The sequence below is a fragment of the Stenella coeruleoalba genome, assembly GCF_951394435.1.
Source record: "Stenella coeruleoalba genome assembly, chromosome: X".
Taxonomy (NCBI): Eukaryota; Metazoa; Chordata; class Mammalia; order Artiodactyla; family Delphinidae; genus Stenella; species Stenella coeruleoalba.
This window is the reverse complement of record NC_137152.1, coordinates 28,463,653-28,752,010: the sequence shown is the minus strand read 5'-3', so window position 1 is coordinate 28,752,010 and position 288,358 is coordinate 28,463,653. Positions and strand designations below refer to the sequence as shown.

Here is a 288,358-nt window from a genome sequence, read left to right as displayed (position 1 = left end):
AAAAAATTCACACAGAGACAAGGACAAGAAAAAGAGATCGACATCTCATATGGACTTTATGAGTCTGGAGGAGAGGATCAACCTGTATGGAAAAGTCCTTCTTTTTCTTCCCTGGTGCCTGCTTACTCGCCCCGCCCGGCTCGCGCCACTCCTCACAGCCAATGCGCTCAGAACACCCCATATATACAAAGTTTCTGTACTCTAGGAATCCCCCTGTCCCCTGGCTTCGCTGCCCACAGTGGGCTATAAAGGAGGCACCAAGTAAGAGAGGCTCCTCCTTGCTCTTTAGATCTTGGCCTCAAAAGGTTTTATTTTCAATCATCTGAATTTCTGACCCTTACTCTCTTTCTTCCCATCTCACTTCTTCTAGAACCCTCACCACAGTAATTCTCTGACCCCATTTGGACCTTGAAAGCAAAGACCCTATCACTTTTCCTCTGTCCATCATTACTTACCCAGCCTAGAATCCATGAGCTATCTGCACAGTCTCTTCATTGAAAATGGCTTCGGATCCCATGTGCCACTCCTTCTCAATTAGAATGACCTAGAAAAATCCACCCCCTCCTTAACGCTACTCTTCTGCACCTGCTTCCAAGAGCTGACCGTGGCTAGAGCCCCGTAACTTCAATAATTGTTTTCACTTGGAAATAACGACCACAAAGCCCAATGGAGCGGCCTTAAGTCTTATCATATTTTCCTAATTAATTATTTCTCACTCTCTGAGAAAACACTAACTTCCAGTTTCTAATCTAATTTCGAGCCTAATTCCCAAGTTCTCATCTAACTTCTTGACATGCAAATGATTGCTTAAACATCATTTTCTCAGAGGAGCCTTCCCTCATCACCTCATGTAAAAGAGACTCTCTCCAATCACATTTTATTCCCTTACTTTGCTTAAATCATTTTTGTAACAGTTATAACAAACTACGTGACGTCATACACAGACACACACATATATGCACAAAATATATAGTATTTGCATATTGGCCTGCTACTTCCACTAGATCATAAACTCCAGAGAGACAGGGACTTTCTCCCATTCACCCACATCTAACATAGGATTTCTCAACTTGAGCACTATTGATATTTTGTGCAAAATAATTTTTGTCGTGGGCGTGGGTTGTCCTGTGCATCGTAGAACGTTGAGCAGCAACCCTGACCTCTACTCATTATATGCAGTACCATCCACCCTAGTTATAACAATCAAAACTGTCTCCAGGGCTTCCCTGGTGGCGCAGTGGTTGAGAGTCCGCCTGCCAATGCAGGGCACACGGGTTCGTGCCCTGGTCCGGGAAGATCCCACATGCCGCGGAGCGGCTGCGCCCAGGAGCCATGGCCGCTGAGCCTGCGCGTCCGGAGCCTGTGCTCCGCAAGGGGAGAGGCCACAACAGTGAGAGGCCTGCGTACCGCAAAAAAAACAAAACAAAAAAAAAAACAAAACTGTCTCCAGATGCTTCCAAATATCCCTGGGGTCCAAGAGGGGGCAAAAATCACCCCTGATTGAGAACCGCTGCTCTAACACAATGCCTAGCACACAGTGGGTGCTAAGCAAACGTTTGATGAATGAAGGAATCACCAAACCATAGGTCACCAAAAAATCCCAAGAATTAATGTTATTGTCCGAACTTCCAGCAAAACTGTATTTAAGCCTTATCGGCAAAAGTGAACTTACCTTGTTTTAATGACATGGCGGTGGGGTTAAAATTGATTTTGTACCAAGGGTTCTCAGCCGTGACTGCATGTTATAATCATCTGGATGAAGGTTTTGAAAAACTACTGATGCCAGGCCTTTCTTCAGAACAATTAAATGAGAATCTCGGGGGGTGGTGTCCAGCATAGAGACTTTTAAAAACCTCGTCCTGTGATCCTGATTTGCAGCCTGGATTCAAATCCTGTTCTTTTCAATCCTCCGAAGACCAATTTCATAGCATAGCAATCCTCATAGATAGGGCATTTCTCCTCATACATCTGCATTATTGATCAGCGTTTTTGGAATGGAAGAAAGCGTATGTCAGCATAGTAACTTCCTGGGCCATTTGTATCTTCTATTCCCTGCCCCATTGTTGATCCATGTTCATCCTAAGTAAGCCAATTTAAAAATTAATGTTCTCCAAGGCTTCCCTGGTGGCGCAGTGGTTGGGAGTCCGCCTGCCGATACAGGGGACACGGGTTTGTGCCCCGGTCCGGGAAGATCCCACATGCCGCAGAGCGGCTGGGCCCATGAGCCATGGCCGCTGAGCCTGTGCGTCCGGAACCTGTGCTCCGCAACGGGAGAGGCCACAACAGTGAAAGGCCCACGTACCGCAAAATAATAATAATAATAATGTTCTCCAGATGTAGAAAACAAACTTATGGTTACCAGGGGGTAAGGGGGGGAGGGATAAATTGGAAGATCGGGACTGACATATACACACTACTATATATAAAATAGATACCTAATAAGGACCTACCGTATAGCACAGGGAACTCTACTCAGTACTCCGTAATGACCTATATGGGAAAAGAATCTAAAAAAGAGTAGATATATGTATATGTATAGCTGATTCACTTTGCTGTTCACCTGAAACTAACACAGCGTTGTAAATCAACTATACTCCAATAAAAATTTTAAAAAATTAGTGTTCTACTCTTGATAATTAGTTCTGGTAATGAGAAAAATTGTATTACCTTGCAATTTTCTTTTATGATAATGGCTTATGCTATGGAAGAAAACTTATTCTGTCATATTGGGACCAGATATCACAAAGGCTTTAAAATACTATGATGTGAAAGTGTTCACTTATAGTGGCTTACATACTGGAAACAAAAGGATTATAGAAGCAGATATCCAAAACAGAACCTATAGGGAAGCAGGGTTAGTATTGCAAATTGGAGAGTTCCATCTATTTACATAACATATGATGCTCTACTAGTGAGAACATTAATAACTATGATTTTAAGTGTCTTATCCAGTATACAGAGTTTTTCATTCCCAAAGTGGTAACTAGTGGCTTGAAAAATGAACTCTGGTTCTCAAAGATGAATAGCTCTGAAGTAAAATTAATATTTTCTAATCCTAGAAAAGGTTTCTTATGGGAGTATGTGTTTCTCCGATTTGAAATCGAAGGACCAAAAGCTACAAAACGGCATAATATCTATCACCATATTGCAATCATTGTTCATAAAAATTATGTTGATTAAATTCCCCAGGCAAGATAATCTAGTTCTTATAAAGTTCTGTTTGTGTTTCAAAAGAATAAATATTCTGTGGTTGTTGCATTGCGTTCTACATGTCAATTAGATAAAATGTATTCATCATGTTGTTTAAATCTCCTATATTCTTTCTGATGTATATTTTTGGCAACTTGTTGTGTCACCTATTGAGGGAGCGGTATTAAAATCTCCCATACGATTATGAATTTATGTATTTCATCTTTTAATTCTATTAATTTTTACTCGTGTTTTAAGGCAATTTGTTAAGTGCATACAAATGTAGGACGGTTATGTCTACCTAGTGAATTGACTCTTTTATCATTGTGAAATGTGTCTTTTCCTCAAGAAATGCTTTTTGCCTTAGAGCCTCCTTTATCGGATATTAATTTATATGTGCCGCAAATATATTATTAATATATAGTATACGTGTATATATATATTAATATATATATGATAATGTTTCATGGTATATCTTTTCCATCATTTTACTTTCAACTTTTATGCATCCCTGATATTTTTTTATGTGTCACTTTTAAACAGCATATAGATGGGTTATATTTTGTTTTGCCTCTGGTCTTTTAGATGAAACATATGATCTAGTTATATTTATCATAATTATGATATATTGAGGTTAAAATATATTATCTTATTATTTTTTTATTTTTTATTTTTTGCAGTACGCGGGCCTCTCACTGTTGTGGCCTCTCCCGTTGCGTAGCAACAGGCTCCGGACGCGCAGGTTCAGCGGCCATGGCTCATGGGCCCAGCCGCTCCGCGGCATGTGGGATCTTCCCGGACCGGGGCACGAACCCGTGTCCCCTGCATCGGCAGGCAGACTCTCAACCACTGCGCCACCAGGGAAGCCCTCTTGCCTGTTTTGAGGTGAGTATTTTTATTATTCCATTTCCCCACTCTATTAGCTTAGTAGCTATACGTCTCTTTTTAACTTTTCCTTTATTGCTTATCATATACAAAATGCATCCTTGACTTGTCAAAATACAACTTGATACTTTTACCCACTTCCCTGACAATGAAGGGGTCTTTGAACACTTTAACTCAATTTTGTTTTTCCTCTCAACTGATATTGTTATCCTGTATTTTAATTTGACCTATCTGCTAAACTTTATAAGACATTATCATTATTGTTTTATAGAGTTGATAATCATTAAATTATCCCCAAATTTACTCCTTTGCTCTTCATTTCTTTCTATTTTGCCCAGATTTATATCCAGGATTATTTGTCTTTTGCCAAAATAATAGATTTTTTTTTAAGAAGCATCACGTTTTATTTATTATTTTAAAATTTTTTTAAAGGGAACTTTATTTAGTTATTTATTTTTGGCTGCATTGCATCTTTGTTGCTGCGCACGGGCTTTTTCTAGTTGCAGCGAGCAGGGGCTACTCTTTGTTGTGGTGCGTGGGCTTCTCATTGCAGTGGCTTCTCTTGTTGTGGAGCACGGGCTCTAGGCACGCGGGCTTCAGTAGTTGTGGCCATGGGCTCAGTAGTTGTGGCTCGTAGGCTCTAGAGTGCAGGCTCAGTAGTTGTGGTGCACGGGCTTAGTTGCTCCACGGCATGTGGGATCTTCCCGGACCAGGGCTCGAACCCATGTCCCCTGCATTGGCAGGCGGATTCTTAACCACTGTGCCACCAGGGAAGCCCCCAAATAATAGATTTTTGTATTTTTGGAAGTGTACTTCTGCTGGTGACTAATTTTCTCAGTTATTTGCCTAATTTTTTATTACTTCATCTTCATTTTTGAAGGTTATTTGTGCTGGGTACACATTCTAAGTTCACGGAATTTTCTTCAGTATTTTGAAGGTGTCAAAATGCATTATCATTGAAGGCAAATGCATTGCCTTTGGTTTTCTATTGTTTCTGTGAGCAGTTAGATGTCAGTCTTCTTGTTTGACTTTTGTAGGTAATTTGTCTTCTTTGTTGGGAGGGGATGCTACTTCATAATTTTTCAGCTTCCTTTGGTTTTCAGTCATTATACCGTGATGTGCCAAGATACAGGTTTTATTTTATTCATTCTGCTTGGGGAATCTTAGGGATTCTTAGACCTGTGGCTTGAGGTCTGTGCTAGATATTCTCTGCGTCTCTACGTCCGTGCTTTGACCCCTCTGCCTTGAGAACCTGACCTATATGGATTACAATAGCTCCCATGCCCTTTGGTTTCAAGTTGAGTGCAGCCAATGAGGAGCATTAGTAGGAGATCAGCGGGAGGGTGAAGGGATCAGGGTAATTATTCCTCTGGCTCCCTTTTCGGGAGGCACCCTGGGTTTGCTGTATCCCTTGCAAAAGATTACTGCTCCTCTCAAAGTGGCCTTCTCTACATGATTGTTTAAGCCTCTCTTTCCCCTTAAACTTTTGGGCCTGGAAGTGGTGACAGCTCCAGCATTGCTAGCCCCAGGTTCTTGTAATATCAATAGTCATTCACCTGCCCACACCTTTGTAATTTGTCCCTTTGTAAATGAGCCCACCTCAGTTTATGCCATTTGGAGTGTGCCATCTTCTTCATCTTGGCAACCTGACTGATACAGTAACTAGTACCAAAAGTAGCCTATGATGGTTAATCTTAGGTGTCAAGTTTTCTGAGCCATGGTGCCCAGATATTTAGTCAAACATTATTTTGAATGTTTCTGTGAGGGTATTTTTGAATGAGATGTACATTTAACTCAGTGGACTTTGAGTAAAGCAGATTGCCCTCCATAATGTGGGTGGGCCTCATATAATCAGTTGAAGGACTGACTAAAACAAAAGGCTGACCTCCCCCAAGTAAAAGAGAATTCTCTAGCAGACTGCATTCTGATTTCATCTGCAACATAGGCTCTCCTGGTTCTACAGAAGGCTGCCTTTGGACTTGAAATGCATCTCTTTCCTGAATGTTCAGGTTGCTGGCATTCCCCACCAGATTCTGGGCTTACCAAGCCTCCACAATCGTGTAAGCCAATTTCTTAAGATAAATTCCTTTCTCTATATACACACATCCTATTGGTTCTGTTTCTCTGGGGAACCCTGACTAATACAGGGTATCAGGAATTAGATCCTCATGAAATAAATCCTTCAATGTTCATATTCTGAGGAAGTTCATGGATCATCTTCCTGCTGAGAATCATGAGGCATGAGTAGTTCATGGCATGAGGTGACATCATGATTACTCACATTATCACCAGAGGGTGAAATGCATGTGGAGGGCAAGGCATTGGGGGTCAAGTTGTTGTAGCATAGTACAAAAGTACTAATAAAGATTGGAGAGTCACCTGGAATCTTACTGTAACTTTGGAAAGCACATATAGGGAAAACAGAAATTAAGAGTTATGAATATAAAATTTAAAACATGCACTAAAAAATTAGAAGGCCTCCAGGGCAGGTTTGCCGGAGTCCCTCATTTTCCATAATTGTACAACATCACATTGATCCATGACATTGGTGACATTACAGTGGTAATCACTAGGTCTATATAAATGCAATAGATGTGCAGTTTAAAATGTGCTGCTTGGGCTTCCCTGGTGGCACAGTGGTTAAGAATCAGCCTGCTAATGCAGGAGACACGGGTTCGAGCCCTGGTCTGGGAAGATCCCACATGCCACGGAGGAACTAAGCCCGTGCACCACAACTACTGAGCCTGCGCTCTAGAGCCCGTGCTCCGCAACAAGAGAAGCCACCGCAATGAGAAGCCTGCGCACCTCAGCAAAGAGTAGCCCCTGCTACTAGAGAAATCCTGTGTGCAGCAATGAAGACCCAACGCAGCCAAAAAAAATAAATAATTTAAAAAATGTGCTACTTAACACATAGAGATGACCCATCAACTACGGTATCATTCTAATGTGAGAACAAGTTGGTCATGCAACCACCTGAAACCAAAAACATTAGCCATAATTTGTGTCCTATATATAAGATGGTGGAGTTGGAAGAGGCTCAAGTAACATGAAATAGTTGTGATAGTCTCTGCCTCTGTAGCTGGTCAAGAGGATGAATGTTGAGGCCAAACGTGGTAGACTGTTATCAGGTTCCTGAACTATTCATTATGGATTCCCCTGTACCCACCTCCCCAACACACACCAGTGTAAATAAATCCTTACTGAATTATTATATTTTGAGTGTTCCTCTGCTTCCTCTAGAAGATCTGATTAATAAGTTCTTCGATCATTTTTGGAAGATTTTCAGCTATTATTTCATCAAATATTGCTTCTGTCCATTCCCTCTCATCTCCTTTTGGAACTCCAATTTTATGGGTTAAACATTTTCCTGGTGTTCCTTTTGCCTCTATGATTTCTTACATATTTTATATTCATTTATGCCCCATTCCAAATATTTTCTTGTGACCTGTTTTTAAAATTTCACTAATTAAATCTTCAGCTTTGTCTAAACTACTATAGAACCCATCCTTTAAATTTTCAATCTTGGTTATTGTGTTTTGCACTTCTAGAAATTCCATTTGGACATTTTTCATACTTTCCAGTTCTTTGAGGAAATTCTTAATATTATCTCACATACATTAAGACACACATTTTAAAGCCTATTCTGATAATTCTACCATCTAGATCCCCTGTTGAGTTGTTCCCATTGTCTGTTGATTTAGGATAATGCTGTTTTGTCTCTGTATGTGCCAAGTTATATTTTATTGTGCATCCGATGATATACGTGAACAATTATGTATCTAATTTGAGGCCTAGGATGATGTTTTCTTCCTCCAGAAAGAATTTACATTTGCTTCTGGGAAGTTGGCTAGAGACATTAGCAATGCCAGATCACCTTAATTCAATTTCAGGAATTGAAGTGATTTAAAACTGAGCTTCAGTGCCTGCAAGATCAAGTTTTATTGTTTGACACCTTTTCCTAGGGTGTAATCCTTGGATTCTCAACCCACAATATGATTGTTACCAAAGATCTCCTCCTTGGCAGGGCATGGAACCTGGTTATATTACCTCTTGGCTCATAAGCAAAAGGCTTTGCATCTTCTACCCCCACAGGGGGAAAATATTTGTCCCAAATGCTCTGCACGTGCTTCTAGATTGCATGCTTCTCCAGGTCTTAGATGCATAATTCTTCCCCATATTATTAAAACTCCAATTCCTTTGAGCAAATGCTTATTATATTTTGCACAACTTTCCTAATTGGCAGTGAAAGGGTTAGTTCTAATTACTTAGACCACCATTACAGAAGCCCTTAAATATAATTTGAATGGTTTATAAAATGGGTCTAAATGTTTTATCAGTTACTTCTATGAAGAACACTTCTCAACAATAGAATCTATTAAGATTTGGAGGAAAAATAGTTATTAAAATGTCTCAAACAGAAATTGCATATAGCTATTTTAAGCATAAATCCAGATATAAAATATTATTCATGAAAGCAAGACTGAGGGTCTCATTAAAAGATTTGAAAGACTTCATTTGGAAGTTTTTACAAATTAAATTTTTAACACTTTTTAATTTTATTTTTTCCTTACAATTATATAACTTAAAGAAAATATTTTTTAATTAAACAACATAAAAATACCCCAAAGCCCCTCTAGTTCACTCCAATGTATCATGCAAATATTACTATCTTTTATATATGGACCACAGCATGAAAATAGTTGGTAAGGACTTTCCTACCAACAATTATGTCACATCTCTTTTTCCTTTCCAGTAGCACTCACTTTTCACCATTGAAGGTGAAAATACCAAACATGTGTTTTCCCATAGGTTTTGCCAAGGGAGGAATCACATGACTGAATGTTGGCAAATGGGAGGGACCTCAGGAGAAGACTCCACAGGATTTCAAGTAAAGATTTGCCTTCCTAAAATAAATTGATCAACCCAAGTCAATGTCCATTTTCTTCATTGGATGTGATACCTTCATTCCTTGTGATACCAGAACTGCTGCAGCCACGTGTGGCCATGACTAAATATTGCTGATATGCTGAGGATAGTAGAATGGAAAGACGGAAAGCACAGAGACGCCAAAAAGTTGTTGAGCAACTGAACCAACGTGGAACATCTCTACCTCTGTATTTCTGGCTATGCCAGAAAACAAATGTCCTTAGTATTTCAGCTCATCGTACTTGAATCTTCTGTTACTTGCAACCAGGATACTAACTAATAAAGCTATGGTGTTTTTTTGTTTTTTTGTTTTTTGTTTTTTTTTTGCGTTACGCGGGCCTCTCACTGTTGTGGCCTCTCCCGTTGTAGAGCACAGGCTCCGGACGCGCAGGCTCAGCAGCCATGGCTCACGGGCCCAGCCGCTCCACCGGCATGTGGGATCTTCCCGGACTGGGGCACGAACCCGTGTCCCCTGCATCAGCAGGCGGACTCTCAACCACTGCGCCACCAGGGAAGCCCAGCTATGGTGGTTTTAAAGCATGGTCCCCAAACGACACTTGTGCCGTTGAAAGGTAGGCCTCTTCTAGAAGTTGGAAAAGGCAAGGAAATGGATTCTCTTCTCGAGCCTCCAAAGGGAACGTACTCCTGCAGACTCACTTTAGATTTCTGGCCTCTAGTACTGTAAAACAATAAATTTGTGCTGCTTTAAGCCACTAAATTTATGATAATTTGTTACAGCAGCAATAGGAAACTAATACAGTGATTGAGAACTTGGGTGCTGCTAGCTGCTATCAGCCTCCTTAAGTTTAAATCCTTCTTCTACTCCTTACTGGATATATGACCTTTGGCAAATAAACTCTCTGTACCTCGGTTTCATCTTGAAAGATGGGATGATGGTAACAGAACCAAACCTGCTGGGTTCTCACGGGTTTAAATGAGAAAATCCTTAGGATTATCTGAAACTTCGTAATTTTTAAATAAAGGTAACCATTGTTCTGCTAATATTTATAATTTGATTTAGTATATTTGTACCTTCTCTCCTACAAATTAAAGTTCTTTTGTTTTTTGGTTTCTTTTACATAGTCATGGAGGAGGAGGGGTGTAAGAGCATCCGCTTCAGGAGTTGGAGTACATACAGCATCTCGTTTGATCCTCACAACCAGCCATGAAATAGGTGTAATTTTGTTTTCATACGAGAAAACTGAGGCTGTGGGAGGTTAATTTTTCCAAGTGACATAGCTAGTAAGAAGACAAATCAAAGCAGCTTGTTCACCATTGCGTTCACTACACTTATTTGCTGGATTATGATGCACGAATATGTGCATATAACCATGGCAGTGGGCACTCATAAATACTGCAGAGTTTAGACGGACTGACGCTAGGTCACTCCATCTGACCCACACCGGCACAAATCCCAGCTTTTTAACACCCAACCCTCGTTTCCAGAAAGGTTGGAGGTAACAGAGAGTCACTTCCAGTCGCAGGAATCCTGCGGGAGGGTGGGATGGGAGTCGGAGCGGGGGTGGGGAGGGCAGGAAGGTGGTAACGCTGTGACGCAAAGGCGGGGCCTGCGTGGGGAACGCCCCGGGCCATAACCGGGGGGCGGGGCCTCCCCGGGGCCAGTACGCGGCCGCGTAGCTAGACCTGCCCATCCCTCAGCCCCCTAGGAGAGCTGGCGCCACCATGGAGGAGTACCATCGCCCCTGCGACGAGGTACCGCCCCTTCACCGCCCGCGAGCGACCCCCGTCCGCCTTGGCGCTTAGTCTTGGCCGGGTGGTCTCCCGGCACCCGGCGGCCCCGAGAGTTGGGGTGCGGCGTCCTCCGAGCCCGGGTCCTCTCCTCGGGGCCCGGGATCCGCCCCGCCCATCCTCGGCTCCCCACCCCGAGGGCCTGAGGGTGGGCTGAGAGTCGGGGTGGCAGGGGCTGCTGGGAGCACAGGGGGCTGGCAGTGAGGTCGGGGCCGAGGGGTGGAAGGCCTGACTCGGGGTGCGTGGGGTAGGGATGGGGTGGAGGGAGCCGCCAGTCTGCAGGGCGGGCCTCGGGAACCGGTCTTCCTGGCTGCTTCCTCCGCCCCTTGGTGTCCCAAAGCAGGTGCCGCATCCCCGCCAAGCGAGGCCCTGGTGGCAGAGCCGGTCCCGCTCCCGGGCACTCTCGTCTGGGTGGTTTGGAAGGAGGCGCCTTATGGATTAAGGAGCCCTTGCTTACTGACTCAGGCTTCCCGAAACCTCACCAGAATCCCGTGATGTCATCTGTCATCTTCCTGTTACTGATGGGGGACTCTGACTTTCATGGCGGCTAAGTGACTCGCCCAAAGTTAGAACTGCCAGGAATGACAGATGCTCCATTTGAACCCAGACCTCTGACTACACAACTACAACTCTGGCTTCACTTTAACCACGATGAGGATGAGGCCTGTTGGATCCCAGAATAACCCGTGACAGGGCAGTATAAACAAAGACATCTTCTGTCCAGTGGTAGCCACAGGTGAATGGTGCGGTGAAATAAAAGTAGGCAGGCACGTGGTGGAGGTGCAGCGTAAAATGGTGTATCATTAGACCCCTGAAAGGGGCTTCTGAACCATTCATCTCTAGGATGTGGGCTTCTGCAGAAGCTAAGACCACATTTAAATTCATTACTTCTATGCTGCAGGTGGCATACACACCTCAAGGTTAGTGGTAAAGTATTCTCATTTTAGAAATTGAAGCACAAGCAATTTCACCCTCAAGAAGCACTAGTCTGCTGACTCCTAAGAGGTTCTGTACTGCAGTACCCCCTAAATACCTATATTTAAAAAGAAAATTACATGCGTTACCATGGCCACCCAGTACAACCTGATTATCGGGTGACCTTCCAAATTGAAGTGGAATGGACATCCCATTTAATTTGTAGACCACTTTTGAAAATAGATAAGGACCTTATTTGAAGGTAAAATGACCATTTTAATAGGGGCAGTTGTGACACCTGTTTTCATGATATTTCTGATTATTTAGGGTATTTTTATTCCTTTGTTGTTGGGGAATTATCTGGTGTAATTAAATGAGTTGAAAATATTTTAAATCTGTACTCAAGATGGTACTTATTTTCAGAATTTACTTGGTTTTTGAACTGTTTTGTTGTATAGTGGGATTTACAAACATGCTGATGTCATACAGCACCTAAAAACGTGTCTATGGAAACAAATCATGTACTACCTGAAGTGCTTTGGTTTAGATTGCAATCTTATCACGTAGCCTAGTTCTTGACTCTAGGACATTTCCTTGTCATTCATGGTTGCTTTTAACTCAAGATTGTATCAAGCCACTCCACAGGAAAGACTAAGTTGCCAGACCTGTTATATTATAGGTCTATATAGATTATAGGTCTAACATATTATTTATATGTTATAAAGTGACATTAATTTGGAATGATCAAGTATTTTCATAACCTTTAACTCAGAAAAGCCACATTTTTGCCAAGCATAAATTAAAAACAAACTTGAAACTTATCTATTCAGCATTCTTTTCTCACTCCCCCTCATTTTCACTTAGCTGCAACTATTTCCTGTGTACTGATAACACATCCTTATACCCACCTCCTATTTCCTGAGCTTTACAATCCAATAATCCTCAATCTCTGGTGTTCATCAGAATCACCAGTAAAGCACTTTTTTTTTTCTGTGCTGTCCATATCTATTTAAAATTTTTTTATTTTATATTGGAGTATAGTTGATTTACAGTGTTGTGTTAGTTTCAGGTGTACAGCAAAGTGATTCAGTTATACATATACACATATCTATTCTTTTTCAGATTCTTGTCCCATATAGATTATTACAGAGTATTGAGTAGAATTCCCTGTGCTATACAGTAGGTCCTTGTTGATTATCTGTTTTATATATAGTAGCGTTATATGAGTAAAGCACTTTTTACAAAAACATAGTTGCCCAGGCTCTGCTTCAGAACTAATCAATCAAGATCTCCATGGAGGTAGGTGGGGAAAGCATTTTGCGATTTTAAAGATGATCAAGGTGGGATTAGTAGCCTCAGTAGACTTAATGCCCCTTTTCACTGTGGTCTCCTGTCACTAAAACCTGTCTAGGCCAGCCTAGGTTATTCTGTGTAGCATCATAGCTACCAGGAAAAGGAAGTCTGTATTGAAAACAACTTTATCTTTTGTTTTCCATCTTTAGGTCGGCTTCAATGCTGATGAAGCCCACAATATCGTTAAAGAGGTGAGTTACATATCTTGTTCATCTTGAAGATTGATGCATTGGTTGAAATTTTAAAAAGCTGTGTTTTGACTTATGGCACAAAGTTAGAAACCTTCGTATTAAAGCAAGATTTTTCATATTTATTCACTAATTCTTTATAGGGGTGCTTCTATGTTTGTTGTGTTGGATGCTGTCAGGCATCTTGGGGCTTACCCTGAAAGGGATAAATATTGATCTAGAAAACTGGCTTGCTGTTTTCTAAACTGATTCTCTGTCTTTTGAATAAAAGAACTTTTATTCCAATGGGGCCAAATATTATTTTAAATGTTAATGCCCTAAAAGTATATAGGTAAATTATATGTATAGTATAATAAACATATAATTATAGTATATACATACATATATATGTATGTATATATATATATGTGTGTGTGTGTATATATATATATATATATATATATATATCAAGTAAATAAAAGACCCTAGAAATATCTGCTTTGGTTATTGTATGCTTTTTTTTTGCCCAATATAACTGGAAAAATAGGGACTTCCAGTTGTTAAGACTCCGCACTCCCAATGCAGGGGGCACAGGTTCGATCCCTGGTCGGGGAACAAAGATCCTGCATGCCTCATGGCACGGCCGCGCACACACACACACAGATTGGAAAAGCAATCACTTAATATCTTTTAGACACTGATATGACGGTAAATCAAATTCTTCAGAAAAATATTTGAAATATGATATGTGGTCCTCGTGTTAGGCAAATAGACAAGAAGTTCCCTTTGGGACTCAGTGTTGGCAGAGGAACTTTAATTATTCTAGTGGTATCACATACAGACGAACTGTGGGTAAGGTATTTATGAACACTTTTAATAGTCCTGAGTCATTTTTAACTGTGCCAAATCCTAGAAAAAAATAAGCTGGCCTGGAAGGTAGGCTTGTATTGTGGGCATGGCTGTTGCGGCCCGCGTCCTAGCAGCAGGCCCCAACTACCTTTAGGCTTGGCTGGATTGGCTGGCCCTCTGGGCACTGAGCACCATCTCAGTCCTGAGACGATGCCTTACCTGCCTGAATGCTTAGGGCACGAACTCACCCGGAACTCACCCAGGGCTGGCCTCGTAAAACTAGGATCAACGTGAGGTCTGAGAGAGCTGGATAGGCACCTGAAAATCCCGCCATATTTTAATAGTTCAAAATCATGTATTAGAGCTTTGTAGCCAGGAATATATCATTATTATAACAAAATGCAAATGTTTTCGATACCTTGACAATGCAAAAGCACAAATGAGGGCAATGGCGGGGGGTGGAAGAAGGGATGGAGGTCATGGGAGGGCAGGAGTGATAACAGCTTCAAAGTGGAAAGTCAAGAGAGACTGTCCTTGGTGGATGGAACATGAAGCAAAGGATGCTGGGGTATTAGAGGAATCTTTTAAATAGTACCTTCTTCTTTACCCACATTATGAACCATATGAAAAGACCAAAGAGTTAGTAGAAAGAGAACCAAATATCACCTTTATTATTGATAAAAACTGAGTTGGAGATTGGAGCTTGTTTTGCTAACTCCCTACCTGTTCAGTTCAGACCTTGGAAGAGGCATCCAAGGGAAAGTTAGAGTCAGCAGAGAGAAACACTCAACCAGGCTGGTGCCTTTCGTTGCTCTGGGTGAAGAGGGAAGGAGAAACCAAATAGCGAAGTCCAAGGCATTTGGGAGATTGGCCCTCCCAGATGAGAAAGGTACCAACCAGTAGCTCACTCCACCTCCATGGGGAGGAATAATAACAGGTGGGACGAGAGGCCAGGGATGATAAGGAAAAAATCCTCTGCGTGGAAGGAAACATCCAGAGTAGAAAAGAAACATGCTTCTAATAATGTAAATATATTGAAGTAAAAATAGCAAATTCATTATATTGAGGGATGTGGGGGGGGGCAGGAGGTGGCAGGTGGTCCTAGGGAACTAAACTTTCATCTGTCATAGCAGGAGCTCTAGGGATGTTGTCTAGAATTCATAAATCAAGAAATAGTTATATAAACATTATTTAGACATGTGAGTGACCCTTAAGAGATAAAAAAACAGTTGTACCCTAAAAGTGTTTCTTCTGTGGAAGGGGGCTGGGGATGGGAAAGGGTGGGGAGGGGATTCTTATTTTTCATTGTAAGCTCTTCTGTTCTGTTGGATTTTTAAACCCATGTGCATGGGTTACTTTGATGGTTTGTTCAGTTAAAAGAACCATGCTTCTTAAAATGAGATACCCATATTGAGTGGTGGCTAGGAGGTCCTAGAAGCCACTGGGTACATTTTTTTTTATTAAAAAAAAATTATTTATTTATTTAGGCTGTGTCGGGTCTTAGTTGCGGCACGTGGGATCTTTCATTGTGGCGCGCGGGCTTAGTCGCCCCGCGGCATGTCGGATCTTAGTTCCCCCACCAGGGATCGAACCGGTGTCGCCTGCATTGCAAGATGGATTCTCAACCGCTGGACCATCAGGGAAGTCCCCACTGGGTGCATTTTAGAGCATCAATTTTACTTCTATACTTGCAAGAGGGAGTTAAGTAATATAAATAATTTAACACCATTTTCAAATGAAAACAAACTGATACGTTATGGAGTCAAAAGCAAGCTTCATTTGAAATTTTCATATAAAATATGAGACTCGAAAGACATCTCAGGCTTGCCACAGCTGGCTTTCAGGTACCTGTGTATCCTCTTCCCTCCCCCTCTCTTCCCATGAGCCAACTGTCTTTGCCACTGAGGTATTTGAAAGGTGATGGGGGGCGGGGAGAGAGAGGGAGAGAGAGAGAGAGAGGGAGAGAGAGAGAGAGAGAGAGAGAGAGAGAGAGAGAGAGAGAGAGAGAGAGAGAGAGAGAGAGAGAGAGAGAGAGAGAGAGAGAGAGAGAGAGAGAGAGAGAGAGAACTATTTGAAAACATTTCAGCACTTCCCCGATGATTATACAGTTTCAGCAGGCATTTCTGTTTTTCTTATCTTTTGCTGATCTCCTTATTTTCTTAGAGTCCTTCCTCTGAGCCCCTATGCTAATATATTTTTCCTGCTGAAGTCTTAGAGCCACTCACTTACTGGTGATATGCATGTTATATTTATTGTCAGTAATAGAATTTGCCCACAAATTTTCATATAAAAAGTGAGTTACAAATGGAATTAACTTGGTGCTTAATCTAAAGTATATTTGATTCAGGATGCCCAGAGAGTATATCAAAGCCAGTATTACTTCAACAACAAACATGTATTGAGTGCCTGCTCCCTGCCCGAGTTCTGAGTTTGGCCCTGGGAATACAGAGCAGGTTAAGGACCTCATTATCTAGTGGGCCTCCTGGTTAAGTGGTAATGAAGAAGGCTAAATGTTAATTAATAGTAATTAGCAGGGCTATTTACAGTGGCATCCACAGGCCCCTGATATTTCTGTTGTTTGGAGCAGAACTTGAAGCAGTCCTATTAGATAACCTGAAAGTAAACAAGGGCTGGTAGTTTCCCATTAAGGTACAGCAGTCTAGGGAGAGGAAGAGGTTTCCCAAAGGCCGTCAGCTTGGGTATGGTAAAGTCAGGATTAATCTTTGTCCCCATGATCCTTGGGCCACTGACCCTCCTAACTCTTCATGTTACATTCTAGGAGAGTAATTTGAGGTACGTTGTTACTTTCTTCAACCCCTCTATATTTAATTTCTCTTTTTGCGTTTTATGATTAGTGAAGAGTTTATACTATTCAGCTTAAGATTCCATATTAATTAGTGCCTCTACTATAGTCCAGTTGTAGTAAATGAAAGCTTCAACGTGCACGTGTGTGTCTGTCTTACTAAGCTGGATTCTATAAATGAATAGAATGAGTGCTTTATTCTCCAGGCTCTATCACTTGAATAAAAAAATAATAGCAGCAAAATAAGTCAGAGAAAGACAAATACTGTATGATCGGACCAATATGTGGAATCTAAAAAAATCCAAACTCATAGAAACAGAGTAGAATGGTGGTTGCCATGGGGTGGGGAAAATGTCGGTCAAAGGGTACAAACTTCTAGTTATAAGATGAGTAAGTTCTGAGGATCTAATATACACCATGATAATTATAGTTAACAGTACTGTATTGTACACTTGAAGGTTGCTGAAAGTAGATTTTAAATGTTCTCAATACACACACACACACACACACACAAACAAAAGGTAAGTATGTGAGGAAGTGAATGTGTTAACTAGCCTTATTGTGGCAATCATTTCACAATATGACGTGTCAAGTCATCACACTGTGCACCTTAAACTGACACAATGTTGTATGTCAATTATATCTCAATAAAACTGGAAAAAATAAGATAACAGCAGCAATAATTATAATGATGTAATAATATCTGTCATTACTTATGTGTTTACTCTGTGGCAGTCACTGTGTTTGAGCACACGGCTTTCCTTATCTCACCCCATCCTCACAACAACTTGATGAGGCTGTTATCCCTACTTTAAAGATTAGGAAAATAAGGGGTTTCAAGAGATTAAGTCACTTGTAGAAGGTCACACAGGGGTGGCTGAGGTGACCTTAAAACCTAAGACTGTGATACTAAACCGGTACTCTTAATCAAGTATCAGAAGTGGATGCACGTAAACACCGTGGAAAATTAACTTTCTCTTTTTAGAGTGCCTAAAAACTAGCGTGTGTTGATGATTTACTTTTAGCGGCAGGTGTGCTTGTTGTTTGATAGCTAAGCAGTTACATAATATGAAATAGGATATAATTATTGTACATGAGAAATATATCTTTAAGTTGGTCTCATCCTTTGTTTCTAGCATCTGAAACCTAGTTCAAATCCCAGCTGTTTCAAAGCCATTCTTTAACCAATTGATATCACCCTTTTAAAATCTCCACCACCCCATAATGACTTACCACCCTTGATTAGTCTTCCTTGTATTATAGAGTTCTTTTAGTAGCTTCTCTGCTAGACCGTTAAGTTCTTTACAGTAGAGGCCATGTCACATTTATCTTTATATGGCCTGTAATATCTCACAGAGTGAGATGACACATGCGGAAATGCTTTGAAAATTCTACAACAGTTAGAGATGATGCATAATAAATACTTAACAGATGCATATCTTGTAAGATGTTTTATTAGGTTATAAGTGTATTTTATGTTTTGAATAAATTTTTTGATGTGATATGTGTATACTTTGTTTAATTGTCCTCTGCCCTTTTAGTGTATAGATGGGGTCTTGGGAGGTGAAGATTATAATCATAACAACATCAACCAATGGACCGCAAGCATAGTGGAACAATCCTTAGCACATCTGGTTAAGCTGGGAAAAGCTTATAAGTATATTGGTAAGTATCAGTGTCCTTCTTCACTAGTTTACTCACCTTTGTTCCTGTGGTTTTTCTCTGAATTTACAGAATGTAAATGAATGAGAGACACTCAAGTTGGATACTAATAGGGGGTGAAGGACTTCTGACTTATTCATCACAAAAATAATCTTGATAATACCTAACAGATGGAGATCTTTCACAACTCAAAAGCAGTGTGAGCTCCTGCCAACCATCTACTTGCCTTGGTAGCATCATCCTTTACATTTGCATCGGTTATCTTCAGTGAGATTCCCTCAGCCCTACTGTCTTCCTTTCATCAGTGCCATGCCTCCTTACGTGTAGGACTGTGAAGTACCACACAATACTTGTAAAGTGGAATATTTTCTTTCTTTTTGTGTCTGAATTATGCCCATGGGACAAGGCACATAATTTCGCCCAGATTTTTCCTGCAGTGCCGTCACCATTGGTTATGGCACTGGGCAGCAAACAGACTGGACCCAGTGGGGTCAGAATTGTGCTGGTAAATAATCAAGATGAGAGACTTATTTTTTTCAATCCATTCGCTGAATGCTTTGTTTTCTGTTATTTTTATAGCTTTTAGAGCTCCGAACTCAAACACTCAGGTACGTTTTCCTTCGTTTGTAAGTGTTCTTACTGTGCAACTTTATTTTTAGTGACCTGTGCGGTGGTCCAGAGGAGTGCATATGGCTTTCACACAGCCAGCTCATGTTTTTGGGACACCACATCTGATGGTAAGAGACTTTAAGCTGATTCAAACAAAATCCAACTTCTAGCAAAGTCAAATAGTGTACTTGTTATCGAATCCTTATTTATCTCTAATTAAATTCCCACAAGACTTTATCAACAGAATTGCTTTGTACCTAGTGACAAGTATGCCGTCAGACAAATAGGAAATATGAAGATTGAACAGATTGCAGGAAATGTGATATTAAAACCTATGAAAAATGTATATATATATATATTTTTTTTTCCTGGTAATTCTGATGTTTTGCTGGTATTTCAAAGTCCTTTTGTTGTGTATTTTCAGGAACCTGTACTGTAAGATGGGAAAACCGAACCATGAACTGTATTGTCAATGTCTTTGCCATTGCTATTGTCCTGTAACAGGCTAAAAATGTTCGGCCCAAACCATTAACAAGAATTTGTCACTGTATCCTTTCTCAAAAGAGTAACAGTTACTTATTCGTGTGCTAGATGACAAGTGTGCAATATGCTTCAAAACTATCAACAAAACCTGAATAGTGCAAGCAAGCAATCTCATAGGAGGTTGGCAGATTATCTCATATTCCTACAGCATCATTTGAATAGGAGAACCTCAACATTAGCAAAAAACAAATACAGAAATATGGCATGACATGAAAATACAACCTTATATTTACACTGGCTTTTCACTAATAATATGTACCTAAGAAGATGGGGAAAACCATTCAGATAATTAAATTCTCTTTCAGCTAGAAAAGTTAACAGGGATAAATATATGAACAAAAATACTGCAAGGAAAAATGTGGAGAAAATGATAATAATTAGTTAACACTTCTTAGTTTTTTATTTCTCCTTCTTAGTTGTACATATGATTTAGTGGAAAGTAATTCCATTCTTTTTCTTTTTGGCCGTGCCACGCAGCTTGTGGGTTCTTAGTTCCCTGCCCAGGGATTAAACTCGCACCCTTGGCAGTGAACGTGCAGAGTCCTAACCACTGGACCGCCGGGGAATTCCCTTAAATCAGCTTTTTAAATTTCAAATTCTTATTTACATTTGAAGGTGAATTAAATCAGGTAAGGTAAACAAAATTAGTTACAGTGTATGATGAAAAGTATATGACTCTAACAGCTGCCTTACACTTCATTCATTCCATGTGTTACAAACATTTACTGAATGTCTGTTATGAGCTATTTCTCTGCTAATTATAGTTATCAATATGCTGTTCAAATTCTAAGTTTCTTTTGGTACCTATTCAGTTGGACAACTGACATTTATGTTTGGGAAGAAAAAAAAAAAGAGTTGTTTTACAAGAGAGGAAAAAAGTGAATCTGGTTATCCAGGTAGAAGTAAGCAAATGAAAAGCACTTATTGCTGACAGAATTATAGATGTAATTTTAAGAATTGCTCCTAACAAGCAAAAAAATGCATAAAATATGCAACTCTTAGTTAAAGGCCTTATTAGCAGTATAATATACAAGTAGTAAATTTTGTCATTGCTTTAGTTACAATCATCTGTAAATAACTTTAAATACTTATTATGTGAGGTTCAAATTGAGTGGGGTAAAGTATAAAACGTATACAATCATTAGCAGGTTATTGAATATCTCAGGGCTTATGAAATATAGTTAAATTTATTAAGAAAATAAAAGATGAAAAATTAGAGTACACAGCTGGCCACCAAATGCGAAGTCAATTTGCTATTTAACCTTGAAAACAAAGTCAATTTTGCATATTACCACTAACACTAATATATATAGGGAGTGGAACCATGATTCATTGATTTCTGGGGGGAAAGAAAAGCTTAATGTTGACAATATTAAGATAGTATTCTTCTAGGAATACTATGTGCATGTTTGATATTTTGCTGAGTAACAATAATTGTTCAGTGTGTAAGAAGAAGATGAAGAAAATACAAGGATGGAGTTTAATGCAGCGATCTACATTTTGGGCACGTCAAAATTTATCAGTCATTACCTTTATGTTAGTTTACGCTGCTGGCTTTTGTGCCTTGAAGATTATAATAGTGACCAAAATACATCTGTGCGGTTAAGGCTTGCTTTTGATTATTGTTATTGAAGCCTGATTTTAAAAGAATAATAATCAGAAATACCTCGTGAACTTGCTGTCTGTTCTGTTTCTAGTTAAAATGTAATAAAGATTATCTTCCTGCACTGTACGTTTGCTTCTGGATGTTCACTGAATAGTTAAAGAAATGGCATTGTCTTTAAGAAATTCTAAATAACAGGAATGAGGAAGAGAAATGAATGTCAGACCACAGATACATTGTACAGAATAAATGCCATTAAAATAGCAACCCGAACCCAGTGTTGACCATTACAACATAAATAACAGCTCCTATTTCATGCCTTTTATTATTTTTAATAAAAAGTTATTTTAAAAAGCAGTATATGGGCTTCCCTGGTGGCGCAGTGGTTGAGAGTCCGCCTGCCAATGCAGGGGACGCGGGTTCGTGCCCCGGTCCGGGAAGATCCCACATGCCGCGGAGCGGCTGGGCCCGTGAGCCATGGCCGCTGAGCCTGCGCGTCCGGAGCCTGTGCTCCGCAACGGGAGAGGCCACAACAGTGAGAGGCCCGCGTACCGCCAAAAAGAAAAAAAAGAAAAAAAAAAGGCAGTATAAAATATATTCTATAACTATTTATTAGCTTTAATAACTATTTTTTGGCAAGGAATTTTGTCCTATTTGTCAACTTTCAATCAAGTTGTTGCTGTTTTTTCTGTTTTTAATTAAAGACTTTAAGTATGTAAAGTTAGGGTATTCAGATGTAAGTACTAACTCGGATTTTTGTAAAGCTATAATTTTATGTTTGTAAAGTACCTGTATACAGCCCTAAATGATGGCAACATCTCATTACATTTTCTGTGGTAAAAAGTACTTTTTTGCTCTTCTTTCCACGTTGGATGTTATCTAATTATGAGTCACTGAAAGCATTTTCACCACCTACAGTCATCATCACATTTTAAAGGTAATCTTACGATGCTGCGGATTATATTTTTAAAGCTTGAGTAAAAAACCTTGTCTATCCTTGATAACAGTTTTTTAAAAGCGGGAGAAAAATCTGTGATTTTTTTTGTAGCAAAGGAACTAGGTCTTTTTTTAAAAATTTTTTTATTTTTTGCGGTATGCGGGCCTCTCACTGTTGCGGCCTCTCCCGTTGTGGAGCACAGGCTCCGGATGCGCAGGCTCAGCGGCCATGGCTCACGGGCCCAGCCGCTCCGCGGCATGAACCCGCATCCCCTGCATCGGCAGGCAGACTCTCAACCACTGCGCCACCAGGGAAGCCTGCAAAGCAAAGTTTGAGAGATGAATTGAAAATTTCACTCCATGTGCTACAGTCTACCCAAGGGGAACTTGTTTTATAATCTAGAAGGTGGAGCTATACTTGTGGCTAAAGAGGCTTATAGTTTCAATGTCTAATAATTCAGTAAAATTGACCTTTGCATATTTACTAAATTCCCTATAAAAGGATCTTAAGCATTCAGCCTTTACAAGATTTAGATAGCCACCATCAATATACATTAACCTCAGTGGTCCAGGAGATTCTAGCCCACCTTGTCTAATTGCAAATCCTGTATTTCTCACTGTGGTCCCAGTCAATGTCACCCCATGTCATCCTTGGATATGTAGGATATATTGACAATCCAGGCCTAATTAGAGATGGCCCCTAACTGCTTCATAAAGAGTATCTCTTCCCAAAATGGTTTCTAAGGATCTCAGAGATGAAGCGGGAACTTTGTACAGACACTCACAGTACCACCGGGATGGTATGTATCTTCCCTATAGGACACAAAATGTGGGCAACTATCCCCACTCTGGGATGCTTTAACGGTGAAGCCTATATGGGGAAGTTTCTTTGCAGTTCTGCCTAACCAGGTCAGGGAATTTGATGCCTGGGCTTATCCAGTAATGTATATTCAACTTTCTTCATGCCAAAATAACCCTTTTTATTTTACTGAATGCTGTGTCTTTTTAGATATTTTTATGTATGCCCACTTCTAACTTGAGATATTTCAGTCTGGGTTTCTCAAGGCAGAGTTTTACATGAGGCAGTATTATTACTCAATGAAAGTTCTGTTATTTCCATTCCTAGTGAAAATTAAGATTGTATCATGCACCAACCTTTCCTTAACCTGTAATTTTGTAGGCTAGGAATTTGGATTAAGCTGTATGAGCTAACATAGGCTTTCACGGTTAATGCTCATATAGAATACCACCCAAAATGATGAGGATTAGAGTAGTGGTCTCTGAATAATTAAATTAAAGCAAACTTGTTCTGTAAAGGGCCAAAAAGTAAATATCTGAGACATTATAGGCCTTTGCAACTACTCAAGTATGCTGTTGTAGTTTGAAAACAGCCCAGGACAGTATGTAAATGAATGGGCACGACTGTGTTCCAATAAAACTTTATTTACAAAAACAGGTGGCAGGCTGGTCATAGTTTAACAACCCCTGTATTAGAGTAAGAGGTGTTTCCTAGCCACTTAAAAAATTATACCTTAATAATTTGAGAACTTTTTTCTTTTTGTTGTTCTCAGTTATAAACAATGGAACACAAAGCACTTTTATGTTATGTTTTCATTATCTTGGACTCAGAGGCCTTACCAGTAAACCAAACCTATACTCTCCTTATTAAAAGAAAGAAGGGCTACAAATCAACTTCTCCAAAACTAAAGTATTCCTTTTTTGATGTATATCACCTAACTTTTCACAAGTTTACAGATAATTTTATATCTTATTATATTGGAGTTCATTTTACAACCTTAGTTAAAGGAACGTTATTATAAAAAGGTTAATGTTTTGTTATTTACTGATTTTTGCTTTTCTTGTGGCTAGGATGGACTCTATTCTACCCAGAGAATCACCCATGCATACTGGACATGGCAGTCGCCCATTCAATGCCTCCTCTTAGAAATCACTCACACACACACACACACACGAAACTGCACAGCCCACAGATGAAATGACCCTACCCCACAGTTTGGGGAAGTAGATGTTCTTTACCCAGGAATGGCTACATATTGCACTAGGTATGAGCACCTGACCCAGTGATGGTTTATCCATAGATTGATTTTTAATCCATAAGGTGGCTGGGATACATTAAGCCAGCAAAGTATTGATAGTTCTCTCTGAATTTTGGATCAGAGAATAAGGAGAGCATTATTCAATAGGAGAAAACGGGGGGAGAGAAAAAGAAAAGCAGAAGTCTCGTCAAGGACTCATCCAAGTTTTCTTATTAGCAGAACTGTCATCACAGCTGCCCTCTCCTCTCGCTACCACCTTCCAATCCAGGGAAGACAGACCAAACTTCCAGTACCAGCGACACCAGCAGCAGTGTTGAGAATGGTGTCAGCAGCAAATGTGGCAGAGAGAGTGGTGTGTTAGGCAGGGAGCTGGTTGATGGGAATGGTCTGGTAGATGGCTTAGAATCACCAGCATAGGGTGATTAAAAAAAACAGAACAAAAACCTGTACACAAACGTTCATAGCAGTGTTATTAGTAACAGCAAAAAACTGGAAATCACTTTGACCATCAATGGGTGAATGCTTTAACAAACTGTGGTACATACGTGGACTATTACTCAGAAAACACACACACAAGAAGTTGTATGAATCTCCAGAGAATTACGCTGAGTGAAAAAGCCAATCCTAAAAGAATACTGTATGATTCCATTTATATGACGTGTTTAAAACAAAAGCTTAAAAAATGAGGTTGGAGATAGTGGAGGGGGAAGGAGGGAAGGGGGCAGGAGGGAGGGGGGGTGGTTATAAAAAGCCAACATGAATCCTTGCGGTATTGGAACTGTTCAGTATCTTGGCTTTGGTGGTAGATACACAAACTTACACATTATAAAATTGGGTAGAACTAAATACACACAAACGAGTACAAGTAAAATTGGGGAAATCTGAATAAGGTGGGTGGATTTATCAATGTCAATATCCTAGTTGTGATATTGCAGTAGAGGTTTGGAAAATGTTTCCATTGGGGGAAATTGGGAAAAGGATACAGGAGATTTCTCTCTACTATTTTTTACAACTGTATGTGAATTTATAATGATATCAATAAAACTTTCAATTAAAAAATGAAGATGGGGGCTTCCCTGGTGGCATAGTGGTTAAGAATCTGCCTGCCAATGCAGGGGACATGGGTTTGAGCCCTGATCCAGGAAGATCCCACATGCCGCCGAGCAGCTAAGCCCGTGTGCCACAACTACTGAGCCTGCGCTCTACAGTTCGCAAGCCACAACTACTGAAGCCGCAGGCCACAACTGCTGAGCCCACGTGCTGCAACTACTGAAGCCCACACACCTAGCGCCCATGCTCCGCAACAGAGAAGCCACTGCAATGAGAAGCCCGTGCACCGCAACAAAGAGTAGCTCCCGCTCGCTGCAACTAGAGAAAGCCCACACGCAGCAATGAAGACCCCATGCAGCCAAAAATAAATAAAATAAAAATAAATAAATTAAAAAAAATGAAGATGGACTAAAGACAATTTCATATAAAAGAACATAAAAAAGCAGATCAACTTTTGGTCGGTTTTATTGTCTATAAATTCTCTACAATGTGCCCTCTTATTGCTTGCACCCAGGGAAGACCACTCCCACCATTGCCCATGATATACCACTGGATAGAGACATAATAAAAGAGAAAAAGTGAGTTGCCAGAAAAGCCAAGCTCTTCTGTAATGAGTTGATCTCTTAATCTGGAAAATTCTGTGCCTTGACTCTCTTAAATGTGAGCTTCTGAATGATTCATTGTAGCAAGGAGAGCATTACACTTAGACCAAAGAAGTGTTAGTGTTCCCTAAAGTATATCAGAGATATGGAAGAGGGCTAAATATTTCAGTAAAAATCAGGGTACTTTTTATAGTTATTTATCTGTTTATCAGTCAGTGGACATTTGGATTATTTCTCATTTTTCACTCTTCTGAAAAATGCTGCTATGAACATTTGTGAACAAGTTTCTATGTGGACATACGTTTTCATCTCTCTCGGGTATATGCCTAGGAATGTAATTGCTGGGTCACATGGTATGAAAGGTGAGGTGACTATTGGATGCTGGTAAGTAATCAACAATGCCCACTACACTCCCACAAAGAAATCCTCTCACGTAATTACTGAAATAGATAGTCATCTTGATCTAGTTTCTGTTTTCCTGTTTGGGATAGATATGGATATAAGAAATACTTTACTTTCAAGTCAGAAGGAGAAAGACAAATACCATATGATATCACTCATATGTGGAATCTAAAATATGGCACAAATGAGCCTATCTACGAAACAGAAATGGACTCACAGACGTAGTGAACAGACTTGTGGTTGCCAAGGGGGAGGGGCAGTGGGGAAGGGATAGAGTGGGAGTTTGGGGTTAATAGATGCAAACTATTACATACAGAGTGGATAAACAACAAGATCCTACTGTATAGCACAGGGAACTATATTCAGTATCCTGGGATAAACCGTAATGGAAAAGAATAGAGACTGTGTATAAATGCATAACTGAGTCACTTTGCTGTACAGCAGAAATTAACACAACATTGTAAATCAACTACACTTCAATTAAAAAAAAAGAAATACTTTACTTTCTTGTTAACTTTTGTATTAGTTTTCTATTGCTGCTTAAACTTGGTGGCCTGAAACAACATGAATTTAGTCTCTTACAGTAAGTGTTAGAGGTCAAAATTCCACAGCAGTCTTACTGGACTAATGTCAAAGTTTAAGCAGCGCTGCATTCCTTCTGGAGGCTCTAGGTGAGCATTCATTTTCTTGCCTTTTCTAGCTTCTAGAGGTTACCTACATTTCTTGGTCAGTGGTTCCATCTTCAAAGCCAGAAATGTAGCAATTTCAAATCTCTTTCCTCTTTGACCTCTGCTTCTGTCATCTCCTCCTTTGACTCTGAGCCTCCTGCCTCTATCCTTCCCTTTATTAGGACCCTTGTGATTACATTGGGCCCACCCAGGATGATCTCCCATCCCAAGATCTTTAATCTAATCACACCTGCAAAGTCCTTTCACCATGTAACATATGAAGTCTCAATTTCAAAACCTCAGTTCTTTTCAGCATTGGTGTTTGGACCTAGGGGGTCTCATAAATAGTACACCTCTTCCCTTCCTGAGTTCTGAACAAATTAAGAGGCAAGGAGAAAGACAGGTTAAAATCGAAGTATCAGCTTTCTGAGAAAAACAAATATCGTATATTAACGCATATATGTGGAATCTAGAAAAATGGTACAGATGAACCGGTTTGCAAGGCAGGAATAGAGACACAGATGTAGAGAACAAACATATGGACACCAAGGGGGGAAAGTGGGGGGAGGGTGGTGGGATGAATTGGGAGATTGGGACTGACATGTATACACTAATATGTATAAAATAGATAACTAATAAGAACCTGCTGTATAGCACAGGGGAATCCACTTTGCTGTACAGTAGAAACTAACACAACATTGTAAAACAACTATACCCCAATAAAAAAAATTTTTAAAAAAAGTATCACCTTTCTGAGAAAAATACCATATGATATCGCTTATATGTGGAATCTAAAATATGATACAAATGTATTTACAAAACAGAAACAGACTTACAGACATAGAAAACAAACTTATAGTTACCAAAGGAGAAAGAAGGGAGGGGAGGGATAAATTAGGAGTTTGGGATTAGCAGATACAGACTACTATATAGAAAATAGATAAAGAACAAAGACCTACTGTACAGCACAGGGAACTCTAGTCAATATCCTGTAATAAACCATAATGGAAAAGAATATGAAAAAGAATATATATATAAAATATACGGATATGTATAACTGAATCGCTTTGCTGTACACCAGAAACTAATACAATGTTGTAAATCAACTATGCTTCAATAAAAAAAAAATTTTTTTAAAAATCACCCTTCCGTTGGAGAATGGGACTGAGGGAAACTGGTCTTTTTAATATTGACCCCCAGAATTAGAGTTACCGCCCAGTCATAAGCAGAAACATACTCTCTGATGAATCAATAAAGAGGAAGGTAAGAAGAAGCCACTCCACTTCCCAAGGCGGGAATGAGTGAGAGAGTAAAGAAAGATCAGGAATGCTCTGTGAATTGATGATTCTCCACATGGAGAACCATGTGAAATCCCTTTCATATGAAATCCCAACAGGAGTGGGGATGAAGCACTGCTCCCTTAACACTTGTCACTGATTCCGATTTATTTTTTTAAACACTGTGTAGCCTAACCTTGTACAGGCCAAAGAAAACATGTCCGTGGGTTAATGTGGCCCATGGGTCATTAGTCTGCCTCAATTTCATGGTCTACCAGCCTCTACCTTCCCCTCCCACCCTATCCCAGTCTCCTCCACCGTTCGCCTGATGTGGTCGGGCACTGTGATCGTTCTACACATGGTCAACAGGCAAGGGGAAGAAAATTAAGTCAGCTGTTGTCTGGCCTTAAGGCCAACGCAGTATGTCTGGGAGCAGCTATTATTCTTGCACCCTTGATAATACTAACTAGAGAGTTACCACAGAACTACTGTTCTGTGAATCAGTATGCTCTTTGGGGAGGGCACTTTGGCAACGTCTATCAGTTTTTTAAGTGTTATATCCCATGAACACAGTTCTTAACATCTATACAACAGAAATAATAACATGAATGGATAAAAACAAACATTTTCCTTGCAATACTATTTGTAAAAGCAAATTAAACAAACAGAAGAAAACAACTAAAATGTCCACCAATAGGGGAAGAGAGAAATTACGGAGAAGAAAAGGGGAAGTATCACATTTCACTTTATGTATTATACGGTTAGAAACAGTTAAACAATTATACATTACTTTTTAAAATGTAATTTAAATTACACAATACATGAATGCATTTTTTATGCAAAGCTTTTCCATATAACAAAAGCTTAACAAGCCCCTTGCTCCCTATCTTATCCCCTTTTGATCTCCCATCTTGCCATCCACTCCCAAGGGTAATAGGAGGTAATAACTGCTATCATTTTGATGTATATGAGTCTAGGGATTTTTCCACATTTATATACATGTACGCATGTATTATTTGAAAAATGTATATAACATGTTATTCTGCAGCTTGCTCATTTCAGGCAACGGTATGCCTTTGGGATTTTTGTTCATGTCAACATATACAGAGCCACCTTGTTGAGTTTAGCTGCTATGTTGTATCACATGGTATGGATGGGCCACAGTTTATTCCATTTCTTATTGGTGGACATTCCACCAATGTTCCACTCTTACAAGCAATGCTGATATGAATACCTTTGCTCAAAGCTTCTTGTATCCACGTGTGAATGTTTCTCTAGAACACTTTAGAATTGGAATCATTGGGTTATAAGATGTGTACCTTTTAAGTCTTAATAGATCGTATTTCTTCTGTAATTTGTCTTAAGAAGAGAGAAAGTAATTCAGACTCTTGAAAACAGCAAGCAGATATATTTGTACATGGGAGGGAATTTCCCCTCCCATGTGCAAATATACATGTATACACATGGCTAAAGAGACCCTGTGCCAGCCCTTAAAATGACCCATTCTAATGGGATTCATCGGGAATCACAAAGCACAAAAATCATACACGCTGGGCCTGCTCTTCTCATTCCTAGGATATCTTACCCGCCCAAGTCTTTATATGTGATTATGTGTATTTGTGTGTGTGTGTGCTGCATAGAACTTGCAGTAGGGTTTCTTCTGCATGACTGTCCTGAACCACAGCAATTGCTGTGGAAGTAGGAGGGAAATGTGTAAATGTAAGAAATATAATGGAGTTTGAATTATCTGGAACTCATGACTGGTAGGTCTAGGGAGCCAAGCAGAGAGAAAAACTAAGGATGCCATAGGGTTTGGTTTCTCATCGGTTGAGCTGAACAAGGTTTGTTGAAGTATCTAAAATCACACGGAGCACCATTCACTGGGATCAGCTTCGTTAATGCCCGTAGCTTTGCCTCTTTGCTGCCAACAATGGCATTTGACTGGGAGTAAGAAGGCCTCCATTTTAGTTCTGGCTCTACCTCCGGTTGGCTATGTGATCTTGAAGTAACCATTTCACCTTTCTTCAGCTGTACTTTACTCATCTGTACAATGAAGAGGGCAGGTTAAGCCCTTTTATTTTATTTGATTTTTAATGTATTTTAACAGGTAATACATTTTATTTATTTATTTTTGGCTGCGTTGGGTCTTCGTTGCTGGGCGCGGGCTTTCTCCAGTTGCGGCGAGCGGAGGCCACTCTTCGTCACAGTGCGCGGGCTTCTCATGGCAGTGGCTTCTCTTGTTGCAGAGCATGGGCTCTAGGTGTACGGGCTTCAGTAGTTGTGGCACGTGGGCTCAGTAGTTGTGGCACACGGGCTTAGATGCTCCGCGGCATGTGGGATCTTCCTGGACCAGGGCTCGAACCCATGTCCCCTGCATTGGCAGGCAGATTCTTAACCACTGTGCCACCAGGGAAGACCCAGGTTAGGGCCTTTTAAACTTTAGTATCATGGACTAAAAAAAAATCCAAACCAAGAGTCTTCTCATCTAACAGATATTTGACACGACATCAACCATTTGCATCTGTCCAGAAGCTTCTCTGGTACTTTTTCCCTCATAATATGTTATAGGGCTCTACAGAACTAAAATGGAACAAATAGAAAATCCAGTGTTTTAGACTGGCACCAAGCAACAAGCCTGGCTAAAGCTGGCCGTGATCCAGAAACAGGAAAGACAGACGGAGAATGAGCAGCAGCTGAGGCCAGAAGGCTTTGCAACATCGGACGATATTCTTCTCCAAGTCGGCCCACAGGACATATCTTATGAGAAAACCCATATCAATTCTACGTATGATATTTACAAATTTTTGACTCTTTGACTTTAATGGTTCAGGGCAGTGTCAGAGGAGGGGCCTTAGAACCCTGTCTGTTCTATTACCATTTGGGCCAGTATTCCCCAAGTGTTGTCCATAGACCAACCACCTACAGTGGGAAGACCGGAAGTGCCAGCTAAAAGGAAAATGCCCAGGCTCCGTGAGTGCTTGATGTGCTGAATCAGAGGTAGAGGGCGAGGTAGGGGAGAACTGGAATTCTCCATTTTTGACATTCTCCTCTGGTGATCTGTATGCATGTTAAAGTTAAGGGAACCATTAGCCTTGGGAGTCCACTATGTTCAGGACACATTTTAAACATAAGATCTCCAGTCACACAAAAGCAAGAGTAAAACATGTGTTGCTAGGCAGAGGTAAGATGCAAACAGTGAAGAATACAAGGGGGATGGAGATGCCTCCGGCAAGTGAAAGTCTGAAGTGGGAAGGTTAGGGATGGCTGGACTCATAGACTCTTTTTCTTAATTTTTTTTTTTTTTTTCCGGTACGCGGGCCTCTCACTGCTGTGGCCTCTCCCATTGCAGAGCACAGGCTCCGGATGCGCAGGCTCAGCGGCCATGGCTCACGGGCCCAGCCGCTCCGCAGCATGTGGGATCTTCCCGGACCGGGGCACGAACCCGCGTCCCCTGCATCGGCAGGCGGACTCCCAACCACTGCGCCACCAGGGAAGCCCCGGACTCATAGACTCTTGATAGAAGGGAGTGGAGTGAGAAGGGCTCATCATGAAGTCATACAGAAATCCTTTCTACAAGCACATGTGGCAGACGGTTATGAGAGGAGGTTGTCTACGGCCTGGATTAAGGGGTGTGTTTTACATCAAAATTTAGCTGTCGGGGTAATGTCTTCCATTAAAACCAGTCCCTTGGGATGCTGAAGTCATGTGGGTAAGGAAGCATGGTCAGGTTTCAGGAAGGAAAAACACTGCGAGATCTTTATCCCAGGCAAACACACATGTGCACACACACTTCTGGTGGCTACAGGCTTTGAGAGCGAGAACCCTGACCTTTTTGTTTTGCCTTCTCTTCTTCCAGGCATTTGTCTTCCTGTGCAGGTTAGCTGTGCTGCCACCAGGGGACAGAAGGACGCCACTGATTGTGTCCTGAAGTCTAAGCTTCAAAATCTCTGCTCTCCCTGAGATTCCAAACCATGGCTCTCTGGTGGCTTTGATCAATTACCCAAGATGGATAGTCAGAGATCTCCAGCTTTTCCCAGAAAACATATCCATTTGTTCAAATGGCTAAAATATGTCAGAGTTTAAACCTATCACACTGGAACCTGCATTTCCCAGGCCTCTGAGTATAAGTAGGAGAAACAGAGTAGTTACTGGTTTGTAGCAACTCGTCCTCAGAGAAATCACCAGAATTCCAAATCCTTCTGTTTCATTTGCGGTCTCTGGGCTGGGTGTCTCATTTGTATTCCTCAGTAGCCCTTCTGGGCCTCCTCTTGCCACACTCCCAAGACCTACTTTCCTTCCCTAGTCTCTTCCCACGTACAGCATGAAGTCAGTAATTCATGCAGTAAATATTTACTCAGGGTTGATTACGTACCAGACACCATTCCAGGCTCTGGGGAAACGAATGAACAAAACTCTCCTGTCGTGGAGCTTACATCCTATTGGAGAGGCAGACGATAAACAGGTATGTTCAGGGGGTAAAAAGTGCCATAGAGAAGTCATAATAAGTAAGAAGTTACACTGGCCGGGGGGTGATTCAGGGAGGGGACAGTGGCAGGGCTGCTGTCTCAGATGGGGTGGTCAGAGCAGACCTCTCTCATAAAGGTGACATTTCATCTGAGAAGGGAAGGAGGTGAGGGAGTGGATCACACAGATTCCTGAGAGAAGGCGCCTTCCAGGCAGACGGAACCATAAGCGTAAAGATCTTGAGGTGAAACCAATCTTGGTATGTTTAAGGGACAGAAAGTGGCCAGTGTGGCTGGAGCTGAGTGAGAAAAGGAGGGACTTAATTGAAAATAAGACCAAATAGGTACCAGGGGACTTGATCACATGGGACCATTTCTGCGTGAGATGACGTTGCGCTGACGTTTTTGAGCCGAGAAGGGATGTGATCCCCATGGCTGCTGTGTTGACAGTGACAGTAGGCCGGTGGGGACAGAAGCAAAGAGCCCCGTTAGGGCCACTGTGGTAGTGCAGGTGACAGATGACAGTGGCTCAGACTAAGGTAGTTATGGTGGAGGTGATGAGAAGCAGAGGAGGTCCGATTTTGGACATGCTTTCAAGATACGGTCGAGAGGACTTGATAATGAACTGCCTGTGGTGTGTAAGAGAAGAGTCAAGGGCAGGCTGAGGTTCTGGGTAAGGAAATGGAGTCTCCACACACTGGAGTGGGAAGGCCTGGGGGACAGGCAGTGTAGTCAGAAGAAAATGAGAAGAGGGTGGGGTCCCGAAAAGTCCAGGGAAGAGAGTTTCGCAAGGAGGGAGGGTGTGATCAGTTGTCATGCATGAAGGAGGTGGATGGCATCCCTTGTGGTTGCAGCTGTGGTGACAGTTGCTGCCCACCCCACAATCTCACTGATATCAATGGACTTTTCTGTCATGTCCAACACTCGCTAGTCCTCCTTTCCCAAGTGTTAGAGACAATTTTCATACACGACCGCAAAACACGACTGTCCTCTGTGTTCCGTTCTCAGTTTCCTGTTTCTTGGAGCCCCACTAGATGGTAGACAGCTGAACTCTCATCCCACAGCAGGAGACAAAGGGACACATCACTCAGAGCTCCTGTCCAGCACGCCCTGGAGGAAGTCTGTAAGAGGAACCCAGTTTTCTCCATTCAGGGTGGTTCTTTTCCACCTAGAATGCTGCTTCGAGTTGACCATCCACAGAGCACCTAGGGCTTCAAGCAACACCAAACCCTTCCACAGCCATTCACCTCTCACATCCAATCTCCCCAGATAATCACAGGTACTCCAGGACCCACGGTGGCCCTAGATCTGGAAACCATACTGCACTATATTCAAGGATTATGCCTTAAGCATTTTGTCAAAGTAAATGGAATTACTAAAATTGGTGCACGTTATTCTTACTCAATGGTTAACTGTTTACTTAACATCATAACCTAATTTCACTCTTATATATTGCCACTAATTAAACTTCTGGGTTTGAAAGTAGGATTCTCTTCCAAGATCATCTTTTTTTTTTTCCATTTTTCAACTTTTAATTTTGAAATAACTTTCGACTTGCAAAAAACAAAAAAAGTGAGAAAAATACCACAAAGAATTCCTGAATACCCATCCCCTAGTTTACCCAAATGTTATCATTTTTCATGCCACAGAGAAATGATAAAAATAAGAAGGTTAACATTAGCAAAATACTGTTATCTGATCCACAGTCCTTAAGTTCATCAATTGTCTGACTAATGTTCTTTTTCTGGTCCAGAATCCAGTCCAGGTCCACATGTTGCATGTAGTTGTTTTGTCTCCCTTAATATGGAACAGACTTTCAACGTCTTTGTCTTCCATGAGCTTGACATATTTGAAGAGTACCTGCCCAGGTATTTTTTAAGAATGTCCCTCAATTTGGGTTTGTCTGATCTTGACTGAATTCAGGCTATGCATTTTTAGCAATTTTAGCAAGAATACCATAGAAGTGATTTTCCAAGTTCATCTTCTGAGGTAAACTCCTACCCTCTATCCCAGTGAACACCAGTATCTTCATTCATTTACCTCGATCCTTCGTCATTATTCTATGAAGATCCAGGGTAGTAGTTAAGCTTGGTGGGAGACACACCACCCAGATTCAAGTCCTAACTGCTTTGTTTCCTAGAGGTATGACACTGGGAAAATTGCTTAATATCTCTATGCCTCAATCTCCTCCTCTGAAAAGCAGGAATAATAGTTGTGAGGATTCAATGAGGTGAAGCATATAGCATCTTTAGCACATAGCAGAAGCAAGAAGATGGAGCCTGCCCCAGCCTGGGTCCATATAGGAGGAAAATGTTGAACAGTCTCCCCTCACCCCCAGCCAACATGCAATGGTCACGTAGTATAGCAAGAAGTAAGCTTCTATTGCTTTAAGTTGGTAAGATTTGGAAGTTGTTTGTTACTGCAGCAGAGCCTAATCCTGACTTACTGACATAGAAACTGAGATCAGAAGTAGGGCATACTGTGACAAAACCTAAAATAGGCCTTCCCTGGTGGCACAGTGGCTAAGAATCCACCTGCCAATGCAGGGCACACGGGTTCGAGCCCTGGTCCGGGAAGATCCCACATGCCGCGGAGCCACTAAGCCCATGCACTCCAACTACTGAGCCTGCACTCTAGAGCCCGCAAGCCACAACTACTGGGCCCACGTGCCACAACTACTGAAGCCCGTGTGCCTAGAGCCCATGCTCTGCAACAAGAGAAGCCACCGCAATGAGAAGCCCGCGCACCACAATGAAGACTAGCCCCCGCTCGCCGCAACTAGAGAAGGCCCGCATGCAGCAACAAAGACCCAATGCACCCCCCCCCAAAAAAAAGGAAAACTTAAAGAAAAAAAACCTCTAAAATAAATGACTTTGACATAGCGATCTGTTGGTGAGTGGCAAAAAAGCAGATACTGAAGGCTGAAAAAGTGAAGATCTTTGTTATGCAAGAGGCAGAGCATTTGTTAAAAATGTTGCCTGTAGTCACTTGCATCTAAAATCGTGTATCTATTAAGCCTGTAGATCTAGGAGGGAAAGATGGAAAACTTAATGTTGGCAACGTGCTCTTGGCTGTTAACTGAGAACTGACTGGCTTGCAGGTAGAAATTACAGTAACTCCTGGGTATCAACCAACATTCCTGGGCTTTGAGCTTAATGCTGTGACAGGAAGGGAGACCTTTGGGGTTGTCAACCTTCTGCAAGGGCTGAGCGTATTTTGTATACAAAAGGACCATGAACTACTGGTGCTCTCCACAAGTGTCAAGTATTACTTGTAGGCATGTGGCAGGATAGCACTTTCCAGTTCCCTTGATATTAGGCATAATATCAATATTATTAGGTACAAAATCAAGAAGTAAAGAAGTGAAGCCAAAGAAGTAAACACAGTCCCTTTTAAGTCACATTAAAAAGTCGGGGCTCTATTCTGAAGTAGTAGGAAGGCTTGAAAGTTTTTCAAAAGAGGAAAGACATAAGATGGACTGACCGGGATTGCATTTCCCACCGAAATTTAGAACAGGCTGAAGTTTTGTAAGCAATATCTATGCATGAATCTGATCATGTGAAATCTGATCAGAATATCCAAAAAGTAACATAACATAACATAACACAACACAACATGGAGTAAAAGTGAGAATTCCCTTTCACCTAACCCCAAATCTCTCTTACTTCCTCAGATTATCATATCATTATTTTGGTGTGCATCTTTCCAGAACTTTTTACATATACCTAATTCTCCTGTGATTTGTCTACAGGCAGACCTCAGAGATATTACAGTACCAGACAACCACAATAAAGCGAATATCTCAATAAAGCGAGTCACACACATTTTTTGGTTTCCCAGTGCATATAAAAGTTATGTTTATACTATACTGTAGTCTATTAAGTGTGCAATAGCATTATGTCTAAGAAAACAATGTACATACCTTAATTAAAAATAATGCTGTTGGAAAAATGGTGCCGACAGACCTGCTCCACACAGGGTTGCCACAAATTTTCAATTTGTAAGAAAACACAATATCTGCAAAGCACAATAAAGGGAAGGACAATAAAATGACGTATGCTTGTAATAATTCTGAAATCAGAAAACCAATAAACAACATTTACATTATTATGACATTATAACATTATACATAATATAGATCATTATTTTTTATTAGTATTATTATCTTTGAGCTGAGTTGTGCTAGTATTATTTTTCCTTGCCTATGGATCTAATGTCATGTCTATACCACTAAAGAGAGAATATTCCTAGAGTGACGTCTGAATGGATTCCTTTTTTTTTTTTTAACTCCCATCAAATGCTTTTCCCACATGCTCAAGAAACCCAGCTCTCTAACACTTTACTTATTCCATCAACTTCCTTTATTTCCTGGAGATCATTTTGGAGCACTCTTCTCCTGCTTCTGTCTGAAACAGCTGCTCAGCCTGAAATACACCACAGCCATAATCCTGGGACATTTTTTCTCTGTTCTCCTGGGTTAGAACAATTGCTTTCTAGATCCCATTTCCTCATTTGTTTTAGATTACTTCCTCATTTTTCAAAAATACAGCCTCAAGTGACTTCTCAGGAAAGAGTTACGGGAGGTTAATTTTAGTGTACCTAAAAATCTGAAAATGTCTTAGAGTTCCAATTGCTCCATGTACCCACTAACACCAAAAGTTTTAATTTTAGCTGTATTGGTCGATACGAGGTAGGATTGCCTTGTGATCTTAATTTGAGTTTTCCTGATAATATTGAGAAATTTTCATGTTTATTGGCTATTTAGATATATTTTGTTGAGAAGTGACTGTCCAAGTGTTTTATTCATTTTGAATTTTTTTGTCTCTGTTACAGATCTGTACAAGTTCTTTATATATTTGGAATATGAGTCCTTTATGGATATATGTATTGTAATTATCTTCTCCCCATCTGTGACTTGTCTTTTTACTTGCTTAATGATATCTTTTGATGAACCGAAGTTCCTAATTTTATAAAGTCGGATTTTAAACTTTTTTCTTTTATGGTTAGTGCTCATCGTATACTGTTTATGAAATCTTTGCCTACCCCCAAGATCATAAATATAGTCTCCTATGTCTTATTCTAGAAGTTTTGTTCGTTACCTTTTCCATTTAGGTCACTTAGGTCTATGCTAATCTCTAATTTTGGTAGAGGTCAAGGTTTATATGATTCCATATGGATGTAGAATTGTTCCAGCACCATTTATAGAAAAGACCATCCTTTCCCTTGACTTAATTGCAATCGTACATTTGGTTTACATCAAGTTAATATATTAACTTGATTTATTAATATATATTAAGTTGAATATACATATAAACTTGAAAAAATATATATAGCTTATTTTATATCCTTGCCCTTATACCACACTTTCTTAATTATTATACCTTCATAGTGTGCTAGTAAGTTATAAATTGGGACAACCACTTTGGAAAAGTTTGAAAGTGTCTATTAAAGCTAAACATACACTACTCAGGGACTTCCCTGGTGGTCCAGTGGTTAAGACTCTGCACTGCCACTGCAGGGGGCATGGGTTTGAGCCCTGATTGGGGAAATAAGATCCCGCATGCTGCACAGCACAGCCAGGAATTAAAAAATAGAAATAAAAAATAAAAACCTTCAAAAAATACACTATTCTATGATCAAGGAATCTGACTCCTACATATATGCATATGTCTACCAGAAGATATATAAGAATGTTTAGAGCAGCTTTACTCATGATAACCCAAACTTGGAAACAAACCACATGTTTATTAATGGAAGAATGGATAAATGAATTTCAGTGGCATCACACAATGGAAGATTACACCACCATAAAAAAGAAGAAACTTCTGCTGCACACAACATGGATGAATCGCAGGAAGATTTTTGAGCAAAAGACACAAAACTGCATATACTACAGGATTCCATGTGTATGAAATTCAGAGCTTGCAAAAAACAACAAGTATATGATATTAGAAGTCAGAACAGTGGTTACCTCTAAGGGGTAGGGGATTGACTGTCAAGGGGCATGAGGGAAATCGGGTTCTGGAGATGTTCTATATCGCGATCTTCATGGTGTTACACGGTGCCTACATATGTAAAAAATTCTCGAGTTGTACAGTCAAGATTAGTGCTCATTATACAACTTGCTTTACATATATTATATGTCAATAAATAATTCGAGGGAATTCCCTGGCTAACTGCTGGCGGTCCAGTGGTTAGGACTCGGTGCTTTCACTGCTGAGGGTACGGGTCAATCTCTGGTGGGAGAACCAAGATGCCGCAAGCCACGAGGCATGGCCAAAATAAATAATTCAAAAAAAGGAAAATGGAAGTCAGAAAATGTCTTTATTCTGCCTCACCATGGAGTGTTTAGCTGGGTTATGGGATATAAACTATGTGCTTCTTTCTCTCGGATTCTCTCAAATGCCTCCTTTCTTTCCCTCTTGGTCAGAGCCCCATCTGTGTGGGCTGGCTCCTTTCCTCCCCACACAGACTTCAGTGAAATGTCCCGATGCAGAGTATGATGTCTTCCTAGTTCCTGACACGTCACTGAGGCTGGACGATGCAACCCAAAAGTGTGACCAATATTCCAACACCAGCTAGGTGTCCTACAATTCAATTCAGTTCTGACACCATCTACCTGGAGTTATCAACAGATTACACAAGTTAAAGGCTCAGTCCCACAAGACGGCTCCCATTTCAGATGCCAATCACAAGTCCCAGGTTGTCACCTGTACTTCTGACCCACGGGCTATAAATTGGGGTTCCCACAATCCCCTCCTCAGCTTTGATAATTTGTTAGATCAACTCACAGAACTCAGGAAAACATTTTACTTTCTAGATTACCAGTTCATTATAAAAGGATACAATTCAGGAATAGCCACATGGAAGAGATGCATAGCTTGAGGTATGGGGGAGGAGCCGCAGAGATTCCACACCCTCTTGGGACGTGCCACCCTCTCAGCACCTCTATGTGTTCAGCAACCTGGAGGCTCTCCGAACTCTGCAGTTCAGAGACGCTTACGGAGGCTCCATCACACAGGCAGGATCAGTTATTAACTCAATCACCAGCCCCTCTCCCCTTTCTGGAGGATAGGGAAGTGGAGCTGAAATTTCCCTGCTTCTAATTATGGCTTGGTCTTTCAGGTGACCAGCCCCTATACTAAAACTCTCTAGAATTCTGTCCACCAACAGTCACCACATTCGAACCAAAGATGCTCCCATCACTCAGGAAATTCCAAGAGATTTAGGAGTTCTGTATCAGCAACTGGGGTCAAAGACCAAATATTAGAACAAAAGATGTTCCTAGCACCTATATTGCTTAGGAAATTACAAAGGTTTTAGAAGATCTGGCCAGTAGTCTGGAATATACATATATATCTTATATTGCAATGTCATAGGAGGTTACAGTCCCATGGAATGGATCTTGACCAGTGGAAAACAGACAAGAGGAATACATTGGCAAGATAAATTCCCACCCCTTTCTTTCTTGGACCACTTGGAGGTGCAGTGCCTTTCGAAGGCCTTCGAGAGAAGACTCAAGCACTGAGCATACACACGTAATGAGTTTGGGGCTCAATGTGAATCGGTGGTCAGTGCAGTGATGCTTAACATCTGGTGCTTCATACTTCCTTGCCTCACTTCCCCTGTTCCTCACCCTCACCACCCTGGGCTTATACCTAGCAAGCAAAGTATCACCACTTTAATCTTTGCTTTAAACTCTGCTTTTGAGAGGCCCTACTCTGAGATAGCATAGAATTCAAGGTTGAATATAACTTCCAGCAAAACTTTGAGGGCCTTAGTTCATGGTCTTCTAGTTGCCAGTGTTGGTAGAAACAGTTTGAGTCTTTCTGCATTATGGGTTAACTGTGTTTTGATTTGTTTGATTTTGCTTTAATTTTTCTTCTCTGTAGGCTATTGCCATCTTGCTTTAACCTGATATTCTGAAATGTTGTAAGGTTGTGTCTAGATGTGGGGATGTGTTTTCAATGTACTGGTTACTCAGTGGAATCTATCAGCGTGATGACTTGTGTCATTTAGCTCAGATAAATTGTCTTATCTCTTTGATGCTTTTCTCCCACCTGCTATCTCTGTACTCTTTCTGGAACTTTCATTGGTTGGATGAGGGTTTCTACTCTTGTCAGTCACAGTTGTCACTATTCTCCTTCTTTATCTCTGGTATCTCCATGTCCCTAAACCCTCTGGCATTCTTCAGGATAGGTAGGCATCTTCCTAAGCTTTAGTCTCCTCCTCACATAATTCTGGTTTTGGTTTCCTCCATCCCAGTTCATGAATCACCACTCCTCTACCAATTATCCAGCTTCTAGGAATATGTTGAAATCTTTTATCCCTTGATGGTCCTCTTCTATTCTTTTTGCACGGGTTATACTATCATGATTTTTAAATGTGCTTTATGAGTCTTGGGAGAAAGAGAAGGAGAATTGCTTAGGGTCAGTTCACCACCTTGAACTGTAAGTGTCTGAATTTTTATTGTGTAGTTCAATCTGTCTTTTCCATGTGACTTGTGGGTTTCATGACTATTTAACAAGGCTATGTTTTTTCTAAATGCTGGGTATGCTTTGGATTCATTTTCCCAGTATAATCTTCACTTAGAGAAGAGCTTATAAGTTCTCTGCCATCTGAAAGCAATCAATACCACCTTCAGCAGAACTTTATCCAGCAGGTCAAAACTTCCTCATTTCTGAAAATAACTAATTTTGTTTTTAAATACCAGTAAGAAAGTGAAAGTTAAAAGAAAAAACTTTTTTTAGTATATTCTGTATTTTTCACTTTCAGCAGAAGATTTAAGGAATTGTTTTTATAAGAATAAAACTACTTTTCTTTTTCAATGCCTTAAATATCATGTAACTGTTTTCCCCTCCCCACTTTTAAAGCAACCTAATTCTTGATTTTTATCTTTAAATTAATTGTAAACAAAGTTTATTTTTTTAAGGAAAACCTATACAAGTTCTCCTTCCCTTTCTCCAAGAAATGTGGACATTCCTGTACTGGAAATTAGACATACTAACTTATTATTAGACATACTAATAATGCAAAACTTAAGCCGTCTAGGAACACCCTGAAATGAGTCATTCTCAATATCTGCACTTTCCAGATAACTGAAAATTTACCCTTTAAACATAGGCAAAAATCTTAACCACTGTGCATGAATATTTAGCTGACTCAACATGATTTAACTCTTTTGTGAATGGAGTATTAAAAACATCATTGCCATTACACATGTTATTGTGTCAAATTGTAGGTTCTAATGAGTATTCCCAGCCCTTTAGGTTCTGGCCAGTACACTGACCAGAGAAAAAGTTCAGTGTTTATAGCATTTGTTGAATATGAATGAATGAATGAATGAAGACATACAGTACCAAAAGAAAAAAAAAAGGGAATACAGTACCATGATGCCTTTAAGTTCTGTTGAGGTATATGGACCTCTTTGCCCTTACACTAAATGACCCCAGATTGTTGTGCTTCTGAGTTACGGGCCTCTCACTGCTGCGGCCTCTCCCGTTGCGGAGCACAGGCTCCGGACGCGCAGGCTCAGTGGCCATGGCTCACGGGCCCAGCCGCTCCGCGGCATGTGGGATCTTCCCGGACCGGGGCACGAACCCGTGTCCCCTGCATCGGCAGGCGGACTCTCAACCACTGGGCCACCAGGGAAGCCCACTTCTGAGTTTTTGAGTCTGTTTGTAGCATTTCTTTCTTTGTCCTTTCTTTAGGTTCTCAGATGTCACTTGGTACCATTGTGTGTATACCTCTAATAATTCTTCTCTCTTCTTTTAACCCTGGGACCAAGATCACGAAGCTTGTTATGGCAAGTGTGAAAAAGCTCTCACTGAATTTCAGATTGTTTTTGGCAGATTTGGTTTCAGAGTTTAATGTACTGTTTGTGGATTTTAGTTCTACTTTGGCAGCTCAGACACTTCCTCCTGCCCTCATCCCCAGTTTTTAGTTCTGTTTCAGACAGTAAGATTGCCCGATAGCTTATTTCTACATAGAACAACATGCTAGTCATTTGGGTAGAACTGTCTAAAATAAATTTCCTGTATTTTCTACGTGGCAACAATTTGGGATCCATGATCCCAGGGATTTTCAAAGCAAGTAAAACTCCACATAAGTCATGCCAATTCAAAGGATATAGTGTTTTTACTCATAGTGAAGCCAACATGTTCTTTATGGCAACCCCCAGAAAACTTTCCCAGGCAATGTGAGCATGAATATAATCACCTTCAACTCTCATCCTGGACCCCTCCAGATTCGGCACTACTAGGTCGAATCTGCTCCATTCTACACATTTCACCTTTGAGCAAGCCAGCCTGGGCATACTATCATGGAAAAGGTAGACGAGAAAAAGAGAGAAGAGAAGCATGCCAGGTTTCTTGAGGTCTAGACTCTAGAACACACACATCAATTTCACTGCATTCTATTGGTCAGTGCAAGTCACAGGAATAGCCCAGATTCAAGCGGTGAGCAAATACACTCCTCTTGATGGAAGAAACTGTGAAGCCACATATCAGAGGACATGGATACAGAGAGAAGTGGAAAATCGGGGCCACACTGCAATCAACTGAAATGTTATTTACTTTTTTTAAAGCAAGGAAAAAGAAGCACTCCATTTGATTTTAATATTCCCTATTTTGTTTCACTCCGTCTAATTAATGCTGTATCATCTAGTGATGTTTCATTTTTTCCCTATTTCCACCTCCACTCTCGATATACAATATCTTAAAGAGGAAGATTTCTCAAAATGCATTTTTCTACCTACCAAGTGGAAAGTAAAATTTGCTGAATGTTTTCTACAAAGGAAAAAAGTGCAAAAAGTCATATTCCTGAAAGGAGTTTTACAGTCTACTTTCATTGTGAGTTGGATGTGGCCTTTGATCTCAGTAAAGTCACAGGCACATTGGCCCTAGAAGAATGAAACACCGAGTAATAAATGCACCAGGAAGTTGACAGCAGAGTTGCCTGAGTTTAATACTTTAGCCCTGGATAGGTGCTGCAGAGGTCCCAACTGGAAAACAGGATCATCAGATAGGTGTGCTGACCTTCATTAGCTACATATGGAATAACTACAATGTGAATCGTGTGCTCTGGTGATTTTCAGCCACTACAGGTGCGTTAACTAACCCCAGGTAATGCTTAGATAACATGATTCTTTTTTCTTATCAACCAATGCAAGGATATCTGAAATTTGCTCTAAAATCTCAGGAAAGACAAAGGTGATTCCTTCCTTCTGCCCTGAATTCCCCACCGTCCCCCATCTGATCTGAAAGAGTGATGTTTAGCTTCTATGTGAGTGGGAGGGCTGGTGATTTTCTTGTTACTTAATTGGGAACTGCATGACTGGAAAGAGGAAGCCATGTTTAGTAATCAAGTGATCTAACACAATGGTAAACTTGGTGATTACTTAATATTCTAATGTAATTCTGAAACTTATGAAGGTCTTTTGAGCCTAATTTTTAAAACACAAGTCAGATTAACTGTATTTGGAGTAGTCTTCTCCGAACGATGAAGTTTCAGAATATAATACTTTGGGCTGTTTCCAGAAATCAGACAGGTACAGTTCTCAGAGTAAGATCAAGAAAATAAATTCATAGCGGCCACTATTCATGTCTAATGTTTCTTAGTACTTCCTTTTGTCCACAGAATGGTATATACACAACAACATTTAGAGTTGAGAAATTGTCCTTTTATAACTTAGCTTCTTCCTCATGCAATTTTACTTCATAACACACCCACACCCCCCCACCACACACACAATATTGACGATAACTGGCCTTTTCTGTCAGATAGAAATCCTTTATGCACAAAATAAATATAAAAATGTAGATTACATAAATATTATTGAGCCACTCTGAAGGCTTCTTTTCTCCAAGCAAAATCACTCCATTTCTTAATAGGTCCATTCGTAAGTGAAAATTAGGTTACGGGATAGTGACGTAGGAGAACCCAGCTTCCTGATCTCCCTACGAAGATTAATGACTGGACACTCTCCCTGAACAGAAACAGCTCTGGGAGACCTCTAGAGTCCACTTAGGGACTTTCAGCAACACCGTGGAACAAAAAACCTGAGAACAATCACACACAAAGAAAAGAAAAACGAATTCTTTCGGCCCCCATCACCCCTCCACCCCAGCCCCTGCAGCTGGCGTTGTTCAGGGCTAAGAAGGAAGCTCCCAGTTAGAAAGAGTTCCCCTCACCAAAACTTACCCCTTCCTTAAGAGTGGGGTGAGTGACAGCGTCCTCAGCTTCCTGGGACCCCTCACGAAGGTTCTGCTTCAGTTTCACCCCACCCCACCAGCAAAGCTGAAATGTCAATACGGCCGGCTACGAGCTAGGAAGGAAAGCAGAGGCTATTATTAGCAGACACGTAGTGGGAGAGAGCGTGATTCACAGAGACCCGCCCTGCACAGAAACTCAGGTTTTCCCACTGATGAAGCCAATGGCCAGCACAGCTGCTGCAGACGGGCTGCTGATATCTCCAGCTTTTGCCCCACAGGTATTCTGTTCAATGACGCTAACTACCTGAGTCTCTCCCCGCTCCCCACCTACTGCCACCCCACCCACCAGAAGCGAGATCACACCTGCAGCCAGTGAGCTCTCTGCGGCTGGGCAAGTGTAAGAGGCCAGCCGCCTGAGTCCCTCCCCACCCCTATCAGAGCCCTGGAGCCATGCTCACAGCCGGGTGGAGCTTCTGCAGCTGCCTAAGTGCAAAATCCCAGCCTACCCCCCACCCCTAGGTGATCCCACGGCCTGCTCTGGAGGCTAGCCCCTGTAGCTGTGCACCACTGCAGCCTGCAAGCCCGGGGGAGGGTGTGTAGCCACGGGTGAGTGAGCAGCCATGGGTGAGTGCACGCACAACCACAGCTGCTTGTGGGCCCAGATCAGGCCGTGTCTGTCACTGGCCAGCACCACCCTGCCCACCTGTGCCCACCTCCGGCTTTGCACCTGCACGCCCCCAGCCTGACCCCATCACCAGCCTCCACTGCAGGGTGCACACCCAGCAGGGGAGAGTATGCAGCCACAGGAAAGCATGTGAACAGCCAGGTCCCCTGCAGCTACTAGAGAGCACATAGTTAGCCCGACCCTTGCTACCTGCCCTGGTTCCCATCACTACGAGTGTGTCTGCAACTAGCCTCAGTCACTACATGGGCACCTGCAGCTGGCCTCCACAACCAAGTGTATGTATACCACCAGTTCTGGCCACCCCCACCGCCTACACTAGCTACTGGAACTGGAGGTACAGTTTAGGATCCTAACAGCCCTTGCAGCCACTGCAGACTGCCCCCAGCCCCCGCCCCATGCAGTACTCACCAAGGACCACACAGCGGCCTGAGCTGAAGAGACACTGCACTTCTCCAGACCACACTTGGCACCCTGCACCAGTAGACCCAGGGTCACAACATGATCCAGTATGCCCCCTTCTGCAGGTAAAAGGCTTCCCTTACAGCAGTCAGTCCATCAAGTCTGGAAGAAATGACTGCTTCTTCAAATATGCTGACATCTATTGAAGGCTACAGGGATCATGAAGAATCAGGGAAACATGTCTCCACCAAAAGAATACAGTAACATTTCAGCAACTGGCCCCAGAGAAATGGAGATCCAGGAATTGCCCAATAAAGAATTCAAAATAATTATTCTACATATGCTCAGAGAGCTACACGAGAACACAGATAAACAATTTAATGCTATCAGGAAACAATACAAGAACAAAATGAGAAGTTCTAAAAAAGATAGAAAAAATTAAAAAGAACCAAACAGAAATTTTGGGGCTGAAGAATACAATAACTGAACTGAAGAATTCAATAGAGAGCTTCAACAGTAGACTTTAGCAAACAGAAGCGAGAATCAATGAGTGCGAAGATAGACCAATCGAAATTATCCAATCAATGAGCAAGAAGAAAAAAGAATGGCAAAGGATGAAGAAAGCCTAGGGGAATTATGGGGCACCATAAAAAATAATGTATACATCATTGGAGTTCCAGAAGGAGAAGAGAGGGGAAAAGGAGAAGAAAGCTTATTTAAAGAATAATGACTGAGAGCTTCCCAAACATGGGAAGAGATTTAGATATCCAAGTTCATGAAACTAATAGGTCACCTAAAAATTTCAACCCAAAACAATCTTCTCCAAGAGATGTAAAACAAAACAAAACAAAACAACAACAACAAAAACTGTCTAAAACCAAAGAGAGAATTCTAAAAGCAGCAAAAGAAAAAAAAAACCTCTCGTACAAGGGAACTTCTATAAGGCTATTAGTGGATATCTCAGCAGAGACCTTGCAGGCCAGGAGAGAATGGGATGATATATTCAAGACGCTGAAAGAAAGAAGCTGACAGTCAAGAATACTTTACCCAGCAAAGCTGCCTTTTAGAATTGAAGGCAAAATAAAAACTTTCGCTAATAAACAAAAGCTGAGGGGATTCCTTACCACTAAATCTGCCTTACGAGAAATGCTGAAAAGAGTTCTTCAAGCTGAAACAAAAGGATGCTAATTAGTAACATGAAAACATGTGAAAATATACAACACACTGGTAAAAGTAAGCATAGGGTTAGATTCAGAATACTGTAATATGGTGATGTGTTGACTACTTAACTCTATACAAAGGTTGAAGGACAAAAGTATTAAAATGGCTATAGCTTCAACAATTTGTTAACGTCAATAGTTACACAATATAAAAAGATGTAAATGGTGACATAAAAATATAAAAGGGCGTAGTAGAGGATTGAGTTTTTGTATGTAATCAAAATGAAATTATCAGTGTACGATAGACTGTTATATATATGTTTTATGTAAGCCACATGGGAACCGCCAAGCAAAAATGTACAGTACATACACAAAAGGTAAAGAGGAAGGGTACCACTAAGGAAGGTAAACGTAAAGCATACCACTAAGGAATTCCTCAATTTACAAAGGAAGACAGCAAGAAAGGAATAAAAGGAAAATAGAACTACAAAATGGCCAGAAAACAATTTAAAAGATCTCATTAGTAAGTCCTTACCAATCGATCATTACTCTAAATGCTAATGGATTGAATTCTCCAATCAAAAGGCAGAGAGTAGCTGGATGGGTAGAAAACAAGACCCAACTATATGCTGCCTACAAGAGGCTTACTTCAGCTTTAAGGACACACATAGGCTCAAAGTGAAGGGATGGCAAAAGATATTCCACGTAAGTGGAAACAAAAGAGAGCAGGAGTAGCTATACTTATACCAGACAACATAGACTTTAAGGCAAAAATGGTAACAAGAGACAAAGATGGTCATTATATAATGATAAGGTGGCCAATTAGTCAAGAAGATATAATAATCATAAATGTATATGCACCCAATGTTGGAGCACCTAAACGCATTAAGCAAATACTAACGGATCTGAAGGGAGAAATAGACAACAATCCAATAATAGTAGGGGACTTCAATACCACACTCTCAACAATGGATAGGTTATCCAGACAGAAAATTAACAAGGAAATGTTGCACCTGAAACACAATTTAGACCAATGGAACCAACAGAAATATACAGAACATTCCATCTAACAGCAACAGAATACACATTCTTCTCAAGCACACACAGAACATTCTCTAGGATAGATTAAATGATAGGTCAGAAACAAGTGTTAGTAAATTTAAGAAGATTGAAATCATAAGTATCTTTTCTGACCACAATGGTATGAAGCTAGAAATCAATAACAGGAAGAAACTGGAAAACTCACAAATATGTGGAAATTAAACAACATGTTCCTGAACGCCAATGGGTCAAAGAAGAAATCAAAGATAAATCAAGAAGTATATCAAAACAAATGCAAATGGAAGTGCAACATGTCAAAACCTGTGGGATACTGCAAAGAGTATATCTTAAATGTTCTCACCACAAAAAAAGCGATGGTAATTACATGACAGGATGGAAGTGTTAGCTAATTCTATCACGGTAATCATTTTGCAATATACAAGTGTATCGAATCAACACATTGTATATCTTAAGCTTACACAATGTTACGTATCAATTGTATCTCAATAAACCTGGGGGAAAAAGAAATTGGCAGATTATTGAGGTTTAAGAATCCGGATATTTTGTAACCATCATTATAAAAATTGGTTCAGTGTAATTTCATCAATGAAGGCCAGAACGAGACTGGGTGAAAGACAATTGGAGAAAATGATATTTATACAGTCAGTACATATTCCCCAAATGCTAATTACTAATTACAAAAGTAAAATAATACCTTTACGTTTATAACAGAAGAATCTGGTGATGAAACTTAATACCACTAATAACAGGACAAACTGACAATACCTACCTCCTAATACAATGCACTAAGGATACAATGTCACCTATACGTAGACTATATAGTAAATGCTAGTTTTGTATCAGTGTTAAATTTCTTGGATTGGTTCATTGCATTGTGGTTATATAAGTGAAAGTTGCTGTTCTTTGGAAAAACATTATTTGGTGAATCATCATGCTGTACGCTTTAAATATCTTATAATTTTATTTGTCAGCTATACCTCAATAAAGCTGAAAAAACAACAGAATAAATAAAAGTAAAAATTAGCATGAATCCAGTTAACGAATGTTTCTAAACTAAGGAACCAAGATACTTCGATGGCATAAACCAGAGGCTTATACCACCACTGTTACCCAGCTATTCTTGGTGCAGAATCTGTACCTAGCACAATAGCTTTAAAAATATCCTTGGTTACTTATACCTCGTCTAATCTGTTAGTGTGGTGTAAAGAACATGGGCTTTTTAGCTAGAAAGATATGGACTTAATTTTGACAGTCACCCAGTAGTTGTGGGATAGTTTGAGCCTATCAGTTATCCTCTCTCAGCTTCAGTATTTTTGTTTGTTTGTTTGTTTGTTTTATCAACGAAATTGGGATAAAATGACTTACAGTGTCCTGAGGGATTAGCTGAAGTGGATGTAAAATGTTTGGCATAGTAGGTGTTTATTAAACATTAGCTATTTCTATTATTGACATTTATTTCAGTTAATGACCTTTCCCCCCCCGTGGCAGCATATGCCCACACCTCTATCCCTTTCCTACATGGGGCGGGGGGTCATAACTGGTTGACTCGCTTAGAACAATGACCAGTACAGAACCATGAGCACATGATGGCAGCTAATTGCAAAGTTAGAACCGAAAAGGTGAGTGGAAATGAAAAAAAAAAGAGGTCTTACACCAGGACTTCTTTGCCTTTGAAATTCTGTCTGCAATGTCAGGTGACACTCCCTTGTCCATTCCCTTATACCAGTGCTGTGAGGGTCACCAGGACATTAGTACAGAACTCAGTACTCAGTTTTCCCTTCTCAATCCAGAAATTGTGCAGTGTTTGACATATCTACAAAAACACAGAGAATCTCAATCCCACTGGGGCAGAGAAAATCTTTGCCACCTGAATCCACCCTTGAATATGAAGATCAATAACACAGACACAGAGAGAGCTCATTCATTTTAATAATTGAGCACAGTTTTGATAGTTCTTCCCAGGGTCCCCCCACCCCCCGTAAACTATTCACACACAACATCTACAAGTATTCAAATTTCATAAATGCAGTGTTGCAAAAGCAAAAGAAATAAGAAAAGCCTTCATAGCCTTGAGATTAAAAACAATGCTTAATCGTTTTCTCACTACCTGTTACTAAATACTAAATGCTAAAAAAGCTGTGCGGGCAGCCGATGGCTGGGGAGAAGGATGGAGAAGGAAGCTCTCATAATGACAACAGCTTTTACACTCATTTTTCATCTCATAACCAGGATAACACAGGGAAGATCTCTCTATTTTGGTAACTCTGTTGGTGTCAAAAATAGAAAACCCTGGGGCTTCCCTGGTGGCGCAGTGGTTGAGAGTCCGCCTGCCGATGCAGTGGACACGGGTTCGTGCCCCGGTCTGGGAGGATCCCACATGCCGCGGAGCGGCTGGGCCCGTGAGCCATGGCCGCTGAGCCTGCGCGTCCGGAGCCTGTGCTCCGCAACGGGAGAGGCCACAGCAGTGAGAGGCCCGCGTACCGGGGAAAAAAAAAAAAAAAAGAAAACCCTGGAGAAACATTTTCAGAGCAACAAATGGAGTTGGTTTTACTTACGCCACACAGGCGAGCGAGGGCCCAGATTCTCAGACTCCTTATTAACTCTGGTTCCCCCTCTGGCTCACACTTTGGTGTAAAGAACTGAAGCTATCAACACAGAGCCTGAGTCATAGTAATAACACAATAAAAGTTTGTTGAATGAATGAACTGATACCTGGGGTGCAGTGTGAACAGGCTGGACCTAAGTTTCTCTTTGCAGAAACAGTCTTGGGACATTGTGGGGAGATGACATTCTCAAAGCAAGCCTGACTTGTCAGGACCGACCCTCAGTGCCCGGGGCATCCTGGGAACCCAAAGGAACAACTGAGTTCTTACTAGTTCAGCCCAGTCCCCTGAATATGGCCACTCAGCATCAAATTCATGGCCAGAATTTCAGATTCAATACCATATGTTATCAAAATAAAATGAATATGTGTGTAGCTCCTGCAATTACATTCAATACGTATAAGACTTTAAGAAACCTGGGGTAGAAAGTGACCCCCTTCACCTACCATTCCCTTTTGCCTTTTTTCGCTTTCTCTCACTCTCCTTCTATTCTCTTCCCCCTTCCCTCCCCTTTCCTCCTAACTCCATCTTCTGCCCTTCCCCCCCGCTCCCTTCTCTTTCTTTCTCATTATCAAAGTTGAATACTTCTAAATATCTGTGGCCCCAGAGGATATAACACATAAAGCTGTTTTTAGTTCCCAGAAGTAGGAGCAGTCCTGAGGGGGGGAAAAAACCTTTCTGGCCACATTAACAATGATTTAGAGACTCTCAAACTCACGGATATCCAGAACATTCTACTGGGTATGAATCCAATACCTACACAGTAAGCTAGGGATTTTAGTTTCTGGGATGTAAATTTCATCATGATCATGATGATAGAACAATAAATCGTTAGTTACACCAGTAAGATCTCTTTCGCATGTGTATTTAAGTAAACCAAAGTGTGGATGCTATTTAAAGCAGATGGGCGTATCAGATACATATTTGTCACAATTCTTAATTTCAGATTCACAAGTGCTGGCTGGAGGAGACTGTTTCCGGCAATAAATCAGTTTGCATTTCTTTCATAGCATAAGGAGCCGGCCAGAGTTAGGACAGGAGTTCAATTCTCTGCCTCTATCTCCCTTTCCTGCATGTTTCAAATAAAAATGTTTGGACACGACAACCTACTGGTTACTAACCTTAGCCTGTTCTTTACCTTCAAGAGAATCAGGTTCCTTTGGTCAACAAGAGTCTCAGAAGTGATTTCCTCAGATAATCCTGTTTAAAGCTTTCAATTAGTTCTACCCTGGCATTGTATGGTTTTAAAGGTCCTTTCATTCATTCATTCATTCAGCAAACTTTCATTGAGTATCCACTCTCTGCTGGGGCATACATTAATTCCAGTCAGTCTAATATTCTTTTGTAGGAGGAATCTCTGACCCAGTTAGGCTGCTGCATTGGTAAACTGGAGTGTGCTGTCACCATTAAGTGATGAATCACTCTCAACATATGTTATCTCTTATTTGGAAAATTTCCTTTGATAGGACAATAATGATAACAAAGATGACACAAAAGGGAATATGAAAAGTTACTCCCTGGTTTGCTTCTTCTTTTGGGGAGTATACAAACCTATTTCCAGGCAGCCTGGTATTGCTGAAAGATCACCAAACCTAGAGTCAGATGGTCTAGAGCCAGTCTCAGCTTTAATCTTAGGGAAGCTACTTCACCATTTTGAGCCCCCATTTTTTAATCCTGAGACCTGAGTCTGAGAATCCTTGCCCTACCTTTCTCTGGAATTACTGTGAGGAAACAAAATGAAAAAATGTGTATATAATTGCTCTGAAAACCATAAAGCCCCATACAAATGCAAATTTATGACTTAAACAATCTTTGACATTCCTTTCAGGGCAAATCATCACATTATAGTTTCTCTTTCTCTCTTTTTCTTGAAAGGAGGGAACTTATATTATCAACTGGCATTATTGGGGCATTTGGCGGTACAACCCACATTTATTTCCTCATGGAAGAGACCAGTTAGAAATTTTCCTTATTGAAAATGAAATGCACTCCCCTGGGGCCAGAGTCGGAGTTGGAGATGCACTGTTTATTGAGGGTTTCAGCCAACGCTTCCGGTCCACAGAGGAAAACTCCTATTCTGGTACTTTTGGGAAAGAAAGAAAAAATACAGTTTCAGGCTTTGGGATGGGCTCAATTACAAAGCACATGGGGGGATTTCCTATTGATTTCAGGCCTCAGAGCAGAGTCTCCTCTGCTCCTTTGTCCTTCCGCAAATGACAGAGTTCAGGTTACCATGAGGGAGCGTGGCTCGGCCCTGTTTGCGGGGCTGGGAGGGGCGGGCAGCTGGCTACTTCAAAAGGCAGCTGACTTCTCTGAAAAAATGACATGCAAGCAGGGTTTGCGGAAACTTCTACCACAGGGAAAATGAGGGTGAATTTGTGAGCCTGTGGGCTACTGCCCTTCAGGGCTCTATGTCCCCAAACACTCCAGCACCTTAAAATCAAGGACAAACCCGCTTCAGGAACACCACCTCTGCCAACAGCTTCGTGTGACTTCATCCCTCAACATTTTAGACTTTAAAGCCTTGCTCCTCTAGCTCTGGTTCCGGACCAGTAGCCTCGGTGTCAGCTTTTTAAGAACGCAGATTCTTAAAGTAGGTCAACTGTGTTTTTAAATTGTTATAACTTCACACCTTTTTGAAATCTGCCCTACAAAATTGGTTTGGCTTAAATGTCAAAGCCGTGACAATTTGTTCTTTGATGTGATTGTATTTCCAATTTCTTGTTCACGTAAGATTTCAGTAAAACTCAAAAATCTATTCAAAACCAAGAATGTAGTTTCTTTGGCCCTACCCCACATGTACTAAATCAGCGTTTCAAAAAGCTTCCCCAAGTGATTTATATGTTCATCAACGTGTAAGAAGCAATGGCGTAAAGAGTGTATTTATGGTGATTGCTTGAGTTTGTCATGTGTTCTAGATTTTAGAAATGCAGTTTTCAGACTTCTAGCCCGCCACGATACACAGGAGAGCATGAAGAGTGGAAATGGAGCCTGAAGCCAAGAGACAGGTAAGTAGCACTTCTCCTCTTGAGCTTCATTGGAAGTCTTAGTAAACTAAGGCAAATAAAGGTTGCCTGGAGATGTTCTGAGAAATGTTTGCGACTTCAAAGAAGAAAAGGGAGCATCTGAAAATCTAGAGAACGTAAGAGGATAAGCTTGCGAGACAAGCAAGAACTGTAGTGCTTGCTTCCTTTGCATCCTGTCTCTTTCTTAAGCTACTTTCCTTTACCAATCAATCTATTCGAGAAACCAACCAAGCCTCGTTCACTCTAAAGTGTAAATGACTGATAAAGAGTTTCAAGAACAGTCAGTACAGTAGGCAGGAAAAACTTAGAAATACCAAGGAATAGTAGCACAATGAAAACTGACCTAAAACAGTTTCTCAACCTCAGCACTACTCACATTTTAGGTCAGGGAATCCTTTGTTGTGGGGAGCTGTCTTTTATATTATAGAACATTTAGTTTCATGATGACCAAAGCTTTAGTGAGGGCAGGAAGGACCTGGAATATCTGTCAACTTATGATCTTGGACCCAAAAACTATAAATGAAAGTGGGGACAGTGTCTCCTTAGTAATAAATATAAATCATAGAGAATTAATAGAAGTAGATACACGACTGAAATTTAGGAGGTGAAAGAAAAGAACTGAGTTATGGGCCTATGTGAGGGGAACAGGGTTCAGAAAGTCTGAGGTGGGGCCTGGGAATCTTTGTTTGGTGTGATTTAAAGACTTCCTCTTAAAGTCAGAGATATCTAGAACCTTTTATGGGTGTGAATGTGGTAACCTAGGTATTTTAGTTTCCGCAATACATAAATCTAGCCATGTTTGGAAGCTGTTGCTTTCTGTAGACCATGAGCCTCAAGAACACCTTGGCAAGAGGGAAGAGATATGGGAACACATGTATATGTATAACTGACTCACTTTGTTATACAGCAGAAACTAACACACCATTGTAAAGCAATTATACTCCAATAAAGATGGTAAAAAAAAAAAAAGAACACCTTGGCGGGGGAATTCCTTACCTGGGGTGTTGACTCCCAATGGTCTTGAACTCATTATCCCAGTTGGGCCGTCCATACAAGGTCTTTTGTTTCAGGCCTGTGATCACATCTTTCTCCTCGTCATGGTGCACAGCAAAGTGATTGGCCTGCAGGAAAGGACATGAATTCAGACAAAAGAGGCATGCTGTATAAACACACACAGATATACTTACATATCTCACAAACCAAGCTCTAATTACCGTTCTAACTGTATGTATTTGGGCCAAGGCACCATGCTGGAAGCTAGAAGGTCAACACTGAAGAAACCAGTTCTCAAGTAATTTACAGTCTAGAGAGGGAGACCATAGAGGAGGCACAAACATCTCCATGAGGACAAAGAAGGGAGCACGGGTGGGAGGATATGGGAAGGTTTCAGGGTGGCCACATTTGCGCCAGACTTTGAAGTGTGGGTAGGATTTAAATTCTCTATCTCACTGTTTTTCTCTCTGCAGTACGTCTGACAGTCTCTTCTCACCCTAATATACTCCCGCTCCTTTGGGAGAATCACTAAGAATTAAGACAACCATAGACTAAAATGTATTCATATTTTGGTAATGTAATGAGACATCAAACCAAGCCTAAAGCTACTCTGTGTGTGTGTGTGTGTGTGTGTGTGTGTGTGTGTGCGTGCAGTCATGTGTTGTTTCCTGTGACCATTCTAGGGGGCCTCAGTTTGAACAACAGGTATTTTTTAAAAATAAAAATGGTTAATTACATTTATTTAACAATCAAATCAGATTTTAAATTCACTGGACAGGGAATGGATGATGGGGATGGAAGAGGTTAAGAAGGGTAGTTACCCCGGTTTGATAATCCTGTAGGGACAAAGTTTTGCAAAGCAAAATAACTATTTTTCAATGCAAAGAGATTTCCCACTTAAAAAACTGTGCCTGGCTTATGAAAAAAACAAAACTGCAAAGCAATTTATATATTATACATTTTTTCCCCTGGGTTTCATTTTTATCAAATTTTGTTGTTGTTGTTTCATTTTTAAATTGCAGAAGTGGCATCTTAAAAGCACTTTTTCTGGAGCAGCAATTTTCATGGTCATGTGTCCCTGGACCTACGTTTGCAACAAGCCTTTCCTAAGACTTGGAGAACCTATGATAAGCGATATGCCAAAACCTAAATGAGAAGAAGTCGGTTTTCGCAGGGACCAGGTGCCTGTGAAAACTGTCTTAGCTGAGGACCCATTGTGTGGGGATGGCCATCTGAGGCAGTGGCCAGGAGTGGGCAGAGACCCTTGCCTTACCCCCTCACTCAGGGGGACAGTCATGCTGCTTCCAGGCCAAGTCATTAATGTTTGCTTATTTAGAAAGATGTTACCCCCTAGGAATCATTAATTTGTTTCTGAGTTTCTCAGTCTCATCACTTTGGACATTTGGGGCCAGATAATTCTTTGTTGTGGGGGGCTGTCTTGTGAATTGTGACTATCTTATCAATAATTGTAATTAACTGTAATTGTCTTCTCAATCGAAAATTCACATTTCCATTGCTAAATGTCTCAGGAGGGAGAAAGCATATATACATATATACATATACACATACTACACACACATATATACATATACACATACACACACACCCATATATATATATACATATATATCACCTTCATTAGATATATATTGATTTATTTACAAATGATAATCATGAACTACTGGGAGTACTAAGAGTGCAGGTTCTGGAGCATTTATTACTTGGATGCCCTTGGACAAATGACCTAACCTGTTCTGGGCCTTGGCTTCCCCATCTGTAAAATCTGGAAAAGAATAATAGCTACTTCATAAGGTTGTTGTGAGGATTTAATTAGACAATCTATGTAAACACTAAGAACAATACTTGGCACAAGCATATGCTTAATAACTATTGCCAGTTATTATGACTCCTTATTAAATGTATTATGTATAGTATAAAACATGCATAAACATAAATTAAAGGAATATATACACATATATATGCATGTGTATACATATATATGTATATGCATGTGTATATATAAATACAGACATAGAGAGAGAGAGAACGAGAGAGAGCTGATCTTTTCTCTATTTTCTTCCCATAACCCCGTAGATCATCTTGTCCACCTGGTTCGATACCCCTGGTGGAGGCATTGCTCTAACAAGGTCAAAGTCATGGCTTTGATTCCCTTGTAGGCTCCCTAGCTTTGACCCGTCCCACAGATACCAACTTTGAATCTAATATCAACCGTCTGAACAAATGGGGATACTGAGTCAGAGTGAATGTGCTGGATCACCCGAACCCATCGACTGTTCTTAAAAACAGTACACAAGACATTCCAATAACCAAGGGGAAGTCGGTAAGCCCTGGGCACTGTGGGAGGGACCTGAGATTGGGGATCTTTTCCTCACCTGAGACTCATCCCAGCCGGTGAGGTAGATGTTGTAGCTGAGGAAGCCGGCGTTGTCCTTCTCCTGCATCTGGGTCTCCAGCAGCTGCAGCAGGTCTGCAAACCACTCAAAGGCATGTGTGTCCCGGCACAGCCAGTAGAAGTAGATCTGAGAGGGGGACAGACCGTGAAGCAGATTATGTTTCTTTTTTTATTTGTATCTTTTTTTGAAAGATAGTTGATGTATAATATCATATAAGTTACAGGTGTATAATAGAGTGATTCACAATTTGAAAGGTTATGCTCCATTTATAGTTATTATAAAATATTGGCTATATTCCCCATGTTGTACATTATGTCCTCGTAGCTTATTTATTTTACACATGGTCGTTTGCACCTCTTAATCCCCTACCCCTGTCTTGCCCCTCCCCACTTCCCTCTCCTCACTGGTAACCACTAGTTCTTTCTCTGTATCTGTGAGTCAAGCAGATTATATTTAAATAGGGACCTATCAGCATTGAAATATGGATTTCTACCCTCCCCACCCCCACTTTTCCCTGCTGCTCAGAATGCCTGGAAACATGGGTTTTCAGAAAGCTCTAGATATCTGACAAACTAGCTCACATGAACCTGCTCTGGCTTTCACACGGCAGGGCAGAAAATAAATAGCTTGTTCTCAGAAATCTGTAGCTTAAGAAGAAAACATTGGCCCACAACTTTCCCCCGGGTCTGCTCTTGCCCTCCCAGGATCCCCGGCTTCCCTTGACCCTCCTCTCAGAAAGACCAATAGGATCTAGACGAGCCATGGCTGCCACCGCACTACGTCCCTACCCGCTACTGGCAGACTTCCCTGAGTTCGTAGGGGAAAAAGTAGTCCTACCCACACCTCCTCCACATCGAAAAGAGGGGAAGGGGAGAATGAAAAGTCAAGGTAAGCTCAACGTGCCTGTTAGAGGTTATCTCTACAGCTATTAGAATGACTCAAGCTTTATTAAAGATGTCCTTTATTGGGCAATGAAACCAAACTTACATGTAACCAAAACATCCCCCAGGACTTTATTCTGAGGAGACAGCCATAAGAAAGGAAAAAAGTAAAAGTGTCATGAAAGGACATGTCTCCTGCCCTCCCCCTGCAAATAAATGTGCTGGGGGCTGGAAATGGAATCCATGTCAATATCTAATGTAAGATGATAGAAAAATTATTCTATCCTCTCAATGGAACATGAAAGAATCATCAAAAATGATTATCAGCAAGCTTGTGACAACACTGAAAAGTACTATATGTTTTAAAAAGAGCAGGACATGAAATTGTACATACTCAATATATACAGCTTTCTAAAAATATGTAAACATGTTGGAAGAGAATTTACAAAAAGTGTAACTATTGGATTGGGGTTGTGGACACTTTCTATTCCCAACTCTCTTCTGACTTTCCAGTAATGCTACACAAATACAGTATATTTGTACTTTCAATAATAGGCTTGCTTATAGAGAACCACATTTATTTATTTGTTTGTTTGTTTATTTTTTTGGCTGTGCCACGCATGGCTTGCGGGATCTTAGTTCCCGGACCAGGGATCAAACCGGCACCCTTGGCAGTGAAAGCGCTGAGTCCTAACCACTGAACCGCCAGGGAATCCCCAGAAGCACCTTTGACTTATCAAACAGCCCTTTTGTGCAAAGCCTGCCTCTCTGAAACTACCTAGAACTTGTCTCCACTTCCGCCAGTCTCTGCCAGCCTCTGCCCTGAAGGCTCTTTGAGGCTTCACTTGGCAGACTGTGGTGAATGCTCCAAGCCCTCTGAAAAAGAAAAGAACCTACCTTCTTCAGCCTCAGATTGGGGGCTTTATTGCAATACTTGTACCAGATCGACTTGAGAATGGATGCAAAGGGCGTGACCCCGATCCCTGCTCCCACCAACATCACCACCTCATAACTGAACACATCTTCACTGGCAGTGCCGAAGGGCCCGTCAACAGCTATCCTGGAGGGAAGCATGGGGGAGATAGTTACACAGACACCTTGCTCTTCAGAGGAGGATGGGGCACACATTATCACTGCAGGTGTGCGACACGTCACTTCAAACTGGGACAATGTATTGATGTGACACTTTGTTCTGTGAGATAGCTTTCAAGTAACCAACTCGGTGTGAACATCGGGGTTGGAAGTAAGAAGAGGAATTTTTAGCTAACTGAAAACATTTGGTAACTCTCAGGGGTATTTTTTTCATGTCCCCAACCCCGTTCACTCACTACGCACGCGCGCGCGCACACACACACACACACACACACACACACACACACACACAAATGTCTGTGTCTCTTGCCAGGTGAGCCCACACTTGAAATTCCTGCTTACACTGTACATTAAAGTGAGAATTTTCCATGTCATGATATCTTATAAATTTAATATCTCTACTTTTTGTTGGTCTATTCATTGAGTTATTTGACATACTTTTCTTCAGCATCTACTAAGTGCCTGACACCATGTTAGGCGTGTGGGAAGAAAGAGGCCAAGTGAGTAACATCTGGCATTTACCCTCAAATAACGTACACCAATGAAATTTTAAGTATAGCTTTGATTGCAAGTTAATATACCTTGGTCTTGACCCTTACAAATTTATAGGCACTGGGGAATATCCATGATTAATATTTGATTCAAACATTTTATATTTCATATAAGATTTATACATATATGCATAAGCACAGCACACGTATAAAACGGGGAACACCGAGATAGCTCCCTATAGAATCCGTATGTTTCGTCAGACTCAGGAGCTAGTAGAGTGACATTTTTTCTGAACTGATGCACCTTTGTAATAGGCGCTTTGTACTCACTTCGGTAGTTTCCAGGCATCTTGAAACTCCTGCTTATCACAGCCACAAGCTTTGAACAGTCCCTCCGTCCAGTCCCCCACGATGCGGATATGGATGCTAAAGAAGTCTTCCTCGGGGGCAGAGGTCAGGGTGAAAGGGTGCCACTCCAGCCTGGACACCACAGGGCACTTGACGAAAATGTATTGGCCCACCTCCATCTTGAATCCTTTTTTCTTCATCTGTAGCTCGATGGTTTTGAAAGGGTGAGTGACCACCTATGGAACAAAATGTGTCTCTGGAAATGAACCTTTCCCCCAGTACTTGCCTTTTCAGTATCCGTATGGATAAAAGGCTGAGCTAAGATGCCCCACACAGGTCCCTTCTTCAGGGCCAACACAGCAGTTCTTCCAGCAAACCTGCCTCTCACTGGCAACTGCCCTCGGCTGTCGCCCATGGCCAACAGTGAGCTGGGGCAGGGATCCAAAGGCCTGGCCCTTGTCCTCACTTTGGGACAACTCCCAGGGGCCATCGCAGCTGCAGCACTTCCTGTAGGATCAGCTGAGGCTGCAGTTGCAACCACTTCGGGCCAGCAATTTCCTTCCCCCAATCCTGCCTTTCTTTTCTTTTACAGGTTCATCTCCTGAGAACATGCCCCGATAAGACTTCTGCATGCAGTTCTCTGTCTCAGAATCTTTGCCGGGGAATCCAACCTAAGACACCAGCTTAATGTGATTTTCTTTTTCTCTAAGAAGACAAGGCAGTTGCTAGAAACAGGAAGAAGAGATGGTTTCCTGCTCAGCCTTCCTATCTCCCCAAGGGATGATCAAGAGCCTTAGCAGCCGGACAGAAGCAGAAGGAGACCCCATTGGCTAATAATATAGCAACATCGCCCAAACCAAGCCTAAGGTGCTGGTCTGTCTTTGTCCCAAGTCCCACCTTGAACCTGCCTGACTCCATGCATTGTTTTTACATTTCTCCCTACCTGGGGAATATACCATCCATCTCTCCCAAAGCCAGGCCCCACCCGCCTGTTGCCATCCTCCTTCTCCGTGTACCTGAATGTTCATAACAGCTTTGTTTACAATAGCCAAAAAATTGGAAGCACTCCAAATGTCCATCAACTGGTAAGTTGGTAAATAACAAAATGATTTCATTGTAATATACAAAGTAATATGTTTCTTTGATGATTCCTGAGATCCTAGAGGGACTTTATATGTGCAACTGAAAACAAACCAAGGGACATCAAAGGAAAGAAAAATCAATAGAAACAAAATAGCAGATTCCTAATGTTGACTGATATACACGAGCTTTTCTTTTCACCCGTGAGGAGTAGGACAATAGGAAATCCTTTTAAGAAAAATTGCCAAGCATTTCCAAAACTTGTGATTCAAATTTAAGTTATATGACAAGGCTGTAACCAACTTCCCTTCATCACTGAAATAAGGAGGTGTAGAGCTTCATTTTGAAACAGAAAATAAAAATGGATGAAAATGAGTTTGAAAATTATGTTGCTCATGTTGCAATTTTGTGTGGTGAGAATGAGTTCCACCATATTGCAATTTTGCTACCACAGGGAACATCGGGATAGAAGGGAATAAAATGCACTAGTGGACAGCGTTGTCACCAGAATACTTTTGGATAGTACCTTGTTTCTTATGTGTGTTTACATGAGAAGAAAATGAATACTTATTTTCTTCACAGGCAAACAAGTTTGCCTTAGAAATAGGCTTAGAGGAAATACTTGTCTGGTTAGTTCATTCTAGTCTAGTACGGGAAATTTTGTGGTGGTTCTTTTTGCTGATCTGTGGGCTTTTTCTCATAGTACAATATAAATATCATAAAAGGAGAACTGTTGTGGCTTCCTATATTTCAAGGTTCCCAATGTCAGCTGGACTAACTTTACTATGACCTTCCATAGATGCCAAGAAAGAAGAGCTAGGGTGGTGGAGTGGAAGATTTTTTGTGTTTTGCAAAAGCAACCCATGGTAAGCTTTTGGTAAATACTTTCTGAACTGAACTGAATTAAATTTTATTTGATAAAAATAGTCCTGTCTGATGATTCCTGAAACTATAATAAGGCAATTCCGTTTCTATTTATTTAGTTGGGTATTTATTTATTTAATGATAAGAATCAGCATAGACGTGTGGGGAAAAACCACTATATACTTGAAGTTAGCGGCTTCAATTCTCAATGCAGTTTAGTTATTAGCTCATTTGAGACTTTGAGTGCATTAACTCTGATACTCTGTGACTGTATACAAAGCACAGAGACCCGCCCTTGGTTCCCTGGTTCTTTTGGCATCTGAATATTTTAAGGCTCAGTGCATGACCTTTTGAACTCACCTCTTTTGCTTCTTTACTCTTTTTTTTTTTTTTTTTTTGGCGGTACGCGGGCCTCTCACTGTTGCGGCCTCTCCCGTTGAGGAGCACAGGCTCTGGACGCGCAGGCTCAGCGGCCACGGCTCACGGGCCCAGCCGCTCCGCGGCGTGTGGGATCCTCCCGGACCGGGGCACGAACCCGCGTCCCCTGCATCGTCAGGCGGACCCTCAACCACTGTGCCACCAGGGAAGCCCTGCTTCTTTACTCTTAACTAATCACATCATCTCTCTATGCTCCTCCCCTCTACATACACATACACACACACACACACACACACACACACACACACACACACACACAGGGATTCATTTACACAAAACATTTGGGTTCACTTTTCAACAGAAAATGTTAACTTCTAGTCTCCCCAATTAAAAGGCCCAATCGGCTTCCCTGGTGGCGCAGTGGTTGAGAGTCCTCCTGCTGATGCAGGGGACACGGGTTCGTGCCCCAGTCCGGGAGGATCCCACATGCCACGGAGTGGCTGGGCCCGTGGGCCATGGCCGCTGGGCCTGCGCATCCGGAGCCTGTGCTCCGCAACGGGAGAGGCCGCGACAGTGAGAGGCCCACGTACCGCAAAAAAAAAAAAAAAAAAGGCCCAATCATTTGATTATCAAGCTAGGTACATTGAAACAAACTGTAGGTCATCTCTCTGCCCTAAGTTTAATCAAAATAAACTGAGTAAAAGTGAGATCTGACAATGATATAGAGAACTTGGATAGACTTGTCCATGATATAGTTAGATAGTATTAGTAATTCCTAACCCAGCCAATACCTTGGTGATGACCACCTTCTGTTGAGATCGCCAAAACCGTACCAGCCTCTCACAGAGATACAGGAACATGGGACCCACTATCCATTTCCAAGTCTGTAATCAGAGCAAACAATGAAAAAAGGATGTGTTAAGGGGCGGTAGTTGATAAAAGATTCATGGGGACAAAACATTTTAGAAGTTCACCTTTTTTGGTTTGTTTAAATATTCCATGATAGACTAGTAAATTTCTTCTAAAATACCTAAAGTTAAAATAAATTTTTGAGCCAGTAAAAATGAACATTCTCCTTGCCCACATTGGGGAACTATATCTACAGTATGGAACTTTCCCAAGAGGAACTGCCCACAAGAATGGGATTTCCTCCTATTGTCGCAATAGGAGTTGCAATAACCCTACAGCAGAGTAAGGTTGGTTTCAGAATTAACATTTCTCTAAAGGATAGCATTTCAACAACATCATATTTTTAATGCAACGTTGCAATTACTTTCTCTTGGTCACGTAGCCAAAGCTTCATTCTTTGCAACATGAGAAATTCCACACTAGAATTTAGCTCTTCCTCCAATATCCTGGCAACTTCTAGGAGCTATGCAATGTACTTTCTCTAGGGTGCTCTCTTGTCAGAATCTGCAGTGTTTCAGAACACTGGAATTACCCCGTGGCACTACTGGCTATACAAAAACATTTAGGCCAAACAGATCCATCCTGGGATTCAGTCAGTTAGGTTCCTAGATGAGTATCTGAAGTAGCAAAGAATTTTAGAAGTCGATATCATCTAAAATACAACATTCCAGAAGGGATTCCAAGAGGGAAAAAAAATCCCAGAGTGCTTCCCATAGTCTCGCCTATGATCTTTCTATGAAAAATTTTAAGAAAGTTATTGTTGGAAGTTGAGAGCACCCAAATGTCCCTATCTCCAGCCTAAGTTGAAGAATATCTGCCCGGAAGTCATAAATGCTCTGCTACTGGCCTTCATTTTCATGGGACAGTTTTTTCAAACGGTCTAGCATCATCCATCTATGTCCTGGCTGCCACCTGGGGCCCCATTGAATGGAGCCAGGTCTTGGACATCACTTCTAATCTCCCCAGAAACCCAGGAGCTCCTATGAGGTAGATGCCTGTGAAGGTAGCAGCGCTCTGACTTAGCTGTCTTCAAGGAAATGTGCCTTCCCCAGCTCATAAGAGGACCTGCAATAGAGTTCCCTTTTAATCCTTTCTATTGATGTCTGCATGTAGTGGGGGTAGTTCACTGATGTGTCTGCTTGCTTTCATTAATGAGCAAGGATGCTGAAAGATGTTGAGTCTGCAGACAGCATGCTGTTTCTAGAGGAAGAGTACTCCTATATTATGAGAGTCAGAAAAAAGGAAGGAGAAAATGGGATGGGAAATTTGCCTTTATATTATACTGTGCTTAAGGACAAAATAATCATCCTGTTCAGAAGCCCTGTACAAAAGTTGATTTTTGCTTAGTTTTATACCAATGGCTAGCATAATAACCAATAAAGTATATTGCTTGCCAATGGGGGAAAAGGTATGAAGATCACATCGTCCACTGCTCACTCATGGAACGGAGCTATTGAGAATAAACAAAACGGAGTTCTTCAGAGCTCCCAACAAAAGGTAAATATTTCAGCATCTTTTCCCTTGGTCATCCTTGCCACACTCCTGCTCTACCATGAAGTGCCGATGGCATGACCCTGGCTCTGCAGCCTCCTTTATGCCTCATAGACGGGACCTCCTGATACCTAATGGCAGCCCTATGTGCCACCTCACAAATTTCCTTCCCAGCTCTGAAAGCTGTATAGAAAGTCCTACTTCCTGGAATCTGAAGAGGCTCCTGCCTCCTTATAAATCGTAATCTGAGCTTTCCAACTCGGCTCAGGATGGAATCCCTCTGAAAGTCATTAACTGGTATTATTGTGGCCATCACAACCAGAAGAGAAGAGGTAGAACTTCTTGAACCCAAAAGCACTTTAAAAAACAATACTTTTCCAAGTTTTATATCAGGATGTTCATAACAGACTAATGTAAAGCTTACTTTTCAAGAACTAATTCTAGACAATAAGCATAGCAGAAAAACACTGGATACTTATAACATCCTAGCAGTTCCGTGACATTCATAACGGACAACTCTATGACATTTGTATCTCTTTCTTAGACACAGTTTGAAGATTGTTGGTAATGAAACTATAATAGCTACAATGAATTGTACATACCATAGGAGGGTTCCCAGAGAACTCTGGGATTGGGCAGTCCTTTATTTTTCCCCATTGTGAGATGTTTTGATAACATTCTCTTGGCTTGTGTTTCAACAAACTCTCTGCGGTCTGCCCACGTACAATTCGCCTGAGGAGGAAATGTAAGTCCAGCCCATTTAGAAACAAGAGATTAAATTCTTAGTTTTCTGAGATTCTGACATATTTTTATTAGTATTCTCATATGGTTCCTATACTTTTCACTTAAAAGTAATACTTCTTGCCCCCTCCAAATAGATTAGAGGAAGGGAAAGAAAATTCATGATCTTTAGCAATAGAAAAAAAAAAAAAATGGGGACTTCCCTGGCGATCCAGTGGTTAAGATTCCACGCTTCCACTGCAGGGGTTGTGGGTTCGATCCCTGGTCGGGGAACTGAGATCCCACATCCCACATGCCCTGCAATGTAGCCAAAAAAAAAAAGAAAAAGAAAAAAAATATGTACAGTGGCACAAAGGATATTTATATGTAACATTATAGAGGGTAAGTTTTGGATCATCAGTACATGTTTTCTGAAAGGCAACATTTGTGCTTCTGTTTCAAGTATTATTCTCATTTATAAACAAACAAATAAAAAGAGAAAAACTGCAAATCCAACAGAGCAACCGCTGGCCCATACAGTACCATTGTGCAAATTAGAACAAGATGCCCCCTCTTTGAGGACAGCTCTAGAGGCAAGAGCTTGGCCAGCAGAGCATGGGCTAATTTCTTTCCCCTTGGCCAGGCACCCTTATGTAGTTGACAACCCATACAACCATATACAGTAGCCCTGAGGCTTAGTACAAATCTTTTATTTGTTGTTTCAAAATTGTCTAAATTCAACCAAAACGTTGAAATCCACTCAAGACGACTTAATTTTGTAGAGATTATGCCATTCTCACAGACATCAATGCTGCTGGTGTGTCCCTTGAAGTGCTCGGAGCCCATTCACTTCAATTCAATAAATATTAATTGAGCAACTACTAAAACATAAGACAATGCAGGTTGAGTGGGAACAGAGGGAGGGAGGCACAAAGTTAAGTCATGTCCCTGACCTGAAGGAACATAAATGACAAGGTCTTCAGAATATATAATAAGAAGAGACACAGAAGGCCCTTTGCTTGGGGGACCTAAAAGTTTGTTTGGGGGACCTAAAATTTATTATGCCAGTTGGTATATTCAGAGGATGTTTTAATTCAAGGTCATTAACCATCGCTTTCTATCCCTAGGTCTTGGGGAAGAGAATTACCATGTATTGAGCATCTATCACATGCCAAGCCTGGGAAAGCCACTGTACACAAATTATTTCAGGTAATTCTCATAACAGGCCTGAAATGTAAGTATTAGTACTCTCATTTTATGTATGAGGACACCAAGGCTTAGAGAGACCAGGTAACTAGAAGCAGAATGATTTGGTGAAAGCAATTCTGGACCCAAGCCAGACAGCCTTGGTTTCACATCCCGCGTCCACCCCTTGCTAATTTGGTGGCCTTAGGCAAGTTATTTAACTTCTTTTGAGCCTCAGTTTCTTCAGCTATAAGATAGGTATAAGTGCCTCATTAAAAGTTCGTTTCAGTAATCAACTGGCATGATGCATATAAAACGCCAGACACAAAGTCAGCGTCCAACAAATGATAACTATTAAAGTTCTTAATGTTCAAGTTTACTTGGGGAGTAAGTGATAGAAAAAAAATCGGATTTTCTCCTTCTCTTCTCAATGCCAGGACCGGAAGTCAGTTTTAATCCCAGTTCAGCTGCTACCTAGCCAGGAGACCGAGCAACCAGCCCACCAGCATAAGTAGCAGATTCTCCTCAGATGGAGAACGGGGTACATATGTCTCCTCTGCCGGCTCCAGAGGAAAATACATATCTATGAAACTATACAAACGTAAAGTGGTGGAATTACTAAGCTAGAGAGGGGAAGAAATTCAGTTTTGTTTTTTTTTCTCTAGGATTTTCTGAAACAGCTGGATGATGACCGAGTCCCATTTAAAGATACTCAAATGCTTTTAGGAGAGTTAAGAGAGTCTTTGTCTACACAGATTTTTCAGTGCTTAGAAAGACATGACCAGGCGTCAGGGTCAGCAAGTTGATCAAGAATGCACTTGAGGACAGGGAACAATATTCAGTATCCTGTACTAACCTACAATGGAAAAGAATATGAAAAAGAATGGATATGTATAACTGAGTCACTTTGCTGTACACCTGAAACTAACATAACATTGTACATCAACTATACTTCAATAAAATAAATTTAAAAAAAGAATGCACATGAGGGGTTGCCACAGGCTGCTTCTCTCCACTCTTCCCCTTTTTAGGTCTCAGCCACTTCTAGGCTGACTTGACTCAGACCAGAGTCATTGAGCCTTGACACCTACTTCCTCCACCCTTAGTTATCTGGAGCCCCATACCCACCGGGGAACTTCCCAGGTCTGCTTTTTGCGTGCAGGTGGGAGAATCAGCTAGTGTGAAAGAGTAGAAAAAGGAAGCCTGGTATGAAAGAAGGGTCCCAATAAGGCAAACTCTCCCAGCCACACATCCAGGCACCGTGTGTCTCTATGAGAGCATTCATCATGGCCTGCCTTAGCCCATTCGGTCTCCAACCCCAGCTATGCCACGGATAAACTGGTAGTGGCTTGGCTACACACTTTACCTTTTTTGGTCTGTTTCCTTGTCTACAATTTCCCCTGGAAATGGGGATAGTAAGGGCATCTCTACCTTTTGGAGATTAAAAGAAACATTTCATGTCTGTAACAAATGCTCAGTAGAAGCTAGCTTTCCCCCTTATTATGTTAGGATGCTTGAAGGCAATAACCATGTATTTCTCCTTCTAGTATTCCCCACAGTGCCTGAGATAGGTCCTCATACACAGTAGGCAATCAGTGAATGATTGGCTTGAATCAAAACTCATTGAACGGGGACTTCCCTGGAGGCTCAGTGGATAAGAATCTGCCTGCCAATTCAGGGGACACGGGTTCGAGCCCTGGTCCAGGAAGATCCCACATGCCGTGGAGCAACTAAGTCCGTGTACCACAACTACTGAGCTTGCGCTCTAGAGCCCGTGAGCCACAACTACTGAAGCCCTGAGCCCTACAGCCCGTGCTCCACAACGAGAGAAGCCACCGACTGCAATGAGAAGCCCGCACACTGCAAGGAAGAGTCGCTCCCGATCGCCACAACTAGAGAAAGCCCACGTGCAGCAACGAAGACCCAACATAGCCAAAAATAAATAAAATTAAACAAACAAAAAAACTCATTGAACGACAGCAAACCCTTTCACCTGATTAATCATTAACCTCTCTGGTTTGGGAGCTAGTCTAATTTTCTAGGGATTAAGCCACAGGAAACATCATTGGAGACATCCAAGACCCTGCCAGCACTCTCAGCGTGCTTTCTATACGCTTGCAAAGATATTCAAAACTTTGGTGTATTTTTCCAGCTTGCTATAAATAACCGCACTATGAATAGTTATGAGTCGGGTACCAGAAACTAAAGTGGTGCTGAGTGGTTTCTATCAAAGTGACTTCTGTTTTCCCCTCATATTTCCTCAGCAGACAGGCTAAGGTCACACAAAGACAGGGAGGTCACTGTGTCTCTAACAGAGCATCACATCTGGAAACTGAGGGACATAAAATTCTTGGTCTTGGAGTTTAAATACTCACTCAGCTCCATGGATGGCGAGACCAATGAAGAAGATCACAAAGAGATGGTGTGTGTACCAAAACACTTCAAAGTAAGACCTCCTGATGGTTTTGGTGGAGGAGGTGATAATTAATATGAGGCAGAGTGTGATGACAACTCCAGTGATGCCTGCCAACCGAGTCACAGCCACGTACAGGCCTCCTTCAGGATTCTGTAAAACACACACACACACATTATTTGTAGGCTCTCAAAAGCAGGGCTACCTATTTATAAAGTGTCCAGTGAATAAGGCAATAGGCATTTTCATCCCCCCTTTAGATTATCCTAACCATCCCCCCAACAGAGTGGTATAGAATTGGAATAGATATTTCCAAATTTAAAAAAGTCTTACATCTTCTTTACCCATTCATCCGATGATGGACACTTAGGTTGTTTCCATCTCCGTATATACAATGGAATATTACTCAGCCATAAAAAGAAACGAAACTGAGCTATTTGTAATGAGGTGGATAGACCTAGAGTCTGTCATACAGAGTGAAGTAAGTCAGAAAGAGAAAGACACATACCGTATGCTAACACATATATATGGAATCTAAGAAAAAAAATAATGTCATGAAGAGCCTAGGGGTAAGACAGGAATAAAGACACAAACCTACTAGAAAATGGACTTGAGGATATGGGGAGGGGGAAGGGTAAGCTGTGACAAAGCGAGAGAGAGGCATGGACATATATACACTACCAAACGTAAAACAGATAGCTAGTGGGAAGCAGCCGCATAGCACAGGGAGATCAGCTCGGTGCTTTGTGACCACCTGGACGGGTGGGATAGGGAGGGTGGGAGGGAGACGCAAAAGGGAGGAGATATGGGGATATATGTATATGTATAGCTGATTCACTTTGTTATAAAGCAGAAACTAACACACCACTGCAAAGCAATTATACTCCAATAAAGATGTTAAAAAAAAAAAGTCTTACATGGTTGAGGTATCATAGGAAATATCAGTTGATACACAGAAAGAGTTCTAAGGGAGTATCAAATAAAGTATCAACTATATGTCCTAAAAGGCTCTGAAGCTCTTTCTCCCTTTGATTTGAAAAGTGTCATAGTGCTTAGCTTGTAAATGTATTCTGTGCATGCCTAACATCTTAGGCTGCGTTCCTCCAAAGCAGATCCTGAGATGAGGATTTAGAAAGAATGTGCTCCAGAAGAAGCTGGTAAGGGGATGGTTCATAGGATAGGAAAGAGGAACAAGTCAGGTAAGAGGACGATCTCGGGCCAAATCTTCAGCCTGATGCTGCAGGGGAACTGTGGAGGGTAAATTACACCTTAGAGCTTATCCTGACTCAAGGCAAGGAAGCTGGGTTTTCATGGCCTGCACCCATCAGTTATTGGTTAAGAGCTGCTCAGCGAGATAGCTATCCAGGCCCTTTCAGATATGGGCAAAGGGACTTTGGGCAAAGGGACTCCAGTAGCCCCAGGGCAGTCCTTTGAGGAGCAAAAGCAAATAGAGGAAATTGAAAGTGAAAGCACACAGAAGGGTAGGGGAGCGCAGACACAGTGAAAGTGATCTGAAGAGATCTGGGCACAGCACTGCAGTGTCAGCTCACTCGATATGTTCACACTGCCACCCTTACGTATCATTGTACAATGAACAAGTAAAAGAAAAATTATCCAAGACATTATAGAAAAATAATTTCTATTTTATTTGATGTGGTTTAATTCTGTCCCTAGATAGACCAGGCACACTTTTTTATATCAGCCTGAGGATAATTATTTCTACAAAATCATGGAACTTTTCTTGTAATCTATTCTAAACAGACAAGGAAACATGTTTGGAATTCGGTGTATAGTGAGTGATGTGATTCGGCTATCCTCCCAAACCACTGGGCACATGAAGATGACTTAGAGCTTCTCCCTCTGAGTGTAGAAAGCCTCAGCAGCTGCTGGAAGGGAAAAAGTCCTTGCCTGACGATTCCCCAGATGGCTGCCCCTGGAGCAATTAGCAGACACAGGCCACCCCTCAGATGTTGTAGGCAAGAAAGAGGAAATGCATTGCTGACAGATGTCAGCTGGTGGCTGACCTGGTATTAACACCTCAGCCAGAGGGTTCCCTATTTCACATAAACAAGTTCATAGAACACCAACATCAGACAAGGTCATTCTGTCACTGTGATGGACTGACACAAAAACGAGACCACTCTGAAATCTTATCTGAGCCAAGACAAAAACATGGGTGACTGCTGCTTCTTGACCTATTACAGATTTAACCCCATTCTTCTGCCTCCTAGAAAAAAAATTATTAAGATACCCAACGCTGGAACTGTCCCCAATTCCTGACCATACCTGATCCAGAGGAAATGCTTGCTTCCTGAAACCCCTCCTGAATCATCTAACACAAGTCCCACAGCAAGCCTTTCTCAACACCCTCCTGAGATGCCCCGACTTCCTCATAGTGTGAGGTCTCTTTGCTGCAGTAAGTAATAAACCCAACTTTGTTTGACTAGACTATGTTCCTGGCTTTCTTTGACTGTTGGGCATTGCCATGGATAAGCCTGTGTTACTCCAGGCTCCACGTATACACATTCTGATAGGTGACTTTAAGAAACTGGAGAACATCTGGTGACCCTCTACATATGGGATCAGGAGTGTGGGAGACATTTTCTCTGTGGCCACATTCTTAGAACCTACAGAATTGTCCCTCTGATAGTCAACTTTTGTCATTGTTCTGATCAAGTAGAATTCTTCACTCACTGAAATCTAATCCTCAGTTTTAATGTCTACAGAACATCTGAATCAGGAAATAAGAGGCTTACCTTAATTCTCTGTCGAGCAAAATTGAGGTAAGTTTCACCAGGCTTATCTCCAATGTCAGAGAGTGCTATTGAATAAGGGTCAGAATTGTTGACTCGGGCATTGACACACCACTCCACATTAAATAGGTGTGCAATGGTGTGAATCGCTGAAGAGGGCACAGAAGAGAAACAAAGAGGGTGAAGTGTGTGTACAATTTTATTTGTAGCTGCGTTTCTGGCTGCAGCCCCTGACTCTACGATAAGTTAGTGGAGATTTGATAAGGATCCCTTCTTACACCACCACCACCACCTTAATAATTATAATAATAACACAAAATATACATAAACACATGAATACTATCATATATACATATGTGTATATATATATATATATATAAACAATAATAAAAAGAAAGTGTTTAGCTAATAAAGGCTATCTTAAGAAATTCCCAACTTATGGGCTATGGCCCTTGTAGGATTATTGCAAGAAATCCATGAATCTACACGTTCAACCAAGTATTTAAAAGATGAATGAATAAAAGCTCTCATATGTGGACTAACAAACAATTTTGATGTTAAAAAGTGTGTAAAAGGGTGAATACACTGGGATTTTATCAGAAGAGTCTAAGGGGAAAAAGTTTTAAGACCTGAAGGAATAAATCCTAGTGTTGGGATGGCAGAAAGAGGGGTGAATATTTTTTCATAGAACTCATTCAAAAAGTACACATCCAATCACCACCTAATCTACCTGCAAAGGCTGATCCCTTATTTTAAAAATATCTTAGAGGGAACGCTCTGGTTCCAAGTTTCCTTTGCAATCTCAAATATCTTAATGAACATACCAGTGTGAAGTGCGATCATCCACGCCACCATTTTATGAAAGGTGAGGTTCCTGTCCAGTTGTCTTCGAATTCTTGTTGAGCAGCACTTTGGATTAAAGGGGAAAGAATGAAATCGTAATTGTTAACAAGAAAGTTTTCTCTGTGCCAGGCATTAGACACATATCATCTCATTTAATTCTTATGACCACCCTAAAAACTACATCATTCTACCCATTTGACAGATGAGAACACTGAGGCTCAGATAGATGTAGTCATCTTCCCAAGGTCAAACAGCCAATAAGTGGCATGGCTGGCTTAACCAATGTTTTAGGTTCTCGTACTATTAACATAAAAAGCCTCTCATGGAATCCATTGCTTAATTGTATAAAATATGAATTTGGACAGAAAACATCTAACTACATAGTTTCTAGTTCAGATTAGTTTATTTAATAACGAGGGGATATAGAAATTTTAAAAGGACAGGGCTGCCCTCAAAGACCTGAAAGTCCATGGGGATACAGACAAGTGAACAGTTCTAGAACAAGTGAATAGTTTTAGAAGAGCACCCTTCCAGGACATAGACACTATGAGAGGAGAAAAAAAGTGTCCACCTGCATATGTTGATAGAGACAACATAACAAGGGAGATCATTAACAAAATAATCATAGCAAAAATTATAATAGTGCTTACAAAGAACTTGTGCAAGGAGCTGCTTTAAGTGTTTTTTTTTTTATTGTTTTTAAAATTTTTGACCGCACTGTGCAGCACGCAGGATCTTAGTTCCCTGACCAGGGATCGGACCTGCACCCCCTGCAGTGGAAGTGCAGAGTCTTAACCACTGGACCGCCAGGGAAGTCCCTAGGAGTTGCTTTAAGTGTTTTACATGCATCGACTCATTTCATTCTTACATTAATCCTATGTGGGAGGTACCATTATTATCACCACATGACAGATGAGGAAACAAAGGCATAGAGAAGTTACCTTCCCTTAGGTTGCATAGTTAATAAGTGACAGAGCTGAGGTCTAAACCCAGGCTCTCTGATGCCAGAGATATCAACATTCTGATATTTCATACCTTTTATGATTACCTTGGCATTAAAATGGCATTTCGGTCAACTGGTTAGTGTAATTGTCCTACCGACATATGTTAGAAGATGTGGGTTTGAATCTGGATTCATGTCAATGCCCAAAGTAGAGGAAAAAAACAAAACAAAACCTGGTTTCTGGTTGAATCAGACAGAGCTTTGTTCTCTGAAAAGTGGTCAAGTGCTCGCTCTGGATGCTTTGTTTCCAAGGCTAGATGTACTGCCATAGAGATTCAGAAAACTTTTAAGGAGAACAGAGTGAAGTGCAAAAAACCCCCAAAACAAAACAAAAAGCTCAGGTATTTTAAATACCTGGTTCCAAACATATTCAATGTCAATATACAGGTGTTAAATATTTGGCTTATTTATTTTTAATAAAATGTTCTGGTTTTATAGAAAAAATAGAATTGCATAGAAAATTGTGCTTACTCCACTACCTCTGAGTTAGCTACATCTAGGGAGGGCAGGCTGTTTGGATCATGAAAGCAGGTTCCTGGAACTGCAGAAATACCAGTAAGGAAGACACTGAAGACTTCAGAGAAAGGAAAAAACATTTAGGCTTTATTGAGTGACTTCTGTGAGCCAGGCAGTTTACCCATAATCATTGCCTCATTTAATGTAACCAGATAAGCATTACTGTCCTTATTTTACAGATAACAAAACTAAAGCTAACTCTCACATTGGCTGGGATCCAGGACGATTTGTCTTTAAGGTTCATTCCCTTTTCCATCAAACCAAATGTAAAGATACAGTCACTGTTATTCTACATGTCTAAAAACCAAGACAAGAAGTTAAGTGAAAGTACTCTATCTGGAAAGTGAGGTTAGAGGGAGTAAGTTTGGGAAGGGAAGGAAACCAATAAAGGGTGTATTAGCACATCAACTACCACTACCATATCTTATCAGCGGGCTCTCCGATCGGGGAACTCTGGGAGACTGTGTAGGATACGCCCCCAGAGGTTTGTTACCTGAGGGGTTAGGAAACTTGGGTAGTCTCTACCAACTCCTATCCATCATTGGCTGAGGGCTCTTCCCAGGGCATCAACTCCCTGGCATTTCCGGCTTGTCCCAGGAGAGGGCTGAAAGAAAATCCTCAGGCAGAGAATGACCTGAGCTGGCAGAAGACAGCTGCCCCATGTACTGGAACTGACAGTGCAGAGGGAATACGGGTGGAACCCTACCAGCAGCAGCTACAACAACCTGTTCACCGGTGACTCGGGCTCTCAAAATAAGGGTTTCCTGGTTGAAATCACTTCTTTTACACTTCTGTGGGTGAAGAATTGACTGTCCTGTTTTCTTTTATAGCCTCATTGTCTTTTGTGTTTATTTCAAGCACCGTACATTGTTTTACTCCTTTGTAGTTTTTACAGTGTTAAGGAAATATCTTTTTCCTGATTGCTAGGTTCCTCCACAGCTTCGTAGAGTCCTTGTGGTAGGCAGAATTGTAAGATGTTCCCCAATGACCTTATATAATCTCCTCCCCTTGAGTGCGGGTGAGACCTGACCTATAACTATGATAGGATGACACGCCTGTGATTTCGTTACATTATATGGAAAAAGGGATTTTGCAGAGGTAATTAAAATCCCAAACTGACCTTAAGAGAGAGATGATCTGGGTGGGCCTGACCCAATCACACGAGCCCTTTAAATCTGACTCTAACAGTCAGAAATCTTAGGTGCAAGAAGTATTTGATACGCTGCTGCTGGCTTGAAGATGGAAGGGGCCACATGGCAAGGAATACACCTCGGATCTGAGAGCAGCCCCAGAGGAACTGTCAGCAGGAGACAGGGACCTTAGTCCTGCAGCTGCCAGGGACTGGATTTTGCCAACAAGAATGAGCTTGGAAGATTTTACCCAGAGTCTGCATATGAGTATTCAGCCCAGTTGACGCCTTGATGTCAGCTTTGTGACACCCTGAGCAAGCAGGATGCTGGACTTCTGCACAGCTGTGAACTAGTAAACGGGAGTTGCTTTAAGCCTCTAAGTTTGTGGAAATTTGTTACACAGAAGTAGATCATTTAATACAGTCCTCATTGGAGTGATAGACGCAATTGGAGTCCCAAGAATGAGAGAATGGGAATTAGTAGGGTCAGAAAGCAATTTGCCATCAGATATATCTGTGCTGGACCCCAGCCCTACCACCTAGCTGTGTGACATTGAACAATATGCTCAGTTTCCAGCTTTCTCACCTATATATTTATCATAATTATTCCCTTGTAGGTCTGTTTCATAGATTCATTGAGAGGTATTTAATAAACACTCGCTTTTTTTTTGGTATCGTTATTTAACTTTTCAGCTAGTATGGCATGGCTCCCCAGCTAGAGGGTAAGCATCCTGTGTGCAGAGCAATATATCATGTATCTTTAACAATCCTTACATAACTATTTGGTTAAATGACATTTTCACTGTCCTAGAACCCAAGACAATTATTCTAAACCTATAGAGATGTATTTACCCACATATCTATACATGCCAAACGATTTTCTTTTCTACTTCCAGACAAATTGTTTTGAAACTTTTGGGGGAAAAGATACTTGCTCCTGCATGCTGAATTTGAAGGAAAGGAATGTGGTTTCCTCATGATCTCTACACTGTCTCCATAGTTCTACCCTTATCATCATCAACATGGATCATCAAAAATATGAAACAATAGATTTCAATGTCTCTTATCAGCTTGAGCAACAAACTGTTAGAGAAAAGTTAACTGAGTGCCAGAAAAATGGAGAGATGTGCTTGGGAAACACAAGGTCCATTCAGTAATAGTCTGATCTTAATAGGTGGTTTTAAAAAAATGCTATTTAGTATGAAATACATACATTTTATTAGAAGAAAAAACGGAGACTCTTAGTCACTAATGAGTTAGTAGAACTAACTAAGGTCCTACCAGGGCACCAATCCCTCATTTTTCCAAGCCACCCTCTATAGTGTGGTCAGGAATGGCAAACACATGCAAAGAGAAGCCGTAAGCCATGATTATACGGGGCTTCCGGATATAATTTCCTCATCATTTCCTGACAAGGTGGCAAGATGGCTGGGTGGGGTAGAAAGGAGGGCTTTGCTGCCTGTGACTGCGCAGGGCTTTTTTCTCCCTCCCTACCATGCAGAAACCATTTTTATGCTTTTGAGTCACTTGTGAATTACCGCCAGCCACCTACCAATTACCCAAGCTGCCATCATGCACAACAGCTTCCTCACCGAACAACTGCTCTTCTTTTTGCCATTGACTTCTAAAGGGAAGTTCCTCTGTTACTGTCAACTAGAGCCTTGCCCAATCTCAATAAGCTAACATTCAAGTGCAAGGGAGATTATTGAGTTATCTCGGCAGCTTGCTATGCTCGATTCAAACTGTGAGAGCAAAAAAATTCAAAGCATTGAGAAATGGAACAAAGAAGTGCATATTTAATGGGGCAAAACATTAGCTTCTGTAACATGAGTGTTATGGAAACTTTAAAGTTCTATTTTATGTACACCTGGTCTCGCCACAGGTGCCATGAATGAATTTGAATTAGATATTTATATGCAGTTTGAGAGAAATCGCAAAAGCCAGCCTTGAATCTACAGAACTCAGGCAAAGAAACTGACAGTAATGTTGAAACCTGGTGGCAGTAGAATATGTGATAAATACGAAGAACACCACTGGATTTGTACAGCACTGCCTATAATTTTGAAATTACATGTTTATCTTCTATCTCTTCCATAAAACTCTAAGCTCCCTGAGCTCATGGCTCATCCATGTCTTACTCTCTACTCACTCTACGTCCGCTGTGCTTAGCATATAGTTGGCACTCAACAAATATTTGTTAACTGACAACTCATTAGTTGACAGGCTTAGTCCATTAACACACTTTTAGAATATCATTCATATTCATTCTTACACTTGCATTATCTCACCTGCTTTTTAGCTAAAAACAACAACAAAAAGAAAAACAACAACTATGAGACAGGAAGTCCAAGAGCCTTGCCCTGGACCACATGGTCAGATATAGAGCTATATCGAGGGCCTCTGACCCCCAGGCTATATAAGGTTAGAGAAAAGAGCTCACTCTCTTGCCTTCCTGTTTCTTTCTGATCTTCAGACTAGAACTTCCATCCAAGTTGAGGTTATTAAGGCTTCTTTGGGGACTTCTGTATGCTGAGTCCCACCATTCCCCATTTCCCTCGACAGAGCAGGCTCAGAGTCTTTACCCCTAGTTTTCCTGGGGTGGGCCAACCCTGTGGTTTTCTTTCTTTCTCCAGTTCCGTGACTGTTAAGTTTGCATAAAGGCCTACTAATAAATCCTTGAAGTTACAACACCCCTGTCACTTCTAGCCTAGGTTATTCAGCCTGCCCAAATATTCATATATACATGATGGCCTTTCTAAGACCGTAGGACCACCACAAGAGAGTTTTTTTTGTTTTTTGTTTTTTGTTGTTTTTGCGGTACGCGGGCCTCTCACTGTTGTGGCCTGTCCCGTTGCGGAGCACAGGCTCTGGACGCGCAGGCTCAGCGGCCATGGCTCACGGGCCCAGCCACAAGAGAGTTTTGAGTTTAGGTGGCATGTAGGAAAGTGAAGAGGCTCTGGAGGCACAAGCACCTGGGCTGGAATCCCAACACTCCCAATGAATTTCATCCCCACCTCACTGGTCTGACATGCAGATTTCACGAGGTGAGGTCCAGGAAGACTCAATAAGTGGCAGGTGTTATAATTTCCAACATTAGTCACAGCATGTGTACTCATTTTAATCCCAATCAGAATAGAAGGTTCTTTGCCCAGTTAACATTTCAGATTGGGAAATCTGGAGGAGGGACACACCCCATCTGTAAAAGAATCTTACTTGCTGCTAATTTTTAAAAATATTTTCTTTGACATACAGGTCTCTCTGGTTAGAGAGTTGAGTGTCTCTGCAATTTGAAGAGCAGCCTCATTTCACCCTGTCTTTAGAGACCCTCATGAGGATCTTCCCTCCTTTTAGGCCACAGGAAGCCTAAAAGTGGCCATTACAACATGTGCCACTCATGGGGCATGGCCACGCAACGGCATCGCAATTTGGGCCTGTGGGGTAACAAGGATTTCTTAACAGGCTGTCCTGGCGAAAACACTGCCTGTTTCTCAGGGTTTACTTCCTCTAAATAGAAAGTATTTGAACAGGGGGTGGGGGGAGAATAAAAAAACTACAGTCCCCGAACTTCATTTAGCAAATGTTCATTGGGCACCTGCAATATACCAGATGTTGTACTTTACAGGTGGTTCATCAATAAAACTTTGCAATTACCCTATGATCCAGCAATCCCACTCCTGGGCATATATCCGGACAAAACTCTAATTCAAAAAGATACATGCACCCCAACGTTCATAGCAGCACTATTCACAAGAGCCAAGACATGGAAACAACCTAAATGTCCATCAAAAGATGAATGGATAAAGAAGATGTGGTACATATATACGATGGAATATTACTCAGCCATAAAAAGAATGAAATAATGCCATTTCCAGCAACATGGATGGACCCAGAGATGATCATACTAAGTGAAGTAAGTCAGAAATAAAGACAAATACCATAGGATATAACTTATATGTGGAATCTGAAATATGACACAGCTGAACCTATCTACGAAGCACAAACAGACTCACAGAGAGAACAGAGAGAACAGACCTGTGGTTGCCAAGGGGGAGCGGTGTGAGGGAGTTTGGGGTTAGTAGATGCAAACTATTACATATACAATGGATGAACAACAAGGTCCTACTGTATAGCACAGGAAACTATATTCAATGTCCTGTGATAAACTGTAATGGAAAAGAATATAAAAAGAATGTATATATATGAATAACTGAGTCAATTTGGTGTACAGCATAAATTACACAACATTGTAAATCAACTATACTTCAATTTAAAAAAAAGAAAACTTTTCAATCAAATGGAATTCTGCCTCTGTGGTTTCTTAGGTTAAAAAGATGATTTTGGAAATCCTTGTAATCAATGTCTACTGTTAGTTGTAGCCTGCTAACCCTATATTAGTAAATCAAGTATTGTATAGTTCTCAAAGAAAAAGAATCTCCTTAGGATCAATGTGAATTTAGTAAGACTAGAGAAAATGAGGCAGAGCTCAAGGCAAGTTTTGTTATTGGCAGTTTAGATCACTTTCCTTCACCCACTTAGTCTTCGATTACCAGTTAAGTATTAACATCTCAGCTATACATTTAAGGTCCTAGTTTACCAGCAAAGCTCCAGCCTGACCTCAGACACCTACCCTTTAAAATCCCTACACTCCCATCAAAGTAGATTGCTTGCTTCTCTCCACTATAAATGACCTCTACTTAATAGGTAATTTTTTAAAAAGCTAGTTAATATAAAAAGAACATCTTATTAAAAGGAAAAAGAGAGGCTACTAGTCACTAATGGGCAGTGGAATGGGTCCCACTAGGGTATCAGTCCCTAACTTTGGAAGAGCTGCCCTCTATGGTGTGGTCAGGAATGGCAAACACATCCAAAGAGAAGCCACAAGTCATGATCACACAGGACTTTCAAGGATATGATTTCCTCACCATTCCCTGTGCTTTTGCCCATACCGTTTTCTCCATGTAGAATGTCTTTCTCTCTCCTTTATATCTCGTACAGGCTTATTTTATCCTTATATGCCCATATCTGATGCCACCTTCTCTAAGAAGCCTTTTTCCATCCCCTGCGCCACCTGATATAATTTCCCCCTCCTTTGATGGATTCCCTGTAGCTCCTTATTTGTAACATTTTGTGGGACCCATCATATTTTGCTTTGTATCGTATTAATTTGAGTACATGTGCAGATTCCAAGTTCCTCTTTTCTCATCTTTGTATAACAATATCAATAAGAAATTCGTATACCATTTTATAGATTACAAAAGCTCTTCCTACATAATCATTTTTTTCTTCTAGCATAGTATATTAGGGGCTCTCTGGATTGTTGAAGTGAGGGTGAAAGACCCCGGGCATTTAGAAAGCTCTGAACTCCTCAATTCCATGGACATAACACCTGTCACATTCATTACATAGTGACTCATAGCTCATTGATCCCATCTTCTTTGGATATTATCCACAAAAGAGATTTTCTCTGACTTAAAAATTTTGAGAAACATGGCACTGTGAGATTAATTCCCAAATTTCACGTCAGTCTCATAAATCTCTGCTTATATACATATACATACGTCATATGATGTATGTCTGTGTGTGTACATGCATATGTACTTTATTGCTATTGTTGAGGTATATGTTGATTGGTTGTTGTTTACTTTTTGTTTGTTTGTTTTTAATGTCTGTTCCAGGTTAAATGGCTATCCCAAGGAGCTCCACCAACAAATAATATAAAAATAAACTAGAGAATCAAGCATTGCTTGGCTTGTGAATATTGTACAGAGGTTGGAATCCTCACAAACTCTTGGTTTGCTTTCCCTATTGGTGCAGCCACTATGGAGAACAGTATGGAGGTTCCTCAAAAAACTAAAAATACAACTACCATATGACCCAGCAATCCCACCACTGGATATATACCCTGAGAAAACCATAATTCAAAAAGAGTCATGTACCACAATGTTCATTGCAGCTCTATTTACAATAGCCAGGACATGGAAGCAACCTACGTGTCCATCAACAGATGAATGGATAAAGAAGATGTGGCACATATATACAATGGAATATTACTCAGCCATAAAAAGAAACGAAATTGAGTTATCTGTAGTGAGGTGGATGGACCTAGAGTCTGTCATACAGAGTGAAGTAAGTCAGAAAGAGAAAGACAAATACCGTATGCTAACACATATATATGGAATCTAAGGGAAAAAAATGGTTCTGAAGAACATAGGGGTGAGACAGGAATAAAGACACAGACCTACTAGAGAATGGACTTGAGGACATGGGGAGGGGAAGGGTAAGCTGGGATGAAGTGAGAGAGTGGCATGGACATATATACACTACCAAACGTAAAGTAGATAGCTAGTGGGAAGCAGCCACATAGCACAGGGAGATCAGCTCGGTGCTTTGTGACCACCTGGATGGGTGGGATAGGGAGGGTGGGAGGGAGACGCAAAAGGGAGGAGATATGGGGATATATATATATGTATAGCTGATTCACTTTGTTATAAAGCAGAAACTAACACACCACTGCAAAGCAATTATACTCCAATAAAGATGTTAAAAAAAGGGGGGGGGGCGGCATTGAGCTTGATGGCCTTCGAAATTCTGAGGAACTCAAACTTTGTAAATGTTGGTTCTTACCGCACTGGAACCCCTGAGGAAAGACAGTAGATTTCGACAGACTGGCAGCAGAATCAGCATGCAGTTGAAATTCAGGCAGGCTGCAGGGGCCCTGGCCAGTGCCAGCGCTGACTGGAAAAGGCAGGATAAGAAGCAGGGTGACTCTTGTGCGCCCAGGACACCGCCCGCCCCACTTGCCTACACCCACTCCCCCAGGCTTCCCAGCATGAGGCCCACACTCCAGAGATATCAAGTTATAGGGGCTTCCCTGGTGGTGCAGTGGTTGAGAGTCCGCCTGCCAATGCAGGGGACGTGGGTTCGTGCCCCGGTGCGGGAAGATCCCACATGCCGCAGAGCGGCTGGGCTCGTGAGCCATGGCTGCTGAGCCTGCGCGTCCGGAGCCTGTGCTCCGCAACGGGAGAGGCCACAACAGTGAGAGGCCCGCGTAACGCAAAAAAAAAAAAGAGATATCAAGTTATCTGGGAAGGAAGGTCCTTTAGAGCCAGGGCTCTTCTTCATCATAAATGAATAAAATGTTGGGGTGGGGAGCAAGGGCCAGATTAAAATAAATATTATGAATATTTTCAAACATAAAGAGAATTTGAAATAATTTCACAATGAATACCTGTTGATTCATCTCCAAGATTCTACCTTTTACATTTTACAATGGTTGCTTTAGCACATGTCTATTCACCTCTCCATCCATCTACCCATCCCTCTATCCATCCATCAATGCATCTTATTTTTGATGTATTTCCAAGTAAGTTGCAGATATCAGTTTACTTCCTCCTAAATATTTAAGCATGCATATCATTAACTAGAGTTCAGTATAGAAATTAGGTCTTTGTAAAGATCTTCTTAGCACATAGACTAACCTCAACAGTAACTAAGTTCGTATGGTATAATTGTTCTTTGTAATGCCTAAAGAAGTTGCGTATTTTGGAGGAGGAAAATGCAAAGGGAAATCATCCTTTTCAGCATCAACCTGAATAAGTTAACAACAATTATAATAATGTAGTGTAATTATATGTTATAATTATTTATGCATATGATGTATAATACATATTATAATTAGTATTATTAAGTAATGGTTTCAGTATGATGTAACAAATGATATCCTCTGGGGGCAGCCGTAATTGTACTTATTTTCTTATTTTCATTTATGATGAAGAAGAGCCCTGTCAGTTCAAGGAAACTGAGAATGTTATTGGACCCAAGAAAAGTCAGGGGCCTTTGCTCTGCCAGTCGAGTCAAAGAACGTGATCTTTGGGCAGGTTCCTCAAAGCCTCCATATGTAGGGAGAGGCTTATTTCCTGAAGAGTATTTCATAACATGTCATTAGGAGCAGGGTTTTTCATGCACAAAAGTTAATAGGAATCGGATGATTTAGAGAATATAGGAAGTCCCACTTGTGCCACCTGTGTCACCCCTGGATCGATCTTTCCAACCTGCCCATCCATTCCGGAGTCAGTATTAGATTTCTCCTTCAAGCTAAACAGTAGCACAGTAGTTCTTGGGAGGGGAAGGATGCTGCTGGGACCCTCTGCCACACTTCTGTCTGTCCCACACTGGAAGGCCTAAAGACTCTTGCCCAGGGGGTTGCAATGGAGGGAGTGAGGCCGATGGTGCTCTTTGGGTTGGTCAGAATATTTCTTTAAAATGTTAAAAGGAATAGGAACAAGAATCTCTGATTAGACATGGGAGCCAGTCAATACTGAGGGAGATGGAACTTCTACTTACCCCAAGAAGTTTTCGAGTGTAGAAGAACTTATCTGGAATATCATAAACCCGGTAGTACCAGACAAAGAGGAAGACGTTCATCCCCAGCCATACCAGCTGCACAAACAGAAGTGGTTGCATGAAGTTGTCATGTTTCAACAGGTAGATTTCACAGCAGTTTAGAGTCAGACCAAGGTCAGGACTTCCCCAAGTACAGCCTTTGATTAAGGTGGTTACAAAGCCAGCTCCTTCCTGCAAGAGTATCACTACACTTCTCTGTAAGTAACCTTTCCTCCCTGTGTTGTCCCCCGTGATTGTTATACTACTTGGGCCGTATGCCGAGTTATTATCTATCTCCCCTCCTTTCTTTCTCCTCCTTTTAGATTGATAGATGACAGCAGGTGACTCTTCTTACAAAGAGAAGGGAAAGGAATCTGTTCCTATACTGTCCTCTGCACCAGCAGGACTTTGTGTTTGATTCTCACAGGTGTGATTACCTCTCTCCGCCACACAGCATCCCGCCCCAGCTAGTGGAGGTCTCATCAGCTAAAATGACAAGGCTTTAATTCTACTTGATAAGTTTTGCTTCACTTTTTAATTTTTTTTTTTTTTTTTGCGATACGCGGGCTTCTCACTGTCGTGGCCTCTCCCGTTGCGGAGCACAGGCTCCGGACGCACAGGCTCAGCGGCCATGGCTCACGGGCCCAGCCGCTCTGCGGCATGTGGGATCTTCCCGGACCAGGGCACGAACCCGTGTCCCCTGCATCGGCAGGCGGACTCTCAACCACTGCGCCACCAGGGAAGCCCTGCTTCACTTTTGAAAGAGGGAATATTCAGCATCAATGAGGGAATGAGAGGCATGGGATTTTTTTTTTTTTAAAGGGAGATCCTTCTAGATTGTGACTGCTCATTTCATCCCAAGCACTGATTGCATCAAACGATGACTCTACCCAGTCCTCCACCTTCAGCTCCACAGTAGCAATCTGTTCTTAACTGTGCTTTGAGGCTATTTGATGTCCTTCGATGCTTGAGAAGAGTCTCTCTTTATAAAGAAGAAGGTACTAAAACCACTTCTCCATTTCCTAACCTTGTCATTTTTACTCTTGCCTTCCAAGCTGTGGGTTCACTTTCAAGTACATGAGTGTATAGTTTAGACAGAGGTCACTTCCCTGGGAAAACTGTGGTAAGAGCTAAAAGTGTTTATACTTGAACTTATTTTTTAAAGGAGTAATCTGTTCTTCAAATGGGGATAAGAAATCAACTTAACAGCTTGGAGTCCTCAGAACAATTCTGTATTGCATTAGAGTGTTGATTTGGCTTAATTTTTTTTTAAATGACAAAATATTTGTGATTTTTATTTTATCTGTGCCACTCATTTCTCTCTACCTCTATAGCTCAAAGAGTCATATTTACTTCATGATAAATTCTTTCAAAAAATTCATACATAAGTGTTCTTTTTAACATCTGGGTAATACTTTAGTTGGCTATTTGGAAAAGCTACTTATAAATCACATTTCTATCTTCCCAATTGTCTGTGATTGCTTTGCTGAGACCACCGTCTTAAAAAAATAGTTGATCTATGTTATGTTAAAAACTAAAGAAATCATCATGTCTGTTCGAAAATTAGCCATATCTTTACTTACAAAAATTGTTTCTCAAGACAGACTATATTGATTTATATACAGCTAAATATAATATATATCATATATACGCTATAAATATGTGTCTAGATAGTTTTTTTTTCAATTCCCTTCCCTTAAATTTTTAAAAACCTCACAAATAACTAAAGTTTACCTCAGAGAAAAGAAGACACTTTTTAAAAAAAGAAAATTGAGAACTTCAATTATTTTCGGTGTAATTACTGAAATAAAGGCCAATTTCCCACACATGAGCCAGTCTTGCATTTGTTATTTGGAAAACTGTATAAAATTTCAATTGCCCATTTTTAGGTGGTATAAATACATTAAAAGTAGAGAAATTTGCCTCTGAGTAAACAAGGATCATTAGCATGAAATGTCTCCTACTCCCACTGTGAAACGCTGGCTAATTTATTACTCCTAAAAACTCCAGAAATAAACTAGGTGAAGTGAGTCCCCAGATACATTCTTTCCATGAATAAGTTTGGAAGAATGGACTCACTCTGCTTACAGATGGATGCATGTTCACATAATAAATCAGTTTCAACACAATTTCTCAAACAAAACAAACAAAAAAGCTTTGCTCTATTTTCATTTCCAAGAGAACCCAAACAAGTCGGAGAATTTTTCATTTCATTCTCATGGGTACTTACAATGACGAAGATGGACAGGCCCTCATTCACAAACAAGTTCCCCATGGTGGCGGAGGTTCAGTGCCTTGAGCGTGCGCCTTTCTTCTCTGCTATGCTTCTTCCTCCCATGAGGAAATGAAAACAGCAGACTTGGGGCAATCTGTTTCCTTTTCTATGATCAGAAATTAGCTAATCATTGGTCAACTGAAAAGCTTGTCTCCATAACAAATTTAAATCTTTAACCACAAAAAAATGACAGAAAAAAAGTCTACAATGATCCAATCACAACTAAACATAGTGTGAAATGAAACGAATTTCTACAACTGAGAGGCAAATAACAGTACAATTCATGGTGTTTTACACTGTGAATTAATTTTTGGACTGATCAGTTATCAAGTGTCCATTTTTAAAAAGTCACCCAACTAGTCATGGCTTTGGGCTAGGTAAAAAACATTAAATAGATGTGGTATCTTTTGATAGGCTGGCGCAGCATTTAGAGTCTTGTTGAGAAAAATTATAACAGGTGTGATCGCTGATATTTATAGAATGCTTACTTTGTGCCAATTTTCTAAGATATGTATGTGTGCATGTAAATACATGTGTATGTACATATATACATACACATATGTATATATGAGTTGATACATATCTTATGTGTGTGTCTACACACAAAGACACCCGTACACACACATACATAAATTCAGTATATAAATAAATTAATTCGATACTAACAATTCAACACTATAAAGTACTTTCTATTATTAGGATTACATTTACAGATGAGGAAACTGAGACCCAGAGCCGTTAAGTTACTTGGCCAAGGTCATGCAGTTAGGAAACCATGCAGTTGGGATTTAAAACCCAAGCAATTTGGCTATACTTTTAGCCACGATACCAGACAAAAAAGCCTGACAGTGGCAACCACATCCCAGATCACTCCTAATACAACCATGGGAAAAGAAAACATAACAAATAGACCAAAATGTTTGAACGACTGTAGTATTCCCAGGCGGACGTGACATTTTTCTAGGCAAGGTAGGTAAACAGGGTCAGAACAAAGGTATGTCAGATGTGGTAGATGCCAAAGGCAGATTTAGCATTTTTTTTTTCTCTGACTCCCATCCAGTCTTTAGGACATGAAAGAGACAGAAGGGTAGGATGGTAACCCCTGATTGCATCAGGGTGGTTGTACAACAGCTAGAGTGAATAGAGAGGTAAAAGAAGAAACTGAAGGAGCGAAAGGGAACAAGAGAAGAAAAAAGAGGAGAGGCCTGAACTCTTTGGGTTATTGTCTATGAAGCACTTGAGACAACCTGCAGAATTATGACCGTGAGTAAAATAATATTGTTTTTCACTTTTTAATATTTAAGGAAAGGTACTCCACTGTGACTTTCTGCATGGCTCTTGAGTCATAGGTAACCCACATAAAAGACAGTCGGTTCCCTGGTTCAGTTACACACAGAGATGAGTTCAAAGACACACAGTTAGACCATCAAGTTATACGCCAGTTATTTGCCTCTCTGCTCTGGGACTTATTCCTCAGCCTTTACTCGCTCTGTTCTGTTTCAGATGAGGAACAGAGGGTGGAGGATAGGGACACCCCCCGCTTTCTGCTTCAAGTGGCATCTTGGAAGTGGCTGCCTTTCCACCGGAAGCTCCGGCTCCCACCGGCCAGCCTTCCCCACTGTGGCCTGAGCTCCTACTGGCCGTCACCACCGTAGTTCCAGCTCCTGCCACAGGCCCTGGCTTCTGGGCTTGACTTACACAACCTCCTCCTGCCAGGTTTTGTCCAACCCGGAGGGTGGTCACCACTTCCTGTAGTTGTTAATCTTGATGTTGCCTCTGCGCCCGCGTTGGGATTCTCCACTTTCCCATCATCCGTGTAGCAAACCCCTGGGGTGAAATTCCCTCTGCTGAGATAGGGTGGCTTCTGTTTTCCTGACTGGACTTTACCTGATACAGAAAGGAATTCAGACCTGTACTCATTTTCTGGTGGAATTAAAGAAGTGAGGCATATATGCCTAATGAGGAATAAAACACCTTAAAATCTGCTCTCCCTCTGTCTGTTACTCTCACATTCTTTCACAGGGATGACTGCGGCTCCATCAGCCTCTTTGAAACTTAGCAAAGTCTTCCCCTCCCTACCCCTCCTCTCTTTTCTCTTTCCCAGCCTACTGGGAAAGGGTTGATCTTCCCTTACTCTATCTTAATCTTCAAGTCTCTCCCACATTTTTTCATGTACCTCCTGAGGCCCGTGCTCTGCTGGGGAAGCAATGGAGAAGGGACCCTGGATACTCATATACTAGGAAATAATGTTCCTCGAATATTTCCCAACTTCTTTCCCCTCCCTCCGCAGTTTGAGAAGAAAATTCAAAAAAGAAAGAATATTTTTGTGGGTGATCAACCATTCCCTCCTATGGCTTTTTTTTTTTTCTCCTTTATAAAAGTAATCACAGGGCTGTGAGTAGAGCTGTCTTACGAGCCTTAAGAACTTCAATCAGTTTCACAGCTGGAGGAAGAGAGCTCAGTTGCAATGAAGAGTAAAATCTTTCTTTTATGGAAAGTAACTTCCCTTTTGAGAACACTGTTCCAGTGAATTTCAATGTCCTCTGCTCTTGAAAAGACAAGCGGAGGGTTTGATAAAGGAGCAACAGGTACTGGTTGACCGGTATGGACTGGACACCAAGAATGAAGAAAATTGAACCTCTGCATTAGCTAACCGTCTATCTTCTCCCAGTCACTTCGGCTTCCACTGCCTCCTAAACTGTTAATGTCAAGTTAGACTGTGATGAATGTAAGGAAGTATTCACCCCTTCTAGCAGGCAGTAATGACCAACACCATCAGGCTTGTGATTGAAATCCTAGACGCCTCTTGCAGAGGGAAAAAAGAGAGAAGCAGTCCCAAGTCTCTAGGAAACCTCCTGATTTTGCATCGTGACAATAATTCCCTCTTGATTTGTCAAAGTAAATAAGTAGACTCTTAATTTCTTCCAAGAAGGATGTATGGAATGCTGAAGAAAGGGAGGTGTGTTGCCACACCGAGATGCCTGATGAATTTTGTTCCTGGTGATGATGAAAAATGGATTTGTGTTCCTTTTATCGCTACTGTGCATGCTATTCTTTTCAGAACTGCCATGATTCCACTCTCTGTGCATCCATGAGTTATGTGGCCCCAGTTTCCTTGCTTAAGGATGACAAATGAGAGGACTTCATCTCCCTTGATACAGTGATTGTCCCAGGGGTGGGCATTTGACCCAAACGAGGCCAATGAGAGTTTTATTTGCATGAGGAGGGAGTTGTTAGGGACTATGGAAGAGAGTGGGTGATGCATGCCTGCTGCTGCCATAGACCATCTCTATTACCTTGCGCTAAGAAGCTGCATAAGAATTACGCCAACACAAAATCACATCAGTAGCTGGGGAAGGATTGAGAGGTTTTGAGACAAATACAATGACAAGGTTTGCATTCTTGGGTCTGATCTACCTGAGACACTTGGACATCTCAGTTATTCGTACAGATTGGGTTCCCTGGAAGTATACTCTGAGGTGGAGATTAGTGTTCAGAAGTTCTATCTGAGAGTGTCCTTGGAGGTACACACCCGTGGAAAGGAAGGAAAGATAAGAAAACAGGAGCGGGCAGAAGGAGAAGTTGAATTATCGTGTGGTCACAAGAAAGGCCTCCGCAATCCTGTAGGCACCACTACCATTTCCTGCTATAAAAAAACTTTGAGTTGGCTTTCTACCACTTATATCTAGAAGGGTTCCTACTAAAGCATGGTGTAATGAAACCCACTTTAATTCCATAGCCATGGTCTCAAAGGTTAGTGGAAGTTGAATAAGGCAGCTGGAATGGGATCCAGACGTTCTATTTCCTGTTTGAAGGAGAAAAAAACAAAGTGAAAGAAGAGACGGTCAGGGAGGAAGGGGCAATTTTCTGATGTAGGTGATTAAAGGCATTAAGAACATGGTTTTACCTGGTATTGTATTTATTAGAAAGTGAAAATGTCTGGTGGTGAGGATTTAAAATTTAGCTCTTTAGGTTAAATGTGATTTGCATACATTTATTCATGAGAATAAGGAAGAAAATGAGGAAAGCTTACATATTTTCTCCTACTAATCATTGATTTGAATTTAAAACTTGCCAGTATGCTTCCTGTGTAAATTATTTTCTCTTGAAAAAAAATCTATTTTTACAGACTTATCTTGGTCTTAACAACAGCCAACATTTGTAAAGCATTTTACACACGCCCAGTGCCTTATGTGCTTTATCTCATTTACTTTTCATGACTACACTATAAGGTGTGCAAAATTACCATATGTATTTGAAGTAGGATGAGTATTGCACCCCCCACCCAGAGATGTCTAGGTACTGATTCCCAGAACCTATGAATATGTTACTTTACATGGTTAGAAGGACTTTGCAGACATGATTAAGTTAAAGATTTTGAGATGGGGAGATTATCATGAATGATTCCGGTGGGGCGAGTGTAATCACGGGGGTCCTTATTAGAAGGAGGCAGGAGGTTCAGAAGCATTGAGAGAGGATGTGAGGGATGAAGCAGAATTCAGACAAGAAAGAAGATGCTATGCTGCTGACTTTGAAGATGAAGGAGGAAGAGCCATGAGCCAAGGAGTGCGAGAAATGCAGCTCTAGAATCTGTAAGAGGCAAGGAAGTGGCTTCTCTTCTGGAGCCTCCAGAAGGAACGTAGATCTCCTGACACCTTGATTTCAGCCTGGTGAAAGTGATTCCAGACCTCTGACCTCCAGAACTGTAAAAAAGTAAGTTTGTGCTGTTTTAAGCTGGTCATTTGTGGTAATTTGTTACAGCAGCCATAGAAAACTCATACACTTTACAGACCAGAGAGAAGAGCTGCGAGGACAGAAAGTAGCTTGCCCAGAATCACATGGCTGCCTGACACCAGAGCTGAGATTCGAATCTGTGCAGTCGGATGTATCAGTGCTTACTCGAGCCACCAGAATCATTTTGTAAAGCTAGGGCTTCATTGTCAATAATAAAGTCATTTTATGAGCATCAGCTGCTGTCCCAAGACCCCTGGATTGAACTCTGCTATCCTGCTGTCGGTTGGCGACACATATTATAGCTCTTCCCCACAGGACTGATCAGAATAGCCCTTGATTTTCAGCCTCCTTCTGACAGCCTATGTGTTGCTGACAGCTTCCTGCAGTAACCATTGGTGTGCAGAACCAGCTCGGCCCACGAAGCCTGAAGTTTGCTGAGCCACAAGTGTTAGGTCCCTATAACCAGTTTCTGCATATTTCACCTTGACCTGAAGCATGAAAGCTCTGTCTCTGTGTCTCCACTATCACTTTTCCTTGCCCCAGGATGTATCTGAGCTCTCATAGCCCCACTTTGGGCAGTTAGCCAGGGCTCATCCTGGTGAAGGTGTTAACCAGTCACTTAAGTGTTGGCCACGTGAAAGAGTCGAGTGTCGGTTCTTGTAGGAATGCCGGCATTGTAATAGGATTCTCTCCAAGAGAAAAGGCATATTCCTTTCACACGATCCTGAGGTCTAGCTCCCTTGATTGTTTCAGCAAATGATATCTAGCCTAAGAAAACCAATAGTGTCTGACTGCTTGCTAAGGAGAAGTTGAAGATGTTTCATGTAAACACGTGTAGTCACATATATAGCCACAATACAATTATCAAAATTAGGAGCTATAACACAAATACAATATTATTGTCTAATCTACAGTTCATAGTCAGAGTTTACTGACTATCTTAATAATGCCCTTTTTGTGATTTTTTTTGTGGTGGTTGTTGTTTTTGTGCTCTAGAATCCAGTCTAAGATCATGCATGGAATCCACTTCTCATATATCTCTGGTCTCCTTTAATCTGGACCAGTTCCTCAGCCCTTATCTTTTTTTTTTTGCCTGATTGTGGCAGGCTTGAAGAATATAGACTGGTTATTTTATAGAATGTCCCTCATGTGAGGTGTGTGTTGTATTCATGACTAGACTCGGTTATGCCTTTGGGACAGGAATATGCTAGAAGTGGTGTGTGTCCTTCTCAGGGCATCACATCAGGAGGCACATGATGTCAGTTTGTCACATTGCTGGTGATGACCTTGCTCTTAGGAAATACACACAGAAATATTTAAGAGTAAGTGTAGGCAATTTATTTTCAAATGGTTCAAAAAAAATAATATGGAGGGAGAATGATCATGGAAATCTGACAAATGGTAAGAGTTGATAAATCTGGGTCAGGAGCACACTGGATTTCTTCGTCCTATCCTGATAACTCTTCTGCACGCTTGAAATGATTTTAAAATAAAGCAGTTAAAAAATCTGACATATTAGAAGCTGTCTTCAGTGTACAGATTGCTCTGGCAGCTGGGGAGCATTAGTTTTGGGGGGATACTTCTCTTTTGTTGGGGAAGGCACTTTGATGGGCTTTTTGGCGATTCAAAGGCACTGCCTGGTCTAGGGGTTAGAGGTGGAGTCAGAGAAAAGCTAAGCTACTCAGCACAATAAAAGGAAAGGATGATGTCCTCGGGTGGAAAAACTTACAGTGTTACCTGATGTGAGGCTCGCACCGGAGACTGTGAAAGAGAGCGTCATGGAGGATAGAAGTGGCCCCAGAATAGGACAGAATGTCTGGCCCAAGAGAGGACACGGGCAATCAGGGACTTTCCTGTTCGTGGTGATGATCTGAGAGAACAGGGCCACACACTAACGATTGTTGGTTTTCCCTTTCCTACCTTGTAGTTCCTTTATGTTGTTTCTATGTCTTCACTAAAGCTGACTGACCAGCACAACACAGCATCAGCCTTGAATTAATGGTCATCTTGAGGGATAAGGCGGAAGCTGACCGGAGGGTGAAATAGACTAGAAGGGCCTGAGGCAGCAAGGAGAGAAAAATGATGAGCTGATCGGAGGTGACCCAGAGGAACAGCAGGAGACATCAAGAGGATACCAACAGTCTGAGAATCCCTGGAAATATCTGGGAAGAGACATTGGACTTCTAGGTGTTCTCTGGCGTTTGAATTGTAGTGATTTGGATATTAAAGGGAAGCAGACTGCAGAACTCTGGGGAACTTCATCATATATAGGAAAGCAGAGTTCAATTGCCACATACGGGTTGCATACAGTAAATGGTTAAAAAATATATTTCAGTGGTTTACTCTAGTCCAAAGGAAGAGTTGGTGTGCCTACCTTCTACTGCAAAAAAAGCACCAGGAGAATAATGATTTTGTTAGGCAAAGTCGTCCATGGCAGATGAGGTGGATCAAGAATGAGAATTTTCCTCTGTGTGTACTTTCAAACTTTGCTAGTTTAGGGACGATAATAAGATAGATAATGAATACTTATTTTATTTTAATGCAGTGAGATTATTAATTTGTGGTCACTTGTGAGATTGACTGAACTGCTTTCTTGAGACTGAGATCTCGGGAATTGAAAAAGTCTAAGAAACTCAACCAGCAAGAGTTCAAATGAATCATAAGGTTTTATTTTCTCACTGATGTGAGAAGACATCTGCACACACTGAACTTGAAACTACAGGCTAAAAATGTGAATATTGCTGTCAGTTCAAAGAAGTGAAGGTAGTCAGACACAGCCCAGACTGTTCTATAATTCAGAGACCACATCCATTTCCCTTATTAAACTTCCCTGGACTCAATGGATTAATGATTTTGAACAAAGGCAAACATTTTGCTGGAAATGAAACCATGATTTTAAAAAAAGATTGGATGACTATGGATGACACTTAAAATTTATTCAGTTGCCTTGGAAATTTAAACGTCTATATCTATACACATATCACTGGATGAATATCAGTCCTGTCAGTGTGATTCAGTTTTAAATGTACTGACTGGGCTTAAAAATAAAACATGCCCATAAAAACGGATAGTGTCCGTGGAAATATAACAATATGTGACTATAGATGCTAAAACTCTCATAAAATATCTAGCAATATGGTGCAATGATGAACAATGCTTGGGTCTTAGGTAACTGTATAAAATTGCTGTCATTAATGAAATAGCTGAAATCAAAGAGGCACCATGAGCCATGCAAGCCCAGAGTCAAAGTGAGGTACTCTCTAGCTCTATCCACTTCACATTTCCCCAGGATGGTTTAGCCTGTTGAATACCAGCACAGCAGGCACTGTTTTTCATTACTCTAAAGATTTTCTTAACTCCCTTCTCGTCTACTGCCTCCCAATATAGAGGATGAAAAAAACAAATACTAGGTCTCCCGAAGTTCCCAAACTTCCTTGCAAGTAGCCTTTTAAAAAAATCTTCCAGGAGGATGGAAGATAAAGCATTACGGGAAAGCTTTTTCTTTTATTGAAAAAGTAATAATAAAAATAAAGTCAGGGATGACGTCAGTGAAAGTGGTGACGTTATAGACTGAATTGTGTCACTCTAAAATTCATCTGTGTTTTTTTTTAACAGCTTTATTGGAATATAATGGCTTTACAATGGTGTGTTAGTTTCTGCTTTATAACAAAGTGAATCAGCTATACATATACATATATCCCCATATCCCCTCCCTCTTGCGTCTCCCTCCCACCCCCCCTGTCCCACCCCTCTAGGTGGTCACAAAGCACCGAGCTGATCTCCCTGTGCTATGCGGCTGCCTCCCACTAGCTAGTATTTTACATTTGGTAGTGTATAAAAAATAATAATAATAAAATAAAATGAAATAAAATTCATCTGTTGAATCCCTAACCCTCAATGTGACTGTATTTGGACACAGGGCCTTTAGGAGGTAATTAAGGTTACATGAGGTCACAAGGGTGGGACCCTAATCTGATCGGACTGGTGTCCTTATAAGGAGAGGAAGAGACACCAGAGGCCTGTCTCTTTTTCTCTGTGTGCACAGAGAAGAGACCATGTAAGCATACAGTGAGAAAGCAGGAAGAGAGGCTTCACCAGAAACCAACCCTGACGGCACCTTGATCTTAGACTTCTAGCCTCCAGAATTGTGAAAAACATTTTTCAGTTATTGAAGTCACCCAGTCTGTGGTATATTGTTGTGGCAGCCTAAGCAGATAAATACAGGCAGAGTAAGGAAGTCCAGGAGGTTGTCCATGCCCAGAATCATTGAAAAACTGGGGGAAAGACTGTCAGAAGCCTCATCAGAACGCTGGACGATAATGAAATGTTTACAGCAACAAGTGAATGCTTAACTAAGAGAAAGGCCATGAGAACACAGTAGGAGAACTTTGTGGCACTTTAACTTACCTTGGTCCCATCCCTCTCTGCAGGGTGGCAGTTGACTTTGAAGACGGCAGCCTGAATTCCCATTGTGGGCACCTGGCTGCAGAGGAACTAGAGCAGATCTTAATCCCAAGGAGCTGCGTTTGTCTGTTTTGATCGGTCTGGGGGTTCCCTGAAGGACAGGCACAGGGTGCTTGATTTTGTTTCCCCTAAGTCAGAGCTCTCTCAGGGTGGAGAAGGGGCCATGCAAAGGTCCTCCCTCAAAAGCATTGAAAGGAAAGCCAGTACCACTTGGGGCAAAATATAACAATTGGGGCAAATGATAGAAACACTGACAGCCTGGCAGGAAAAGCTAGGCATGAGATTCTTTGGGCAATAAGGGTTTTGACAAGCTGCCTTGTAGACTGGGGAAACTAGAAGGCCACACACATGTCCAGAGCAGGATGCATGCTCAAAAGAGACCTGAGAAAACCATAAATTTCCACATCTAGCTCATCTTTATGCTTGGAGTAAGTAGGAAGTGAAGGTTAAGGCAGAGTCGTAAATGGTATGACTAAGGTGGGAAGGACTGCGCCAACAGGGAGCCAGTCTTCAAGGACCTGGAAAGTACATTTTTCTTTCTTTCTTTCTTTCTTTTTTTAAAATTTCAATCAAGGCATTTAAGGAAATCTCTGTCAAATGACTAGCTGACCACTGAGCTAAAGGAACAGAGACCTCATATACCACTCATTGCAAAGAAGACAGTCTTTACAAAAGTATTTTAGAAAAGTCACTAAACAAACAACTACAACCCAAGGCAAGCAACAACAAATCCCGGAGGTAGAACAAAGAATCTAAGTTACTACATGATAAGATTCAGAATGTGCAGTTTTCAACAAAATATTACAAGGCACATAAAGAAACAAGAAAGTATGGCTCAGATGAATGGATAAAGAAAATGCGAGCAGGCGTCCCTGGTGGCGCAGTGGTTAAGAATCCGCCTGCCAGTGCAGGGGACACGGGTTCGAGCCCTGGTCCGGGAAGATCCCACATGCCTGGAGCAACTAAGCCCATGTGCCACAACTACTGAGCCCACGTGACACAACTACTGAAGCCCGCGCGCCTAGAGCCCGTGCTCTGCAACAAGAGAAGCCACCGCAATGAGAAGCCCGCACATTGCAATGAAGAGTAGCCCTCACTCACTGCAACTAGAGAAAGCCCGCGTGCAGCTGAAAATAAATAAATAAAATAAATAAATTTATTTTAAAAAAAAGAAAATGTGAGCTATATATATGAGTTGGTGGTCAAGGGGTACAAACTTCCACTTATAAGATGAATCAGTTCTGAGGATCTAATGTATAGCATGGTAACTATAGTTAGCAATACTGTATCATATACTTGAAAGTTGCTAACAGAGTAGATCTTGAATGTTCTCACCACAGAAAAGAAATGGTTTGTAGTGAGGTGGACGGACCTAGAGACTGTCATACAGAGTGAAGTCAGAAAGAGAAAAATAAATACCGTATGCTAACACATATATATGGAATCTAAAAAAAAAAAGGTTCTGAAGAACCTAGGGGCAGGACAGGAATAAAGACGCAGACGTAGAGAATGGACTTGAGGACACGGGGAGGGGGAAGGGTAAGCTGGGACGAAGTGAGAGAGTGGCATGGACATATATACACTACCAAACGTAAAATAGCTAGCTAGTGGGAAGCAGCCGCATAGCACAGGGAGATCAGCTCGGTGCTTTGTGACCACCTAGAGGGGTGGGATAGGGAGGGTGGGAGGAAGGGAGACGCAAGAGGGAGGAGATATGGGGATATATGTATATGTACAGCTGATTCACTTTGTTATAAACAGAAACTAACACACCACTATAAAGCAATTATACTCCAATAAAGATGCTAAAAAAAATAAATGGTAATTATGTATGGTGATGGAGGTGATAAGTAGTCTTTTTTTTTTTGACATCTTTATTGTGGCTTAAAATAACATCCAATATTATTTCAGTGAGTATGTGGATCAGTTGATAGATGACTTATCTACGCTGGGCAAGTTAGGAGTCAGCTGATCTAGACTGGGTTTTTTATCCTCCTCCTGGGAACGGTGGGCAAACCTGGGCACATCCTTCTCCTATGGACGGAAGGGGTGCAGGAGAGCAAGCCCAAACAGACAGGCTCTCTTTCAAGCCTCTGCTAGCGTCATGCCTGCTAACATCCCATGGGGCAAAGCACACCACCTGGCTGAGCTCAATTTCAAAGGGGAGCAAATACATTTCACCCCTCGATGGGAGGAGCTGTAAAGTCACATAACAAAGGGTGTGCATACAGGGAGGGCTGAAGGATTGAGGCCATTCATGCGTTCTACCTGTCATGTAGGATTCTGTCCATCGTGATGCAATGGTGGCCTCCAAGCACACTACCAGGCAAGCTATGTAAGAGGTCACAGAAAAGAAAGACCTCCTGACCACATGAAAAAGCTTGACTCGCTTAATCAATAAACCTTAGAACGCACAGCAAATGGCAAGGGGAAAGAGATGGGGACACTGAATACAGGGTCTAAACAAGCAGAAGTACTACACTTTCTGAATCCAGGAACACGCAGCGGACGAACATCCGCCCTCTCTCTGTCTCTGCTGCATCAGCCTTCCCTGCCGACGGTGTGGTTACAGGCACCAGAGCTGAGGTTTGAGCCAGGGGTCTACAGACAGAAGGGGCCTGGGACCGAAGGCACATACTTCCTCTGAGAGATGCAGGGACTAGCACAGCTGGCCGCAGCTGTAGCCTGTCAATAAGTCTGCTGAAGTAAGGGTTTATTCGTATTTCTTAGGAAGAGGACACATGGGGCCACGATGGGTGTCACCAAGGCGTGGCTGAATTAAGACTCCAGAAGTTTGTAGTGTTGCATAATATCGACATAAAAATAGTCTGCCTCATGGACCTCACGTTTATTTATCATATATAGAGTATTAGTGTTTCCTTGGTCCTTCCATCCTTTTCTATCTATAGGTACACAAATGTGCCTTACTTGCTTTATTTATCTCACATGTCTTCTAGGTTAATAACTCACTTACTGCTATGAACTGAATTGTGTCCCCCACCAAAATTCCTAGGCTGAAGCTGTAACTTCCAATGTGAGTGTATTTGGAGATAGGGCTTTTAGGAGAAAATTAAGGTTAAATGAGATCATAAAGGTGGGGTGTCTAATCTGATAGGACTGGTGTCATAAGAAGAGGAAGAGAGAGAGATATCTCTCTCTTTCTCCATGCACATACACTGAGGAAAAGTCAGGTGAGGACGCAACAGAAACACAGCCATCTACAAACCAGAAAGAGAGGCCTTACACGAACTTGACCGTCCTGGCACTTCCAGTCTCCAGAACTGTGAGAAAATAAATTTCTTTTGTTTAAGCCACCCAGTCTATGGTATTTTGTTATGGCAGCCTGAGCAGACTAAGACACTTATCTATGTCTAACCCATCTGAAGAGTTCCATGCGTCCCATTTGTTTCTTGTCTTTTACAGCGGAATTGAATATTCTCCAACAGTACAGCAAATGTACACTATTCCACCGCTGTGAGAGATGGTAGTGATGTGAATTAGACTAAACTAGACTAGAAAGGACAGCAAGGGAGAGAGATGGAAGGATTCAGAATTCGCACTGCCAGCATTTGTTGCCTGAGGAGTTAGTTGCATGAGACTGAGGGACAGGAAGGTTGACCCCAGGTTTCTGGCTTGGGCAGCTGCTCAATGGTGACGCCATCCCCTGAAGAAAAGTGCCGGAGGAACAACCATTGTGCGAAGAGGTAAGGAATTCAGCTTTGCACGGGCCTGAGTTTCGGTGGCGGGGGAAGGGGAGACGAGGTCTCCGAGGAGACGTGCTGGCTGGCTAGTCGGATGTGCAGTTGGAGTTCATGACCGTGGTCTGGCTGGAGACAGAGGTGTACGCGTCAGCAGTAGAAGTTAAAGTAGAAAGTTACAAAAGGTCACGGGAGAGGGCAGCGGTAAGAAAGGAGGAAGCCCCTCGACAGATGCTTCTTGGAGACCTCGGTTCGAAGGAGAGCAGAAGATGAGGAGACTGAAATGGAGAAGAGGAAAGGCAGGCGGAGAAGAGAGGCCACACCTGCAACGATGGGCCTAGGCAGCCACTGGAGTCCCAGGCACCAGTCATCTGCTGTAAGTGTGATGCAGACTAATAAGTGACCTGGATTCGGCAATGAGGAAGCTACTATGAGTGACCTCAGTGAGAGGTCCCTGTGATGGCGAAGAGAGAGCCTGGCTGGAATCGAGAAGACATGTGGACACCACGTGGAGCTGGTTTCGATTCGTTTTTTTTTTTTTTTTTTTTTTTGCTGTACGCGGGCCTCTCACTGTTGTGGTCTCTCCCGTTGCGGAGCACAGGCTCCGGACACGCAGGCTCAGCGGCCGTGGCTCACAGGCCCAGCCGCTCCGCAGCATGTGGGATCTTCCCGGACCGAGGCATGAACCCATGTCCCCTGCATCGGCAGGCGGACTCTCAACCACTGCGCCACCAGGGAAGCCCTCGATTCGTTTTTGAATAAGAGCTTGTGAGTGTTGTGAAGAAGGAGCCAGGACAAAGAGAGAAGCTAAACACGGGGGTTCTCTGATAGAGCCAGGCACCTGGGCCCACGGCAGCAGGGAAATGGGAGCAGCCCTTGTCTTGTAAAAGGAGGGACGGAGAGCGCAGATGCAGGAGCGTCTGCAGGGCGGTGGCAGGAAGCTGAGGGACTTCCTCTCTGTGGTTTTCATTTTGTTTGTGAAAGAGCAGAAAAGGTCTTTTGTTGAAAATGAAGTGGTAGGTGGGTGTTTCAGGACAATGAAGAAACTTTTCAGGTTTTGTGTCTGCTGTTCCTAAGTGGGGCTTGACTACAGAAGCCCAAATGGCTTCCAGAGACCTGAGAACCCAGTTGAGTCCATGCTCATAAGCCGATAGTGGTCTGAAGCTGTGGGTCACTGTCCCCGCTCTCCTTACCAACTCGTGTGCAGGTGTAGAGGAAGAAGGCAGTGCAGGTGATCGTCTTGGGTTTTGCTGGTAGAGGGCACAGGAGGACAGTGTGCGAGGGGATGCAGGACACGTGCAGGAGAACGGCGGAAGTGACGGATGGTGGAGTCTACGACGGGCGTAGCACCAAGAAGGGAACACAAGAGGGAAGCAGAGCCAAAGGGTCGAGAAGAAACCAAAGGTCTTGATGAGGTTGCAGGGCAGTCATCTTGGGTGTGAATGAATGAGGGACAGAGAGGAGGTGGTGTTCCGAGGGGGCACATCTGCGATGGAGATTTTAAACGTGATGCACTTCCGAGAGATGATGCGGTTTAGAGTGTGGCCTTGGCGGTGGGTGGCTGAAGTGGAGGGGGAAGATTTCTGAATGAGAAGGCAAAGGAAGAGTGAGGCAAGGTTCTGGAGCCCCTCAAGTTACCCAGAAGGAAGGCCCTCCTCTCGTTGCAAAGGGGTTTAATAAAATTACATAGAAATTGTTTAAATCCTGACCTTCCACTTACCAGCTATATGACCTTGGGCAATCTACTTAACCTCTCAGTCTCAGTTTCCTTATCTGTATAATGGAAGAGAGGTATTCACACCTATCTCATTGGGTTGGTGGGAAGGTGAAGGGTACACAACGCACATAGCACAGTGCTTGACACACGGTGGCTGCATGATGCATGAGTTCTACCTCCCTTTTAATGTTTTAAATTTTAAATTATTTATTATTTATTTTTGGTTGCACTGGGTCTTCGTTGCTGTGCACAGGCTTTCTCTAGTTGCGGTGAGCGGGGGCTACTCTTCGTTACGGTGCGCGGGCTTCTCATTGTGGTGGCTTCTCTTGTTGTTGAGCACGGGCTCTAGGTGCGCGGGCTTCAGTAGTTGTGTCACATGGGCTCAGTAGTTGTGGCTCACGGGCCCTAGAGCGCAGGCTCAGTAGTTGTGGTGCACGGGCTTAGTTGCTCCACAGCATGTGGGATCTTCCCGGACCAGGGCTCGAACCTGTGTCCCCTGCACTGGCAGGCAGGTTCTTAACCACTGTTCCACCAGGGAAGCCCTACCTCCCTTTTAAAATGTGGTCCAAACAAGAGGAAAATGTTCTAGGTGCGGTTGGACTGGTCAAGAGTGAAGGGGAATCCTGACTTCCGTTGTTTTGGAGATAGCATATCTATGGTGTAATCTTAGATCAATTGTGCTACCCTTTCAAAGACTTGCCTCACATTCTTGGCTCACACAGAAGTGTGCAATCACCTTAAACCACGAGAAGATTTTAATGTAAACTGCAGCAATTTAGTTGGGGTAGCTGATAAAACATATCTGGCCGGTATGATCCAACAAGCCCACTCCTGAGCATATCCCCAGACAAAACTCTAATTCGAAAAGATACATGCACCCCTATGTTCACAGCAGCACTATTCACAATAGCCAAGACATGGAAACAACCTAAATGTCCATCGACAGATGAATGGATAAGGAAGAGGTGGTACATATATACAATGGAATACTACACAGCCATAAAAAGAATGAAATAATGCCATTTGCAGTAATATGGATGGACCTAGAGATTATCATACTCAGTGAAGTAAGTCAGAAAGAGAAAGACATAACATATGATAACACTTACATGTGGGATCTAAATTATGACACAAATGAACTTATCTATGAAACAGAAACAGACTCACAGACCTAGAGAACAGACTTGTGGTTGCCAAGGGGGAGGAGGGGTGAGGGAGGGATGGAGTGGGGGTTTGGGGTTAGTAGATGCAAACTATTATATATAGAATGGATAAACAGCAAGGTCCTACTGTATAGCACAGGGAACTATACTCAATATCCTGTGATAAATCATAATGGAATAGAATATGAAAAAGAATATATATATGTATAATTTTTCCTGTACAGCAGAAATTAATACAACATTGTAAATCAACTATACTTCAATAAAATTTTTAAAATATTAAAACATTAAAAAAAAGAAAACTACAAAAAATATCTGGCCAGGTATATATAAAGTGAGAAGCCTCATGGGAGGAAAGTTGCCCAAATTTGCTCGGGCTGCCATCATGAAGTACTACAGACTGGGTGATTTAAAAAACAGGAATTTATTGTCTCACAGTTCTAGAGGCTATAAGTCCAAGATCAAAGTTTTAGCAGGGCTGGTTTCATTCTGAAGCCTTTCTCCTTGGTTTGTAGATGGCTGTCTTTTCCTCTGTCTTCACATGGTCTTTCCTCTGTGTCTTGTCTGTGTCCTAATCTCTTCTTATAAAGAAATCAACCATATTGGATTACAGTCCACCGTCAGGGCCTCATTTTAACTTAATTGCCTCTTTAAAGACCCCATCTCCCAAAACAGTCAAATTCTGAGGTTCTGGGGGATAGGACTTCAACACATGAATTTGGAGGGGAGGGGGACATAATTCAGCCCATATCAGTTGTAAATGAGAATTCCATTCTTAAAACAGTGCAGATTTGTCAAGGTTTCTGGTCATAGAGTAAGACACATTAGAAGCACAGAAGTAAAAAATGTTGAGAGAATATAAGTTAAGTTTTAATAAGATAGGATAATATTATATAATAATATACCAAAAGGGAAAATCGCTGAAGAACTACTCACTGAGATGCAAATCAAAACTGCAATGAGGTATCACCTCACACAGGTCAGAATGGCTATCATGAAAAAGTCTACAAATAACAAATGCTGGAGAAGGTGTGGAGAAAAGGGAACCCTCTTGCACTCTTGGTGGGAATGTGAATTGGTTCAGCCACTGTGGAGAACAGTATGGAGGTTCCTTAAAAAACTACAAATAGAACTACCATACGACCCAGAAATCCCACTACTGGGCATATACCCTGAGAAAACCATAATTCAAGAAGAGTCATGTACCACAGTGTTCATTGCAGCACTATTCACAATAGCCAGGACATGGAAGCAACCTAAGTGTCCATCGACAGATGAATGGGTAAAGAAGATGGGGCACATATATACAATGGCCTATTACTCAGCCGTAAAAAGAATGAAATAATGCCATTTGCAGCCACATGGATGGACCTATACTTTATCACACTAGGTGAAGTAAGTCAGAAAGAGAAAGACAAATACCATATGATATCACTTATATGTGGAACCTAAAATATGATACAAATGAACATATCTACAAAACAGAAACAGACTCACAGACCTAGAAAACAATCTTATAGTTACCAAAGGGGAAAGGAGGTAGGGGAGGGATAAATTAGGAGCTTGGGATCAGCAGGTACAAACTACTATGTATAAAATAGATAAGGAGCAAGGTCCTACTCTATAGCACAGGGAACTATATTCAATATCCTGTAATAAACCATAATGGAAAATAACTTGAAAAGGAATATACATATATACACACAACTGAATCCCTTTGTTGTACACCAGAAACTAACACAACATTGTAAATCAACTATACTTCTGGGAATTCCCTGGTGGTCCAACGGTTAGGACTCTGCTCTCTCACTGCCGAGGGCCTGGGCTGATCCCTGGTTGGGGAACTAGGATCCTGCAAGCTGCACTGTGTGGCCAAAAAAGGAAAAAAAAAAAACCACAGAAAACCAAAAAACACTATACTTCAATAAAAAAAGAATTACAGGGAATTCCCTGGCAGTCCAGTGGTAAGGACACTGTGATTTCACTGCCGAGGGGCCCGGGTTCAAGCCCTGGTTGGGGAACTAACACCCTGCAAGCCGCACAGCACTGCAAAAAAAAAAAAAAAAGAAACAAAAAAGAAAGAATTACTCACTGAGGGGAGAAATAAATAATGCATCCTGCTCCCTAAGGATAAAAGTGTAAACTTGTTGAATCAAAGAAACAAATCAGGATAAAACCAAAAAAAACCTTGATGTGGGTAGGTGGTCTTTTTCTATATCTAAGGGCTGAGCTGGTATTTGGATATGTGTTTCTTCTTGGAAACATGGACATAAATGTTTCTTTGGAGTTTGAGCTATGGAAGAAGCTCTGCTAAAGAGCTGCAGTGATGGTGTTGCTGCCCTGAAGATACATCCTTGGAACTGATGATAAAGATGCAGTGTAAATTACACTAAATTATCTGAATTCTCTCATCCAGTCCTTATTTGGAGGTCACACAATTTCAGGATGGCCACATAGGTATGCGAAGGAAACCAACATTTCTTGACATCAACCACTGGCAGGGTCTGTGATAGGTGGTCTGTATTCATTAATTTAATACAGTCTTCATATCAAGATTAAGAAGTATCTCTTCTCATCCCCATTCTACAGATGAGTATGGTGAGGATTAGAAAAACCAAGTATTCCACCTGAATTCTTACGGTGGTAGTAACAGAGGTAGGATTCAAATTTAGGTTGATCTGAAAACAAAGCATTATTACATTTGATTATACCAAGCAAGTGGGTCTAGACCAGTATTGTCCAATATGGTAGCTACTAGCCACATGTGGCGTTTTAGATTTAAATAATTAAATTTAAATAAAATTTGAAATTTAATATCTCAGCTACACTAGCTGTATCTCAAGTGTTCAATAGCCACATGTGGCTAGTAGCTTCCGTACTGGACAGCACAGATGTACAACACTTTCACTATCACTGAAATTTCTATTGTCCAGTGCCGGTCTAGAACTAGTAGACTCTGACGTAATTTAATTTATAATTACTTCTGTGAATGTTTCACTGACGAGATGTTTTCCGGCAAGTCATAAAACTAGCAACTAATAAAAATATAGATTGAAAGGTAAAAATTTGATCACTGTACTTTTACAATTTTTTTTAAACTATGAAAGATGAATACCTAGAAATGCATATAACATAAACATATAATTTAACTAACAATGTTAAAGTGCATTCCCATGTAAGCACCAGCAGGGCTAAGAAACAACATGGTCAGTCCTCTGGTTTCCCCCACCTGGTGTCCCTTCGCTTCTGGGGTAACCATTTGCCTGACATGATGTAATGATCACTTTTTAATAATTTTACCACCTATGGATGTATCTGTAAGCCACAGAGTTTAGTTTTGCCTTTTAAAAATTTTACGTAAGCTGAATCATAAATTACGTACTCTTTCTCCTCTTGCTTTTTATGTTCAACATGATGTCAATATGTTTCATCCATGTTATTGTTTATAGCTATAGTTCATTCACTTTCTTTCCCGTATACATAATATTCCCATTGCATAATTATGCCACACGTTATTTAGCTCTTCTACCTTTGATGACCATTTGGGTTGTGTCCAGTTTTGGACTACTAGAAATGTTTTTCTCCTCCGAAAAAAAAGAAGCAAGCTTTTCCCTTCTGTCAAGATGATACTCAGGTTAGCAGCAGTTTACAAGCATTTGGGACCTCAGCTACAACAAGAGTCTGTTTTATACGGCGAGTCACTACACTCATAAACGTATAGAACTGCAACAAAAATGCCCCCAGAGAATAACTGACTTGACATATGCAAGGCACTCTGATATTTTCCCTTGTATTCAATTCTAGTCTATTTCTTTTTTTAAAAAAAAATCTGGTTGTGACCCAAAATTGATTTTGGGATGCATTAATGGTTTATACCTACAGGCGGAAGAATTCTGGAAGCCGCGTTACATAAGACACGGACGGCAACACAAGGCTAGTAGGGCCCTTCCAGAGCAGGCCTTCCATGGTTTCCATGACTACCCATTTTTCAGGCCAACAAAATCACCCATGCAGTGAACCAAAACTGTCACGGCAACCTGCTCCTTCCTCTCTTCACCAGCACGGGGATGGGAATGCAGCACCCAACTACAGCAGCAGGAATGTGGACTCTGTCACCAGTGCTCTCAGAAAGAATTTCGGCCTGGCTTTGTAGGAAGCCTCATGGCCCAGAAATGGTTTGTCAACGCATCCCACCCAGGCTATGGAGGCGCTGGCCCCTTCCCTTATGTCGGAGGAGAATTCCTCCATTCAGGAGCTGGCCCCTCCGTAGGGTGTGGAGGAATTCCTGGTGACCCCGAGAAGCCAAACCTTAGCTCTGAATCAGAGGACAGGCCTCCTCGTAGCCCTCCCTTTGTGTCCCCCTCCTTCCCAAGTTCACGGGCCTCCTTCAGCACTGCAGACGGTGAGAGTCAGCTCCCTCACCATGTGGCCAACTACCACTGCCATGGGGCTGCCCTGCCCATCTGGGCCTCACATCTGGAGCCGGGATCCCTGAGTGAAGGACCACAGCCTTTCCAGAGGGCAGGTCAAGTTGCCAGGGCTGATTTTTCTGCAGAGTCATGAGCTGTGGGTGATGAGGGGAAGGCAATCTGGGAATTGCGGGTGTGGGGTAGCCGTGAGGGTGGTGGTTTGTTCCACTTTTAGCTGCTGAAGCAAGAACATGTGATGTCCTGGGGGACCTCCAGCGAGTGGGGTGGGGGTAAGAGCGAGGGTTTTCAAGTCAGTGGCGTGGACTCAACCCCAGCTCTTCCACTTCGGGGCTGCGTGACTTTGACCAATTGTTTAACCTCAGCCATGGCATCCACCAGTGTAACCGCTACAGCTCAGCCCTGTTCTGAAGATGAAATGCGATGATGCCTGTGAACCACTGAGCACACGGAACAGGCTCACTGGAGGTGGCTGCTGTTATTAACACACCCCTCCATTCCCCCGTCGCAGGCCAACGCTGCCTCAGAGTGACTAGGGACAGGGTCAGCCACATGGAAAAAAAAGCCCACTAATGTGCATTTTAAGGTATGGTCATTACTCTTACTATAATTATATAGGAGCAGTTTATTGAGGACCAGGTCCTGTTCTGTGTGCTTTACATGAATTAAGTCATCTTAATCCTGATCACCACCTGATAAGCAAACAGGCACAGAGAGGTTAAGTAACTTGCCCAAAGTCACACAGCTGTCAAGATCAACTAGGGATTTGAATGTAGACCGGCTCCAGAGTCTATGTCCTTAACCTCTTCCCTCCCTGCATGAGGCTCCTTACCCTCTGCACGCTCCCCACTTCTCTTCTTGAGAGACACAAAGATGAAGAGCTCTCAGAAAACATGCTTTGAACATGGGAGGCCCATGTTATTAACACCTTGCTGTTGTCGTCATATGGGGTGGGGGAAATGGTGCAGAGGCCTAGGCAGTGGCTCTGGGAAGCAGCTAAACGCAGGTGTAGGGCCTGGGAACTGCACACACACTACACTTGAACCCAGAAGCTTGCTCTACCTGAGACGGCAAACATGGGTTTGGCTTGCTCTTCAAGGAGAACGGTGCTGGGAAGGACTCTGAAGCCATGGAGAGTGTCAGGGTGGCCACCGAACGTCAGGATTGGTCACCGTGGCCCGGACGTGGGCTTGGAGTGCAGAGGAGGGGAGAGACTGGAGTGGGGAGACCAGGGGGGCACTTGCCTTTCTTGCCCCTTTAGTGATTTACTATTTAGTGATAAAACCTTTAATCTTCCAGGATGTTCAAGGTGGCTCTTTAAAAAAACATTATTTCTGGTCAAAACCTTGCTGGGTGGTATGGAAGCCTCAACCATATTTCTGCCAGGCCACAGTCTGCAAGGTGCATATTTGAGGAGGCCGTCAAATGTATAATGGAGGTGGGTCAAACAGTAGAGAGGAAAAGAAGAAGGAGGAAAGAAACAGCCAGCCACAGGACAAGGAAAGTAAACAGGAGGGAGAAAATTAGAACATGTGTAACTTCTGAAACAGTGTCCTAAACTCATGCCAGGTCCCAGCGTAAGGCAACTGCCAATAATCTGTACCTGACTGAACAACACTGCCACCTGGTGGCCAGGACAATGTGACCGTCGAGGGGGTTCCTTTGAAAATCACACACAGTATTGGAAAAAAGTGAGGAAGGCTCCCCAGGCTTCCCTGGTGGCGCAGTGGTTGAGAGTCTACGTGCTGATGCAACGGACACGGGTTCGTTCCCCGGTCCGCAAACATCCCACATATTGCGGAGCGGCTGAGCCTGTGAGCCATGGCCGCTGAGCCTGTGCTCCGCAACGGAAGAGACCACAACAGTGCGAGACCCACACACCGCTTAAAAAAAAAAAAAAAAAAAGTGTGAGGAAATGGGTGAATGGATAGGAAATTTAAATTCTTTAAAATATTGTGTTTTGTCACTTGCATGTAAATGTGTGCTACAACTAGAGGGCAGCATAAGTGAGACTGTAAGGTAAATGAGGAACATGCACCCATTTTTTTTATAGCTGACATTTATTGAACGTTTACGACGTGCCAGGAGCTAGTCTAATTGTTCAATGCGTATTATCTCATTTACTCCTCATGCCAACCTTAGGAGATAGTGCAGTTATATCCCCATTTTCCATTTGTGGAAAATGAGGCATGGAGGGCGAATGCATGTAGCCCAAAGCCACTCAGCAAGGCACTGGCAGTTTAGCACAGAGCGCAGTGCATATATTTGAAATACAAAGGAAGACAGAGATTGAATTTAAGTTCCAAAGATTTGAAGGGTAAGCAAGTAGAGATAATTTATTTTTTCCTAAGTGAATCAATATACAAATATGTACTGAGCCCCTTCTCTGTGCTCCCTACTGTGCCCCCAAGTTGGGGAAATAAAATACACATGTAGGACACAATCAGGAAACAATATATAATCTCGTCAGAACATGTTGTCAATTGTGCAGGGCCTAGTATAGTTGATGAACAGAAGGAATTAGGAGGCAGTCATGAGCGAGGCTAAGGAGTGAGGGTGGAAACATTTTATAATAAGCCAAACTAGGTTAATGGAGGTGTCTGGAATTCAACAGCGCCTGAAGCAAGGACTTGGACTCCACAGAGACAGATTATATACTGTTGGGAGGGAGAGTTTTAATGATGGATAATAAACCCAACTGAATCGTCTTCCTGCACATATATTTACTTTTAAAATATTGTATTCCAGCTCCTTCCAAAAGGCATTTTGGTAATGAGATATCCTGGGCCTCTCATGTCCAAAGCATGTTTTCTGGGAGCTCTTCATCTCTGTGTCTCTCAAGAAGAGAAGTGGGGAGCATGCAGAGGGTAAGGGGCCTCATGAAGGGAGAGAAGTTAAGGACATAGACTCTGGAGCCGGTCTACATTCAAATCCCTAGTTGATCTTGACAGCTGTGTGACTTTGGGCAAGTTACTTAACCTCTCTGTGCCTGTTTGCTTATCAGGTGGTGATCAGGATTAAGATGACTTAATTCATGTAAAGCACACAGAACAGGACCTGGTCCTCAATAAACTGCTCCTATATAATTATAGTGAGAGTAATAACCGTACCTTAAAATGCACATTAGTGGGCTTTTTTTTGCACTTCCATGTGGCTGACCCTGTCCCTAGTCACGCTGAGGCAGCGTTGGCCTGCGACGGAGGAATGGAGGGGTGTGACTGAGGCTAGCACCTAAGAGAGGAAGGTAGTGTTGCCATTGGAGGTTGGTAAAAAGAAGAGTTTTTTGAGTTGTAGCCATGATGTTGAAAGCCAGGCTTCATTGTGAGAACCATTCTCCAAGTTCTTTGGTCCTCACTGAGCACATCAAAAGCAAATCCTAGAGGGCTGAGGCCTCTGGCAGAGCAGAAAGGACACTATTTCAGCCTGGGTCACCTAGAACAGACTTGCTGTTCCAGAGAAAAGTGGGCCGTGAGGGAGAGGAAGTGGGTGGCGGGCCCGCAGGGGGAGCTGTGGGAAGAGGGCGTACCCCTCATCCTCAGCCTGCGAAGGGACATATGGAATCAGTTGAGAGATTAGGGGCTTGCTTGTGCTTCTCCGCATTGGTGACTCTCTGAGGGATCCTTGTCCAAGGCCCAATCTAATCACGAGTTACCAAGGAGGAGGCGGGGTCAGACAGAGGGCAGGGCCTTGCCCTCTGGTGTGGCCTTAGGGATCCAGAAGCCCTGCCTTGCCGGGGAGGTGGGATGTGAGGCTGAGGCCGAAAGCCTTCAACGTACCCTCTGTGGAGCAGCCAGGTCGCAGGCCCTGGAGGAGGGAATGGTGCTGGCTCTGGGGTCTGTAGCTCACGGTGAGCAGAGGAAGGCCAAGGAAGGCAGCAGAGGATGGGTCTCACCAGCTTCACACGTGGGCAGCAGAGCCCAGCAGAAAGTGTAGGGCCCGGGTGTGAGCTAACACTGGCCTGACCTGGCCCCAGGACCAGCCTCAGGCCAGAAGGTTCAGGTGCCCCTCTGCCATGAGGTCGGTTGCACACAGTGTCTCTCGCACACACAGGAGAACCACCATCTTAGTAAAGGAGGAGGGCAGGGAAGGCATCCTGAAAGACAGAGCGTTTTATGTATGGGCAGAAGACCTAAATAGACATTTCTCCAAAGAAGACATACAGACGGCCAATAGGCACAAGAAAAGATGCTCAACATTGCTAATTATTAGAGAAATGCAAATCAAAACTACAAGATATTACCTCACACCAGTTAGAATGGCCATCATCAAAAAGTCTACAAACAATAAAGGCTAGAGAGGGTGTGGAGAAAAGGAACCCTTCTACACCGTTGGTGGGAATGTAAATTGATACAGCCACTATGGAGAACAGTATGGAGGTTCCTTTAAAACCTAAAAATAGAACCACCATATATGATCCTGCAATCCCACTCCTGGGCATACATCTGGAGAAAACTCTAATTTGAAAAGATACACGCACTCCAATGTTCATACCAGCACTGTTTACAATAGTCAAGACATGGAAGCATCCTAAATGTCCATCGACAGAGGAATGGATAAAGAAGATGTGGTACATATATACAATGGACAATTACTCAGCCATAAAAAGGAACAAAATTGGGTCATTTGTAGAGACACGGATGGACCTAGAGACTGTCATAAGTCAGAAAGAGAAAAACAAATATCATATGTTAAGTAATATATGTGGAATCTAGAAAAATGGTACAGATTAACTGGTTTGCAAGGTAGAAATAGAGACACAGATGTAGAGAGCAAACGTACGGACACCAAGGGGGGAAAGTGGGGGGGGAGTGGTGGTGGTGGGATGAATTGGGAGATTGGGATTGACATATATACACTAATTGTATAAAATAGATAACTAATAAGAACCTGCTGTATTAAAAAAATAAAATTAAAATTAAAAAAAAAGATGTACGTATATACAATCGAATACTACTCAGCCATGAAAAAGAAGGAAATAATGCCATTTGCAGCAACATGGACGGACCTAGACATTATCATACTAGGTGAAGTTAAGTCAGACAGAGAAAGACAAATATCACATGATATCACTTATATGTGGAATCTAAAATGTGACACAAATGAACTTATCTACGAAACAGAAACAGACTCACAGACATAGAGAACAGACTTGTGGTTCCCAAGGTGGAAGCGGGGTGGAGGAGGGATAAATTAGGAGTTTGGGATTAGCAGATACAAACCACTATATATAAAATAAACAACAAGGTCCCACTGTATAGCACAGGGAACTGTGTTCAATATCCTGTAAGAAACCATAATGGAGAAGAATATGAAAAAGAGTATATATGCATATGTATAACTGAATCACTTTGCCCTACATCAGAAATGAACACAACATTGTAAAACAACTATACTTCAATAAAATAAAGTTTAAAAAATTTAAGAAAATGAAAGACAGCATTTTAAGTCTAAGATGTCCAGTTATTCCAAAGAGACTATTCAATTTAGCCCAGATGGAGACAACCGGCTTAGCAAAGTTTTGTTTGGTTTGGGGTTTTTCAGTGTGTGTGCACCAAATGGGGATGGGTAGTCCATTCTAGAATATAAAGAAGCTCCATTTTACTTGGCTAAGTGTGAGGAAATCAGTGATTCTGTTACCTTTCGACACATATATCTGATGAACTATTCATCTGCTGTTAAGCCCCAGACACCTGCCTTTCTTATACAGCAAGATTTCTGGAATGCTAGAGAGCCCAGTTGCATTGTAATCATCTGGTGGAACTTTAGAAAAACCCTGATGCCCAGGTCACACTCCCACACTTTACCTCTTAAGTAGTCTGGGGTGTAGCCTGGCTTCAGAATTTTCTAAAGCCCCCAGGTGATTCTAATGGGCAGCCTAGGCCGAGAACCACTATACAGGAAAACATGGGCCCCATTGTTCAGGACGCTCTGTTTGAACACAGAAATAATAGAGTGAGGACTACCTGTTCTTACTGCAAATACAATTTTCCTGGCATGAGGGGAGGAAAATGATATCCAAGAATGAGACCTGGCTGACCTGACATTTTTGTGATGCACTTAGCATTCTTCACAGAAAAGCAAGGCTTCAAGGCATCCAGCTTTCCAAACGTCTAGAGCAGCACCGTCCAACAGGACACAAACCACAAATGCCAACCGCATTTGACATTTTAAATTTCCTAATAGTCACATTAAAGAAGTAACTAGATGGGGTGAACCTAATTTTAATAAATCCCATATTTAGCCCAATATATCCAAAATATTATCATTGTAACATGTCAAACATAAACATTATTAATAAAAAAGTTCTATGTTTTTGGTACTAAGTCTTGGAAATCTGACGTGTGTTTTACATTTACAACACATTTCAACTCAGACTAGGAACATTTCAAGTGCTCAGGAATCACACGTGGGTAATGGCTGCCACACTGGTTTAGAAATCGTGCCATTCACGAGTATTAGATGCTGAATCAGAATGCTATCCAAGGAGATGACATTTTAGCATAAAATTTATTTCCCTTTGGAAATACCTCGATGATATCACGGCCCTGAGAATGTAATATTTGTTTCCTCCTGTAATCCCAGGTAGCCCTGTCAGGTTACAGGGTCCTGCCTTACCTGAGGAGTTCTTTGGGACCTAATAGAAACCTTACTTATCTCTTTCCTTCAGAGCCATCTCTTCAGAAAAAGTAGAGAATGAATTCAGTCTGGGAGGTTAATGTAAAGCAAGTCCAAGAAGTTCTAAGACCAGAAAAAGTGAGGTCAACATTCAGGCAGGGGAATTGGGATCTCTTTTCTTTTCCTGTAACTCACGGTACTAGGAGAGAGGTTATGACCCTGGTGGCTGAAGAATACCACTCTGCCTCCTTTCACAACTCTTGGGACCTTCCCTCTATTTTAAGATGCCCAGAGCTGACTGGTCAGATTGCAGGGCCAGGATTCATCCGTTTAATTAAGCCCTTTACAGGTGAAAGATGTACCCTCTGGCACAGGTGGTGATTTCCCTCCCATTTGTCCTGTAGTTCCAAGAGTTGAGTATTGGCAGTAACACAAAATCCATGGGGTAGGTCTCACAGTCTGCTGTGGAGAGAAGGGTTCTTCTAGATGTGTCAGACCAGCTACATCAGGCTTGGGGGAGATAACAAAAGCTCTTGCTTCTTTCTCTCAGGAAACACTGTCCTTGGGGACTTTGAAGAAAGAGGTGAATGGTCTGGGTCAGGACTGAAGTCTTTCTTGGGCCCTGGCCTGACACCGTCAAATGTCACTATGACCCCTTAACCAAACTCTTCCTCTACAATGTAAGCACTTAATAGTCTCCCTCCTAAACATCAGTTTGAAGAAAATATTTTTTTCTCATTTATCTACTTAAGCAGTGTTAACTTCTTTGGTTCCAAAGAACAAAAAAATGACTTGATAAACCAGGTTTTAGGCTCACCTGTGCTGTGCCTCACTAGTTGGCCTTGAGAAGTTCTATCAGTTTTTCTGGGAAAAGAGGACAGTGGCCCTGAGCAGAAATGTTGTTGTAGCAGAACAGGACTTCAACCCAGAGTTCTTTCCTCTGGGACCCTCATGGTTTCAGCCCAGTGGCCCCGTTATCGCTCTTCGGAGCAGGGCTCCAGTGCTGGGAGCTATGGGGGATACCCTGCCTCAGCCCCGCTGCTGAGGCCCCGGCAGAAACAACTCCTCCCTACTGAGTAAGGGCTGCCTTATACGTACTCTGCCCCTTCATTCCAGGGTACCCCGGGAAATGCCACCAGGCTTGCTTCTTCCCTCGGTCTCCAGCATCTGCCAGACTTAACCACAACTGCAGTTTGGGTAAAGTTTAGGAGTCAGGAGAGCCTAGTGATTAAATGCTTGAGCGTTGACACCAGACACTGTTGAGCTTGAATCCTAACCATACCACGTACTGTGCAACCACAGGAAAGTTCCTTTATCTCACTAGTCTCGGCTTCCTTTTCTGTAAAATGGAAATCATTGCAGTAACAGTCACATAGGATCGTTGAGAGGAATCAAAGTGGTCATGTGGATACGACGCTTAGCAGAGTACCTAGCTTGTGTCAACACTATCATTCTGTTCTCCCTCTCATGATGTGGCCCCTGATCCAACCTCCCCTCTCTCCCATGTTCCAGCAACACTGACCTACGAGCTGTTCCCTGATTATAAATGTCCTTTTTACTAATTCTGGGCTTTTGCACATGGTGTCCCCTTTACCAGGAATGTTCTTTCCACTGCCTTCACCAGGCAAACACACCTACTCATGTTTCAGATCAGAGCTTTCATATTCTTCCCCAAATCATCATCTTAACTGAACCTTTATTTTTTAAAAATGACAGTGAAATGTCAGGTTGCCCAGCAAATGGCTGTTTCCCCACTCATTTTTGTCTGCAGAACCCTATTTTTGTGGGTGTTCTTCCTCCCATAAGCTAAAGGATGGTGGCCCCTTTGCCAGCCCCAAGGGGTGAATGCTGTGTAGTCAAAGGAAACCATGACAATGTCATTCTCCTTGCCAGAGACAGCTTTAGAGGTAAGGATGTGACAACTCCAGCCAATAAGAAATTTGGGGAATTCTGCTGGAGGGGGCTGGTGGCTTCTAGGAAGAGATTTTCCTCCTGAAAGTACAGAGATACCCAAAGGGAAATCCTTTTTTCTTATTTTGGATTCAGTTGTGTAAATGTGACACCTGGAGCCCAGACTGTCGTCTTGCAATCATAAAGAGACAAATGTGAAGATGAAGCAACAAAACTTGCTAGGTCAGATAACAAAATCCTATTGTTTAAGCCACTTCTAAGCAGCTGTTCTACAAATTGTAGCTGAAAGCACCTTGATAGAATTTCTGATAAGGCCAAAGAGGTGAATCGGGAGGTGAACTGAAGAATGTCTAGAAATCATTTCATTATTTTGACAGTTATCATGATTTTTTTGTTTTGTTTTGTTTTCTGCGGTACGCCGGCCTCTCATGTTGCGGCCTCTGCCATTGCGGAGCACAGGCTCTGGATGCGCAGGCTCAGCGGCCACGGCTCACGGGCCCAGCCGCTCTGCGGCATGTGGGATCTTCCCGGACCGGGGCACGAACCCGTGTCCCCTGCATCGGCAGGTGGACTCTCAACCACTGCGCCACCAGGGAAGCCCTATCATGATATTAATATACATTTTTTAGTGCTTGGAAATTGTAAAAGCATTTCACCTTAATGACATAATTGACTTTCTGAAGGTAGAACACTCACCAATTCACATTACATTTTTAAAGTAAAAAGATTTTCTCATCTCTTGACTCAAGCTGGAAATGAGAGGTGCCAAACGATTTGTGTGTGAACAAACCTCATTTCAAAAGGAAAAGAATACGGCTTCCCTGGTGGCGCAGTGGTTAAGAATCCGCCTGCCAATGCAGGGAACACAGGTTCCAACCCTGGTCCGGGAAGATCCCACATGCTGTGGAGCGACTAAGCCCGTGCGCCACAAATACTGAGCCTGTGCTCTAGGGCCCATGAGCCACAACTACTGAGCCCACGAGCCACAACTACTGAAGCCCACATGCCTAGAGCCCATGCTCCACAAGAAGAGAAGCTACCGCAGTGAGAAGTCTCCACAGCACAATGGAGAAGCCAAAAATAAATAAAATTTTAAAATTAAAAAAATAAAAATATATTTAGCACAAAAACAGAAACATAGATCAATGGAACAGGATAGGAAGCCCAGAGATATACCCACGCACTTATGGTCACCTTATCTTTGATAAAGGAGGCAAGAATATACAGTGGAGAAAAGACAGCCTCTTCAATAAGTGGTGCTGGGAAAACTGTACAGCTACATGTAAAAGTATGAGATTAGAACACTCCCTAACACCATACACAAAAATAAACTCAAAATGGATTAAAGACCTAAATGTAAGGCCAGACACTATCAAACTCTTAGAGGAAAACCTCGTCAGAACACTCTATGACATAAATCATAGCAAGATCCTTTTTGACCCACCTCCTAGAGAAACGGAAAGAAAAACAAAAATAAACAAATGGGACCTAATGAAACTTAAAAGCTTTTGCACAGCAAAGGAAACCATAAACAAGACGAAAAGACAACCCTCAGAATGGGAGAAAAAATTTGCAAATGAAGAAACTGACAAAGGATTAATCTCCAAAATTTACAAGCAGCTCATGCAGCTCAGTATCAAAAGAACAAACAACCCAATCCCCAAATGGGCAGAAGACCTAAATAGACATTTCTCCAAAGAAGATATGCAGATTGCCAACAAACACATGAAAGAATCCTCAACATCATTAATCATTAGAGAAATGCAAATCAAAACTACAATGAGACATCATCCCACACCAGTCAGAATGGCCATCATCAAAAAGTCTACAAACAATAAATGCTGGAGAGGGTGTGGAGAAAAGGGAACACTCTTGCACTGTTGGTGGGAATGTAAATTGGTACAGCCACTATGGAGAACAGTATGGAGGTTCCTTAAAAAACTACAAATAGAACTACCATATGACCCAGCAATCCCACTCCTGGGCATATACCCTGAGAAAACCATAATTCAAAAAGAGTCATGTACCACAATGTTCATTGCAGCTCTATTTACAATAGCCAGGACATGGAAGCAACCTAAGTGTCCATCAACAGATGAATGGATAAAGAAGATGTGGCACATATATACAATGGAATATTACTCAGCCATAAAAAGGAACGAAATGGAGTTATTTGTAGTGAGGTGGATGGACCTAGAGTCTGTCATACAGAGTGAAGTAAATCAGAAAGAGAAAAACAAATACCGTATGCTAAACACTTATATATGGAATCTAAAAAAAAAAAAGTCATGGAGAACCTAGGGACAAGACGGGAATAAAGATGCAGACCTACTAGAGAATGGACTTGAGGACACGGGAGGAGGAAGGGTAAGCTGGGACGAAGTGAGAGAGTGGCATGGACATATATACACTACCAAACGTAAAATAGCTAGCTAGTGGGAAGCAGCTGCATAGCACAGGGAGATTAGCTCAGTGCTTTGTGACCACCTAGAGGGGTGGGATAGGGAGGCTAAGAGGGAGGGAGACGCAAGAGGGAAGAGATATGGGAACATATGTATATGTATAACTGATTCACTTTGTTATAAAGCAGAAACTAACACACCATTGTAAAGCAATTATACTCCAATAAAGATGTTAAAAAAATCTGCTGTATAAAAATAAAATAAAATTTAAAAAATACATTTAAAAATAAAAGGAAAAGAGTAGACTTAAGTACACTTGAGAAAATATTCTGTCAGTGAAAAAACTTTCTAGGGTAATAATCCCGAACAGGAAGGGATAAATTTGGAGATTGAGATTGACACATACACACTAGTATATATAAAATAGATAACTAATAAGGACCTACTGTATAGCACAGGGAACTCTACTCAATACTCTGTAATGGCCTATATGGGAAAGGAATCTCAGAAAGAGTGGATATATGCATATGTATAAGAGATTCACTTTGCTGTACACCTGAAACTAACACAGCATTATAAATCAACTATACGCCAATAAAAATTAAAAGAAAATAATTCCCAACATTTTCAATTACAAAGGACGTCTTTTAAGGTGACTTCCCACATGATGGTGGTTGAATTTTTAACACCTGTTCATGGTAGGGACTGGAGGGGTGATGACGAAGTTACTTTAAATACAGTGACACTTTTAATCAGTCCTGTTCTATCACTCACAACAGCATACCCATGGGTGTGAAAGACAATTGTACAAATGTGTGCCAGACATCTCTGGATAGTGTCATACATCCCTAGTTAGTGGAGAGGAACACAGTGCCTCTGCAGTTCTTGGAGGTCTGCAGCTCTACAGCTGGGCATCGTTGTTCTAAAAAATTCTGCCACTCCACTCAAGAAGGTCACCTTGTCAGGAGAAGGCGACACCAAGGAAGCAGTCTCCTCTGCACTGGGGTGGTGGTGGGGACGATCCTGAAGCACCACTCCAAAAGAGAATTTCTAAATCCTGTTTTGTTTCTTGAGTGCTATCGCTCCTGAGAACCTGACTCATTAACTGTCGAATTTAGGTAATTAAAATAGGAAGCCGACTGATAAGAAATTAAACCAGTATGCATAATGCAGATATCTACGGAGGATGATATTCCCAGGGCTCTAGGAAACAGGCTAATCAGGCTTCAATCAGGAACTCATCATTCGGAGAGAGAGAATTAATTCAGGATGGGAGGCAGGGAGGGAGCAAAAGCACAGGCAGAATCTCAAAATCTCTCTGGATGAATCTCTCCTTGGCAGGAGGCAAGTGCTGAAACCTCACACAGGGGAGTCTGGGTGAGAAGTTTTCTGATAACCTGCTGCCAAGAGATGCTGCTGCTGCATCCTGCTGTATACTCCTCAAAGATGCTCTGGGTACCAAACCCTGCTTAAACCTGCACTGTGTTATACGTCCTTGGCCTGATAATTTCCAGAGAAACAACCACACAGAGAGGGTGACAGGGAGGCATGAGGCATCCCCTCAGGCAGGCTTCTGCAGCGGACACACCTTCTTAGCAGGTTAGGGACCTAGTCTGATAGGGTATCTTGTGCGCTGGGAAAGAAGGGATCAGGGATGTTTCTGAATTCTCAGCTCTGTAGAAATCTCTTCTGATATGAAGTGCCTTTTCTGAAAAAGAGAAGAGGCTCAAAACATCACTCATATAGTGTAGAGTTGGTATTTCTGAGCCCTTTCCCAGCTGCAAAGATGTTCATAGAGAATACAGTCTCCTGGAAGGGGGCACCCGGAGAAATATGGTCATGGAGGAATAATATATACTGTACTTCCCTCATCCCCTTCCAAATCTTTACAAACTTGGGCCTGAACACTGTAAAATGAACTATCACAGTGGGGCAGGGGCAGGGTGTGAGCTACAGGTCCATATATTAAGCAGTCAACACTTGGTGGTTAAAATGGAGATTCATGAAAAAGAATTACCCACAGTTTGCCAGTAAACATCCCAAATTTATGCTTTTAAGCTATTAGTACTGGTAACATGCATGTTTTCTTCAAATAGATTTTCAAAGTCTGCTATAGTTTTCAGAGCATTCATAGGGAAGTTAAAATTTACTCATACCTTTAAATAAAGAGAACCCATAAAAGAGGGCTGAGTAGATTCACATTGTTAGGGAAGCTTTGTGAAAACAAATGAAGTAATTGGTACACTTGTTAAATGGAATATGAACTCTAGATTAGATACTAGTATTGTATCCATGTTGAATTTCCAGAATTAGATCATCATTCTGTGGCTGTGTAAGAGAATGCCTTTGTTCAGAGCATAAGAGAATACACACTGAAGTATTTAGGAATAAAGGGTCAAAAGAAGGAAAGTAAGAATTATAAAGCAAACATGACAAAATATTAATAGGTGAAATTGATTGAAGGATAAATGAATTCTTCGCACTATTCCTAAGGCTCTTCTATTAGCTTGAAGTTATTTCAAAATAAAACATTTACAAACACCAAATGAAGTAATTTTACATTGACCTACTTAAACACTACACTTGTTGACCTTCAGTTTTCTCAAGGGGTTGATTTAATACCAAGAGATCTCTTTCAAAACATTTCTCCTATAGCCAAGTCTTTCCAAATTGCAAGGTCACCTTCAGAGGAAAGGAAATTATTGCAACAATCCTTGTCTACCTCATGCTCCGAAATAACCCCTTAAATAACTGATTGTTTTTTAGATTCCACATGTAAGTGAAATAATATGGTATTTGTCTTTCTTAAGCAAAAAAAACCCCTCATAGATACAGAGAACAGACTGGCGATTGCCAGAGGGGAGGGGAGTTAGGGGGGTGGGCGAAACTGGTGGAGGGGATCAAGAGGCACAAACTTCCAGTTATAAAATAAATAAGTCATAGGATGTAATAAACAGCATGCTGATGGAATGGTAAATAGAATTATTGCAGTTATCATTTTGCAGTGTATACAAATATTGAATCATTATGTTGTACATCTGAAACTAATATAATGTTATATGCCAATTATACCTCAATAGAAAAAATAAGGCCTTTGGACATGCAGAAAAAACCTGATATTTTTTCCAACCACAGATCGCCATTTACAATTTGACTATTCATTTATGTTAATATCAAGTCGCTCATTTGATATTTTATGTTTCTGGATCAGTATACCACTTATGTTGGAGCAGAATTTTAGTATTGAGCAGTGCAGCTTTTACAAATGGAGTAAATGCTTATCAAACAAAATTTTCAGGTGAGGTTACAAAATCATAATTAATCACAACAAAACCATTTGCAAATTTGTTTCTAAAATAGTCCCTGAAGTCAAAAAGCCATGAAAGGACTGTATAAGGAATGAAAAGCAAGGAGAAATTGAAAAATTAATTTATTATATGAAGAAACATAAACAATATTTATTAGAGTGAATGGCTGCAGAGAAGCAGCCTGCAAAACTCACATCCGCAATGTACTGGCTGAGGAGTACGGACACATACAGTCATAACCCATAGCACTAATGTTCTAAGGAGGTTTCCAAGAAAATGCTGTATTTGACAATCAATTTTAAAGTTTATTTTTCCCATTTACAAGGCAGAAAAAATTATACCCACATTCAATTAAAGTCTAGCGGGATCAGGCATTCAAATTGTAAAGAAAAATTAACAAAAGAGGCTGCTATATCCTTTATGAAAGATGACATACAAAAATGATAAGCTCATTTGTTATCAAAAGCAATTTCTCAGATTTCAGTGGGTCTTTTTCCTCCAAGTACCATATGTTTGGGTGCTAATTTTTTTTTTTTTTTTTTTTTGCGATACATGGGCCTCTCACTGTTGTGGCCTCTCCTGTTGTGGAGCACAGGCTCCGGACGCGCAGGCTCAGCGGCCATGGCTCACGGGCCCAGCCGCTCCGCGGCAAGTGGGATCTTCCCGGACCGGGGCACGAACCCGTGTCCCCTGCATCGGCAGGCGGACTCTCAACCACTGTGCCACCAGGGAAGCCCTGGGTGCTAATTTTTATAAGCAAATGATGGTAAGAGAAAGGGCAACTGTTGAGTTCTCTCCAAGAGTAAAGGCCATTTACACTTGCCCTTCTGTAAGGCCAAAGGCCGACATATTCACTTAAGACACTCATGTGAATGATGCTACTTGTTTCTTCTCTAACGGTAAAAAAAAAAAAAAAAAAAAAAAACCTGTTATGAATTTGAATAACTATAAAAACAACTCCTTTAAACATGCATGGCACTTCAAAAATATTTTCAAAGCATTTTCACACCTATTATTTAATTTGTTCTTCTGACAACCTTGTGAGGTAGTCTGGGCAAGTATATCATGCAAATTTTGTGGGTGAGGAAACTGAGGCATAGAACAATTAACTAACTTGCAGGGTTGGACAGGGAGACGCCAACCTCTACACTGCACTGTCTCCAGTAATGAAGAAAGTCTAAACATATTTGATGATCTTATTTCAATATATTTCGAGGAAATACTTCACCTCCATCCAGCCAAATGATAATGAATCAGTTGGAGTATCTGTTGCGACAAGTTATGGTATGTAATTAATTAGACAAAGCACGGAGAGTTTTAAAAATTGGAATTATTACTGAAAAAGACATTTTAACTCTCAAGATAGGAGGAAATTTGCTGGTTTGTTTGTCTTTAGGGCAACCTAGTAGTGCAGTCTGAGCTATAATTTTGCCATTTCAGAGGTATAATACAAATAATTTAAAAACAAGATTTCTCAGTTCACTATGACTTAAATTGTGGCCATGAAGAAAAAAAGCAGTGGCTTCTCTTCCCCAAAGTGACTAGACGTATATGGCCCCAAAGCAGGGGTATCTGCATATCAAGAGTTAAAGATGACAAAATGTCCAATTTAGTTACCAAACCTCTTTATCCTTTTAAATGTGGCTTATAATTGGGCTTTAGGAGTGTGACAGACCATCACTGTCAGTTTGGTTTGGGGTCACTCAATAGGCTTACCTACATTCTACCTTAAAATGATTTTAAATGTATTTGAAGGCCCAGATTTTGTAGTGGTTCTTGAGACAGGCTTCCAAACCAAGGCTGGGGAAGTACCAGTCTCTCCATCCCTGGCTAAGTCTGGCCACAACTCCTACTCAAACTCACCATTTTAACCTGTCCCCTGACAAACTAGCTGTTAGAAACTCCATGGGTCAGAAAGTTCAGCCATTATGAGTCCTAAGACTGTCAACCCTGATCGACCTGCAATGTCCAGCCTCGTCAGTGACGTCACCTGCTCCCAGGTGTTTCATCATCAAGGTTTTTATGGTAGAAATAATGGTACTAGATCTAGGCATTTTTCCAAGACAACTGAGGATATTCTACAAATCCTTTTATGAAAGAAATATGGTTCCAGATCAAAGGAGAAATTATACTGAAGATAGGAGAGTGTAGGAGGATAAAATTGAAGTTCTTATTCAAATTAACTCATAATCATACCAAATCAAAATGCATTCAGTTAAAGATAAAAATCTTCTGGTCATGTTAGCTGTTTGCAAAATTTAAAAGTTTCTGAAGTCAACATCTAACTGAAGGTGGGGAACCCTTTTCCTTCAAATAATGAAAATTAAAATGGCCTATATACATATGCTAGGTGAGAAATTTCTGTGTTTTCTAGAAGAACTTAGGTTAACCAAGGTAACTCTTGTCTAAAACTTTCCTGACAGGCAAGGAAGAGGTGGAGTAAAAACTATGGGTTTTATTTTCTTCTTTCCTAAGAAGGCAAATCCTAGCAAATTCTACTAGAAATTTCCCAGAACTGTAAGACAGGACTCAACCTTGATGAGGTTAAGCCTACCTTCTAGCAGATTCATCTTAAACTACCACAAGAAGGTAAGAACTCTGCTTATAAAAGCCTACAAACACTTTGATATTTTAACAACCCTCTTGATCCAGAATTTCTTCAACATATTGAAGGAACACAACTTTTCTAAAATTCTAGGGCTTCCATAACCAAATTTAGAATTCAATTTTGAATCCATGGATCCTTGAGAATAAAGTCTCCAAGGCTGCTACAGTTGGTTGTGTACAAAGAGCCCTGATGAGATGAAAATGGAACATCTGTCTATTCAAAAACCAAACTTGAACAGCCCTCTCTGAAAACTCTGACAGGACTGTTGTGGCTGATGGCAAAACCCCAGTAACCATCTGTGGTCATCAGATAACTCTTGGGTGAAAACTACATTCAGGGATAATAAAACATTAGGCTACCTAGACCAGCAGTCCAGAAAACTAGAAAACAAGTAAGCCCCTACCCTCATTCTACCTGATGGATCTAACCAGCCCAACTCAGATATCATGGGTACTTTGTCAATGAAAAGGCCAGTAACGTCTGGGAGAACATGGTCAACTGTGAATGGTGGTGCCTTAGGCTGCCCCTGCAACGCTCAGGGGTTTCCCTGGCTTCTCTCCATGGTTCCCACATGCCCACCCGAGAGCTCTCCGAAGGGGAGAGACTCACAAGGAGTTGAGAGATAACTTCCTGCTTTGTTAACTGTGCAGGGCCCATCACTTGTATGAAGAACAGGGATCAACCCAGCAAACAATACATCTGTGCCTCAAGAGACTCAGGTCCCATTAAGCAGAAAAGAGCTCATCGGCATTCAAGATCTGGCTGGGCATAGAACTTATTTTACTGCTAGAAGGGGTTTCCTCTCTGTCTGCGGATGACCTTAGATCCGTCTTTTCTGCAGACTCAGAGGATTTCCGCCGCCTGCAGTCACAGCAAGCACACTTTAGCCACTCCTGAAAGCTTTCAGAAACACTAGAGGAAAAGAGCTTTTTGCAAGGGTGGAAGAATTGATAGAACACGATCATGAATAGAATGGCCGTGCAGTACCCAATGAGCAGCTGCAGGATCAGCAGGGGTGCGCACACATACATGTAGATGTCAGTCTTGTAAAGATACCACATGAGGAGGAGGAAGGCGTTCTCGATGAATCTCAACATGTAGTACACCAGCAGCTGGTACCAGTTCTGGGACTTGCTGATGAGGTCGGGGTTGTTGATTTTCAGCTGTACCGCTGACCAGCAGAACATGTTGATCCCGGCGTAGAGTAAGGTGAGGAAGCACAGCACGATGGTGGTGCCCACCCGACTGAGGGCCTTCTCGATGTTCTCAGGGAAGGGGGAGCCACTGCACCAGAAGAGGATCCAGGGGTAGAAGAGGAAGCTGAGGAAGTTGAGGAGTATGTCTATCACCACCCAGGTCTTCAGGACAGAGGTAAAGAGGACCAGGACAATGACTCGAGTGGCAATCTCAAAGCTCCTCCAGAGGAAGATACAGACATAGGCCAGGGGCTTCACTTTGACATCATATTCATCGTATTTGATCTTGATGGCGAGGATGTTACAGCGCAAGGCTCCATACACGATGGACAATAGGGAGAGGACCATGAAGAGACCTGAGGAGAGAAGAGAAAGAGCGCTCTCAAGTCTCACCTACACCAAGAATCCTACTGTGGTGGCTGCCGGCAGTCCTCTACCCATATTCCTTGGACCCCTCTGTTTCATGTGCACGGGCTGGCTTCCAGCTATCAGCGTCTGCTCACTGCACCTGAGGGCTTTTCCCAGGGCTGCAGAAGCCTGCTGTGCCCAGGTGCTGGGCAGGCTGAAGTGCCCAGGAATTAATACCCCTGGGAGAGCCCTTCAACACCCCAATCCTAGCCCTGAGAAGAGCTGGAATATAACGAGCCCAGTTCCCCTACCGTTTGGGTAGAGTAACTCGGAGGTGTGTGTTCTATACTGTTTACCGGTGTTTCCTCAGAAGATTACTTTCTAGTCACCCACGGTGACTGTTGTCTAGTAACGTTGTCACCTTTATTGGCCGCCTTCCCTGTCTCACTTCCCTTCTCCCACGCTTCTTATACCTTCCTCCAGACAGACATGCACTCAAGTGCTTGTCTCAGGGTCTGCTTCAGGGTCAACTGAAACTAAAACACCTTTCAGACCCCATCTGCTCTGTCTGAATATGTGGAGTCCTTTACACGGTGCGTTTTGTTTCCTCAATCAGCTTACAAGCTCCTGAGGAGTCACGAGTGACCATGTCTGATATTTCTTCTTGATACCCTCAACATATACCAGTGTAGAAACTGAAACAGAAAGCACTCAATAATAAATTGTTCATGAGTTCCTCTCTATCTGCAGGACCTTTTAAATTTATATACTGACTACAGATTGCTCACTTTTCTTTGCTCTTCAGTTATATTCTTAAATTCCATACAGTGCTGAAGAAATGAGAACCTCACTGTTACTGAGTCAATCTGTCTTGGTCTAAAAGGCCTTAATGTTTCAAGGGGTCTCAACTCTAGCTGTTATTTCTTCAAATGACTGACGGCTAATGGGTTTACCCGGTTTATACCGAGCAGCAGTGTTAGGGGACAAGATGTGGCTCATTTGAATGGAGCATGGTACTATGTTTCAGAGCATGACACTGCTGGGTGTGAGTTCTATTATCTAAAAAATGTACTGCCAACCCATGAGCACAGACTGTGTGGTCAAATCTGAAATACAATCACTTACTGCAGGCTGCCACGACCTCCAAATATTGGAGCAGGGAGGAACCGAGAGTCTGGCTGGGTTCTGTTTTCTTGCCCATAAAATTGAGATAATACCTTCCATGCCTACCTCCAACGTACATATAACAAAATTGTTTTTACTTATAATTTAAAATGCATGGGAATAAAGGGTTCATTTTCTTATTTAAGTTCTGAATCAATGGAAGACATCTACATTTGATGGGCATAAAAACTCGGAAGCTTGGGTAGTTAGTTGCCTGGGAGAAGCTCAGTTTTACTCAAAGCATCTCCTCTCATAGCCTTTTGGCACTGATTTAAATCATCGATATCATTCTCTGGAAAGACTGCCATGTACTAATCAAATTTAAAAGACAGAAATACTATCACAGGAGTAGCCTGGGAAGTAATTGGACTGAGTTATTTTTTCTGAGAGGCTAGTTCAATGGAGCATTATAAAGCAGTACATATTGCTGATACACTGTTTTTATTGAAATACAGTTGATTTACAATGTTCTGTTAATTTCTGCTGTACAGCAAAGTGACTCAGTTATACATACACATTCTTTTTTATATTCTTTTCCATTACGGTTTATCCCAGGTGATATACTTTTATATGTATTACACATTTCTACAAACCTTAAGAATCTAGTATTGGATCCTTTCCTTTTAGTCCTTCTGTTTTTTCTACTACAAGAAAAATAACTTCAAATGTAGAATATGAGCTAAGCGTAAATTACCATATAAATTATGTATTCATACACATGCAGTATTTACACTGTTAAATTTACGGTACTTCATCTCCAAGTTACTTATTACTTTTAACAATGCAATGACCCAAACAATTTTTTAACCATCAATCCATTTTTCTCGTTAGGTCAATTATTTCCAAATTACGTTTTTTTCTCTGTCAAGAGAGTTAGCCAATTATTACCCAATTGCTGCTTAGTAGGAATTAACTGCTAAGGCCTTCTGAGAATGCAAAGAAATGACTGTGAAATCACTAATTTCAATTATCATTACCAATGTTGGGTGCTCCCTGCTCCCCAAGAAAGGGGCCAGGAAGAGAGAGATACTTGGGAGACAAGAAACTTGAACAAAATGCTTCGAATGTATATTTCTACCTCTAGAGTTAAGCTGTTATCTAATGAATAGCTAGGATGATATTTATGCAAATATCTACTTATTCAGACTTAAATGGAGAAAAGTTCCTGACATCATTTCCCAACCTTCTCTTCCCAGAGTCCACACAACAGGGGATCCGTTGGTGGTCCTGATCTTTTAAGTGGCATGTCATAGAAGTCTAACAGCCCCCAATAATCTTTTTCTCTAAACATCTTTATTGGGGTATAATTGCTTTACAATGGTGTGTTACTTTCTGCTTTATAACAAAGTGAATCAACTATACATATACACACATCCCCATATCTCCTCTCTCTTGCGTCTCCCTCCCACCCTCCCTGTCCCACCCCTCTAGGCAGTCACAAAGCACCGAACTGATCTCCCTGTGCTATGCGGCTGCTTCCCACTAGCTATCTATTTCACATTTGGTAGTGTATATATGTCCATGCCACTCACTCACTTTGTCACAGCTTACCCTTCCCCCTCCCCGTGTCCTCAAGTCCATTCTCTATGTCTGTGTCTTTATTCCTGTCCTGTCCCTAGATTCATCAGAACCATTTTTTTTTTTAGATTCCATATATATGTGTTAGCATACAGTATTGGTTTTTCTCTTTTTGACTTACATCACTCTGTATGACAGACTCTAGTTCCATCCAACTCACTACAAATAAGTCAATTTTGTTTCTTTTTATGGCTGAGTAATATTCCATTGTATATATGTGCCACATCTTTATCCATTCATCTGTCGCTGGACTTCAGGTTGCTTCCATGTCCTGGCAATTGTAAATAGTGCTGCAATGAACATTGTGGTACATGACTCTTTTTGAATTATGGTTTTCTCAGGGTATATGCCCAGGAGTGGGATTGCTGGGTCATATGGTAGTTCTATTTGTAGTTTTTTAAGGGACCTCCATACTGTTCTCCATAGTGGCTGTATCAATTTACATTGCCACCAACAGTGCAAGAGGGTTCCCTTTTCTCCACACCCTCTCCAGCATTTATTGTTTGTAGATTTTTTGATGATGGCCATTCTCATTGGTGTGAGATGATGTCTCATTGTAGTTTTGATTTGCATTTCTCTAATGATTAGAGATGTTGAGCATCCTTTCATGTGTTTGTTGGCAATCTGTATATCTTCTTTGGACAAATGTCTATTTAGGTCTTCTGCCCATTTTTGGATTGGGTTGTTTGTTTTTTTGATATTGAGCTGCATGAGCTGCTTGTATATTTTGGAGATTAATCCTCTGTCAGTTGCTTCGTTTGCAAATATTTTCTCCCATTCTGAGGGTTGTCTTTTCATCTTGTTTATGGTTTCCTTTGCTGTGCAAAAGCTTTTAAGTTTCATTAGGTCCCATTTATTTTTGTTTTTATTCCATTTTTCTAGGAGGTGGGTCAAAAAGGATCTTGCTGTGATTTATGTCATAGAGTGTTCTGACTAGGTTTTCCTCTACAAGTTTTATAGTGTCTGGCCTTACATTTAGGTCTTTAATCCATTTTGAGTTTATTTTTGTGTATGGTGTTTGGAAGTGTTCTAATTTCATTCTTTTACATGTAGCTGTCCAGTTTTCCCAGCACCACTTATTGAAGAGGCTGTTTTTCCTCCATTGTGTATTCTTGCCTCCTTCATCAAAGATAAGTTGACCATATGTGTGTGGCTTTATCTCTGGGCTTTCTATCCTGTTTCATTAATCTATATTTCTGTTTTTGTGCCAGTACCATACTGTCTTGATTACTATAGCTTTGTAATACAGTCTGAAGTCAGAGAGCCTGATTCCTCCAGCTCCGTTTTTCTTTCTCAAGATTGCTTTGGCTATTCGGGGTCTTTTGTGTTTCCATACAAATTGTGAAATTTTTTGTCCTAGTTCTGTGAAAAATACCATTGGTAGTTTGATAGGGATTGCACTGAACCTGTAGATTGCTTTGGGTAGTACAGTCATTTTCACAATGTTGATTCTTTCAGTCCAAGAACATGGTATATCTCTCCATCTGTTTGTATCATCTTTAATTTCTTTCATCAATGTCTTATAGTTTTCTGCATGCAGGTCTTTATCTCCCTAGGTAGGTTTATTCCTAGGTTTTTTTTTTTTTGGCAGTACGCGGGCCTCTCACTGTTATGGCCTCTCACGTAGTGGAGCACAGGCTCCAGACGCGCAGGCTCAGCGGCCATGGCTCACGGGCCCAGCCGCTCCGCGGCATGTGGGATCTTCCTGGACCAGGGCACGAACCCGTGTCCCCTGCATTGGCAGGAGGACTCTCAACCACTGCGCCACCAGGGAAGCCCTATTTCTAGGTATTTTTTTCTTTTTGTTGCAATGGTAAACGCGAGTGTTTCCTTAATTTCCCTTTCAGATTTTTCATCATTAGTGTATAGGAACCCAAGAGATTTCTGTGCATTAATTTTGTATCCTGCTACTTTTCATATTCTCATTTCCTATGTGAGTGTGTGGAGTGGAGGGGCGAGGTCGGAGGGCATTTTGCTGTTTTTATCTTTTGTTAGAAGGTAAGACATCACTTTGGGTAAAGCTGAAAGGAAGGCTTTGGCAATATTCCAAACCCCTGCCACACTTACAAAGTTTCTTCCCATGTAATTCCAGCCAAACGAACTCCTTCCAAAGGAACTCTTCCTATTTCACAGAGAAAATAATTGCTATTAGGAATGAACTTGCTAATTTCCTGACTTGACATCAAGACCTTAATCTTTGTGTTAAGTGGTGGAGAACATTTTATTGCTCAGGATTCCTCTTCGGAGGGGAATTCTGTTTGTAGGACAAGGCAAGCACTTTCTCTGTGGCTTATCCTAGCATTCATTATAATAGCCTCTCAATTTTTTGTATGTAGGAAAATTTCTATTGATATAATAATGCTAAAAGGAAGAAAGGAGGGAGGGAAGGAAGGAAGGAGGGAGGGGAGAGAGGGAGGGAGGGAGGGAAGGGGGAAGGAGAAAGGAAAGAGGAAGGAAAAAAAGGGTGAGGGAGGACCCTTCCCTTTACCCTACACTCCTTTCTGTCTACTGCCACACTCTCTTTCACACTTTTCCTCAACCCTCTTACCACTAATCGAAACACTCGTTTTCCAATCCTCAACTCCTTGCAGTCTGGATTCTAGTCTTGCTCCTTCCTCATCTCTCTGCAACATTCGACATTGTTCATTCCCACTTTCTTGAAACTTCTTCTGTGGAAGTGATCATATCATTTTCTCCTAATCATCCTCTCACTTTTCTTGCAGTCCCTTCTCAATTTCATTCATAGGCACATCTTTCTCTTCTACTCAGGAACAATGGTCTTATTTTTCTCCTTCCTACCAGATTTCTCTTCCGAGATATCTTTATAGGTGCCTCAAAACAAAACAAAACACAAAACAAAACTTATATTTCCTTGAAAATCTCCTCTTACATTCCCTCTAGCAGCTCACAACACCATCACTCCAGATCATTCTATCCAGAAATTTACATGTTAATTAGGACTTTTCACTTTCCTCTCCCATCCCACTCAAATAGATCTCTAAGCTCTTGTTACTCAGTGTGGCTCATGGATCAGAAGCACTGACATTGACTGGGGGTCAATGAAGTGCTCTAGCTTAGACCCTGAAATTCTGAGTCAGAATCTCTATTTTAACACGATTTTCCGTTTTTCTCAGGCTTTAATGTATGACCATTAATGTCTGAGAAGTACTGCTCTAAGTTCATTTCTTCCTCCCTTTCTGGCTGTGTCCCTTGTTAACTCTCATAATGGCTCTTACCACAGGGTCCTAACTCATTTGTTTCTCTGCCACCAGCCTTCCTCTCCTCTTCGTCTGCCTGGATAAACCCTACTTGTTCTTCAAGGTTCAGTTAAAGTGTTACCGCCTCAATGATGCCTTTTCTCGGCCTTTATTCAACTATATTTATTCAGTTGTGCTAAATGCTTCCAAGACTCTTCTAAGCTCAGTTAACTGCCACTCTATTGGGAACTCACAGTCACTTAATGCATACGTCTCTTTCCTCACTTGGTACCTTTGGTTTAGTGCAATCTCCTAGAGGCAGCTACTGTTTCATACAGAGTTTTATTACAGCACCTAGCACAGTGACTGGCACAAAGTTGGTAACTGATATGTCTGTTGAATAAGTGAAATAAAAATTGTACAATCTGTGACCTGCCCTTTTTTTTTTTAACCACTGAATGAGTAATTGAAGCTCCAAATCTCTCAGAGACACGACTGAAGTGAGCCATGAGAACTCTCAAAGCCCCTTCCCAGATGGTGACTTCTGGGGTCATGGGCTTCCTATGCAAATGCATCTGCTTTATGTGCCTTTCTCAATCAAGAAGTTGCACGTGTTTCCAGCACTTCCAGAGAAATAGGCTCCAAATTAGAAAAGGTCTTTGAGATTTAAGTTTACACTCTAAAAAAAACTCTTCTAGGTATATGAGAGGCTTGCAAAGCAGGGGGATTTAGGAACAGTGCAGTACTTTCTGACCACGGGAATAACTAAGGAAGGTAAGTCCTGCTTCAGGATGTCGGGCCCAGCCAGGATTAAGACAAGTCTGGATTATCTCAGCAGTGTTATCTTCCTGGTCAGTTATCCAGATCACTGCTCTTGCTGGATTCCATGACTTACTCTTACTTGAGTTACCTTTGACCATGTATTACAGGACCCAGGGTTCTGCTTTAATTCCACCCCAGGCCCTGACAACTGGTCAGCAAACTTTTTTTTTTAACATCTTTATTGGAGTATAATTGCTTTACAGTGGTGTGTTAATTTCTGCTTTATAACAAAGTGAATCAGCTATACGTATACATATATCCCCATATCCCCTCCCTCTTGCGTCTTCTTCCCACCCTCCCTATCCCACCCCTCTAGGTGGTCACAAAGCACCGAGCTGATCTCCCTGTGCTATGTGGCTGCTTCCCACTAGCTATCTATTTTACACTTGGTAGTGTATATATGTCCATGCCACTCTCTCACTTCGTCCCAGCTTACCCTTCCCCCTCCCCATGTCCTCAAGTCCATTCTGTACGTCTGCGTCAGCAAACTGTTAATGAAGAGAGTGAAAATGAGAGAGATCGTCAACACCATGAGCTTGTATCCACATCTGTCACCTTCTCTCCCCAGTTGCTATCATAAATATTGCTTTGGTCCTTTATTGTAACAGCTTTATTGAGACATAATTCGCATACCATACAATTCACAATTTAAAGTGTACAATTCAATGTTTCTTTTTTGTTAACAATAATTTTATTATCACAGTTATTACTGAATAATTATGATGTCCCCAACACCACGCACTTTACATATATGATCACATTTAATCCTTATCAGTTGGTTCTAGTTTATACCCATTTTCCAGATGAGAAAGATGAGGTTAAATAGCTTTCCCAATGTCATACAGCTAGTAAGTGGTCATGCTTGGATTCAAATTGAGAACTGTTTGTCTCTAAACTCTTTCTTTTTTAGTTGGAGTATAGTTGCTTTACAATGTTGTGTTAGTTTCTCCAGTACAGCAAAGTGAATCAGCTACACATATACATATATCCCCTCTTTTTTGGATTTCCTTCCCGTTTAGGTCACCATAGAGCAGTGAGTAGAGTTCCCTAAGGAGGCAAGAAAATACAATGGAGAAAAGACAGTCTCTTCAATAAGTGGTGCTGGGAAAACTGGACAGCTACATGTAAAAGAATGAAATTAGAACACTCCCTAACACCATACACAAAAATGAACTCAAAATGGACTGAAGACCTAAATGCAAGGCCAGACACTATAAAACTCTTAGAGGAAAACCTAGGCAGAACACTCTATGACATAAATCACAGCAAGATCCTTTTTGACCAGCCTCCTACAGAAATGGAAATAAAAACAAAAATAAACAAATGGGACCTAATGAAACTTAAAAGCTTTTGCACAACAAAGGACACCATAAACAAGATGAAAAGACAAACCTCAGAATAGGAGAAAATATTTTCAATGTTTCTCTAAAAGCAGATTCGCAGATATGTGTATCTACTTTTAGTACGTTTCATCACCAGAGTCACATTTAGTACGTTTTCATCACTTCAAAAAGAAACGCTGTACACTTTAGCTCTCATTCCTCTACCCCCCTCCCCCACCCAGTCCTAAGCAACCACTAACTACTTTCTGTCTCTATAGATTTCCCTATCCTGGACTTCTGTATGAATGAAACCATATAATGTGTGGTCTTTTGTGACTGGTTTCTTTCACTTAGCATAACATTTTCAACACTCATCTATCTTGTAGCATGCATCAGTCCTTCATTTCATTTCATGGTCAAATAATATTCCATTGTATGGATATACTACATTTTGCTTATCCATCCATCAGCTGATGAAAATTTGGGTTGTTTCCACCTTCTGGCTATTGTGAATAGTGCTTCTACAAACATTTGTGTGTGATTTTTTTTTTTTTAATTTGGCTGCATTGGGTCTTCGTTGCTGCACATGGGCTTTCTCTAGCTGTGGCGAGCAGGGGCTACTCTTGGTTGTGGTGCGTGCGCTTCTCATTGCAGTGGCTTCTCTTGTTGCGGAGCATGGGCTCTAGGCACGTGAGCTTCAGTAGTTGTGTCTCACGGGCTGTACAGTGCAGGCTCAGTAGCTGTGGCACATGGGCTTAGTTGCTCTGCAGCATGTGGGATCTTCCCAGACTAGGGCTCAAACCCGTGTCTCCTGCATTGGCAGGTGGATTCTTAACCACTGCACCACCAGGGAAGTTCCTATGAATATATTTTTATTTCTCTTGGGTCTATAGGAGTAGAGTTGCTGGGTCATATGGTAACTTTGTGTTTAATTATTTGAGGAACTGCCAGACTGTATTCCAAAGTGATTGCACCATTTTACATTCCCACCAGCAGTGTATGAAAGTTCCAATTTCTCCACACGCTCACCAATGTTTGTTATTATCATTAAGTTCAATTTTTATTATAACCTTTTGATTCTAGTCATCCCAGTGGGTGTGAAGTGGTACACCTTTGTGATTTTGATTTGCGTTTTCATGATGACTAATGATGTAGAGCATCTTTTCATGTGCTTATTGGCCATTTGTACATCTTCCTTAGTTGCTTTGGTTCTTAACTATAGAACAAACTCATAATAGATTTCACAATTTCTCATATGTATCCCAAAAACTCTACCAGAATTCAAAGGCCAGATTTGCATAGACTTATTTAAGGACAATATATTAGCTTCACCCTCAGGTGTCAATGAGCATTTAAAATGAAAAAGAGAGAACAATTCTGATTTCTCGTGCTTTTTAACTTCCCTTAAAAAGGCATTAAAAAGCAAAAAAGAGGATTTCCATGCTGACAATGGCAGATTAGTTTGTTTTGGTTCAATATTTCTGCCAAGAGCAACTGGACAAACACCTGTTTAAAGGCATCAGAGATCTACCAAAGAAAGCAGTCAGTACTTTCGGGCCAAGATCTTAAAGAGAAGAAAAGTCCTAAGAGAAAATTCTGAAGCTGCTCTTCCCCTTGAGACATATGCCCATATGATACTGGGTACAGTATTATGGAACATGAACACAGCTTTCAGCAGTCTCTCAAATCTGGTGGGTGTGGGAGCAAATATTGATATTGTGGCCCTATAATGGTCCTGGAGACAGCCAAAGCTTTCTGGTGGGAACCCCGAAGACTAGACACTGGGAGTAAGGGTGACCAGAAATAGATAACCCCTCATAAAGGCTGAAGTACACATTTCAACCAACTCAAGTTATGACTGGATCAATTCAATCTATATCTAACCCAATTACCTGCCATAAACAAAAGTAAAATCTTCCTGGAGAAAGAGAACTCATCCAGAGACTCAAAGTATCTCTCTTTTTTTTTTTTTTTTGCTGTACGCGGGCCTCTCACTGTTGTGGCCTCTCCTGTTGCGGAGCACAGGCTCAGGACGTGCAGGCTCAGCAGCCATGGCTCACGGGCCCAGCCGCTCCATGGCATGTGGGATCTTCCTGGACCAGGGCACGAAGCCGTGTCCCCTGCATGGGCAGGTGGACCCTCAACCACTGCACCACCAGGGAAGCCCTCTTTTTTTTTTAATATAAGCATCTGACATTTAATTAAAAATAACATGGCAAGCCAACAACAAAAACAAAAAAATAATCTAAATCCAAGAATTAAAATATATCCATAGGAAATAGAGATATTGTAATTATCTCACATGGACTTAAAAATATTCATAATTACCCTGAGGAAACCATAATTCAAAAAGAGTCATGTACCACAATGTCCACTGCAGCTCTATTTATAATAGCCAGGACATGGAAACAACCTTAGTGTCCATCGACAGATGAATGGATAAAGAAGATGTGGCACATATATCCACTGGGATATTACTCAGCCATAAAGAGAAATGAAATTGAGTTATTTGCAGTGAGGTGGATGGACCTAGAGTCCGTTATACAGAGTGAAGTAAGTCAGAAAGAGAAAAACAAATACCGTACGCTAAAGCATATATATGGAATCTAAAAAAACAGTACTGATGAACCTAGTGGCAGGGCAGGAATAAAGATGCAGGTGTAGAGAATGGACTTGAGGACACAGGGAGGGGGAAGGGTAAGCTGGGACAAAGTGAGAGAGTGGCATGGACATATATACACTACCAAACGTAAAATAGCTAGTGGGAAGCAGCTGCATAGCACAGGGAGATCAGCTCGGTGCTTCGTGACCACCTAGAGGGGTGGGATAGGGAGGGTGGGAGGGAGACACAAGAGGGAGGAGACATGGGGATGTGTGTGTATGTATAGCTGATTCACTTTGTTATAAAGCAGAAACTAACACACCATTGTAGAGCAATTATACTCCAATAAAGATGTTAAAAATATTCATAATTAATATGTTTAAGAAATTATGACAAGATAGAGAATTTATCAGAGACTGGAAACTATTCTAAAAACTCAAATGAAAATTCCAGAACTGAAAAATACAATAAGGGCCATTAAGAAATCAACAGATGGGTTTAATAGAATAGAAATTGCTATAAAGATTATTAGTACTAAGCAGAAGGCAAGTCAGAAGAAAATGGAGAAACAAAAAAGCATGAGAGACTTACGGCAAAGTGAAAATGTTGGAGAGAGAGAGAAGAGAAGAAAAAGAATGGGTCGGAACCAATACTTAAAGTGATAAAGTCTAAGAATTTTCCCAAACTGCTAAAATATCAAACTAAAGCCCAAGTAGGATAAATACGAAGAAAACCTCAACTAAGCATGTTAAAACTGCTGAACATCAAAGTCAAAGTGAAAACCTTAAAAAGCAGTTAGAAACAAACGAACAACCAAAAATCAGATGAATTTCAAAGGAGCAACAATAACAAGAACAGCTGGTATCTCAACAGAAATAATGGAAGCCAGAAGACAAAGGGATGGTAACCTCAAAGTGGGAGGAAAGTAACCACTAACCTAGTCCTCCAAACACAAAGATGAAGGTAAAAGAAAGACATTTTATGACAAAACAAAAATGAGGGTATTTTTCACTAGTAGATCTACTCTAAAGAAAATACTAAAGGTAGCATTTCAGACCCAATGAAAATGCTCCCACATGGAAGCATGGAGATACAGGAAGGTCTGAACAGGGACCAAAAGGATAAATACAACTCAATTTTTATAATCAGCCAAAAGACTTGCATGGTCACTTGACACACACACACACACACACCCCAAAATGGTCACTAAAAACACGAAAAGGAAGTCAAGCTCATTAGCCATCAGGAAATGCAAATTCAAACTAAAATGAGACACTACTACACACACCCACTGTAATACTGAAAGTAACAGCAAGTGTTGGCAAGGATGTGGGGCAACTGGAACTCTTATACACTGCTTGTGGGAGTGTAAAGTGGTATAATGACTTTTGCAGTTTCTACTAAAGCTAAACATAGGCATTTCCTGTGACCAGCAATTCTACCCGAGTATAGGTGTAACAGAACTGTATATATATACGTATACTAAAAGGCACATACGAGGATATTTTCAGCAGCATTATTTTTAATCCCAATCTGGAAAAAACCTAAATATTAATCAAGAGAAGAATGTGTCAATTCATTGTGGTATATTCATACAATGGAATATTACATTACACAGCAATGCTAAAGAACAAAGTTCTGCTACAAGTCACAACATGGATAACTCTCACAAATATAATGTTCAATGAAGGAAGCTAGACCTCTGATTCCATTTATATCAACTTTTTAAAAACCAGGAAAAATTAATCTGTGATGTTAGAAGTCAGCTTTCTTTTTTAAATTTAATTTTGACTGGAGAATAGTTGATTTGCAATGTTGAGTTAGTTTCAGGTGTACAGCAAAGTGAATCAGTTATACATGTACATACATCTATTCTTTTTCACATTCTTTTGCCATGTAGGTTATTACAGAGTACTGAGTAGAATTCCCTGTGCTACACAGTAGGTCCTTGTTGATTATCTGTCTTATACATAGTAGCGTGTATATGTTAACCCCAACTTCCTAATTTATCCCTCCCCCCACCTTTCCCCTTTGGTAACCATATATTTAGTTTCTAAGTCTGTGAGTCTGTTTCTGTTTTGTAAATAAGCTCATCTGTATAATATTTAAAGATTCCACGTATAAGTGATATCATATGGTATTTGTCTTTCTCTGTCTGGCTTCCTTCACTTAGTATGATGATCTCTAGGTCCATCCATGTTGCTGCAAATGGTATTATTTCATTCTTTTTATGGCTAATATTCCATTGTATACATGTACCACGTGTTCTTTATCCATTCATCTGTCGACGGAGATTTAGGTTGTTTTCATGTCTTGGCTACTGTAAACAGTGATGCGATGAACACTTGGGGTGCATGTATCTTTTCAAATTATAGTTTTCTCTGGATGTATGCCCAGGATTGGGATCGCTGGATCACATGACAGCTCTATTTTCAGTTTTGTAAGGAACCTCCATACTGTTTTCCATAGTGGCTGCACCAATTTACATTCCCACCAACTGTGTAGGAGGGTTCCCTTTTCTCCACACCCTCTCCAGCATTTACTGCTTGTAGACTTTTTTTTTTTTTGGCTGCGCTGCATGGCATGTGGGATCTTAGTTCCCCAACTGGGGATTGAACTCGCACCCCCTGCAGTGGAAGCACAGAGTCTTAACCACTGGACTGCCAGGGAATCCACCTGCCAATGCAGGGGCATGGGTTCGAGCCCTGGTCCGGGAAGATCCCACATGCCACGGAGCAACTAAGCCCATGCACCACAACTACTGATCCTGCACTCTAGAGCCTGCGAGCCACAACTACTGAGCCTGTGCGCCTACAGCCCGTGCTCTGCAACAAGAGAAGCCACCACAGTGAGAAGCCTGCGCACTGCAACGAAGGGTAGCCCCCGCTCACCACAACTACAGAAAGCCCATGCACAGCAACGAAGACCCAACACAGCCAAAAATAAATAATTAAAAAAAATTCTAAAAACATATAGGTGCATTACTACTATACTTACTAGGCAACTCAATATATTTGTATTAAATTGAATTTTTTTAAAGGCAAAAGACTACACTTTCATTATTGTAATGAAGTTATTTCAGGAATAGTTTCCTTGCCTACCCTGGCAAAATGCCATGGAGAAAACAAAACATACTATAAACACCTACTTGAATCACTATAGCAAAACTGGTTCTACAGATGTAACCAGGACGACATCCTAATACTGTAAAACACATCTTAAACTTCTAGCAACTAAGACCTTACTGTTACCAAAAGGCCTCTTGAACATGTGCCAGTTTACCAGATGTTTAGTCAGAAATTGAGGACTTTCCTTTCAATACATAGTTATATCCTGTTTAGTATTCAGAATTGTCAGAACAAATTATTATGGCATGTCAATCACAGTACATGTGATGTGATTATTACTGTTTACAATCCCTAAAGAGCCCGAACGATTTTTGCTATTTTTCTCCCAGACACATTTCAATTTCTTACCTAAGGAAACTGGGTGATAAAATCTCTTCTGGCTCATCTCTCTTACGCTGAAAAAAATTACTGTAGTCTTCTCATGCCAGGGACTATTGTAAGCACGTTACAGGTACTAATCACTTAATCCTAACAATTCTATAAAGTAGATACTGTAATTATCCTCATTATGCAGATGAGAAAATAGAAACACAAAGATGCTAACTAATTTCCCAGAAATCACTCAGCTAGCAGAGTTGGAATTCATACCTAAGCAGTCTTGCTCTAGAGTCTTGGTCTTAACCAATAGGCAATTCTGGCTAAATAAATATTAAATATAATGAGGCCTATTTCCCTAGCAGTGGTCTTTTTTTTTTAAGCATCTTTATTGGAGTATAATTGCTTTACAGTGGTGTGCTAGTTTCTGCTTTATAAAAAAGTGAATCAGCTATACATATACATATATCCCCATATCCCCTTCCTCTTGCGTCTCCCTCCCTCCCTCCCTATCCCACCCCTCTAGGTGGTCACAAAGCACCGAGCTGATCTCCCTGTGCTATGCAGCTACTTTCCACTAGCTATCTGTTTTACGTCTGGTAGTAGATATAAGTCCATGCCACTCTCTCACTTCGTCCCAGCTTACCCTCCCCCCTCCCCGTGTCCTCAAGTCCATTCTCTACGTCTGCGTCTTTATTCCTGTCCCCTAGCAGGGGTCTTAGCTCTACTTTTTACCTCTTTTATCAATGGGAGGCAAGGAGCAGGAGCCTGCTACCCTTGAATCTGTCCAGGGCCTCAAGGAGTCTGGAGAATCTCCCCCTACCCCCTGCCTAGAGTATTTTGGGGAGTTGCCCAATTCTTCTTTACTCCACCTGAGCCCAAATTTAGTATCTATTTTCTATTATATGAGTAGTCTATATATAAAAACTTCTGGAAATCATGCTGTCTTGGTACCTAGGAGTTGGTAAGCCTCACTGCATTAAGCTGGTTTCTGGGAATCACCTCCCAAGGCACAACCGATGATCAGAAAGAAGAGGGGCAGGCTCCCCTATCTGCCCTCCCAATGTTCTTATCATCCTGCCTCAGGCAGAGAGAAGAGGCATCAGTGAGTTGAGCTAGAGAAAGGAACACCCTTGTCCTCCATAGCCAAACAAAGGAAGTTAGTACCTGACCCATGTGCGGGACCCTCTATCAGGTTTTCTAACAGCAAAATAGTTAGCAGGACCACTCAGAACCCCAAGGCAACAGTTCTGCATTCTGCTGCAGATTCTTACCTCTGGCAAGGCAGAGTAAACCTTCTCAAAACACAGTCACTCATGTACAGTGAACTCTGTAGATAATCAGGCACAGCCACTTGAGCCTCCACAACTGAAATAATCTCTTGTATTTTCTGCCTTCGCCAACACTTGAACCATAGACACTCACAAACATTTGCACACACATCCTTACCTCCACTAATCTTTTCTAGTATAATTTTTTCCCCAAATCTATCTTCCCTTCCCTCTTTTCAAATGCTTTATTCTATTCTTATTTAATAGTCTTGTTTTATATGCGTTCATAGCTATATGCAACATGAAAACTTAAAAAAATGTAGGAAATAAATAATTTTAAAAATGGATAAATAAATGGCTTGGAACTTGCAAAGAAGACCTCAGTTCTCCTGTGTATGACTGTACCTGTTCAACACGCCCGATTCTAAGCTGCACCACCAGGACCTACTTACTTTACAGACATGAGTGAGGAATCAGAAGGTCCTATGCTAGATTCTTCAAACATGCGCTCTAGAAGTAAACGTGAGAAGCTACATAAGCAGCACTGCTAGGCTCCAGTGAACCCAAGCACAGCCTTGACAATGCACTTACATGCAGGGTGGGGAGGAGTGTGTGTCTCCCCACTGAATAGCATTAAGTAACTTCTACTGGCTTGTGGCCACAGATTCCAGAAAAGAAAATCGGAGCCTATAACCAGGCAAAAGCCAAGCCTGAATGAAAAGTGTTGGTGGTATACAGAAGCATTTTTCCCCAGTGCATTTGGGGGTGAGTTCGGTTTCGGAGCCATGGATATGAACTCACCCACAAGTCTTGCACGCTTCATATTGTCTTACACACTGACATCCACCATTACACAACCATATAGACCATTGTTTAGACTGCTATAGCAGTTATGTATACTATACTGAGTATAGCTGAAAATGCTCTTTGGTATAGAAAAAATTAAATAAACAGTTAATATTCAACTATATATATATATATATATATATATATATATATATATATCACATCGTTCTTGGATTTGTAAGAGTCAAATAAATTCATCTGGGTATACAGGTAGATGAGAGCAGTGTGGGATCCAAATCACAGACATCTAACAAGGAGTAGAAGTCTGAGAAACTTTCATACTGGAGCAGTCAACACAATATACCTAAATCAACCTTAGGGTAAGAAGAAAACAAACTACAGTAAATTATTTTACTGCTTAATTGAGCTATGATTTACATACAAATAACTGTACATATTTAATGTGTACAGTTTGATGATTTTGGACACATGCAAGTAAAATTTTTAGAAACTGAAATTTATTTTATTTTATTTCTTTTTTTAAACATCTTTACTGGAGTATAATTGCTTTACAATGGTGTGTTATAACAAAATGAATCAGCTCCACATATACATATGTTCCCATATCTCTACCCTCTTGCGTCTCCCTCCCTCCCACCCTCCCTATCCCACCCCTCTAGGTGGTCACAAAGAACCGAGTTGATCTCCCTGTGCTATGCGGCTGCTTCCCACTAGCTATCTACCTTACGTTTGGTAGTGTATATATGTCCATGCCACTCTCTCACTTTGTCACAGCTTACCCTTCCCCCTCCCCATATCCTCAAGTCCATTCTCTCCTAGGTCTGTGTCTTTATTCCCGTCTTGCCCCTAGGTTCTTCATGACCTTTTTTTTTTTTCTCTTACATTCCATATATATGTGTTACCATAGGGTATTTGTTTTTCTCTTTCTGACTTACTTCACTCTGTATGACAGACTCTAGGTCCATCCACCTCACTACAAATAACTCAATTTCGTTTCTTTTTATGGCTGAGTAATATTCCATTGTATATATGTGCCACATCTAGAAACTAAAATTTAAAATAATCACAAACTTCAATTTGCCCATATTTAACCAAATTTCCAATTAACCAATGCTCTACTTTTAGGTAAAAGAGAAATATTCATATCCCTAACAGAATACAAGCTCAATACAAACAGAAATTTTGTTTTATTCACTGATGCCTGGTACCAAGTACAGGGCCTGGCACACAGTGGGTCTTCAATAGATATTGTTGAATAAGTTAATTGATAACAAGGAGTTATTATTAAATTTTAAAAAACATTGTATTCAAGCCAGTGTTACACAGCTTCCTCATTTATCAAACTATATGCTACAAACATGTTCCAAATGGTGCACCTCAATCATTGAAGAATGTTTCTAATATTTATGGGCTCTTCTCCAAAGAAAGGTATACAGATAACAAATATAAGGCTGAAAAACACACAAGCAAAATATACTTCTGGATGGCCTATGTTTACCAGAAAATCAAATGCCCAGAAATCTCCATTCCCTTTGGATTGTTTAACTGAGTTTCATGGCACATTTGACACATTTGTTCTGCCAGTCACTTACTTTGAAAGAGAAGAAACTGGATAACCAACTCTCTGCTCAACGTATTATCATCCTTTTTACTAAGCATTCACTAAAATAATTCAAATGTACTTCTAAAAGGCTTAAAGATGAATAAGAAAACTTTGAAATCAAAGACTAATAAGCAAGTTTTCTAGATTCTTTCTAGGTATTCATCACTTTACACACACACACACACACACACACACACACACACACACTTCCTTTAATTAACCTTGTCATTTGGATCCTGGTCCACATACAAAAGAACAACTCAGAAAATGTTTACAGAAGCAAATGATAACAACTGCATGTCCTTAAGTAGCCAATTCTCAGAAGGTCTAAAGTCATGAATTTTATTGTCTTACTTTTTCCTCAACATAGTGAACATATACCATTGTAATAACCTTGTTATAAGATGCTTTCAATTTATGTTTAACATTATCTTCCCTAGAGAAAATTCAATTTCATTCTATCCACTGAGCCCAAATTACTTTTTGGTCTCTTGAGGCACAATTAGAAATACCAGAAAGAGCTTCCGACCTGAAGCAAGCATTAAAAACTACTTATCTCTGGAAATATAAAGGTTGGCTATCTAAATCTTCTTTCTCAGGCTCTTAAATGCGAAAAAACTGCAGAATCAGCCTTAATAATGAAAGGCCAGCAACACCAATGACTACTACCCATATCATAATATAGCTGTGAGAGCCAGTCTGACCCTTTCCATGTGTTCCCCTTGTCCATGGGCAAATCTGCAGCCCTTAGCCAACCTAAGGGTAAGGCGATCTTTAACTGCAGAGGATGTGGAAGGATCGAGTACGTCACATCTGAGAAATGAAAATGTGAATTCGGTTCAACTTTTTAAAAAAGCCTTTAGTATGTCCACATGCCTGACACCAGGCTAGGTACTATTAACCATGTGTTTAAGGCATTAAAAAAGGTGTTTGTAGTATGGTATGAGGGATGCTATTATTTATGCATATTTTTCTCAAATTAAAGTTCCCATTTTGGGATAGTTTTAAAAGTAGACATACGAAGGTTGATTCTTTGAAAAGATCAACAAAACTGATAAACTCCTAGACGGACTAATCAAGAAACAAAAGACACAGAATGAATTATGAATTCCACAAATGAGGGAATAGCATTACAGTCCTAGACATTAAATTATATAAGGGAATATTACTAAACAACTGTTGCCAATAAATTCAGTAACTTAGGTGAAATGGAGAAATTGGTAGGAAAATAAAACTTACCAAAAGTGACACAAGATGAGGTTAAAAATCTGAACAGCCGTCTAGCCATTAAAGAAATTAAATTATTAGCAAAACTTTCCTACAAAGAAAAATTAATTCATCACTGCTTTGCATCAAGACCAGAGAAGGTGCTGAAACACCTAATCCAAGCTCACCTTACTCACCTTTTGTAAGGTTACAAGTTTCATTAAAATCCATTCAAGTTACCAGTGCTATACAAAAAAAGAGAAAAGTAGGCACATACTCCTTGTGGACTTGCTGTCTAGTGCAGGGACCCTCAAAGGGGACCCTCTGTAAGTAAACAATAAATTATAGTAATTAACCTCCATAAGTAATATAGTAAATTAACCTCTAATGAGCATTTCACCAAGGGTCTGCACCACATACCAACATTTTTAGCTCATCATGTTTAATTTTCACAACAATCCTGTGAAACCCGTGTTGACAGATGCAGTTGTGATAGATGAAGAGGCAAAAGGTCTGTGAGGTGAGACTGGTCACACTGCTATTCGGTGGCAGAACAGGCCATCTGCCCAGACCTTAGTCCAGCACATTTAAACAAAGTAACAGCTGTGTTCCACTAACAGGCTGCCTAGAATGAGAGTGCGTCCTGAATTTCCCAGCCACGGATGCCCCAGAGCTGCAGAGAAACTGCCAGCAAGAACGTAACATTATACACTTTGGGCTCAGGCCTCCCCAATCCCCCATTGCCTGATAGTGTCTTCCCGTGTGTCTCTGCCACCTAGATTTCTCAATGAGCTCCCATATTTCTTCATGGAAATTCAATTGAGAGCCTACATAGGCCAGCAAAAAGGAAGGAGGAGGAAGGAAAAAGAAAGAAAAGGGAAGTGAGAAGAGAGGGAAGGAATAAAACAGCCTTTAAAAAAAAACATTTCAAAGCACTTTCATATCCATCATCTGCCTTATCTTCCTACCCTCCTGAGGAAGCAGGCAAGACAATCATTCTGCTTTATAAAAGGAGAACCTGAGACGTAAAAAGCCATATAAATCAAAAGGAGGATGGAGAAATAGTGTTAGAGTCAGATGGTAGAACAGGGGTTGGCAAACTAAGACCTATTTTTGTACAGCCCAAGAGCTAACAGTGTTTTACACATTGTTAAAGGGTTGTAAAAACAAAAACAAAGAAGACTGTGACACAGACCATAGACGGCCTGCAAAATCGAAAATATTTTTTATCAATCCCTTTTAGAAAATTGTTGCCTGCAATAGAATACTTAGCCACAAAAAGAATGAACTAGCACTACATTCATCAGCATGTATAGTTCTTAAAATATTATGTTGAGCAAAAAATGCAAATTACATAATGATAGCTGCAGTATGAGCAAGTTTAAGACCTACGAAACCAATATATATTACTCATAGAGACGGTGCATATGTAGTTAAGTTATAAATCATGCATGAGAATGATAAACTCTGAAATCATGACAAGGAAGGGTCACGGGTTGGCCCAGCTGTACTAGTAATGTTTTGTTTCTTAAAGGAAAAAAAAGATAATTCTGAAGCAAACATGTCATGTGAATATTCGATAAAGCAAGCAAGTAGGTATATGGGTGTTTGTTATATTATTCTTCATTCCTGTCTACATGCTTTAACATTTCATTAATGTACAAAGAAAACATCTGCAGTTAATAAGTGAGGAGATATTATAGATATCGTGTGTGGTTTTCAGCAAGGCCTCCAGAAAAAGCCCAATAAACCAAAAAAAGCCCTCTCATGATGTCCTTGTGAATGAGTCAGAGAAAATGCATACGCTAATATGAGTGCAGTGGAGATGCATTTGCAACTGGATGTGCAATCTGCTCTCATACGCTTCACTACGTCCTTTCAGGCTGAAGGGCAATTGTCAAGGCGTCCGCAGGGCTGTGGTTTTGGGGCTGTCCTAGTCTCACTTTCTTGTTAACTACTGCATGAAGACATAAACTTATAGTTGGCATAAAACTAGGAAGACAAGAGAATCATGATTCAAAATTATCTGAACAGGCTGATATCCTGGGCTTGAATCCAAGAAAAGGAAATATAACAAGAAAAAATATCAAGCCCTACCTTTATATATGTAAAACTATACTGAGCAGGTACAGGATGGGTAAATCTTGATTTAGCTGCTCTCAGTATGAAAAAAGAACTGGGAGAATTTATAGGACCATCGATCAATATAAACCAACTGTGTGATTCAGTTCTTCCAAAAGCTACATTTGGGCACATAAATAAAATCACAGAGTTCAGATTAAAGCAAAAATAAAATAAAATAAAACATAGTCCCACTGCTATAAGCTTATCAAAATAAGTCTGCAATGTCACATGCAATTATGAATGCCACGTGTTAAGAAAAAAGTGACAAGTCAGATTGTATCTCAAGTACAGCGACCTTGGTGGCTACCAAGCATGCCATTAGAGAAATGACTGGAGGGTCTGGAGATCGGAAAAGAAAAAGAAGACAGGACAGTTGTGAATATGTGCATATTTGGAGATCTGCCATATGGTAAGGGGAAGTAGTTGTGTTAGTGGTGCTTTAGCAGGGAAAAATCAGGTCTAACCAACAGGTTGAAGACTAAAGGAGGCTAATTTCCATATAATATAAGTGAAAATGCTCTACTTAGTAGTGTCACCTTGGTGGGGTACCATCACGAAAGGGATTTAATTTTCTCCCCCAATCTCCTCTCAACTGTGCTTTGTGGAAATAGAATGTGGAAGAAGTGACAGTGTCCCAATTCTGAGCCTAGACCACAAGAGGCTTTGCATTGCACGCTTTGACTCTCTCAGAGCCCTGCCACCACCAGGCCAGCCTGCACAGGAAGTAATCACTTGGAAGAGAGCCATTCCAAGTGCAGCCATCCTAGACCAGTTATTCCCAACTGACCCACAGGCTGAGTGTGAACTCATAGGTAAGCTCAGTCAAGATCAGCCTAGCCGGACCCAGACCAGAACTGCCCAGTTGACCTGTAGACTATTGAGCAACAATAAATGCTTATTGTTTAAACCGCTAAGTCTTGGGTAGTTTGTTACTCACAATAGCTAGCTGATACAGTGGAGACTTCTCGTCCCCTTTCCAGGCACATGGCACCATAGTCTCTCCTCACCCAGGCTAGTCACTCAAGTCTCCCTCCTTCAGAAACCTACAAATGAGAAGCAGGCCTCAATCTCTATGATCATGAATGCTCCTAAACTCCAGGGTACCCACAACAAGCTATTTCTGAGGGAACCAGCCGTGGGTTGGACCTGAGGGCTCCCAGCTTAGAAGGCGGGGAGTCAAGTGCTTGGCTACCCATGTGGTGAGCATCCTCCATCTTGGAATCTCACTTTAGGTGGCTTCTAGGAGGGCAGGGAGTGGCCTCTACCATAGATAGCATATTACAGAAACCCCTATTCTCTCACCCCTTCCCCCAGGTATTTCCTTATAGAATCTGAGAGTGGGGATGCAGGGGGTTGACCCTGGTAGGGCTGGCTTGTCACTCTTGGAAAATCCTGAAAAAAGGAATCTGGCCAATTCTTAGTGGCATTTTTTTCTGAATGTGGTGTATCCAGCACCTAGGACTGATATCATTTTTTGGTGGAAAAGTCTCATTTAACTTACTATACAAGGAAGAACATTCTAACAAGAGTGTTTTGTCAATGGAACAGTGCATTTTGAGTACTGAGAGCTCTACTATTGAACATAATCAAGAAGAGAGAGGCTGGTGGACCAACTTTGAGGGACACTAAGGAAGGGATTTCTACAGAGAGTGCAAAGTCAGACATGATGACCTCTTAGATCCCTTCTACCTCTTAACATTCTACAACCCTGTGCAAAGCAGTGTTGGTTAAAAGAACTAGCTGTGGGTCAAGCATCCAAAAACCTGGGTTTGGGTCTCAGCTTTAAGTTGGGCCCTTAAACTTCTTGAACCTTGGTATTGCAGATACTATGGGCCTTCCACTTAATTGGTATCCTTTTTCCACTCTCCCTTGAAGGCAGAACTCTAATTGTGATTACATGTGATTACATGCTCCCATGTGTTCAAAAAAAAGATGATACAAGGTTCAGCCCCTGGAGTAAATCAAGATTTGTGTAAGACCAGTCTCCTATTTTTTTGTGTGTCACAAATAGAAAAAATGATACTTGCATGGTGTATTCACTGGGTTAACTGGATGAAGTCGATCTATCCATTCTGGGCCCTATCTATACCTTAGAGGCCTCTGCATTCTACTTTCTATCCCTGTGTCTGGGGATCAGTTTAGCATGCACCTGTGACCCATGTCTGGCCAATGGAACCTGAGTAGAATTATGCTGAAGGAAAAGGTATTCATCCTCACTAAGAAGAAGTATACAGGAAGAAACCTCCCTCTTCTTCCTGACTTGGTCATACCTATATATGATGTCTAGGCCTATAAAGACCTGTAGGTATTTTAAAACATGGCTCCCCAAATTCTTTACTATTCCTCCCATCAAGAAGTAGAGTTATGTCTCCTCTTCTTGAATCTGAGCTCTTTTGACTGCTTGAATGATAGAATATGGCAAAAACGACTGCCAGTTTCTGGGCCAACGTTATTAAGAAACAAAACTTCCACTTCATCTCTCTTGGGACACTTACTCTTAAGACCTAGCTGCCATGCTATGAGGAAACTAAGGAGAGGCCCACATAGAAAAGAACCAGCTAAGCAACCAGGAGGAAACACAGTACCAAACTGTCAGCCATGTGAGTAAGCCATCTTGGAAGTATCAATAGATTCTCCAGCCCCCAGTCAAGATGCTCCAGCTGATGCCACATGGAGCAGAGGTAAGCTGACCCTGACAAGACTTGTCCAAATTACAAATCTGTGGGCAAAAGAAATGACTATTTTTAATTTAAGGCACCAAGGTTTCTGGTGGTTTGTTACGCAGCAATATATAAAAGATACACAGTCTTCTTGCAATCATGAGGGGAGAAAGACACAAAGATAGAAAATGCCTAGGTCCTTGATGATACTGCTGTGCTGATAAATGAGCCGATCGTGGGTTCACTCTGCCTCTGAATTTATTATACAAGGCAATCATTTTTTTAAGTCCCTTTTAGTTGGGTCTTCTATCACTTGCAACTGTGATATCTTAAATGATACCCTGTTTTTTCATCTATAAAAATGAGATCAATATAATTGCCCTGCTTGTTATTTTTCACCATTCACTGACCATACATTGAGAACCTGTATGTGTCAAACTAAGTATGCAGAAATCAGTAAGACAGAGACCCTCGGCTAGCCCCAGTAGCTCATGCCTGACCATCCTCCCTGCCCCCAACAAAAACTAACAAACATTCATTGTGGAAACATGAAAAACACAGATAAATGGAAAGCAGAAAAAAATAACCCATAACCTCTGTATCCTAAGACAACAACTAATTGACATTTCGTTTCTGACTATTTTTGAAGTTTTATATTTTGTGTATGTTTCTGCATATGTGTACACACATGCAAAAAACTGAGATGTTGTGGCAGAAGTTTATAAGCTTATAACATGTAGAGCAACACACATGCTTGTGCACGTGTACACACACACACACACACACACACACACACAGAGCTATCCTTCAACTTCTCTCTCAATGGGCCTCTGAGAATGTATGAATTAAAGCTATTATTTTTTAATTAAAAAAATTTATTTATTTTTGGCTGCACTGGGTCTTCATTGCTGCACGTGGGCTTTCTCTAGTTGCAGCGAGCGGGGGCTAGTCTTCGTTGCGGTGTGTGGGCTTCTCATTGTGGTGGCTTCTCTTGTTGCAGAGCACGGGCTCTAGGCGTGCGGACTTCAGTAGTTGTGGCTTGTGGGCTCAGTAGTTGTGGCTTGAGGGCTCAGCAGTGTGGCTCGTGGGCTCTAGAGCACAGGCTTAGTAGTTGTGGTGCACGGGCTTAACTACTCTGCGGCATGTGGGATCTTCCCAGACCAGGGCTAGAACCCGTGTCCCCTGAATTGGCAGGCAGATTCTTAACCACTGTGCCACCAGGGAAGCCCTAAAGCTATTATCTTTAGATTAGTTCATAAACTGCAATTGGTTCTGGAAACAGGCAACACATTAAATGTTTTTTTCTGAAGCTAAACAATGTGTCTGGCCAAGGTATATCTTGGAGCAGTAAACTGAGTAAAAGAAGGCAATTGTGTCATGTTACCAAAGTTAAAAGAACTGTATTATAAATTTAGACTTCTGACTCCTAGCCTATTCAGCCTTCCCTCAAATACAGGAGAAATGAAATAGTAGGGATGAGTTTTTAAGAGTGCTTTCCTAGAAATCCAAGATGCAAGAAGCACGTCTGAAAGCACTAATTGAAACACCCTATGCCAACTACCAACTTCTACACATTCAACTCACTTGTCTAAGAACTACCATAATTTTTTAATATCCTTATCAAGCCCTCAAATCAAACGAACCCTCTATTTTCCCTCATCCAGCTAAGAATCCTTGGTGCCCAACTTCATTCAATCTGTTACGCAAACCTCTCTATTCTTGCTCCTCTATTCTTTTGCAGCCTCCATCACAACGTGTACCCTGGAGGAACTTAGCTGCCTTTTCCACAGCTGCACGTGCTGGGCCTGCTGTGACTCAAATGACCACCTCCACTCAGATGACTACACTAATGGCAGAGCCTGAGACAAACATTTGGATGCAGGCAGTTCATCTGGGAGGGGAGCCTAGGAAACAGAGTGAAGGAGGGAAGGAAGCCAGGCTCATAAATACTACATACACTATTAAAGCTGGTTACCACTGTGGCAAATGGGCCTCATTCCCACTGGGGATCCACAAAGGACCATATATACCGGACCACCACAGGAGGGAGACCACCTCCTGTGGTGGTCATGGGCCTTGTTGCTTGCCAGCTCCAAGATCCAGGCTGTCAGGTCACAGATACACACGCAAAATGCATTATCCAGTAGAGGTTCAATTGTCTTCCCTCTCACAATGTAATAAAACCAGTCTTATTTCCAATTACACACTTTTTTCAATATTCCTACTCAACATTCCTTTGTTCCCTTTTGAACTGGTTTTAGCATCTGTCCATTCCCTCATGAGTAATAAAATCTTTAATGTGTCCATATCTATATGAGCGACAAGATTTCATCCTTTTTGAAAAATATCTTTTAACCGCTCTGGAGCTCACAATGAGATACCCAATAGATTCACCTGTCAGAGCCAGGTAAACACTGTTCACGGAGAAGTGTGCCTTGTATGCAGTTAAAGCCCAGTCGTGTCTTTTCTTGGCTCTCCTGGGTGAAGCGAGAGCACGGACAGAACTGTGTTGACTCTGTGTTCCTCTAACTTTAAATTGCCTCTCTACTAATGTCGTGTTTCGGTTTTGTTTTCTTTCATTTATGGCCATTAAGTTATTCCACATCGTTGGCAGAAATGGATGGGGATTTGGTTTGAGGGTCTGACCATCTGGAGCCCTCTCTAAATGGGTTCATGGTTTAGAGAGATTCAGGTCCATACGATTCAGGTCCCTGCTAGGTGTGAGGCAACAGAGAATCTGGTTTGTCAGATTTATTTCTCAGTCCATTTGTTAGTTCATATCAATTTAAAATTTCATGCCCTTTGGGAAGAAAACAGCTCTTTGAAATCTGGACTGGGGAGATTTTCTGTCTGTGTTTACTCTTGATCTGTGACTGAAATTGTAGAACTGAAGCTATTTCTCTGTGGCTGTATGTCTATGTGTCTGTAATTCAGAAATTTCTTCATCTTTGTGTGAGTATGTAACATTTTCCTACCTTTGGATAGTATTAATACATTAGATTATAAAGTCTCTTAATTTAAAGGACCTCTGTTCTGATTGGCATATCTAAATAAACAATTGCTTATATAAATTGAATATAACTAAAATTTCCTAAAATACAAACACTGAACGTGGATGCATCTAGAGACTGTCATATAGAGTGAAGTAAGTCAGAAAGAGAAAAACAAGTATCGTATATTAACTCATATATGTGGAACCTAGAAAAATGGTACAGATGAACCGGTTTGCAGGGCAGAAATAGACACAGATGCAGAGAACAAACGTATGGACACCAAGGGTGGAAAGTGGCAGTGGGGTGGTGGTGGGATGCATTGGGAGATTGGGATTGACATGTATACACTGATGTGTATAAAATGGATGACTAATAAGAAAATAAATTTAAAAAAAATTGAACTACGAGTATTTTAAATGTGCTAGATTTTAGAATACTTTAATAGTTCAAATTTACATAATTTATGTAAATCTTTGACAATGACGACTAGTATAATATTTTGGGTTTAATGACAACTAGGTCCTCTCTGATTCATCAGTGTTAAGTATAATACAAGCATACATTTTTAAGCCTCTTGGGTACATTTTTCTTAAATTTGTATAGGTTTATGATCAAATGAGCTAGAATTACTCCTACTGAAGGTCTAAGATTATGAAAAAAAGTCAATTCATGTTTAAGCAAATCGAGTCATTGTTCTGACAAACCAGTATTTTCCACAGTAATGAGATTTTGTAGTACGTCCCCTTGAAGAGCATTTCCAAAATCTTTAGATAGCTGAAGTCTCTGGACTGATATTATGAGATAATTTATAGAAATTCAATGGATGCCTAGAAAATGTCTAAGAAAGGATACTAAAACACTGATTACTAAGTATAATTTGAGTTTATATACTTTTGCTTCTTATTTATATATTCTACAAAGAGGCTATATCTTTGGGTTTGTAAATGAATATGTTCATTTCTGCCATGATGTGAAACTATAGAAAGGAATTGCGTGGCTGAATAAAGCTGGGTTGAATGTATTCATGAGTTCTACTAAAATGACAGAAATTTACAGCGATCAACCCCCTAGTTTGCGCCATGAAATACAAGTGAGTGCTTAAAAGTTATACTTAATTTATGTAAATGAGACTCTACAAGAATGAGTCTCTACTAGGAGTCTGAAGATAATGAGACACTTTTAAAATTAGGGGCAAAAAAGGGAATGTTTCTGTCCTGAAGTAAAATGACTTGTTCCAGAATGGAAAAGAGGAAGAATGGTGAAGAAAAAAACCTGAATGAATACAGAAAGCTGTAAGTCTGTGGAAAGAGAATCTGAAAAGTAACACCTATCTGTGTTAAAAGTTTGCCAAATCTGCCTCAGTTTTGATGGGTTTACTTGTAAGATTGTCAAAAAGAGATTGTGGGTCCTTTAAAATGAAATATTACATTGAAGCAAACCTAGAATTTATTTGCTCTCTGTGAAAATGAGAAAGTTTTTTGGAGTATTGGTCTGCTCCTAATAAGAGGTTACTCTGCACCTGTATTAGTTTCCTATGGCTGCTGTAACAAATTACCACAAACTTGATGGCTTAAAACAACACACATTTATTCTTTTACAGTTTTGGAGGCCAGAAGTCTCAACTCAGTTTCTCTGGGTTAAAATCAAGGTGTCATTAAGGCCATGCTCCCTCCAGAGGCCCTAGAGAAGAATCCATTTCCTTGACTTTCCAGCTTCTAGAGCTGTATACCTTGCATTCCTTGGCTAGTGGCTCCTTCCTTCATCTTCAAAGCCAGCAGTGTAGCAACTCGCTCCAGTCCTCACATTATCATCTCATTCTGTAATCAAATCACCTCCTGCCTCTCTAAGGACACTTGTCATTACATTAAGGGCCCACCTGGCTAATCTACAATACTCTTCACGTCAATCTCTTTATCTGGATAGTCCTTTTGGCCATATAAAGTTCACAGGTTCTGGGGATTAGAAACTAAATATCTTTGGGGTCATTAACCAGCCGTCGACCTCACCTTCTACGTAATCTGTCCAAATAGCAGAGATTCGATATCTCACCACAATAACGCTTTGCTATGACTCTATCATGCCCTTGATTATTCTCTTTAAAGTAAAAGAAACAATAGAAGTTCTGCATTTACCATTGTGCTAATGATTTTTTTGTATTTAATTAAATGCTATATTGTCACTTTATTTAATAAATAACCAAGCTATAATCATTCATGTACTCAGATACCCACGATCTTATCTTAATTCTCAAACCTCCTGGAAATTTTTCAATTTTGCCTTCCAACACTGAATCCAAAATGAAAAGTGAAATGAAACTTCACAACATCTTTTGGATTTAAAACTGTCTGAGATTTCCCAGAGGCCCCCAGAAAGTAAAAAAGATTTGTTCCTTCACCTTATAAAAAGAGAGGTGTTAGAAATAATTGGCTTCATTTCCTATGTTAGTATTGATTAGTTGCATGAAAAAAAGTCAAATCAAAAGAGGTATTAGCCTTCCCTAGATTAAATGTGAATAGGGAAATATTATTAATATCAATATTTCAGAAGTTTTATGTTGTAAGTGACGTTCTTGAATATTTGTCAGCGCCCTTACTGTCCATTATATGTTTCTAATTATCAGAGCCCTGCTGGTGCCTTCCCTGACGGTGTTAGGTAACAAAATTATAGTGTTTTTGGTCATATTTAAGTAAATTAAAAAAATAGTCGGGCACACCTTTCTTCTTAAATTTTACTAACAATTTCTAGACCAGTGCTTTTATATATATATATATATATATATATATATATACACACACATATATATATATATTTTTTTTTTTTTCGGTACACGGGCCTCTCACTGTTGTGGCCTCTCCCATTGCGGAGCACAGGCTCCGGACGCGCAGGCTCAGTGGCCATGGCTCACGGGCCCAGCCGCTCCGCGGCATGTGGGATCTTCCTGGACCGGGGCACGAACCCGTGTCCCCTGCATTCGCAGATGGACTCTCAACCACTGCGCCACCAGGGAAGCCCTAGACCAGTGCTTTTAAAATGAGGAGGCACATCAAACCCTTCTATGGAGTTTTATTAACATAAAGATGTTTAAAATCTACTCTAGACTTCATTGGAGACAGGCTTAATCATTACATTTATAGATATTTTCCCCATACCTCTTTTTTTTTGGATTGGCTTTATTATCCTATTTTGCATGTTACAAAATTTTTCCTCTTCAACTGTACCATTTTCATTATGCATTCGTACCAGACTTTTCACCTGTGAAAATTATCACAAGTCATAAGTGACCCCCAGACATTTAAAGTCTCTGCTATCTCCAGATACATTTTTACTAACTCTGAGGCTACCCTGAAGGCCCTACAATCAGCTACAGGACAGAAATCTTGTCTTCAACAAAGCAGGATGGTCTCAGAACTCTGTGGAAAACGACAGTAACTCTGGTACTTCAAGAAAAGGCTGTTGAGCACAGGCTTCTGACATCATCACATAATCCCCTTTGAGACCACGTCAGTGGACAGAGTCAGAATTTCAAGAACACCTTAATTGAGAAGGAAATGGATTCATCACACGGCTCTCACACTGTCCAATGGAACAAGGCCTAGGTATACAAAGTCTGAAGACCTGTACTATAAAATCAGCCCTTTGATCCTAATCTGTCTGGCCTCCAAATAAAACACAAGTGGAAGTTCTTGAGAGTGAATTGTTGAGAATGTTTTCCTAGAAACCCAGGACACCTTGACACCTCTACACTGAAGAGTTTGGCTTCCTTTCCCCAGGGGAGACCATTAAACCCTTTCTATGTCAAGACCACCCATTTCTCAGGATACAGCAGAGGAGGCTCAACAACAGGCAGCAGGGCTGGGCTCTCGTCCCTACTGTGGACCCACTTGCCACGTGACCTTGGGAGAGCTGATCGGCATCTCTGGGCCAAAGTGGCCTCAGCTGTAAAATGGAGACCCTAAAACCAATCCCTGTCCTCTGTGCCCCACTTTCAGTAGAGAACTTTCCTTAGGAAAAGATCACAGACTGGTAACTGTACACCTCGAGCAGATATTTGAGATAATTCAGTCCAACCTCCTCATCTTATAGCCATGGAAGCTGACGTGCCCCAAGTAAACTACACTTACAGGAGACCAGAACACAGTTTCCCCCCATCTTCTTTCACTATTTTGCACTTTTGTGCCATGAAGACTCTCTCTTCCACAGTCCAGTTGGTGAATTCTTCTCATCCTACATCTCAGAACCCAAGTATCTCACAGCCGCATTATCTAACCTGTCTCCCTGCTGCAAATTGGTTTCCTTTAGTAGATTTTGCTTTAACAGAAGTTTAGACAGATTTTTCCCCACCGTGATTCTACAACCCTAAATATCAGAGAAATCAATCTTCCGTGTTCACGAAGAACTGTAGAGAAATACTAAACGATACAAAATGAAGTTCCTTAGATTTAAAACCATACCCCTAAAAGAATAAAATAAAATAAATTCATCATCTCAATCTGTTTGAACTGTGGATTGCAGACTGGTACTGGTCAAGGAACTGTTTGTTACTGGCCAGCTCCAAAAATGGAAATTGAGAGTCAGCATTTAGGAACACAGCAATCTGGCTTCACCCCAATATTTAAGGGAGTGGGCTCATCCAGTGAATAGGGTCTAAACCAGTCCTGGAGATGTGGTACTCCAGTGATGAGTCAAATGTGAGCTGTATATCAGTCATGCATAATAGGACCTCCTATCAGTTCATAAGGAATTAGAACAAGAAGAACAGATAATACTGGCCCTACACTAAAGGCAGTTTGAGAAGCCCTGTACTATAATACATCATCAAATGAGAAAATTGATCCTTCTGAATACTGTGAACTGAGAATTAATCTGTGGTGTGAGTAACAAGTTCAAGTCTCTGTAGTGGCCAGACAGTTACTAGAAGTGAGTGAAGTGGGTGAGACATGAAATCCAAAAGAGACAAGTGGCAGACCAGAGGCCTGACCTTAATGGGAGAGCATCTCGTATCTCCAGTTCACTGCAACCACAGGGACACCCAGACATTTTGATTTCACGAGAGAAGCCAGAAATCCAGATATTCAGGGAAAAAGTCTGTGATTTTAAATGTCAGCAGCTTATGAATTTTCTTTCAAGACGTCTGTGTAGGACTAACAAATGCCATCCAGATTAGGTCTGTAAGCTGCCACTGTGCAGTTTATGCTTTAGGAAAGGATGTATTAGAGGTTACTAGAAGGTCCCTCATTTTAAAATTCTAATTTGGGGCCCCAAAGTCCTGTTCTAAAGAGTCAGAGCCACATGACTGCAGGACCTGTCAGACTCGGGGACCAGGGGAGCCTGGGCCTTCAAAACACCTCTCTTCTCAGAGGTTGTCTTCAGTGGGAGGCCAGCCTAGGTCCCAGGCCTCATGTTCATGCCAACAGCAAACCGACGTTACTCTCCAAGGTCTTTCCAGGCTCGACTCGGGGGCTCATGCCGTCCCACACGTGATGTTTTCCCGTGTGTTGACCTGTGTCTGGTGTCTGACCCTGGCCTGCCCTGACACTGCTTTTGATCACAGACCTCGTTTGGCAGCCACACCCTCCCCAGCATCTGTCCCTACTCACGCCAGTTTTAGTTTTCCCACTCCCAACAGGGCACTGGTCGTCACTGGTGTTCTCTCTGTAGGGCTCGCGTTAGAATAAATCCCTCTTCACCATCCCCCTTCCCACCTCTTCAAAATGTACAAAAAGCCTAAACCTGGTTGCCTCATGCTTTCCCGGGGCAGTGGTTCTCACCCTCTGCCTGCCCTCCTCCCCTGTGTGGACGATTCCCGGTCCCGTGTAGGAGGGGATTTGGCAGGGGGCGCAGTTAGACTGATGACGTGCTGGCCGGGGGGGCCCCATGTCTCCTGTTAAAGCCACAGGCACAGCTGAAGCACGATTCTTAAAGGGATGGTGGTATAACTCTGCCTGATTCTCCCATGTCCAGGTGACTCTGCAGAAGGTTTGCCAACACGAGGTCAGTAAAGCTCAACCTCCAAACTCGGACATCAAACAGAGAGTGTAAAAGAGCTCAGGAAGCCTGGCTCCCTGCAGGTGTCCCGGGGACCACTACTGCTGACTACGGCATGGACTGTAAGGGGACCCCCGAGCACACACACCTGCTAATCTGATGTGGCTTACCCACCTACTATGACTTCTCTGGCCCTTAAGGAATTCCTCTGGTGTGACTTTTTTTTTTTCCACATCTTTATTGGAGTATAATTGCTTTGCAATGGTGTGTTACTTTCTGCTTTATAGCAAAGTAAATCAGTTATACATATACATATGTTCCCATATCTCTTCCCTCTTGCATCTCCCTCCCTCCCACCCTCCCTATTCCACCCCTCCAGGCAGTCACAAAGCACCAAGCTGATCTCCCTGTGCTATGCGGCTGCTTCCTACTAGCTATCTACCTTACGTTTGGTAGTGTATATATGTCCATGCCTCTCTCTCGCTTTGTCACAGCTTACCCTTCCCTCTCCCCATATCCTCAAGTCCATTCTCTAGTAGGTCTGTGTCTTTATTCCTGTCTTACCCCTAGGTTCCTCATGACATTTTTTTTCCTTAAATTCCATATATATGTGTTAACATATGGTATTTGTCTTTCTCTTTCTGACTTACTTCACTCTGTATGACAGACTCTAGGTCTATCCATCTCATTACAAATAGCTCAATTTCATTTCTTTTTATGGCTGAGTAATATTCCATTGTATATATGTGCCACATCTTCTTTATCCATTCATCCGATGATGGACACTTAGGTTATTTCCATCTCTGGGCTATTGTAAATAGAGCTGCAGTGAACATTTTGGTACATGACTCTTTTTGAATTATGGTTTTCTCAGGGTATAGGTCCAGTAGTGGGATTGCTGGGTCATATGGGAGTTCTATTTGTAGTTTTTTAAGGAACCTCCATACTGTTCTCCATAATGGCTGTACCAATTCATATTCCCACCAGCAGTGCAAGAGGGTTCCCTTTTCTCCACACCCTCTCCAGCATTTACTGTTTCTAGATTTTTTGATGATCCCATTCTGACTGGTGTGAGATGATATCTCATTGTAGTTTTGAGTTGCATTTCTCTAATGATTAATGATGTTGAGCATTCTTTCACGTGTTTGTTGGCAATCTGGATATCTTCTTTGGAGAAATGTCTATTTAGGTCTTCTGCCCATTTTTGGATTGGGTTGTTTGTTTTTTTTGTTATTGAGCTGCATGAGCTGCTTATAAATTTTGGAGATTAATCCTTTGTCAGTTGCTTCAGTTGCAAATATTTTCTCCCATTCTGAGGGTTGTCTTTTGCTCTTGTTTATGGTTTCCTTTGCTGTGCAAAAGCTTTGACGTTTCATTAGGTCCCATTTGTTTATTTTTGTTTTTATTTCCATTTCTCTAGGAGGTGGGTCAAAAAGGATCTTGCTGTGATTTATGTCATAGAGTGTTCTGCCTATCTTTTCCTCTAAGAGTTTGATAGTTTCTGGCCTTACATTTACGTCTTTAATCCATTTTGAGCTTATTTTTGTGTATGGTGTTAGGGAGTGATCTAATCTCATACTTTTACATGTACCTGTCCAGTTTTCCCAGCACCACTTATTGAAGAGGCTGTCCTTCCTCTACTGTACATTCCTGCCTCCTTTATCAAAGAAAAGGTGACCATATGTGCGTGGGTTTATCTCTGGGCTTTCTATCCTGTTCCATTGATCTATCTTTCTGTTTTTGTGCCAGTACCATACTGTCTTGATTACTGTAGCTTTGTAGTATAGTCTGAAGTCAGGGAGTCTGATTCCTCCAGCTCCGTTTTTCGTTCTCAAGATTGCTTTGGCTATTTGGGGTCTTTTGTGTTTCCGTACAAATTGTGAAATTTTTTTTCTAGTTCTGTGACTTCTGGTCAGGCATCCAGGAGACTATGCTTCGTGCTAAAACAAGCCACGGCCAGAAGCCAAAGTAAACAGCCTTTCCTAATCAAATGCTATTTAACCAACATGGCAGGATTTGAGTATCATGATCAATTCCCTGGCACCACCCACCCTGGAGGCATCTCCCTGTTGGCTGAAGGTCACTGGAAGATGAGGAACCATGCCCTGGACACCAAGAGGCTCCACTTCAGGGACGGGGTGGCACTGTTGGTGCCATGATGTGACCAGCTGAAGGTGACTCTCCACCTGCAGTCGCTGGGGAGAGGCCTGCTAGCCACTCATGTGAGCAGAAGAGCAAGAGGGGGGCTTGGCGGAGGCCAGGAGGCCTTCACGGCTCTTCTAACGAATCACAAATTTGTGCGGTGGACATCTTGGCAATGAGGCTTCTGTAAATGTTTGGCTGAATGAGCACCAGGTGTCAAGAAAAGTTTCCTGGATTAAACAAGCACCTACTCCACTGAGCTCTAAGCACACCCGACACTGTTACTCTAGATAATGCTGTGAAGTTGGCAAAGGTTCAGTCAGCTCCAAGCTTTATTAGATGGTACAAGGAAGCAGAGATGGTGAGTCACCGGGCAGAGGGGAGCAGACAGGGCGAGGGCTGTCTGGTTCCTGGATGCAGCCCTGGCTTTCCCCCTGCACAGGAGGCACTCTCACCCTTGTCCCCCCATGAGCTTCGAGCTTTGGCAGGCCGGGGTTTTCACAGCCAGAGGCCCAAGCATCCAGCAGTCACGGGAGAACCAGGCCTGGCGGCACCTTGGGGAAACCTGTCTGAGCATCTGGTACACGGGGAGGGAGACACAGGCAGCCATCTGTTAAGGGCGTGCCCTGTGCCAGGCGCTGTGTTAAGCCGCGGTTTACAGGCACACGGTGACTTCGTCTTTGGGAAAATCCCAAGATGGAGGAACGCTGATTATCCCCGTTTTACAGGTGAGGAAGCTGCTGCCCACAGGAAATAGATGAATGTCCAAGATCATGTAGCCAGAAAGTGGGGAACTGGGATGGTGAACCCAGGTCCACTGATGCCACAGTTCAAGCCAGCTGCGCAGCCTCTGATCAGTCCTTTATGACAGGCCAAGAGGCAGCAGACGGTGGCCCTTCAGCATATGATGAACAGGAGAAAATGCCAGATGTTGACATGGCTAGGAGAGCAATTAGATTTATTCTTCACTTGATGTGACAACTCCTTTTTTAACCTAACACAGCACGTAGAGTGTTTATAAGAATTGTGTGTACTTTTGAGTCTATCACTTGGGACAGAATTTATATACTTATACATCTTAAAACATGTATTCAGCCACTGCTAACTCTGTTCCTCTCTCAAATAAATGATCATAGGTTAGGTGTTTCATCTGAGAATGAGATTTATAATTGTGTTTACAATGGGATACATTCAAAAATAAGTCCAGTAATATTTAGTAATCACAAGAACTGCTTGAATTGCAGATGGTAGGTTTATATAATATTACTATTTAATTTACCAGTGTCCACAAGAGAGGACAGAAGGGTATCTTCCACAGAGAGTATCACAGAACTAGCTAAAAAGCCCTGTCTCAAGTCCTTGTTTTGTAATGAGGCAGGATATAACGAAATAATATATGTCAGGAACCTGGGAACCATTTTTGACATCTCTCTCTGCCTCACCTTCCCATTCAATCAATCATCACCTTGTTCCACTTCTACATCATTAATATGGCTCCAATAACCCATTTCTCCTGTTCCAGCCCAAGCCATTATCATTCTCAACTTGACCACTGTAGCAGCCCACTTCCTGGCCTCCTTGTTTCTCCCCTCACCCCTTCCAATCCATTTTCCAGAGTAATCAGCTTCTAAAACTAAATCTGATCATGATACTGTGTTGTTTAAAAATCATCAATGGCTTCCTCTTGCCTCTGGGATAAAGTGTGAAATGCTGGGATGCCCTTTCTTGCTTTTCCTTCATTTGACTTCTCCTCATCTACCAGATTTTGGTTTCAACTTAAGTTCCTCTGGAAAATTTTCCCTCATCTCCCAGACTTGGTTAGATTCCCCCAATAGACCCTTACACAGGACTTTCACTTTGCAGGATTGACCTGAAATAAAATAAGTATATGACTATCTGTTTCATGTTTCTCTATCATGTTCCAAAAGGATATGTGCCGGTCCACCCTGTTCACCACTTTACCCTCATAGCCCAGCACAAGGTCAGGAACACAGGATGTTTTCAATACATATTCATTGACTTCATGAATGAATTCACATAAATCTAACCCCAAATCCTGCCTCCTCTGGTAGACAATGAGTACAATTTCCAACTTTAATAAGATGGAGGTAATCAGATCTATCTCACAGGGATGCTGTGAACATGAAACACAATCATGCCAATCACAGTGCCTAGCACAAAGCAAGGATCTGAGAAACAGTCATCATTACTACCAACAGGACCACCTTGACTGGAAGAGACAAGGGCACTTTGAGATCCAGGCAGGCCAAATGGCAGGACGCGGGGGCCTTCACAGAGCACAGTAACCTTGGTGCACTCATCTGGGCCTCAGACCAACCTATCTTCCAAGGTCCAGAGACTTGATCAAGCCCCTGAGAGCTGACTAGTCTCACGCAAAGACTGAGGCTCATAGACAGTGTCCATTATTCACTGACTATGGGAAAAAAACTCTCCAATAATGTATGATTTCATTTATATGAAATATGTACAATAGGAAAATCCACAGAGACAGAAAGTAGGTTAGTGATAGCCAGGGTCTGGGGAGGGGAAATGAGGAGTGACTGCTAACGGGTATGGGATTTCTTTTCTACGTAAGGAAAATATTCTAAAATTAGATAGTGGTGATGGTTACACAACACTGTGAATATCCTAAAATCTACTGAATTGTACTCTTAAAATGGTGAATTTTATGTTATATGCATTATACTGCAATTAACAAAAACCTCTCCAGTGGACCACGTGGCCAGCTCCACCTCCCCTTTAAGCTCTGCCAAGGCCAAATTCATCAATGTTTGCTCAGTGAGCATAGAATCAGAGAGAAGGGGTTATATAGACTTTGAAAGTTGAATGGGGTCAGGTTCTGATGGACTTCATGTCCCTCTCCTGTCAAGAATGGACATTTCTATTGGTCTGGAAACAAGGTGTGGCAGATACTGTTAGCTGCCCACTCAATATCCATTCCTCCTCTTATAGTTTAAGAAAACATAATTTCCTTGTGGGTGGCAAGGGGCCCAACCCTGGGCAGGTTATGACTAGTCTAGTCCAGCGTTCCCAAACTTTGCTGAAGATAAAAATTACCTGGAGCATTTATTTAAAAAACAAAAGAGAAAAAATCAAGAGACATATCGTAGGCTCCCATTCCATACCCAGCAAATCACAATTTCCAGGTTATCTGTAGATTTTTAACAGGCCTCCCCCCCCACCTCCTGTGACTCTAATCAACGTCAGCAAAGTTGAAGGAATGCTGCTGTAAGCCACTGGTGGCAATCATTTCTATGCCCAGCTTTCCTAGCATTTCTTGCACCAAGGTGACCATGTGACCAGTCCTGGTCAATGAGACCTAAATATAGTCTATTAGGGAGGTTTCTAGGAAAGCTTTTCCTTACTAATAAAGGAAGAAAGACACTCGCCCTTCTGCCTTCATCCCTCTTTCTACCTTGAATGCAGCTACAATGGATTCTATGCAGTAGCAACCCAAAAGAAAGACCAGTGGAACTTCAGGAACATCAACTCTACCATTGAGAGCAGCTGATATAATGCCAGCAACGGCCTAACTCCAACTTCATCTTAGATAAGCAAAATAATGGGTTGTTTAACCTTGTAGTCAAGTGTTTATTCCTTGCACCAAATGCATTCCTAATCATATGACAGATATTGCCAATGTTTGCCTCTGTGACACACCCCAGCCTGTCCTCCAATTACAACTGCCTTTCCCCTTCCGGGTGAGGGATCCCTTCCTCAGATATGTTAAGGCAGTGATTAGGGTTAGTCAAAACCTACACAACTGGCAGTCATCTACATTTTTAAGAGGACCATGCCCACTTCCTTTCTCTCTATACATTTGATTGATCATTTAATTCTCAGAGGACTTATTCCAAGTTCTTGGGGGGCATGTCACAGATATTCTTTGTGACACTGACATTTTATGAGATATCTCATATTTTATGAGATAGACATTTCATTTTCCTGAATAGAATTCTGTCTGAAAAACTGTAACTAGGGTTGGCAAACTTTCTGTAGAGAGCCAGACAGTAAATACTTTATGCTTTGTGGACCATGCTTTCTGTGTTGCAACTATTCAACGACTCAACTCTGCTAAAAAAACAAACAAACAAACAAAGCAGACATAGAGAACAGGTAAATGAAAGGGTGTGACTGCATTCCAATAAAATTTTATTTACAAAAACAAGCAGTGCCTGATTACACCCATGGGCTGCTGTTTGCCAACTTCTGAACTAAAAGACAATCTTCATTTTCAATAACTTGAGAAAAAAATTGAATCTACTTGTAAAAATCAAATAGGTTATCACCACATCTGGTCTCTTGCTGTGTTCCTGCCACATAGAAAAATAATGAACTGGGAAGAGGGTATAGTGGCATGCAGAGGACTCACCTTGGTCGATGCCCATTCTAGTTATAAGTCCTTAGAGAACAAGGATGCTGCTACATTTATTGAGCACCTACTGTCTACCTGGGGCTGTGGGAGGCATTTTCCCATAAATGTTAATCCACCAAGGTCCAAGATCTCAACCTAAAGTCCTGATGTATCTTAAGAATTACAGTCACTCTGAGGTAACCTGGATAAGGGATACAGTCGTAACATGCAAATATCCTGTGACCCAGCCATAAATTAAAGTCATTTTACCATCCAGCCTAGATTATAGGCAGAAAGAGGATAATACTGAGGGAAGTGAGATTAATGAGTGATTTATTTTAAAAGATTCCAGTTTCAGTGCTGTCTTAAATATGTATTTTTTCAGCCTAAGGCTTTTAACTCACTTTTGTTTATCTATATAGCAAAACTTACCAGAATATCTGGTTTTCATTTACTAATAATATTAATATTTGTGAAGGATTCTTTCCTCTTTTCATATGAAGGTTTTTCACTTGTGTCCAATGCATGTACAGGTTTTTTCTTTAAAATTTGGCTTAATCAAAACCTGCCCTCAATTTGATGATGCGAGAATAGCCCAAAGGTTAGAGAACTGTGTTCATTTTAAAGCTGAGATACCTATTAGAACTTCAAGAAAACAGGACAGTGCTCTTGATTCCCTCATTCACCACAAAAAAGCTGTTACAACCAACTGTGTATCAGCTGGTTTACAACTATCACTGAATGACAGAGGCAAAAACCAAAGAGGCCCAGCCTCTGGCGGCTGTATTTTCAGCCTACGGCAAGTTGTATTTTCCAAAATGGTCACAGCAGTGAACTTCTAGAACTCTGACATTCCCCAACAAAAGTCAGAGATTCCTTTCCTCCCTTTCCCTTGAACCTCTACAGGATTCCTGACTGCTTCAACAAAGAAAATACAGAAGTGATGCTGCATGACTTCCAATGCTGGATCACAAAAGGGATACTCTACCACCTGGCCCTCTCTCACTCTTCGGATACTTGCCCTTGAAAGCAGCCACCATGCTGTGAGGAAGCCCAAACTAACCTACATGGAGAGATGAAGTGGGGAAGATCTGAAGCCCCGAGCAACAGCCAGCATCGACCATAAGAAATGCGAGTGAATGAGTCCTCAATGGATTCTAACTCTACATCTTTGATCTACCCCGGCTAATACACAGTGGAGCATAGGTGAGCCCTGCCTAAAGGGCAGATTCATAAGCAAAATAAACGTCGTTATTATTTTAATTCACTATGTTTTGAGCTTAGTAACTGGAACACAGACTTAGGATTGGATGCACATATAAACGAACTTCGCCAAAAACAAGATAAACCTTATGTTTCGCTCTCCACTTTGATTCCCAAATGCAAATAGAAATTAAAAAATATACATACATCTTCCGATAGTGACATCCTGCTGCAGGGCGGTTATATACAGCTGCAGGGTCAGTTGAGGGGCTGAGCCCAGGAAAGCCTGGATCACTGATGCCCGGCTGAATGCAGATCGGTGGGTGAATAGCTTGCCCTCTGCCTGGCCCACTTCCTTCTCAATTTCCTCTGAGAGGCCATTTTTTGGCATCTGTCGCTTCTTGGTGATGCTGACATAAGGCTCTTCAATGTGGTTTGACTGACAATAGATGCAGAAGACTTCAAAACACCTGGAAACAAACCAGCAAGTCATGATAATCAGAGGCAGACAGGATTCTGTCTTTTCTCAGTTACCCTGCTTTCACTTAGCCTGATTCTCAAAGCCTTGACTTGGTTACTCTGAACCGTAGCCTCTCCTCTAAAATCATCCTCTCTAAGGACCAGTTCTGAGCATGCAGTCCTCTTGAGGCCCTCCACCAGGTCAACTGGCCTGAGTGTGAACCAAATTCAGAGGTGATACCGAAGGCCACTGAGGCAAGGAAACCAAGTAGAGAATGGAATAGGAAGTGGTTCAGGCTCCAGAGCCACAGAAAAACATTCCATTTCCCTTCCTGACACATATTAGCTGTGCAGCCCTGGACACGTCATTTAACCCAAGCCCTTTCCCTCAATTACAAAGCAGAGATAAAACCTACTTTGCTGCACTGTTATGGAGATAATACAGTATATGGGTATGTGTGTATGCATGTATATACACACACACATATATTTGTGTATATATATAAATATATATATATGCACATATATATTTTTCACATCTAATAGATGTCCCAAATCACCTCAGTTAAAACAGCAGCTACGGGACTTCCCTGGTGGCGCAGTGGTTAAGAATCTGCCTGCCAATGCAGGGGACACAGGTTCAAGCCCTGGTCCGGGAAGATCCCACAGGCCACGGAGGAACTAAACCTGTGCGCCACAACTACTGAGCCTGCGCTCTAGAGCCCTTGAGCCACAACTGCTGAGCCCACGCACCTAGAGCCCGTGCTCCACAACAAGAGATGCCACCGCTCGCTGCAACTGGAGAAAAGCCCACGGGCAGCAACGAAGACCCAACGCGGCCAAAAATAAATAAAATAAAATAAATAAATTTATATATATTTAAAAAAAACAGCAGCTATGGTTGGAAGATCCCCCAGTAGTTTCCCATCTAGAATTCCCCTGGAAGACCACATTACCATCTCTGCTCTCTTAAGCTTTTACGGGACATGACTAAAGTCAACCATGCCTGGAAGCCTGCCAGCTCTGTCTTATCTATGGAGTTTCAAGCCTGCCCTAGGGATGGAGCCTTAAGCAGTCACCCTTCTAGACTGATAGAGTACCTGGCTTTTAAAATTGGATTTCCCTCTTTAGGTAATGATATGGGTATCAAAGAGAGGAAGAGTACTGACGTATACGATTTATACACACACACTCACAAATGGATTGAGGGATTGATATAGGAATGGACAGATGTGTGAAATAAAACATTAACTGTAGAATCTAGGTGACAAGTACTTGGGTGTTCACCGTACAATTCTTTCAAGTTGTCTTCTGTATGTTTGTAAATTTTCATAACAAAATGTTGGGGAAAAGTATTTTTTTCCTAGGAATAAGAAAAACGTTCATGGCCTTAGGTTTAAAAATTGTTAAAGGACATTTTTTTCCCCAAACGTGCATTTTTATAACAACCTTATAATGCTGCCAGAAGATTTTATGGCTTCGTTTATTTTATTGAGTATTGTTAACTTTGTTCTCTCACCTCGAGGCAACCAGGGCAACAAGAATACACGCATAATTTGAAAGAATAAAACCTGATGTAAGAAACGAAATGCAGGAACTTCTTTAGTGAATACAAACTGGATATATTTTGTGATTATTATCCTTGTTCGTTTGTTCCTGAGAGAAAAAAAGGTACGTAGTAGTATGGGGGGAAGGGGAGGGAGAGTGACAGGCAATTATCTGCTACATTTTGTCCACTGGGGTCATGGACACTTTATTACATGAAAATATGTAAAACAGTGTGGACCAGCTTGTTCAGCTGAAAACAATGAAGTTCAAGGTTTTGCGTTCAAGTCCAGCTTATCCAACTGAATTTGTTCTGAGGAAAAACTCAAATCTATGACTGAGGACTGCTTGAGGCCTAGCAACTTTACACTGTTGGACCACTGACCACAAGGACTAGAAGACAGAATAAACTGACCATCTTCTTTATTCTCAAATATGTGATGAATGCAGATGCACTCTGCTAAGTGCTGTGGGGAATGCAAAGATAGCTGGATACCCCGCCTCATTCAGAGGTGCTCACAATCTAAGCAAGAATATGGGACCTATACATAATAAGGATAATAAATAATTAATACAACTAATATTTATATAGCACTTTCAGTTTATAAGATATTTCTCATATATTTCCTCACTTAGAAAGAAAGCCTACTGCAAAAATTTGAATCATACCATTATTTGTAATAGCAAAATTCTGGAAATACTCTAAAGGTCCTCAAATAAAACAATGATTAAATAAATCCTAATATATGTATTCAATGAAATATTATCCAGTCCTTAAAATTGACAGTATACACATACATATACTGATATATAAAAATGTTTCCTATATTTGGTAAGCAAAAGGAGTAAATTACAATGGAATATATATAGAAAATTCCATTTTTAATAAAAAGAAAATTACATATATATACATACACACAAATCACACACACATACACACCTATACACGTAAATAGTAAAGTGCCTGAGCTGGCTCATACTGACTCATGAGACAATTAAGTAGTTCGGAATTTTTTTTTTTTTTTTTTGGCTGCATTGGGTCTGTGTTGCTGCACACGGGCTTTCTCTAGTTGCAGCAAGCAGGGGCTACTCTTCGTTGCAGTGCACGGGCTTATCATTGCGGTGGCTTCTCTTGTTGCAGAGCATGGGCTCTAGGCACACGGGCTTTAGTAGTTGCAGCATGTGGGCTCAGTAGTTGTGGTACGCAGGCCCTAGAGCACACAAGCTCAGTAGTTGTGGCTCGCAGGTTCTAGAGCACAGGCTCAGTAGTTGTGGCACATGGGCTTACTTGCTCTGCAGCATGTGGAATCTTCCCAGACCAGGGATTGAACCCACGTCCCCTGCACTGGCAGGCAGATTCTTAACCACCATCCCACCAGGGAAGCCCAATAGTTAGGAATTTTGTGAGCCAGTTCTTAAACAACTTCATAACTTGAAATAGGCCATAATGGAAATACTTAAATCACAGAAATCAGCAAATACTACAAATCAGGGCTTCCACTCCCGCCCTGCCACCCCCAGACAGTTTACGGTTTACCAGCTTACCACTGTAAAAATATTAGTAAGGATATACAACAAAACATTAAGAATTGTTTTCTTTAGTTAGCTGGATTAGAACTTTAAAATTTTTTTAGTTGTGCTTATCTGTTTTCTGCCCTTCTGTTGTTTCAACAACAAATATATTTTACTTGAATAATAAAATCAAGCTCAGAATTTTTTTTTTTTTTTTTGCGGTATGCGGGCCTCTCACTGTTGTGGCCTCTCCCGTTGCGTAGCAACAGGCTCCGGACGCGCAGGTTCAGCGGCCATGGCTCATGGGCCCAGCCGCTCCGCGGCATGTGGGATCTTCCCGGACCGGGGCACGAACCCGTGTCCCCTGCATCGGCAGGCGTACTCTCAACCACTGTACCACCAGGGAAGCCCAAGCTCAGAATTTTTAAAGACTAAAACAAACAAACAAGTGAAACACCAGCACATGTTAAGAGCTGAATGAATAAAATGAAGGTTCAGAGGAAAAAGCAATTCTCTGGATGCTGAGGAGGGGCTGTGTTTAATGGAAAGCATTTGCAGTCTACCAATGGAAATGAAAGAAGGTCCCAGAAGGAGCTAATCACAGAGGTGGCCCTGAAACCCAGGCGTACCCCCTTGCAATCCACTGTTCTTCCCAACTAATAAAAATCTTAGCACAGAGTTTCACATGTAGTAGGTGTTTAATAAACTTGTGAAAGGCCCTAAGACTTCTGCTATTTGCCACTACTGGTTAAGAAAGCTGATAAGAAACACACTCTACTATTCTTCTTGGAATTCTGCAAGACTCATACAATTACTCCAAACGAGTTTTGTTTTGTTTTGTTTTGTTTTACTTGAGAAGTTGTCTAAATGTAGCCATAAATTAAGTATTTTCATCAAAATCATTCAAGGTAGTTTTTCAGTATTGCGTAGACCAAGGTTTGGCAAACATTTTCTGTATTTACAAAGAGTAAATATTTTAGGCTTTGCAGGCCCTGGTCTCTATTGCAACTACTCAACTCTGCCACTGTAGTGCAAAGGCAGCCACAGACTACACAGAAATGAATGAGCGTGGCTGTGTGCCAATAAAACTTTATTTACAAAAACAGGCCATAGGGGGATTTCACCTGTGGGGCATAGTTTGCTGATTCCTAATGTAGGTAATCAGCAGGTTGATCTATTTTTTTTCCACTTTATCCCATTTTCAAGCGCCATAGTGGAAAGAGTTTATTCCTTAGCTGAAACCATGCATGTTGGTGTCAGCACAAATAATCTGTGGTACCAGAGACCCTCTAAGGTAGTTAATAAAAACACGTTTTCAAAAGAAATACTGATTATGATTTCCTATACGCCACGTTATCTTCCTATGACACACATGCTCTGAGAAGCTACACAAGAACCAAACTGGTTAAAAAGAAAGAAAAGCCACTTGCATAATCTCACTGAGCCTCAATTCTCAACTGTAAAAAAAAGATAATGACAGTTAGCTCACAAGGTTTTACAGTGGATGGAATTAAATACTGTATGTAAAAGCACTTTGCAAGCAACAAGAAAACTCTTCAAACTTAGGTCATTATTATTTTAAAGTCTTTTGAAAGTTTACTAAAGAGAGAAGTACAATGGTGAATCATCTTGCAATGTTCTATAAAAAATACTAGACTCACAGATATAGAGAACAAACTAGTGGTTGCCAGTGGGGAGAGGGAAGGGGGAGGGCCAATATAGGGGTAGGAGATTAAGGGGTACAAACTATTAGGTATAAAATAAGCTATAAGGATACATTGTACAACATGGGCAATATAGCCTATATTTTATAATAACTATAATTGGAGTATAACCTTTAAAATTGTGAATCACTATATATTGTCCACCTGTAACTTATATAATATTGTGTATCAACTATACTTGAATAAAAAAATTACTAGAACTTCTTAGCTTTTACTTTATAAAGCCAGATTTTTATGTACCATTTTTCCTCATTATACCAGTGAAGAAGAATGGGGGAAAATTCCTAGAACCTGTAACTCATTTATATTTACTCCTTCTCCCAGTTAATTTAAAAAGTTAACATAACTGTAAAAGAATGATAAACAAATTTTGCTGTTGTTAAGAGGTGCTTTTCCCCACTCTGGTTTTCCAGAGTACCTATTATCATTCACAGTAAGATTGTCCTTAAAATAGAAAAAAATAAATTCAAGACATTATTCAATGTTTGTATTGTTCCAACCTAGGCTTAATGAGGAAACAACCCTTCAAATTGCAACTACAGTTTTAAATATAAGACTGATATAAATGAAATATGGTGCTCTCCCAATGCCTCCCTGAAGAAGGAGCGGGGCCTAGTTTGCGGTCTTTAGCCCATAATTATTACAGTGTAATGTAATGCAGCTGAACTGAGTGAACTCAAAAACATCATCTCACCTAAAAAGAACATGAGTTTGGTTAGTTAGTACCCACCCCAAATTAAACAGAGCTAAATTATCCCAAAACAGTTTTAAAATATTACTAAGTTCAATCGATAAGAAGGGAAGAGAGACTCTCCTTTGTTTGGGGGAAATAATTTTGATCTTTATGTGAAGCTGATGTCTTAGAGTTAGAATAGAAGCAAACAGTCAGCAGGAAGAACTTGCAATAAGATATTAAGTCACACTAATACACAACATCAAGTTGCTTTTCTTTTCATCTGGAAGCTAAGAGGCTTGGAACCACAGTTTGCGTATCTCAGCGTGGGTCCAATATCTTCTTGAAAGAAATCAGCTGCATTAGAATGAAAGCGCCCTTGTTAACGGAAGCGGGTTGTTTATTCCTTTGTTTTTTATGTTTTATTTTGCTTTTCCCCCAAAAAGACATTGACCCGTTCAGAATTTTCTGGAAATAGGTCTCTTTATGGTATTGAAACTTTATTTATAGTTGAGAAGTTATCTCTCCAAAGCACCAAACTTTCTTTCTTTAATAAAGTTAAAATATTTTTACTGTAAAAACTGAAACATGTAGAAAAGTATAATAAAAGAGTAAATGATGCACTTTTCTATATTTTTCAGGAGAAAATGAAAATCACCCATAACTCCATCATCCAGAAATTACTACTCTTGCGTCTCTGGCCTTTCCACCTCTTCCAATTCTTCTACCACCTACATCTAAAGTTCAGTATTATAAATTTGTTTCTAATCCAGATAGAAACCCTTTGTTTTGCTTTTCCTACAGAGATGAAAGATATCAAAACGACACATTTAAAACTCTCTTCATGGTCCTTAGATAAGCCAAACTCTACTTCATTACCAGGGATTTCTTTTTCTACTTGCTTTGTGTTAATACAGTTTAATTTCCAGAAATGTCACTAACAGTTTTTCTCAACGCCCAGCAAGTGTTGGGGTCTTCATGACACTTGTGTTCCAACTTCACTGACTGCGTTTAGAAGTTAGGCAGGGCCCCGAAGACATTTCTACAACCCCGTGTGTTACACATCCAAGAGAAAAGAAAGATGCGTGGATTTCTAGAGTCATGTATGTCATGTATGAGAATTACGTAAGTTAATATTTGTGAAAAGTGCAGAACAGTGCCTGGCACACTCCACGTGTTTGATCAATTTAAATTCAATCAGCTGTATACACTTCTACTCTAACGGCCATTTAGAACCCACTTCCTAAGGGCCCGTCATGACACAAACTCATCCTGCCAGATCTCACCTGATCTCAGGGAAAGCATGTCTTTTATGAGGTCGAAGTGTATAAAACTGACCTTTCTGTTCGTCAAATTCAGTTGACTATCAGCAATTTCCTACGCTCGCCCCTAACAGGAAGGCGGTACGCCCCGGCTCGATTCCCACTCTCCCAGGTTCCTGTCGCATTCCTGTGACAGCAACGGTGGAGCTCAGGAGCCGAGGGGCCGGCGTGGGCCCGGTCTGCGACGCCGGCCACCTGTCCCCTCCCCCGGGAGGCCCGACCCCGCCGCCGGGGGTCCCGCACGCACCTGAAGAGTGGCCCGAGCTGTAGCAGGTGCAGCAGTAGCACGAGCGGCCGGTCACGGCTGAAGTCGCGGTGCACGAAGAGGAGCGTGAGCTGCACAAGGGCGCAGGGCAGCAGTGAGAAGAGCAGCGTCAGCGCCTGCCACATGCCGTCCCCGCCCGAGCGGTAGGTGCTGCTCAGGTACAGCGCCGCCGTCGTCTCGGCCACGAACAGGAACACGGACGCCAGCACCGAGCCCGGGAATTTCATCTCCGCGCGTCAGCGGCGCGCACCGGCGACAGACGCGGTGGCGGTAGCGGTAGCGGTGGCGGCGGCGGCTGTCCCGGGGGCTCCCGGCATGCCCGGCCCCAACTGCTCCCGCGCTACGCGTTGCCCGCCAAGGGCGCGAGACCCGGGCCCTGGAGCTGGGCCTGGGGTCAAGCAAACCCGCGGGGCTGGGGCGGGGCGCGCGGCCGGGTCGGGACACGCCCACGCGCACCGTGCGCCGCCCGCGCGCCTCAGTGCCTGCCGCGTCTCTGCGGTGACGAACCGTAGGCAGGCCGCGAACCTGCGCCCAGCTATAGCCCGCGCCGAGCCCCACAGGAGGCGGCGGGTCCCGCCGGCCCCGCGCGCAGCCGCTGGGTCCTAGAGCCCTTTGGTCGGCGCTCGCGTGGGAAACCGTCACATCCCTTCGAAAACCCGCAGCCCGTGGGGCCCGGAATCGGGGTCAGGATGCCTTTCCAGCCCAGTCTCTATTTTCTGGACCTAAATAACGCCTAATTCCTCAAAGAACCAGCGTTTCCGGTCACTTAAAAATAAGCAGACCACACAGATGCTTTTCAAAGTACAAGCACCCAGGATGTACCTTTTCACTGGGCCAAGTCTGAAGCATTGCTTCCAAGGTGAAAAAGCATCAGTGATAATCCCTAAGAGCCAACGCTCTCTTTCCCAGAAAAACTGCCTTCAAAATATATTCCTCGGGGCTTCCCTGGTGGCGCAGTGTTTGAGAGTGCCGTGGGCCATGGCCGCTGAGCCTGCGCGTCCGGAGCCTGTGCTCCGCAACGGGAGAGGCCACAGCAGTGAGAGGCCCACATACCGAAAAAAAAAAAAAAAAAAAAAAAAAATATATATATATATATATATATATATATATATATATGCAGGGGACACGGGTTCGAGCCCTGGTCTGGGAAGATCCCACATGCTGCAGAGCAACTAAGCCCGTGAGCCACAACTACTGAGCCTGCGCGTCTGGAGCCTGTGCTCTGCAACAAGAGAGGCCGCGATAGAGAGCGGCCCGCGCACCGCGATGAAGAGTGGCCCCCGCTCACCGCAACTAGAGAAAGCCCTCGCACAGAAACGAAGACCCAACACAGCCAAAAATAAAAATAAATAAATAAGTTAAAAAATATATATATATATTCCCCTGTAACTGATTAAATCAGCCAGGCGAAGACCAGGACCTAATAAGGAAACGGTTTTCTAGCCCATGCCATATCTCCCTCTACTTGCTGCTGTGTGCGAGCCCCAAGACTAACACAGTTCCTTTTCACTTTTTGGAACTGTGACAATCTTCTGGACATCAGGATGGGGTCAGCCCACCGTTGTCGCTCAGAGCTTGAGCAGTCACTAAACCTCTCTACAACTCGGGTTCTAACTGTTCCATAAGAAACTAGACTTGAATAATTGCAAGATACCTTTCCCGGCTGAAATTAGGTGATTTCCTCCATCTTCAGGCATCTCTGGCATTTTTCTATTTAGGAATATGATGGCAACACAAATAAAATGTGAAGATTCAGTAGGAATCAAGACAAAAATTGCAGAGAGAGAGCACATGAAGGGCTGTTTTTCTTCATTCTTCTGTGGCATGGGAAAGTCTATTTATAAGAGTTAAGGGGAGGTATTTAGCTCACAGCTAAGTGCCAGGCCCATTCTCTGAAAGGATTACTAATATCTATTTATAGAACCCAGCAGGTCATCATGTCCTGGATCAAGATACACACACTGTCACAAGAGCAGAATAGGCAGCGACACTCCACAGAGTATTCGTGTAATATTTTATTTGACACTGTCTTAAGTGTTAAAGGAAAAATTAATTTGTAGCTTAAAATTATTAGAACACACTCAATATTTAGCATTAGATTTTATTTTTAAGGCAAAGGATTATCACAGGTTTTATATTATTAAGTAAACTACATAAATATGTGGGGGGCAATAAGCCAATAAATAACGTTGCTTGAAACACTACAGAGTCCAGTTTCTGGCGTATTATTTTCTACAGTACAAAACAAATATAGAAAACACATTTGGAAAGATCACAGTGTTCAGAACATTGTAACAGCAGTTTTAAAGACAGTGAGGTGCATCTCTAAGCTTCTGACTCAACCCTGCTTCCAAAGAGATTTCACTATACCATGCAATGTGAGCAAGTCCCCTACCTAAGGGGAGGCAACATCAACTGACTGTAGCACTTCCCCTTCCAGGAACAATCAATAACAAAAACTCTGACGAGCACTGGCAAGTTGATCCTTTTCAATCTGCACACCAGCTAACTTGCCCCAGTGACTATGTCTTTATGTATTCTCGTTTGCCATTTTGTTCTTGAGAATAATGTATACATTCAAGCTTATGATTGCTAGTTTCCCTGTCAAATACCTAAATGGATTTTGACTAAAGATCAACTGAATGTCACGTATTGCATTATACTTTCTTGCTTGGACTGAAATACACATTATTTTCTTAAAATATTATATACACAATAACAGACAGCTAGAAAGTGGTTTTTTGGTATAATAATATGTAATATATCAGAATACTTGAGAATTTGGTTTTATTATAAAATACAGTACTACAACATTTTGTGATATGGCAAAGTATCTGACAGAATGTTCTGCTCTAAATTTAGATCTAACTGCTACAGATACGTCTTTGAAAGCACTTCAAAGTACCCCTAAAGAAATATAATAATTAGCGATAGGTCGTAGAACCTGTTTTTGGCAAAAAAGGCATTTTTGAAGAAGCCTCTCATTTTGTGTGCAAGACTTTCAACATTTTAGTTATATACAACACATAACTGGTGTGGGATTTAATGCTATTGGAAATTAGAATTTTAAAGTCATGATAACTAATCTGTATTATTTGGTGTATTTTAAAATAAATTTATGTTTTTAACTGCATTTGTGCTGAGGCAAATGTAAAGAGTACAATTTTATTAATAATACGAATTTATTGAGCAGTTCTTCAAAATTCAATAGTACTTTAAATAATAGTATATATTCATTTCTAAATACAGTTAGGAATAAGCAGTTATATTCTATGGACAGATTATTTTTTTGCATCCCCCCAAATAATTAAGGAATTACACTAGTTTGCTAGTGAATGTGAAATGTATCATTAGAGAGGTGAGCTTTTTTTTTTCTCCAGTGATACAATCATATTTCTGTAAGTATTGTGAATTATGCAAAAAAATCTTTTTGGTGAAGTAAATTCTATTCACTTGGGAAATGCACATTCCAAAACTAGCACGTGGTGTTTGGCTATTCCCCAGTATATGGCTTAGCTAAATGATTTCCCCTAATAGTTGGATTCTACAAAATCTATTTAAAAAATGTGTGTTAATTTAGCGCCATTAAATCCATGAGATTAAAATTCAGACTTCTTTTCCAAGTAGAGCTCCCCGAGACGTTCAAAGTTGGGAAGGCTGTTACCTTTCTAGGGAATGGGCTGCCCCTCCTAATCAGACAGATTCTAAAGCCAAACTTTTGCACTTAGAATGTTCCACTCCTACTTCTGGAAAGCCTATATGAAACTCATGGTATAATTTGCGTTTTCAAGAGCGAAGGGATTCTACTGCTACTAGAGTCTTCAGAAGACATCTCTAATATTGAAACACTAAAGTGCTAAAAAACAGACAAAACAGATCATTTAAATCAATCTTATTTAAATACATCCACATATAAGCATTACTACAGTCAACTTGGACCAAATTCAGCGATAGAAGTTATTTAACTGGTAATTGCCACTTAAGTACAGATCGTAAAACAAAACTTACGGGGGCAGCGTCAGAGGTCCCACTAAAACAAAGGCAAAGAGATCATTTGCTAAAGATTGACAGTTGTCAAGTATAGTGTATATCTTCTTCAAACTGATTGCTATCACAACTACTTTACACACTTTACAATAACAGTACACATTAAAGCATGTAAATTAACACCACACACAAAATATTTTTTAAAAAAGCATTAGCAGGAACGGTATTACTCTACTTATGAAACTATTCCGTGTTTACACAGATACACATTCAGATGTTTCTCCCCTCATCTTTGTAGAGTGCTCATCATTTCTGAAAGAATGAGAGGAAGGTGTGTATTTGGGTACTTTCTGAAAATCTGTGTCCACATACAAGACATTACAGCCAGCTGCCGGTTTCAATTTAGTAGGTGGTTCTAGATCAAGAAGACATATCTTGGCTCTCGGGTGATTCTGAATACAAAGAATAAGTAGAGATAGGCTCTGAAAAGGCTGGATGAAGGGAAGACACAGTTTTCCTTACGCAGAGACACTTGTGGCAATTTCCAGAATTCTTGTTCCCAAAAGTGTAGTAAAGAATGACCTCAGGTTTTTGTGAGGGCAAGATAATTAATAGGGATAAATACTCAGGGACAGAACCATTGTTCTGGTATCTTTCATGGGCCTGGCAGGGTAAGCGCGGGGGAGGCAAGGGGTGTTAGAACACCTCGGGAGGAAAAAAAATATTATAAGCATACCATAAATGTACCATGCCAGACTAACCATGTTGTTATAGTGGTAGCTGGGTAACAGTCACACTCAGGAGGTGGAACCTTACAGACACAGAAGCCAACTTCCAATAGGCTCCTTTACCCAAGAGAGTTTTCTCAGAGTCTGTGCTATGTTAGCACACCATGTAAATCTCCAAAAGGGGGTACTAGAATAGAACCTTCCTAACTTATTTCATCACCGAATCTATTTTTCCACAGGGCCGCTCTTGATCCTAGTGTCCTACACTTGGGGAAACACCGCAGTACTCAAGTAACATGTAGCGTTTGGTTTCCATTTTCTCTTGTAACAACGAAAATACACATACGCTGTAGGTGGACCTTCTCAATACTGTGAAGCGGCAGAGGGATGCTAGCCCTGCTGTCCAACGCAACAGCCAACCCACATGTGGTTCTCGAGCACTTGAAGTGTGGCTAGTCCGATTGGAGGTGTGTAGTAAGTGTAAAATATACACCAGATTTTGAAGAGTCAGTACCCAAAACTGTCAAATATCTCATTAATAACTTTATATTGATTACATGTTGAAATGATAATATTTTGGATAGACTGAGTTAAATCAAGAGTCACATCATTAAAGTTAATTTCACTTTTTTTGCACTTTTAATGTGGCTGCTAGAAAATTTTAAAACTACATCTGTGGCTCACATTTGCGGCTCTATTTGTGAAACTCACATCTGTTCTCTTCTACAACATGGCTACTAATAGCTTTAACCTGGCAGCAGAAGTTTTAATGAAAGTGAATGCTTAAGATAGATAACTCGAAGTATAACTAGAGCCCTCATTAGATACGTGGTAATTTTTTAGAGAGCAGTTAACACACAATGAAGAGCCCCTCATTCATGTTTACGCTTGCATATATCTGTTCATTCAGATACATCTCCGAGCTAAATATGGGGTTTTATTTCATATATGATTCTGACTCTCAGTCAGTCTCTCTCCCTCCCTCTCTCTCTCTTTCACACTCACACACACACAAACTATTTCCTATAGGGACAAGAAAAAAAAAAAACCCAAACAGGAAACAAACAGGAAGTCCTTGCAGACTGTGTTTTCACGGTCTTTGGCAGTCAAGGCTTGTGTATCTTTTTCCCTCTCTCCCTCTCCTTCCTGGATATTGTGTGTGGAGGAGAAAGGCAAGGAAAGAAAGGGTCATCTGCTCTTTTAATCATGCTATTCACCAACCCCCACCCCTGGCAAAGAATAAAAATATGGATGATTTGGTTTTCATTTTAAATTATTTTTTCAAATTCAGTTCAGGGGGGTAACGGGTACACAAACGCAAAAGAGGTGCAGGAAATTCTGCAGATAAGGGACTTTGTCATTTGTGGAGAAGTCCACGTGGAAATGACAAGCTTCATTGAGAAAATAAAAACAAATATATTTTCCACCCCACAGGCACCATCCATCAGGTCTCAATTCATTACCACTTGCAATTAAAGAAACAAGGAGAGAGAGGGCACCCTCCCTCAGTATGAGATTTATGATAATGCAGGAGGCCCAGATATTTAATGTAGCATCAATTTTTTTTTTATTTTCCCCACAGCAGTACAAATAAAATGACCAGGTTTCTTTATGGAGGAGAAGCAGGATAAACACAGCCGCTGTTCTCCTCTCCTGAACAGCTGCACCCCGGCTAGCCTGTCTTGGACCTGTGATCTGACTGCAGAATGGGTCCAACTCCTTCTGCTGCTGACCTTGAGATCGGCCCTTCCACCCAGAGGGGAGTCCAGCCTTCCTGAGCCTGGAGCTCTTAGCTACCAACTGACATGGATGGAAGAGATAAGGAGAAAGCCTGCCCTCCCAGGTGACAGGAGGTCACATGATTAAGCAGACACAGAAAAAAAAAATCAGAACCTACTATTTAAGAGGAGAAGGACAAGAAGTTGCTGAATCAGGGGTGGTTTGGGATTAGTGGCCCCAGGAAGCAATAAAACCCATGACTAAGATGACTTTTTTTTTTAACATCTTTATTGGAGTATAATTGCTTTACAATGGCGTGTTAGTTTCTGTTGTATAACAAAGTGAATCAGTTATACACATACATATGTTCCCATATCTCTTCCCTCTTGTGTCTCCCTCCCCCCACCCTCCCTATCCCACCTCTCTAGGTGGTCACAAAGCACCAAGCTGATCTGACCTGTGCTATGCGGCTGCTTCCCACTAGCTATCTATTTTACGTTTGGTAGTGTGTATATGTCCATGCCACTCTCTCACTTCGTCCCAGCTTACCCTTCCCCCTCCCCATATCCTCAAGTCCATTCTCTAGTAGGTCTGTGTCTTTATTCCCATTTTACCCCTAGGTTCTTCATGACCTTTTCTTTTCTTTTTTTTTTTCTTAGATTCCATATATATGTGTTAGCATACGGTATTTTTCTCTTTCTGACTTACTTCACTCTGTATGACAGACTCTAGGTCCAACCACCTCACTACAAATAACTCAATTCCGTTTCTTTTTATGGCTAATATTCCATTGTATATATGTGCCACATCTTCTTTATCCATTCATCTGTCGATGGACACTTAGGTTGCTTTCATGTCCTGGCTATTGTAAATAGAGCTGCAATGAACACTGTGGTACATGACTCTTTTTGAATTATGGTTTTCTCAGGGTATATGCCCAGTAGTGGGATTGCTGGGTCGTATGGTAGTTCTATTTGTAGTTTTTTAAGGAACCTCCATACTGTTCTCCACAGTGGTTGTATCAATTTACATTCCCACCAACAGTGCAAGAGTGTTCCTTTTCTCCACACCTTCTCCAGCATTTATTGTTTCTAGATTTTTTGATGATCCCATTCTGACTGGTGTGAGATGATATGTCATTGTAGTTTTGATTTGCATTTCTCTAATGATGAATCATGTTGAGCATTCTTCCACGTGTTTGTTGGCAGTCTGTTTATCTTCTTTGGAGAAATGTCTATTTAGGTCTTCTGCCCATTTTTGGATTGGGTCGTTTGTTTTTTTGTTATTGAGCTGCATGAGCTGCTTGTAAAATTTGGAAATTAATCCTTTGTCAGTTGCTTCATTTGCAAATATTTTCTCCCATTCTGAGGGTTGTCTTTTGCTCTTGTTTATGGTTTCCTTTGCTGTGCAAAAGCTTTGACGTTTCATTAGGTCCCATTTGTTTATTTTTGTTTTTATTTCCATTTCTCTAGGAGGTGGGTCAAAAAGGATCTTGCTGTGATTTATGTCATGGAGTGTTGTGCCTATGTTTTCCTCTAAGAGTTTGATAGTGTCTGGCCTTACATTTAGGTCTTTAATCCATTTTGAGCTTATTTTTGTGTATGGTGTTAGGGAGTGTTCTAATTTCATACTTTTACATGTACCTGTCTAGTTTTCCCAGCACCACTTATTGAAGAGGCTGTCTTTTCTCCACTGTACATTCCTGCCTCCTTTATCAAAGATAAGGTGACCATATGTGCGTGGGTTTATCTCTGGGCTTTCTATCCTGTTCCATTGATCTATATTTCTGTTTTTGTGCCAGTACCATACTGTCTTGATTACTGTAGCTTTGTAGTATAGAAGATGACTGGTTTTTAGCAGCATTAAACATGCCTCCACAACTCACGCTGAGATGCTGGGCTGAGGCAAGCTTTCCTCCACCCACCCCCTTGCCTGCCTTCTCATTTGCTTTCCTTGCCAAGTTTATACCAAAATCACCTGGCCTTGGCGAATATGAGGCTTCGTCATTTTTCTGTCGATTTGGGACAGTGTTTCCTTCCACGTCCCCACAGGAAGGCCTTATATGCCGTGGAGAGTATATTTCTATTGCTCTATGTCATGCAGTTCTGAGGCCTGAATTAAAGTGCAGACCAAACTCAACCCCAAATTACTTTATTTCCCAGTTCATGTTTTCTCTGCAGACCTGGCCTGCAGCTCCTTTTCTCAAGTTACTGGCACTGTAATCCTTTGTTTCCAGTGAGCAAAATAAGTATTTCCATTAAAAGGAGCTCCCCAGCGAACCAGCCTATTCTTTTTACTCAGCCCCAGTGAATCAGAACTTTCTGAGGCACAAATGCTATAGTCAGGATTGGTTCTAGAATATAAAGAACATACTTTGTTTTTACCCATCAAGTGATCCAGACTCCAAGCTCTGCATCCAGACAGGGAGATTCCATTTGGCTGAAATGCCTACTTGAAGTCATAATTGAGCATGGTTGTATATGCACGTAATAGGTACTTAAAATATAGCCTTCCTTTTAAACATATAAAGGACCTGCCTATTATAAAACTCTCTTATATCCATTTTATCACTGACTACCCTGCGAGGTGGAGAGGGTGATGGTGATGATGATGGTGATTATAGCTGCCCATGGAGGTCACCGAGCAAGGATTTGAGATTTCCAAAACAGGGCTCTTTGCATTACTAATATTTTTTCTTTTAATCATGTGTTCCCTGAACATGGCTATAAATCACAAACTTACGTTTGTTGCATTGAAATTATTGAGATTTGCTCTCTACAGAAATGGAAACAACTTGAACACTGTCTTGATTAAAACCTTAGGTGTGTCAAAGAAAGTTAAAGATACAAATTGCCATGGAAAAGTTCCAATTTAGCACAGGCCAAGAAAATGACTCTGTTTCTCAGAGTTATCAGAAAGTGAATACAATTATCTTAATAGTATAGTCAATTACCTAAAGAAGCACAGGGGAATATATGCTCTCAAACCTCTGTTCTCAGTTACCAGGTTACAAATGGAATAAAAAAGTAAAATCTGATGACTGAAATGGCAAAATAAAGATACATGGGGGGGGGTACATGAAAGAGAAGATACATAATTTTGTTAATGAAACAAAATACACGGAGTTGTAATATTTTCCAAAACTTCCTGTTCTCCAAGTATAAGGCAGTCTCCCCCATTGTTGAGAGAGTCTTTCAATCTATCCTCAAATTTCCACTGTTACCTTCAGGTTTATAATTGTTCGTATCACATATAGTAAATAACATTAAAGTTATACTAGTGGTGGTGAAAATACCCTCATAGCCTTCAAGAGGCAACACACTTCAGCGCTATTCAAAAAAGGATAATACATTGAACGGAACAGGTTGGTTAATTAAGCAAGAAGTGACATGCCACACTTTTCTACAGCAACACTAAAGGGTCTTTTCCCCACTTCTTGGGAAAACAAGATAGAAGAAGACCTACCCAAACTTGTAATTCTACTCTCAGGAAAATAAAAACGATCAACATGTTTAAGTGCTAAACAAGCTTACCCTTGTTTCTAATTTACTGAGGTGTCAATTCATAAAGACACAAACATGGCCTTTTCTTGGATTTGACAAAATGGTTGCCTTTCCACAACGATTAGCACAACAACATCATAGTTACCATACTGGACCTTAGAAGGGCAGGTGAGCAGAAATGAGTCCAGTTTTTCTGAAGTTCCTAGAGATGAAACTGGTATGTTGAGCTAGATTATCACTTCTTAGTGCTTAGGTCTTAAGGATGAATGGTGGAAGGATCAGCAAACAGAAACAGAAGCTAACTTCCTAGGGTATTTTGTTCACTGCTGTATCCCCAGGTTCTAGTCTAGAATACCAAATACATACACGTGGGAAGTGAAACCCTGGGTCTGAATCCTCATTCTGCCCCTTCCTAACTGTGAGACTTTGGATCAATTACGTAAATCACCTTGAAGGGTTGCTGGACGATGAAAAACGCATGCGTTCTATAAAGCCCTGTATATTGAATGCTTATTACCGTCAGCCTATAGGGGTCAGATGAAATGAATTTAAATCCAGATGGTGGAAAGCAGCTACCACTATCATTTCAAAAGGAGACTACTTTGTAGAAGGCATTTTGTCTTAAGGCTTTCTGAGAGGTCCTTGACCATTCATGAAAGAACTTGTAGAACCCAACTTTGGGAGTCACCTGAAAGCTGCTATTGCCCCAATCTGAGTATGTTCAAAGATGAACAATTGAGGCCAATTTTATATACTTATATCTGAGGATGTGAAAATGAAACAATGAGCTAGAAACATACATGCTTTTCAAAACCACTTTGTCCTAGTTTGTTCTGATGAGTGCAAACATAAAGAAAGTCAGAAAATATCCAGACAGTTCTTACCTTTCTTCAGCCCCAGATTCTTTGAGAATCTTGTGAATGCTAGAGATCCTCTTCCCAGAAAAAAAAGAGCGCGCGTGTATGCGCGTGCACACACACACACAAACACACACACACACACACACACATTTTTAGGCAACAAAATATTCCCCAACTCCTCCCAAAGTTCACCTATGAATCAAGAAGTTAGGAACTACTGAACTGAATAAGCGCTTAGGTATCTATCTATCTATCTATCTAGATACATATCTAGATATATATACATCCTGATGTAAACCTAAGCACTCAATGATACATATTCTACCTCTATCACGTATATCCAAATATTTAATGACTATTTAAATAATTGTTAAATCTTATACAGTATGCAATTTCCTCCTCACTCTGATATATGTAATTGACACTGACCAAATTCTAGAAAATGGATAAACTCGTGTTCTGAGTATTGAAGTGACAGATGCTCCCACAACATTCTGGAAACACTATTTACTTGAAGTAGTTTTACAGCTTCTATGTGTTTATGGCAGGGCTGAATTTAATATGACAACTTGGCTCACTGGGTATTGTAGACAAATTCTAGTGGAGCCTGTGTCTTGGGGGGTAAGGTGATCAGCCAGGGAGTTCACGCATCTCTTAATCTTACAGTATAAAATTGAGCGGTGTTCTTTTCATAATCACTGGTCCCTTTCTAGGCCACTGTGTGCCTGTCCCAGGGGACACAGTATTCCATCCAAGGCGGAAATGACCCACCTTCATAGTGGTTACCCTGATCTTTGAGATGAGTGATTTTTTTCCATGAGTATATTTTACAGTTCAGCTAATAGCTTCATAGGGATTACATAAGCATTTAAAAAATTACTCACAATAGACAGTACACAGCTTATGCTTCAAATTGAGAAAAACACTTGACAGTATAACACTTGCTACGGTATTTGCTAGCCTGTGAATTTTGCTATTCTAATTGAGCTTTCGGAAAGAAAAAGGAACCCAGGAAGAGAGACGCTCTAAGACCTAAGGGAACTTGGAATTTGGGGGTTTAAACTAAGTTATGATATGACCTCTTTAAAGTGCCCAGGGTAGTGATAAAAAATAGAGATTCATACGCAAATTTCTCCATTCATTAAAAATCATGAATTTCAATAAGTAAAGGCAAAGGACAACCAAGAGTTTCCCTTTTTGTCCTTCGGCAACCTGACACGTCCCTCCTAGCAGTTTTAGCTGGGCAATTACTTTAGTTTTCTGATCGTTTCTATTTCTGAATTTAGGGGTGGAGGGCACCCACAAATGGTCAAATTCTCTCTCCAATTGCAAAGGTATTTTTGGCATTTCATTGCCGTAGTCCACATTTCAATTTTGTTTTCTATCCCGCAAGTGAAAGACAGATGATTTCTCTTTCCCTTTTTCCTCTGATCTCTGGTCTCACATCTATTCCCTGAACTATTCCATCTCTAGGGGTTTTAGAAGAGTTGTGGTGTCTTTATGTTTGCAGGTTCTCACGCTGTTCTCCCTTCAATCAGGTATCACGTTGCCTTCACCTGCTTGCTCCCTCCCTTCCGACAGCAATGTTAAGGCTCATGGTTGTGATACCATTGAATGTGGCTTATGTGGAAACTGCCTCAGGTAGTAAGCTCAGGAAATCTTAGGAACCTTCTTGCAGGGCCACGGTGGGACACGGAGCCTTCTAAACAAAGACGCTGAAGAGAGGGAACTCAGCCTGGTTGGGCTGCAGCAGATCGATCAGAAAGCACACCGTCCCGGAGAAGCCTTCATACAAGCTGTATATACTTTCAAGGACCCGGGAACCAGCCTTGAATTCCTCGGTAAATAAAAATTCAGCAAACCTAAGAGAAGGAGAAAATATGAACAGTTTTCACATGAGTGTTTCCACATTATTGGCCCTGGGTTGCTTCTTCCTCCTCTCCGCTAAGTTCAAGTTTTAGCATCATTCTCTTTCCAGATGTGTATAATATCTTAAGGAAGCCTTCCCTGTTAAAAAACGGAGAAGCCATTATGCCATTGTGTATGTTTCACAATAGATCATGTTGGCAAGCAAATTCAACTATTTTCAGCATTTGCAAAGCAAAGCAGTTTCTGAGGATTTCATTCCTTCTGTCATCCGATAATTAAAAGTAAAAAAGACAGATAAATAGCCATACTTTTATTTATCTTGAAGAGAAGCAAGCTGATATAGGTCTCTGCCTTTAAAAAAAGTAAATGTGCTGTGTTTCTGCAGGCATATCATTTCTGAGCTAGGTTTCATTTATATGTGACAGAGAGCAGAGACTGAAAATAAATGGGCAAGATTTTATACAATCTGTGCTTTGGGCAAACAAAAGAATGAGATGAATGGGAAAAGGCAAGCAACATTTTATAATCATGACATCAAACAGCAAACTCAGCTACAAGATAGATTATTTTTAGGACACCTGCCTTAAAAATAAATCACTGACCTCCAAATTCTCTATGGGAGATCTTTTCTTCTTTTACCTGTATTTGCCACAAAGCCTATTCAAATCACTTATAATGAGTAACATTTTTAGTAGCTTACAGGTTTTAAAGTGCTGTCACCACTTTACAGACTTGCTCTACCCATTCCCATCAACAACAAACATAATCACCAATTCAGAGGCAAGAGCTCACAGGTTGAAAAGGCCTGACAGCTGATTCTGCCATAAATTTAGATTATTGCTACTACACAGGGGGTCCTATGAAGAGTAATTACTTGTTTGATCTTTTTTAGGGCTCTTTGAATTGATGGTAGCTTAAAATAAATCAACAGGAAACATACTGCAATTCTGTCTGGGACAATTTTTCTCTCAACTGTTTTCCTGAATATGCAACAATTTTTAATGGAAGTCAAAATTTTAAACAGTAGAATAATGACGCATCTTAAGAGTTAATTCAAAATCTGTAATTACGCACTGAAACTTCGTGGTATAGTTTCAAGGAGTCTTAACTGTTTCAGTGCTGTGGATCATTTGGCAGCCTGGACTCCTCAGAAAAAAAAAAGTCTTCAAATATGTAAAGAAAAATACACAGGATTCCCAAGGAAATTAATTATGTTAAAGCATGGTTAGCAAAAATTTTTCAACCGAATTTGTGATACAGTGATATATGGATTCTTTATTAACACATTAAATAACAAGATCTAGTAGTGGGTCTAGTAACTGCTGACATTTCTAAGTAGTGATGGGAGTAAAATATATTTCACAATATCTGCAACAAGACTAATAACATGAGAATATCTACGACATCTATTGGTGACAGAGTCACGCTACTGCGAATTCAGAATTGAAAGAAATGCTACATTTCAGCTTGAAACGTAATACTTTTCTCAAGTAAATTCACCAATCCTAGATTGCGAAGCCCTGGTGTAGCAGGAAGAGGAAGGGCTTTGGGGTGGCAATATGCAACTCTGATAATTTCAAGTTTGATGACCTTTGGGAAATTTCTTAATCTGACTTTAAAACGGTGAAGTTGCAGAATTGCATAAGATTATCTGTAAAGATCAAAGGTGCCATATATTAGGGCTCTGAGCAAAGAGCAAGCATTCGATACACGGTAAACAGAATTTTTTCACAAAAACATAGTATAGCAGAATATTTGTAAAATAGAGAGAACCATCCCACCACATTTTAAGAGAAATCCACAGTTAATTTTGCTCCCTCCTCTGACCTTTTTCCCCCCTAGGGTTAGATTTATTTATTGCATTATTGAAATCATAGTCTATAATATTTAGTATCCTATATTTTTTATTTAAAATATGATAAACATTTTTTGTGCTTTTCAAAATAACTTCTAAATGATATATAGCAATTTACAAGAGTACCAGCAATGTGTGAGAGTAGCAGTTTCATTGTATTCTGACCTGCACAGCATGTTATCATACTAAAGTGAAAATGATTGTTTCCAAAAACTACCCAAAGGTGAAAAATTCAAACAAACAAATTCATTTTTCTAAAAAACTCTGTCAAAATAGAAGTCAGAATGGTAATTATGGAACTAAAAAGAATTATAGACACTGATAACATTACATATCAAAACCTATTGACCATGACCAAAACTGAACTCAGAGGAAAATTCATTGATCTGAGTTGTTGTTGTTGCTGATGTTATAAAGATGGAAGGTATTCTAATTAAGCACTTTTTAAAAACTGTAGAAAATAACAAAATAAAGGGAAGGAACACTGGAAAATCAAAAATAAAGGCAGAAAACAATGAATTAGGAAACAAAAGAGAAAAACAAAAATAATTAATAAAAACCAAAAGCCAGTTCCTTGAAAGGGTAAGCAACATAGACAAAATGCTGGTGTGTCTGGCCAAAAAGGAAAACCATTAGGAATGTGAAATGGCATGTAATCACAGACATGGGAAATTTTAAATATCATGGAACTATACTGTTAGAACTTTATGTCAAACATTCGAAAATACATATGAACTAGATGCTTTTATAGTAGTTTATTCACTACCAAAAATAATTCAAAAAGAGGTAGAAAACCTGAATAATTAAATAATCATAGAGGAAACTGAAAAGGTGGTCAAATATTTTTCTGGAAAGATAAATTCCAACTCTGTGTTAAAAGAGTAGTAGGCGATGACCAAGTAATGTTTATTCCAGGAAGGTACATATTGTTTGACTTTACTGTTTTAGGAACGGCCAAAGGATGTCTCCCCAATTTGGACCACACCATATTTAACTTTGAGTTATGATGAAGTGGAAATTTCAGTACACTAAACAATTAAATGCAATGCCCAAACAATATTCAGATATTACCTGCACATTTTCAGTCTTTACCTGTAAGTGAGAAATTTAAGTTGTCTGAAGGGCCCTGTAATCCCAGACTTATAATTAAGACTCTGTAAACTAGGACCAGTGTCCCAGAAAAATAGAGGGGTTGTTCTGATTCTTTTTAATAGGCTTTCTAGAGAATGACAACCCTGATGAAATTTATTCCAAAGGTGATATCACATTAGCCTAAGTAAGATCCCAAAGGACTTTTTTTTTCCCTATATTTGGGAAATAAAGGGTCAGGTTGCAACCTAAACAGATTAGGGAGCCATTAATCAAAATATAATAACAAAACAAAAAAAAAATATAATAACAGACTTCTAAAACAATGGAGCTACAAATGGGGGACTCACATATGTTAGTATTTTTCCTTCTGTGCATACATGCAAATATCATAAAGGGTAGTTTATGGTTTTTTTTAAAGATCGAATATTAGAAAAATTGCCTTGGGAAGACCTCTCTGACAAAATGACTTTTGCGTGATGGTCTGAATGAAGTGAGAGAACTGGGACATATACGTAGAAAGTGAACATCACAGGTGAAGGAGACAAAAACTTCAAAGGCCTTGAGGTACATTGTACCTGGCATCTTAACAGAGTAACAAGGAAGCCACTGTGGTGCAAAGAACCAGGAGCAAGACAAGTAGGGCATGATATCAGAGACGTAATGGGAGGCAAGATCCTGGAGGGCTTTTTGTTCAGAGAACAGACTTTGGCTTTTACTCTGATTCATGTGGGAAGCCATCAGATTATCCTGAACAGAGGAGTGTCATAATCCGACATGATACACATTATAAGAAGCAAATTTAAAAGATCACGGTGAGGGCTTCCCTGGTGGTGCAGTGGTTGAGAGTCCGCCTGCCGATGCAGGGGACACGGGTTCGTGCCCCGGTCTGGGAAGATCCCACGTGCCGCAGAGCGGCTGGGCCCGTGAGCCATGGCCGCTGAGCCTGTGCGTCCAGAGCCTGCGTGTCCGGAGCCTGTGCTCCGCAACGGGAGAGGCCACAGCAGTGAGAGGCCCGCGTACCGCAAAAAAAAGAAAAAAAAAAAAAGATCACGGTGAAACACAGACTCACTCTTAATGAAATAAGCATAAAGGCAAGGATGTTTATTATCCTTATTTTTATTGAACATTGTTATGGAGATTCTGACCCATGCGATAGGAAATGAAAAAAAAAGTATATAGTTGAGAATGGAAGTAACAAAATTATAATTATTTGCAGATAATATGTGTGCCTACTTAGAAAACCCAATGGAATCTAATAGAAAGATTAATGGAGTTCAGTAAGGTGGCCAGATATATCATTTTGATATTTATCAAAACTAAGATGTTTGTAAGATAAATGCAGATTTATATGAGAGAAGGGTGTCTTAGATTGCTAAACTGCAATAATATGTACGTTGTTTTAAGTCTTCATAAATGCCAGTAATAAATGACCGGAAAACATAAGGGAGGAAAAAATTCCACTCACAATCCTGGAAACATAAAATACATAGTAATAAAATTAATAAGAAACATACAAGTCCTTCTTCATAAGATCAAAACTTTACCAAATGACATTTTTACAAACTTAAATAAAGGGAAAACATACCATACTCTTGGATGGAAAAACTCAATATTCTAAAAATGTGAATTCTCACTAAGTAACATATAAATTCATTGAAATTCCAATCAAATGTCCATAGGATTTTTTAATTTTTGAAAAATTGACTCTAAAATACAACTGGAAGAATAAATGAGAGAGAACAGCTAAGAAAAACTAGAAATAAATGAATAATGAAATATAGAAAGTCCAGAAGCAAACCCACACATTTATATAAATTCAGTTTATGATAAAACTGGAATTTTAGATGATTGGGGTTATTGGCCAAAAGATGTTATGGGAAAGTTTTGTTTTTTCATTAAAAAACACAAAGATAGATATCCATCTGACACTATTTTAAAAAGTAAGCTCTAAACTAATCAATGATTTAAAAGTTAAAGTAACTTCTAAGTTGGTGAAGGGGTACAAGTTTATTTTAAAAATGAAAATAAAATCATAAAAGTATTAAAAGTCAATGTAAATTAATATTTTTATAATCTTAGAATGGGAAAGGTCTTTTTTTTTTTTTTTTTTGCGGTACGCAGGCCTCTCACCGCTGCGGCCTCTCCCGTTGCGGAGCACAGGCTCCGGACGCGCGGGCTCAGCGGCCATGGCTCACGGGCCCAGCCGCTCCGCGGCACGTGGGATCCTCCCGGACCGGGGCACGAACCCGCGTCCCCCGCATCGGCAGACAGACTCTCAACCACTGCGCCACCAGGGAAGCCCAGGGAAAGGTCTTTTTAACTATAACACAAAGTCCAGAAATCTTTAAAGTTGACAACTTTATAAAGAAAAATACTTAAAATTTTTGTCTGGCAAAAGACCATGAAATAAGTTGAAAGAAAAATGGCAAAGTAGAAAAATATTTACAGCATATATTGACAAAGAGTTACAGTCCTCAAAATAAGCATCACAATAGGAAAAAATGGGCAAAAGACAAAGACAGTTTAAAATACCTCTGGATTTAACGACTTCAATTTAAAATTTTTCTCATAGTGCACAGAAAGGTATGTATTGGATATTTGGGACAATTTTGTTTGTATTAGTAAAGACTGCACATATACCAAGTGTCCATTACTTAAAGATTGGTTAAATTAATCATGGTACAACTATAATAAATAACTATATAGTCATTAAAACAATGAGATAGAGCTATACAAACTGAAATAAAGGATGTCCCTTAAAAATTGTTTATTTAAAATTATAAACTGCAAACATTATGTATAGTACTGTTACACATACATAATTGTTGGATCTTATTAATATGTACGTATAATACATACATATATATATATATAGGAACATACATTCATGCATAGAGAAATGTCTAGAATGATATAACTCAAATTGTTAGTGATAATAACAGTGAACACTTACATTGCAGTTACTATGTGCCAGGCACTGTTCTAAATGATAAATGAGCCCATTATGCTAAGTGAAATAAGCCAGTCGCAAAAAGACAAATACTCCATGATAACACTTACATGAGGAATGTACAAGTCAGTCAAGCTCATAGAAGCAGAGAATACAATGAGGGCTGCCAAAGGCTGGGGTGGGGGAGGGGAAATGGGAAGTTTTTGCTCAATGGGTATAAAGTTTGTTACTGAAGGTGAATAAGTTCTAGAGATCTGCTGTCCAACCTTGTGCCTATAGCTAACAAGATATTACTGTACATTTTAAAATATGCTAGGAGAATAGATCTCATATTAAGTGTTCTCAACCACAATAAAAAAAATCACAAAAATACATATCCTTTGGCCCAGAAATTCCACTTCTAGGGATTTACTTACAGATGTACCCATACGTGAACAAAATGATATATGTACAAGGTTTTTCATCATAGCATCATAGGTAATGCAAAATATTGGAAAGAATCCAAATTGCCCTCCATATGGGACTGGTTAAATAAACTATGGCTCATTCAGAAGATGTAATACTATGCAGCAATAAAAATGAAAAGTCCTTTATTTACTGATTTAGGGTGATCGTTAAGATAGCAAAGTGCTACCATTTGTAACAAAAAAGAGGGACAAAATATTACATATATGCCTATCTGCTTGTGTATATATACAGATATGTATATCCCTGAGAAGATAACTAAGAGACTGGTAACTGACTGTCTCCTGGGAAGTGAACTAACTTGCTATAGTGCACAGTGGAAGTATTTCTTTTTACACTTTAAAACTATGTGACTCTATTACCTGTTCAGAACATTAATTGTATTAACATTTGGAGGAAAAAAAAACATGCAAAGAAAGGCTGACCTTTGGGCTCGGTAGATGTATTTAGAGTTTCCCGTGAGCCGGTATAGCAGCAGAAAGACATAGGCACTGCCAGCTACCCCGTGGCAAATCCCTGGCCCCTTCTTTAGCAGGCCCTTCTGCCACGTGAGTTCCCCACACCGGATACATGTGTCCAGGTACTGTGGTTTCTTGGAAACCAGATAAGCTTTTGCAAACAGATAGGCAATTCCTGTGAAAACATCAAAGACATTAGAGGTGATTTTCAGGGCTTAATACTATAGAGAGGAACTTCTCAAACTCAGAGGCTCACAAACCACCAATGTATTGGTAAAATACCCACTCTAATCTAGTAGGTCTAAAGTGGGCCCAGAGATACTGCATTTCTAATGACAGCCCTTCCGGGGACCACATTTTGAGTAGCAAGGCTATAGGATCTTCTCCAAGGGAGTCTTATTTTACCTGTGAGATTTAGTTTAAGTTGTTTGAATTGTATGCTGATACTGGCCCTGAGAGAAAGAGCAACAAGTATCTAGATTGATAAAATCCATAATTTACAAATGGGTTAATATTTGATGACACACACCCTGGTGAGCATTATGCATATGTGGCTATTTGGAATGGCTAAATGTTTACACAGTTTGCCCATCCCCCCACGGATGTTCAGAATTCCTAATGTTAAAGTACTTCTAACTACACATCCTTTCTTAAGAGCCAAACTGGGAGTCCTTCCAAAAACAACAATGATCCCAAGTGACCTGGCCAAGACTCTGGCTTCAGCTGTGAAGTGAGGCCCTCCCCACTTGATTGTTCCAAGGAAAGACACGTTCTTTCAAAACTCCTCGGCCAAGGCGATCTCAATTACACAGGCAGGAATGGAAACAAGAGAAGCGACAGCTATTAATAGAAACAATTTCCTCCACATTCCAGGTGCTCATATTCAGAGAGGAGATTAGTAACAGAAGCTCACTCTCTCTCCTGCCTCGCCTACCCTTCTCTATAGAAAGTGGGAAAGACTGGAATTTAGTAGATAATTTGACTAGCTCATCCATCAAGGTTACCTCTGCCTTTGTCTTTGACTAGCCTATTTTACAACTGTGTAAAGACAGAAATTACCTTGTAGAAAACTGACAGTAATGTAAATAATACCTGTCTCTGGAAACTCACATTCTGTACGGTAGATGCTGCATTGACTTCCCTCAGTCTTCGTGGAAGCAGCTAGTTTCTGCATCTATTAAGTAAATTCATGTCAGCGTTCCTAATAGCCTAGAAATATGTCCACTCTTTGGATTTTCCTTTGAACCAGTTGTAATACCTATGTGGTTCCCTCATTAATGTATGAGTTAAAATTGTTGACATATGTTTATGTTTGTATGAGAGTCATGATTTTATTCTCTTTTAAAAATGTATCCTGGGCTTCCCTGGTGGCGCAGTGGTTGAGAGTCCGCCTGCCGATGCAGGGGACACGGGTTCGTGCCCCAGTCCGGGAAGATCCCACATGCCGCGGAGCGGCTGGGTCCGTGAGCCATGGCCGCTGAGCCCGTGAGCCATGGCCGCTGAGCCTGCGCGTCCGGAGCCTGTGCTCCGCAACGGGAGAGGCCACAACAGTGAGAAGCCCGCGTACAGAAAAAAAAAAAAAAAATGTATCCTTTAACACTCCCTATGACGAACACACAAAAACGGGCTCTCCTCAGCCAGTGCTTTCCAGTCAACCACTGACAATGGTCACCTATAGCACTGTCCTTCAGTTTTAGGAAGAAAGTGTCATTCCCACATAGAATGATTTTTAAAAGAATTGAACTTAGTTAGTTACACATTCATTCATTCACTGTATCCATTCATTTGAAAGTGCTCATTGATGATCTGCTGTAGGCACAGCCCTAGGCAGGGCCAGCTTCATGGGCATGTGACCTGTACAGCCTCACAAAGGGCCTCCAGAAGGGCCCCACCCTGGATTGAATGCTCTGTTGTTGCCATCTTGAAATTCTTAATCATTTTTTAAAAAGGGGTCTGCATGTTTATTTTGTACTGGGTCCCCCAAATTATGTCACCAGTTCTGGCCCTGGGTGATATAAAATAAACGCTAAACACGATTCCTGCCCTTCAGGAAGGCACTGCCTAGAAAGGGAGAGAAAATTATGTACTTTTGACTGATACATAATAAGATATGTAGTTCATGATGCTGTGGGGACATAAAATGAATGGCCCTGAAAATAATACTAGAGGGATCGGAAAAGTGGAAGCTCCCTGAGGGAGACAGTCAGGGGAAGCTTTGATGGAAGTAAGGCTTTCTTCAGGACTGTGTAGGATGCATAGGAAACTGCAGGCCTGAGGAGATGGAGAGAGAGCATTCCAGGCATCAAATCAGCAAGTGCAAAGTTTCTAAGCCACAATAAACAAGTCACATGAAGACCAGTGGGGCAGTGTTCTAAGCAACAGGACCATGGGCTGGAAGGGTAGATTGGGCTCGTATATTGGATGATTTTACAAGTCCAGATGGGCAGCTTGGACTGTATTCGTGGGCAGTAGGGAACCAGTGGGACTGTTTTGTTGTGAATTGGTTGGTTTATATTTTTAATGATGTGATTAGTATTATAGACAAAATGCCCCACTGTGGGGTCAACCAAGACTGAAAGAAGGGCAATAGGGTAGCTATGAGCTGATCGTGTCAGCAGAAAGATGGCAAAGAGGCTAATGAAAGAGACAGCTCACAGGATGGATGGCTGTTTAGATATTAATTGAGCACCTACTATATACCAGGACAGTAGTAGGTACTAAGTTTTTAAAAAGCCTCTGCCAGGGCTTCCCTGGTGGCGCAGTGGTTAAGAATCCTCCTGCCGATGCAGGGGACACGGGTTTGAGCCCTGGTCCGGGAAGATCCCACATGCTGTGGAGCAACTAAGCCCGTGTGCCACAACTACTGAGCCTGCGCTCTAGAGCCTGCGAGCCACAACTGCTGAAGCCTACACTCTAGAGTCCATGAGCCACAACTACTGAAGCCCGTGCACCTAGAGCCTGTGCTCCGCAGCAAGAGAAGCCACTGCAATAAGAAGCCCGCGCACCGCAACAAAGAGTAGCCCCCGCTCACCACAACTAGAGAAAGCCCGCGTGCAGCAACGAAGACCCAACGCAGCCAAAAATTAAATAAATGAATAAATAAATTTATTAAAAAAAAAGAGAAGCAGATGGTTTAAAAAATAAATAAAAGCCCCTGCCTTCATTAGTCTTTACAACCTAACTGGGGCACTCATTAGGCTACGTGAGGGGACAGAGAGGCGTTGAGGAAGCACAGAGGAAGGCTCCTAACCGACACTTGGAGGTAGGAAAGGCCCACTGGTGAAATGACACCATCTAACCTGGGTACCAAAGGAGGAGGAGGAACAGGCCAGGTGAACCGGAGCCCTTGGTGCTCTATCGGATCCCTTTACTTTACTGGCAGGTGCCCCATCCCCCAGCTGCTGTGAGTTGACTGCTGACAAAGCTCACTGCTGCCCTCTTCTTGGGAGATACAGCCTCAGCCAAAGGGGTGGCTATGCTATGCACCTCCCCCAGAAGGTTTTGGCCAATGATTGGCTGCCCCAAGACAGAGCAACTCTGTGGTGTCATCTGTGCTTCTTAGCTTCCCCCCCACCACCCAGAATCCAGGTGAAGCTACTCTCCAGGTGAGACACAGAGAGCCCTTTGCCACCCAGCTCCTACTCTGTCCTCCTGCCACTTCTCCCCCATGCCCTCCATGAAGCGTTTACTTCAGTGAAACCAAACCACCCCACAGTTCCCCTTCCTTTACCATGTGGTTCCATGCCTCTGACTGACTTTTCTTGGAACAAACTTCCCACCTTTCTTAGACTAACTTATCTCAGGCATCACCTCCTCCAGGAAGCCTTCCCGGAACCTGGAGGAGGACCAGAAATCCCTCCTTTGAGCTCCCATCACTCCTTATACAAGCCTTAGCACTCACACAGTATCATATTAAAATTACCTGTTTCTTAATATAAATAATTTTTAAATTGAAGTATAGTTGATTTGTAATATTATATTCATTTCAGGTGTACCGGATAGTGATTCAGTATTTTTACAGACTAAACTCCATTAAAAGTTATTACAAGATGACTATAATTCCCTGTGCTATACAATATATCCTTGTTGCTTATCTATTTTATACATAGTAATGTGTATTTCTTAATCTCCTACCCCCATCTTGCCCCTCCTCCCTTCCTTCTCCCCACTGGTACCCACTAGTTTGTTTTCTATATCTGTAAGTCTGTTGAAATTACTTGTTTTCATGGCTGCCGCCCCTAGTATTGTGCCAGCTACCCAAGGGCAGGTACTCTGTCATGTTCATTTTTGCTCCCCAATCTGTGGCATGGTGTTTGACACATGGCAAGGACTCCACAAATGTCTGCTGACCCTATAATGTCCCATTTCTCACCCCAGCGCAGGCCGATGCTGAAGCGGAGATGAAAGATGTGGAAGGAAGACGGGTTGAGATGGTCTAATTGCTAAACCAGGCCATTAGCCCCAGGCAGCTTAATGGGTATTGATCCTATGGCTCTGGCCAGAGACAAAGGGCCTCTTCCTGCAGCCTGGATCATGGAATGGTACATGGACAGGACCTTGAAAAACTTCTACACCTATTGTCTCCTTACCTAACCTAATGAAATCCACAATAAGGTGGCTTAACCTAAAAGGAAAGGACGTTGGATTTCTTTGCATTTGCTGGGAACGGTGTCATTTCATCCTGGGAACACTGATTATTGTGCATTGACATGAAACCCGGAGGCAGCAATGATATATGTCTTTGTCAAATACAAATGGGAAAATGAATTATTACTTAAGAAGTATGGTTTGAGAGGCTAAATCTTGGAAACATGTGACCCAGCAGAGCCTCGTGATAGCCAGACTTGGCACGTTTTGTTTCAACATCCTAGAGAATCAGCGCACAGGTCCATTCTGGGATCCGGAATTTCACTGAAGCACGCATTGTACGGTGTGCACTACAAAGCTTAGTGACCAAAGACAGCTGCACTGTACAAGTACTTACTGTTCTCTATTCAAAGTCACTTACCCAGGAGCCCTCATGAAATGATTTAAAAAAATATAGCTACACCTGTGTTTCACCCAGAGTAAAGGAAATGCGCTGTCAGTGTGACCACAGATGATGTAACATAATGCGATCTAGAGTTTCTTTTAGCCACAGCATTTGTTTTAATGATTTTGTAAATGACTTTTGTCCTGTATTACAGAATCTTTAAGGGTAGGAAGGGGTCAGGTGAATCTGCCTGCTATACTTCGTTGTATTTAGTGAGAAAAACTCTACGCCGCGCTGGGTATTTATAAATGTGGGTGTCTGCAAATCTTTTGGGCCATATCCCTCACGAACGGTAAGGGTCCACAGGATTAAAGGGGTCTGTGGTGAAAAAAAGACTGAGTTTCACTGCTCCACCTCAATGCACTCCTTCCACAGATGAACAAAGGCACAAAAGAAACAAAGTGGTTTTCTCAAGGTTACTTAGCTGGTTAGTGTCTGAACTATAATTAGAACCCGGAGTTATTAACTTAAGAGTCCAGAAGTATATTCACAGCACATAAATGATAACTAAGGCTGTCACCTGTAGAGGTGGGTTGAAGGAAAGTCAATAGGAAACAATTATAGTATCATTGATGAAGATAAGGTATCATTGATGAAGTTCCACACTGTGGATTATTTCTGGCAGGTTTTTAATCACAGAATCAGTCTGCCGCCCCAAACCATCTGCACTGTTCATAAATCTACTCTCAAAAAATCTTCTCACATAAGTGAGAATTATTTTTCTAGGTCATCTCTTGTTTTAGAATTTTTGGAGAGCTTACTGTTGCCAACTTAAGAGGCATCTTCATGGTCTTTAACCTGCACTTACCAGATTTATAATCACTCCTGATGCTATTTTTAGCACATCTCTTAAAAGGAAGACCAATACCCTTGAGATGGAAGTGCGGGCTGGCAGACATAATGGGCTCCATTTGGTTCTTTATTCATTTGTGAATTCGTTTATTTTTTGGCAGTCCAGTGAATATGAGGATTGAATGATTTTGCCCTGCAACCTGCGTTTAATCTAACCAAGATACTGAACATGAATGATAAATGAGGATAAATAAAGTCCCCAAGGTGATGAATACTATGCTGTACTGTTATGGTCCATGATTTACAAAGACAGATGGGATGTGATGTACAGAGAGAATGGAATAACCGCCCTTCAAGAACCCCACATCAATTAAGTGACCCAGCCACTCATTTCAGTAAATTATCTTCCCACTCTTCACAGGGCTTTTACTATACATTGAATCCTTTCAAAATATGCTGTATTTAATTTGGAACATCTCCAAAATTCAAGGATCCTGGGGTGCTTGGAGGATACCCAAAGGCCTTCACTGAAAATGATGAAAGGGAATAGGAAATGGGAGTGTTGAGCGTAACATGAAGAGATATCATTTCCAGAATGGTAAATAACTGCTGTTTTTCTTCAGAAAGTTCAAAGCAAGAAAAAGATGGGCTCAAATGATCACTGGTGGGAATTAGCCTGGACATAATGCACAATGCCCTGGCGCTGGTACAAGCACACACGGGAGCCTTTGAAGTCCTTCCTTAAGTAAAAATGGAAGGCAGAGAAAATAAAAATAGAAGGACTAACACTTCTATTATTTGTCACCTCAAACTGCACTGAAGAAAAAATGAAATTCCAGTTGGATTGAAGAACATTAATTAGGTAAGGAGGGGAAAGGAAGTAATAAAAATCAGGTAACAAATGAAAGAGAAATCAAATATATTTTAAAGCTGTACTCACGGCACTGAAGCATAGCCTTGAAAATTAAATAACACTCCTAATCAAAAATGTGTGTGTTGGGCTTCCCTGGTGGCGCAGTGGTTGGGAATCCGCCTGCCAGTGCAGGGGACACGGGTTCGAGCCCTGGTCTGGGAGCATCCCACATGCTGCGGAGCAACTGAGCCTGTGTGCCACAGCTGCTGAGGCCCGCGCGCCTGGAGCCCGTGCTCCGCAACGAGGGAGGCCACCGCAGTGAGAGGCCTGTGCATTGCAGCAAGGAGTGGTCCCCACTCACCGCAACTAGAGAAAGTCCATGCACAGCAATGAAGACTCAACACAGCCCAAAATAAATAAATAAAATAAATTTATAAAAAAAATGTGTGTGTTATTTTGGTATTTTAAGTCTCTCCTCTGGCCAATCGACCAAAATGCACTGTCTTTTTTGAATTGCCCCTTCTCTAAGGCCTAATTAGCAGTGTAATGGGATTGGGAAAAAAAAAAAGGAGAAGATGGGGTCTGATAAGTTTCCAGGCTCGATTCCAGAGAGTTCACTGCAAATGGCTTCTCATTTCTCTAGACTTTTCATTAGGTGATAATGGAAACCGTCATTTGGAGAAGAATTACAGAATAGTCCATCTTCAACCTTAATGTGCATACAAATCACCTAGGGATCTTGTTGAAGTGCAGATTCGGATTCAGTGGGGCTGGGGTGGGGCCTGAGATTCTGGATGTCTAACAAACTCCCGTGCCACTAGTCCAGGGACCACGTTTTGAACTGCCAGGTTCCAGATCTGCACTGTCCCATGAACTTACTGAGCGCTTGCAACGTGGCTAGTCTGTATCAGGATGGGATGTAAGTATAACAGAGACACGGGATTTCAAAGACTGGATATTTAAAAAATATGAAGTCACTCGATTTTTAAATTTGTTGCATGTTGAAATAATATTTGGCGTATATTGGGGTAGATCTATTATTAAAATTCATTTCACCTGTTTCTTTCTATGTTTTAAACAGGGCTACTAGAAAGTTAATTTCATATGTGGCTCGCATTATATTTTGTTGGACAGCACTAGTTTAATTTGTATACAAATATTGTAGATAAAGATCATATATTTTTTAAACACAGGATCATTTCTGGACATCCTTTACTGATGGAGACTTTCTTGGCTTTGAAAAGTTTCATCTTGACCTTTTCATCTCCCAAGGTAGTGGCATAAGATAAGAAATACCCTCACTTCTCAGAAAAGGCACCCGTCTTTGGCTAAGCCCAATGAAAGGCAGTGCTATCAGATAATAACATGAGTGAGACCTGGGGCGCCGTGGCACCAGTGCACCAGCTCGTTCTCCCTCTCGATGGCCTCGCCGAGCTCAGGTGGCCAGTTGCAGTTTTGTTCCTGCTCCATAAGGAAGTCCACGCTCTGCCACACCAGCTCCTGATCTGAGGGCTTAAGGTGCTCATGGTAAGAAAGAAGCATCTGGAGGATGGACGACAGGCCATGAGCTGCTCCTATACAGACAAGCAAAGCATCATTAATTCACATAATTGGGAGGAGAACCAGTTTGAAGTCTGGGCGTAAGTATTACAGATTGATGAAGGGGTTGGGGAAAGCCAGGCATTCTAGGCAAAAGGAACAGGCACAAAGGTTACAAAGGTATGAGAACACTTTGCCTGCTGGAGACTTTATAAATGTGAACCAGGGAAGGGAGAGATAAAGCTCGAGTTTGGAGAGGGAGGCAGGCGATCTGCAAAGGGGCTTGCAAGTCATGCTTGCAAGGAGTGATGGGGAACCACTGAAGGATTCAAAGGGGTAGCAACTAACTTTCATTTCACAAGCCTCATATCTCAAATGTAGTCATTGTGATTCAGTAGTCTGTTATTGATCCACTAATACTAAAAACTTGAAACTGTCAGCGGCTGAATCCTGCTTCCCTGTGCAGAGGTACTATTGGCAGTGAGCATATAAGCTGTTAATTTTCAGCAAAATTAGGCCGGTGAATTCACAATCAAGAATAAAGGATTTGAGTCTTTAGTGAAAGTCATTGTTAAAATAGCTCCATTTCTTTTTTTTCCTTTTTTTTTCTTTTTTGTTTTAACATCTTCATTGGAGTATAATTGCTTTACAATGTCATGTCAGTTTCTGCTGTATAACAAAGCGAATCAGCTATATGTATACATATATCCCCATATCCCCTCCCTCTTGCGTCTCCCTCCCACCCAAATAGCTCCACTTCTGACAGGTAGACTCTGAAAACAAATATGAAATTGTGCTTTGTAGTATCCGTCAATATTTGTTTTTAAATGGCCTTTCAAAGGGTTCCCAGTGAAAGCAATAGTGATGACCTATGTCAAAAACAAAATCTTCCAGTCTTTAGCCAATGCTGCTGTTAGAGACTGCCTTTCTCCTCCAGGCCTTTGCCAACACCCTCACTCACCCAAGTATTCGGTTCCATAGTAAGAATACATCAGTGGGAATGGTTTCCTCTTTTTCATGGCATATTGCTTCCCGGAGTCCAGGATCGCCTGGCAAATTGATTTGATCTGTGCTGGGGTCAGCACCTGAGTAAGGAAAAGAGGCAGAAGTCAAGTCAGGATCATCAATATTCCTCAGACACTGGATTTTCTTGCTTAAAAAGTCCATCAGCATATCCCCCCCAGTCCTTTTCCTATTTGTAAATAAGCTCAGCCCACCGTACCTTTTTTTTTTAAAACCACTGATTCTCTCTTCGTTGTCAAGTTTATCTCCCCTCTTCAGAAAATTTGCAGTTCTGATGGGAAACACACACCTTTACTGCTATAGGTTTTTATAAATGGCAGAGACCACCTAACAGCTGTTATATCATTAATCCTTGTCACAGGAACAAGAAGTTGCTCAGGAAAGAACAAAGACTGGTCCTAAGCGACCATGCTTGGCAAAGCTGTTACTTCTGATGTATGGCACGGGTCTGGCTCAGACAATGGGCCTTCAGTTTGTGTCATTTCGACTGTGCTCATAAAGCCACAATTCTATGACAAGCTGCTGCATGACAGACCCGCTGGAGCCTTTTGCAGTCCATGAAGGAAACCTAAGTCCAATAAGGACCAAGGCAAAGGAACTTTTACTATCAAAATCATGCTGAATAGACAATGGCTAAAAGGCCGTCTCCCATATTTTATTCAATCTAGGTACCGTAAGTTTTAGGGCTATACAGGTTAAAATGTTCTCAAGCCTACACAGCATCACTGCATTTATTAGGGTGCTGCTCACGTTTGCAATGTTCTCTGTCTGCCAGTCTACCTCGGGGCACACTGGATGCTCCCTTTGGCACAGCACTCGTCACCTGTTGCGTTCTGTCTCTCTCTACTGGATGATCAGATGCAAAGACTGTGATGTCTCATCATTTTGGTATCCTTGGTTCCTGACTCTGAGCCCGAGGGGGCCTTTGGTAACTGATGAGCGAGTAAGTGCCAGGTGGACTGCCATGAAAAGCAGAGCCCCCCTCTCCTCTTTTCTTTATTCACCCCCTCCCTCCCTCTTCCCCTTCCTTCCACAATTATTTCTTAAGCCCTTACTATAAGCAGGAAAGACTGTTCTAGACGCTGGAGACACAACAGTGAACAACACGACAAGACCTTTACTCTCATGAAGCCAACCTTCCAAAAAGGCAGACCTACACAGGAAAAGTACCAGCCAGAGTAACCAAAGGAAGAAGAAATCACCTGAAGTTCAGCCTTGGCCTGACTGGATGAATCTGGGCTCAAGGAACAATCTACTGGATTTGGGCCTTTCTCCGAAGACTCACACATCAAATTTTCCTACCTGATATCTGCCATTAGACTCACCCATTCCTTTTGAAATAACTAATGATTTCTTAAGTCATAACTTGCTCCTCTGATTTACGCAACATTAGAAGGGCAAAATATAATCCAGGTTGTGGCCCCTTCAAATCCAGCATTTAATTTGGAAAAATAATCACATAAAGAAGAGGAAGTTGTTCATTAATTAATTCTGCCAGTTAACATTACTGAGCTACTATTCCAGTGAGGCCCTCTAGTAGGTATTGTGGGGGAAACTCTAGAAAGCCTAGGACACATTTTTTTTTTTTCCTACAAGGAACTTACTATCCAGCACTGGAGATAGACATAGACAAAAGTCTACAATAGAGTGATTAAAGTTCATGAGCCCACCTCACACCAGTCAGAATGGCCATCATCAAAAAGTCTACGAATAATAAATGCTGGAGAGGGTGTGGAGAAAAGGGAACCCTCTTGCACTGTTGGTGGGAATGTAAATTGGTACAGCCACTATGGAGAACAGTACGGAGGTTCCTTAAAAAACTAAAAGCAGAACTACCATATGACCCAGCAATCCCACTACTGGGTATATACCCAGGGAAAACCATAATTCAAAAAGAGACATGGGGCTTCCCTGGTGGCGCAGTGGTTGGGAGTCCGCCTGCCGATGCGGGGGATGCGGGTTTGTGCCCCGGTCTGGGAGGATCCCGCGTGCCACGGGGCGGCTGGGCCTGTGGGCCGTGGCCGCTGGGCCTGCGCGTCCGGGGCCTGTGCTCCGCGGCGGGAGAGGCCGCAGCAGTGAGAGGCCCGTGTACCGCAAAAAAAAAAAAAAAAAAAAAAAAAAAAAGACATGTACCACAATGTTCACTGCAGCTATATTTACAATAGCCAGGACATGGAAGCAACATAAGTGTCCATTGACAGATGAATGAATAAAGAAGATGTGGCACATATACACAATGGAATATTAGTCACCCATAAAAAAGAATGAAATAATGCCATTTGCAGCAACATGGATGGACCTAGAGATTATCACACTCAGTGAAGTAAGTCAGACAGAGAAAGACAAATATCATATGATATGACTTATATGTGGAATCTAAAAAAATGATATAAATGAGCTTATTTACAAAAGAGAAATAGACTCACTGACATAGAAAAAAACTTGTGGTTACCAAAGGGGAAAGGGGGGGAGCGATTAAATTGGGAATTTGGCATTAACAGATATACATTACTATATATAAAACAGATAAACAACAAAGACCTACTGTATAGCACAGGGAAATATATTCAATATCTTGTAATAACCTATAAGGGAAAAGAATCTGAAAAGGAATATATATATATGTGTGTATATATATATATACACATATATATATGTAACTGACCCACTTTGCTGTACACTTGAAATACTGTAAATCAACTATACTTCAATTAAAAAAATTTTTTTAATTAAAAAAAAAAGTTCATGAACCCAGGCAGGGGTGGAAAGAAACAGTAATGCAGAATATTTAACACATCAGCTTCACTAAGACATCATCTCCTCATTTTCCATCTGGTTGCTCAGAAACAATTACGTCATGGGTTCCAACTTAAGTTTCCCTTTTATTAGGTACCTATCTTTGCCTCTTGGGTTTACTCCTCCTTTCTGCCTAGAAATCCTAAAGACCCTATCTTCCCACGTCTTCCCACCGTCATTTCAGGGCTCAGCCTCGGGTCTTTCCTTAGATGGACGGCACATTTCTCCTAAATGATTTCCTCCTCTGCATCCGTTCGAATTGTTACCAAAATTTCATTTGCCACTGACAACATCTTACTCTCTCTGTACCTTTATCAGCACCAACTGACCTCACATTTAGTCTTACTCTATGTAATATCTTGCATCATCAGCCTCATATCGACCCCTCCATCCTGGCTTACTCTCAGAAACCTGCCAAGAACCTCAAAGGGCATGAACTTAAGAGGAGTCTATGCTGGTCGCATCCCATAATTTCCTGGGAATATATCTGGCTCTTCACCTGAACTGAGGTCCTGTATGCCACTATTGGTCTTGAATCCATGTGACAGAGGCAGTTTTTGTGATAGGAAAAGGCCACTGGATTTTCAGGGTACGTACTCATTTGAATGACTAGAATTCTCCCTATTTGACTTCTGTGCTGATAATTGAAAACTGGCTTATTCTTTCCTCAGCTGAACATTTATTCATGTCTCCGTTCTCTCCCCGCCCCACCTGCTTGTTTTTAACCCAGAAAAGGAAAATCAACTTTGGTTCTATGCGGTGCCCTCTTTCTTTCCATCCCTGATCCACAGCTCAGAATAGAGAATGAGTTTATAAAATATTTCAAAACTTCCCCGGTCATGCATCATGTCTGGGTGGTTTCCTCTTATCTCGCAGAAACACTGTGAAAAACAAAGAGAAACGGCGCTTGTCGGGCCGGATAAAGACTAGTTATGCGTGCAGTTCTTTATCGCTGGGAACAGACAAGACCTACCCTTGGCTTTATTGATCAGCAAATAAAAAGGGGAAAAACAGTGTACATGAAAGTGTGCAGAGGAGAGCACTGAAGAAGAGGGTACTGGTCCCCGCCCAACACACAGTACGTTAGGAAGAAAGGAGATGAGACACGGGGCAGGGGCTGCTTCGTGTTCTCCCATTTGTCTGCCCTTTCTGACATCCCTCCAGGCCGCACTCCCAGCACAGAGGAACACACAAGCGCACACACTTCCAAGAAGACGGCCTCCGTGCTGCTGAAACACTCTGAGGCCTTGGGAATGAGGAAATGGCATTTCCACTGGGGAAAAAAAGCAACTGGGGATGGCAGAGAGCGGCTCCCTGTGCATTAGGCCTTTATCGGGACAAACCCAAATTCCCTCTCCTGTATCTGTAGCACATAAGGCTATGCATGTGTTGATGTCTTGGATGGATTTGGTTCTTTTTAAAAAAAAATTTTTTAAATTAAAGTATAGTTGATTGACAATGTTGTGTTAATTTCAGCTGTATAGCAAAGTGACTCAGTTATACACATATAGACATTCATTTTTTAAATATTCTTTTCCATTATGGTTTATCCCAGGATATTGAATACAGTTCCCTGTGCTATACAGTAGGACCTTGTTGTTTATCTACGTCTGTATCTTTATTCCTGTCCTGCCCCTAGGTTCATCAGAACCATTTTGTTTTTTAGATTCCATATACATGTGTTAGCAATACGGTATTTGTTTTTCTCTTTCTGACTTACTTCACTCTGTATGACAGACTCTAGGTCCATCCACCTCACTAGATTCCACATATAAGTGATATCATATGGTATTTGGATTTGGTTCTTTAAATAAAAATTTGTTTTTTCACTGAATTTAAATAAATTAAGATATCTCAAAAATACAAAGCAAGTCTCTGGTGGTTTGGTGTAAATATTTTCATTAGTCTAATCGATTCCCTTCGCTGATCCTTGAACGGAGGTGTTTGCTGTGAAGTAGTCCCATTGGGCTGGGCTCTGAATATGAAGAGCCGAGAGAGTAATAAAGCCCATTCTGTGTTTCCTGGCCCCGCCTAAAGGTTGTGCTCTGATGGAACCAACTCCCTGCTGAGGAGAGAGGACCTTTGTTAAGGAAATGAATGAAATGCGCCAAGCCACAGAAAGCCTGCCTCACCACAGACCCCTTTCCAGGGTTAAGTGTCCCGCCCATAGGCCCTCTGAAGTGGCAGTCTTTGCTAGCTTGATATCAACCACCGCCAGCATTAGCAAGCAGCAGTCCAAAATGCCCAAAGTATGTGACTGCCCATCCAGATGGAATGCAGAAGGTCACTCCAATATCATGCCAAACACATATGTAACAGAGCAAGAATCTGACATTAACTTAGGTGATTTCCTCCAGCAATTTATTTCATCCACTCCTTTGCCCTGCCTTTCTGGTGGTAGCACAAGCTTCTGCCTGAGAGAGAAAAAAGCCATTTGATGAGCAATGAACATCAAAACGACTTTTTTTAGGTTAACTTTAAAAAAAAAATCTTATTGGAGTCTAGTTGATTTACAGTGTTGTGTTACTTTCAGGTGTACAGCAAAGTGATTCAGTTATACATATACATATATTCATTCTTTTGTTGAGACCCATGGAGATAATAGCTCTGAGGAAAAAAGGCTGTTGAGTTGTAGAAACTGGGTATTTTAGTACTTGAAGTTGAGAATACAAACAACAGACCTGAAGGATATGTAGAGTCAGGATGGAGCTAAATCTGTTCAAGGTGGAAAGAGGCGAAACCAGCAAACTGAAAGTCAGTGTGGAGTTCCTGCTCTCCTAGCCCCACTCCCTTGCGCTAAGCATTAGGAGAGATCCTATAATCCCCCGAAAAGGTTTGGGGATCTATAGGTAGTTAGGATGTGTGTCCCCCACTCCCACCTGGAATTGGGGAGATGGCAGCCTCAAAGATGTGGCTCTTGCCTCAGGGTCTGGGGCCAGTAACAGAGATACCGCTGCACGGCATGTCCACAAGAGAGCCAGAGACAATCCTGAGTTTCCTGTGGGTACCATGGTGGAGCAGAAAAACATCCCACACCCTAAAGTAAATTTTTCTAAAAAAATTCACTACCCAAATTTAAAAGTTAGGGAAACTTTTTGGGTACAAAGTCAATATAAACATACGGTTAGAGTTTTACTTTTGAGGCCTGTTTGGGGCTTAGATTCAGTTGGAAGCCACTAGGTTACAGGTAAGGGCCAGGCCTTCAGGAAATCTCTGGAGTGGGTGGAGAGGTACTTCAGGTGTTGAGAAGACAAAAACTCAGGGGAGCTGCTTTGATGCAGAAGAAGCTTAAAGAGATAAAGTAGGGCTAAGGGAAGGCTTTCAAATAGGAAACAGATCTTGATGAATCAGACAGTTCATATTATGTGCCAGGCCTGTGCCAGGCCCTTTGAGAGATGATATCATCTTAACAAATAGACTTAAGAGGTGAATCATTTAAATAATGAAGTATTTCGCATTTGTTTAAATTCTCAAAGTTATGATCTATAGGGGTAAGGTGGAGGGAGTGAATATTAAGGGCTTCACAGAGGGAGAGGGACATGAGCTTAAGCTCTGAAGGACAATGAGGAAGTGGATAAATGCAAGTGGCGGGGGGTGGGAGGGAGAGAGGGTATTTTAAGCTGCGGGCTGACGGGGAAAACCTTGTGTATTAGGGCAATGCTTCTCACACTGCAATGTGCACACAAATCACCTGGTGCTCTTGTTAAAAATGCAGATTCTGATTCAGTAGGTCAGGGACGGGGCCAGGAGAATACAGTTCTAACAAGCTCCCAGGCGAGGCTGCTGCTGGTCCCAGGACCACACCTGAAGTGGCAAGCGATGGGATTATGGGCGCACAGAGGCTGGCTGCAGCAGAGGATTTCTCTTGGGAAGGGTGAGAACTTGGAAGGAACTGTAGGAAGTTCCCAAAGACATTCAAGGAAGCAGGAGGGAACACCAGGCAAGAACACCGCACACCATAATTTCAATGATCAGATTACCCAGAAAAGAGAAGTGGCAACAATGGGAAATTCTCTTCCAATAGGCCATGCGTAGGAAAAGTGTGTCTAAATCTGCAAAACCCAGTGGGGAGCTCTCTTAGCCAATGTGGCCAAGTTTATTTTCTTAACTAGTCTCCAAATGGGGCGCATGTGCTGGTGCAGAATAAGCAAGTCCCTTCCATCTGGTTTTCCTGATGCTCCCTGACCATCATTATGCTGGGCGATGAGGAATCAGAAGGGGGTTGCTCTACTTAATGATTATCTTCCAATCTTTTAGAGGGATTCAACAGAGAATTTCACTTATAAACACTTGGTCCCAGATACCATTTCAAAGTTGTTTCTTTTCCCTTCTCACGTCAAGAAACCCAAGCCAAGAAAACAATGGAAACTAGAAAAGGAAAACAGGTTTTACCCCATTCTTGCTGACTGACTGCTGGCTTGAAAGATTTATTACAAGTACCTGGTAACCCAGTCTGCACCAAGGGTCACTAGATGATTTCCTGTTCTATTTCTTGCAAGACACGAAATGTCTCAGAGCCTGAGTTTCCTTATCTACAGAAGGGGGATCACAATGACTTGCCCCACCTACCTCTCAGGTGATGGTGAGACTATTACTAAAAAAGCAGTTCCCATTTGGAATTAGCAGATGCAAACTAGTATGTATAGGATGGATAAACAACAAGGCCCTGCTATATAGCACAGGGAACTGTATTCAATATCCTGTGATAAACCATAATGGAAAAGAATATGACCAAGAATGTATATATATGTGTAACTGAATCACTTTGCTATACAGCAGAAATTAACACAACATTGTAAAACAACTATACTTCAATTAGAAAAAAGAAGTACTTTATTTTCTTGTTAACTTTTATATTGGCTTTCTATTGCTGCTTAAACTTGGTGGCTAGAAACAACATGAATTTAGTCTCTGACCACACCCCAAATCGATGACATCAGCCTCTCAGGGTGTGGGACATAGGCATCAGTATTTATCAAAACTCTCCAGGTGATTCCAGAGTGCGGTCAAGTTTGAGAATCACTGAGAAACTTCGCTTCACCACTTTCTAGCAGTGTGGATTCAGGCAAGTTACTTATACTTTCTAAGCCTCAGTTTACTCATTTGTAAAAAGTATCGATAATAAGACCTCCCTATCTCACTGGATCGTTATGACGATTCCATATAAGACACTTAGCACAATTCCTGCCATGAGGCACGTGCGCGATGCAGTAAGCTGGGGTTAAGATAGACGTTGCAAGTCCAGCAGCGACTCAACCCCACCATTCAGCACCACAGGCCTTGCAGGTCTGTGCTCAGAATCTCCCTCAAAAAATAACCCTGCTGTTGTTGCTCACCTCCCACACCCCATCTTCCATCCAAGGACCAGCTTGTGTCAGCTTGCATTCCTAAGTCACTGTAACTTGTAAGTCATAGATTAGTAACGTATGGCTCTTCATGTCTGTGTATTTACTTTTCTTTCCTCATCACCACACTTTGGGCGTTTCACTGTCCCACTATCTCCAAACCACATTGCTTTGCTCTTTCAAAACTACTGCTCAAGTTTACCTGGTTTCTAGACAAGTCTCTGTCACTAACTTTGTTACTTTAGACCAATCACGTAACCTCTCTGGTCCTCAGTTTCCTCACCTGAAAAAAACAAGGAGTTAAGCTGAGGTGGTCTTTAATGTGTCTTTCAGCAATAGTATTTTGTCATTTTGTCATTCAACACTTTATGACAACCATTTTACAAATCTATAAATACTTATTTGGGCATTAATTCTGGGATGTGGATGGGATGGGATGTTTCAGTGGTTTCATTTTCTACAGGCTAGGCAAAAAGCCCTTTGCAATGAGATTATAGTGCATGTTTAACTTGACCTCTATTCTAGGCATCTTATTTTATGAAGATGCATATTCTCCCATGTGATCCAGCAATCCCACCCCTGGGCATATATCCAGACAAAACTATAATACAAAAAGATACATGCACTCCTATGTTCATAGCAGCACTATTCACAATAGCCAAGATATGGAAACAACCTAAATGTCCAGGTACAGATGAATGGATAAAGAAGATGTGGTACATATATACAATGGAATATTACTAAGCCATAAAAAAGAATGAAATAATGCCATTTGCAGCAACATGGATGGACCTAGAGATTATCATACTAAGTGAAGTCACACAGAGAAAGACAAATATCATATGATATCACTTATATGTGGAATCTAAAAAATTATATAAATGAACTTATTTACAAAACAGAAGTAGACTCACTGACATAGAAAACAAACTTATGGTCACCAAAGGGAAAAGCGGGGAGGGATAAATTGGGAATTTGGGATTAACAGATATATATTACTATATATAAAATAGACAAACAACAAGGACATACTGTATAGCACAGGGAACTATATTCAATATGCTGTGATAAACCATAATGGAAAACAATATAAAAAAGAATGTATATATATGTATAACTGAATCACTTTGCTGTACAGCAGAAATTAACACATTGTAAATCAACTATATACTTCAATAAAAAAGTCATAACTTCTTCCAGGGCTTCCCTGGTGGCACAGTGGTTGAGAGTCCGCCTGCCAATGCAGAAGACACGGGTTCGTGCCCCGGTCCGGGAAGATCCCACATGCCGCGGAGCGGCTGGGCCCGTGAGCCGTGGCCGCTGAGCCTGCGCGTCTGGAGCCTGTGCTCCGCAACGGGAGAGGCCGCGACAGTGAGAGGCCCGCGTGACGCCAAAAAAAAAAAAAAGTAGTAACTTCTTACTAAAAAAAAAGATGCATATTCTCTTATGTGCTTTCTTCCTAGTAGAAAGCTTAGGAAATTAGAAGTTGTTTTAGCCTCTTGGCATTGGTTAGTTGACTAACTGGAGTCTTTGTCTCCCGATGCCTCCAAAGCGAATGACTACGTTATTAAGGCCTGATGTGTAATTGACCATTTCACGTCAGACGCTCCTCTAAGCCACGGTTATGTCGTTACACTAGTCTCAAACCATGGTTCAACGGACATTTTTCAAGTGCTTGCTGCGTGCATGACACTGGGCTAGAGACTACAGGAATATAGAGATGAGTAGTTGTGGACAGTCAGGTATCAAGTAAATGCCTTTCGTACTTGGAAAGTTCTCCCCTTATTCCTTGCTAACTGGATCTCAATTTCATTAGGCTGACAATTGTGTTTAACTCCAGGTGATAGTGAATATGAGCTTCAGCCAGTCATGTCAATCCCATTGTCCCTTGCCTTCCTTGAAGCTCGAGTTGGCTATGTGACCTCACTTTGATCAATGGAGAAATCTGCTGAGGTGGGAGCTTCTTGGAAAGCTTTTGATTTCATGATAAATGGAAATAAACTGGACAGACTTGGCTGTTACCTGCCTTTCCTCTTTTTGGTGCCTTGAATGTTTATGTGAGGCCTGGAGCTGTAGCATCCACTTTGCATCCTGAGGCAATAAGCTTGTGGATGAAACACTAACATTCACAGAAGGATAGAGGAAAAAGATCCTGGGGGTTGTGGACATCGTTGGGCATCTGTACCACAACTAGGAGCACCTATCTGCAGACCCTTGTTATGAGAGAAAAAGTACTTCCTTTTTTAAAGTCACTGTTCATTGGATTACTTACAAACTCACATCAGCTGGGCAGCTGTAAAGTACCAACCTAACAGCACTGCTAGCATTCATTTCCCTGTAAAGCAATTTTTGCCCACATATTTCTCTGTTTCCATGGAAACCTCTAGCTCCGGAGCTCTTTAAAGTGAGGCTGACTGCCTGAGTGGACAAATTCAAATGCAGTTTTCAGTGCTGGCTGTACTCACAAGGTTGTGATTGATTTTTCTTGTTAAGTGCTATCCTAGAGCCCGGAGACAAAGCCTGGCAAACACACTGTCACCTTGCTGCCATTGCCCTGGGTGACCTTCCTACTCCTTCCACTTATCTTGCTCCAGGTCAGGGACAAGGGACACTCTCCAATCTGCCCCCAGGACAGTAGATCCTCCAATCCTCAAAGTCGATTTGGGGAGACAGAGAGGAGACTTGTGGGATCCTCAGCAACAAGTGCTGTGAAGGAATCTTCTTCCTTACCAGGAACCGCTGTCACCTCAACTTAAGTGACAGTATTATGTACTACCTGCCCTGTCACTTGAGAGAGCTAGTCATGAAAATGGTCCTAGAAGAACAATATCTGAGCCATTTGCGACATTTTAAAGCTCAATAACTCTTTCACCTAGATATTTTCGACAAAATAAGCTAGGAGGGTTTCTTTTCCATGGGCCTGTGGGATTGATGGGTGCCCTGAAGGTCACAAGTGGTGGAGATTCTTTAAAATGGCTTACATCTTTTTGTCTTCTTTTTTCCCCCAATACCTTAAAATATATTTTAATAAATATGTTCCTGGCGGGGGGGGGGATGAAATGGGAGATCGGGATTGACATATATACACTACTATGTATAAAATAGATAACTAATGAGAGCCTACTGTATAGCACAGGGAACTCTACTCAATGCTCTGTGGTGACCTAGATGGGAAGGAAATCCATAAAAGAGGGGATATATGTATACGTATGGCTGATTCACTTTGCTGCACTGCAGAAACGGACACAGCAGTGTAACGCCAACTATACTTCAATTAAAAAAAAAAGTGTTCCTTGGGGCTAAAGGAAGCTAAGGCCCTGAATAGTACCTTCTCGGCAAAATAAAACCTAAACCTATTGCAGGGGGTGGACTGGGTGACCGTGGCTGGGAAATTTGGAATTTCTGGCTTTGTCATTATATGGCCCTGAACAAGTGATGTAACCTCTCTGCCTTCAGTCTTCATTGGTAAAATGAGGTAGGTGACCAAGTAACTTCCCGAGACCTTTCTGGTTCATGATGGTTTATAAGTATGTATCGAACTTTCCTTCCTCCTCTTGTATTCATTGAGGCATTGGAGGGAATCCTCTGTGTGATCCTGTCCAACGTAGTTTCGTTATGGTGACACAGTGCTTTCAGGTACTTCGAAGGGAAAATGATTCTGCTTTTTCGTTTTCTGGTCTCTTTTCGGAAACAGTTGTAGCCAGGGGTCTTTAGGAGAGCTAGGTTATAAGATTCCGAAAGAATTGCGTTCTATATAAACAACATATCCAAAAAGGAGATTGGAGATGACCTGGGCATGCAGGTACGCTGAAGGGAGTGGCCACCCCTCACCCTCCCCCCACCCCACCCCATTAGGGACCAGGCAGCCAGGATGCACAAAAGAGTCTCTGTGGCTGCTTTCAATTTTCATTTTAGGCCTAGGGGAAGGAGAAGAAGAGAGGGTCTCAGGAGGAGCTGGCTCTGTGGCTGAAGAGGAGAGAGGAGAGAAGAGTGAAGTAAATCCACACCTTTGCTCTGTTAAGGACACCGAACTCCCCAAAGCCACTTCCTTAGATTTCAGTATCCACAAGTTCCATGTGGTTGCTATGGAATGAACACAGCTAGGGAGGCTTCTTCCTGGTCCTTACAAAGGGTGGGATGAATCACCGGGTTATATAACCAGTACTAAGCAAAGCAGGATTTACAGCCTTGTAAGTTAGTAACTAAGGTCTTTGTCTTATATAAGCTTTATCCTGTACATGTTAATCAAGCCCTACTATGGCTCACTCAGAGAAGTCTGTCAACAAAAGAGAGAAAAACCTCTGCCATTGTGGAGGTGACATTCCAGTCTGAATAAATGCATATTGTGCTCCATATTTTATTGCCCCCAATATGTCTTATGCGGCCACTTTCCATAATTTGTTATTATTTTAATGGGGCTGCCTTCATAAAGAAATCAATGTTAAGTAAATTGTGTGCCACATCTCAGGTTGCCTGGGGAAAATTTAACAGGAGATGAAATCCATTCACAGGCTCCGATGTTCAACTGAGGGTAATCACCAAAAGTGTAAGGATGTACATAGGACAGAAATGGCCAGCTGGCCAGTTGCTATAGCAGATAGTTACATGGAAAGGTTTAAAAACAGAGCTCCCAGTCTATACCAAGATTTTATAGGAGGTAGGACTGAACACTCATCTTTTTTTAACAAAAGCTCCACTCAGGATGCTGGGACACAGACATTGCTTTACATTGCAAATCCAGCATGATTTAGTATTGCAAATAGCACGGGTGGTTGGAACAAGGAACTCAGCTTAATCTTATGTGGTTCATGTAAGCTGTGCTGCTGCTATTCCTGGTCACGGACTAGACTTAATTATAAGCTCGATGCCAGGAACCATCTCTATAAATATGCTTCATTAGTTGTAACACAAAATACTACTGACCATTTACCAATTTTTCAAAAGCACGTATCTCCGTGATAATGAGAGAGGAGCCCCATGTTTAATATGTAAAGGGGGGAGATACATTAAATATATAATTAGTTATGAAGAGGCACTTACAAAATAAGGTCTCCCAACTACACGATGACGGAACAACTCCAGACAAAACTGATCCACGTGATACATGCATGTGAGATAAATAGATTTACTGTGAAAGGTGTACAATTTGGACTTCTACTACAGTACATCAGCGTCCGAAGGAAAGAAGTACCTAGGGCCACTAGTATAAGAATGTCCACAGCAGCTTAATTCATAAGCTTTATTCATGAGATCTGGAAACATCCTAAATGTCTATCGACAGGAGAATGAATAAATTTGGAATATTCACACAATGGAATACTACTCAACAATAAGCAGAACAGATTGCTGATACATACAACAGAGAGTGGATCTCATGAACATGCAGAACTAAAGGAGCCAGGCACAAAAGAGTGCTTGCTCTATGATTCCATTTATATGAAGTTCAAGAATAGGCAAAATCAAACTATGGTGATAGAGATCAGAAGAGTGGTGAACTCCAGTATCTTTTTTTTTTTTTTTTTTTTTTTTTTTGCGGTACACGGCTTCTCACTGTTGTGGCCTCTCCCGTTGTGGAGCACAGGCTCCGGATGCGCAGGCTCAGCGGCCATGGCTCACGGGCCCAGCCGCTCCACGGCATGTGGGATCCTCCCGGACTGGGTCACGAACCCGCATCCTCTAAATCAGCAGGCGGACTCTCAACCACTTTGCCACCAGGGAAGCCCGCCAGTATCTTTTTTAAAAAAATTAATTACTTAGGGCTTCCCTGGTGGTGCAGTGGTTGAGAGTCCACCTGCCGATGCAGGGGACAGGGGTTCGTGCCCCGGTCCGGGAAGATCCCACATGCCGCAGAGCGGCTAGGCCTGTGAGCCATGGCCGCTGAGCCTGCGCTCCGCAACGGCAGAGGCCACAACAGTGAGAGGCCCACGTACAGCAAAGAAAAAAAAAAAGAATTAATTATTTTTGGTTGTGTTGGGTCTTTGTTGCTGCGCGCGGGTTTTCTCTAGTTGCCGCGAGCGGGGGCTACTCTTCATTGTGGTGCGCGGGCTTCTCACTGCGGTGGCTTCTCTTGTTGCGGAGCACGGGCTCTAGGCGAACAGACTCAGTAGTTGTGGCTCGCAGGCTCTAGAGCGCAGGCTCAGTACTTGTGGCGCACGGGCTTAGTTGCTCCGCGGCATGTGGGACCTTCCCGGACCAGGGCTCGAACCCGAATCCCCTGCACTGGCAGGCAGATTCTTAACCTGTTCACCACCAGGGAAGTCCCTCCTCCGGTATCTTTTGTGTGTGTGTGTGAGGCAAGTGGTACTAACTGGGATAAAAGGACTTTCTGGGATGATGGAAATGTTCTTTTTCTTAATCTGGGTAATAAATATATGAGTCACAGTGACATCATTGAACTATGCACTTAAGATTCATACATTTTGCTATATGTAAACTATACTTCAATTTTAAAAAGCAAAATAAATCAAGGTATTGAACAGCTTATCTATCAAATGATAGAACAAATGGTTTAGCTGTTCATTAACACATTTTGTCTGAATGTCAAGGTCCTTTGGTCAGAAGACACCAACTTTGCTAGGTATCCTGAAGAAGGGCCTTCCTAAATCTTGTGTGAAATTAAAAAAAAAAAAAAAAAAAAGGTGGTCTCCCTTCCAGGCAGATGAATTGCATAAAGTGGCACATTACCTCTGGGCTGATGCAGCCCCAGGCCAAGGCTTAGTGACCAGGACACTGAGGCTGGATTTCACTTCCCTCGCCCTTTTGGCCAGGTGCCCTTGTGCAGGGCACAGCCCTGCCAGTCACACAGGGCTGCCTTCCTCTGGAAGGAAGCTAGGGATCTGAGGGCAGCCAGGCCTGAGAAGGGAGTCACACTGGAAGCCAGAAAGCTGCCATATCCCAGGCAGTGTTCTCTCTTTTGGTGACACTGCTCTCTGCCTGTCTCTTTCACCTTCTACAGACCCATCTTCTCTCCTTCTCTATGGCTGAAGGTGACCTCCAGCACACCATGATACACACCAGCTTGCAAGTCTTATAGTGTCCCTCAGGTTTAGTCACACTTCAGGATCAACCAGAACCACTGAAACCTAATTTCAAGTCCCTGAGAGAGAATCTGATTGGCTCAGCCTCGGTCAGGTGCATTCACCCCAACTGCATCAATATGGGTGCAAAGATCCACCCAGAGAGGGAGGAGGATGGTGTTTCACAAAGAACTGGGATTATTCTGAGCTAGGCAGACTTCCCTAAAAGGGTCTACTACACTCTTAAACTACTAGAAAATCCGACTTCCAGTGGCTTAATCAAATAAAAGGTTATTTTCTCACATGAAAGAAAGTCTAGAAGTGGCTGACTGCTGATAATGTTTACTGGTTTGTGACGTCACAGCCAGGATGTCACAATTCTCTCTTCCTTCCCTCATATTGGCCCATAGGCACAAAATGGCTGCTGTAACTCCAGGCGTCATGTTTATATTCAAGGCAGGAAGAAATGTGGAAGCCAGCACCAGTCATGTCCATTTTCTCAGGAAAGCAAAAGGTTTCCCCAAACTCCCGAGCAGACTTATATTGACATGTCATTAGCTAGTACTGTTTGACACAGCCACCCTGACAGAGAAGTTGGAAAACCAAATAATTATCCGAGAACATTGCTATGCCAAACAAGATTAGGCTTTTGTTAGTAAAGACAACATGGAAAATGAATATCTGGCAGGCAGCAGTGTCTGGCACCAGAATGAACTATAGGAATCCACATTCTCTGAAAAATTTATGTTAGCCATTCATGATCACGTCTGAACACAGGTGATGGAAAGCACACTTAATTCCTTCTTTTAAAAAAATTCACTGCTTCTCACCACACGCTAAGCCACTCGATTTTGCACTCCACCACCTAGGATCCTTTGGCTAGGATTTGCATTCTCTCTCAAAAGCTGTCAAGGCAGGTTTATCAGCTCCCAGTCTAACGGTCCAAGCGCTACACAAATGCCTTTTCGACACCAAAAGACAATACAGGATTATAGGAAGCACGATTAAAGGAGCTCTGCTTTCTCTAATTATACTATTTCAGAAGTGATCTCAAAGATAATTATTTCGGTATATGCAAATAGATCCTATTCCATTTTAAATCTGTTCCTTAGTGTGAAACAGGTGTAGGAGTTGAGGTGAGAGTGAGTAGCCAACCGCAGGCAGGCTCACCTTTCAAAGGAATGGGTGGGACTAGATGACTTCTAGGAGTCCCTACATGCCTGATATTACGCTTTCTAAATGGTCGGCAATCACAGTCTCTCCAAAGCACTAGGGACATTTCCAAGAATCAAGTGTCGATTAGCGTTACCTTTCCACCGACAGACAATGTATTCTATGAGGTGAGAAAAGGGGCATGGGAAAGGACAGAATGTACCTACCCACATGGCGAGTGGAGAAATTCGAATATTCTAGCTGATTTTCACATACAAATAGAATTGTGTTCAAAGACAACGACATTGCTTTTTATGTTTAAATACTGTATTTATCGTATATACATGTAATGACAAAATTGGGGGAGAATCATGTTAATCATGGGGGGAATCTTGTTTAGATATTTGTTCATAAAACCTACATTCATGTTACTGCATACTTATATATGTTAACCTTGTTCTTACATCAACTCATATCCTAACTTCAAAGTTTAAGGAAAAGAAGAAACTTTGGGGATCCATTTATAAACCAATATGAAGAGGAATTCTAAACCTCTACAGTTGGAAACTGAAGTAATCATCTGTGATTCCCCGGGCAAATCACTTTTGCTGTCTGGATCTCAGTTTTTTCATCCAGGAAATGGAGACATGAAAGGACCTTAAGAGCCCTTTCTTGCTCTAAATTTCCAGGTTTCTATCATTTCGTTAAAGAAATTTACCAAGGTCAGAGTTTGCTCTGGTGGCTTCACTTCAAGTTCCCAAGGTCCCCATGCTGCCCTGAGTCTGACATCTCTTCATTTAATTCTGTGAAGTTCCCCAGGATTCTGTTAATAAAACCCCCTTTTAATTTTATTTTTGTAAATGTTCAGTATAGAATTCCAAAGGATTACAAGAATGATGCAAAATCTTCCATATACCATTTACCCACAGTCATCTTTTGTTAACATTTTGTCACATTTGCTTTATCACTGCTTATTTTCGAAGGGGGAATTTTAGAGTAAGTTGCAGACAGGATGCCCCTTTACCCCCAAATACTTCAGTGTATATTTCTTACAAACAAGGACATCCTCTTACCTAACTACAGTGTATTTATCAAAAACCAGGAAATTCAACATTGATACAAATATTATTATGTAATCTCTAGTCCATATTTAAAAATTTCCAATAACCCCACTAATGCCCCTGAAAGATATATATATATATATATATACACACACACATACATATATGTGTGTGTGTGTGTGTGTGTGTGTGTGTGTTTTCTGTTACAGGATCCGATCCAGAATCACACATTGCATTTAGTTGTCATGCCCTTTAGACTTCATTAATCTAGAACAGACCTTCAGCCTGCCTTTGTCTTTCTTGACTTTGACATTTTGGAAGAGTACGGGCAATTTATTTTATAGGATGCCCTCCATCTGGATGTGTACAGTGTTCCTCATGATCAGATTCAACTTATGTATTGGGGGCAGAAAGCTCCCAGAAGTGATGTCATGATATTTGATCCATACTGGTGCCCACCTCCACTCTTTTAGAATTAAGCTACTTCAACTTGAATTTCCACCATCTGAGACTTTTTAAGTTATACACACAGTATTAAAAGTTATACACACAGCATTAAAAGAGCTTGTGTGTGTGCTGAACACACACAAGCTCTTTTAATACTGTCTCAACAGTAAGGTGTGTCACCACTTAGGCCTGGCTACATCCCAGCTGGACAGGACCAGAACTTAGGCATCTGGGCCAAAGAAGACCAGCTGTTAAACAGACTCCGGGAGTCATCTGAGTCAGCTAAGTCGGTGGAGAGCAGACAGGTATAGGTCCAGGAAGTCCGAGTCCACGAGGTCAAAGTTGGCAAGCGCCGGTCAACAAGGAACGTAAACACTGATTGCAGGGCAGGGATTATGGGCTCATTGCCTGGCATTATAAAGCTGATGGGTGGAGCTGGCCTTGGACCCATGGGTGTTAGTCACAGACCTCAGATGAGGGCAGGAGTAAGGTGTTCCTGCCCATGGCAGCTTCTGAGGCGCCTGCACTCTCACGTACCTCAGGCTTGGCATTACTGTGTGAGTCCCCTTACTCCAGACCAACGCTTCTCGCATTTAAACATGCATCTGGATTCCCTGCGGATCTTGTGAACGTGTAGAGTCAGATTCAGTAGATCTGGAGTGAGGCCTGAATTTTCTGCATTTCTAACAAGTCCACAGGTGATGCCGGTGGCGCTGGTTCAGACCACACTTGGAGTTCCAGAACTGTCGGAGAAGACTGTTTTTGGCTGGGGCAGAAATGGAGGTGCCAACACTACCACACACACCTTGGAGTCAGCATTACTGTGAGAGTCCCCTCTGCTCTAAATACCATCACACAGAAGCTTCTTTGAGTCTACGGATTCAGAATTCACTGAATACCCTACTAAGTCATTTAAATCCAAAACGTGACTCCCAAAAGATAGAGAGGTGAAAAAGGAGAAGACGACATATTTGGCACCCTGCCAAGCCAGAAATAAAGTGGAACTCCATAAACGTTAAGCAGTGAACAGTGGCTTTATAAAAAAAAAAATAAATTCACGTGAAATCTCCTTTTGATGGCCCTGGAAACATGTGTGTCCTGAGAAAGGGTGGCTCCCGCCCCTGGCAGGGGCCAGTGCAGGCTTTGCAGCAATCCTCACTTTTTCTACACAAAGTTATAGTCTACCTCCATAACATAACAAACCTGGTGACTCAGGCTAATTTCCTTTTGGCAAGCACCTCTAAATAGGCTTGTCACAGCCTTCCCATAATACTCCCAGATGTTCTAAAACTGAGAAGGTTAGAAATTGAAGTAGCAAGGGCATTACTCACAGGAAACAAGAACCTGCTTCTTATTAACAATTCACAATTCTGGCAAATTCTTTAAAGTCAGTCTCTTTTGTAAGGCTCTGTTTTGAAAAGGCAAGAGTGCCGGTTGGTATTACAGCTCTGTGGCAGGTAAATTTAGGACGTGGCAGCAGAAGCACTGTGTGAAAGGCCAGTCTAGCCATGCAGCAAATTTTTGATTACATTTGCTTTCAATTAAAGGGAAAGGATGTTCAAGTCTTGAGGACAAAACCTGATGTTTTACTCCAGCAGAGGGAGCCTATGAAACAGCCAAAGATCAATCCTAAAATACCAGTGTTTGTATGCTCTTGTCAGACTGAATTAAGTGTCATGTGCCAAAAAAAGAAAAAAAAAAGGTACGGTTTATTGAAGCATGAAAGCATGACAATGACCTTGAAATGATGGTTCCAGGTATTCAGTGAATAAACGGATTGCCTCCTCCCGCAGGGAGCCTTGATGTTGACTTCTCAATCCATTCATCAACCTCAGGGGAAGCCAACATTAAATCACACGCCACACCTGACTTGGGGGAGGAACTCATTAAGGAACAATCAGAATTTGGTTGTGGGGGCAGGGGAGGGCCACCTACGGTACATGGTCTATGTTTAATCTTCATACCAATCCAGAGCAAAGAGCCCTGTGCCATCTGGAAGATGAGGAAACGAAGGTTCTAAGAAGCTAGTGATTTGTTTATGCTCACACGTCTAGCAAGTGCGAGAGGTTGGATTCTTATTCTAAATCTTCATTCTACTCTTACAGGATTATACACCCACACCTTTGTCACATAACTGCAGTACTTCCCATTGTGGGCAGAGCATATTTTGCTGCCTCATTTATTGATGGTGTTGGCCATGTGAACTGCTTTGGTCAGAGGAATGTTAGTGACATAAGTAGAAGCTTTAAACATGCTTGCATAGTTTCTCTTGTTCTGAAACACATGAAGTGGGGCTAAATCCTACTCATGGCCTGAAGCAGAGCCACCCCACCCCCTCCAGATAACCTGCAGACCATTAGCAAGAAAAATCAATATATGTTAGTTATTGTAAGTTACCGAGATGTGGGATTGTTTGTTACAAAGTGAATCGGACTAATACAACAACACTGTGAAATATATCTAGCCCCAACTTGCAGATAATGTCGAGGAGTTGAGAAATTAAGTGGATTACTCAAATAGGAAAATAATTTCCCAGGGGCACCCAGCAGGGTTCTCCTGATGTCTCATTGGCCAAAACTGTGTAACACGGCTACCTACAGCTGCAAGAGAGGCTAGAAAAGTATCTGGCGTTATAAGTCCGTACTGTGGGAACTAGTGTCCACCAGCATGGAAGGAAGAGGAGATAGTTTTTGAGCAGGCATTCAACAGTGTCTGCCGTCCCAGTGTTGTCAGGCTCCAATGTCCATTATCTTCACCAGTTCCCTATATTGTGTTCTATCAGAGGTAGGCAGAAGCTACTTGGAAATCCCTTCAACTTGACCTTGGTGAGCTCAATATGGTAATGTGACTTGGCCCGTCCTTTTGCACTTGCCATGAGAAGAACATCCTCCAGGTAACTGACAGCCCAAGGAGAATGAGGACACACATGGAGCCAACTTGAACCCACACGGAGCTGCCCCAGGAGTGAGGAAAAATAAATGTTTGTCATTGTAAGCCACTGCGATTTAGGGGTGTTTGTAAGAAATTTTAAAATGGTAACAATGTTTAGAAGTTCATTCAGCCCCAACTTGCTATCAATTCCAGACTCCAAACTAATGCTAGAGGTGAGCTCCGATGTGTAACCACCCAGGGGAGTCTGCACATGGCAGTGCATGTAGCTACCTTAGTCAAAGCACATTCCAAAGAATCTTCTAGGACATCCCCCTCTCCCCACTGCCCTCAGTTTGACTGGTATACAGTACTGTGAGTTTTCCTCCACTCAGAGACAGTTGAAGGTGACCAAATCTCACATGGGAGTGCCAGGAAAGTGCTGAATGTGGGGTGATACACTTCTGGGTGCTATCCAAGGCCCATCATGAGGAGGAAGTGATGGAGGTCAGGGTGGAGGTCGACTCCTTAACCATCACCATCACCTCCACCGCTGTTGCCCAACTGCTGCTATTTCGGTAAAGTGTGGTATGGTATGGCTTATCCCTCCCAAACTTCAGGTCAGAGAATCTTTTGAGAGAAAGTTGGTAAAACGAGCAAAGAAAATGCCAGAAATGTGCTACCCATTGTATCTTGGCCACAACTGGTACTAAAATAATGTGTGAGATATTAGGTATACAACGGCTAATTTAAAACTTGGCCTCTATTCCCATGGAACTTACAATCATTTAGTATAATAAAATAATTTCCAGATGGATAAAATATTTAGACAACATTTAAAAAGTAATCAGAAAAGTTGTAGAAGAACACACATTAGGAATGATTTTACATATGTTGGCAAAATATATGACAGACGATATTAACACTTAAAATTTCACAAACCAGTCAGAGAAAGAGTAACAATTCAAAGGAAAAAGGAAAAGGACATGAACAAAGAATCTGCATACAATGATATGCAAAAAACTTAATAAAACTTATGCAAAGATCATCTTTGCATATAATCAGAGAAATGCAAATTAAAATTAGATACCATGTTTAACCTAGCAGAGGGGCAGAAACGGGTAAGTAAAATTTGTAGCACAGGCAACTTGTTGGGAAACACTCATACGCTATTAAGGGGGAAAGTAAATACGTGCTGCCGCTTGGGAAGGAACTTCACAACACTGATCAAAAATTGTCTTAGCAATTTCAACAAATATTCGTTTCCAGGTGTACGAAGATATATGTATAATGCACTGCAGTGTTATATACAATGGCAAGAAACTACAAACAACCAAAATGCCTGTTACCAGGATACTAGTTAAATGAATTGTGGTACCACCCACTCAATGAAATATTATTCAGTAATGAAAGGTATAAAGTAGGTCTATGTGTGCTGATATGGAAAGTTCTCCAACTTATCTGGTTGGATTAAAAAAAAAGTAGAGTGTATAACAGTGTTTGTAGCATGTTCCACTCACACGTGCATGTGTGTGGTGGAGACGTTAAAATATTCCTGGGAAGATTTACAAGGAACAGGTAAAACTGTTCACTCATGGGGATAACTGGAGACTGAGAATCTGAGGTGAGAGGAGGACTTACTTTTCATTTTATGTAGTCGTCCCTCGTATCTGCAGGGGACTGGTTCCAGGACCCCGCAGATACCCAAATCCTCAGATGCTCAAGATCCTTATATAAAATGGTGTAGTACAAAAAATACGGTCGGCCCTCCTCTGTATCCCTGGGTTTCCCATCCCTGGGTACAACCAACTGATCTGCAAATCCGTGGACGAGAAACCTGAGGATACAGAGGGCCCAATGTGTACCCTTTGTACACTTGGATGTGTGTGTTTACCAAGTACATGCAATACTTTTAAAAATGAAAATCTAGTTAATAAAAGTAAAAACTGAACAGTCCCTAAAGGTATACAGGAAAAACAAAACAAAACCTAACTGCCTTTCTATTACTCTAGAAAAACTGATGCATTTAAAAGGATAAGCTTTTTTTTTAAACAATGATCTAGTGATTAGACTGCAGAAGTCTGAATTCCCAAGGACTATTGAATTTCATTCAGTAGACAGAGAATGACCTGAAAAGCAAACTAATGACAGTTTTTCAGTCAGTAAGGAAGGTAGGGTCATTTACATAACTCTGAGGACACATGAAAGACAATGTCTGCATTATCGTCATGGCTCAACTTCTACTGCAGAGAGGTGGAAGGAACAAGACCCTCAAGTTACCACTGTGGTATGACTGGTCCAGGGAGAATTGAAGTGTTTCTTAGGCACTGAGCCATTATGAAATTTCTAAGCCGTCACTGCTGTTAAATCAGGGGGAAAAAACCCCATAACATTCATTCTCTCCTTAAAATAAAGTAGAAATAAGTATGCTAGGCTTTCATGGGGGTAAATACAGGGTAGCCGCATTCTCGGGAAGAACTGAACTGTACCTGGTTAAGGAAACCACACTCCATGCTCCCAAAACTGCAGATCAAAAGGTGCCACTTGTATGGTACCTTGTTATCCATCAGTCAACGAAGAGGTGGTTAGTGCGTTTTTTACATCCTCAAAAGAAGCGAAGGAGAAACGGTGCAGTTGGATGTGATACGGTCATGCCTAATGGGAATGTACAGTTTCATTGCTGGGAGAGAATTAGGCCTTCACTTGGTGCAGGACTGGAGACAAAGCGTATTGGCAGTTGGAGGGCTGGAGAAGGCTTCACACAGGATTTGGAACATAAGCTGTGCCTAAGGGTAAAAGGATCCAGGTGGGTAAAAAGGCAGGCGCAAAGGCCTAGAGGTGGAGCGCCAGCAAATGCAGAAAATGGCCCCCAGTGGCATAGTATATCACATTCTGAAGGAGAGACAGAGAACATTTGGGCTGAGTAGAGAAGCTCAGTCCACTTTGCAGGAGGCTTGGAAACCATGCAGAAGTGTGCAACTCATGTATTACCCTAGTGTTTGCAAAATTCTGTCCTACTCGATGATAATAGATGATCTATGGTGGAGGGGGAGGGCGCGGTCCTGGTCTTTGTGGTTAAATATTTGAGAAGTGTTAAGCTAAAAAAAAGTGAGGTTTTTTTTCCCCCAACGCAGAATTTCTCAGTGTAGTATGGGTCTCCAAGAGTGGGTTAGAGTTTGCGAAGAAAATATTTGACCAAAAGCCCCCCTTTTTGCACAACCTCCAATTATATCACGACTCTGGGGAACAGCAGGGAGGCAATGGGGAACCCCTTCCAGAGAAAGGAAGGGATCCAAGGACAAGGTCTATAAACTATGGCTTGTAAAATGAGTTTAAGCCGCAGTCCCCAGCCTTTTTGGCACCAGGGACCGGTTTCGTGGAAGACAATTTTTCCACAGACCGGGGTGCGGGGGTGGAATGGTTTTGGGATGATTCAAGCGAATTACATTTATTGTGCACTTTATTTCTATTATTGTCACATCGTAATATATAATGAAATAATTATACAACTCACCATAAGGCTGACAGGAGGCGGAGCTCAGGTGGTAATGCGAGCGACAGGAAGCAGCTGTAAATATAGATGGAGCTTCACTCGCTCGCCCGCTACTCACCTCCTGCTGGGTGGCCCGGTTCCTAACAGGCTGCGGACCAGTACGGGTCCATGGCCCGGGGGTTAGGGACCCCTGAGTTACAGGATGGACATGGAAACTTTGGAAGCTCTCCATGATGAGTACCCAAATTTCTCCCCAACTTGAGTTCCCCTCTCACATACATACAATCTAACGCCTTTTCACCACCCTAAGAACTGGTGAGATGCCATGTGGGAGGTCCATCCTGGGAGGGGGGGTGGCTCTTAGAATAAACAGGGAGCTGAGAATTAGGAGGTAAAACAGATGGTGAAGCAGCAGGGGCTCTGGAAATGATGTCTTGGGAAAGACAAAGGAAGATGAGATCAGCCTTGACCTCAGAACTGGAAACTCTCCTTAGGGGCACCGGAGAGAGATGCATGTGAGAGGAGCTGATGGCAGGTGCTCTGGCTTGGGCTTGTGGGGGTGGGGGGTGAGGGGATCCCACCAGTTAAGGGGCTTGGGGCAGGAGCTGAGCTAGATCCACCCCAACAGAGCTTTTTCCATCTCAAGCTTCCACGGGCCTCCACACCCCTGGGATACGGTGGCTCACTAAGGTGGACCACTTGAAGTTCAAGGTCAACAAGTTCAAGTCCTAAAATCAGAAGGACTGAAATGCTGGACACAGGACCAGACACAGGCCAAAACTGGCTTTTCACACACGAATATTTTCTGCAAGAAAGCAAATCATTTTCTTGCAATTGGAGAGAAGACATAATTTTCACGCGAGGTGAGGAAAATTAAAAAAAAATCACCAAATATTAACTGAAGGTGATAAAATGTTATTAATATCCTATTTAGAACGCCGGTTTTAATGTTTTGTTTCAGTGAATGTGAAAATATCTGATAATGGGTTGCCACTGATCCACCCACCCTTACCTCTGCCGTAAAGATGACCTTCAACCAGGATTTCCTTTAGCCTCTGGGTTTTCTGGAACTTAATGCCTACAGCTAGAGAAAGACTACATAACTGATCTTCTTCAGAATCAACCAAACACCTTGAATTTACATGTTAAGCAATAGTATGTCTGTGTCTGGCAAATACTGTGTCGAGCTCTGCGTAGAGTCTGAAAAATTAATAAAAGACACAGTGCATGACCTCAAAGCATGTGTAATTGGACAAAAGGGGCAGGGCTACACAAATACTGTACCAGAGCTGTAGACACTGCCTCAGGAGCAAAATAATGGACTGAAAAGGACAAAGGTACTTGTTACTGAGATACCCAAAGCCGGCCTGGTCCAATCTGGAAACGATGAAAGATTGTATTAAGATTTTCTTCATTTGGATTTAAATGAGACAGGAGAGCTACTGATGTGACAGAAACTAGGATGTGATCTGTGGGGATCAGCGTTGAGAAGTTGTAAGCTAAGGGTCGGTGCCACTTCACCGGCCCTTTTAGGTCATTCCAGGAGTGCTCTAGAAGAACTCGTGTGATGGCAAGGGCATCTCAAGCGTCTCTGGCAAGGACACTCCTTTAAGTCGGGCATGTGGGGTTCAACATTAAAGGACAGCCAAGGATCCAAATGATTGTACTGGAGACAAGATCTCATTCCTCAGTTTTCAACAGTTGCTATCAAGGCTCTGAAGGTGTTGAAGAATACAGCTGAACTCCTCAGTCCTGGCCATAGTCTCATGGTTAGTTCTACAGTCTTGGCCCCATTTTCAAGTGCCCTGCGGCACTTGGATGCAAAATGGCCATAGGCATGCTGGGATCTCTGGTTCTGGACGTGGGGCCACCAGCAATTAAGAACTGCACGGGCAGGCAAGAGTTTGTGTTCCAGTGGTACCCAAATCCCGGCTACACTGGACTTAAGTCCTTGGAACTTCTCTGCAACTTGCCCCAGCTTCTGTAAGACCACACAGACTCTGGAGCTGGTCCCTGTTTCCCTGGACCTGATGGGAACTGGGTAGATGAAATTCACTGACTCTATCACAGGTCTGAATATCTGCCTCCTTTTCTTCCTTAGGAGAGCTTTCATCCTTCAGCAGCGAAGTGGTACCCAAACCTACAAGTGTGCCCTGTTGGCTGTAGTTGTCTTCCCGTGTCTGAGACCTCAAGAGTCACCTGCTCTTTCGCCTCGGGCCTTCTTTCTCTGGAGACTCCCACACACTGCATTTCATCCTAGAAGTTAGCTGGGTTTTAGGAGAGTAGAGATCCGGAAAACCCCAACTGGTCGATAACAATGAGCACTTGAGGCATGACCGAGTAGGAGGGCTACAGGGAGAGATGAGGAAGCCAAGCTGCGTGATCACCTCAGGATGTGTTTACCTGCCTTTCTGGGGGCTTCCCCATTTTATGGCTTCCTCTCTCCTCAGGTAAGTATTCAATGAAGAAAGGAGAGATTTTGGCAGAAAATTCAGAGGGAAAAGCATTCTAGGTAGGCATGACAGTGTAAGCAATGGTTTGGTGTCACGCGTCAAGTGCTCTGATGAGGAGAAATGAATGGAGCTTGTTGATGGACTGGGATAAAGGAGAGAGAAGACGTGATGACACGAATAAGAATCTCTGAGTACAGGGAGGGCTGAATGGAGGTTCTGTGCAGCTGTTTTTCATTTGCAGAGAAAATGGGGTAAGAGGAAATTTCCACTGAGTAAGAGGAAATGATTGTAACATCTGACAACTGGTCAAACGCAAGAAAGTGGAGAGATCAAAGCTAGTGTCGTAACTTCCCCTTTTTGCTTCCTTGATCAAGGGCAGATTTTTGTCACTAGTAACTAGTATTTAATTAGCAAGTTTCCAAGCTTAAAAAATAAAGCATGTCGCCAAATTAGGACCATATAACTTAAAAATAACTTGGCTCAACCAAATTTTGACCCCACCTTTGTCAGTGCCCTTACCAAAAAAAAAAAGGTTTTTTTTCTATAAATTCTATTTCACATTTCTTCAGTGTCTCATTTACTCTCTCTCTCCATCTTCCCTTACTTGGGTTTCAGCTCAGTGTGGCATGAACTCTGCTAAATTTAGGAAGATCTGGTTACATCTCTAAGTAAAGGGTTTTCTGCAGACAATCCTGTCAGAAAACATCCTCAAGGAGAACTTATTATGAGGTAAAAGGGGATGGGAACAAGGGATCTTGACCACTGGCAAAAAAAGGGAACGTGTTTCCGAATGAGAATGTGTGAAAGCGCTATACAAATGATAATTGTGGTAAAATTATAATAATTATTATTGTCTTTTTTTTTTTTTTTTTTTTTGTGGTACGCAGGCCTCTCACTGCTGTGGCCTCTCCCGTTGCAGAGCACAGGCTCTGGACGCGCAGGCTCAGCGGCCATGGCTCACGGGTCCAGCTGCTCCGTGGCATGTGGGGTCTTCCCGGACAGGGGCATGAACCCGCGTCCCCTGCATCAGCAGGCGGACTCTCAACCACTGTGCCACCAGGGAAGCCCTATTCAGTCTTTTGATTCCATTCTTTTTTCTTCAAACTTAGGATCCCATGCACAAGATTGAATATAGGTATATAATTTAGTCCCAGAGTTTCTTTTAATACACTATTCTACACAATCATCCCTTCAAACAGAACAGTCAGGTTGAAATATTCCTTGAAATCACCCACCTTCCCCCACTAAATTCCACTGGTGTAAGAATTAAGTGACTAGACTGTGACCACTGGGAACAAGAGTGGGAGGGGAAGGATCCAGAGAAAGGGAAGTGGGGGTTTGGAATATGGGATGTGTTATGGACTAAATTATATTGCTCCAAAAAATAGATTTTGAAGTCCTGACCTCCAATACCCGTGGGTGTGACCTTATTTAGAAATTGATGGTTAAGTTGAGGTCATTATGGTGGGCCTTAATCCCATGTGACTGTGTCCTTATAAAAAGTGGAAACTCGTCATTGAAGCACTATTCACAACAGCCAAGACATGGAAGCAACGTAAATGTCCATCAACAGAGGAATGGATAAAGAAGAGGTGGCACATATACACAGTGGAATACTACTCAGCCATAAAAAGAATGAAATAATGCCAACTGCAGTGACATGGATGGACCTAGAGGTTTTCATACTAAGCAAAGTAAGTCAGACAGAGGAAGACCAATATATGATATCACTCATATGTGGAATCTAATTTAAAAAAATGATATAAGTGAAGTGATTTACAAAACAGAAACAGACTCACAGATTTCAAAAACAAACTTATGGTTACCAAGGGGAAATATGTGTGGGGGAGGGATAAATTAGGAGGTTGGGATTAAAATATACACACTACTATATATAAAATAGATACCCAACAAGGACCTACTGTATAGCACAGGGAACTATACTCAGTGCTCTGTAACAACCTATATGGGAAAAGAATCTGAATGAGTATATGTATATGTATAACTGAATCACGTTGCTGTACACCTGAAACTAACACAACATTCTAAATCAAGTCGACTCCAATAAAATGTTTTTAAAAAGTGGAAATTCACATACAGATGGACCCACACACAGGGAAGACAACGTGAAGGCACAGAGGGAATACACCACGTGAAGATGAGGGCAGAGATCCACAAGCCAGGGAGCGCCAAAGACCACCAGAAAACCACCAGGAGCTAGGGGAGAAGCCTGGAACAGACACTCCTTCTCAGTCCTCAGAAGGACCCAATCCTGCCCACACCTTGGTCTTGGACTTCTGACCTCCAGAATGGTGAGCCAATACGTTTCTGCGGTTTAAGCCACCAAGTTTGTGGCATTTTGTTATATCAGCCCTGGGAAACTAATACAGGCTGGTGAGGGCAGGAGGCGAGGAGGCAAGCCCCTTCCCACGAGGAACACAGCTCCCCTTCCTCTGGCCGTTTCCTCACGAGGCTCTCCTCAATTCCTGTTTTAGTGATTCAGGGTCAGGAAGAGGATTGAGAGGTGCGGGGCCCCATGTGGCATTTTCAAAGTCCACCACCATAAAAAGAAGCACGTGTGGGCTTCCCTGGTGGCGCAGTGGTTGAGAGTCTGCCTGCCGATGCAGGGGACACGGGTTCATGCCACGGTCCGGGAGGATCCCACATGCCGCGGAGCGGCTGCGCCCGTGAGCCATGGCCGCTGAGCCTGCACGTCCGGAGCCAGTGCTCCGCAACGGGAGAGGCCACAACAGTGAGAAGCCTGCGTACCGCAAAAAAAAAAAAAAAAAAAAAAAAAAAAAAAAAAAGCACGTGGACCCAGGCTGGATCATTATATTTCCCATACATAGCTGTGAAGTTCCAGTTTTGAGGCCAGATAAGGGACCTTGCTAATTGTACCTCATGGTCTCCTGCGAGGAGAGGGCCCCATGGAACCTTGGGCGTGGCAGGGTCAAAGGAGCAGGGCCTCGTTTTTCAGTCTGGCCTTCAAGAGGCCCTTTCGGTACAACACACGGTGACTATAGTTAACACCGCTGTATGGTATATTTGAAAGTTTCTAAGAGAGGAGAATCCCAAAAGTTCTCATCACAAGGAAACAAATTTTTTTTTTTTTGTAACTATACAAGGTGATGGATGTTAACTAAACCTATGGTGGTATTCATTTCACAATATATGTAAATCTAATCATTATGCTGGATACCTCAAATAGTGCTGTATGTCAATTATATCTCAATAAAACTGAGGCGGGGAAGCAGCAGCAGCCCTCTTTCAGCTGGGGTAGGCCAGAGGCTGAGCAGGCCAGCTCCAGGCCTCCCATCCTACTTCTGATCAAAGCAGCTATGCTTTCCTCTCCTCTGTGAATTGGGCTTCCACAGAATAAAAATAAATGTCTGGAAATTCCTTTGTAGACCCCTACGCTTCAGTCAAACTCATCCGGTAACTATTCTTCACACACCCTCCACTCTCCGTGCTTCTGTTAATGCCTCCCTCTCCTGGGAACGCCCTTACTCCTGGTTTCACCCACTGAAGTCCTCCTGTGCCATACAGTGTTGGTGGATTACTCCAAAGCTCTGCCACTTACCAATACTTATTCCCTGCTTGAAACAAGCCCAATTCGACATAAGTATTGGGCTAGGATTCCTAGAAGCCATGGAGGGTAGACCAGCCCCTTGTGGTCATATGCCCCAGTCCTAGTCAATGGGGCGAGGGGAGAGTTTGCTAGGAGGCCTCTAGGAAACAGCTGCCTCCTTGATAAGAAAGCAGAAGGAGAATCCTTAGGCCCTATGGCCCTCTGCGTCTTGCATTTGAATACAGTAGGGTGAAGATGGGATTCCTAGCTTGCCACAGTCATCTTGTGACCCTAAGGGGAAAAAAAAAGAGGGCAGACATCCTTCGGTACCTGAATCAGCGCTGGAGGCCACCTACCTCCAGGCTACTTCTTCTGTAAGAAAGAACCACCCCTCTTCCTTAACTCACTCTCAATCAGCTTTTGTTACTGACAGCCCAGGGCCTGCCTAGCCAATACATTTCCTATCCTCCAAGGCCCTCTCCAGGAAACAGATTTCCCCACCTGCCATCAAGCAAAATTTCGCTACCTCCCGTCCTTCTTTGTTCCCACAGTCATGTAACATCTGTTAATGTTCCTTCTTATCACATTCGATCATTCATATTCAAATTGCATTCTTTCCTTTAAATTGCAGACCCTTGAGGACAAGACCTTAGTGTGTTCTTCCTCTGTTACAAGTGATCTTCTAAAACAGTGCTTCTAAAACTTTAATGTGCCTACAAATTACCTTAGGATCTTGCTTAAAATACAGATCCCTGGGTCCCAACCACAGAGGTTCTGATTCAGTGGGCCTGGGGTGGGGCCCAAGAACTGTATCTCAAACAAGCTCCCAGATGCTGCTGCTGCACAGTCCAGGGCCATTCTTTGAGGAAACACTGCTCTGTGACACTGTGTACCTTTTGTATTATCCTTGTCACACACTAGCTCTTGCTGTTAACCTCTTTCCTTTTTGTACAGTATCCTCAGTAATTCTGTAAACGCCTTGAGGGCAGGCACCATGTTTTATGTTCCTTGGGACCTTCAGAGTACCTAACACAGTGGCACTCAACAACTTTTATTGAGTAAATGAATGAATGAATGAATGAGTGAGTGAGTGAAGTGAATACAGCCGCTAATCTTCAGGTCTAATTTCTCATTCCCAGCAGTGACTAATATGAGACAACTAGTACCTCAACTGACATTTCTGCAGAGAGAATAATAGCTTCAGAATTCTAGTCAATAAAATACAGCCAAGAGTCCTTTTCTTACACTGGACCCCATTACAATGTAGAGATGCTAGGATTTCACCCCTGATTTCTGTTGCATGAGATCACATATTTTTTATAAGTCACATATTTTCTATTACACAGTTTGTTCCCTCCAGTTCTGAGCCAAGAAGTGCCTCTTAAAATAACCTAATAAGTAAATAAATTTTCTTCCAGGCAAAGCCTCTTTGTCGCATATACAGTCATCCCTCGCTATTCACAGGGAATTGATTCCAGGACCTCCCACAGCTACCAAAATCCGAGGATGCTCAAGTCCCTTACCTACAGTCAGCCCTCCTTGTCAGCAGACATGGAGCCCATGGATACGCAGGGCTGACTGGATGCATTATCTAGTTAGAAAACATTGTCCAGGGTGGTGGGAGTGCACAGAGAGCTCTTCCCGGAACCTATAACTGTTGAATTGTTGCAAGGAACATGAAATTTCATTCTTATTTTGTTCCGATGGCCTTGTTCTCAGGAGGCCCCTCAGGGAGTAAATCTCTGTTATCAGGACAGAGTGGCTGGTGAGAGCTTGAATCTCATCCACCGCACAATTGAACTGGGCCTCCTGTGCAATTGCAGGCAGGGGTCAAGGCTATTCGTGGAAGTATTTTCTTTCCTCCAAAAAGTGGAAAACAATCTCTTTGCTGATGACAAAAGCTTAAATAGTGGCATTATTTCCAAATGAATATTGCTTCTACATCTACTGACACTGCTGTTCAGTTTAGTAAGAAATATTCATGTCAGCAGGATGCCAGATCTGTGCCACTTTTTCCAAAGCAACAGACACACGGAAAGGTAACCCCAACGAACACTTGCTGAGCTGTTTTCTTTATGTTCTATCAACAGCAAAGGTGCAAGGACCTGCTTAGGCCATGAGAAGAAAATGTGGTCAAAAGCTGATCGTGGATTCAGTTCCAAGGTGTAAAAAGTACCGACGAAAGATACGTGATTATCTGGGTTCTATTCATTATATTCCAACCTCTGGCTACACAGTGGTGATCTGTTAGCCCCAGCACCCAATGCTTACTTATGGGTGCATTTTACTGAGTGCAAGTTATACCTTTACTTACTCACTCAATAGCTGTATACCAAGGATCCAAGCATATTGGTTAAAACACCACCTTTGAGACCCCATTGCATGAATTCTAATTATAGCTTCACTGTATATTTTCTGTGAGAAGCTGGTGAAACCACTCTCCTCTCTGAGCCTCAGAGTACTCACCTGAAAGTGGGGACAGAAGTAGAAACGATCTCACAGGGCATGTCCTTGCTATTCAAAACGTGGACTATGAACCTATAGCATCGACACCACCTGAAAGCTTGTTAGAAATGCAAAATCTTGGGTCCTACCCCAGATCTAGTGAGCCAGAGTCTGCATTTTTAACAAGATCCCCAGGTGATTTCTACATGCGTTAAAATCTGAGAAGCACTGGGTAGATGATAAGGAAGCAGCCTCTGAGCCCAAATTTCTTGAATCCTGGCTCTACCAGTTACCAGCTGTGAGCCCTTGGTACGGAACTGAACCAATCTGTGCCTCAGTTTCTTAACCCATAAGATGGAGATAGTAATAAAAACTCAACTCATAGGGCTGTTGAGTAGAGTAGATGAATGAATGTATGCAAAGAGCTTAGAAAAGGGAACAGTGTGGGGCTTCCCTGGTGGCGCAGTGGTTGAGAGTCCGCCTGCCGGTGCAGGGGACGCGGGTTCGTGCCCCAGTCCGGGAAGATCCCACATGCCGCGGAGTGGCTGGGCCCATGGGCCATGGACGCTGGGCCTGCGCGTCCGGAGCCTGTGCTCCGCAACGGGAGAGGCCACAGCGGTGAGAGGCCCGTGTACCGCAAAAAAAACAAAAAAAAAGGGGGACAGTGCATAAGTGTTCAGTAAGGCTGTTGTTACAGTTGAGGATTAATTCAGTTTTAAACGCCGAGTGCAGTAAATAACAAATGTTAGCTGCAGTGGACAAAATACTGTTGGGTATTGTCAGGAAACAGATGATTAAAAAATAGACCCTGACCTCATGACACTTCTGACCTGGTGGTACTAATTCTGTTTACATGTGGTGTCCACTTAAAAATAATCACAAATAACAGTCTTTCAGACAAATAACATATGATAGCACTTATATGTGGAACCTAAAATACAACACAAATGAACCTAGCTACAAGTCCGAAACAGACTCACAGACGTACAGAACAGACCGGTGGTTGCTGAGGCGGAGGGGGGTGGGAGAGGGATGGACTGGGAGTTTGGGATTGGCAGATGCAAACTGGTATATGTGGGATGGACAAACAGCAAGGTCCTACTGTATAGCACAGGGAACTATATTCAATATCCTGTGATAAACCATAATAGAAAAGAATATGAAAAAGAATGAGTATCTATGTATAAGTGAATCACTCTGCCACACAGCAGAAATCAGCACAACATTGTAAATCAACTATACGTCAATAAAATAAATTAAAAAACAAACAAACAAACAAGTAACAGTCTTTCAGAAGTACCCATCCAATGGTACTCAAGGCGTCTCTGCCACAGCCTGGAGTTTAAATGATGGATCTCAATTGTAATACATGAACCAAACTTGAATTAATACTGCTCTAGACACTATGGGGTGACTAATATGGTGGAGGAAAAAGCCACATTCCTTGACTTCCTCATTTTTAAGCAGTTCTAATATAAACTGCTCCCTGCAATTTATAAAGCTGACAACATGCAAACGAGCCCTATCTAGTACGTCCTATAGAAACAAGTTGATTCTGTCTGATGGGGGGAAAGGGGCTGAGCTGATTCTACGCATCTGCACCATTTCCTACGACAAGATGTGTCCTCTAATGGTTCTCAAACTTGGCTGGCTATCAGAATCATCTGGGAAGCGTATCTAAAACACTGACACCCAGCCACCACCCCTCCAGAGACACTGATTTAATTGCTTTGGAGTGGGGCTCAGGCATGGTGGCGTTCAAGGTTCCCCAAGTGATTGTAATGTGCAGCTGTGGTTGAGAACCCCTGTTATAACACACATGAGGCCCAAAGGTGCCCCCAGTTAGTGGAGGGAATTAGCAGAAAGTGAACAAAAATCAAGGACAAAAGAGGAAGAGAAGGGAAGGCCACCAGGAGGGATAGCTAATAGCGTTTTGCTTCTATGTCTTGGGAATGAACCACCAGGAATGTGACTTTGCTCTACCGGGCCAAGTAGGGGTTTTGTAAATTTGACTGAGTTCCGGGAAGACATCACAGGTCCAAGCATAATCAGAACCCTGACAAAATAGGAGGAGGGGTAGAGTTCCAGAAATGGAGGACTGAGAAAATGGGGTAAGAGTAAACCATCCAAAAAAGTTGCCATGACATTCATGCCCTCTAACTCACAGAGCTTTGCAGGACCATTCTCAAAACTTATTTTCCTTAGCAGCCAGACCCGGAAACAATCCACATGTGAGCAGAATGGGTTAAATATATTGCAATAAATTCACTCAGAACATTGCAAGTAATGAAATAAAGCATGAGGCGCCGCTACACTCAACAGCATGGATGAATCTCACAGGCATAGTGTTGAGAAGGCTGACACATAAGAACACAGACTACATGGTTACATTTACATGAAATTCAAGAATGAGCAAAAGTAATCAATGGTGGTGGAAGTCAGAAGAGTGGGTACCTTCTGGAGGAGGTGCTGACTGGGAGGGGTCTCAGGGAGCTGCTGGGTGGGTGCCAGAAAGGCGCTGTATCCTGCTCTGGGTGGGGTTACAATGTGTGCATGCACGTACACCTGTTCGTTGAGTCGAACACGTAAGATGGGTGCATTTTACTGAGTGCAAGTTATACCCTGACAAAAAAGAGAGAAAAAAAAGAAATTTATCTGCTATTATTATTACTCACTCAATATTTATTAAAAACCTATTCTGGGCTTCCCTGGTGGTGCAGTGATTGAGAGTCCGCCTGCCGATGCAGGGGACACGGGTTCGTGCCCTGGTCCGGGAGGATCCCACATGCCGCAGAGCGGCTGGGCCCGTGAGCCATGGCCGCTGAGTCTGTGCGTCCGGAGCCTGTGCTCCGCAACGGGAGAGGCCACAACATTGAGAGGCCCGCGTACTGCAAAAAAAAAAAAAAAAAACAAAACCCTATTCTGAGCCAGGTCATGTTCCAGGTGCTGGATGCAGAGGTGGACCAAGCTGCCCTTTTGGCACTTACATCCTAGTGAAGAAGGCAGACCATCGAACACAAATGCATACATGTAACGTGTCATCAGGAGGTGACAAATGCCACGAAGGAAAGTCAATCAGTGTAAGGGGCTGCCGACCGAGGCGGGGGGAGGGGGGCACACTATTTTAGACGGCAAGGTCAGAGAAGGCCTTTCTGAGAGGACAACGTTCCAGCCAGTTCAGGGTATCCAGTTTCCAGCCCACAGCAGATTAGAAGCAGTGCGTTAGATGAGGACAGGAATGTCATTTGAAGGCAGGCAAATTGACAGAAGCAAGGAGTGTCAACTGACAGCCAGGGAAGGATGCAGGAGCATCAACTGGCAGGACCAAGCACTCAGAGGGCCCAGCATGAGGGCCACATACCCCCCACTCCCACTTCCACAGCCTTTAGGACATCGCTGTGACAAAGCTCAAAACCGCCTTCTGTCCTATCACCCCTCTTGCTGCATCAGCACCATTTCCTGGCCTTTCCTTCACTAGACGGTGAGCATCTTGAAGGCAGGGTTTTGGTCCTGTTTGTCACTGTATCCTCAGCACCTACCACACTAAGGGGACACAGCAAGGCCGTCTATAAATATTTACTATCTGCATGACTGTCTCCTCCCAAAATACTGCTAACAACACTACTATTTCCAGAATTCTCTGTGCAAGCGTGTACTAGAATTTAGACTTCAGGATGAATAATACATCAAGTTTTAACTTTTATGACTGGGTGTTTAAAACAAGAGAAAAGCTCCAGACATCTGGGAAACTGACTTACAGGAAACTCCTCATTTCCTGAAGTTGCTGGAAATGAGGTGCTCCTGGGCTAATCAATCTTGCCTTGACATCACCTGATAGCTCTCTCTGTCTCTCAGCCTGGAGAAGGGTGTTCAAACTTCAGGATGTATCTGAATCACACACGAGGGGCTGGTTTGAAATGAAGGTTTCCAGGCTCTATCTTTGGTGATTATGATTCACTAGGTCTGGGATATGGCCAAGAATGATAATAAAAACAACAAGCACCACTGAGCACTAAGTAATTGCCAGGCATCATTCTATATGCATTTCATGTTCTCTCCCAGCTAATCCACAAAACAATCATATGACACCCTTTATAGAGGAGGAAAATGAGGCACAGAAGGCTCAGGTAACCTGCCCAGGGTCATACAACTAGTGAGGAACTCTGGGATTCAAACTCAGGCAACTGGACCCAAAGCTTGGAAGCACCCCAGTCTATTGCCACCCGACACGTATTCACACCAAGCAGGCCAGGTATATTGGTGCTGGAGGAGTGTCACTTTAAGAACACTGGCCTGTATCAGTCTTCTTCAATTCCTTCATCCTCTAGCTATAATTACTATGACCTTGACCCTGGCCATTCAAGGAACCCTTCCATTTCCCACATCAGAACGGGCAACAGGCCCTGTCCTCTTTGTTTTAAATGAGAGGATGACTCAGATGTAGAAAACAAACTTATGGTTACGGGGGCGGGGGGGAAGGGGGGAGGGAGGGATAAATTGGCAGACTGGGACTGACACATACACACTACTGTATATAAAATAGATAACTAACAAGGACCTACTGTATAGCACAGGGAACTCTACTCAATACTCTGTAATGGCCTACATGGAAAAAGGAATCTAAAAAAGAGTGGATATATGAATATGTATAAGAGATTCACTTTGCTGTACACCTGAAACTAACACAGCATTGGAAATCAACTATACCCCAATAAAAATTTTTTTAAAAATGAGAGGATGACTAGGCCTGCCTCCATGAGAAGGATGGAACATGACATAAACCATGGTGAGATAGGTAAGCAAAGGCATCCTTCTAACCGTGGTTTGGGATGGGGGACAAAAAATTAAAAAAAAAAAAAAGGAAACCACCAGAGCCGTGGAGCAGAGGAGATGCACAAGGGCTGGGGGTGCTGCGTGGGAAGAGGGGGAGAGAAAGCTAGTCGGCATTCAGCAGTTTACTTTTCTGTCTTGGGCTGAAGCACAGTCTCATGCGGGAGACAATGTCAAGATGGGTACTGTCTGCCGAAGCCGTCCTTTGGCTTCGTGGGTGTGTTTGGTCTGGGCACGGGGCAGGCTAGAAGTGTCAGGGTTAATGCCCCCAACAAACGAGGGACAGGAACTGGTGGATAAACACTCCACTCTCCTCATTCCTCCTAAGGGACAGCTCTGGGGTGTGTTCTACACCATCTATCAAAAGTCCCCATGGGACTGTGTCCCAGAAGCCCACGGGGGAAGCGGCTCAGTATCATACACTTCGTTGGCTTTCCTCCCTTCCCTCCCTTACTTTCTACTCCCTCAACTTTCTACTCCCTCACTGTGCTTCCTGAGATCATCTCCCGAGTAAACTACTTGCTCCCAAATCCTTGTCCCAGGGTGCACTTTAGTGAAACCCAAACTAAGACAAGGAGCATACACAATTAACACAGTGCCCGCTACAGGTGAAGTTCCAGAATCGGTGAATCTCTTAGTGTGTTAGGGAGGGCCACTGCTGGTTGGAAAGGCTGCTGATTAACACTTGCAACTTCCGCTTCTCTTGTGTAATTCTTTTTGACTCTCTCCTTCCCAGCTCTGTGACCTGAAATGTTTAAAAATGGCCCATTGTCCTCTTAAAAAAAGATGGGAGAAGATTAGGGTTGCTGCTTCTAGGACTGGACTTTTAGTAAGGGCTAAGCATTCTGTCTACAGGGATAAAAGGAGGAAAAGAAGCAAGGTGAGAAGCACTGAGACATGTGTTTGACTTTTGTAAACACCAATTCAAAGCCTAGACCATGCCTTAGGTTTCCCTGTGTGGCAGATCACCCAAAAATGTCCATCCACATGCTTTTCCAGGGCCTTTCCATTCCCCTTCTCCTTGAGCCTCAAAGGACACCGTGATTTGTTTTGACCAGGGTACTTCAGAAGTGACAGTATATGACACCCAAGGCTAGGTCATGAAATGCCATGCACTTTTGTCATATTCTCTTAGGATGCTCACTTAATCCAGCCACCATACTGTAAGGAAGCCCAAGCAGTCCATGGAAAGGCCAATGGGGAGAGAAACCAAGGCTCCGAGTCCAGATGAGCTCTCAGTAGAGAACCAGCACCAACTTGCCACCCATGTGAGTGAGCCATCTTGAAAATAATTACTCTAGCCTCAAGTTGAGCCCTCCCAGCCGACAAAAGCAGAAGAAAAAACAAGCCCTCTCTGCTGAACCCTATCCAAATTGCACATTTTTGAGCAAAGTAAAAGATTTTTATTTTTAACTACTGAGTTTTGAGGCAGTTTGTCACGCAGCAATAGGTAACTGATACACTCAGTTCCCCCAGAATGGAAAGGTGACTCAGAGTTTTTACTAGAACCTTTTTTTTTTTCTGAAACCACAGTATATTTTTCCCTTTTTGAGGCCTGTAGTCTCAAGTTCTCCCCTGTACCTCCATGCCCCTATATCTTTCACCACTTCCGCTGGAGCAGTGTGGAATGTTTGCCTTCTCACCAACAGCAAGAGCCCTCATGTGACTGTAAATATTCGTTAATTGATAGATAGGCATAATGTTCCTCTTATCCCATCCAGGCTGGTTTCCTTGGAAACCTAATTTTCCATGGATTCCCTTGACTCCCTCTTGCAAACAAATTTTATTAGAGCAAAGACTGAATCGTAGGTACTTTCAGTAAACTTAATAAATCCAAGGACGCATGTGGTCTAACCTTGGATCAGTGTCTCTTTTAGTAGCTACAGACCGTCGAAAAAGCAGCTCTTTTCTTTGTCTTTCAAAACATAATAACAGAGATCCCTTCATAACCCACATAACACTTTCTCAACCCCTTCCCCAATCACTAATTCCTTTGTCCCTCACAGTTGCTTTGGAACCTTTTACACACAAATGACCTGTTGAGCCCCAGAATCCTTTTGGGTTCTTTTTCTCCACTCTGTCTTCTCTCCCCTTCTCCCAAAACTTTGATTTAGTCTCTAGGCCAGCAAGGAATAGTTTCTTCCTACTCTAGGAAGGTGAAGGGGACAATTTAGAGGGATTCTGAGCAGGCAAATAGGGGTTTCTTTTTAGCAGGTAGGAGAGTTCTGAAAAGAGGCAGGAGGAAAGGTTGCGACCAACAATTTTGATTTTGTCTCAATGTATTATAAAGCATCCATTTCAATCTAACTAGCTAATGAATACCGACAAAAAGATAAAAAGAAGAAATAAAGATAAACTTTATGTTAATGAAAAGATGTGCTTAGAATCTACCATGAGAACTTGGTTTTTAGACATCATCTTACTATCAGACAGTGTTCACATTCTGTAGCACCAACGGAAACGTAAAGCACATTTCTGTTAATTGGCCCAGAAAAACAAAATTTGGAGCGATAAAATTCCTGCTTTAAGTTCAACTCTCTTTGTCAACTCAATTAACCAATTTTTTTGTCTGCGGTCACCATTTCTGGCTCTCTTTTTTCCTATGTTAATGGGAATGCTCAAGATGAGTAAAGGCAACTCGATGATTTCCTGGTAATGATTTTGATTCTGAAGAGGTGTCTACAATCAACCATTATTCCGTATTTTAAAATACCTCTTAGGGATTTTCTTTTCCTTGGCACTGACTTGCTGTGGTCCCCTTTACCCATTATCCAGGCCCACAATGGGTCATAATTCTGAGTCAGGAAAGAAATTTACCACTTGGGCTAATAGTAGAAACCTTATTTAACAATAAGTACAAGTACAATAGGAAACGTAAAATTACTAACAGACCTTCTATTCTCTGAGTATGAAGATACTCAGGAGTAGCTAAAATCAATCGGTCAGTCATTCCCTCTTCCCCTGCAGAAAATTCCACATTTATTCTTAGTTTCCTCACTATCCCTTCCAGCCCTTAGCCCAGGGGTTCTCCAGGTGTGGTCACTGGACCAGGACCAAGAGCATCACCTGGGAACTCGAGAGAAATGCAAATTCCCTGTCCCTATCCCAGGCCTATGGAAACAAACTCTGAAGTAGGACCCAGGAAGCTGTGTATTAACAAGCTCTCCAGGTGATTCTGATGCCCCTAGATTTTGAGAACCCCTGCCTTAGACCAGCAGTCCCCAACCTTTTAGGCACCAGGGACCAGTTTCATGGAAGACAGTTTTTCCTCGGATGGGGGCAGGGGTGTGGTGGCGGTGGTTCAGGCGGTAATGTGAGCGATGGGGAGCGGCAGATGCAGCTTTGCTCGCTCGCCCGCCGCTCCCCTCCTACTGTGCGGCCCCGTTCCTAACAGGCTGCGGACTGGTATCGGTCTGCAGCCCGGGGGTTGGGGACCCCTGCCTTAGACCATATCATTGGATCAGAATGGCACAGCAATCTGAAAGTGAAAGAACCTGAGTTCTGTTCTGTGCCCTGCTTTAGTTTACTGTGTGGTTCTCATCAAGTCACTGCACCTCTCTGGACCTCAGTTTTCTCACCTATAAAATGAAGGACATGGGGCCTCCCTGGTGGCGCAGTGGTTGAGAGTCCGCCTGCCGATGCAGGGGACACGAGTTCGTGCCCCGGTCCGGGAGGATCCCACATGCCGCGGAGCAGCTGGGCCTGCACGTCCGGAGACTGTGCTCCGCAACAGGAGAGGCCACAACAGTGAGAGGCCCATGTACCGCAAAAAAAAAAAAATGAAGGACATGGATCAGAAATTTTTTTAGGTCCTTACCAGCTCCAGAAAGTAACAAAGTCACTGTCCTCAAGAGCACTGGCCGAGTGTTGTAACATCCTGCCATATGATTCCCTTTTTTCTAACATGTCAGTTTTGTTTTGTTTTTTTTTTAGTTTCAGGAAAGGCTAACCCAATCTTGTCAAGATGACTAAATACGTTAAACATCTAGAAGCTGTATTTAAAATGTTTCTGTCAAGACCAAGTCATTTGTTAAAGTCGCTGGTGAATGCTCCCTGACAGTTTTCTCCCTCAGAATTTACCATTTCTCAGCCAGAAATATTAATTCATCTGATCAGTCCGGCAATCTTGATGGGCAATTATTTTTTATTTGCCCATATTTTAAGAGTAGATTCATAATTCCTTCCATTCAGAAGAATATTCTCCCTATACAAAAGTGACTCAGCATTAGTTAGAATTGTTATTAATATGCCAACCTAGCCTATTCTATTGGTAGGAATGATGGGTCAACAAATTCTTGCAATAATATTAAACCTTAATTTTGATGACAAATGTTACATGAGATTTATATTCTCAGATGGTACTATGATATGCATTTTAAAAACCTTTCTTTTTTTTTTCCTGCTGATAAATGCAATTTAGTATTTTTGAGCTGAGACCAATCTTAAGCTGAGACATAGAATATGGGGCTGGGCGCTCTTTGCTGAATTTCAACAAATGATTCATTCCATCAATTTGTCAAACTTCAGAATGAGACAAGCAAGCCTTTTATGAAACAGACTTTCCAGATGGGATGAAATCCTGACACAAGTAGTTTTGAAATTAGCTTAATCTTTCAATTACTGAGGGAATGGAGAATGAAAAACTGAGGTTTTTACCCTGAAGAGTCACTGATCATAGGTAAAACTACAGAGCTTACAGAGTCACAGTGAAACATGGTTCAGAATCTGGAAACAGAGAAGGAGGAAATGTGTATCGTGTGAGGGAAAAGTCCTTTCACATGGCCCTTTTGCCTTTAAAAATCAACACTAGAAGAAGAAACTAAGACATTGCTTGCATAAATGTCACAACCAGATGCAGGTCAAGTCAAATGGTCCACAACTAGGCCAGTTTTCATTCCAACCCTCGGCACTGTGGGATGGCAAAAAACAAACATGGGAAGAGGAAAACCAGGATCAAAAGACCTGGATCCTCACCAAGCAACTACTCTGAACACGTTGCTCCTGGACAAATGGACTTGTGAGGGTGTGGAGGCCAGGCTGGTTTCAGGTCCCCTGGACAGGGGCTGTCTGGATGGGAGCCGTACGTATATGGGCCTGCTGCTTCAGGTAAAGCCCCGTAGGGGTAAATCAGGAGACTATTCCTCCTTTGTGAGGTATTTCTGCCACAGGGAATGGTCCACCCAAGGGCCTGTGTTCCCCCTCTTCATTCAATAAATATTTGTTAAGCTCTTGGAGCACTTACTATGTGTCAGACACTGCTCTAGGGGGCGCGTGATGGCCCAAAACAAAGATCTCTGTCCTCAAGGAGCTTAGATTCCTGCGTGGTACGGAGAAAAAAGTTATCACAGCAGGCCCGAGACTGCCATTCTTAGAGAGGCCTGTTTGCAAGGCTGGCCTTGGCTGCCATTTGAGAACTTGGATTTCTAGACAACCACGCCCAGGACTAGTAAAGGTGTGCCTCAACTGTTTGTGCAAACAATATAGTTTATTCTGAACACCTGCTTTCCTTCTGGGAGTCTAGAATTTTGATACATGCTGGGCAGAGGGCGCCTACATGACCAGCCCCTAGTAAAGACCCGGGGTGCTGAGTCTCTAATGGGCTTCCCTGGCAAACCACATCTCCCATGTGTTGTCGCAACTAGCCGCCAGGGGAATGAAGCGTGTCCTTTTTGACTCTGCAGGGAGAGGACCCTTGGAAGCCAGTGCCTGGTTTTCCCCCAGATTTCACTCCTGGCACCTCCTCCCTTCGCTGATTTTGCTTTGTGTCCTGTCGCTGTAGTAAATCATAACCATGGTTATGACTGTGTGCTGAGTCCTTTGAGTTCTCTGAGTGCATCATCAATCCTAGGGTGGTCCTGGGGACCCCCAAAACACAGGAGGAAGAGGTTCAGAAAACATGCAATTAATATGATAAATGAGTATCTAGTATACTAAAAGGTGATGAGCATTACGGAGAGAAGAGAATGTAGAGCGGGGAAGGAGGTTTGGGAGGTTGTAGGGAGGGGTACGGTATTCTGTATTAAACAGGAGGGTCAGGGCATGTTTCGTAGAAAAGGTGCCGTCTGATCAAAGACCTGAAAGAGGTGAGGACACTAGCCAAAGTGATGTGTGAGGGAAGAGTTTTCTAGGCAGAGGGCACAGCTCATACAAAGGCCCTAACGTGGGAGGGTATCTGTGTGTTTAAGGAACAGTATAAGGAGGCCGGTGTGTCTGCAGCAGTGAGAGGCAGGGGGAGATAGGCAGGAGATGAGGTCAGAGAGGTGAGGCCAGGAAGGGAGGATGCCCAACATATAGGACCTTGTAGGCCACCATGAAGATAACAAGAAATAAAAATAAGCAGGATAACTAAGATGAAGCCAAGGGTGGGGTAACTACACAAAAATATGTACACCATGGACCTTCATAGTTGGTAAGTAGGCTGTATATTTGGGTTGGTCTGAGGGGAAAAAAATCTCAGGTGTTGAGTCATTGTATTTCAATCTTAAGGCAAGAACTATGGCAAAGCAACCATATTGGGTTGACCCTTGAACAACATGGGTTTGAACTGCACAGGTCCACTTATATGCAGATTTTTCCCCAATAAATACGTACCACAGTACTACATGATCCGAGGTTGGCTGACCCCATGGAGATGGAACTACGGATATGGAGAGCTGACTGTAAAGTTATAATGCCAAGTTTCAGCTGCGCAGAAGCTCACTGCCCCCAACCCCCACGCTGTTCAAGGGTCAACTGTAATTGCTTAATAATTGGGATAAATAATTACTATCCATTTTCGGCTCTTCATGTGAACAGCAAACGGCAAAAGCACATTACTGAACACCACCACACTGTTCTGGCCTCACTCTGTAGTTATATACATTTAATACCTAGCATTGGCCTTCTGGGAAGGGCAGGAGGATAAAGGGTCTATGATACCCGCGAGGTGAAGGAAGCTGTTGGGGACTGTTTACGGCAGCCCTAATGAGAGATGCTGAAGGCAAGGGGATGTGGAAAGCTCCTCAGCACCTGCCCCGCCCCCTCTCCAGCACACCTGCCTCCCCACACTTCCCCAAAGCCTAGAACCCTGAGAACACACATCCACACCCAACACACGACTTCATGCTGCCTCTGACATCACACACTGACAGACTGCAAGGCTGGCCAAAGTCTCTCCCCCTCTGTATCCAGGCCCTTGCAGTTTTACTTTGTACTTCCTCTCATCAAGAGGTGGAGTCCAGCTGGCTACCCTTTGACACTGACTGCCCATGTGACTTTGCTTCAGTCAACAGGCACGGAAGTGGTGATGCAGCAGTTCCGAACCAAAGCCTCCAGAGGCCTTGCATACTTCCATCCTCACTCTTGGAGTTCAGTCACCCCAGTCACCTCAGCCATCAGCTAGCCAATGGAAAGACATACGAGTGAGGTCACCCCAGACCAGCCAGTTCCAGCTGACCTTTCCGCTCAGTGCAGACACGTGGGCAAGCCCAGCCACGATCAGCCAAGCCTGACCCAGACCTGCCAAACCACTAGATGGACTCGGAAGCACTAAATCATAACCAAAACAGAAGCCAGGAAGTTTTAAGGTTCTTTGGCAGCAACAGATAACTGAGACACATGCCCAAGCCTGAATGTCCCTGCAAAAGCTCTCCAGATGCCTCCTGACAGGGGCTTCAAAGTTGAAATCACTGCAGAATCTCTCACGGGCTCTCTCAGGACAAAGGCAGGTCTGACAACCATTTCAAAGCCGGAAGGGCTTGGAGGGTGGCCACTCACTTTAAAGATGGGATGCTTCGCTTTGGGAAAACCCTTACATTTTGGCTTGAGAGTCAAACAATTGTCACACGGCTTCTCCCTCTCCCTCTCTCTCTGGCTCCCCAGGAGAAGAGCAATTGAAATGTTGGAAACAGTCCCTGCTCAAGTACAACAAAGGGCAGATTCTCTCCCAGCTCAGGGAGACTGGCCTTTGGCAAAGCGGGGAACAGCAGGAAGGGCACAGACGCCAGAGCAGCTGAGAAAGAACTCAAGGCCTGGGTGAAATGCAGGCAAGCTGCCCAGCAGGAAGATTGGCAGCGTTTCAATATCACAGCCTCATTTTGTAGAGCTCAGAGAATATTCTCATCTCCCAAGAATAACAGAGCTGCCCACTTCACTGTATGCTTCTTGGGCAGTGACATGTCAAGTTAATTGAAAACCTGAACGTATCCATGCCCATCAACGTCCATGCTTTTTTCATTCTCCTCAACTCCCCACTTTCTTGGGGGGGGGCTTGACTGCTGCACCAGGTATCCCCTTTTAATCACTGTGCTCTGAAAAGAAAAGGTCAAGATATGTTGAGTGCCTTTTGAAGTCACACCAAGAACTCTCTCAACATGAGCCGAAGAAGTACAGTGGAAGCAGCCATAACGCTCCCTTGAAAATGGGGATCATAAGATGAGAGATGAACTCAACTCGAAGCGTCACAGTGGGCTGCTTCAATCCTGCGTCCGTTTACTTGGTACCGCGCACGGTGAGAAGCAAGACCGACACACTCCTCGCCCTTTGGAGTCTGAGGCCTTGGGTCTACCCTCAAAGAGCCCTCTGCCCTGGCAGAGCTCTGGACACAAAGTGCCAAGTGCTATGATAGGAGCAGGTTCCAGGTTCTAGGCAAACACAAAAGAGGGAGTCATGCTTACGGGTCTGTCAATAAGGGCGGAGGCACCGATGTGAAATCAGAGCACAGCACTCCAACGTTCACCTCTCCCAGGGTGTGTGAGTTCAGGCCATCCACTTGGAGGTACACACGGAAAACCCTAAAACTCTACTTTGTCTTATCTCCGCCACACAATCCCACCAGGACCCCAACGGGCCTTTAGACCCTGACACAAGCTATTCCGCATTCTCTTTGGAAAGCAGGAATGGGAAGTCTGTGTAAGAACTCATCTCCTGATTCAAGACAGAGCAAAAGAAGCGCACCCATCTCTCTTCCCAATTTCCATCTTCTGCCAGACTTTCTATGGGAATCTGTGAAACACTTCTGTAGCCTTTAGATGAATGAAACAAAATGAAAAGTTGTCTTTTATTGCACCTTTCTCCTCCAAATTCTAAAACCTGCACCACACAAATCATCATTCCCTCTCACCCAGTGACCAGGCTACAGATAAAAATGTATGAGCTACTTCAGAGCCAGAAAGCACAGAGAGAGAGGATTAAACAAGGCAATCACCTTCAAAATGTTACAAAGCCAAGGTGAAAGGCCTGATCTTGACCATATACACGCACTGTTTTTAATCAAGAAGGAGAAATACACCACCCTCTCCCCCACCAAACCGTATTTTCCTTCATCTTCAAAATAAGAGTGAACTCCTAGCAACTAAATTATTTTAATAAGGTTAAATGAAGAAGAATTAAAAAAGCAGTTACCCAGCTCCATAGTGGGCAAAACCCTAATCTAATGCAGGTCTAATTAACTCTAATTGATGCAAAAGGTCATCTAAAAATCAACAGAAAATATACAGCAACATCCTTGGAAAGATAGTCATTATTTAAGAATCAATGTCCAAAGGACATTTCTAAAAGGAATATAATACCCCCCAAGATGTTCGTGTTCCATGCTGCTTCATTCTTTATCAAAAGACCTTATCGACTTCTCCTTATCAAGAACTGAATCTTGAAGTGTCCCAAGAGGCAGCCTAATTATAATTAATAGTACAAGCGTTTTTTTTCAAAATCTTTAGGGATTCATTAAGCTGACAACAGAAGCTGTTTAATACCTGAACTGTCTAATAAAATTGCAGGATAACGGGTACCACCATATTTATGACTTTGGAAATTCTGTTGTTGAATTTCCAAACTACTCTGTGTGTACAGTGTGATGTCTATTACCTTTCCTTTTGATTTTAGGTGTAATTTGCGCCTTCAAAACCCAATATGTATATTTATCTCACTCTGAGGAAACGGAGTTTGGATGTTGAAAGGCTGTTTGACCTTTGCTTCTTCACACTACCAAACCCACCCCCGACCCCCAGCAGACACTGACTCTCTCTCCTAGTAGTGAATATTGGATTCTGCTAAGAACAGTTGAATGACAGAGGCAGGGACATTTTACTTCTAGTTACTTTAGGTGTGGCGTATAGTTAGTTGCTTACCCAATATCCATTTATCCCTTCTTTCTTCCTAACAGAAACCCAGCAGTTTTCAAGGTGGCCCAGATAAATGAAAGCTTTCCCAGTCTCCCTTGTGTGGCCATGCAACCGCCCTGCTCGACAGATACAAGGAGAAATTTGGTGATGTCTTGGACAGCTTTTGCTTCCCTGGTCAGTTCAGACATACTTAGTACAGCCTTCCCTCTGCTTCCTGCCTTGAATATAAATCATGGTGTCTGGAGCTTCCCCACAGATTCTGCAACTATGACCTGGGAAAGACCCTGACAGCACCAACTCATTTTACAAATACCAGCAGCCATCTAATGCCAGACCTCTTTACATGTTAGAATAATAAGCCTAATCTGTTTAAGCCACCGTAGTCAGGTTTTCTGTCACCTACAGCTAAAAGCACTGGTAAGTGATACATCTGGCCAGGAAAGGAATCCAGCTTCCACCCTCAGATCTGAGTCGATTTCGTTGTTTGAAATAATCCCTGTTAGGTTATGGTAATTTGCTCCTTGGGAATAGAAACATATGAGTGCCTCGCAGTAAGCAATGGCCGCACACAAGCTCTAATAATATTTCTCATCACTCCTGTTTCACCCAAGACCAAAGCAAGCAATGAAACCATTTTATTAAAGCAATACTCGGTCTCATGCACCACTGATCACAAGCTGAAGTTTACAAAGGAAAGCTGTGCCCTTCTGAGGACATCATTAAACGGCACAGCACAGAGACTGCATTGTATCTCTCTCCTCGGGATTTGGGGTTTTCTTCTGCTACAATGCTATGGAATTACCTTCAATATGACATTCATGACAACTCTTCCCTCAACAGCATTTTTTTTTTTTGGCTGTGCGGCGCTGCTTGCAGGATCTTAGTCCCCTGACTAGGGATCAAACCCGTGCCCCCTGCAGTGGAAACGTGGAGTCCTAACCACTGGACCACAAGGAAGTCTCTGATTTTCTGATTGAAATTTTCTGATGAAAATAAAGTTGACCTTTCTAATGACCAAGGTAAAAAGTTCTTAAAGGACACAGACATAAAAGCAGTAGTTGCTAATGTGAATACTGTCCACGGAGTAAGCAGAATGTTTTTTACTAAATGAACATAAAGAAGCAGGTAATGCCTTTAGGTGACCAGGCTGAGCTTCTGGGTGAAGAGCTATACCAGTACCCCACTTGCTAGTTTGCAAGAAGGGGTACTCTATGAAAGCACACTGTTCAAAAGTGTTCAGCAAAGGACCACTCAGTGGAACACTGGCATCACCTAGGGGCTTCTAAGAAATGCAGAATCTCAGGCCCCATCCCAGATCTTTAATAGATTCTCCAGGTGATTCAGATACATTAAAGTTTGAGAAGCACTGGTTTAGAACACTAAAAATGTTCCTAACATGTTATAACACCTCAAATCAGGAGATGTTAATTACTCCCACCCCAGCGAATGGCAGGCATTGCCCAATATTCAGAGGGCCATAAATGTTGCCTGTGGACCTTGCAAGGATTTACAGCACTTGCCGTGGCAGCAAGAAGGAAATTTATTCTGCCCATGCCACCAATGATTAATATATTTGACTCACCTAAAGATATTAATTTTCCCCTAAAGGGTCATTTATCAAGGTTTCTGAGGTTAATTTATATTCTTCAAGATGACAGTGATAACAAGAGTTGTTGCTGGGAACTATGCAGTGGATATGCAATACCAATTTTTCATGAAGATGCTTCCTCCTGTCACCTCAACAAGGCAATACAAATAGCTCAGAAGTCTGGTGTGCGGTCTGGTTTACACTGGAAAGGGTTATCTTGGGCATTGGTGCTATTTGACCAGACCCTAGAATGCTGTCAGTGGATTGTCCATGGCATTATCAAAAGAACTGGGAGCTTATTTACACCCAACCATGGCATCAATTCACTGAAAAAATAAAATGCACATTTTGCTCTTCTAAGGAGAGTGTGAACATCTAACCAAATACGATCACATATACCTTGCAGCCTACATTGATTGTGACACCCCTGAAAGTCAGTGGTGTTCTGAACGGTGTACCAAGGAATGGAGATGAAACGAACTGAAGTTTAGAGCAGTTATTCTAAATTCATTAAAAAAAAAAGTGATCACTGGAAGCAGGAACTTTCCAAGAGAGCATCAGGATTTCTTGTCCTACCCAAGCCGGAAATCCTTGGCAATAAGATTTCTGCTTCCAGCAATACAGGAGTCTAGGGCAGTGGCTCTGGAACTGTGGTCCCTAGGACAGCAGCATCAGCAACATCTGGGGACCTGTTAGAAATGCAAATTCTCACACTCTATCTCAGACCCACCTAAAACCTGTTTCATGAGCCCTCCAGGTGATTCTGCCGGAAGTTAAACTTTGAGACCCATTAAGATCAAGGCTATCTACTAACTATCCTTGGTGAAAAGACCAATTTTGTTTCTTTCTAATACATCATGGGCTGATGTTTCTGTAAAATAACATACTGATATATTGCCAGAAAATGAAATGGAAAAGACATATGAAATATGAGTCCCAATTTTTTTTACTAGATCCAACTGACAAAACAATTACTTGGTATAATTACTAAAAAAGTTTCTAAATGCCTAACTCTCCATTTCTGTACTTATATCCTTTTAGACCAGGAACAAATTTGCAGAATGGCACTGGCCTGCAAGCCACACTTTCAGTAGCACTCATCTGGATACTCAGAAAGGTCTTTCCCTATAACAGAGGAACTGCATAATTTTATTGATTCTAAGATGCACCATTTTTAAAAATTTTAATATCGCTGTAATTAAAATGTATCTCAGAATCACTATCTGCCCAGAGGCAGTAGGACTTAGCTCTCCTGGTCTGTACACGGTGCATCAAAACCTCCAAAATGGGTATCAAGCACTTGGAAAAATGCCAGAGACAAAGTGGAACACTTTTTAAAGAAATGCTGCATCACCAGTGCTTTTCACAGCACAGAGGATGATATTTGGCAGAAAAATCACAGATGCTAGCGACTCTAAGGAGAAAGTAATTAAAGCCTGTTGGAGTATGAATGTAAGAAAGCGTTGTGAAAATCATGAACCAATTTATTTTGCTTACATTTTTCTTCTAGGTATACACAAGAGTGATATATGATAAAAAAATCACTGTCTAAATAACTCTAAACAAGCTCTTTCAATAAGTGTAAAATGCTAGTGATAAGAAGTATTACGTCAGTTTAATGGACCATTTTTTTTCTTACTGGTACATAAAAAATGCATCTTAATTTGGCAGAATCTTGTAATTGATTAAATACCACATATCCTTTATGAGACTTCTTTACCAGTATATAGTTAGGCTCAAATACAGCAAGGGGAAGCCCCAAGTCCGCCTAAAAAAGCAAAATGAAACAAAAAGCTTGAGCAGAACCACATGTGATAAGCCAGACAAGGTCGCCCTGAGGGCAAATGTTGCATTCTCCTGCATCAAGCTGGGGACACCAAGGAAAAAGGCTAAAATGGTTCCAGGCTGGCAGTATTCCTGAATCCCAGAAGCAGCGAACACAGATCTCTGCAAAGAAGCATCCTCAATTTAGACACCACATATTAAAATCAACCAAATATATGTGCATGGTAGAAGATCAAGGACCCAAGGAAACAAGCCCCCATAAGTGACAGTATGCAGAAACCACAAACAAGGAAATGACACCATCAAGGACTTCCAACATTTACATTACCAGATATGAAGTACCCCCAAAAAATGCATTCAATGTTCCCCAAAAAAGGTCAAATCACAAAACTTAACAAGCAATATGAAACCATGAGAAAAGCTCAGCTGGAACTTACAGAAAAGAAAAATAAAGTTGATAGATGTAAAACTCAACACATGGGTTTAACGGCGGGTGAAACATGGCTCAAGGGAGAACTGGTGAACTGGAAGATAGATCTAATGAAGTTACCTAGAACGCAGCACAAAGAAATAAGTAAATGGAGAACATAAAAGAGAGGATAAGCAATATGAAGTGATACAAAGATGGAATATATGTGCATCTGGATCTCAGAAGGATGTAGAGCAGGGGTTCTCTACCTGCACTTGTGGAGCTATAAAACTATTGATGCCTAGGTCCCACCCAGGACATTCTGATTTAATTGTTCTAGAGCATGGCCTGGGCTTCAGAATTTTTAAAGCTCTTCAGGGGATTCTAATGTGCAGCCAGGGTAGAGAAGCACTAATATAAAAAAAAAATGGCGAAGATCACTAACTTGATTTAGTCACTCTTCTTAGAAGTGATGCCAAAAGCACATCTGGCAAAAGAAAAAGTAGATAAATAAGGCTTTATAAAAATTAAAATTTTGTGTGTGCTTCAAAGGAAACCATCAATACAGTTAAAAGATAACCCACACAATGGTACAACATATTTGTAAATCGTATTTCGGATAAGGGATCTGTATCCAGAATATATAAAGAAATTTTACAACTCAATAATAAAAAACAAATAACTTAATTAAGGGCAAAGGATCTAAAAAGACATTTCTCCAAAGATGTGCCAATAAGTACATGAAAAGATGTTCAACATCATTAGTCATCAAGAAAATACATATCAAAGCACAATTATATACCACTTTACACCCGCTTATGGCTATAATCAAAAAGTCTGATAATAGTAAGTGTTGGTGAGGGTGTGGAGAAACTAGAACCCTTGTATGTTGCTGGTGTTGATGGAAAACGGCACAGCTGTTTTGGAAAACAGTCTGACAGTTTCTCAAAATGTTAAACATAAAATTACCATATGACCCAGCAATTCCATTCCTAGGTATACACCCAAGAGAAGTGAAAACATTGCAAACAGATGTCCACAGCAAAAACCTACACAAGAATGTTCACAGAAGCATTTTTCATAGTAGCCAATAACTTTTAATTACTCAAATGTCCATCAACACAGAACAGGATGAATAAAATGTGATATATCCATACAATTAAATATATTTGGTAATAAAAAGGAATGAAGTACTGATACATGCTCTAACATGGATGGACTTTGAAAACATTTTGCTAAGTGAAAGCAGCCGATCACAAAAGACCACATAGGCTATTGTTCCATTTCTATGAAATGTCCAAAACAGGCAAATCCATAAAGACAAAGAAGTAGATTAGTGGTTGCCTAGAGCAGTGGGACTAGGAGGAGGGGTTGGGTGGAATAGAGGAGTGACTGCTAACGGCATCAGGGTTTCCTTCTGGGGTGATGAAACTCTTCTAAAATTGACTGTGTTATACGTATAGCTGATTCACTTTGTTATATAGCAGAAACTAACACACCACTGTAAAGCAATTATATTCCAATAAAGATGTTAAAAAAATAAATAAATAAATAAAATCAATTGTGGACAACCGTATGGACACATTAAAACCATTGAATTGTATACTTCGAATGTGTGAATTGTTATATCTCAGTAAAATTGTTAAAAATGAAGAGGTGATATTTGAAGGGCCAATGACTGAGAAATTTCCAGAACTGATTAAAGACACAAATCGATAAATATAAGAAGCACAACCTATAACAAGGAGGGTTATTAACATGAAATCTACTCTAGACACACTATGGTGAAACTGCAGATAGCCCAAAACAAGGAAATCCCTGGCAATCAAAATTCAGAGGGCATTGCGAACACATTGAAAGCATCATAGCACCTTAACTGCCAGAACATCAGGAGAAGAGACTACTCAGAAGGTAGCACCTTTGGCCTGAAATCTCTAGAAAAAACAAAACACTAGGCAGTAACAGAAATCAAAAGAGTATTGTTCTGTCTTTGATTCACATTTGGCCAGGAACACGGCTTGCCTAAAGAAAAAAGAATGCCTCAAGCTTGAAAGCTAAATGTCAAAAGCCATTTTACACAGTTTCAGTTAGAATCTCTAAGAAGTCACCTGCACCAAGAAGAACTGGGGACTTTTCTCTGACTGCTAAAAATACTGATGGGGAGTTAGTTATGTGTTGGTCAATATTCAATAGTATAAATCAGAAATAGCTGTGCCATACAGGGTATCGCCCTGCTAATTAAAAGCTCATGCTGTCTAAGATGAAGAGAACTATTAAGTCACAGTATGCTGTAGAAAAATGCTGAGGGTACATTTTTCCTTCTAATTTCTGATTTAGTTATCGCTTCAGGTATTTGTTTATTCACTATGCGACAGACGTGATGAGCTATTCATTTCTTAGCTGTAGTAAAAGTATACTTACTGAAAACTGGCTTTGATTCTTCTACTCCCCTATGTATTCTTATTCATAAATATTTACTTTAACAGTTGTTTGAGGAACGGTATTTTGATATGCAATTAAAGGGATAGTTTTCTACATTCAGTTCTCCTTTGCTGGAAAAGCATAAGTCCTTCCAAACAAACAAAAAAGAAATTCTAACAGCTGATTATGTGTCTACATCTGTCAATGGTTAATTTATCAAGAGTGAATGCAAGTTTTAAAGAGAGAGATAAAGGTTGAGAAACACACGCAAGTTTTTATCACCCGCATGAATATAAAAGTAACAGATTATTTTAAAAACAAAAGCCTTTTTAGATGTCACGTACTGTACAAGTCCAGACTTAAGAGTTTCCTAAAAAGTCTATTAAATGTTAACAATCGGAGAGTTCTGTGTGTCAGCACAGAAATGCGTAAGTGGATCATTTTGACCTGTCACAAGCTGGGCACTCTTCTCATTTTGTAATGTAAAAGTGGTAGAATTTTACCATCTGTTGGCTATCACGAGGCTGACTGCAAACGAAAATATGACAATATTCACGACCAATCAACTATCCTGTCCATCAGGTATTTCATCCTACGTGGCTCTGTCAAACCCAAAAAAGCTAAAACACATTTCAATAGGAGCTCCTTTTAAAATGTGGGTTGCCCCTTCTTGAGCCTCAAATACAGGGGATTATTTAGTTTCATGAAATTAAAAAGAGTTCATCTTCATTCCTTCCTTCCTTCCGTGAATATGTATTAAGAATCTTCTGTTTGCCGGGAGTCTGCCTATTATTCAGCTCAGTAGTAGTAAAAACAGAGTGGAGATGAAGAGCTTAGAGCTGCCCCAGTCATGCTGCAGGCAAGGCTCCCTAGGAAACATGTAAGATGGAAACAAACACGATATGTGCATTGAACAGTACAACCAAAACGGGCAGCCAGAGGTGCCGGGGAAAGGGATCGATTGAGAAAAAAGGCTTGTGAGAAAAATAACAAAAGATCCTACATGCTGCGGAGCAAGTAAGCCTGTGCACCACAACTACTGAGCCTGTGCACCACAACTACTGAAGCCCGTGCACCTAGAGCCCGAGTTCCGCAACAAGAGAAGCCACCGCAATGAGAAGCCCGCGCAATGCAACGAAGAGGAGCCCCTGCTCACCACAACTAGAGAAAGGCCACACGCAGCAACGAAGACCCAGTGACGAAGACCCAACGCAGCCAAAATAAATAATTTTTTAAAAAAGGGAAAATAACAAAAGAAACTCAGGTGGTGTTAGGCACTTCCTGCTGAGCATCCTTTCTCTCACAGTTTGCCATCCACTTTCAATCCCCACACTTAATCATCCATGCTTGGTTCCAATATCACACCCCCAGTTTTTTTTTTTACCATGTTCTATTTGGGAACTTGTCACCTGTAACTGAATGCCTTCCAGACACCTCCTCTCTTTCAGTTTTCAAGCTACTATGTGGAATCTGGGGTGAGAGTGAGCAACTAATTTGGTCCTGAAGCCCCAGAACTGATTCAGAAGCTCCACCTACTCCCTCGAGGGTTCTCTCAACAGAAACAATTTGCCATTTATCAGTCAACATTTATCGGTGTATTTAGGGAATGGGGAACTTTGTTTAACACTAAGGGTACCACCAGCCCAAGGTAGCAGAAAGAGCATGAGTTTGCAGAAGAACTTGAGTTCTAGACTACATGTAACCCCTTATCAATCGGGGACCGTAAGTCCCATAGGTAAGTCTTGGTTTCTCTCTCTTGTGTTAGATTCTCAACTGGCTGGTTCCTACCAAAAGTATCCTGCTTGGGCAATAAATGTTATTATCCTACTCCTCGACCCTGCGTCCTCGGGAAAGTTACTCAACCTCTCTGCAATGCTTTCTATTTTCTGTTTAGAAGATGGTGGTAGTAATAATATGTAACTCGAAGAGATATTGTGAGAATTAAATGGGACAGCTTACATAAAAAGTACTTAGCTGACTTAATGTTCTATATAATAATTAGTTACCACTGGCTGCAATGACTTGGAAGCATTTTAGAATCCTGGAGCGGCTTAGAGCTACTGCCTCGAAAAAAAAAATTATTCTTATTCTGCTTTACGTAAGTGGTTCCACCAGTCTTCACTGTATTCTAACCATCTATCTTTTCACTTTTAATTATCTTAACTGGGCTCTCTCCTCCTTCTTCTTGGGTAGCAGCTTAATAAATATAGCTCTGATCCTCATGATTTTACTCAATACTTTATTAAGGAAGGCACAACTATTTAAATTAAACCATATGAAGATTTTAATTGACACAGAGCTATTCGACCATTCAAACTAATACAATGTCATCACTAAATCCTAATTTAGTATTATTTATAAGAATAAAACGCATATATCCAGCTATATTTTTGATGGGGAAATATCTGTTGACAAAATTTATCTATATGTGACATCAATTCTATTATTAGGAACATTCCATAGATGTTCTCTGAGAACAATCATCGAGCAGGAATAAGATATATGTGAAGAAGAGAACATGGAGAAATCACAGCTAAAAAGCACAGGTGAGATTAAGAAAAATAGTTCTTATTTTCTTGGCATTTATATTTCTCAAAGAAATACATGTGCATAACTTAAAAAGTGAAGAGTTCTTTAAAATAATAGCAGGCTCCCGCCCCACCCCTCCCCATCCACATTCTGACTCCTCCAAGGCAAAAACTGAAAACATTGTTTTGGGCATTTTTTTCTAGCTACTTATCTTCATATTTCTAGATGAGATGCTTGTACAGCTATTTCTTGACTTTTCCATCAAAGGTGTTATCTATTAATCTCCTAACATGGAAGATGAAGACTTAGCTCTCTTATAATCTCTCCACACATACATTTCCTTTCCCAAATACCCAAAACAGTTATATCACTTTTTTTCCCAAACAATATGAGGTTAAATCAATATCCATTAAACAAAGCCATTTGCAGTGATTACCATTTCCTTTCTCCCCGTGCCCCCCGCACAAGTTAATAATTTCCTTTTTTAAAAAAAATTATTTTATTTTTATTTATTTTTGGCTGCATTGGGTGTTCGTTGCTGCACGGGCTTTCTCTAGTTGCGGCGAGCGGGGGCTACTCTTTGTTGTGGTGCGTGGGCTTCTCATTGCGGTGGCTTCTCTTGTTGCTCTAGGCACGTGGGCTTCAGTAGTTGTGGCACGTAGGCTCAGTAGTTGTGGCTCGCGGGCTCTAGAGCACAGGCTCAGTAGTTGTGGCACACGGGCTTAGTTGCTCCGTGGCATGTGGGATCTTCCCGGACCAGGGCTCAAACCCATGTCCCCTGCGTTGGCAGGCAGATTCTTAACCACTGTGCCACCAGGGAAGCCCAATTTCCTTTTCTTATAATATTGTTCGGTTTTCTATTTTGTCTACACCCAATTCATGCCCAAACTTTCCAACAAATTTGCAAAACTCCCCTAGGTACAGCCAAACATATCAGGTAAGCTGCCTATTCTATTTTTTGTTTTTTCTCTTAGCATCATCCAGGCTGCAGCTCTGCTTCAGTACTTACCAGCTGCCTTCAAGGCCTGATACCGAGCTGTCATCTCGGGCTGTCCCTTACCATCACTCTCGAAGTTTTCTGATCCCACCTGCATTGGAGCTCCAGGTTTTGAGATCTCATATTTTCCTATTTCTTGGTTCATTCTCCCATCGCAATGGACCCCCCTTAAAAATGTTTTACCAGCTCTTGCAGTGTTCCACATGGTGGCTGGTTCATTTGGAACGTCTGGCCCCTACGTTTTTTTAACACATTCTGTGAAGCTAGATTACCTCTGCCTCATGCTTTTGAAAGAAAAAAAAATGTTCTGTTTTTTTGAGAACTTGCAAAGATTTTTTTCTACTCTCACATCTGATAATTTTGGCTGCTATAGAATTCTAGTTGAGAATTTTCTTAGTGAACTTTGGGGGCCTTGCTCCATTGTCCTGTAGCTTCTTAAGTTGCTATTCAAAGTCCAGTGCAAATCCTTTTAAGGACGCAGTTTTGTTTTTCTTCTTAGAAGCCTTTAGAATCTCTTTTTATTCTTTTTCCATCCAACATGCTGGTGGGCCCCTTAAATCCAGCAACTCACGTGGCTTCACATTTGCCCCACGGTTCCAGAAGCCTTGAAGTACCTGGAGGATCACGCCCACACACACGCAGCTGTAGTGAATTACTGGTGGGCGAGCGATACCTCCAGTCAGGACAAACTCTGAGATGTGATTTACACTCTGGAGCTCCCCTACAGGATGAGACAGAAAGCTGGGGTTTAGCCTAAAATCACACCTTTGTTTTGGCTTCTGACCCTTCACTGTTTCCCCCACTCCCGTACTGGTTTCTCCTGAGAACTCTTCCTTAATGGAGCGTGCCCATATCTGAGTCAGGTTTTGGAGAACCTGGCCTAAGACCATCATCTAGCTGCTCGAGTTTGGGAAAGGATCCCAGAGTCTAACCACTCTATCAAACTTGTAAATGACAAAGTTGAAGTTGAGTCTTACAGGCTTCTGGAACTTTGGGACCAATGTAGAGCCCTCTCCTGTACTGCCATTTTTATTCAATCTTAAGTTGAACTTCAGAAACACCCTGAGGTTCAGAGAGCCAAGTTAAAACTATCCTTCCATGTGGCTTGGGGTACAACTCACTCTCCTCTTGGCAGTGTATACATTACTAGAAAAACATGCAGAAATCTAACCTGACTTAAATCTCTAAAAGAAGCTCTGTAGTCTGAAAACTGTGGCTTTAACTGCTTGACCAGCTGTGTGATGACAGGCAAGTTACTGAACCTAAGTCCCAGTTTTCTCCCCTGAAATGGATATGTTAACCACAGTGCCTGTAATATAGTGAGTCCTATCTTTATATATATATATATATATATATATATATATATATATATATATATATATATATATTTATTTACATTTTATTTTTGGCTGCGTTGGGTCTTCATTGCGGCGACTGGGGGCTACTCTTCGTTGTGGTGCATGGGCTTCTCATTGCAGTGGCTTCTCTTGCTGCGAAGCACGGGCTCTAGGCACACGGGCTTCACTAGTTGTGGCGAACGGGCTCAGTAGTTGTGGCTCACAGGCTCTAGAGCACAGCCTCACTAGTTGTGGTGCGCGGGCTCAGTAGTTGTGGCTCGCGGGCTCTAGAGCGCAGGCTCAGTAGTTGTGGTGCACGGGCTTAGTTGCTCTGCGGCATGTGGGATCTTCCCAGACCAGGGCTCGAACCCGTGTCCCCTGCATTGGCAGGCGGATTCTTAACCACTGCACCACCAGGAAAATCTGAGTCCTGTCTTTTGAGTTCTTTTCTGGTGGTGGTGATAAGTTTGTGGTACTACCACCACATGCCTTCACTCAGTTCCCACATGTCAGACACGCTCGGCCAAGGTTAAGGGTATGGTCTAAGGCAGTGGTTCTAAAAAAGTAGTCTCCAGGCGAGCAGCAGCACCAGTGGAACTTGTTAACAGCGCAAAGTCTCAGGCCCGACTCCAGACCTACTGAATCAGAAACTCTGGGGATGGAACAAGCCCTCCAAGGGACTCTAATACACCCTCAAGTGTGCGAAACACTGACCTAAGGCCACAGATCAGAGAAAGATATAACAGACCCCCGTGGAGATGAAGGCCACAGACCTAGAACCACTTGGTATGGTATTGAAGATTGTAAGCAGAACTAATGATTATACATGACACCTCAATGATTAGGGATAAGAACTCAATGATGCCTCTACTAATAGAGTAGTATAGTTTATACATATCAAGATCATCATGTCATAAATGAATATGAATAGCAGCTGAAGAGTAAAACATAGATTTAAGTTTGTAAAATTGACAGTGAGTCCATATGACATAGCCTTGAAATGCAAATAGAAAAGTGCATTAATGCAAGAAAAACATAATTTCTGGGCCCAGAAGCTGAAGAAACACTTGGAAGAATCCTTAATTGTATTAATCCTTTTCTGAAACAAGCTACCGACTGTACATGATCGGGAACATTTGCTGAGGAAAACTCATTTGAAGTTGTCATTTCGCCAGAGACACAACTACTGAAATTTGTCTGAAATTCTGAATTAGCGCCATGCAAGCAAATGATCTTTAGAAGCAAAGAAGAGAACTTAAGAGCAGGAAAGAGGTCCTCGAATCTACCACTCAGGTTCTGGGGGAAGAGAGCAAAAAACAAACATTCCAACATCACCTGCATAGCAATTTACTGCCGATAAAGCCAATTAGGTGATTTACTCTGAGGAGTACAAATCAGACACAGGAAAGCCAATTCCTAGATTAAGTCTTCAAGGAGCCTGAAATTTTAAAAAGAGAAAAGAACACCCTCCTGGAGGAAGCAAAGTGCAAAGGGTAACTTGCATGGCTTCGGGTTTCGGGAGTGATGACCAGCCACTCAATTTACTTTGACACAATCTCTGTGAGCTGCTCAGCTTAATCTCCTGTGTGGCAGAGCAGAGGATATTTCCCTCCAGCCCTTTATGGCCTCTGTTTGAAGATCTCAAAGCCTTGCTTATGTGATCAGGGGCATAGCAGCTCTGACTAACACCACAGGGAATATTAGACGGGCTGAATGTCCAAAAAGCATACTTGTATTATTTAGTTAACACAGGGTCTCACTTACATTAATGACAATAATACTCAAAATACTAATAAAACAAGGACTGACTTATAGTCTTTACTCTGTGCCTAGCAGACCCTCTGCTAAGCATGTTACACGCACATTCTCAGTGGATCTTCATACCACACCTATGAAGTGGGTGCATTTAATAGCTTGTGTTACGTTTTGCAGATGAGGAAATCAAGCCTCAAAGATGCTAAGTAACATGGCTGAGGTCAACCAGCTACTGTGATGGAGCCACGATTCAATCCCAAGGCTATATGACTGAAAACCCTGTTCTTTTTAAGTAATCTCTTTTTTAAAAAAAATACTAATTTATTTATTTAATTTCGCTGCACTGGGTCTCAGTTGCAGCACACAGATCTTTAGTTGCGGTACGCGGCCCTGGGCTTCATTAGCTGCTGCCTGTGGACTTCTTATTTGCGGCATGTGTGCAGGATCTAGTTCCCGGACCAGGGATGGAACCCAGGCCTCCTGCATTGGGAGTGCAGAGTCTTACCCACTGGACCACCAGGGAAGTCCCAAAAGCCCTATTCTTAACCACCACCTTTTAATACCTTCATTGAGACGCTAACCTATTTCAACAGCTGCAACTGACACACGCGCAATTCTCTTTGTCTTACAAGGAAAGAGGAAACATTTTAAATAGCAAAATTATGTTACTGAAATGTGCATGAGAACAATACCTCCTTTCTGGTTGAGCACTGGTTCTCTTCAGCCTTAGATAGCCGCAAAGTTTGTTAGGAATGTGGCTCCCTCCTAAAGTCACTGTAGGAGTGGAGATTCAGCTGGTCCCCATAGTATTTGCTTTGAGATTGGTGATGCTTCGGTTGCCATGGACACCAGACTTCAATACACCACTGAGCAGGGGGAATCCATTCTATGCAAAGCAATGGAGCCAGTAGATGGGTACAGTAACAGCTAACTTCACATAACGCTATGACCAATATTTGTTTTGCCACCTCTCATTCAGATGATGTTCTCACCCATGAAGTCTGTAAGACTGCCTCTCATCTGGGAAACAGCTTCTATATGGCCCAGGTAGCAATGCTCACACTTCACAGTGTCAAAGGCATTCATTTGTCTGGGTTGTTGAATGTGTAAAGCTATTCAGAAAAGGAAATGTGACTTTACACAAAACACTTCTTTGTTCAGCTTGCTAAAAGAAAGAATGGATCAGGGGCTTCCCTGGTGGCGCAGTGGTTGAGAGTCCGCCTGCCAATGCAGGGGACACGGGTTTGTGACCCGGTCTGGGAAGATCCCACATGCCGCGGAATGGCTAGGCGCGTGACCCATGGCTGCTGAGCCTGCGCTCCGCAACGGTGAGAGGCCCGCGTACCGCAAAAAAAAAAAAAAAGAACGAATGGATCAAATGACTTCTCGAAAATTCCATTTGTCCAAGTGGCTAGCACCCCAAGAATAATGAGTCTGTTAACTTGGTAGGTTTCCTTAGTAGCTAAATCCATAAAGAAAGTAACTAGGAAAAGATAAGAGGTACTTAGATATATATAAATAACGCATGAGAACAACATGTTTTTGAGACAAACCAAACATCCAACGTCCAAGGCATTGTACTTAATTAGTGAATGTAGGTCAGAGAGTAATCAGTAAAAGTGAATCTCGAAGAGAAATGCTTATTTGGACACAACATGGCAAGTTTACCAAGAGACCATCACCACATGGGGATATTAAAGGACCCCCTCCACACATGGAGGAAATCCACTGTGTGTTGTGTAGGAGCCAGTCGAGTGACAAACATCTCTCATTAACCAGCAAAGAGGAAATTAGCCAAGTTAATAAAAAATTAATACAATCTATCATTTTCACATTCAGAAGTCAATAAATATAGTGAAATTCCATTAAAACCACCTTCTTATGGAACACTGGGAGGTCAGGTTATTGGCAAAACAAATAATTCAGTACATTTAAAATAATTTTGGGACTTCCCTGGTGGTCCAGTGGTTAAGACTCTGCACTTGCAATGCAGGGGGCACAGGTTCAATCCCTGGTTGGGGAAGTTCCACGTGCCACGAGGTGCAGCAAAAAAATAATTTTTACTATGCACATTTCCCCAATTTACTTCTTCAGTAATAAGAAAATTATGAACCATGCTCTCTCCAAGTAATTACAATACAAATGATAAGTTTAGGTTTTAGTGGAATGTATATTAGTAGACTAATTAAAAGGGGTAAACAAGTTATCTCCAAGGAAATCCACATTATTCTGTGTTAAATTACTGTATCAGAAGAAAAAAAAAGGAAAAAAGTCTACGCATCTTCAATTTAATTTATGTCACACAGGTAAATTTAAGTGAATGATTCTAAAATGGGAGTAGTTCTATGAGCATCATGTTTTCGATCTGATCTGGGAATGATAGTGTCTCTTATTATGAAAGGATTTAAAACTGCTGGAGCATGGTCTATTCGGGCCTTTAAAGAAATGTAGAAAACAAACAACAACAAAATCCTTGTGTATATAGTGCAAAATTATATTTATCAGAAAAAAAGAAATCCATGTAGTCACTCAGAGTCCTTAAACCTGCAAGAAGATGTGCCAGGCAGGGATTCTTTCCTTCAGCGTCACCCACGAATTGGAAAGCTGATATTCTGGCATTTGTGGAAGAAATCATTTTCAGTACAAAGGACAAACGATGAAAATCATGAAGTTTGGCGGAGGCGGGGGGGGGGGGGGGGGATCAGTCAAATCTGCTGACAGGCAATCCCATAAAATTGAAAATAAAATAGTGACTTCAAGCTTTTTACTCAAATCTTCTCAATGAACCAGCAGCAGCAGCGTCACTTGGGAGCTTGCTAGAGATGCAGTATCTTGGGCCTCACCCCAGACCTGCTGAATCAAAACCTGATTTTTACCAGGATCCCCAGGAGATCTGCGTGCACGTTAAAGTGTGAAGAGCGCGCACTGAAAGCACAGATTTGGCGACCAGCCTGTGGGGATGGAACCCCCCTCTGCCGCTGACTAGCTGTGTAACCTGGAACAAGTTCCACAGCCTCTCTGTGCCTCGGTTCCCTCACTGGGGAGGATGGAGATAGTACTGGTGCCTAGGTCATAAGTATTAAATGACATAATATCTGTAAAGTGCTTACAACAGTGTGCACAACAAGGGATCAAGCAGTGCTAGCTCTTATGTCCTTTCAGCCATCACAGGGTTCTGGATCAAGAGTAACAAAGGATCTAAGATGCAGCCCACAGAAGTGCCCCATTCCCTGATAGGTCTATAATCGAGCAATTATGAACTGGATTCAGCTTACAAAAGTCCAGTTTCCCCAACCTGCTGTCATTTCAAGCCAAACTGCAGGGTTTACTTATGCAATGAACAACACACTGCTGCTTACAAACCAGGGACCACTCAAATTCAGACCGCGTGAAATCTTGCATATGCATTTTGTTCAGTGAATGCTGAATGGAACGAAAAGAGGACACATTTCCTATCTGAGAAATTTCCATCCCCATTTTTTACCCATCAGTTTGTCATATACTAAAAAGTCTCATGAAACCTAGTACTGAAGCTCATGTGGGATTGCAACCAAAAGAATAAAATACCTAGGAATAAACCTACCTGAGGAGGTGAAAGAGCCGTATTCAGAAAACTATAAGACACTGATGAAAGAAATCAAAGATGACACAAACGGAGAGATATACCGCGTTCTTGAACTGGAAGAATCAATATTGTGAAAATGACTATACCACGCAAAGCAATCTACAGATTCAATGCAATCCCTAGCAAATTACCAAGGGCATTTTTTACAGAACTAGAACAAAAAATCTTAAAATTTGTATGGAGACACAAAAGACCCCAAATAGCCAAAGCAGTCTTGAGGGAAAAAAACGGAGCTGGAGGAATCAGACTCCCTGACTTCAGACTATACTACAAAGCTAGTCATCAAGACAATATGGTACTGGCCCCCAAACAGAAATATAGATCAATGGAACAGGATAGAAAGCCCAGAGATAAGCCCACACACCTATGGTCAACTAATCTATGACAAAGGAGGCAAGGATATACAATGGAGAAAAGACAGTCTCTTCAATAAGTGGTGCTGGGAAAACTGGACAGCTACATGTAAAAGAATGAAATTAGAACACTCCCTAACACCATACACAAAAATAAACTCAAAATGGATTAAAGACCTAAATGTAAGACCGGACACTATAAAACTCTTAGAGGAAAACATAGGAAGAACACTCTTTGACATAAATCACAGCAAGATCTTTTTTGATCCACCTCCTAGAGTAATGGAAATAAAAACAAAAATAAACAAATGGGACCTAATAAAGCTTAAAAGCTTTTGCACAGCAAAGGAAACAACAAACAAGATGAAAAGACAACCCTCAGAATGGGAGAAAATATTTGCAAACAAATCAACAGACAAAGGATTAATCTCCAAAATATATAAACAGCTCATGCAGCTCAATATTAAAAAAACAAACAACCCAATCAAAAAATGGGCAGAAGACCTAAATATACATTTCTCCAAAGAAGACATACAGATGGCCAACAGGCAGATGAAAAGCTGCTCAACATCACTAATTATTAGAGAAATGCAAATCAAAACTACAATGAGGTATCTCCTCACACCAGTTAGAATGGGCATCATCAGAAAATCTACAAACAACAAATGCTGGAGAGGGTGTGGAGAAAAGGGAACCCTCTTGCACTGTTGGTGGGAATGTAAATTGATACAGCCACTATGAAGAACAGTATGATGGTTCCTTAAAAAACTAAAAATAGAATTACCATATGATCCAGCAATCCCACTACTGGGCATATACCCAGAGAAAACCATAATTCAAAAAGACACATGCGGGCTTCCCTGGTGGCGCAGTGGTTGAGAGTCCACCTGCCGATGCAGGGGACACGGGTTCGTGCCCCGGTCTGGGAAGATCCCACATGCCGCGGAGTGCCTAGGCCTGTGAGCCATGGCCACTGAGCCTGCGCATCCGGAGCCTGTGCTCCACAACGGGAGAGGCCACAACAGTGAGAGGCCTGCGTACCGCAAAAAAAAAAAAAAAAAAAAAAAAAGACACGCACCCCAATGTTCACTGCAGCACTGTTTCCAATAGCCAGGACATGGAAGCAACCTAAATGCCCATTGACAGACAAATGGACAAAGAAGATGTGGCACATATATAAAATGGAGTATTAGCCATAAAAAGGAACGAAATTGAGTTATTTGTAGTGAGGTGGATGGACCTAGTGTCTGTCATACAGAGTGAAGTCAGAAAGAGAAAAAAAAAATCATATATTAACGCATATATGTGGAATCTAGAAAAACAGCACAGATGAACTGGTTTGCAAGGCAGAAATAGAGACACAGATGTAGAGAACAAACGTATGGACACCAAGGGGGGAAAGCGGTGGGGGTGGGATGAATTGGGCGATTGGGATTGACATGTATACACTAATATGTATAAAATAGATAATAAGAACCTGCTGCATAAAAATTAAATAATATTCAAAAAAACAGTTTAGATTATAAAATGTAAAAAAAAAAAAGAAAAGAGAAAATAATGTGGGAAAACAGGCACCCCCAAATGCTCATGAAGGGAATGGAAATTGATGTAACCTTTTTGGAGAACAGTTTGATAATCTCCATCAAGAGAAAAATATCTATAAACTTTGACTCAGCAATTGGGTTTTAAAAATTTATCCTACATATATACTTGCAACAGAAGGCAAAGATACATATACAGACATATGTATGTATGTATATGTAAATGTTGTATACGTATATATGCACATTATATGTAGTAGTGTGTATACTTTACAGCATTAATTTTGATAGCGAAAAAGGAAAAAAGTTTGAATCAACTTAATGTCCATCAATAATAGTTAAATTATGGTACAGCTATTAAATCAAACCAGTATAAAGAATGAGATCTCTCTACACAGTAATGTGCAAAGATGCACAAGGCACATAAGAGAACAAGCTGTAGCGTGTGCATGTATATATTGGGTTGGCCAGAAAGTTCGTTTGGTTTTTCCATCAGATCTTACGGAAAAACCCAAACTAACTTTTTGGCCAACCCAATACACACACACACTCACATACATACACACACACACACACACACATACAGAATATCACATAAATGGATAAAAATATAGGTATTTTATATATCCAGAATATTTCTTTAAAAATGTTCAAAGAAGACATTTTTTTAAACATTCATACCTTGTTTTATGCACTTCATTGTGCTTCACAGACATTGCCTTTTTTTTCTTGCTTTACAAATTGAAGGTTTGTGGCAACACTGTGTCAAGCAAATGTATCAGAGCCATTTTTCTAGCACCATTTGTTCACTTCGTGCCTCTGAGTCACATTTTGGTAATTCTCCCCCTATTTCAAACTTTTTCATTATTATTATATTTGATATGATGGTCTGTGATCTCTGATGTTACTATCATGATTCGCTAATGTTAGGCTGAGATGGTTAGCATTTTTTAGCAATAACGCATTTTTTAACTAGGGTGTGTACACTGTTTTTTTAGACATAATGCTATTGCACACTTAACAGACTACAATATAAGAGTAAACATAACTTATCTGCACTGGGAAATCAAAAACTTCATGTGACTTGCTTCACTGAGACATTCGCTTCATTGCAGTGGTTTGGAACTGAACCCACAATATCTTTGAGGTATGCCTGTATATCTTTCTGTATCCTCTTATTGTTTGTGTTTACCTTGTGAGTATGACAGTAATAATTTTTAAGAAAAACTCAGGAAAAAAACTCTCAAACAACCTAACATTTACACTTCTAGGAACCAGAAAAAGAAAAAAAAAAAACAAGCCCAAAGTTAGCAGAAGGAAGGAAATTATAAACAAACATTAGAGCCAAAATAAATGAAATGGAGAAGAGGAGTAATACGAGAAAAGAATCAATGAAATTAAGAATTGGTTCTTTGAAAAGACAAACAAAATTGACAAACTTTTAGCTAGACTAAGACAAAAAGAGAGAGAAGACCCAAAATCAGAAATTAAAGAGACACTAAAACTGATATCACAGAAATACAAAATATAAGAGACTACTATAAACAATTATATGCCAACAAATTGGACGAGCTAGAAGAAATGGATAAATTCCTAGAAACATACAACTTACGAAGACTGAATCATGAAGAAATAGAAGTCTAAACAGACCAATAATGACTAAGGATATTGAATCAGTAATCAAAAACCTCTCAACAAAGAAAAGTCCAGGACAAGATGGTTTCACTAGTGAACACTACCAAACATTGAAAGGAAAATTAATGTCAGTCCTTCTCAAACTCTTCCAAAAGAAGGAGGGAACATGTCCGACTTCATTTTATGAGCCCAGCATTACTCTCATACTAAAGCCAGATAGGAACACTACAAGAAAAGAATACTACAGACCAATATTCCTGATGAATAGAGATGTAAAAATTCTCAACAAAATACTAGCAAACTGAATTCAGGAGCACATTAATAGGATCATACCCAAGGACCAAGTAGGATTGATCCTTAGGATGCAAGGATGGTTTAACAAATGCAAATATGTGAGGTGATGGATGTGTTAATTAACTATATGGTGAGCATCCTTTTACAATGTTTACATATATCAAGTCACCATGATGTACGCTTTAAACATCTTACAATTCTGTTTGTCAATTATACCTCAGTACAGCTGAAAAAATGAAAATAAAAATGAATACATAGTACAAAGGACACTGCATGGCACATAGTCTGTTCAATAAGTAACTGAATGAGTAAATAAAAAAATGTTTTCCTCTAAAAACGTGATACATCACATTAATATAATGAAAGATAAAAATAATGATCATCTCAATAGATGCAGATAAAGAAAGAATCTGACAAAATTCAACATCTTTCAATGATAAAAAGTGAACAAATTGGGTATAGACAGGATATACCTCAACATAATAAATACCATATATGACAAGCCCACAGCTAACATCATACTCAATGGTGAAAGCTTGAAAGCTTTTACTCTAAGATCAGGAACAACACAAGGCTGCCCACTCTCACTCTTATTCAACACAGTACTGAAGTTTTAGCCAGAGCAATTAGGCAATAAAAAGAAATAAAAGGTATCCAAATCAGAAAGGAAGAAGTAAAATTGTCTGTTTGCAGATGATATAATCATAATCATATATATAGAAAGTCCTAAAGAGTCTACCAAAAAAGTGCTAGAATAAATGAATTCAGTAAAGTTGCAGGTTACAGCATCAACATACAAAAATCAGTTGTGCTTCTGTACACTAAAAAAACTATCTGAAAAATAAAGAAATCCCATTATAATAATAATATCAAAATAAAATACTTCTGAATAAATTTAACCAAGGAGGTGAAAGATCTATACACTGAAAACTGTTAGGACTTGGATGAAAGAAATTAAAGATAAATAAATGGAAAGAGATCCTGTGTTTGTGGATCAGGAATGATATTAAGATGTCCATACTACCCAAAGCTATCTATAGATTCAATCCAATTGCTATCAAAATTCCAATGGCATTTTCACAGAAAGAGAAACACAGTCCTAAAATTCATACAGAACCACAAAAGACCCCGAATAGCCAAAGCAATCTTGAGAAAAAAGAACAGGGCTAGAGGCATCATAGTTCCTGATTTCAAACTATATTACAATGCTATAGTAATCAAAATGGTATCATACTGACATAAAAACAGACACACAGACCAATGGAACAGAATCAAAAGCCCATAAATAAACCCTCACATATATGGTCAACTAATACTTGATATGGGAGCCAAGAATACTCAACGGGGAAATGATAGTCTCAATAATAAATGGCATTGAGAAAACTGGATAACCACATGCAGAAAAATGAAACTGGACCCCTATCTTACACCACTTACAAAAATTAGCTTGAAATGGATTAAAGGCTTAAACATAAGACCTGAAAATGTAAAACTCCTGGGAAAAAACATAGGGGAAAAGCTCCTTGACACTGGTCTCGGCCGTGATTTTCTGGATATGACACCAAGAGCACAAGCAACAAAATCAAAAATAAGTGGAACTACATCAAACTAAAAAGCTTCTGCACAGCAAAGAGAAACTACTAACAAAAAGGAAAGGCAACCTATGGAATAGGAGCAAATATTTGTGAACCATAAGAGGTTAATATTCAAAATATATAAAGAACTCATACAACTCTATAGCAAAACAAACAACTCAATTAAAAAAATGGGCAGAGGAACTGCACAGACATCTCTCCAAAGAAGACATACAAACAGCCAGCAGTTGGATGAAAAGGTGTTCAGTATCACTATCAGGGAAATGCAAATCAAAACCACGATGAGGTATCTCCTCACACCTGTCAGAATGACTATCAGCAAAAAGGCAAGAGATAACAAGTACTGGTGAGGATGCAGAAAGAGAACTGTTGTACACTGTTGGCAGGAATGTAAGTTGCTACGACAACTACGGACAACAGTATGGATGTTCCTCAAAAAAGTAAAACTAGAACTACCATATGATCCAGAATTCCCACTTCTGGGCATTTATCCAAATGAAATGAAAACAGGATCTGGAGGAGATATCTGCGTCTCCATGTTCATTGCAGCATTATTGACAATAGCCAAGTGGGAGGTCATGAGACAGACCTGGGTAACGGAGCCAAGGGGCAGACACTTTGGTAACGACCCAACAGCCATTGCCCTCCCCTTTCTTCTTGTTAGAACCTGCATCCACTAGAGGCCAGAGGTTAGAAATGAAGGATATTAGTCTTTTCGGCATCCCCAGAAACCAGAAGTGGCCAGTGCTGGGTTGTTGACCAACTGCTGGGCAATGAGGCAGAAGGGAAATTCTTCAAGGATAGAATGTTCCATACGATAAGAAAAAAAATTCAAAGAAAAAAACCTCAGACCCAGTTGTATGGGAACACAATGCTTGGAATGGCAGCAGCCATCTTGCAATTTTGAAGAGTGATACAGCTCAGACACCCAGAATAGCAGAGAAAAAGGTCAGAAAGGGCTTGGGTTCTCATGATTTTCCTGAGTTGCTGAACCAATCCTGGAATGACCTAGCTCTACACTCCTTGTCAAGTGAGGTAATACTGTTCCCATTATTTAGATCAGCAGTCCCCAACCTTTTTGGCGCCAGGGACCAGTTTCGTGGAATGCGATTTCTCCGTGGACGGGGGTGGGGGGGAGAGGGGGGGAATGGGTCAGGTGGTAATGTGAGCGATGGAGAGCAGCAGATGAAGCTTCGCTCTCTCGTCTGCCCGCCGCTCACCCCCTGCTGTGTGGCCCGGTTACCTGATTTAGATCATTTTCCACTGGACATTCCATTATTTGCAGCTAAAGGCATCCCCGCTTAGACAGCTGCCAACCACCTGCCTTAGCAATGAGCTAAGGACACAACTAACAATCTGGCAAAAGGTGTTTTCCTTTAATCATGGCAGTAAGATAGATTCCTTGTATTGGGTATAATTTTCTATGTGATGTTCAGAATCACTTTTGATTTTTTGTTAGTAGTGCAAAGGGAAATACCATTGATCTCATTAAGCAGGTACTTTGTGTCAAGCACTACACTAGGCACTTTATCTAGGGTGAGTCATTGCAGCAACTTCCAGAACAGTCCCCTTTGGGAAAAGAAAATCACATCTATATTTTCTCCAATCTTATTTAAACAACTTGACATTTCCTTTCATTATGAATGCAGACCACGAACCACCCAGGAGTACTTGTGACTTTGCCACCTATAGAAATCACAGATATAGTCATGTCACGCTGCAGTTGTTGAAGATATCTTGAAATATCATTGACCCTCATGATACAAGTGTACAATAATCCTTAGGCCCCGCTGCAAAACCTTATTGAATGTGTTAATCAAGCAGCACGTATGCTACTGCATCACACGTTTTTTAAATGTTTTGGTAACCGAATGTTAATATAATTAGCTTCCTTTGTAATCCTGTGTATTTTATGCATCTAAAAATGTCCTTGAAAAAGAGGTACTGTAGGTTTCACAAGATTTACAAAGGAGTCCTTGGCACAAAAGGGGTTTAGACCCCCTCTAATCAGCCCCCCTTGTGACCCTTCTTAATACTGGTCAACCTATTATCTACACAGAAAACCAGGGAAATCTTCTTTTGAAAGGTGAATAAGATGAAGACATTCCCGTTTCAACCTGAAACAAGTGCGAACTCCTAACTTGGACTGCCCCGGCCCTGCAGGATCTGCTTTTCCCCTGCTCACAGCTCCTACCTGGTCTCCAGCCCTCTAGCCCTTGCGCACTCTGCTCCAGCTGGGCAGGCCACCTTCCTTTTCTTCGAAATCTCTAAGCACTTTCCCACCTCAGGGGCTTTGTCCTTGCTGTCCCCTAGGAACAGCAAGGCCTGGAATGCCTGCCCTTAAGGCAGCCACTTCATTCTCATGCTTCAGTGGTGAGCTAGGACATCACCTCCGCAGAGAACGCTTCCCCGCTAATGTATGCCAGGCGGCAGCCCTCCCCTCTCCCGCCCCACCTGCACTTATTTCCTGTTTACCTCCTTCCAAGCCCTTCTGACAACATAACTATATATTGATTTTTGTTCACTGCTCAATCCTGGCATCTAGCAAGGTGCCTGGCACACGTGGAAACCTGACATTCACTGAATGAATGAATGACCGACTAAGCGAAGGAGGAAGCTATTATTAATCCATTTTACAAGCGAGGAAATTAAGGCTCCAAGATGTTAAATTATTTGTCCAAGGTCACCAGGGGGCAAAAGTTATTATTTTAACTGTGGTCCCTAGGCCTCCCCCTTAATCCCTCCACCATACTTTCTAACTTCCTTTTCCCTGCAACATTTTCACCAATATGGAAAGCAGAATAGACCCAATGCAAGTATTTATGGTGTGATTTCTTAAGACTTTAGTGCTGTGTTGCTCAAGGCTATCTGCCCAACAAACCCTCTAAGCTATTTCCCTTGAGTATTTCCAGGAGGGCCAAATTAACCAAAAGTATATTACCTGGAGAGAGTGGTTCGTTCTGTCTGTCTGTCTCTCTCTCTACATACACACGCTTTCTTTAATGTATGAATCTTATAAACAAAAATAATAAAATCAAATGTAAGGAAGAAAATTCAGAAAACTGTAAATGAAAGACGAAAAAAAATGAGATAAACCCAGGGCAAAGTCTAGTATGCAAAAATACACGTGATAAGGTATTGTACATAAGCTACCTGGACCACGATTCTGCCATATGCTTCCTAGTAGCCACCATAAAGTGAGAAACACAATCAGTTACACAGTTTATCCTGGAGATTTAAAAAATTCAATCCATTTCCAGGAGGAGCTCAACTCTTCCTGTTTCGAAGCCCTGACAGAAATTCCTCTTGCGGATCCTTATAATGAAAGCATGGTAGGATATAGTGATCAGTATTCTAAACTAAAACCTTATAAATAAATATATCAAGCTTCACAAAACGGTGTCTTAATAGACGTGGCTGGTATAATGCCGAAATCTATGCAGCACTGTATTGCCTTGCTGGTCAAAGTGTGGTCCCTGGACCAGCAGCATCAGCATCACCCGGGAACTTGTCAGAAATGCGGCATCTCAGGCCCGTTCCCAGCCCTGCTCAATCAGAATCTGTATTTTATTAACAAGATCTGCAGGTGAGGCCTATAATGTTAAAGTTGAACAAACACTGGTCTAGTGGTTAAGTTTGATTTGAGGTCAAGTTTGTACGAAACTAGTATTCATTTATTCACGCATTCAACCAATATTTACTGTTATCTTGGCAGTAGGAAAGGATTTTTTTAAAGTTTTTATTGAAATAGGAAAGGATTTGTTTAAACATTAACACCAAAAGCACCACCATAAAGGAAGATATTGATAAATGGGACGCCATTAAAACTGAGTGATGAAGCAAGCCACAGAGTAGATAATATTTGCACCACCAAAACAAGGCAAGTTGAGTACCCAGATATATACCAGCCACTGTCTTAATGCTTAAGTACAGAAATCAAACAAAAACTCTCTACTCTTATGGAACTTACATTCTAATTAAGAAGACATAAACAGGGACTTCCCTGGTGGTGCAGTGCTTAAAAATCCACCTGCCAATGCAGGGGACACGGGTTTGAGCCCCGATCCTGAAGATCCTACATGCCACAGAGCAATTAAGCCCGTGCGCCACAACTACTGAGCCTGCACTCTAGAGTCTGCGAGCCACAACTACTGAGTCCACGTGCCACAACTACTGCAGCCTGGGCGCCTAGAGCCTGTGCTCTGCAACAAGAGAAGCCACCGCAGTGAGAAGCCTGCGCACCACAAAGAAGACCCAACACAGCCAAAAATAAATAAATTTAAAAAATAAAGTATGTTCTGTTATTTTAAAAAACGACATAAACAAAATAAGTAAAATGCAGTAAGAAAGGGGCATAAGTCAGGGGACAGGTGGCAGTTTCAAATAGGGTGGATAGGGAAGGCCTCATTGAGGAGCTAACTTGGACAAGGTCAGGGAGCTAACCATAAAAATAGCTAGGGGAAGAGTATTCCAAGCAGAGGGAACAGAGAGTACAAACACTCTGAGACAATAAATACCTGAAACAGCAAGAAGGCTGGTCTGCTTGAAGCCGAGTGAGCAAAAAGTAGAATAGGTAAGCAGGGGCCGGGTCACATGGGGCTTCGTCAGCCATTTTAAGGATCTTAGGTCTAACGGCGAGTGAGATGAGCAGCCACTAGAGAAAAGGTAATAGGGAGCCACTGCAGGATGTTGAGCAGGGTAGTGACATAATGAAAAGTGTTTTAAAGAAACCTAGGGTCTCAGAGATACGAGGAACGGCTTGAGTGAGAGAAGCCAGCTCAGAGTACATATATTGCACTAATCCCAGGATAGGGTGATTCATTCATTCAGCTACTTATGAGGTGGCAAAGATGTGCCTAGTAGGGTAGGGCCGAGCTAGACTAGGGTGGTAACCGAGCCAGAGGAAAGTCAATATAAATGACATTGGAGGAAAAGAAACCCAGGACAGAATGACACATTATAGAGAAATGACAGAAGTTCACAATTCAATTTACTCAAGGCTTATGGGTCATGTACTGAGGGCAAAGCCATATGCAGGCTAGGACGTGGGGGTGGGGATGGTGCAGAAAACTTGTATTTTCCCCTCAAAGGGCTTCCAGCCTGGCGTGCTTAGCCTCTGCCCTGCGCCTTTCAAGCCTGAACTTTTGGGGTTACCACAGCTGAGGCTGGCACTGAGACTAGCTGATTTGCTCAGGCTAAGAGATGGGTTTTGTTTTGTTTTTTGTTTTACTCTCAGCGCTTGTTCTATGTCCTGGGAGCAGAGGCCAGAGCATCTCAACTTGATTAGTATAAGAAGAGAGATCTGGTTTGGCAGCAGGGCAAAAGAGAGGTCTTAATAAATGTCTTTGTGGATCAGCACTGCAGACTGGCCCTGGGCCACCAGTCTTGGGGCAAGGAGTCCTTCTGATCTGTTGCCACCTGCGTAGCCTGATGGGTCTCCCACTCTGCCATTCCATTCCAGAGAAAAGCAAAGAAAGGGAAAGCAGCAAGTTTAAGGAAAACAACTGGGGGGGGGGAAGCCGCACAATTTGAAAATTGCCTGCCGCCAGACAGCAAGGTCTGAGAAGCAGATGCAAATATAATGTAAATGATATGTAAATCGCCCTGTGGCCTTCTCAAAGGTTTTATACAACTGGAAGGGCCCTTGGGAAACCGCCAGCAGATAACAATGACTCAGAAGCAGAGTGAACTATTTCAAGACAACTTTGTCACACAGCCCTTTGCTTCCCTGCTAGCACAGTGCAGTCTTTAGTAATCTTTTTTCTCACTTGAATTAACCTGCTATAAATTAAAACAAAAATCAAGCCTGCCTCTGTAGAAGTTATCTAAGTTAATTACACTTTAAAAACACTGTGTGCCTTTAATTTTTCTTCAAAAGCCGCTCTCGTCCAAACAGAGCCAAGTTAAATGTGTCACTTCCTCCCTAGAACAATATTTGGCTCCAGTGGGTTATGAATGAAAGTACCTCTCTTTCAGCTCTAGTTACTATGATCCTTTGGAGGATTTTTTTTTTCCTACTCTATAGGAACTGGCACATTCTCTTCTAATATCCACAGGCTGTATTCAAAGTGAATCCGAAACAAACAAAAAACACACCCCATATGCAGTTGTGAAATCCAATTCACTTCAAGGAGCCACTGGAAAGCTATTCATTAAGAAAACCTGCCCTGTCAAGTATGCTGTCGTCTTGACAATCCTAAAGACGCATTTGAAAATGAAAAAAAACAAAAACACATTCGATTCCAATGGGGTAAAATTCTGTCTACATTTATTTAAAAGAGGACACCCCATCAGATATGCATTTTATGAGAGCCATAAAATGAACTGAATAGAAAGCAACACAGGAAGCACATCAGACCTATAGCTGGGCAGTTATTCTGGGTTACAGGCCTGGGGGTCGCAGAAGCCACTTACCTTCACCTTAATGATGGAAACAATAATAGCATAATCAGCCCCCCAAACTTCTATTATTTTCTACTACTCTAACATTCGAGGGTGCTTCAGCTTTTGACAGGAGGGTCAAAGGAAAGGAAATCTCTTTCATTTGGGATTAAAAAATATCTCACTTGAAAGGGCCTCCAGAAAACGACTGGGCAAAGAGGCTTTTGGGGAGGTGCCGCGTCCGCCGTAAAACACGAGCAAAGCGCGAAGGCTCAGAATCCCAACCGAGGGACTGAGCGTGGGTGGGGGGAGAAGAGGGAGAGGGAAAAAGCCAGGAGATAAACCTGAAGGGACTCAAGAAACGACAATGTCAGACAAAGAGTAACAAAGAGAGGTGGAGAACAGCCAGGGACGCTGTTCCCGGAGCCGCGAGTTCGGGGCAGGGAGGCGGGGCAGGGCCGGGCAGGCGGCGAGCGCCGCCTCGCGGCCGGGGCTGCCTCTTACCTCCTGGGCGAGTTTCTGCTTGAGCACGAGCGCGGCGCACAGGTAGCCCGCGCGGCCCACGAACAGCTCGTCGGAGCCGCACTCGAGGAAGGAAACCGGCGCGCAGACGGCGCACAGAGACCGGAACTTGCCCAGCGGCTGCACGTAGTCGGACCGGCCCAGGGCGTGGTACACAAGCGTGGCCACGGCGTACACACCCGCGCCCCCGAGCAGGAAGGCGGCGCGGGTGTCGGCGTCCGGCTCGCCCCACTCCTCGGCGCGGGCGCACGCGTCGATGAGGCGCTTGGCCGAGCGCAAGTAGCGCTCCCGGGCCGCGGCGAAGAGCGGGCTCTGAGAGACGTGGTAGAGCATGTAGGCCACCCCGGCCACGCCGCCGTACAGCCCTCCCTGGCAACTGCTGGCCGCGGCCGCCGCCCCCCGGCCCTCAGCGCCGCCCCCCAGCGGGGGCAGCTCCTGGAGGATGCGCTCGATGGTGGCGGTGACCAAGGGCGCCACCGCCTCCTCGCACTGGCCCGCCAGCAGGCTGCCCTGGTAGTCATCGAAGCGGTTGGCGAAGCAGCGCTTGGTGTCCATGCTGCCGCCCGTGCCCGTCAAGGCCGGGCTGGGGTCTGCCGGAGGGCGCGCCCTGCGGTCCCGCGCACCACCTCTCGCTCTTTGAGGCACTCGGATGGCGGTGGATGCGGCCGGAATGGAGCGAGGAGGCTGAGACGGGAGGTGACAAGAGGAGGCGGGCGCGAGGAAGGAGCGCGGAGCGGATTGCCAAGTGGGGCACCGGATCGCCGCGAGGCTCCCGAGAGCCCCGGCGAGCGCGGGGGATGCGCGTCTCGCGCTCCCCTCACAGAGGCCGCGCCCTTGCCGAACCCGCCCCCTCCTGCGCCGCCGCAGCTCGGCCGCCTCTCCTAGGGGCCGAGGTGATCTCCGGCAGGACCCACGCGGGGGCCGCGCCACTCCTCTCGCTCCGCCCCCGGCTCCTCCCCTCTCGGCGGAAGGCCAGGAACGCGCGGGACACCGATCCGGAACGCTGAGGCTGGGTATACGCACACCTGGCGGCGGAGGTGAAGACCTCGAATCCCTCGTGTACTCCAGGGTGGCCCTCCTCGAGTCAGCAGATCAGCATCACCTGGGAGCATGTTAAAAATGCAGCAGCTCAGACTTCACCCCAGCAGTCTTTGATTAGTGAATCAAAATCAGCATGTTTAGCAAGATCCCCAGGTGATTCTCATGCACAGTAAAGGTCGAGAAGCCACGCAACTAGTAGAGGCTACTGGGAAAAAACTGAGCGCCCTCCTGAAACTTGTTTTTCGTCTTGGTCAACTTGGCTTTCTCATTCTGAGTGTTTCATCCCCAAGGCTGAGGGATTTGAATGCATCACGCACGTTTCGTGCAGTAAAACGGTGAAATGCCCCATAGGGTAATTTGTTCTCGGCCTTGGCCGTCGTGTTGTTTTTCTTGGACTATCCAGGAGTAAAAGTTCAAAGACCCACACCAGGATAAGGTAAGGGATGGGGGTCTTTCTCCTACTCTAGAGACCGCCCCCGACCCCCATTCATGCGTAGTGAGCGCCCCATAAATGTCTTGAGGCCATTAACTAGTGAATATAAGGGTAAACGCTGCTGAGAATTTTAATTAGGCGTTTTGACCCTTTTCTGTGTGTCCTTAGTTACTTCCTTCCCTCCTTTCCTTCCTTCCCATGTTTCTTCCCGTCTGCTCCTCCGCCCCCCCCCCACCCGCCGCAGGCGTATTGAGTGTCTCGTATGGGTCCTGGACCCTGAAAATAGATGGATAAACAAAATAGACATGGTCCTAGACCTCTTGGAGCTTACAGTCCAGTGGGAAAGACAGAAAATGAACAATTAAACACATGAATTGCCTTTCTTTTGGTCAGCTGTTTTGAAAGAATTCTTCCTTTCCCAAAGTGTTGACTAGTGAAGGCCAAAGAGCTCACCTTTCGCAGGGGTGTTTGCATTTTGATAGGGACGGTGCAAGACCCAAAAGAATGAGTGACTCCTGGAAAAGTTTCTGACACTTTGTTGGGAGAGCAGCAACTCCACTTACTTGAAAGGCCAGTTTTGCTTGGAGGTAATTGTTTTCCTGAAAAGTGTTAATTGTCGCAATGATTTGGAAGCAGAGATTAAGTAGGCTGCCCCTCTGTCCTTGCTTGATGTATTCTGGAGAAGTTCAGTTTGCCAAGGTGACCGCCAGGACTGACACATCCATAGAGCGGATGGCATGGCCTCCGTTCTCCTGTAACGTGCCGAAACAGGTTCATTTTTCATTATAATAATAAAAAGCTAAGTCCACTTTTAGGCAGGGAGTGTGATGGGCTAACGGTATCAAAGGAGCATCTGGAATGTTCTGTTTCTCCTTGGGGCTTCTTGCTCATCCCTCAGTCGTAGTAGGGCATTAGGAGTGATTTTTGCCCCTTTGGGCAAGGAGTCATCAACTGCAAACCTGCATAAGCAGAAATGAAGCCTTATTCTACTTTATTCCTCCCCACCTCACCCTCGTCATGAATCTAGAGGCAACTCTGTTCATTCTGGCTCTGATTATCCTTCCACACAGCCCAGCACCAAGGTAGCAGCAGCAGCAGCAATGAAAGGGACTTGGGCTGATTGCCTTCAAAATAAAATGGAAGCAGGTGTCCGAGAGAAGGAGCTCTGCTTTTTTCCAAGTTGTGTTCCCCTCCCACCTCCCGCCAAAAAATGCTGCATGACAAGCAATCACAACATCTTGTAGCGTATCATAATAAGTTTATTGCTCACGCGTCTGGGATCTTGGCTGCGCTCTGGGGGTGGGCTGGCTGTTGCTTGGGGAGACTGGGTTGACTGGGCTGTGGTCCACGTGTCTCATCCTGCAGCAGTTCAACGCTGGCATGACTGCATGGCAATGGCAGAGGGGCCAGAGCACAAGAGGAAACAAGACTTCTTTAGGTCTGGTCTCAGAGCTGACACGCTCTTGTCTGCCTTATTCTATTGGCAAATTACCTCAGGAAATACAAGGTGTCTTTATGTAACTCCAAAGCTACATGACAAAGGGTGTGTAGACAGGGTGGGGTGAAGTATTAGGGTTCCTAGGGGTTTCTTTTCTGCAGTGATGCCCACAAGTAGAACAAAGGTCACAAGATGGATGAGAAACAGCCTGGGGTGGGAGAAGCAAGAAATTAGTGGTATCTAGAAGCCCTCTTAAACTCACAGGAGAAATTAACCCTTTTACCTGTAAACTTCTTTCCCAAAGACCTTGCCACTTTGTTGCACAGTTACCTGGCAAATTCTCGGCGCAGAACATTCTTCAGGGCAAAGTTAGCTAGTCAGACCACGTGAAGCCTCGCCTCTAATCGTCATTTACTTAATTGGCAAGCAGTGTTGTTGATTTTAATATCATGACTCCACTGGAATATACTCTCCGTGAAGGTAGGGCTTTTTGCCACGTTAATTTACTGATGTGTACCAAGAGCCTGGAATAGTCCCTGGCACATGGAGTAGGCACTCACTAAAAGTCTGTGAAATGATGAATGAATTGCCGTAAGAGAACCGTTAGCAAGGTCACCTGGGGTGTAGCATGCAGTGAAGCCTTTAGTGAAACTTCAGCCTGACTTGATTAAACTCCCACTGTTTTCTTGGATCCTTTTGCTCTTTTGAATGTGAAGATGTAAACATTCTGCAGTTTCTGCCTCCTTACTTTGTTTCTCCACGAAGTCTGGTGACCTCTATACTCTACCTTGAATTCAGTGACTTCACACATTCTATTTTTAATAACTAACCCTGTGTGGGAGATTATATTTTCCAACTACGGCCCCAACAATATCTGCTCTGCCACATGGTCCTCTACAATGTGACCTTGACACTCCTCTCATCAGGAGGTAAGGTATGTGCCCCCTGAGTGGGCTGAGAATCTGAGTGGGAATCTGAGTGGGCTTATGACTCCAGAATCTGAGTGGGCTTATGACTTACTTGTAACTGATGGAATGTGATCAAAATGACACTGCATGTCATGCAAGGCTAGGTCATAAAAAAAGATACAGCTTCCGGGTTACATGCTGCAACTCTCATATTTGGAGCACTGAGCCACCTTGTAAGGATCTAAGAGAGGCTGCCATTTTGTGAGGAAGCGCAGACAACGTGAGGAGGCCATTTGTAGGTGCTTGGATCAACAGCCCAGCTGCAAGAATCAACTGACAGTTATGTGAGTGAGCCACCTTGGATATACAGCCCAGTTGAGCCTTCAGATGACTACAGCTGCATGAGAACCCCATCCCAAACCCTTCCAGAATTCCTGACCCACAATATCATGAACAAAATAAAATAGTTGTTTTGAACTACTAAGTTTTAAGATAATTTGTTTTTCAGCAATGGTAACTAGAACATCCTGCTAGCTTCCCATCATCCAATGCCATAAAATCCCTGTAATCAACAGTGCACTCAAGAGGCTTTTTATGGAGGAATCTAGGCAGGGAGACAGCAAGTATGCAGGCACACAGAAAGTTGTGTTCCAAAATAGTCTACTTGGACTCTTTAGAAGCAGCACTGACCCCACAAGAAATATGCAGCCTATACAAAACTTGCCAAAGCCATTTATTTTGCCCTTACCTGCAGGATTTTTCCTGATATTTACAGAATCTCTAGCAGCATTTGCTGACAGGCAGCTCCCAGCACGTGGTTTCTGTGATCCTGCTGAATTGCCCAGTTCCTAGCTCTTCCTCAGTATTTCCTTAGTATATGGATTATGCAAAACTATGGGTGGAAAATAGTTTTAGTGGGTTCATCAAGGAAATCATGTAAAAATTATGCAAAACTATCCAGGAAAAACATATTAAAATTAAAGGGCTTCTCGTATGAAAATCATTGCTATCTAAGGGTGAATATGAAAAAAAAGTCTTTGTATAACTGTCAAACCTCAACATGTAAGGTTTAGTACATTTTATGGGATAAACCATCTTAAAATTACCTTCAGAAAGTTTTCCAAAGTTTTGCTCAAAGCGTGCATTTTGAAGATGGTTTAGATAGCTGAATCAGTGCTATGTCCAGTCCTTATAGCACATTCTCTTTGGAGATGCATCTCTGACTTTTAAAAAATGTTTACTTTATATTAGAGTATAATTGATTTACAATATTGTATTAGTTTCAGGTTTACAGCAAAGTGACTCAGTTACATATATATATATTCTTTTTCAAATTCTTTTCCCATTTAGGTTATTACAGAATATCAAGCAGAATTCACTGTGCTATACAGTAGATCTTTGTTGGTTATTTATTGTAAATATAGTAGTGTGTATATGTCAATCTCAAACTGCCAATTTATCCCTCCCCCCACCTTTCCCCGTTGGTAACCATAAGTTTGTGTTTTAGGTCTGCGAGTCTGTTTCTATTTTATAAATAAGTCCATTTGTATCATTTTTTTAGATTCCGCTTATAAGGGATATCATATGATATTTGTCTGACTTACTTCACTTAGTATGATAATCACCAGGTCAAACCATGTTGCTGCAAATGGCATTATTTCATTCATTTTTATGGCTGAGTAATATTCCATGGTATATTTGTACCACATCTGCTTTTTCCATTCATCTGGCGATGGACATTTAGGTTGCTTCCACGTCTTGGCTATTGTAAACAGCACTGCAGTGAACATTGGGGGTGCATGTATCCTTTCGAACCATGGTTTTCTCTGGATATATGCCCAAGAGTGGGATTGCTTTATCATATTGTAGTTCTGTTTTTAGTTTTTTAAGGAACCTCTGTACTGTTCTCCATGGTGACTGCACCAGTTCACATTCCCACCAACAGTGTAGGAGGGTCCTCTTTTCTCCACACCCTCTCTAGCATTTATTGTTTGTAGACATTTTGTTGATGGACATTCTGACTGGTGTGAGGTGATAGCTCACTGTAGTTTTGATTTGCATTTCTCTGATAATTTGTGATGTTGAGCATCTTTTCATGTGCTTTTTGGCCATCTGTGTGTCTTCTTTGGAGAAATGTCTATTTAGGTCTTCTGCCCATTTTTTGATTGGGTTGTTTATTTTTTTGATATTGAGCTGCATGTGCTGTTTGTATATTTTGGAGATGAATCCCTTGTTGGTCACATCGTGTGCACATATTTTCTCCTATTCTGTGGGCTGTCTTTTCGTTTTGTTTATGGTTTCCTTTGCTGTGCAAAGGCCCAGGGATCGAACCTATGCCCTTAGCAGTGAAAGTGCAGAGTCCTAACCACTGGACTACCAGGGAATTCCCGCCATTTTGTTAATTGTTTTGGATTTGTTTTTCAAGGTCTTGTTTTCTTCCCTTCATCTTTTGTTTTCTTGTGATTTGACGACTAACTTTACTGTTGTGTTTGGATTCCTTTTTCTTTTTTGTGTGTGTATCTATTGTAGATTTTTGGTTTGTGGTTACCATGAGGTTTTGACATAGTAGTCTATAAATAAACAAGATTGTTTTAAGTTGCTGGTCTTTTCATTTCAAATGCATTTCCAGTATCCTGCATTTGTACTCTCCTCTTCTCACGATTCCTGGTTTTGATATCATATTTGTGTGTGGATGATTTCCTACCTTTACTTTATGTTTGCCTTTATTGCTGAGCTTTTCAATTCATAATTTTCTTGTTTCTAGTTGTGGTCTTTTCTTTTCCATCTAGAGAAGTTCCTTTAGCATTTGTTGGCAAGCTGGTCTGGTGGTGCGGAATTCTGTTAGCTTTTGCTTGTCTGTAAAGCTTTTGATTTCTCCATCATATCTGAATGAGAGCGTTGCTGGGTAGAGTATTCTTGTAGGTTCTTCCCTTTCATCACTTTAAATATATTATACCACTCCCTACTGGCCTGCAGAATTTCTGCTGAAAAATCAGCTGATAACTTTATGGCGGTTCCCTTGTATGTTAATTGTTGCTTTCCCCTTGTTGCTTTTAATATTTTTTCTTTGTATTTACTTTTTGTCAGTTTGATTAATATGTGTCTCGGCATGTTCCTGCTTGGTGTTACCATGTATGGGACTCTCTGGGCTTCCTGGACTTGAGTGACTGTTTCCTTTCCCAGGTTAGGGCATTTTTCAGCTATTGTCTCTTCAAATATTTTCTCAGGTCCTTTCTCTCTCTCTTCTCCTTCTGGGACCCATATAATGCAAACGTTGGTGTGTTTAATATTGTCCCAGAGTTCTCTGTGACTGTCCTCATTTCTTTTCATTCTTTTTTCTTTCTTCTGTTCTGTGGCAGTGATTTCCACCATTCTGTCTTCCAGCTCACTTATCCGTTCTTCTGCGTCATTTTTTCTGCGATTGATTCCCTCTAGTGTATTTTTCATTTCAGTTATTGTATTGTTCATCTCTGTTTGTTCTTTAGATCTTCTAGCTCTTTCTTAAGCATTTCTTGTATCTTCTCGGTCTGTGTCTCCATTCTTTTTCCGAGATCTTGGATCATCTTTATTATCATTACTCTGAGTTCTTTCTTTTGTTTTTTTAGTTTTTTTGTTTTTTTTTTTGCGGTACGCAGGCCTCCCACTGTTGCGGCCTCTCCCGCTGTGGAGCACAGGCTCCAGACGCGCAGGCCCTGCAGCCATGGCTCATGGGCCCAGCCTCTCCGCGGCATGTGGGATCTTCCCGGACCGGGGCACGAACCCGTGTCCCCTGCATCGGCAGGCGGACTCTCAACCACTGCGCCACCAGGGAAGCCCCTGAGTTCTTTTTGAGGTAGATTGCCTCTCTCCACTTCACTTAGCTGTTCTTCTGGGGTTTTATCTTGTTCCTTCATCTAGTACGTATTCTTCTGCCGTCTTGTCTAACTTTCTGTGATTGTAATCATCTTGCTTTTGCTGTCTGCCACCTGGTGGGTGAGGCTGGTCTAAGAGACTTGTGTAGGCTTCCTGGTGGGAGGGACCTGTTCCTGCCCACTGGTGGCTGGAACTGGGTCTTGTCCCTCTGATGGGCAGGGCCATGTCAGGGAATGTGTTTATCGGGCAGCTGTTTGTTCAGAAGACTTTAAACAGCCTGTCTGCTGATGGGTGGAGCTGTTGGTTGTTTGGCCTGAGGTGTCCCAGCACTGGAGCCTACAGGCTGTCTGGTAGGGCCAGGTCTTGGGGAGAAAATGGCAGCCTCTAAGAGGGCTCACTCTCATGAGTACTCATCAGAAGTGCTGCTGCCAGTTTACTTGCCCCTGCAGTGAGCCACAGCCACCCCCGCCTCTGCAGGAGACCTTTCAATACCGACAGGTAGGTCCGGCCCAGGCTCTTAGGAGGCAGCTGTTTTTTCCCCTGTGTCCTGGTGCGCACGAGACCTTGTTTGTGCCCTCCAAGAGTGGAGTTTCTGTTTCCCCCAGTCCTGTGGAATTCGTGTGATCAAACCCCACTTATCTTCAAAGCCAGATGCTCTGTGGCCTCCTTCTCCCAATGCCAGACCCCCAGGCTGGGGAGCCTGACGTGGGGCTCAGAACTTTTACTCCTGTGGGAGAACCTCTGCAATATAATTATTTTCCAGTTTGTGAGTTGCCCACCCAGCAGGTATGAGATTTGATTTTATCAGGTTGCACCCCTCCTACTGTCTCATTCTTTGTCTTTGGATGTAGGATATCTTTTTTGATAGGTTTCAGCCTTTTTTTTTAATCAATGCTTGTTCAGCAGTTAGTAGTGATATTGGTGTTTTCATGATGGGGGATGAGCTCACTCCGCATCTTGTCTCCACCCTCCGGTCAAGTGGTTTGTTCAGATCTGCGTCTTCTGGCGTCTAAGAGCCATGGAGCGTGGTGCAGCCACCTTACCGTTTTCAGTTCTCCCATGGCACACCGACAGCTGCCGCCTGGGACAGCCCAGCTGGGGCCTTGGGGCTGCCTCCCAGCCCAAACCGGGGGCCACATCTCTGATCTTTTAGCTCAGCAACCTAATTGGAGATTTCTCCTGCTTCTGCTCTTTCATCCTCTTTAGGCTCTTTTCAAAGTAGCAGCCAGAATGATATAAGCCATATCATCTTCTAACTGATGATATCAACGTTTCACATGTCCCTCAAAGTAAATTTCAGAGTCCGTAGGATGGCCTAAATTCAGAGTCCGTAGGATGGCCTCATCACTTCCCCAACTTCTCCTCTTTTTCCTCTTCCCCTTGCTCTTTCAGTTCTAGCCACACTGGCTGCCGTGATGTTCCTCAAACGTATTAGTCATAGCCTTAACTTAGAGAGTTTCCTTTGCAGTTTTCTCTTCCTGATATACTCTTCAAAAGCTATACTCATGTCTTGCCCCTTCAAATCTCTCTCAATGAAGTATTCCCCGACTTCCTATTTTATCTTATTTTATTTCTTTAAAAAAAACTTGTTACACAGAATGGATAATTATCATTTTTAAAAACTTTTATTTTTGTCTGCATTGGGTCTTCATTGCTGTGCACAGGCTTTCTCTAGTTGTGGTGAGTGGGAGCTAATCTTTGTTGCGGTGCATGGGCTTCTCCTTGCAGTGGCTTCTCTTGTTGCGGAGCACAGCCTCTAGGTGCGTGGGCTTCAGTAGGTGTGGCTCACGGGCTGTAGAGTGCAGGCTCAGTAGTTGTGGCACATGGGCTTAGTTGCTCTGTGACATGTGCAATATTCCCGGACCAGGGATCAAACCCGTGTCCCCTGCATTGGCAGGCAGATTCCTATCCTCTGCGCCACCAGGGAAGTCCCCGGACTTCTTATTTTAAATTACAACCCTTCCCCCAACCATTAGTGTCTAAAAGGTATTTACTTAGTGTCCAAACATTTTTACTGATTTATGTTTTTTCTTTTCTGTCTCCCGGCACTAGAATGTCATCCCCATGAGGGCAGGAATTTTCATCTCTCTTGTTCCCTGCTTTATCCCCAGCATCTAGATTAATGCCTGGCACAGAGTATTTGCTCAGTAGATATTTATTGATGTCTGTGGTACCCTTGATAATATCACAAACTTCCACCGATCCCTGACTGCTGGCTGAGCTTTGTTGTCTGCTTTCTTGACCAGTTTCCTGATTGTGCTCCTCTGCACAGGCAGCCATAAAAACGTGCATTTTTAACATAGGATTTGATTCTTGTCTCTTTTTCTGTAGCTCCAGTATTATCAATTTGGAGCTGTTTTTAGCCATTATAAGTCAAACATAATCACACACTGTAATGGCAGAATCAGAAACCAGGTGCAATAAGTATGTGGACTGGCACTCATTGCTCCATCTGAAGGAGGGGTAGCCCAGTTTGATCAGTCACACTGGCCAAGAGCAAGTAATAATGCACACCCTACTGTACTGGACGTGAGAAAAATATGTTCACTATTTGTCTATGGGTACTATAATGTGTGTGTATGTATATAAGATTTGAATGTACTATAGTAAATCATTGCTGTATGGGGCAGTGCTAAGGCAGGTATGCCTCTATTTTATTTTTAATTTCTATTTTATGTTAGAGTATAGTTGATTTACAGTGTTTTGTTGGTTTCAGGTGTACAGCAAATCTATGCCTCTATTATTTTTTTAAGTCTTTATTGAATTTGTTACAATATTGCTTTTATTGTATGTTTTGGTTTTCTGGCCACGAGGCATGTGGGATCTTAGCTCCCCGACCAGGGATCAAACCCACCCCCCCTGCATTGGAAGGCAAAATCTTAACCATTGGAACACGAGGGAAGGCCCTGTATGCCTCTATTTTAAATTGATGAATCTGTGTTGTTACCTTAAATCGGCAAGTGGAGATGGAGGTGTTCATTTGGTTAGAATAAATTCTTTTAACTTGAAAGTTATAA

The 288,358-nt window shown here is 41.9% G+C and overlaps 4 protein-coding genes across 4 annotated transcripts; 1 reads left to right on the top strand and 3 right to left on the bottom strand.

Annotated features, from left to right (window-relative positions):
• The first annotated feature begins 10,604 nt into the window (after positions 1–10,604).
• DYNLT3 (dynein light chain Tctex-type 3) lies at positions 10,605–21,382 on the top strand. Its single transcript, XM_079910145.1, has 5 exons — positions 10,605–10,713; positions 13,167–13,208; positions 18,378–18,501; positions 19,158–19,235; positions 19,532–21,382. The coding sequence occupies exons 1-5, from the start codon at positions 10,684–10,686 to the stop codon at positions 19,606–19,608; spliced, it is 351 nt and encodes a 116-aa protein (XP_079766271.1). The 5' UTR covers positions 10,605–10,683; the 3' UTR covers positions 19,609–21,382.
• A 30,160-nt stretch (positions 21,383–51,542) lies between these two features.
• On the bottom strand, positions 51,543–86,076 carry CYBB (cytochrome b-245 beta chain). Its single transcript, XM_079910761.1, has 13 exons — positions 85,971–86,076; positions 83,702–83,797; positions 81,983–82,093; positions 72,692–72,776; positions 71,871–72,016; positions 69,077–69,267; positions 65,399–65,528; positions 63,188–63,280; positions 60,057–60,310; positions 59,041–59,203; positions 57,242–57,388; positions 54,852–54,976; positions 51,543–52,912 (listed from the first exon to the last, which is right to left on the bottom strand). The coding sequence occupies exons 1-13, from the start codon at positions 86,013–86,015 to the stop codon at positions 52,786–52,788; spliced, it is 1,713 nt and encodes a 570-aa protein (XP_079766887.1). The 5' UTR covers positions 86,016–86,076; the 3' UTR covers positions 51,543–52,785.
• Positions 86,077–120,641: 34,565 nt separating this feature from the next.
• Positions 120,642–173,100, bottom strand: XK (X-linked Kx blood group antigen, Kell and VPS13A binding protein). Its single transcript, XM_079910762.1, has 3 exons — positions 172,586–173,100; positions 165,311–165,573; positions 120,642–124,614 (listed from the first exon to the last, which is right to left on the bottom strand). The coding sequence occupies exons 1-3, from the start codon at positions 172,828–172,830 to the stop codon at positions 123,788–123,790; spliced, it is 1,335 nt and encodes a 444-aa protein (XP_079766888.1). The 5' UTR covers positions 172,831–173,100; the 3' UTR covers positions 120,642–123,787.
• Positions 173,101–179,603: 6,503 nt separating this feature from the next.
• Positions 179,604–278,936, bottom strand: LANCL3 (LanC like family member 3). The gene is made up of 5 exons (XM_079910182.1): positions 277,652–278,936; positions 201,267–201,390; positions 200,143–200,340; positions 192,057–192,264; positions 179,604–185,262 (listed from the first exon to the last, which is right to left on the bottom strand). Exons 1-5 carry the CDS (start codon positions 278,222–278,224, stop codon positions 185,103–185,105), a joined length of 1,263 nt encoding a protein of 420 aa, XP_079766308.1. The 5' UTR covers positions 278,225–278,936; the 3' UTR covers positions 179,604–185,102.
• Between the last annotated feature and the right edge of the window lie 9,422 nt (positions 278,937–288,358).

What these genes read in the sequence shown, in the direction of transcription:
- XK (XM_079910762.1), bottom strand. Translation starts at nt 172,830, where the DNA reads ATGAAATTCCCGGGCTCGGTGCTGGCGTCCGTGTTCCTGTTCGTGGCC. An exon ending in CAGCTCGGGCCACTCTTCAG is followed by an intron (nt 165,574 to 172,585) that starts GTGCGTGCGGGA and finishes GTTTGTTTCCAG; the next exon opens with GTGTTTTGAAGTCTTCTGCA. An exon ending in GGATGTCACTATCGGAAGAT is followed by an intron (nt 124,615 to 165,310) that starts GTATGTATATTT and finishes TTCTCTCCTCAG; the next exon opens with GTCTCTTCATGGTCCTCTCC.
- LANCL3 (XM_079910182.1), bottom strand. Translation starts at nt 278,224, where the DNA reads ATGGACACCAAGCGCTGCTTCGCCAACCGCTTCGATGACTACCAGGGC. An exon ending in AGCAGAAACTCGCCCAGGAG is followed by an intron (nt 201,391 to 277,651) that starts GTAAGAGGCAGC and finishes TTCCTTACTCAG; the next exon opens with GTGCTGACCCCAGCACAGAT. An exon ending in TACATCTACCGAGCCCAAAG is followed by an intron (nt 185,263 to 192,056) that starts GTCAGCCTTTCT and finishes TCCTTCTCTTAG; the next exon opens with GTTTGCTGAATTTTTATTTA.
- DYNLT3 (XM_079910145.1), top strand. Translation starts at nt 10,684, where the DNA reads ATGGAGGAGTACCATCGCCCCTGCGACGAG. An exon ending in ACCATCGCCCCTGCGACGAG is followed by an intron (nt 10,714 to 13,166) that starts GTACCGCCCCTT and finishes TTCCATCTTTAG; the next exon opens with GTCGGCTTCAATGCTGATGA. An exon ending in TTGGGACACCACATCTGATG is followed by an intron (nt 19,236 to 19,531) that starts GTAAGAGACTTT and finishes GTGTATTTTCAG; the next exon opens with GAACCTGTACTGTAAGATGG.
- CYBB (XM_079910761.1), bottom strand. Translation starts at nt 86,015, where the DNA reads ATGGGGAACTTGTTTGTGAATGAGGGCCTGTCCATCTTCGTCATT. An exon ending in GATGATCGCACTTCACACTG is followed by an intron (nt 72,017 to 72,691) that starts GTATGTTCATTA and finishes TGCCCTCTTCAG; the next exon opens with CGATTCACACCATTGCACAC. An exon ending in TCTCTGGGAACCCTCCTATG is followed by an intron (nt 63,281 to 65,398) that starts GTATGTACAATT and finishes CTCTGATTACAG; the next exon opens with ACTTGGAAATGGATAGTGGG.